This window comes from Trichosurus vulpecula, chromosome 3 (genome assembly GCF_011100635.1).
Source record: "Trichosurus vulpecula isolate mTriVul1 chromosome 3, mTriVul1.pri, whole genome shotgun sequence".
Classification (NCBI taxonomy): Eukaryota; Metazoa; Chordata; class Mammalia; order Diprotodontia; family Phalangeridae; genus Trichosurus; species Trichosurus vulpecula.
The window spans coordinates 351,018,425-351,262,217 of record NC_050575.1 but is presented as its reverse complement, the minus strand read 5'-3'; the positions used below and the strand labels follow the sequence as shown (position 1 = coordinate 351,262,217).

Here is a 243,793-nt window from a genome sequence, read left to right as displayed (position 1 = left end):
TTAAAATACATTTCTTTCGTTGTTTTCTGTTTTTACATCACCTACAATTCTCAATGTGTTACTCTCTTTGTCCCTTCCAGAGAGCCATCCCTGTTAACCAAGACTAAAAAAAATGAGAGAAAATCTGTTTAGTAAAACAATAACCAGAAATCTGACATTATATGCAGGGTTCCATACTTGCAGTCCCACACCTCGTCTATGAAGGGTGGGCAAGTGCCTTTTCGTATTTCCTCCTTGAGACTAAATTTGATATTATTTCCTTTTTAAAAAAAATTGTTATAATTTCACAGTGTTCAGTATTTATTGTTTTGTTTCCCTTTGTATTATTGTAGTCATTGTATACATTGTTTTCCCACTCCTAATTTTACTTTGCATCAGTTCAAATACATTTTTCATGCTTCTCTGTAGTTATCATATTCATCATTTCTTATAGTATAGTAAAATTTTATCACACTCATGCACCATAACTTATTTAGCTGTTCTCCAACTTGATGGACATATACTTTTTCTCCCCCAGTTCTTTGCTACCAGAAAAGAGCTACTATAAATATTTTGTTGTATATAGAGACTTTCTGTCTTTGATTTCCTGGGGCAAATACCTACCAGCAGAATTTGAGGTCACATTTTAGTCACTTTCTTTAGAAAATTCCAAATTGCTTCCCAGAATGGCTGGACCAATTCACAACTTCACCAATAGTGCATTAGTGTGTCCATCTTTCCACAATCTCTTTGACATTGACTATTCCCTTTTTTTTGTCATCTTTGCCAGTGTTTTGCCTGTGAGTTGAAATCTCAGAGTTGTCTCAGTTTTCATTTCTTAGTAACTATTTCTACTGAAGACCCAGAAAAGAAAGTTCTTGCAATCGAAGTACTTTTCTCTGTCAAACAGTTCAAAATCAGAAACAGATGAGATTTTATCAGCAGATACAACATTAAGGAAGATGCATTACTCTCTATTTTTCCACTATATTCTAGGGACCAAGGGATCTTTACATCTGACTTATAGGTAAAACATCTTTTATGTGTTTCTTTCCCCATTATAATGTCAGTCAGCTAATAAGCATGTATTAAGCACCTACTATGTGCCAGGCCTACTGTGCTAAGAACTGGGATACAAGGAAAGGAAAGACATTACCTGTGAGCTTGAGAGCAGAGACTATTTCTACTTTTCTATTTACATCCCTAGTGCTTAACACAGTGTTTTTTTTTTAAATTTTATTTTATTTTATTTTATTTTAAATTTATTTAACATATTTAGTTTTCAGCACTGATTTTCACAAGAGTTTGAATTACAAATTTTCTCCCCATTTCTACCCTCCCCCCCCCACTCCAAGATGACATATATTCTGGTTGCCCTGTTCCCCATTCATCCCTCCCTTCTGTCACCCCACTCCCCTCCCATCCCCTTTTCCCTTCCTTTCTTGTAGGGCAAGATAAATTTCTACGCCCCATTGCCTGTGTATCTTATTTTCTAGTTGCATGCAAAACCTTTTTTTGTTTTGGTTTTTGACCATCTGTTTTTAAAACTTTGAGTTCCAAATTCTCTCCCCTCTTCCCTTCCCACCCACCCTCCCTAAGAAGTCAAGCAATTCAACATAGGCCACATGTGTATCATTATGTATAACCCTTCCACAATACTCATGTGGTGAAAGACTAACTATATTTTGCTCCTTCCCAACCTATCCCCCTTTATTGAATTTTCTCCCTTGACCCTGTCCCCTTTCCAAAGTGTTTGTTTTTGATTACCTCCACCCCCTTCTGCCCTCCCCTCCATCATCCCCCCCTTTTTTATCTTCTTCCCTCTTCTTTCCTGTGGGGTAAGATACCCAATTGAGTATGTATGGTATTCCCTCCTCAGGCCAAATTTGATGAGAGCAAGATTCACTCATTCCCCTCTCACCTGCCCTCTCCCCTCCTCCCACAGAACTGCTTCTTCTTGCCACCTTTATGCGAGATAATCCACCCCATTCTATCTCTCCCTATCTCCCTCTCTCAATATATTCCTCTTTCATTCCTTAATTTTATTTTATTTCTTTTAGATATCTTTCCTTCATCTTCAACTCACCCTGTGTCCGCTCTCTCTCTCTCTCTCTCTCTTTATATATATATATATACACACACATACACATACATATATACATACATGCACATTCACTTATATATATATATATATACATACACACACATATATATGCATATTCCTTTCAGCTACTATGATATTGAGGTCTCATGAATCATACACATCATCTTTCTATGTAGGAATGTAAACAAAACAGTTCAACTTTAGTAAGTCCCTTATGATTTCTCTTTCTTGTTTACCTTTTCATGCTTCTCTTGATTCTTGTGTTTGAAAGTCAAATTTTCTATTCAGCTCTGGTCTGTTCACTGAGAAAGCTTGAAAGTCCTCTATTTTATTGAAAATCCATATTTTGCCTTGGAGCATGATACTCAGTTTTACTGGGTAGGTGATTCTAGGTTTTAATCCTAGCTCCATTGACCTCTGGAATATCGTATTCCAAGCCATTCGATCTCTTAATGTAGAAGCTGCCAGAGGTAAGGTTTTTTAAAAAAGGTTCTAAAGGTTTTTTACCTTTTCCTAAATGGTTTTAGTTTTTAGAATCACATCGTACTGTGATCTATCCCAATCTTTCTTTCAAATTACCCAATTACTAATAACAAGCTTAAACATACATTTTACATTTCCTCATATAAAAACTAAACAGTTTGTTCTTATTGAGTCCCTTTTGATGTGTGCCTTGGAGCTTTATGTCAAATTTTCTATTTTCTATTTCTATTAAGTTTTTTTGCAACAGAATTCTGAAAGTCTGGCAATTCATTGAATATCCATTTTTTTTTCCATTCAAGATTATACTTAAATTTGCTGGGTATGATGTTTTCAGCCAGAACCCCAGTTCTTTTGCTGTTCAATATATAGTGTTCCAAGACATGTGGTCCTTTAGTATTGCTGCTCTAGGTCTTCTGTGATTTTAATTGTGGCATACCATGTTTGAATTGTTTTTTTCTTGTTGCTCATAATATTTTCTCCTTGAGCTGGGGGTTTCAGAATTTAACTACGATATTCCTATAGGTTTTCCTCATAGGATCACTTTCAGGTGGTGATCAGTAGATTTTTTTCTATTTCTATTTCCCCCCCTTGTTCTAACACTTCATGATCAGGACAATTTTCTTCAATTATTACTTGTATTATTATATCAAGATTCTTTTTTTGATTGTAGCTTTTGGGTAGTTCAATTATTCCTATGTTTCTCTTCTTGATCTGTTCTCCATATAAGTTGTTTTTCTTATGAGATATTTCACATTCTCTTCTATCTTTTTATTCTTTATATTTTGTTGGGTCTCATAATTTTGCTGGCTTCTCCTTGCCCAATTTTAATTTTCAAAGAGTTATTTTCTTCCTTAAGATTTTGGATCTCCTTTACCAGTTGGTTGACTTTCTTTTCATAATCTTCTTGTTTTTCTTAGGTTGTTCTTAAAATTTTTTTTTCTCAATCTCTACATTTGATTTTTTAAAAAGTCTTTTTAAAGTTCTTCTGTGAATTCTTTTTGGCCAGGTGACCATTTGATGTTACTCTTTGGGGTAGGACAGATGGTTTTTGCTTCAGTATTCTCCTCTGAAAATGAACCCCTGTCTTGTCTATTCTCATAATAACTTTCCAAAGTTGGGTTTTTTCTCCTTTGCCTGCTTTTACTTTTTAATTTGTAGCAGATTATTATTGCAATCACCTCTCATCCTGGGGTATGGGGGATGATGCCTCTGGCCTCAGATCCTCCTTCAGTTTTCCCTTCTGGCCTGGAACTGAAACCAAGAACTCCTCCCTCCTCTAAGTGCACACAGCCTTTGGCATCCCTGCTCCACTGCTTCTGCAGTCACTGGCCATGTGCTGGTTCCTTCTTGCCCAGGGCCAAGTCTCAGCAGCACAGCTGGGTCTGGCATCCCTTATCAGCAGAGGTTCCCTCAATCTTCCCTTGGCTCAGAGGCCTGACTCCCAGCACTGTCTGAGAGATGAAAATTCCTGTGGTTGGGGCTGTGGCTAGCTCCCAACCCAGCTAGCTCCAGGACTTGCCACTTGCTGTTTCAGTGGAATTAGCCCAGAGGTGTTTAGACTCCACAGAGACCAAACCTCGGTCCTGAGATTTTTCTTCAGATCTTCTCCAGTTGTCCCAGGAGGACCACTGTTCTGCCCCAACTCTTATTTATTTTTACCACTCTGTGTTCACCATTTTGTCTTGTTTGTGGTAAAAATCTGGAGAACTTGGAATTTTCCCACCCACTCTGCCATGTTCCCAGAATCCTCTCCAGTTTGTAATTCTTTTGAAAACTGTTTATATCTATTTTTGTCATTCAAAACATACTTCCACATTGTTTCCATGTTGCAAACAACAACAAAAAGGTAATAAAAATAAAGAATTCAATCTGTACTCAGAGTCTATCAGTTCTCTCTCTGGAGGTGGATAGCATTTTTCATAATAGGTCCTTTGGAATTATGTTAGATTATTGATCAGAGTAGCTAAGTCTTTCACAGTTGGTTATCTTTATAATATTGTTGTTACTGTGTCCAATGTTCTCCCAGTTCTGCTCACTTCACTTTGCATCAGTTCATATAAGTTTTCCATGTTTTCTGAAAACACCCTCCTTATCATTTCTTACAGCATATTCCATCATAACCATATACCATAACTTGTTCAGCCATTCCTCAACTGATGGGCATGCCCTCAGTTTCCAATTCTTTATCACCCCCAAAAGAGCTGCTATAAATATGTTGGTACATATGGATCCTTTTCCTTTTTCTTTGACCTCTTTCAGATACAGACATAATACAGACCTGTATTAATAATGGGTCAAAGGGTATGCATAGTTTTATAGCCCTTTGAGCATAGCTCCAAAGTCTTCCCCAGTGTTCATATCTTTTCACTATTTATCTATCAGTGAACGACTCTTAATCTTATAGTAGAATTTGAAATAAATGGAATATCGTTGTACCACCAGAAATGATGAATATGAGAAATTCAGAAAAATGTGTAGACTTGAATGAACTAATTTTCAAAGGAGGTATGAAAGTAAGCACAAACAAACCAAAACAAAACCCAGGGGATATATGAAGAATTGCAGGAATAATGTAAATGAATTTACATTAAATGAACTAAGAGACAGTTGAATGCTAATTAATTGTCATGACCACTGTCATTCTGGAAAGAACTAATGATGAAATATGATGGAGTTATGAAATATCATATAGAGTATGAGATGTGGATAATTTATTAAGTGACTTTGCTTACTTTTTTTTTCCTTTTTCATGTAGGGGAGTTATCAAGGACTCAGTCACCTGAGATGCTTTTCTTTTTTTTCAGAAGGTTTAGATTATTTCCCTAGCATTAGTTAGGATGGCTCAGGAGAATATACGAAAGAAGATTTTGCTAAGTACTCATTTTGTACCAAGCACTGGGGACATAAATAGAAAAAATGGAGAGAGTTCTTGCACTAATTAAGGGAAACAACACATAAAAGAAAGGCAAGCTGGTCCTAAAGTCCTAAGGTTATAACAGTGGGTCTTTAGGTTGCTAGAGAGTCAGGACCCTTCTTATTGGACCTTCCCTGTCCAAATAACTCAATACCATGTTCTACAGTCCCTTGCTGTGTTTTTCCATCTCTAATGTACCATGTACATGATAATAATAGCCAACATGTATATAGCATTTGCTTATGTGCCAGGCATTGTACTGAGCACTTTTTACAAACATTATCTCATTTGATCCTCACAACAACCCTGTGAGGTAAGTGCAATTATGCTGGCCATTTTATAATTAAGGAAGCAGTAAGTATCAGATCCATATTTGAACTCAGGTCTTGATGACTCTAGGGCCCAAGGTTTTATCTGCTACACCACCTAGATACCCCTAGGGTATGGGTGTTGGTGGTAGAAATTCTCTGCATGCACACAAACTCCTCCCCCCTACCCTTCCAGACCTAAAGAAGAGGCAATTGCCAGAGTATCTCCTGTTCTCATCTACCCACCTGTGGAGATTCCCGGAGGCTGAATTCTTGTGCCCAGACATGGTAAGGTAGTGGCATAACTTCTCAGTCCAAGACATAGCAGTTGTAAAGAAGGAAGCCATAAAGCTGAGTGGTGGAAAGTCCTGACCCTCAGCTTCTTAGATAGAGGCAAGGGAATTTCTTGGACAATGTTGCATTTCTGGAGAGTTTGGGGATCCAGCTTCTAGAGAGAGAACGAGGAGCCTCTGAACAGCATCAGCCTCTTGGGGAAAGGTCATGGATATAGCCTTGGAGCTGGGGGAGTAAAAGACATGGACTTTGTTCCTGCTAGTACCAAGGGTTATTTAGATACCGAAGGTCCACTAAGAAGAGGGCTGCTTCTCTAGCCCAAGTTCATTTTAGTTCTGGAGGACAAATAACCCTTTATAGTAATTCCACGAGCTTGCAGGCTTATGTGGATTCCTGGGCTGAAGAAGGGCCTCCCTCAAACATCATGGGGTGAGGGTTAACCTTCTTTAACAACATTGTTTTCCTTCTGAGTGGAGTCCAAACCTTTTGCTATGAGTCTGGGGGAATAATGAGGGTTTGGGGGGAAGGGAATCCTCAGTAGAGTTTGAGAATAATGGTATAGAGCACTTATGCTCTGCTCTGAGTCGTTTATGTTTTGTTTTTGCATTTTCTATGAAAAAAATAGCATTGTCTCTCCACTCCCCCTCACTAAGCAAATTTAAAAAAAATCTTTGAGATATCTCATATCCTTTAACAAGAGGCCAGAGCACATATCCTTACCATCAAAGCCAAAAAAAAAAAAACCAAAAAAACCCTGCCCAGTTCCTTGGGAAGCACTCTGTCCCTGTAGACCTAGGGGTGTCCATGCTCACAACTGTTGGTTTCAGATACTGCCTGGGGTTTGCCATCTCCCCTTCACTAAAGCAGAATTCTGCTTTTATTGAGCAAACAATAAAAACTGCCTTGTAATGCTCTTTATGATGTTACTTGGAATGCTCCTATGAGGAAAGGAGACCCTTTAATTTACATCTGTGGAAACTTAAATATATGGGTCTATTCAATTTCTCTGAGGAAACTTTTGGTGATGGAAGATGGAGTTGGGAGGAGGGCATGTTGAGAAATGGCACAAGAGTTGTCGCTAAAATTAAAGCCATGTTAGTGTAATACTGAGGATTCTGGGCCACAGATTATAGTTACATAAGGGGTGGAGGTGGAAGAGGGATGGGCTAAGGGGTAATAACTGTGATATAAAAACAAAGGGTAACAATAAAACTATAAGAAGTGCATCCACCAGAGTCCTGAGAGCCTCTAATCTCCCCTTGTCTTTCCATTTCTTCTATCAAACTCTCTGCAAATAATGTCTACTCATCCAGAGGGGCATAGGGCCTGGCATTAAAGAGGAGGGAGAGACAGACCATCCACCTGACTGACTCAGGAGGCTTTTCCCCTGCCTTTATCTATTCTTTGGATGTTGTTTCTCATAGTTTTGCCTGGAAAATCTTCAGTCTTCGAATTACTGAAGAAAAATGGAATTTACCTCAACTCTTGATTCCTGTTTAAATATTTAGGTTAATCAGCCAAGGCCTGAGTGCCTTTCCCATTTCCCTGGTGCCTTGGAGCCAGGTTGACACTAAAGACATAAATAATGCATTCTAATCCAGGAGTTGCCACATCCTTCATGTACAGACTTCTTGTTAAAATGCTCAAGGCTGGGGCTGACAAATGTGGTCTTGGTTCCCCAGAAATTATCTCTGTGAATCAGAAGTCTTAGGCTAGAGAGGCACCCCAAGGGTAATCCTGTCCCTTCCCCTGCACTAGTAGGACAGATCTTGCATAAGTGTAGATCCAAAGGGCTTGTTTGGGTGATAACAGGTGTCTTAACGTTTAGAGCTAGAAGGAATTTCAGTGCTTTAGTCCAATTCCCAAATCTTACAGATGAAGAAACATAGGCCAAGAGTGATTCGACCAATGTTACACAAGCTGTGTAACAGCTGGCATTCATACAGCACTTTGAGGTTTGCAAACTAACTTACATATGTTAGCAAAGGCAGAGGCAGAACAGTGGAGAGAGTGCTAGGCCTGGACTCAGGAAGTCCTGAGTTAAAATCCAACCTTAGATATTTACTAACTGTTGGTCATTTGACCTCTGCCTCAGTTCAAGTTTGTCACCTGTAAAATGGGGATTGAAATAACACCTATACAACTCTGGTGGTTGTGAGGATTAAATGATTGTAAAAAGTGCTTGGTGCAGTGCCTGGCACGTAGTAGGTGCTGTGTAAATGCTTATTCCTTTCCTTCCCCTTGTCCCATTGAATCCTCACAATATCGCTGTGGGTAAGTAGTATAAATTTTGTTATTTTCATTTCATAGACCTAGCCACTAAAGCCCAGTGAGGTTAAGTGATTCAGAGTCATACAATTAATGTCAGAGGGTATATTCAAACCTAGTTCCCTCCTGACTCCAAATATAACATTCTTTTTTTTTTTGGAAGGGGTAAGGCAGGGCAATTGGGGTTAAGTGACTTGCCCAAGGTCACACAGCTAGCAAATATAACATTCTTTTAAAAAATTCATCAAATATTCATAGATTTTTGGAAATAGTATTTTATTTTTTCCAATTACATATAAAGATAGTTTTCAACATTCATTTTTTTAAATAAGATTTTGAGTTTCAAATTTTTTTTCTCCCTCCCTCCCATCTCCCCCCCCCCCCACTTCAAGACAGCAAGCAATTTGATACAGGTTATACATGTGCAATCATATTAAACATGTTTCCACATTAGTCATGTTGTGAAAGCAAATGCAACATTCTTTCCAATGCACTGTGCGGTAAATATTAGAGCCAGGAGAATGGTGGGGAAGAAAGGAAGACATGAAAAGTTTACGATGTCTCCCTGTGCTGTGGGAGCCCCAGGTCTGATAGGAAACAAATTCCCCATCCTTAAAGCTCCCAATCTGACAGGCTTTAGAAGCTAACTGGCCCTGCATAGATCTTTCTGTTGGATTCTGCCTGAGTGAAGGGGAGAAATGGTATACCCCAAGTGGTATCTGAACCCAATATAACTAACCTGTGTGATCAGTTAAACCCTCAGAACCTGCTAGATTGGAGCACTTCCTTTCCCCCTCTCCCCACTTAATATTATTTTTTTCCAATTACATGTAAAAATAGTTTTCAACATTCACTTTTATAAGATTTTGAGTTCCAAATTTTTTCTCCCTCCTTCCCCTCTCCCCTCCTTAAGACTGCAAGCAATATGATATAGCCTATATATGTACAATCATATTAAACATATTTCTACATTAGTCACATTGTGAAAGAAGAATTAGAACAAAATGAAAAAACTACAAGAAAGAAAAAAAATAAAAAGAGAAAATAGTATGCTTCAATCTGCATTCAGACTCCATAGTTCTTTCTTTGGATGTGGATAGCATTTTCCGTTATGAATCTTTTGTAATTGTCTTAGCTAATTGTATTGCTGAGAATAGCTAAGTCTATCAACATTGATCATTGCACAATATTGCTATTACTATGTACAATGTTCAGGGGCAGCTAGGTGGCGCAGTGAGTAGAGTACCGACCTTGGAGTCAGGAGGACCTGAGTTCAAATCCAGCCTCAGACACTTGACACATGTACTAGCTGTGTGACCTTGGGCAAGTCACTTAGCCCCAATTGCCCTGCCAAAACAAACAAACAAACAAACAAAACTATGTACAATGTTCTCCTGGTTCTGCTCACTTCACTCAGCATCAGTTCATGTAAATCTTCCTAGGTTTTTCTGAAATCCTCCTGCTCATTGTTTCTTAAGGAATAATAGTATTCCACTACATTCATATACCACAACTTGTTCAGCCATTACCCAATTGATGGACATCCCCTCAATTTCCAACTCTTGGCCACCATGAAAACAGCTGCTAAAAATATTTTTGTACATGTGGGTTCTTTTACCTTTTTTATGATCTCTTTGGGGTATAGATCTAGTATTGCTGGATTAAATGGTATTCACAGTTTTACAGCCTTTCAGGCCTAGTTTCAAATTGCTCTCCAGAATGGTTGGATCAATTCACAACTCCACCAACCATGCATTAGTATTCCAATTTTCCCACATTTTCTTCAACATTTATCATTTCTGCAGTGCTTCTCAAGGAACTGGGCAGGGTTCTTTTTTTGTCTCTGAAGGGAGGGATGCATGTTCTGGCCTCTTGCTAAAGGACATGGGATATGTAGATATATATTATGGGATTAAAAAATATATTGCTTAATGGGGAATACTGAGAGGGACAGATGAATTTTTTAAAACTTGTTACTTGGGAAATAAATTTTGAAAAAATTTAAATTTAAAAAAAAAAAGGTCATGGCAGATGAACTTGTATCCCTTCCCACAGTATCAAAGTATACATGCCCAGGTCCATAGGAGATAATAGCAGTCTTGCAGAAAATTAGTTCCTTCTGACTTGCCCCAATTCATACACACACACACACACACACATATACATACACATATATGTATGTATATATGTATATCTTACACATGTGGGGGCAGGATGTGGGGATATCTTCAGGAGAAGCCGACTCACTTTCTGGAAAGCCTCTCTAGAAAGCCTAGTTATTGATCTGGCTCCCTTAGTCTAGTTAGACAGGGAACATGTTTTTACTGTAAGACTGAGAACATTCAAACTTCTCCCCCAGGTCTCTCCAAACACCTATAAAAATGGCTCTGAACAAATTCTAGAACTGCAGAACCCACCAAATAGCAGAGGGAAGCAGGTCTCCAGCCCAGGACAGCCTGGATGGTCTCTGGGTAAGGTCTATCTCACGGAGCTGGGAGCGGAGCAGAGCAGAGCCCAGCGTGAGCCGCGCCTGGACCAGACTGGGAGCCAGGTGGAACAGGCCCTAGCGCCCTGAATCAGTGAGCTTGGGCAGTTACCAGACTTGTAACCCACAAATGACAAAGACAACAGATCAGGTTAGTGGGAAAAAACTGCAGGGACAGAGTGAAAGAAGTTCCCAGTTCAGCCACTGCCCCAGGGGTGGCGGAGTCAGCTCTGAGGCTGCTTCCAGAGCTACATCTGCAGTTGCTTCTGGCCCTAGGCCCACCTGGTGGGAGGAATTAAGTGGCAGATCAGAGAGGGAGTGCAGAGCCTGCTTGGATCTGAGTCATGGTCCAGGTTGGTGGTTGTTGGGGGAGGAGGAGCGCTGGTGTGGCAGAGCTTGCTGTGCACAAATAGCTCTGAAAACAACAGTGCATCCCCTCAAGCTTGGGACAAAGTACTCTATACTCTGCAAGCAGACAAAGCCTGATGAAAAACTCAAGGGTCAAGTAGTTGGCTGGGAACATGGCCAGGCACTGAAAACGATCTCAGATTCAGACTCAGACTTTGGAATCTTTCTTTGGTGACAAAGAAGACCAAAACATACAGCCAGAAGAAGTCAACAAAGTCAAAGAGCCTACATCAAAAGCCTCCAAGAAAAACATGAATTGGTCTCAGGTCATGGAAAAGCTCAAAAATGATTTGGAAAAGCAAGTAAGAGAAGTAGAGGAAAAACTGGGAAGAGAAATGAGAGTGATGAGAGAAAATGATGAAAAACAAGTCAATTACTTGCTAAAGGAGACCCCCCAAAAATACTGAAGAAAATAACACCTTAAAAAATAGACTAACTCAAATGGCAACAGAGCTCCAAAAAGCCAATGAGGAGAAGAACGCCTTGAAAGGCAGAGTTAGCCAAACGGAAAAGGAGGTCCAAAAGACCACTGAAGAAAATACTACCTTAAAAATTAGATTGGAGCAAGTGGAAGCTAGTGACTTTATGAGAAATCAAGATATTATAAAAAAGAACCAAAGGAATGAAAAAATGGAAGACAATGTGAAATATTTCATTGGAAAAACCACTGACCTGGAAAATAGATCCAGGAGAGATAATTTAAAAATTATTGGACTACTTGAAAGTCATGATCAAAAAAAGAGCCTAAATATCATCTTTCAAGAAATTATCAAAGAGAACTGCCCTGATATTCTAGAGCCAGAGGGTAAAATAGAAATTGAAAGAATCCACTGATCACCTCCTGAAAAGATCCCCAAAACAAAACTTCTAGGAATATTGTCACCAAATTCCAGAGCTCCCAGATCAAGGAGAAAATACTGCAAGCAGCCAGAAAGAAACCATTTGAGTATTGTGGAAACACAATCAGAATAATACAAGACCTAGCAGCTTATACATTAAGGGATTGAAGGGCTTGGAATATGATATCCCAGAGGTCAATGGAGCTAGGATTAAAACCAAGAATCACCTACCCAGCAAAACTGAGTATCATGCTCCAAGGCAAAATATGGATTTTCAATAAAGTAGAGGACTTTCAAGCTTTCTCAGTGAAAAGACCAGAGTTGAATAGAAAATTTGACTTTCAAACACAAGAATCAAGAGAAGCATGAAAAGGTAAACAAGAAAGAGAAATCATAAGGGACTTACTAAAGTTGAACTGTTTTGTTTACATTCCTACATGGAAAGATGATGTGCATAATTCATGAGACCTCAGTATTAGGGTAGCTGAAGGGAATATACATATACATATATATACATATAGATGTGTGTGTATGTATATGTGTATATATATACATATATACATACATATACATATACATACATACATACATATATATATATAGACAAATGGCACAGGACGAGTTGAATATAAAGGGATGGTATCTAAAAAAATAAAATCAAATTAAGGGACGAGAAAGGAATATATTGAGAGAAGGAGGAAGGGAGAGATAGAATGGGGTAAATTATCTTGCATCAAAGTAGCAAGAAAAAGCAGTTCTGTTGGAAGGGAAGAGGGGGCAGGTGAGGGGGAATGAGTGAATCTTGCTCTCATCAGATTTGACCTGAGGAGGGAATAACATACACACTCAATTGGGTATCTTACCCCACAGGAAAGAAGGAGGAAGGAGATAAAAAAGGGGGGACAATAGAAGGGAGGGCAGATGGGGGGAGGAGGTAATCCAAAGCAAACACTTTCAAAAAGGGACAGGGTCAAGGGAGAAAATTGAATAAAGGGGGACAGGATAGGAGGGAGCAAAATATAGTCAGTCTTTCACAACATGAGTATTATGGAAGGGTTTTGCATAATGGTACACAAGTGGCCTATATTGAATTGCTTGCCTTCTTAGGGAGGGTGGGTGGGGAGGGAAGGGGGGAGAGAATTTGGAACTCAAAGTTTTAAAAGCAGATGTTCAAAAAAAAAGTTGTTTTTACATGCAACTGGGAAATAAGATATAGAGGCAATGGGGCATAGAAATCTATCTTGCCCTACAAGAAAGCAAGGGAAAAGAGGATGGGAGGGAGTGCGGTGACAGAAGGGAAGGCTGACTGGGGAATGGGGCAATCAGAATATATGCCATCTTGGAATGGGGGGGAGGGTAGAAATGGGGAGAAAATTTGTAATTCAAAATCTTGTGGAAATCAATGCTGAAAACTAAAAATATTAAAGAAAAAAAAGAAAAAAAAAGACTGAGAACATTGAAGGGGAGAGTTTGATCTGGCCCGATACTTACTTTACCATAGGCCCAGAAAGTTAACCACCCCCAAGAAGAATTCTCAGAATCATACATCCTCAATTCTGATTTGTGCAATTAAACTTGAAAAGTTGGGTTAATTTTTTGCTCTGATATGGTAGAGACTCAGATTTATAAGATAGGCTTCATGGAGCAGACTGGGTAATACATACATTTTTTTTCCCCTCTGAAACTCACAGACCAGACATTGGAGTCAACAGAGATTAAAAAGAGACATACATAATTATTTATTTGTCGAGGAGTTCAAAGTTTCATTTCCAGCTCGCCAGCATTTTCAGCCCTTTTTGAAGTCAGAAAAGCAAATAAACTTCCCTCAGATTCTTATCCTAAAGGCAACTGCAGCTCTGACAGTGGAACTGCATATGTCTCATGGGCTAGGGCTGTTCAAGGGGTAAAGATGTCACCTCAAGAGGTTCAGGAATCAGAGATTTCTCTGAAGAAGAAAATCTATACGGGTGGAGTTGGAATGGGACCCTGATTGGTAGGAACTAAGGAAGGCAAGAGTGGGTATCATCCATGGAGGAAACAGAGGGGATGGGGAGTGGGGTTGATGCTGGGCAAAGGATTCCCCAAATTAAGAGCATGGAAAGGGTCCATTTGTTGTCTCTCCTACAATTATACATAGATATAGATATATAGATAGATATAGATATATAGATAGATTGACATAGATATATATATAGAGATAGATAGGTATGTTTTCTCTTGTCAAGGCAGTGGAGGAGGAGAAGGTACTCCAGTATTCTGGCTGCATTAGCCCTGGGACCAGGCAAATCTCAACCCTGTTGCAAGTGGAATGGGGCCACTAAAAGAAGGGAGGCTACCCTTTTCTTTTTGTCTTTCTCTGTCTGTGTTTCTCTCTCTCTTTTCCTTTCTCTGTGATTCTCTTGTTTCTGTCTCCTTTAGAACATAGTGTTAGATCTCATCATATAAGGTGGGAGGGTGAGGCTGAAATTAGTCAGAGTTGCTTTCTCTGGCACAGTCCTCTCTCACCCGGCTGACAGCTTACACCCACCCCCAGGCTCCAGGCAGGAAGGAAGCTTCTGGGCTGAATACCCTACAAATGCCCCAGTGGACAACTGGGCTTTAAAGGTGGGTGAAATCATCAAACCTTCAGCAGCCTGTCTGTGCATACACTGCCCTCACCCATGGTTGATAACTCACCGACCAGAGCAATTTTCTCCCCCATCTCCCTTGCACTCTTCCCCACACCCCACTCCAAACTTGTTTTGGCAAAGCAGTCCTGGGCTCTGATCTCATTAACATGACCTGTTGAACCTGTTCCTACCCATGCAGGAGGACTCAAAGCCTCACTGAGGCTTGGTCTCCAGGAAAAGACTGGCCATTGTCTCCCAGGATGACAGTGACCCTGAAGCTCAGACCAACATATAATATGCCCAGCCCTTATAAGGTGACTTTTTATTTACCCTAACCAAGGCAGCTACCTTCTACCCTAGGACTGTGCCTTGGAGAAAGTCACATTAATTCATTCAAGCATTTATTAAGCAACTATAGTACTTTCTGTTTAGTAAAGCACTTGTAAAGACCAAAACTAAATAATTCTTGCCCTGAAGGAGCTAACATCTCCAGTGGGGGTATGCGTGGGAATAACATGTATTGCGCACAGATTGTTCAGTCATTTCATTCATGCCTAACTCGTTGTGATGCCATTTGTGGTTTTCTTGGCCAAGTTACTGGAGTAGTTTGTCATTTCCTTCTCTAACTCATTCTATAGATGAAAAAACTGAGGCAAAAAAAAAAAAGGTTAAATGACTTTCCCAGGGTTCCACAGCTAGTAAATGTCTGAGGCTGGATTTGAACTTGGGTCTTCCTGATTCCAGGCTTGGCACTCTATCCACTGCTCCACCTAGTTACCCCACTGTGCACAAATAAGTAAATACTATATAAAATAAATGTAAAGAAATCTGGAGAGTGAGGGAAGCAGGATAGACCTCATTTGAATCTGGTACTTGAGTGGATTCCCCAAAGGAAGCTAGGGATTTTTAAGAAACATCAGAGGTGAGGAGAAAATGTATTCCAGGTGGGGGCTGGGGGAACAATTTGGGAAAGCACCAAGCCAAGAGATAGAAGTTTTATATGAGGAAGAGTAAGTGGACCAGTTTGGTTGGATAAAAAGTATGTGTGGGAGTTGCTGTTGTTGTTCAGTCGTGTCCAACTCTACATTTTCTTGGCAAAGATACTAGAGTGTTTTGCCATTACCTTCTTCGGTATGTCCCCATTTTATGGATGAGAAACTGAGGAAAAGGCAGGGTGCTCTATTCACTTCACTGCCTAGCTTCCCACTATGTGTTGGGGAGTAAAATGCAAAAAGCCTGGAAAGACAGGATCCAGATAATGACAAGTTCATTTAACTCTTTCTATGACACTGGAAGATGTTAGGGTTCTTAAAGGATTCTTCTTCCCATATTAGAATGTAAGCACTTCCTCATTGTATTGGCCCTTCCAAATGATCAAAAAAATTTACTTTTCTAGTTTGCTCAATTCCTGTGTTTGAATTTCAAGACTTCTACTGCATGCTCTTTTTTTCCCCCACTGGAAATACTTGGAAGATGTCTCTATGTTCTATTGAAAATCCATTTATTTCTCTTGTAAGATTATATTTAGTTTTTATTATACTAGTATCATTACACTAAGTTTTTCTTTGCTGTAAGCCTTTATCCTTTGCCATTTTGAATGTCACGTTCCAAGATCTGCTTTACTGTAAAATAGGAATGACCAACTCTTGTTTAATCTTGACTGTGGTTCCTCTGACCTGGAATTTTTCTTTCTGATTGCTTACAGTATTTTTTTTTCTTGGACCTGGAAGCTCTGGATTTTGACTAAAATGTTCCTGGACATTTCCTTCTTTCCTTCCTTCATTCCTTTTTTTTTTTCTTTCAGGCGGTGACTGGTGGATTTTTTTTTTTCTATTTTTGCTTTGTCTTCTGGTTCTAATGGATCTGACAATTTTCATTTATGATTTCTCCAAATATGACACACAGGCTTTTTCTAGCCATGGTTTCCTAGTAGTTCAGTGATTCTTAGATTATTTATCCTTGTTCTGTTTTCTAGGTCAGTTGTCTTTTATAGTATTAACCTGACATTTTCTTCCATTAGTTCAAATCTTTTCATCTTGTTTTAATATTTCTTATTGTCTTATCAAGTCATTGCTTTCTGTTTGGCCCACTCTAATTTTTAGGGTGTTCATTTCTTGGTTGAGGTTTACCACCTTCTTTTCTAAACTACTGATTTTCCTTCTCATTCTTTCTTCTCTAGTTCCTACTTCATTTAACATTATATCTGTATCTCTTGCTTCATTTTTTTGAGTCATTGTGGCCAGGTTATTTTTCTCTCTGAGGTTCTACTTCAACTTGTTATTAAGTTACTCTCTTTTGCGCTTGCCTCTTGGACTTCTCTCAATCCATAATTCTTTATTGTGTTTGGCATTTTCTTCTCTTAATCAATATCTATAGCCACAGTTTCTGTATTGGGTCAGACTCTATTCCCTCCTATAGTCTTGGATAAGGTGGTTAACCCCTGCTTGATCCTAGATGCAGTGGCTAAGATCTGCCTTTACCTTTCTGGGTTTTAGCTCACTCTGCTGGTGGCTCATCTTTTAGGTTTTGGCCTTGGCTCTTTCTCTGTCACCTTCCCCTTGCACAGTCCTAAACCAGGAATTGACTCTGACCTTTGCTATAGGTCTGACAGGTCCCAATCATATATTGATTGTGCTAGTAGCATGCCTCTTGCAAGATCCCAGGTGCTTTGCTAGATCAGCACAGGTTGCCTGGATATTGCCCCAGCCTCCTGCTATGGCTCTAGTATGGCTGCCTGGGCAGTGGTTTGGTTTTGCCTACTGTAGGGAGTCCAGGCTACTTGTATGCTGTATCTTTTATATAATCCAGCTTGCTCTCCATGGGTTTCTAGTGGTCTTCTGGACCTGGACTGGATGGAGGAGTTTATAGCTGTTTCTCTTTGGTTTTCCTTATCATTGCTCCTTCTGGTGAATTTTTAGAGGTTTAATGAGCTGTTTGGGGGTGGGGGAGGGAATCTAAGTTCCTCTAGGTCTTAAAATGTTACTATTTTAGCCAGAAGTCCTATGAAGCATTTTAAATGCCAAACAGAGGAGTTTATATTTTTTAAGCAGGGAGGTAACATGGTCAGGCTTTAGAAATATAAAATCCTCAGCTCCATGGAGGATAGATTGGAGAAGGAAGATACTGCAGGTAGATAGACTAATTAGGAGCATACTACAAGAGATGAGAAGGACATAAATGAGGGTGGTGGTAGTGGCCATGTAAGTTGAGAGGAAGGGACAGATGTAAGAAATTTTACGGAGATAGAATCAACAGAGACTAGGCAACTAATCTTCAACCTCTTCTATCTTTCATTTTCTTCCCTATTACCTGCAAACTTTCCTATTTAAAAACAAACTTTCTATAGACCCTCAAGCTGTCATCTTATATCACTCTTCCCTTTCACAGCCAAACTACAAGTGAAAGATACCCTCCCTGCCTCTTCCTCTCTTACCCACTTTTCAACTCTGCAACCTGGCTTCTAACTTCATTGCTGGAATGGAGCTGCTCTTTCCAAAGTGACCAGTGGTTTCTTAATTGCCAAATCTTATGGTCTTTTTTTCAGACTTCCTTTGTCCTCACCTATGTGCTACATTTGACTGCTGGCCACCCTTTCCTCTTGGATATTCTTTCCTTTTGTGACAGCATTTTCACCTGGTTCTCTTCCTATTTATCCAACTACTTCTTAGTTTTCTGTGCAGGTTCACCATTCCTATCATGCCCCCCCCTCCCCCAACCTGTTCATGTTCCCTGAGGCTCTATCCTAGAGCCCTGTAGTCTCTGAACTCTCTCGGTGACCTCATCAGTTTCCGTGGGGTTAATGATCATCTCTATGCCAACATCTCCCCCATCTATATATCCAATCCCAGTCTCTCCCCTAAGCTTTGATCTCACATCACCAATTTTTTATTGGACATTTCAAACTGGATGTTCTGGAAACAATTCAAATGTAACGTGCAAAATAGAACTTATTACTATTCCCTGCAAACTCACCTCTCTAACAAACTGCCCTTTATCTGTAGAAGGTGCCACCATTCTTATACTCTCCCAGATTCCTAAACTTGGTGTCAACTCCTCACTTTTTCACCCCACATATTTCATCAAGTGCCACATTTCTACTGCTATAGTATCTTTGACACGTAATCCCTTTTCTCAACTCACACAGTAACTACCTTAGCTCAGAACTTTATCACCTCTCTCCTAGATAATTGCAACAGACTCCTAATTTGCTTCCCTGCTTTAAGTGTCTCCCAATCCTATTCTATCCTCTACACTGCTACAAAAATAATTTTCTCTAATGGCAGATCCTACCATGTTCCTCCCCTACTCAATCAACTCCTGTGGCTCCCTATTGTCTCTAGAGTAAAATATAAAAGCTTCTGTTTAACTTTTAAAGCTCTTTATAACCTTGCCTGAACTTATCTTTTTAGCTGCATGGTAAATTGCTCCTCCTTCTGCACTCTGAAATCCAGCTAAATGGAGCTTGTCTCTGTCCCTCCACACTGTAGCTTCTATCACCATGCCTTTAGAGCAACAGTTCCCATGGCTGGAATGCACTCCCTCATCACCTCTGCTTATAGAATCTCTCTCTTCCTTCAAGATGTAGTTCCAGTACTATCTTCTAAATAAGGCTTTCCTGATCTCCTGAATTGCTAGAGTACTTCCCGGGAAACCACCTCATATTTGACTGCTTGGTATGCCTTTGTATTTATTCTCTTCATATTCTGAATATACTTATACACGTAGACAGCTAGGTGGTGAAGTAGATAGAGTGATAGAACTGGAGTCAGGAACACTTGAGTTCAAAATTGACCCCAGACACTTATTAGCTGTATGACCCTAGGCAAGTCAATTAACCTTAGTCTGCCTTAATTTCTTCATTTGTAAAATGGGAGAAATAATAGTTCCTACATCTCAGGGTTGTTGTGAGTCTCAAATGAGATAATATTTGTAAAGTGTTTTGCAACCTTAGAGCACTATATAAATTCTACTAATTATTATTATCAATCTATACATTATCTTTCTTGTTAGAATATAAGTTCCATGAAAGTAGAAACCATTCCTTTCATTGTATTTTGCCCAAATAAATACTCGTGAATTGATTAAGTTTGTGAGTGAGGAAGAATGTTAAGGATGACCTTGAGATTGCAAACATGGGTGACTGGAAGGATGATGGTACTCCAAAAGAAATAGGGAAATTAGGAAGAATCGGGGATTTTGGGGGAAAGATAATGAGTTCTATTTGTGACATCTGAGTTTGAAATGTCTAGGGAACATTTAGTTGCCAATGTTCAATAATCAGTGGGACTCCAGTTCAGTGGAGAGTCTAGGACTGAATTCATAGACCTGGTAATCATCTGCAGAAGGATGATTGTTGAAACCATGGGAGCTGATGAGATCACCAAGATTTCTAGTACATAGAGAGCACAGAGGATTAAGTCCTTGGGTACACCCACATACAGGGGGTGTGGACATGGATCACATATGATCTGGCAAAGGAAACTAAGAAAGATTGGGTAGGTAGGTAGATGAACCAGAAGAGTGACATGAAAACCCAAGGAGGAGATAGTGTCTAGGAGGGAGTGGTCAACCGTGTTAAATGCCAAATGAGGCTGAGATGCAAGAAAGGATGAGAACACAGAAAAGACAATCGGATTTGGCATTTAAGAGATCTCCGGTAACCTTAGAGAGAGCAGTTGTAGCTCAATGACGAGGCCAGAAGCCATATTGGAAGTGTTTTGACTTTGCTATCTCCCATTGCCCCTCCTCTCCCAACCACACTCCATCCCCAGACACACAGTACTTAAAGAATATCTGCTCAGTTCTGTCTCCCTGCTAGGTTTTCTATCCAAGGCAGTATTCCGAGATCCAGATCTTTACTTTATCCAATCAATAACAATACTTTCAGGATACTTGGATGGATGTAAAATTTCATATATTCCCTTCCTTGGTGTAGATCATAGCTGTTGCTTTTTCTATTTAAAGGGGCCATCCCTTGACTCACTTCTTAAAGAGGCCTATTCACTGAATGGGCATTACCTCACTCAAAGGGAGAATCTGAAAAGGCCTTAGCCTAAAATGGCTGAGGTCTTTCCTTGCATCCTGGGCCATCTCCAGTTGTCCTGATGAATATCAGGCCACTGGACCCAGATGGCTCTGGAGAAGAAAGTGAGGCTGGTAACCTTACACAGCCTTCCCTCACTCAAATTAAAGTTAATTGCAAGTCATGTCATCATTTTCCTGATGTCGTGGTCCTCTTTGAAAATGAAGGACAAACACACAAGCTGTTATAGAGGATGAGAAGGTGGAGAAATTCTATGAAAAAATGTGATAAGCCCTTGCAAATTAAATCAACTTATGCTTTAATTCTTGGTGCTTGTAATGCATATGTGAGTTTAAGGGATGCAGGCAAAAAAAATATATATATATATATATATATATATACACATATATATATATATACACACATATATATATTGGAAAATATGATTTAAATACATGAAACAAAACAAAAAAGAAACAAGAGGTCAAAGACTTATAGATGACACTGAAGCTTCACATCTACATATCATGAACATTTTCTTCAGCAATAGAGTTGGGAAGTGTGAAACTTCACAAGCACTGAATAACACAGCTAAATCTGAAATTGACTCAATCATAACAGATAGGAAACAACTGGATATATGCATGGGAGTAATTTTCCAGTCAGCTGTGTACAGTTATATGATGGACTCATTAGAACCAGGATCAAAATCAATACCAAATTAAAAGAATAAGAATAAGAAGGCATGACATGCAATTAAGACAGCTCAGGGTTTTAAAATAGTGAACTGCTGCCATGAACAAATGGCTGAAATAGTTGCAAATGCTATCTTTATGGTCTAGTCATGGATTCAGAGCAGAGACAAATGACTTTGAACTAATTGAAGCAGAAAGTAAAGTGAGAAGAAGACTTGAATATACTTAGCTTATTAAGGGACTAACAGTGGACAGTTTTTTTTTTAGTTATTCACAAATACCCAAAGAAGTAAAACATGCTAAAATTGCAATTCATACATAAGTATTTTAACCACCTAAGCCAAAAAGTGTGATGGGAATTCTACGGGACATTCTAGGAACACTATAGAAATATGGTCAGTAGAAATGAGATTTATTAAGTTATCAAATGAAATTAAGCTTATTGGTGTGAACATAGTCTTCAACAAACAAAAGAATGGGAAGTAATTAAAAGGGCAGACATTAACATAGACAATCACTACTTCCTAAAGAGAGGAGAGTACTAGATGTTCTACTACTATTACCTAAAGAGATAAGAATTCTCACCAGTTTTAATTCTTCTTCCAGAATTGAGAAAGGCAATAGAGCTTGAGTTTAAAGAATTCAATGCGGTTCAACAACCATCAGGTTAACTAGTGTAAATCACTTCTTACAATGAAGAAGCCAAAAAACCCCAGATAATTCCTCATTATGCAGAACAATGATCTTCTCGCCAAGCAGAGATATATGGTGGCCAAAGGCAATGCCAGTTTAGAATTTTGAGGGGGAAAATTTCAAAGGGGAGGGTAGCAGAAGATTATAAGTATTATCACCTCACCTCATAAAATAATGAAAGGTGCTAGAGTGCAAAAAAAAAATCACAGAAAACTTGCCCAGAGACCCAGTAAAGCCAGATAATCCCCTGAGTATTAAAGGATGAAACTGGGAGGATAAATCTAAGATGAAAAATGGAAAAGCTCTATAAGATTTTTTTTTTACAACAACTTACTTTCTCCCTCGAAGACAGGGAAGTCCACCATATTTGGATTCTAACATTATTGTCTCTAATGCGGCATATGAAGAAGTAAAAATAGTACTAAGGAAAAGTAAGCTCGGAAGATCAGCTGGACTACATTAGGTACATACATAAGGGTGATTCTCTTTCTTTTCCAAGAAGCCAACTGCTGAAGAAGTCTTCTTTCTCTAGGATACTAGTGTCTGAATAGTTATAATCAGAAACAAATTTGGAATTGTCTAGGAGTTAACTTGCAATGCTTCCCCGAAAATTTACCTTTCCTGGCTAGTAGTATAGATGCAGGATTATACTGCTTAAGGAATTCACAACCATCCCTCCCAGGTTAGGGTTCAGGAACAGTGTCTTAAACTCCATTTCAGGCCTGTGCAAGCACATATCTATCATTGCCATGTGCTTCTGCTGTAGGTTGTTACTACTGGTGGAGGAAAAGAAGCTGAAAAGGAGAGATCCCTACTTGTTGAAATTTGGCAGAAGGCATGGGGGAAAAGGCCCAAGTCTGTCTCTCTGAGTTTCAGGCACTGGGAACCTCTCAAGGGTTATCCCACTTTACATCATCATCTAATTTACAACGTAGAGTTGCCAGACCTTGATTCAGGTGATACAAAGTGGTGGTGATGCTGGGCTATGTTCTAATTACAGTTGTATGGATCCTGTGCTATAAAGCAGTCTTCCTGGGCTCATCTTTGAAACAGACAGCTAAAGATTCCCTGTGACAGAGAATATTTTGATAAAAGTCTAGTACAATTGTGATAGCTTTAAGGTGAATGATGACATCTTTAGTGATGTTAATTTTCTTCTTATGGAAGAGGAAAAGACATTGAATTAAATGCTCACAAAGCCCCTGTTTATGCAGTTCTTGCAAAGGTGGATTTCTTTTTCTTATTTGCCTGAGCTCTCTAGTTTGGCTACATGTAAAGTCTTGATTTCATCAGAAAACTTCTATGTTTATTGTATCAAAGTAAATAAATGACTTGTCAGAAAACTAGAAGAGTAATAGCCTTTCTCTTCTGGAGATTAAAAAAACAACAACTACAAGAAGTACAGCATGGAATTAGTTTCTCAGCCAGGAACTCCAAAGAAGGAACAACAGCATGGGGGCATCTTCATGTTTATTAAACAACAATGTTTGGGAACAGTTTGGAACCTTCGATTTAACTTGGGAACAGTTTAGTTTCACTAAATAAGGTTGTTTGGGTTCATCTGGGGATGTCTAGCTAGCTTCAGACTTTATTTGGTTTCTTGTTTTTGTCCGGATATGAAGAATATCAAAACCAAGTGGTTTGTTTAGAGGACCAAATTGGGAAAAGTAACGACCCAGTGGAAAGCTTAGCTGCAAATAGCTTGTTACTGTCCATCACCAGCAACCTGGTTGTCATAAGATTCTTGCTAATGGGGCTGGCAGGGAAGGCTGGTTGAGTTTCTCTAACACAGACAATGGAAAAAGAGCCCTTCTATCTTGTCCTCTGGCCCCCGCCCCTTTTCGTTCGGGATTTCTACTCCACCGCAGCCATATTTGCCTTCATAGGTCCCTCGGTTTGCAGCCCCTAATGGCAGCGAGTTTCCAAGGGACAAGAGAACAGGAACTGGACCCACAGACTGATGCTGTTATTTAGGGACCAAGACTTAGTTCCCACCACCAGCCTCTTCCCTTGTATTCTACGGTTCCTAGTTCAAGGGGAAGTACAGCACAAGGTCCCTCCAACCTGCAAGACTAGCCTTGCAGTTAAGAAGGAAGCCCAACATATTGGCAAAGAGAAAAGCATCATCCCTTATTCTTCCCTCCTAGGGTTCTTTCCCCCTGGATTTCTACACTTCTGAAGCTACGACTACCTTCACGGGTACCTCTGCAGCCCTGGAGAAAGCTGGTTTCCCAGGGACAACGCTGGAACTACACATCGAGGCAGTCACTAAGGAGCTAAGATATTTGCTTAGCCCCGACCTCCAGGCTCCCTCCCACAGTCTTTACAGGGCTCCCACTTCGAGGGGAAATAGGAGTACCAGACTCCCTCACCTTGCATGACTAGCCAAGTAAACTCATACCCACACATGCAGTTGAGGAAACACCACAGCATACTCCCACGTTTGGCTTATTTGCACCCAAACTGCAGCACACATAATACACATACGAACTCCCAAGGGTAGCTACTGAGCTTGAACCTAAAGGGGGTGATTGGGAAAGAGTAGCAACTGTGCATACAGGTGTGTGGGGGGTGGGAGAGAAGAGAGGGAGGAGGTCCTCTAGGCTGGAATCATCCTAAATTCCTTAATGGGGCTAAGACCCTGAAATCGCCAAGCTGTAGACCCCTAGTTCTCTCTCCAGGGTCCCCCCAGGATTCTCCCCAGCGATCTCCCGCCAGTCACCCACGCCCGCCCCTTCGAGGGCAGGGCCCTATTAACCCGTCGCTGGCCCGGGGGGCGGGCCGCTCTCCCCTCCCTCTCCCTCCCCTCCCCCTTCTCTACCTCCTCTCTCACCCTCTCCTTTCCCCTTCCCCCTCCCCTCGGTGAGGCGGTGGCGGCGGCGGCGGCAGCGGCAGCAGCAACAGCAGCAGCAGCCGCGGAGGCGGAGGCTGCTGGGGCTGAAGCGGCGGCAGCGGCGGGCGGGGCTCAGCTCCGGCTCCGGCTCGAGCTCGGGCTCGGCGGGCGGGCGGACATGGCGGCCAACATGTACCGGGTCGGAGGTAGGATGGAACCCTGGCCTGGGGGAGGAGGGGGCGGGAGGGCTGGAACCCTAACCGCTGGAGAGAACGGGGGAGGAGAGGTGGGGGACAGATCCCCTCCCAGCCCCGCGTGCCCCCTCCCCCTGGGTCTGCAAGGGCCGCCCCCCCATACCCTCTCCCCACGGGGGACAGGGCCGCCCCCGCGTGTCCCCCACCCCCGCCTTGCTGGTGGCCTCCCCCTCTCCCCGGTGCCTCTCACTCCCTGGCACCCCCCCCCTCCCCGCGTGTCCCCTCGTCCACGGGCCTGCCAGGGCCTCCCCCTCCCCCACCCCCGGGGCCTGCGTGGGCCCCTCCCCCCCTACAGGGTCATGAGCAGATAGCCCTCCCATTCCCCCGGGGTAGGAGCCCCTGCTGGTGAGGGCGGTCGAGCATCCTCCCACCCTCCCCCCACCCCCGCAATATGGGTGCAGGGCAGCGGGGCCCAGTGAGTGTGGAGCCAGGCCATCCGTCCCCTGGCGGGGGAGCGTGGGGGCGGCCCGCCCCAAGAGCAGGAGGGCAGGCAGGCGGAGGGAGAGCCAGGCAGGCCTGTCTGCAGGGGCAGAGCCCTGGTTATCCGCCCTCCCGGCTCAGGGGCCCTGCTCTGCCCAGCCCAGCCCGGGCCCCAGCTCCCCCAAGAGGCAGCCGCTGATGGGGAGCAGCAGCGTCTTGGGTTAGCGCCTGCCTCTTGGAAGAGGAGAGCGATAACGTGGAACACAAACTTTCTCCCTCCTCGATTCCATCCTGTCCCCTTCCTGACAAAATAATAATTCAGATGAGTGCAGTGCTTGCGTCTGAGAGGCTGCTCTCGCTTCTCTTCTCATTAGCTCAGCTCATGGCTAGTGGTGGGAGCGATTGCGCTGGTACTGGCTAAATGAGGCCACTTTGCAGGAAAAAGCCAGGGAAACAGGCATCAAGAGAGACGATAACAATGGAAATCCAGCCTCTCAAATAAAACACACAGTGGGAAGTTTCCAGTGAGCCTATTAGATTGAGACAACAAGCCATACTTCACATTTTTCTCTTTTTCGTGTGGAAAGCTTGCTCTGATATCCACATACGATGCTAAATGGGCCCAAAAGGAGTGAGATAATAAAACGAATTTGATATCTGTTCCAGGGGGCCCTGCCCATGTTAAAGGCCTTCCTGATATAGCCGTGTAAAACATGTAAATATTTTCAGTTTTTCAGGTTACTATGACTCAAGTCCACAAGCATTTGCTGTACTAAGCCCTCTCCATTATCTGTTGAACTGTTTTTGAAAAGTTAGTTGGTCATTGAAATGTCAGACTTGGAAACCTTTAAGTTACTAAGTAGTTCTTATATGAGGAAAATGTTGACATTTGTATTGTAGTTAAAAGCAAATTAGCTATGAGGGGAGAATGGTCGTACCGTGAAGGCAGTAGCCTTCATCATATTCCCTTCATAGGATCATAGATTTAGCTCGGATATGAGAGAGCATATTGAGTGCCATTTATTCAGTGGGAGTTGAATAATTACAGCTAATGATGTTTAATCAGCCTGCGGTAATGCAAAGAGCATTGTTTTAAAGTCTGAGGAACTGGGTTCTAAACTTAGTTCTGTTGACTTAGTGAATAGAGTTCAGGACTGGGAATCAGGGATTAGAATTGCACCTGAACACTTTAGCTCTGTAATTCTGGGCAAGCCATTTAACCTCTCTGATACTCAGTTTCCTCAGCAGTAAAATGGATTAAAAATTAGCAACTGTCTCACAGAGAATTAAATGAGCTGGCATGGTTTAGTTTTCTTAAAACTTGGAGCTCTTTGTATATGTGAGTTACTTTTTAAAAATTATTCCTAGCGTAACTGGATAACTCAAACACTCTGTGCCTCAGTTTCTTCACCTGTAAGTTGAGAGTGTTATGCTTCATGATTTCCGAGGTCACTTCTAAGTCTAGTTACATAGGCTCCCAACGCAGGTGTCATCACTGATTCCTCACCGTCTCTCTCGCCCCCTCATATCCCGTCGTTGCCAAATCTCATTTGTTCTTCCTTTGACACATCTCTTGCATATTTGCCCCTTGTTCTCCTCTGACATTGACAGCGCACTGGTGCAGGCCCTCTTTGCTTGGAGCATGGACTATTTCAATAACCTGCTAGTAGGTCTTCCTGCCTTACGTCTCTCCATATTCCAGTACATCCTCCACACAGCTGTCAGTGATCTTCCTAAAGTGCAAGTCTGAGCAAATTATTCCCCATATTCACTCGCATCCAATGGCTCCCTATTGTCTCCAGGAGCAAATATAAAATCATTTTTGCTTTTTAAAGCCCTTCATATTCCGGCCCCTGGATATCTTTCCAGGCTTATTCCACCTTGATAATTTCCCCTCCCCATCCCCCTCATGTATTTTTTCCTTCAGGGACAGTGGCTTCCTTGCTGTTCCTCAAGTTTCTCCTCTCCTTCCCCCTGAGATTCTCTCCAATTTATTCAGTATGTATTTTGTAGTATTTGCACATTTCATTTCCCATTAGATGATGAATTCCTTGAGAACAGGGACTGTCTATTGCTTTTCTCCAGTATTTATCATACTGCCTAGTATGATAGGCATTCCATAAATGTTTGTTGACTTGACTCTAAATCTATGATCCTAGTTAACCATGTTAATTGAAATAAAGCTATAAATGAAATTCATTCCTTATGGATAACAAACATGTGATACAGGTACTGTACATTTTATTTAAACTTGTTTTTACATAGTGAATGAGCTGAGTTGAGAGGTGTGGAATGTGAATTGTATAATTTTCATGACTTGAGTTAGTTCAGTGACAAAACGATACTATTCTTTGCATGGTAATTTTGAAGATATTAAAATATTTTTTACCTTTCCTTTCAGATTATGTCTACTTTGAGAATTCCTCAAGTAACCCATATCTAATCAGAAGGATAGAAGAACTTAATAAGGTACATACTAACTTTTTCCTTTGGTCCGTTACACTGGAATTTTTACGGTGTTGGGTGGAAGGCATGAGAGAGCGCTTTGTATTCAAATTCTAGATCCCAAACTTTTTGAATGATGACGGATTGAAATATGTTATGGTTTGGAGTCCTGAATTGTTTCTTGCCTATTATTCCCTTTGAAATAACCATTGCTGTTAACTGTACCATACTTGATATTTGTGAAGTGCCATAAAGTTTGCAGAGTGCTTTTTTACATTATCTCATTTCATCTTCACAACTCTCATGTAGATACTACAAATATTATTCTCCCCTTTTGGTAGGTGACAAAACTGAGGGTCAGAAGTTGTGAATTGGGTAAAGTTATAGACGTCATGCCTGTGAAATTTGTAGATGGCACTAAGCTGGAAGATATACGCTGGATGACAGAGTTAGCATTTTAAAAGATCTTGAAAGGTTAGAGCATTGGGTTGAATCAAATAAGATAACATATATTGAGGATAAATGTCAGTTCTTATACTTGGGTGCAAAACATTAGTTTCACAAGTACAAGATGGGGTAGGCATGGAAAGGTGTTTAGATCATAAGACTGAAAAAGACTAATGTGCTGTGGGGCCACATCAAGGGAGGCAAAAAAGTCTAGGAATAAGGTGGTTATCATTGATCCTGTATTAGTTAGACTTCATCTAACATCTAGACTCCATCCGTGTTCAGATCTGGGAACCACAGTTTAAGAAGGACATTAATGAGCTGGTAAATATCCTGAAGAAGGTAGCCAGGATAATGAAAAGCCTAGTTTGTGTCCCATGAGGAGCTGTTGAAGGAACTGGAGGTGTTTAGCATGAAGAAGAGAAAACTTCTTAGAGCTTGGTAGCTGGGTTCAAGGATGTGAAGGCTACCATGTTGAAGAAAGATTAGGTTTGTTAGAAGGCAAAATCGGGAGCAATAGGTGGAAACTGAAGAGACTAATTTACATTTGATGTTAGGAACAAGTTCCCAACTGTAGGAGTTGTTCAGTTGTGGAATGGGCTTCCTTCAGAGGTTTTGAGTTGTTCCTCATTGGAGGTCCTCAGGCAGAGGTTGAATCCAGATGGCCACCAAAGTCCTTCCCAACTCTCCAGTTCTATAATTCTCATTCTGTGACTTGTTACACAGCTAGTGACTGTTGGAAGCAAAATTTGAAACTAGGTCTTAATGACTATAAATCCAGCAGTCTGTCCACCATCTCATGCTGCCTCCCAGTGAATATTGGATGCTTATAAACTTCTTGGAGCCCATTTGGAAATCACTCATACAGAAATAGATAATGAACATGTATGGAAACCATCAAAATGTCTGAGGTCACTTCTTATATTGAGTTGTAGCTTTTAATTCTTCTTTTTTGATACTTTTTCTATACTTTTATTGTGTCAAATTATCAAGCATTTATTAGTGCTTGTGCTAAGTGCTGGGGATACAGTAAGAGGCAAAAATGGTCCCTGTCCTGAAGAACTCACAATCTTATGGGGGAAGACAACATGTAAACTATGTACAGATAAGATTTAGATAGGATAACTTGGGAGGTAATCTTAGAAGGAAGGTATTATTAGAATTGGGAGGTGAGTAGGAAAGAAAAGGCTTATTGCAGAAGGTGTAGAAAGCCAGGGAAGCCAAGAGTTGGGAATGAAGAGGGAGAATGTTCCAGAATAGGGAACAGCCAATGGAAATGCAAGGAGTCTGAAGATGCTGTTCAAGGATAGCAAGGAAAAAGAATGCGTTAAAAAAAAGAATAGCAAGGAAAGCCCGTATCACTGAATGGTAGAGTACATGAAGCACAGAGTAAAGTGAAATAAGATTGGAAAAGTAGAAAAGGGACCACTGTGAAGCACTTTAAAAGGCAAACATAGGATTTTATATTTCATCCTGGAGTTGGTGGCCACTGGAGTTTCCTGAATGAAGAGGAGTGTGTATGTGTATGTGTGTATATATGTGTTTGTATGTATGTATGTGTATATGTGCATGTGAGAGAGAGAAATGGTCATACTTACGTTTTATAGGCAGATCACTCTGATAGCTGAGAGAACGATAGACTGGAATAGAGAGAGACTTGAGGCAGGGAGACCAATCAGCAGGTTATTACAGTAGTCCAAGTATGACATAATGAGGGCCTGCCCTAGGGTGGTGACAATGTCAGAGAAAAAAAGTGGGTATAAAATATGAGAGAGGTTGGAAAGGTATATCAATAAAACTTGGCAACAGTTTGGGTGTGGGGGCAGGGGTTGAGAGAGTGAGGAGTTGAAGATGATACCAAGTTGTGAGCCTGTAATTGGGAAGATAGTGATACTCTCCAAAGGAATAGGAAAGTTAGGAAGAAGGGAGGGCTTGGAGGGAAAGAGAATGAGTTCAGTTTTGGCCATGTTTTGTTTAAGATGTTTATGAGACTTCAGGTTTAACCTCCCTTATCATTAGGTTCCTCATCTGTAAACATAAGGACAACACTACCTTTAGTATCCACCTTACAGAATGACTGTGACGATCTATGTTTACTTCTATGCCTATGACTAAATCCATGCATATCCACACATTTTTATGTATGTATATATATATATGTGTATACACATACATACATATGTGGAGCACTTTACAAATCTAAAGCTGTATATAAAGTCAATTATTAATGCTATTACTGTTTCTTTAACATTACCTGCTTAGGAGAATAATAAGCTTGTGAAAGAAGTTATAATCTTGATTAATTTGAATCTAGTACTTGTGTATAGTTGTCATATAACTTCGGACTATATAAAACGAAACTTTTTTATGCTGAATTCAGTCCCTGATGTCTATATCTTGATAAGGTTAATAATTGTTTGAAGATAATTAGGGTGTATCTCTACTATAGGTACTATAAACCTCCACCAGAACATTACTCTTTTGCTTTATTGTGGAGTAGAGGTGACCTTGGGTCTTCAAAGTATATGCCCAAGGTGTCTGAGCCCTGGAAAGTTCTATTAAACTGGACAAACTTTTTAGCATGGACCCACTTGATGAACATCATGTCTGTTGCCCATAGATAAAATGAGCTAAATTCACAAAAACTCATGAAGTTGACTGCAGAGTGAAGAGTCTTCTGGCCATGGCAGCCTAGGAGACCATTAACAAATCTATTCTTTTAAAAAAAAAATGTCCTTCATTTTGGAATATTACCTTGGCCTACCCTAGCTAGGCAGCCATTCCTTCTAATAAAGATTTGAAAAAGAGAAGAAAAAAGATCAAAGTCAACCTGTACATCAGTGGAATCTGACAATTTGGCATAGCCAGTGCAGAGCTCCCCACTTCCTCTGAAAAGAAGGGAAGGAAGTATGTTTTCTCAACCCCTTTAAGGCTAAGCCTGGAAGATTTCAGTTGAGGAGGGATTGTGGTCTGCTTTGGTTGTATCTTTGCTAACGAAATTATAGATATTTGAAGAAAGTAAGCTAAAGAAATCATGGACTGCATATGTGAACCATAGATTTCTAACTACCCTTTTATTTTTCCACAGTAGATTGAGAGATGTAAGTGTAGCAGTGTAAGAATACATAGTTAAAAACTTTTTGATTGCTAGCATCTCTGAAAAGGAGAAAATAACTAATGGAGCTGTGTGCTGTTTAGTGAATGTTGCTGGATGAGTGCTGGGCTAAATGGATGTTGCTCATGCCTAAAACCAAACTTTTTGACCTGGGATCTGTGAACTTAAAAAAAAATTTTTTGATAACTGTTTCATTGTAATTGGTTTCCATTGTAATCCTTTGTATTTTGTTACATTTTGAGTTGTCCATAGGCTTCATCATACCACCAAAAAAGGTTAAGAACCATTTATCTGGAAACTGATTGAATTATAGACCAACCCTTGTGATGTAAACCTAGATTCAAGTAAACTAATGAAAATCTGGTCTCAGCCTTCAAAGTCCCTGGGTTGCTGAGCATGGTCCCATCTATAGCCAAGTAGACCTGGATATTTAGCCTTATTGTAATTATTACTTTTCTGGAACAGTTTACAGGTTGCTTTGGAGGTTACCCTGAGGAGGTTTTGTTCTGTTTAGGTTTACCATTTCTGGGAGTCTAGGTAAATTCATAATCAGCTTGCAGATGGAAGAGCCTCCTGTCTTCTACTGGTGGTGTTAACCAACTTCCTATTCTGCTGACTCAGGGAGTTTGTTTTCAGGCAGTTCTTTAAAGCTAGGCAAATCATGAATCAGAAAGCTATGAGTTAACAACAACAAATATGTATTAAGTAATGAAGAGAAGCTTTGGAAAATGAAACATAGTTGGAGGGATCAGACTTTTCTCTCCTGATGGATTGGGAAGAAGATAAAACATGGGACAGAAAAATTTTACCAAATTTTTATTTCAAGGCCTCTTCTTCTTTAATGGGTTGAGAAGATAAAAATTGAAACATAAAAACTTTACCAGACTTTTATTTTTCTGAAATGTTTAACTCACGTTGAGTCTGAGAAGAGTGCAGAGGTCTATAATGGAGAAAATATTGGGGGACCAAAGCAACCTTTGCTGTGTTATATATCCACAAGTGTCTACCAGCAACTCTGAGGCTTGCCTTATTAATCAGTCAAAAGAAAATGAAAGAAGAAATTAGGTGGAGCTGAAAGCATGTCTTCCATTTTATGAATAAGCACATTTTAATTAACCAGCAAGCATTTTAAGCCCTTACAACATGCCAGGCACACTGACTAAATTAACTCTGTAGTGTTTACTAGTAGAGACTTCACCACTGAAGATGAATTCAGTGTAAAAAAAAAAAGTGTTGAAACATCATGTTTTCCACTTAAGATCATAAAATTTAAAACAGGAAGTGACAGTAAAAGTCATTTAGACTAGCACCTCATTTTGTAGATGAGGATGAGGAAACTGACTCCCAGAGGGGAGAACTGACATTGGGTAGTTAGTAGGCAAAGTGATTTAAACCCAGGTCCTCAGATTCCAAATTTAGGTCCTTCCATTTCACTGTGATATCTGCCCCTTGAATTTTCCATAGGATTTCCATTGACAAAAAATAATTAGCTTGTAGTTGAGGCTTTTGATGGGTGATTTGCATTTGCTTAGCTTTTTCATTTTTAAGACTGCTGAATTGGTGATTCTAAAGTCTGTTTTTGATCCTAGTATTTTGAGGTATGGTATTATTTTGACTAGGATTTAAATGATAACAGTTTTGTGGAACAATAATTGTACAACATTTTTCATTCTAAAATATTGCTATTGATTTATATAAATTTGACAATTTTACCGCCGCCTTTATCATCTCCTTAGGTCTTTTAATTCATATTTAGTTGTGTCTCCAAGTTTTCAGAGAAATTCAGAATATTTGTGTGAAAATACAAGTCATAACATTCTATTGCAGGTAGAAGGGTTTTTTTTTTTAAATGAAGTTTCATAGTGACTGATAGACTTTCTTGAAAGCTTTGAGAATTAATAGAGAGTTGAAAGTAGGATAGAGAGAGCCAGCTGCAGTAAATTATAACATAACTGAATATTGATTATGTTTTATGCTGTAGTCAAGGAGTAAAAAGAGTTGATATGTTTGTAACTCATGAAAGTAAACTAAATACCACTAAGAATATCGACTATCATAGATTTGTAGAATCTTTTGGTTCATTTGGTCATCATAAAGTCATTCTGTTATTTTGTGCCAATAGAGCATTGATGTCAAACTAAAATGGAGGGAAAATGGGGAAAGGCTGTTGGCCTGCAGGTTAGCATATGCTTTCTTTGAATAGGATGGAAAATAATTATTAAATATAGAAAAATTAATTAAAATCTTTTTGGATTAATTTCTTGTACCTAATCAGGCTCATACAACAGATTTTAGCATTTAAGTTACTCAAATCGTATCAGCTTATCTGTGCCAACATGTTATTTTAAAATGTACATTCCATTTATGCTGGAAACAGCAAATACTGATTATTACTTTTAAATATGAATTTTCTTAGATCTGTTTCATCATATAGAAGTATTGAATGTATTATATAAGAAGACTCATAAATTGGTAGTACACCATGAGTACTTTTATTTTGGAAGCTGTTTGAATCTAATATTCAGCAGAGATGACTTGTTTTTTTTTCCTTTTTCTTAGACAGCAAATGGCAACGTGGAAGCAAAAGTAGTATGCTTTTATAGACGGCGAGACATTTCCAACAGTCTTATAATGCTTGCAGACAAGCATGCTAGTAAGTCAATTTTCTTTTATTTTGGCATTTTAATGTTTTATTTTCTAGGTTATGCACCATGTGGAGAGTGTTATGCACTTTATTCTATTTTTCCATAGTTGCTTGTTTTTGCACCTGTCTTTCTCATCTATTTAGATCTAATACATTTTCCTGGTGGTTGATTATAGTAGACTTTTTTCTTGTAGGTTGCATCATTTAATTAATTAGTCATGATGTAGAAATAGGAGCCTTTGCCTAAAGTGCCTTAGCAAAGAATCAGCACAGTGTGACTGTCTCCTTTTGTAAGTTTAACGTATTGGATTAAAATTATGAGAGACATGTTTTATAATTAAATATTTTTATATGGAAAAGTTTTCTTTTGGGGGGAGGGGCACCTAATTTTTTTTTTTTACCTTAAGCCCTTTTATTTGGACTACTTTGTCAAGACGTGTAATAGCTATATAAGTGAAATATTGTAACTTTAAATGGAGAACTTTTAACTATAGAGCATTGAGTTTATATACACACACATATACATACGTGTATGTGTATGTGAGGAACTTTAGAGATCAGCCTTCTAGTCTAACTCCTTTAGTTTATTGTGAGAAAATAGGCCCAGAGTAGTGAAGCGACTTACTTAGGGTTACACAAGTTTTAAGTGACAGAATTGAGGTTCAGACCCAAGACTTCTTACTAATAATCTGATATTCTTTTTGCTCTTATCAGGAATTGGTTTCTTCATTATATCTGTGTTATTCTTTTCATTTTTTTTGTCAGCATCATTGAAATACATATTTCTGCTTCTAGTTCTTTTAAAAAATATAAACTCTACATAGACTCAAGATACTAGTGTTGAAAGTCCCATCCATAATTTTTTTAATGGTACAAAATATATGAAAGGCTTTGTTTAGGAGATACTATGATCACCTTCATAACGATGATCTCAGTCTTTGGAACTCTGAAGTCTTGTAAATTTGGTAATATTGGGCCTATTGGGTATAAGGGTTTGGTATCCCACAGACTGATTTCTCAAGAATTTCACCATGACCACTAGGGTAATAAATAAAAACTCACATTTATATAGAATTGAAAAGTTTAGAAAGCACTTTTTCTGCAACAGCTGTGTGAGTGAGGTAGGTGGTAATAAAGATTATCATCTATATTTTCAGAAGAAGAAACTAAGACTTGTGGATTGTGGAATCAGTAGATTTGATAAACATGACATTCATGTTTTTAATTCATGCTATTAATAATAATTTTCAACAGAACAGGACCAAAGACAGATTACTGGAGCATTCCACTAGAAACTTCCCTTCCAGTTGACACATACTCATTATAAACAATGAATCCAGAAGACTGAAGATAAAACACACTACCCATTTTTTAACAGGGATGTGATGGACTTAAAATGCAGAATGAGTATCCACACACAACCAACATGGAAATTACTTTCTCAATTATATATATTTACTGTGAAGACTTATTTTATTGTGAAGACTAGCAATGAGAATAATAATTGCTTATAAAAATTAATGACTATATATACATGCATGTGTGTAAATATGTATATATGTATATACATACATATTTGTGTGTGTATGTAGATAGAAAGGAAGAAAGATAGATAGATGGGTAGATGCATGAGATAGATAGATAGATAGATTTACTAATCACTATCTTTTAGCTCTGGTCATCCAACCACTAGTTCCAAATCCATCTAAGTCTACTAGCTTTCTATCTACAAATATATTTACAGAAATATCCATGATCATGTAACAGTCAAAATATGTTAGAAATTAAAGGAACCTACAGACTACCTCCTAATTTGATGATTAAGGAATGCATAAATTCAAAAAGACATGACTTGCCCAAGCCCAAGTGAGCGGTCAGAAAGAAGCAGATTTAAACCCAAGTCTTCTGACTCTAAGCCTGGTGCTCTTCTGAGTATACCATGTTATACCTTCCTTTTACTAACTATGGTCAAAATTATAATGGATACTATAAAACTAAGAAAACTGACAGAAACAAAGGCAACATAGTACAGTAGACATCAGTATGTGAGCTGGAGTCAGGAGACCTGGGTTTTGATTCTGGCTCCAATATTTATAACTAGCTATGTGACCACAGATCAAATCTACTGATTCCACAAAGCTGGGGTGAAGAGCTAGTATGTTTAATCATAGAATGTATCTTAATAGATTGGAAAGTTAGGCCAAAACTAATATGATTAAATTTCAAAAGCATAGAATTTCAGATTTGGAAAGGCTCTTGTGGCTAACTAATCCTACCCATATGAGATAAATCCCTACTACAGTTTCCCTGCTGTAGTCTTTGCTTTGGAGATCTTCATTGAGAAGAAACCCACTAACTTCTGAGGCAACTCACTCCAGTTTAGATAGCTCTATCAAAATTTTTTTCTTTATATTAAGCCTAAATTTGCTTCTTTGCAATTTCTACCCATTGATTCTAGTGCTTCCTTTGAGGCCAGATAGAATCAGTCTTTCCCCCTTCCAAGTGAAAGCCCTTTAAATATTATAAGGCAGCTATTTTGGTTGTCTTCTTCCTTCTATGTCTTCTATTCTTTAGGTTAAATATTTCCATTTCTAGTCCATTCTCATATGGCGGGACCCTCAGAGTCCTTCACGATGACTTCCCTCTTTTGCATGTGTCCTCCAGTTTGTAATCACCTTCCTTAAATGTGACTTCCTGAATGGAATACGATATTCTTCTTGCAGTCTGACCATGGCAGAGAGGACCAATATTATCACCTTTTTCTTAGAAACTCTGCCTGTCTTTTGTAGGAGAAGTAGGGACAAGTATCTTCTTCAGTCTCTTCTTTGGATCTTAGCTTAGTTAAAATAATTTCACAACATCTAGTTTTGATTATTTTGTTGTTGTTTCTGTTTACATTGTTGAAGTCATTGTGTATGTTGTTTTCCTGTTAATATTTACTTTATTTTTCATTTATTCATATAAGTCTTCTCATGCTTCTTTGTGTTCATGTTCATCACATATATTAATTCATTGCATTCTTATATCACAGTTTGTAGAGTTACTCCCTGACTCCTGGACATCTGCTTTGTTTCCCATTCTTTGCTACAATGAATATTTTAGTGTATTGTGGGGCGTCCTCTTTTGTCATTGACTTCCTTGGTGTTTGTATGTATCAGTGGAATCTCTTGGTCAGAGAGTATGGGCATTAAGTAATTGTTTTTAAGTAAGTCCAAATTCCTTTCCAAAATGGTTATAACAATACACACCTCTACCAACAATGGCTGTGACTATCTTAATGCTGCTTACTATTTAAGCTGTCATCAGATACTTCTTGGCAAACATGTGACATTCCTCTAAAATTTTTCCCCAGATGAACTATTTTCCAATAGTACTTCTTTCATTTTATGCTTCTAGACAAGGTCTTTGATTTCCTCATATGTAAAATAAGGATACCACAGCTCATCCTAACTACTGCTTGGGTTATAGAAAGGATCAAATGAGATAATACATGTGAAAGTGCATTGAAAACTAGTTTTGTAAAATGCAACAGAAATATAAAGTGTTTTGAATGTACCATAGCTTTAACAGAGGAGTGCTAGCTCAGTAGGCCAATTTAGTGCTTTTTATAGTGAATAGTAACACTGACAGTTACTTCAGGGATCTCTGATATTAGTTAAATTTTTTGTTGCATTTAAAAATATTTTGAGATGTCCATAGGCTTCGTCAGACTTCACCAAAGTTGTCTCATTTTTTGCCTTCATTTCCACGCAACCCATTCTTTTCAACCTCTTGCTGTTCAATATCCATTGTTAGTGCTCGGTTGAAATTGATCTTTCAGTGGTTACCAATGATCTTTTTTCTTAAAAAAAAGTTTTAATGTTGACTTTTGTTTTTTAAACTATTGTCATTTCCCAGTATACCACATACCTCTAATAGAACCACATACCACCCCTTAAGGATGATACGTTGTGCTAGGGAAGACCCTGGCCTGGGACCCCCTGCCTGTGTAAACAAATATTTTGGGGAATGCTTTGAATGATGTTTTGCTTAAGGATATTGCTATGAATGTTATGGTTTAGTTTATTGAACAACGATATATGCTGTATGGGTGTTCTGAGAAATGCTATAAGATATACTGAATGATATGTTTTATTTAAGACTATATGGCCACCTTACTAAAAAGTTATTATGTGGTGGGATCGCAAAGTATAGTGCCTCTATTTGTTCTAGGATCCACGGCCATTTAGATTGTAAGGCCAAGGATCCAGGAGGGGTGGAGTGGAAGGGCAAGCAAAGTGGGACTTTTTACTGTTTTTTTCTTTTAGAGTACTTCTCAGCACTAAGGCAGTCAAGTGCTTTTGATTGAGTCTTGCCTTTGTTTGTAGGAAGGCCCATACTCTTTTGCTAATTTGGTGACAAAAGGTGTGAAGCCCTAGGGCCTTGAAAAAGGGTATATATACTCTGAGGCTAGCCATTAAGCTAGAACTCTCAGAACTATGAGAAGAGAGGTTTTGCTTTGGGGGCACACTCAGTGGAAGAGTGTTGGTGATTTGGCCAGACAAGACAATGGATATCTGTTGGAGCCCACCCCCACTTTGAAAACCCAGATGTTGATGCTTTTCTCTCTGGTAACTGTATGTATTGCTATGGTCAGATAGATAGAAGCCTGTCTATTGATTTGTGTTATTTTATTCTGTTTATAATTTCTGCTTGTAATTTCTGTTATTTGCTCTGAAGTTCAGGGTGCTGGCTTTTCCCTCTGAACTAAGTGAATGATACATGTATGTTTGATTAAAGTGAGATCGTAAACCCCTTTATTTTTTTTTTCTTAGAAAGGCAGATCAAAGAACCTGTGCCAGTAGCCTTCTTGTGTGCTGGTGTTATTGGCCTTACACAGCCGCAGTAGCTGCAAGTAGCATTGTTGTTACACTATATTTACCTAACCTTATTGTGTTTCTCTTGTTTTAGATGTTTCTATTTCTGATACTCTATCATCTGGTTCCTTTTTTTTTAAGTGAATCTGTCAAGTATTTATTAAATATATACCATATAATACGTATTGTGCTAGGCCTATGGATACATATACAAAGAATGAACCAATTCCTATTTTTAAGAAGTTTATATTCTAATAAGTGGAAGAAATGATAGAGCATCATACAGAAGTTTCACAATTGTAAATAAAGTATCCTAAAGAGACCAAAAGAGCCTAAGAAATTACTTAGAACCCAAAACATTTAAGTTATTTGCTGAGCAAAGGGAAATGGAAGCTAATGGCAACACTGGATTAGAATTTAAATTTGTAGAAATGGAAACTATTATGAAACTTAATTATGAAACTTATTGTGAAACTATTATGAAACTATTAAAGAGCATTTATTTTTTAAAATTGAATTTTATTTTATTTTCAAAGATCCACCTTCCCTTCCTCTTGCTCTTCCCTTCACATTGAGAAAGCAAGAACAAAACTCCAGTTACATACATGTCTAATTGAACAAAATGAATTCCCATACTGACCATGTGCCCCCAGCCAAAAAAAAAGAAGGAAAGAAAAGCCTCAGTCACAACTCTGAATCCATAATTCACTTGATCAGGAGATGAGTAGCATGTTTCATCATAAGACCTCTGGAATTGTGATTGGTCATTGTGTTGAGAGGAGACATTTCAAAGTCTTTCAAAGTTATCTGCTTTAACAATATATTGTATACATTGTTTCAATTGTGTTTACTTCACTTTGCATTAGTTCACATAAGTCTTCCCAGGTTTTGGGAAACCATCCCCTTCATCATTTATAGCAAAGTAGTGTTCCTTCACCTTCATATACCACAACTTCCCAGTAGTCCGCTGGTGGTGCCAGGGATAAAATGATGAGCCTGGAAACCTGAAGACCTGAGTTCAAATGTGGCCTCAGACACTGTCTGTGTGACCCTGGACAAGTCACTTAACCTCTGTTTGTCTCAGTTTCTTCAGTTGTAAGATGGGGATAATAATACAGGGTTGTCGTAATATTAATGAAGGTAATAATGGTTAGAATTTATATAGAGCAGGGCTACTTAAACTTTTTCCACTCACTACTCCTTCAGTGCTTCTTAAACTGAATTATAGAGCATATTATGCCCCAGACACTGTACTAAACACTTCATAAATCTTCTCTCATTTTTTCCCCTTCATTTTACAGGTAAGGAAATCGAGGCAAACAGGTTAATTGAGTTGCCCAAGATTACACAGCTCATAAGTTTTTGAGGCTGGATTTGAACTCAGGTCTTCCTGACACCAGTCAAATGACATAATATTTGTAAAAAACACTTAGCACAATACTTGGCATGTAGTAGGCTCTATACAAATAATTATTCTATTCCCTTCCCCCAGTTGATGGGTATCCCCTTTTTCTAATTCTTTGCCACCCCAAAAAGAGTTGCTACTAATATTTTTGTACAGATTCTTATTTTCTTTCCTTGATCTCGTTCTTTAGGGTATAGATATAGCCTATTGCTGAGTCAAAAGGTATGCCAAATTTAATAGATTTTTGCTTCCCAGAAGGGCTGGACCAACTCACAGCTCCACCAACAGTGCATTAGTAGATTTGTTTTGCCATAGCCCCTTCCAGCATTTATTTTCCTTTTTTTTTTTTCCCCCGGTTTTGACAATCTGATGGGTGCAAGGTGGAAATTCAGAGTTGTTTTAATTTATGTTTTTCTAATACTGACCTAGAGCTTTTTTTCATATGGTAATTGATAACATGATTCACATTCTTATAAGTTTGAATCATCTTCTTGTATGTTTTAGAAATGAGAGATCTTTATCAGACACTTGTCGCAAAGATTTTTCTCCCATTTGCGTTCTTCTAATTTTAGTCATATTGCTTTTGTTTCTGTAAAAGTGTTAATTTTGTGTTATCAAAATTGTCCAACTTTATCTTCTGTGATCCTCTCTATCTCTTGATTCATTATGAACTCTTCCTCTATTTGTAAATCTGACAAGTTATTTCTTGCATTAATTTATGATGTCACTCTTTATGTCTAAATCATGTACCCATTTGGAGCTTATCTTGGATGGAATATGGTATGAATATTGGTTAGTATCTCGCTTCTGCCAGACTGCTTTCCAGTTTTCCAAACTGTTTTTGTTGAATGGTGAGTTCTTGCCCAATAGGTGGGATCTTTGGGTATATCAAATAGTAGGCTGCTTTGTTTCCTTCTGTATTTAGTATACTTAATCTCTCTATTCAACCTAGTACCAAATTATGTTGATGATTACTCTTCTATAATATAGTTTGAGATATGGAACTGGTAGTCTACCTTCCTTCCCACTTTTTTCTACTAATTTTCTTGATACTTTTGACTTTTATTTTCTCCAAATGAATTTTGTTATTTTTTCTATGCTATAGATTAATCTTTTGGTATTTTGATTGGTATGACACTGAAATAGTAAATTAATTTAGATAGGAATATAATTTTTAATTGTATTGGCTTAGCCTACCCAATTAATATTTAATTGAGTAATTGAATAGTTAACATTTCTCTGATCATTTACATCTTTATTTGTGTAAAGAGAGTGTCTTGTAGTTGTGTTCATGTAGTTTCTTCTTTGCTGGTGCTGAGACAGGGTTCTCTTGCTTTTGGCCGTACTTGGATCTAGGTTGCAGTCCTGGGAGATGATCCTGGGTGGGGGACAAGCACTGGTGTGGTAGAACTTGTGGTAGCAGAGTAGAAGGAATCCTCCTCACAGTTCCAAGGCAGAAAAGAGTTCTTGTGGTCACTCACAGACCAGAGCACAGACCAGGAGAGGAGTAAACACCTCTCCTTCGATCCCACCTTGGAAGAACTGAAAATTTACAGGTCCCTAGAAGTATCTCTGAAAACAGCTGCACAAAACTCCTGAAGCTTGGGAGAGGACATCCTACACACTGGAAATAGAGTCCTACTTTAACAAAAAAGTTAAAAAGTCAAGTAATGGGCTGGTAAAATGAGCAAACAGTAGAAAAAAAATCAGACTATAGAATTTTTTTTTTTTTGGTGACAAAGAAGATCAAAACTATATACAACCAGAAGACAACAAGGTCAAAGCTGCTACATCCAAAGCCTCCAAGAAAACTATGAATTGGTCTCAGGCCATGGAAGAGCTGAAAAAGGAAGTAGAAGAAAAATTGGCATGAGAAATGATAATGATACAAGAAAATCATGAAAAATGAGTTAAGAGCTTGCTAAAGGGGATCCCCTTCCAAAAATACTGAAGAAAATAGCACCTTAAAAATAGACTAACCTAAATGGGGAAAAAAGGTCCAAAAAGCCAATGAGGAAAAGAATGCTTTAAAAAAACAGAATTGGCCAAATGGAAAAGGAGGTCCAAAAGGTCACTAAAGAAAAGAATTCCTTAAAAATTAGAATGCAGCAAATAGAAGGTAATGACTCTATGAGAAATCAAGAAATTATAAAACAGAACCAAAAGAATGAAACACTACAAGACAATGTGAAATATCTCATTGGAAAAATTGCTGACCTGGAAAATAGATCCAGGAGAGATAATTTAAAAATTATTGGACTACCCAAAAGCCATGATCAAAAAAAGGGCATAGACATCATCTTTCAAGAAAGCTGCCCTGATATTCTAGAATCAGAAGGTAAAATAGAAATTGAGAGAATCTACCAATCACCTCCTGAAAGAGATCCCAAAAGGAAAACTTCTAGGAATATTGTAGCCAAATTCCAGAGTTCCTAGGTCAGGGAGAAAATATTGCAAGCAGCCAGAAAGAAACAGTTCAAGTATTGTGGAACCACAATCAGGATAACACAAAATTTAGCAGTTTCTACGTTATGGGATCAGAGGACTTGGAATGTTATATTCTGGAGGTCAAAGGAGTTAGGATTAAAAGCAAGAATCAGCTACCCAGCAAAATTCAGTATAATCTTTCAGGGGGAAAAAAATGACCATTCAGTGAAATACAGGACTTTGAAGCATTCTTGATGAAAAGACCAGAGCTGAACAGAAAATTTGACTTTTTACATCCCTACATAGAAAAATATTTGGAACTCATAAATTAGGGGGTGTATACACACACACACACACACACACACGCACATATAGACAGAGGGCACAGGGGGAGGTGAATATGAAGGGATGATAGCTAAAAAATAAGGTGTGAGAGAGGAATGTACTGGGAAAAAGAGAACGAGAGAGGTAGAATAGGGTAAAATTATCTCACATAAAAGAGGCAAGAAAAAACTTTTACAGTGGAGGGGAAGAGAGGGGAGGTATGAGGGAATGAATGAACCTTACTGTCATAGAATTTGGCTTAAGAAAGGAGTAACATACACACTCAATTGGGTATGGAAATCTAACTTAACCTACAGAAAAGTAGAGGGGAAGGGGATAAGCAAGGGGGGGAATGATAGAAGGGAGGGCAGAGTGGGGGAGGGGATAATCAGAATCAGACACTTCTCAGGAGGGACAGGATCAAGGGAAAGAATAGCCTAAATGGGAGGTGGTATAGGTTGAAGGGAAATACATTTAGTCTTTCACAACTTGACTCTTATGGAAGTGTTTTGCATGACTATACATGTATGACCTATATTGAATTGCTTGCCTTCTCAATGAGGAGGGGAGAGAATTTGGAACTCAAAGTTTTAAAAACGTATGTTAAAATTGTTTTTACATGCAACTGGGAAATAAGATATACAGGCAATAGCTTGCCCTACAGGGAAATAGAAGGGAAGGGGATAAGAGAAGGTGGTGGGGAGTGATAGAAAGGAGGGCAGATTGGGGAAAGTGGTTATCAGAGTGCCTACCATCTTAGGGTGGGAGAAAGAAAGAGAAGGGGAGAAAATTTGGAACTCAAAATTTTGTGGAACTGAATGTTGAAAACTAAAAATAAATAATAAAAAAAGAAAAAAATATTTGATAGGATTTGCAAGTAAATTAATCTTGTCCTGGAATTTTTTTCTTTGGGAATCACTTATATCTTATTCAATTTTTTTTTCTTAGGTTGAGTTATATAAGTCTTCTATTTCTTGTTTTATTAATCTAGGCATTTTACATTTTAAAAAAATATTTGTCCATTCATTTTCATTTAAATGGCCAGTTTTGGGGAATATAATTAGGTGAAGTATAGAATGTTCTATTATAATAATTTATTTTACTTTTCCTTGGCTGTGAATTTACCTTTTTCATTTTTGATTCTGGCATTTTTTTTTAAATCAAGTTAGCTAATGGTTTATCTGAAAAACCATCTCCTAGTTTTATTTTTTAAATCATTTTTTTTGATTTGAATTTTGATAATCTGATTTGATTTTCAGGATTTCTATTTCAGTGTTTATTGGGTTTTTAAAAAGTAGTGATCTTCTAGGTTTTTAAGTTGCATGTCCAATTTGTTCATCTATTTTTTCTCTTATTGATGAAAGTGTTTGTAGAGATAGAAATTTTCTCTTGCGTATTCTTTGGATGATTTTCTCTAAAAAGCTTGCTTTATCTGCATCCTCCAAATTTTGGTATGTTCTCTCATTGTCATTATCTTTGATGAAATGGTTGTTATTTGACACACACATTCTTCAGGATTAAGTGGCTTTTTATTTAATACAGTTTTTATTGCATTGTGATCCATAAAAGATACATTTACTATTTTTCATTTTCTGCATTTGTTGGTGAGGTTCTTAGTGCCATAATACATGGTCAGTTTTTGAGAATGTACTGTATATAGCTGATAAATATATCCCATATATTTATGTATATGTGTTATATATACTAATTTTATTCCCATTCAGTAATCTCCACAGACTTATATTTAACTTTTCTGTAGTTCTGTTCAGGTCTTTCATTTCTTTTTTGTTTGCTTTTTGGGTTAATTTGGTTTAGGTATCAGGAGTAATTTAACTCATTTAACTTTTCATTTAAGTATTTAGATGCTAGGTCATTTGGTAATATATGTTTGGTATTTATATCAGTTCATTTTCTTTGTTACCTTTAAGCAAAATGTGGTTTTCTTGTTTATCTCAGTTAAATCTATTTTGGCTGTTCCTTTGTCTGAGATCATGATTGCAATCTCATCCTTTTTCTAAGTCTGCAAAAACATTTTTGTGTCAGCCCCTTATTTGTTGATTTGTTCTTTCTCTCTTTTGTTGTTGAAAGTATTTAAATATATAAAGTATGATAAATAATATAAAAAGTACACTTTGCTTCTTTCTGTGTCGTGTCTTTTTTTTTTTAAATAACATATTGTTGGGTTTTGCTTTCTAATCCATTCTATTATCCTTTCCTGTTTCATAGGTAAGTTCATTTCATTCACAGTTACAATTGTTAACTTTGTATTTCTCCCCATCTTGGTGCTCTTGTCCTTTTCCTACTCTTTCTTTCACATGCTCTCTCCCTTTTTTTTTTAGTGCTAAACAATAAATTTTTATTTGTTCACAATTATACACAAGTGACTAACTTGACATTTTTAGAACATTCTAATAAGGACAGCAAAACATTTTGATTCCAGTTCTTATTCACTAAGACTGTACTATTTTCCCTTGTACTTCATGTTTATGGCATTTACTGTCATACCTTCTCTTTGTTTTACTTTTTTTTTCCACATTTATTCATTTATTTAGTATTTTTAGTTTTCAGCACTGATTTTCACAAGAGTTTGAATTACACATTTTCTCCCCATTTCTACCCTCTCCCCACTCCAAGATGGCATATATTCTGGTTCCCCCATTCCCCAATCAGCCCTCCCTTCTGTCACCCCACTCCCCACCCCCATCCCCTTTTCCCTTACTTTCTTGTAGGGCAGGATAGATTTCTGTGCCCCATTGCCTGTATATCTTATTTCCTAGTTGCATGCAAAAACTTTTTTTTTGAACATCTGTTTTTAAAATTGAGTTCCAAAATCTCTCACCTCTTCCCTCCCCACCCACCCTCCCTAAGAAGGCAGGCAATTCCATGTAGGCCACATGTGTATCATTATGTAACACCCTTCCACAATACTCATGTTGTGAAAGACTAACTATATTTTGCTCCCTCCTATCCTATCCCCCTTTATTCAGTTTTCTCCCTTGACCCTGTCCCTTTTCAAAAGTGCTTGTTTTTGATTACCTCCTCCCCCCCACCTGTCCTCCCTTCTATCATCCCCCCTTTTTTTATCTCCTTCCTCCTTCTTTCCTGTGGGGTAAGATACCCAATTGAGTGTGTATATTATTCCCTCCTCAGGTCAATTCTGATGAGAAAGTTTGTTTTATTTAAGACTAAATCACCTTTTTAACCTTTGCTCTTTCTTATCATCCTCATTCCCTTCTCTCCTTTTGTTTCCTCTCCTGTTTCCCTGTAGGGTGAAATGCAGTTTTATACACAACTGAATATATTTTCCCCTCCTTTGACCAGTTCAGATGAGAGATTCAAGTGTTGCAGGTCCACCCCCCACCTTTTCCTACCTGTTTGTATAGACTTTTGCTTGTGCACACCAATTGAGTGAGATAATTTTCTTCCTCCTTCCTCTCCTTTTCACTCTACATTTTTTTATTTCTTTTCCCCTCCTTTCCCATTCCTTTTTTTTTTTTTAAGGTTTTCAAGATAAAACTGAAACAGTTCTAGGCTTTCTGACTAAATTCCTTTTATGATCCCTGAGGATGATAGAATTCAGTGGAGACACATCTGTGCTTCTTACAATATAAATAGTTTATTATTATTTAATCCCTTGTGGTTATTTGATTATGTTTTACCTTTTTATGTTTTCTTGACTTCTGGGTTGTATTTCAAAGTTTCTACTCACCTCTGGTCTTTTCATCATTGGAAGTCCTCTATTTCATCGAATGTCCATTTCTCCCTCCCTCACATCCCCTGTAAAATTATACTCAGTTTTTCTGGTTAAATTAATTTTGGTTGTAAGCCTTTAACCTTTGTCTTCTGGATTATCATCTTCCAAACTTTCTACTTTATGGTGGTGGCTACTAAATCTTGTATGATCCTGACTGGCTCCTTGAATTCCGTCTTTCTGCCTGCTTGTAGTATATTTTTAAACTTGGAAATACTGAATTTGGGCTATATTGTTCCTTGGAATTAATTTCGAGTTTTCTTTCAGAGGTTAACTTGTGGATTTTTTTTTATTTCTCCATTGCCTTTAGGTTCTAGAGATCTGGACAGCTTCCTATTATGATTTTTTGAAACATGGTTTCTAGACTCTTTATTCATTCAAGTATTCCAGTGATTCTTAAGTTTTCTCTTGATTCATGTTTGATGTCAGTTGTTTTGGCTCTGAGATACGTTATATTTTCTCCTACTTTTTTTCAGTCTTTTGTCTTTTTCTTCATATTTCTTCCTGATTTAGGGCATCATTATCATTTTATTGGCCAGTTATAATATTTAAGGAATCTTAAACCTTGGGCAAGGTTTGATATGTTTTGTTCCAAACTGTTACTTTTCTTTCCAAATCTTTTCCAATTTTTTTCCTCTAATACTTTCATTTATTTTTTAAATATAATTTTTAAGCTTTTATAAAAAAATCCTTTTTCAGATTCTAGGAATTTTTTTGTGACCAAGTAGTATTTTTTTTAGTCTTTATATATGTATTAGAGTAATTTTCTCCTTTTGCGTTTCTGCCTAAATCATCTCTGTCACCATAATGGCTATGTTACTTCTTCCAGTATACTTTCTGACTTTGGTTTTAATGTTACGGGCAGGCTTTGCTCACTTCTAGGGTAATATCTCAGCTGAGGTTTTATCCTCTTGTATCCTTTTGCTTCTTTCTTGTATTGACTATTGTGTTATTCCAAGATCTCATGTAGAATTCAGGACAAAAACCTGCAAGCTTTCTGTGCTTTCTAAATGGTCTGATCCAGGGCAAAATCTGATCACTGACATCCTTATCTGTGCTCTGCAAGTTCTGGCTCTAAAAATGATCTTTACCAGGGCAAAATCTGATCAGTGCCATATTTGTCTAAGCTTTACAATTTCCTGACCTGGATTTAAATCTGATAATACTCCTGTTTTCCCACCCTTTTTGGAAATTCCACGAGGTGATTGCTGGACTCAGCTACTAACAACAGCCAGCTTTAAAACTCTGTAGATTCAGAGTGACAGAACTGCAGCATCCTCTTTGGAATGGGATTCCTGCTGGGGTTGTTCCACTGCGGTCCTCAGACAGTATTGGAGGCTAGAGGTGTTACCACCTTGCTCCTGGATTCAGAGCCACCGAGACTATTTACATCTGAACTTATTCCTTACTCATTAGACAGTCTATGGCTGCTGACTTCTACTTACCTGGAAATGCTACTTCTACATCTAGGTCCTCTCCTTTGTGAACCCTGCATTTGTCACCTCGAGGTGGGTAGTGAGCTACAGAGCTTCTAGTTGGTGTCTGTTCCCACACTGTACAGAAGCTTAGGACCTTCCACACTAGGTGTAGGACCTCTTCTGGTCTTGGTTCACAGCTTCTCCCTGGCCTGGAATGTTCCATGCAAATTACTCCTGGCCTGACCACATCTCCAGAGTCCCCAGACTTTGTCTGTCTTCCTATGCTTATCTGGCCTGGAAAAATGACTTAGTTTTATTATTTTCCCTTGAATTTCCTGATCAGAATTCAGTCTGGTGCTTTTCCTAGATTTTCACAGGGGATGTGTATTGGGAGGAAGTTCACTTGGTTTTCTTCCTGCCTCTCTACCACCCTTGTTCTACCTCGTCTGGTTTCTTTTCAATGAATGTTGCATGGTTTTTGAATCCATCTTTTTCTGTTGATTAATACACACTTGTAGGAGATGTTTCTTTAGGAGTACAAGCTGTTCTTTACTGTTCACATTTCTTTAATTATTTGTAAATAAGGAATAATCTTGTAATTTGAACTAAAGGACTTTATCTTGGTTGCCTACCATAGTTATTGTTAGCCATTGAGTTTCTGAAGTTTGACCACTCCTTTTGTCCTTTTCTTTAAAAAAAAAAGTTAATATACTGATCTTTAAAAAAAAAATCACCGTCCCTTTCTAAAGATTCCAATCTGTTTAATAGAATATTCCTTTTTAACAAATACAGTCAAAATAAATTAATACATTATCCATGTCTGAAAATTCCATTCATTTGTTTATCATCTGTTTGATAGGGGTTAGGCATGCTTTACCATCAAGTCTTCTTTAATGTTGATATTATTTCATTAGTCAGAGTTCTGATTTTTTTTTGAATAAAAGAAATACTTCATTTCTCACTTCTTAAATGAGATAATTGATTATTGCATCAAAGTAACAAAAAAAAATGTTTATATGGGACAAATTTGTCCTACAATCTGTATAATGCTTTTTGTTCCTTAGATACCATAGATGATTATTTATTTAATATATATTGGGCCCTAGTTTCCTCATCTGTAAAATGAGGGAATTGAGCTCTATGATCCTACATTACCCAAATTTTTGTTTAGTCTTTTCACGGGACCTGCACTACTTTTCTCCAAGTCATGTATGTGCTGACGCTGACTATGAGTACCATAAAAACTTATTTAAATGGAAGCATTATGATAAGTAATAAAATGATTCCTTGTTCACTTTTTTGATTCCTTGTTCTCTTTTACATGTTTTACTTTTCTGGCTGTGAAACAGTCTAAACAGTCAGAATTGTTATAAATTTCCAAATCAGCAGATTTTTTTTCTTTTTCTTTTTTTTTTTTGCAGGGGGGAAGGCAGGGCAATTGGGGTTAAGTGACTTGCACAAGGTCACACAGCCAGTAAGTGTCAAGTGTCTGAGGCTGGATTTGAATTCAGGTCTTCCTGACCCCAGGGCCAGTGCTCTACTCACTGGGCCACCTAGCTGCCTCTAAAATCAGCAGATTTTTAAAGTGATCAGTTCTAACAGCCAAAATGCCAAATGTTTCTGAAGTCATTGAAAACTCCAAACATAGCTTACCTCTCTGGTCCTTGAAGATTAAGTCAGTAAATGCTGCCCTTGAAATTAAAGCTCATACGAAATAATCCCAAACAGGGGTTCTTAATCTGGAATCTATGAACTTTTTTTTCCTGATTAATAAGTATATTTCATTATAATTGATTTCCTTTCTATCTATTTTTTGTACTTAAAAACACCTCTTCTTAGAAGGGATCTATGGGTTTCATCAGACTGACAAAAGGGATCCATGACATGAAAGTTAAGACCCTCAGTCTGAAATATATGTGATTCTTCACCTGAGGAAGGACTCCCATCCTGAGAAAGGGTTTGTGAATGAGCTTTTGATTTGACTGTGGAGGGTTTGTCCCAGTCTCATAAAAGGAGTTAATGTTTCTCCCGAAAATCTCATTAAGGGACTAGGGTGGATCCTGAGAGACTATCTGAGAGAAGTTGTTCTGAAATATAATAAAGAAAAAGCTATAATTAGCTCAGTTATGATAGCCAAGGTAGTTATGTCATAACAGGAAGGTGGTAGGCTTTATGATTTTTTAGAACACTTAAGAATTTTTCAGTGTGTCTCTAGCACTATCCAGGAGAGAGAATACTTTGTTAGGTAAAATATCTATAGTGGAGAAGAGGCCCACAAGCTATTATAATTTGACTGTAGTATTATCTCCTGAGACCAGGAAACTTAGTGTAATCAGTTTTTTTTTCCCTCTTCCCCTAGATGGCAGGTTGCCCAAGCTATTAACTTTCTTGACCAAATTGTCAATTTATGGAAAATCATAGGATTATCAAGTCTAGGAGAGCTCAGTCTTGTCTAATCCCCATATTTTAGAGATTAGGAAACAGAGGTTAAAGAGATTTACTCACCTCTGAGTGTATTTTAAAAACTTGAGTTCCCAAGACTATAAATTGAGTTCCAAACTCTGATAAAGTCTAGTTTCAAGTGAATGCCTATTTTTTTTTGATAGAAAATATTTTTAATGTTTAATAATTTTAAAATCATTTTTGGAGTAACAGGTGCAACTTGACTATGCTCCTTCCTACTACTCTTGGCTTCCTACTTCCTACTACATCTTGGCTGTGTCTCCATAAGGTGTACTCTTAAAGAAAGTGGTATGGTGTTTAATATTTGTAGACTTACTTTACAATTTCCTTCTTTTGAGGGAGGGGTTAGTTGTAGTTTTATTTGAAAGAAGGTATAAAAGGGTAACATGGACAATTTTGAAGTAGATTTTATATGAGCCCGAATTTTTTAAAAAGGAATTTTTATTGATTTTTTTTCTTTTTATAGCAACTTCATTTCCAAATATGTCCCTCACCCCTCTCCTACCTGGAGAGCCATTCTTTGTTATATAGAGTAATAAAGAGGGTATGCCTGAGTTCCACATTGATAGTCTTCCACCCATGCAAAGGAAGGACTAAGTACATTTTCTTATTTCTTCTTCAGGGAGAAAGCTTAGTTATTTTAATTACACAATATTTAGGAGTTATTTTGATCTTTTATTTCTGTTTCTATTGTCATTGTCAAGCATTGGCTTTCTGGTTCTGATTACTTTGCATCTGTTCATTTGTCTGTATTTTTCATATTCATTGTTTCTTATAGCATAGTAATGTCTTATTACATTCATGTATAACAGTGTATTTAGCTCTTCCCCAACTACCTCAATGGGCATCTGTGCCCTCTCCCCACCTTCCCCTGTTCTTTGCTAACTACAAAAAGTACTGTTATAAATATTTGGTGTATTTAGGGTCTTTCTTTTTTATCATTGCCATCTTGGTGAGATCTCTTAAGTCATTCAGTATGGACGTTTTGTGACTTCAGCATAATTCCAAATTGTTTTACAGAATGGTAGGACCAATTCACAGCTCCAACAATAATGTATTTCTGTTCCTGTCCTCCCCCTACTCCCCCCCCCCCCAAAAAACCCCCCAAAACAAAAAAACAAACCATATTGCTAATGGCTTTATTTCTAACAGGAGAGCAGTGGAACGGGAAAGAGGCTACTACAGGAACAAAATTTTCCTGGGTTTGGGAGAGGGGGAGGGAAAGAAATTTCCTTCTCTTTTCTTAGTGGTGAGAGATAGGAGAGGGAAGGATGATGAGGATTGGAAGACAAGGACAGCAAAGAAATTTTCTTTCATCTTCCTAAGTGTAGTTAAAGATAAATCATGAAGATCTGGCAAAGAAGGGTACACTTTCTTTCCTCACTCTCTTCAAGATGGGGAATGGGTAGCAGCAAGGATAATAAGGAAGAGGAAGAATGGAGAGCGCAGAGGAAACAGTGAAGGGAGAAAATGGTAGTGTAAGCCAGTATGGGGCGGGACTCTAGGAGGAAAGAGGGACGAGAGTTCTTTACACCTCAGTCTTGGAGTTATGCTTAGGCCTTTGCAGGCTGGTTGTTTGCTCTCCCCACCCCTAAAGTTCCTAGAATGATGCTGGGGGTATGGGATGGGCAGAAGAGAGGGCTTGATAAGCAAATAAATTGTTTTCACCTTTTTTAAAAAAACAACAAGGTTTTGGCTCAGTATTTAAAAAAAAAAATTTAACCCGTGATTTTTGCCTACATTAGGGATTTTATTTTTATTTTTTTAGATAGGTTGATTAAAATAAGTGAGCATAGTTGATGTTGTATCAGATCCCCAAAACAAGACTTTTAATGTGCACTATCCGAAAGTAGAATATGTATCTGAAGTTAGTGGATTCTCCCCAATGCCGTCCAAGTGGGAATTGAACTAGATTGCCTTTAAAATTCATTAACATAGCCTTGCATGGAGGAAGGGATAGATTGATCAGCTGAGAATCTTCTGTATATTGATTGCAAAAATGTTGGTCCATTTAATACAGCCTCGTCAGTAGGCTGAGCTGGAATTTTCAGAAAAGAAAATTCTGAAGCCATTGAATGTCATTTCATATAGCATCTGCTGTTTTAAATAAAGGGAAGGGGGACTGCTGATTTTTGCCTAAAGGAATCCAACTCTTGATTGAGGAAGGTAGATCTTTTACAGAAGCAAAGCCTTAGACTAGCCAGAGAAGGATGTTCTACCTTTTAGTGATATATGTAGCACAATGTTGATTTTACTGGCTTGTAGCTAAAGTCCCATTATGATAAATGCAGTGGGTCCATCAAATTTACTTCAACAAATATTGAGCACCTGCTAAAGGTTATGACCGATAAAATAAACGGAAAGAAAACCAAGCCCGTGCCATCTAGTAACTTGTGGTTTTATTGGAAGAAACAAAAATGGCATACCAAAGGAAAAAAAAGAAAGAAAAGGAAAAAAAAGCTTGAGTACTTTAAGAAATCTGTGTTTTCATTTCTTTGAGAGCTTCTCCTAGGCAAATACAAACTTTCCACATCCTAGTAGATGATCCTCATGTGTTACAGTGACAAAAAGTGTCATCACCTGAACTTATTTAATTTAGGCCAGGCTATTTTTAGGACATCTGAGTAGAGGCCCTTTAGTCAAAGCCTCCTTAGCTTGGTAGAGTAACAGAGCTGGCTTCATTGGCATAGACTTGTCAAACTAATTAATTAATTAATGTCTTGAATGTCTACTTTTTGCAAAGCTGTTTGTTTGGTGCTTTCCTTAGGTGCTAAGGAAGATGAAGCAATTGCTGATTTAAAAAATCTTACAGTGCAATAGGAATACATAGTACGTGTCCTAGGAAAACAATTGTAGTTTGTATTATAATAATGTATCTCATGTCCTTTTCTAAACTAAACTCCCCTCAGTGCATAGCACAGTGCTTCTTACATAGTAGACCCCTAATAAATGGTTGTTTAATTGAACTGTAATATAAAATTAAGCATAAATTTGGGAGGTAGCTAAAATAATAACAAAATAATTTAGGTCTACAAGGAGCCTATTTGTAGCAAATCAATTTGTAAAACTTTCTCTGGGTTAACAGCCTTTCCCCCCATTTGGCAGTATTATAGGTTTTGGATTTTTGATAGCTTTGCTGTGTTTTTTTTTTTTTTTTAATTTTTTTTGTGGGGCGGTGGGAGGTGTTTGGGAAACTTGAGCTAAGATGGAATTGAAGATTGTTACTCTGTAGCTGAATAATAGTTCTGAGTTACTCTCTCTGCCTGTAAACTATTCAAACCATACTTAAGGCACTCTTTGTTATGTGGAAGGAAAGGCCCAAGGCATGTATGGCATTGGCATTTTTCTTCCCACAGATGAATGGGGCGCTTGATTACAAATTGTATGCATGGGATTTTTCCTATACTCTTTCTCTTTATTTTTTTGTAATATAATTTTACCTCTATTTACTTTCTGTAGGACCAGCCTCAATATTTCCTCAATAGGCTAGAGAGTGGAGAGGGAATGCTTTTATTTTTCTTCACACTTAAAAGTTTTTTCCAAGTAATATTACCACATGCTCATTGTGTAAATATCTTTATACTTAGTCTTCTAGGCTTTTTATAGGAAGGGAAATAATAATCACAGTGGCTCCTGCCTATTGGGAACTTTTTTTCTTCTGATTTACATTTGTCTATTCTCATCACAAACTTTGTTAGAGACAAAGGCTGTTCAGAGAGGAACAGTTGAGACTTCCTGAATTGCTCGTGTTTTGGTAGACTTAGCAGGGTCCTGACATTCTGAAATGTAGAAACTTGCCATAGTTCATGTGAGTAAGTATAATTTGCTTCCTAACTGTTAAAACAATCAGAGAGTAATTAATAAGGACCTCTTATGTGATTTAAAATCTTTATTTTTGTGAATGACATTTTATTATAAGTTTGTCTCACTAACTAGATTATTATCAACTCCAGAGGTTTGTTACTAGACATGAATGTTTATTTAGTGGTACAGAATTTCTTATTGATCTGTTCCTCTGAATGTTAATGACTGTCATTGCCTATTAAGTAGACCAAGTGGATTATAATGATATTTATTTTAAAAATTGGTTGTTATGGAGGGCAGCTAGGTGGTCCAATATTAGAGCACTGGACCTGCAGTCAGGAGGACCTGAGTTCAAATGTGGCCTCAGATACTTGATACGCTTACTAGCTGTGTGACCTTGGGCAAGTCACTTAACCCCAATTGCCTTGCCTTCCCCCCTCAAAAAAAATTGGTTGTTATATTGATTATTAGTTACTATATGAGCATCATAATTAAACTATTGGAAATCTTAAAATGTGAAGTTTTAAAAAAACATTAAAGGCAATACTGGTTAGACTTTGTGCTCTGAAAATGTACATTAAAAAAATTCATGTATTTTTAGTGTTCAACATTCATTTCCATAAGATTTTGAGTTCTTTTCTCCTCCTCCTTCCATTCTGCCTTTCCTAAGACGGCTTGCAATCTGATATAGGTTTTACATTATACATTCATATTAAACATATTTTCACATTAGTCATGTTGCAAAGAAGAATTAGGACCAATGGGAGAAACCACGAGAAAGAAGAAACAACAACAAAAAGAGAGCAAATAGTATACTTCAGTCTGCATTCAGACTCCATGGTTCTTTTTCTGGATGTAGATAGCATTTTCCATCATTAGTCTTTTGGAGTTGTCTTGGATTCTTGCATTGCTGAGAAAAACTAAGTCTATCTAAGTCATCACACAATGTTCCTGTTACTGTGTACAATGTTCTCCTGGTTCTGCTTGCTTCACTCAGCATCAGTGCATGTAAGTCTTTCCAGGTTTTTCTGAAGTCTGCCTGCTCATCATTTCTTATGGAACAATAGCGTTCCTTTACATTCATATACCACAACTTGCTCAGCCATTCCCCAATTGATGGGCATCCCCTCAACTTCCAATTCTTGGCCACCACAAAAAGAGCCGCTATAAATATTTTTGTACATGTGGGTCCTTTTCCCATTTTTATGATCTCTTTGGGATGCAGACCTAGAAGTGGTATAGTTCACAGTTTTCTTCAGAATGGTTGGATCAGTTCACAACTCCACCAACAATGTGTTGAGGTTTGGAGGTGCTGGTGTTGAGGTTTAGGGGTTCTTAGGACCCTGAAATACTGACACTGAGGTCCTGCCCAAATGAATTTAACCCAAGCCTTCTTTCAGCCAAAGTAAAACAAAGTTTATTAAAGATTGGCCATATTGGGTAGACTCTTAAGAAATCTTATCATTGCCTAGACTCTTAAGGAATTTGAGCCTTTGTGGGGCCAGAACAATGACTCTTAAGGAATTTGAGCCTTTGTGGGGCCAGGACAATCTGACCCAGACTGAGTCAGAACTATATTAAATCTGAGCACCTCCATGGAGGCAAGATAGATCTTACATAGAGAAAAAATGTGGGTGGGATCTAGGGGTGGCCAAGTGGTCTTGGGTGATGGGAGGAAGGGTCCAAGGAGGGTCTTGGGGAGGAGTCTAAGGAGGATCTTGATGGACTGGGGTAAATAGAGGTCAGACTCTAGGAACTAAGAGAATGGGATTAAGGGTGGGAAGTAGCTGAAGGCTACCTGGAGATAATAGACAATGGAGGGCTAGGCTAGGTTAAGAGAAACAGATTTGAACATTGTGATAATGGAAGGCTTATGGCCTTAGGCAAATGGATCTGGATCCAGTGGGAAGATACAAGGAGAGTGGGGGGGGGGGTTCCCAGAGCCTATACCTGTAGTAGCAATTTAGATTTGAAGATCTTTCCCACTCATTAACAGGCCATGTGACCTGCTTATGTCACAGGAAGCCTAAGCCACATATGGTGGGAGGAGCTTCCTGACAGGAAAAGAAAGTTATATTACAGGAAATGCAGAGAGAGAGAGAGAGAGAGAGAGAGAGAGAGAGAGAGAGAGAGAGAGAGAGAGAGCGCGCGAGCGCAAGCAGTTATGGCTGATAAAAGCCGCCCTCATGATAGTTAGAACTGAACAGGCTGATTTACCTGTACTGAGTCTGTGGGAAGGCCCCAGCAGGGGGTCGGAGAGGTTTTGGGATGGCGAGGCTCGAGTCTGTGATATGGCATTTTAAGTTCCTTGCTATTAAGATTAAGTGGGCTAACTGGCTGTGGGAGCTGAACATTTGGTTATGGGATATGATTCTCTGGTGTCTGAATAAATGTTGTACTTCTTTTACCTTCTACATGGAGAGTCATACTTTGGGATGTAGAGCTACATAGACATATTCACGATTATTGTTGATGTTGTGTTTACTGCCTTACTGATACAATACCCCATCACTGGGACCCTGAAATAGTGCTACTCGAGTCTTGCCAGAATGAATTTGACTCAAGCTTTCTTTCAGCCAAAGAAAAACAAAGGTTTTAAAGACCCGCCATATTGGCTTAAGGAATCTGAGCATTTGTCATACTTGTATTGACAAGCAGCCAGAATGAATCTGAGCACCTTCATGGAGGCAAGATATGGATCTTGTATGCAGAAAGACTGTGGGAGGAATCTAGGGGTAGTCAGATTTTCTGGGGTGACTGGAGGAGGGGTCCAGGGAGTGTCTTCAGGAGTCTAGGCAGGATCTTAATGGGACTGGGTTGACTAGAGGATGCCAGAAACCAAGATAATGGGATTTTGATAGGATCAAGGGTGGGAAGCAGCCAGAGGCAGTCAGGGAGGTAACAGACAGTGGAGGGCTAGGCTAGGTTAAGGGTAACAGAGGTTCGGACAAAGGGATAATGAAAGGCTTATAGCCAGATCCAGTGGGAAGATTCTAGGAGGGTTCCAGAGCCTGTACCCCATCAAATGCATTAGTGTTCCAGTTTTCCCACATCTTCTCCAACATTTATCATTTTCCTGTTTTGTCCTGTTAGCTAATCTGATAGGTATGTTGGGAAATGCACATTTTAACAAAATTCATATTTGCTACAACTCAAGTACTCCCTATGACTGCTATAGTTACCTTTTAAAAATAAAAAAAGAATGCTGTCATCTTTATGTAGTGACCATATTCCAAGCCCAAAGCCGTTTACTTGCTTAGCTACTACAGAAATAGAATCTTAGAAATTGAAGGGACTTTAAAGATCATCAAGTTCCTCTTCCACAATTTGACATACGAGGAAACTGAGCCCAAGAGAAAGTAAGTAAACCTACTAAAAGGTCCCTGGCTAGTTCTTAGCAGAGCCAGAGCTAGAATCCAGTTCTTAAAGGAAGCAGAGGGTACTATAGTAATACATTTAAAAAGCTGGGGAATCAAGGTACAGAGATATTAATTGGCTTTACTGGAATTATATGCAACAAGTCAGTTTCTGAGTCAGGACTAGAATCTGACAATCTTTGGTATTCTTAACAGGACTATCCTATCTTAAATCACTCTGTGAAGGATATCTTTGGTGTTAGTTGTAATAGATCACCATTATTTCCTAAAAGTAACAAGAAGAATGGAATTTTGCTGAGGATTTTGATTTTAGATAATAACCATTCATGGCCTTGAAGTTTGCTATTAGCTTTCTAAACACTCTTATTGAAAGAAACTTTGTTGTTTTAACAGTAGGCACTTTTTCCAAATACAGAAACAAAGTAACTTACAAATTAAATTCCCAAAGAAGTTAGTTTATTAATTTTTTTTAAATAGGAGGTATACATCCTTTAACTGATTATTGACCAGAGTCTTGTTACAACCTATTGATGTTGACTTAATTTTCATTGCTGCATTCATTTGTATATGTTCTCTTTGGGGGGGGGGGGTAGGGGAAAGCCTGTTTTCTTCACTCTGAGTTATATCTTCCCAAGTTTTTCTAATTCTTTGTAGTCATCATTCTTTACTGCTTAGTAATATTCCATTACATTCACATACCATTATTTACTGAACCAATTTTCAGTTGTTGGTCTCATTTTTTAGCTTTTAATTAGCACATACAATGCTATTACGAACACTTTTGTACATTTAGTCTCTTTTTGGTCAGCTATTCTTGGGATATATTGCTAGTCATGGATATCTCTGAGTCAAAGAGTATAATTCAGTATCTTTTCTTGTATTGAACCAATTCAATAGCTTCACTAGTAGAGGATTAGTAGGCTCTTCTTACTGCTACATATGGTCCCTCCAGCAATGCTTTTCTATCTTTAGCATCTCTGCCAGCTTAATATATATGAGGTGATGCCTCAGGGTTGTTTAATTTTAACTTTTCTGATTAATGGTAGCTTTGAATATTTTTTCAGTTATTGATACTTTATATCCCCTTTATTTTAAAATATTATGGATTTGACAAAAATCAACAAATGTGAGCATCTCCATATATGAAGAATGGAAAATTTTTCTTATGAACTAGAAAATCATCAACAAACACAAACATATCCATACACACAAAGGCCAGAAAAATGGAGATTTTACATTAATACACCGCATACAATTTGTTCCTTTTAATATGCATTAGATCTAATATGTTATTACCAATGACCTTGTTTGTCTGTGATACCTCTCCTTTGAACTCTGCTGTTTTTTAAAAGTCTTGACACACTTACCTTTCCTCTATTTCTTTTTAGAATCACTCTCCTCCACAAATTTCTACCCTTCCCCTAATAAAAAACCTTCCCTTGTAACAGAAATGTAATGAAATAAAACAAATTTATATTGTAATGGTTATGTCTCAAAATGTATGTCCCTTCCTTTTGCTGCAGTTTATCGCCTGACTACAAAGGAACATGAGACATGTTTCATCCACAAACTCTGGAGTTTGTGATTGGTCATGCCATTGATTAGAATTACTAAGTTTTTAAAAGCTGTTTTCATTTATAAGGTTATGGTCATTGTGTAAATAATCATTCTGGTTCTGTATACTTCACTCTGCATCAGTTCATACAAGTCTTCTCAGGTTCATCTGCATCTAACCTTTTCATTGTTTCTTATGCTTCAGTAATATTCTTTTACACTCATATACCATCATTTTTTCAGTCATTCTCCAGTTGATGGGAACTCACTTTGTTCCCAAAGCTTTGCTTTGATTAAAAAAAAAAGTGCTTCTATAAATACTTTTGTACATGTTTTTTTTTTCTATCTTTTTTTTTTTTTAAACTCTTTGGGTATATATTCCTAGTTAGTAGTATCTTTGGATCAAATGGAATGCACAATTTAATTGCTTCTTGGTATAATTCCAAATTGCTGTCGTTAGTGGCTGCTTTAATTCACAGTTTCACAAGGAGTGCATCAGTGTACCTGCTCCCCAAACAATGTATTTTGTCATCTTTGCCAATCCATTGTATATAAGGTAGCACTTCAGTGTTCTTTTAATTTGCATTATTCTTATTAGTGATTGGAACATTTTTTTCCCATGTAGTTGTGGGTAGCTTATATTTCTTCTTTTCAGAACTACTCATTCATATCCTTTTACCATTTAGCTGTTGGAGAATGACTAGGTTCCCCATATTTCTTGAAAAGTAAGAACTTTATCAGAAAAACTTGGTACAAAGATTTCTTCCCTGCCATGGTTAATTATTTTCCTTCTAATTTTAACTGCATTAGTTTTGTTTGCATAAAAATTTTAAATTTTTTGTAATTGAAATTGCCCATTTTATTTCCTGCAATCTTTTCTATCTCTTGTTTATTCATGATGTTTCTATATTCAGAGTTAGGAAAAGTATAGCCTTCCTTGCTCCTCTTATCATAAGTCCCTTTATACTTAGGCCATATGCTTATTTGAAATTTATTGTGGTATGTGGTATGAAGTGTTGGTTTAAGCCTAATTTCAGCCAGAATACTTTAAAGTTTCCCCAATATTTTTAAAATTTAAATTTCTATTTAAAAAACCTTTCTCTACCCTTGCTCTTACTCCCACATTGATGAAAAAAGGAAAAACAAAACCCTTTGTTAGAACTATGGAAACAAATTTCAACTTTGGCCATGTGTGAGGAGAGACAGTTTCTGGGTAATTAATAATCAATTTATTAATTAGTCTAGCCAGCAATTAATAAATTGATGGTTAGTCATTTCTTGGTTATCAAAGATGCCAAGGGAAACTTTAAAATGCCTTAAATCCCTGCTGAAAGGGATGCTCCCGGACAAGTGAAAATCAACCCTGATTGGTAGACAGTTAATGAGGAGGTAGTTAAAAGCTCTTTGGCTTGATCTTGAGACTCAGCAGCTTCAAGGCTTCTGAGCAGGGCAAGAAGCCATTTCCATCTGGACCTCTCTGGCTAGTTTTCTCCTTCACAAGCTGGGTTGTCCTACTCTCTAACAGAGGATTCTTTTCCCCCAGGCAAAAGCTCACCCAGACTGGATTCTGTTTATGCTCTAAAGAGAAATTAGGTCTCCCAGTTGGGTGGGGTCTTGTCCACCCAGTTAACAAGCTTGTGCTTTGGGGGTTGGTAGCAAATATTGTATGCTCAGCCATGCCCTCCAGAAACTGACTGACCTTTTCAGGAGTTGGGTTTTAACCAAAATGAAAGGAAATATGTAGATCACAAATAAATAATTAGTTTTGAATATAATAGTATAATGCATATATATACATACATACACATATACATACGTATCACCTCCTGACAGAAAGGACTCAAGTACAAAATGAGATATATACACACATATGTTTATATTTATATGCCTCATTTTGAACTTGAGTCCTCCACCTCTCTGTCAGGAGGTAGGTAACATATATCATCATGAGTGAGGCCTATAGAATTATTACAGAGTTGTTTGTTTTTAACAATACTGTCATATATATTGTTCTCCTGGTTTCTACTCACTTCATTGTGGATCAGTTCACACAAGTTTTCTCGGTTTTCTCTGAACTATCCCATCTATCTTATAGCACAATAGTATTATTATCACATTTACATACCATTATTTATTTATCCTTCCCCAACTGCTGGGCACCCCACAGTTTTTAATTTTTTGCTACTGCAAAAAGAATTCCCATAAATATTTGTGTACACCCTTAGAATTTGTTTTCTTTAGGGCTAATCTCTCCCTTAACTCTACCTCTTATGCCTTTTTTTTTTTTAAAATCTCATTTCTTTCCTGTTTCCTGGTACAGTGAAATGTATTTCTGTAGCTGTGTGTTTTCCTTCTTTCTTTGACCAGTTCAGATAAGAAAAAAGTTCAAGTGTTACCTACTTTAAAAACCTTCCTTCTTGTTTGTTTAGCCTTCTTTTGTTCTCCTTAATTATGTGAGATAAATTTCTGCATCTTTACACCCCTGCCCCCCCCCCCCCATGTATTCCTCTTCCTTTCCCTTTTTCTTTTAAAATCAAGGTATTACAGTGCCACCCCTAGGCCTTTTGTATAACTAGACTTTCTTTATATGACCCCATGATAGGGTTCAGAGGGGATTCCTGTAAACAGTTTATCATTGTTTAGTACCTTATAATTGTTCATTCTTGTTTACATTTTTATGTTTCTGTTGATTCCTGTATTTGTACTTCTAAGTTTCTTAGTAGTTCTGTTTTTTTCATCAGGAATGCTTTCAAGTCATCTTATTTCATTAAAGTTCTTTTGTCCATTGCCTCCCCCCTCCCCAGGATTATACTCATTTTTTTCTGGGTAAGTTATTTTTGGTTATAAGCTTACATAAACTTTGATTTCTAGAATATCATTTTCTAAACTCTTCACTTCTTTATAGTGGTGGCTGCAAAATTTTGTGTGATACTGACCGTGGCCCCTAGAGTTCTTTCTGTCAGCTTGCAATATTTTTTTTTCTTTTGGCCTAGAAAGTCTGGATTTTGGCTATGTTTCTGGGATTTTTCATTTTGGGATTTTTTTCATCGAGTGACTGGTAGATTCTTTGTTTTTACATTTTGCCCTCTTGTTTTGAGAGATCTGAGCTGTTTTCTTTTAGATTTCTTGAAATATGTTGTGGAGGTTCCTTTTTGGTCTTGCTTTCAGGTATTCTAATGATTCTTAATTTTTTTTTCTCCTTGATCTGTTTTCCAGGATAGTTGTTTTTGCTTTGAGATATCTTATATTTTCTACTAATTTTTTAAAGGCCTTTTTCCTTTGTTTTAGTATTTCTTCTTCTTTCATGGAGTCATTACCTTCTTTGTGGCCCATTCTCATTTTCAGAGGTTTGTTACTTGGTGAAGATTTTGTATCATCTCTTCCAAGTTATTGATTCCCTTTTAATTTTTTCTTTTATAGCTCTCATTTCCTTTCCAGCTTTTTTCCTCTAGCACTTTAATTTGTTAAAAAAAATTTTTTAACCTAAAGACGTAACACTATCAGGTTTTACTACAAAGGCCTGTTCCATCAAGATTAAACTCTTTTAAAGGCTCTTTATAAATCTGGTCATACCCAACTTATTTCTTAAATTTTCAGAAATTTTCCTTTCTAATTTAGGCATGTCCCTTTCTTTTCCATATCCTCACCTCACTGTCTTCTTACTAACAAGATTATTTCAAAGAAATTATTACTTAAGCTTTAAGAGTATATAATAACATATTACATTATTATATAATTATCTAATTATATATAATATTCTTTATAAACTTTAAGATATATTACTTATATGATCCTATTTATTTATGTACTCCTATTTCAAGGTCCCATTACAAGTTCCATCTTCATTGTGAAGCCTTCTTTGACATTGTTAGCCTTTAGAGATAACCTGTATACTTTGATGCACTACATGAAACATTATTGTTTGGCTTATTCTCTGATTTTCTGTACTATTCTCTTGCTCTCTCTGTGTATATGTGTGTGTGTGTGTGTGTGTGTTTTCTTTGTTTCATGTCTGAATGTCTTATTTTCTTGTAGAGAAAGGACTGGTTTTCCATCTTTAAAAAAAAACAACAAAATTTCTAAGTGTGTAGCATCATGGTAATTGTACAGAATGGTATGCCAAATTGTTGTTCTTCATTTATGATTTTGGTTGTATTTCATTTACCTATCCACAGAATTTCCCGCTTATAAAGCTAGGTCAGTTGCATGCCTCAGGTATCAGCCATAAAATAAGCTTATTCATCTATTTGAAATTATGCCCAGACTATGTGATAAAACTGTGTATACGCCCTTTGACCCAGAAATACCACTCCTATATCTGTATCCCAAAGAGATCAAAGGAAAAGGAAAAGATCTTATATGTACCAAAATATTTATAGGTGCTCTTTTTTGTGGTGGCAAAGAATTGGAAATTGAAGGGATACCTATCATTTGGAGAATGGCTTAAACAAGTTGTGTATGATTTTGATAGGATACTATTGTCCCATAAGAAATGATGAGCAGGATGGTTTCAGAAAAAAAAAAACAACCTGGAAATACTTTTATGAACTGATACAAAATGAGGGGAGCAGAACCAGGAGATCGTTGTATACAGTAACAGCAATTTTGTACAGTAATCAACTGTGAATGAATTAGCTTTTAGCAGCAATGCAATGATCCAAGAAAGTTCTGAAGGATTTATGATGAAAAATGCTATCCACCAGATAAAGAATTGATAGAGCCTGTACATTGAGTGAAGCATACTTTTTTTTTTAAACTTTCTTTATTTTTCTTTTTTTTTTTGTTGGTGTTCTTTTTTGCAGCAAGACTAATATGGAAATATGTTTTGCTTGACTCCACATGTATAATAATCTATGCCAAAGTGCTTGCTTTCTCAGTGAGGGGGGGAGGAGAAGGAGGGATGAGGGAGGAAATTTAGAACTCAAAACTTTCAAAAAAGAATGTTAAAATTGTTTTTACATGTTTTTGAGAAAAAATAAAATAAAACATTTTTTAAAAAGAAGCTTACTCAGGCCAGATGAAACATGTATGAATGGGTTTTTATGCTCCCACTGCCCCCTTATTTTTATTCAATGCCCCCCAATTACACCTGAGGTTGCCTGAGGCCCCCCCCCATTGGTCCAGCACCCCCGGGGGTGGTTTTGCCCACTTTGGGAACCTATTGCAGAGCTTAATTTCCTTTCACATTAATTAGCAAGAGGAAGGAAGTTAAGTAATATGAGAATTAACTTGGGTATGAAACTAGATGCTGTATATGAAACTAAGTTTTATAGATGAAGAGTCAACATTTCATGACATTGGTTAATGTTTAGGTTAAATATGTTGCTTATTTGATCCTCAGAACCAGATATATATACACAATGTTTACATTCACCCGGACAGATATACACATGAAGAAAAGGAAAGAAAGGAGAGTGAACGGATTCAGTAGTGGGACCACTTTAGGTAGGCCTGAAGGGTGGGGAGACACATAGCAGAAAACCCTCCTTTGCTGTGAATTCCTTTGTTCCGCTTTGTTAAAGGCTGAAGATTTAAGGGTAAGGTTTTTATCCTTTGTTCAGTGTTAATTGATTGTTTCTATTGACATTGGATTGGAAATTAGATTGAATTGAACTCATGTTCAAATCTTGGCTCTGAGGCACATTAATTATGTGACTTTTAGATGGTCTCAGTTTCTCCATCTGTAAAATGAGAGAGTGAGATTGATTTATCTCTGCAGTTTTTTCCCAGCTCTCAATCATAAGAATGAGTGGGAAAGCATTCATTAAGCACCTGCTATGTGCCAAGCATTATGCTAACCCGTGGTTAATACAGATATAAGTAAGGAGTCAGTCTCTGTACTCAAGGGGTACTTAGAATCTAATAGAGGAAAACAACAAATATAGAGGATTGGTGACTAGGATTGTTGTTGTTTGTCCTGCACTCTTGAAGAGGACCTTGGAATCAGGAAGGTGATGCCATCACTTGCAAATGAATTGGATTTAAGTGAGGGAGGGCTGTGCAAAGTCTCCAGTCTCCTCTGAAGCCATCTGGGTCCAATGGCAAGATATAAATCAGGATGACTGGAGATGGCCCTGGATACAGGGGGTGACCTTGGCCTTTTTAAGCTAAGGCCTTTCTCAGGTCTCAGTTTGACTGTGGCATCACCCATTCAGTGATTAAGGCTAGGTAAGAAATGAGACAATGAAAGGCCTCTTTTACCTAGTTTAAAAAAAAAGTCAATATGGGAGGGGAAGACCCTCAGGGTTTCTGCTAGAAACAGAAACATTGCTATTTACATTAATCTGAGCCAGTCTGGGCCCAAATAATGACCACTAAGTGGAACTCCATGCTGGGACTTATATGTTAGCCAATCGATGAGAACAACGGTGAATTGGTTTTGAGACTTGGTCCTTAAGAAAGAAATCTAGCCTGTAAACCCCAAAATATCTTTCGAGGTTTCAGTGATCAAAATTTACATTTCTTTGGGCAGAGCACCCAGGGGTAAGGGTATGATACCCTCTATGGACAGAGGGAGAGGAAGGGGGAAAGGAGGGGGAAGGAAAGGAAAAGGGGAAGAGGAGGGGGAGAGGGAGGAGGAAGAGGAGGAGGAGAAATGCATTGACCAAGTGGAACTGGCCAGTTGGGTCTGTAGTAGGGCAGCCTGTACTACTCACAGGTTGTTGTTTGTCCTTCATTCTTGAAGAGGATCACGGCATCAGATAGGTGATGCCATGACTTAAGAGTGAATTGAATTTGAGTAAGGGAGGGCTGTACAAATTCACCAGCCTCATTATCTCCTGGAACCATCTGAGTCCACTGGCAAGATATAAATCAGGATGACTGGAGGGAGTAAGGATAAGAGAGAGGAAAGGGCTGTCAAGCTTCCTTGGCTCAGAATGGAATGGAAATGACTGGAATGTGGCTTTGAGGGACTGGGTCAGGGGCAAGAAGTAAAAGTCTGTCATCGTATTCTAGAGCCCTAGAGGTTGGAAACTGATTTCATGGTGGAGCAAACTATAAATTTTATTGTAATAATTTAAAAAAATACATTGGTAATTATTGGCACAGCATAATTTGGCAATTTTTGGAATTAATTTATTGATTACCTTACCTGTGGGTCACGCTTGGAAAAAACTTTGGTGTGATCTAGGGTAGGATTAGCAAAATTTTAAAAGAAATATTCCAAAATGTTCACTTTTTTTTTCCTTTTGGCATAGTAGGCTGGGTAAAAGTCAGAGAGAGGGAGATTAAAGTGCTGGGAATTTTGGACAGAGGAGCCGTACTGGCTTCAGGAGCTCTAGCCTGCAACTTTATTGTTGCAAGAATTTATGCTTAGTTTTCATTGGTGATGGTCCCAGTGGGGTTTGACTGCAGTGATTGACCTCCATGCCAAAGAAAATTGTTTATTATATTTCTCTTTAGATTTGTATTATATTTTTTGTGTTTATAGATAGACACTTCTTACTTCTCACCCTAATCTTCGCAGAAAATATTTCAAGATGTTTTAGGTAACAAGATGAAAATTTAAGAGTTCCCAGAAGAATTTAGATATATCCACAAGCTTTTGGAGATGGTATTGGAAGCAGAATTGTAGGCTGTTACTGTAACCAGTTATGGCATTTTTTAGGTTTCCTTTGTCTTATTCCCTACTACCTCACCTCCCCTGTTCTATTTTGACATTTAGGTCTTTGTGTTATAATTATGATTGGATTTTCTTTTTCTTGATAAAGTACACAGTAAATTTAGATGTGATTTTGAATTATAAAAATTTAAAGAAGTTTAATATTTGTTCAGTTTTTAGGGATCTTAAATGCTCATATTTTTGAGACGTCTACACTTTATATCCTTGAATCATTTGATTTTTACAAAGTACACACTGATTTTATAATTTTTATATAGTAATTATCTAAACTGTAAAGCTTTTTTTTAACGTTTCTTTTCCCATTTTCTACTTTTGAATAAGATTAGTCTCATGCATCTTCCCTATGTTAGTTCTTTTGAAAAGGTAATAGTTATCGGAATTATAGAACCAAGCAATGTAAGTGCATCTAAAATGGGAGCTGGCCACAGTTCTGAATTGTAAACTAATTTAAATTTAAAGTGGAATTTTAACAAGATGTTAAAATAGGCAGAGAAGAGCCAATCTGCATAACTGAAATCTTGTGTTAGAACATAAAGAACTATTATGTTTTTAAAGCTTTATTAATAAATTGGAAGGGGTGTTATACCAGAAAACTTACAAGACTTAAACTTAATTTTTTGTCATAAACTTGTCAACAAAACCCAGTAACATATAAAGCAACAGACCAAATCTTAACCCAGACCCATAGCTTCCAACAAAGCAAAATACACACTCAGAAACAACAAAGAAAATGCTTTTATTCTTTGTCCCTTCTCAAGTCTGCCTTAGGCTTAGCAGCCTTTGACTATTTTCCTTCCTTTTTTATTTTCTGCTTTTATGTAGTTTTAACCAGTGTTTTTTGGTTTTTTGTTTTTGTCTATAACACCTTATATGTGTTTTTCTATATTTCCTTGTTATTGTTTTTTTAAGCACTACAGTATTCCATCATGTTGATACACCATAATATATTCTGCTACTCTCCAGTTGTTGAACACAGGTTGTTTATAGTTAACAGAAGGATAAAATAGTTATGATATACACATGTCATATTTTTGAAATATAGTAATAATTGACATATAATAATTTGTGGTTGAAAGGTGCTCTTTGTATTTTATCTCATATGAGCCTCACAACAACTCTATGGCTAAAAAGGGCCAAAAGGTATTGTGATTTTTTAAAAGGAATGAACTAAAGCAGAAGTATTGCCTTGGATAACTTTTGGCTTTAGCTTGGCCAATATTCAGCTTACTAAGTGCTATTCCTACTATGTGCAAGTTTGGTTTCTTTAAAATTTAGGTTTTGCTCGCATAGAATTTAAACAGAAGGATAAAATAGCTATAACATACAAATGTCATATTGTTTTTGAAACATAGTAATAATCGACATGTATATAATACTTTTTGTGGTTGAAAGGTGCTTTTTGTGTTTTATCTCATATGAGCCTCACAACAACTCTTTGAAGAAAGAAATACAGATATCCTTATTCTCCTTTTACAGATGAGGAAGTTGAGGCCCAGACATATTAATGACTTGGTTATGATTAGATAACCTGCAAAAGTCAGAGTAGAGATTTGCATCCAAGTCTTTCTGAATCTAATTCTATATACTCTTCCATACGACCTCTCTAAAACAAAGTGCTTTATAAAGTCTGAGAAATTTGTTACCATCTGTGGTTTTGGAGGAGGATTTATCAAGCATCAGACAAGTGGCTTGTGAGTTGGGTAGGAATTTCATAGGATTAAGGACTCGAAGGAAACCTGGAGGATATCTAGTCTAATACCCTCATTAAAAAAAATGAGATGATCATTTGGAACCTTTTTTGATACAAATACTTCCCATTAAAAAGCAAATTTCCCATAAAGCATATTATAAGAAAATATAAGTTAAACTGTCTAATAGTGGATTGCAACTGAAAGTTGATAATCATTTTACACTTTTGTAGTTTTCTAGCTGTTAACATCAAGGAAGGATGTGTTTGCTTTCCCTTGGATAATATGGTACCAGTATTGTCCATTTTATTTGACTTGAGTTTTATTGTTTTTTGTTATCATAGTTGTAGTCTTTGTTCTTTTTGCTGTTGTTTCTTTACTCTGTATCACTTCATAGAAGTCTTTCCAGGTTTCTCTGAGTTCTTCAGAAATACATTTTACTAAATAGTGAAACAGGAAGAAAAGGAGAGAAGAGAGGAAAATTGTAAGAGGGAAGATCAATTAAGGGAGAAATAAGTCCTAAGCAAAACAAATATTTATAGCAGCTCTTTTTGCAATGGCAAAGAAATGGAAAGTGAGGGAATGCATGTTGGGGATTAGATGAACTGGTTATGATATACAAATGTGAAGGAATCCTATTGTGCTCTAAGAAATGATGAAGAGAATATTTTAGAGAAACTTGAGAATACTTGTATGAACTCATCTAGAGTGGAGTGAGCAGAACCAGGAGAGCATTTTATACAGTGACCACAATTTAATAAAGACAGATGGCTTTGAAACTCTGATCAATATAATGATCAGTCATGCTTGATCCTAGAGGACTCATCACGAAATATACTGCCTTCCTCCTGACAAAGGGTGTGTGACTCAATGCAGAATGAAAAAAATATTTTTTAGATGATGTGAAGTGTGAGAATTTGTTTTTTGCTTTGTTTGTAACTGGGATTTTGTTTTTGCTTATTTCTTAGTAAGAGGAAGAAGGCATTGACTTCCACCTTTCAAGGGGTTTGGATGTAGGTAATGAACTAGGCATTCCTTGGAGGCAAAGAATGATTAGAAAAGTAAGAGAAGAGCTGAGATAGTGTGGTTTCTCTGAAGCTGAGGGAAGAGAGAGTGTCCATTGATTAGCAGTAGTTTCAAATGCTGCAGAAAGGTCAATGTGGATGAGAAATGATGAAAAAAGTTGGGGTGGTTCAAACTGAGATTGCAAGAGGAAGAAAGGAAGGAAGAAAAGGAAGGAAACCAGATTTTATAAGTGCCTGTTATGTGCTAGGCACTGTGCTAAGCAGTGATAAAAGAGAGACAACTTCTTCAAGGAAAAGAGATGTGATGATGACTGGATGGAGTAGAAGGGTCAAGAGAAGACTTTTAGGATTGGAGAGAGCTATTTGTATTTGTAGACTGATTAGAAAGATCCCAGGAAGACCTGAATTCAAATCTAGTCTCAAGACACTTACTAGCTATGTGACCCTGGGCAAGTCACTAAACCCTGTTTGCCTCAGTTTCCTCATCTATAAAATGAGCTGGAAAAGGAAATGTCAAAATCACTCCACTGTCTTTGCTAAGAAAACTCCAGTGGGAGCACAAAGAATCAAATATCACTGAAAAATGACTGAACAGCAGATTAAAGATGACTGAGAGGCATTTGTGGAAGAAGAGCACAGTTAGAATGATTTCCAAGGATTTATGATGATGAAACATGCTACCCATCTTATAGACAAGTAATAGACTTATTGAAGATTGAGTATTTTATTTTTGGACACTGCCAATGCAGAAGTTTGTTTTGCTGGTCTGTACATGTTTGTAACTGGCATTTTGTTGCTTTCTCAATGAGGGGTGGGGAAGTAAGATGGAGAGAAGGTGTATCTTCATTTGAAATAATAATTTTATTTGAAATAATAAATAATATTTAATTTTTTAAAAAGAAGATAGGTAGAAGGCTTAGCCTTAATAAGTGGGAGGAGAGAATGAGAAGAGATTAAATAGGTGTTGTTTTGAGGAGTGGAGTTGGAGCATTTGGGGAGTTTAGTTTGGATGGTCTTGATGTTCTATAAAATAGAGGAAAGCTCATTTGCTTTAAGTATTGGGAATGGTAAGTGGTTGGGTTTGAAGAGATAATAAAAGCCACAATTGAAAGTGCTTTAACATTTAATAGAGTGCCATACCTATATTATTTCATTTGATCTTCGCATTAACCCTTTGAGGTAGATAGGGGGAAAGAGAAGGAGTCAGTATCTGTCATTTTCTTAGTATAAGGAACTTCCAGAAGAGGAAACTCCCTCTATCAGCACCTTCTCTACAATTTATAGTCTTATAAAGTTGCTGAAAGTATTAAGGGTCATAAAATCAGTATGTTTGAGTCAGGATTTGAACCCTGGTCTTCCTTGGCATGACACTCCATTCAATGTACCCTGCTATTTCTCCCATACTTCTCGTCCCACATCACTCTGATGCCTACCTTTATCTTCTACTTCAACTCTGTTTCACATGAAGAAGCGGCCCTTCTCCATGCCAAGACAAACCTTTTTACATGAGTGAGTGGTCTCATTTTATTATGTCAGACTCCACTTTACAGTTTTGCTTGGTTTGAACTTCACGGACAACTTTGAAGATAAGCTGATCACTTGAAATCTTACCATCATGCTGTTAACTCAGCCTTGGATAATCCACACTGTTCTAACTTCCCTTAGACTCCTTTGCCCTATGATTGGAGGGCTGGAGGTTGGAGCACTAAACTCCTTCCAAAGCTTTCCTTTATAGAGAACAGAGTTTGAACTTTCCAGCTCACTCTTTACTTTTCTATCTGCAGCTGTGCTTGGTTTGAACTACATGGAACAAGATCCCTCTGCACCAGGAACCCCATGGTATCCCCCCACTTTCCAGCTTCCTTTTGGGGGTTGCCTTCCTTCATAAAGCTCCTTGAGGTCAGGGACTGTCCTTCTTTGTATCTCCAGAGTTTAACACAGTTCCTGGCACATAGTAGGTGTTTAAAAATTGCTTATTGAATTATGTCTTCTGCAACAGATTGTACTATCTGTTATCCTTACTCTCATTAATCTTCAACTTCTCCTGTCTACTGTTTGAGTCTTTCTGCCAACAAACATCCCCATGTCTTCCCTATCCTTAAAGGGTGGTAAATAAAAGTAGAGTTATCTTTGCTAATATGGATGTGAGACAGAACCAGAGAGATTTAAAAAATTGCATATTTCTCTTATTAGCAATGTTAAACATTTGCATTTTTCATTTTGAGAATTGCTTTTTAATATAATTTGATCATCAGTCTATCATCAGATGGTCCTTATTTTTATATATGTAAATCGTTGTCATATATCTATTTGTCTGTATATATCTTTGATGCTAGACTTTTATTAGAGGAATTCATGTTAGATTTTCTCCCAGTTAATTTTTCATTCTAATTTTAACAGCATTGATTTTGTTTGTGCAAAAATTTTACAATTTCATGTAATCAGAAATTTCCATTTTATTTCCTGTGATTCTCATCTCTATTTACTGTTGTTGGGTAAAGAATGTATTCCCTGTCTATTGTTGTGAATCATATTTCCTTCTATGTTCCCTAATTTGTTTATGGTATGAGCTTTTAAAATTTAGGTATTATATTCACTTGGAGCTTATCATTATGAGTGGTTCTAGATGCTGGTCTTAACCTCATTTCTACCAGTATTCTTTCATCTTTCCTAGCAGTTTTTATTGAATACTGAGTTCTTCTTTATGCTACTTAAAGGTTACATATATATGATTTTGGGGAGTTTTGACAAGATAACATTTTAATCCTTACTCATTTCTGTTTAAGGTTCCAACACAAATTTAAATTATAACTTTAATAGAATTTACCTACCCTTTTGTTTGTTGTGTAGATACTGACCTTCATAGTCAAATATGTTATTTGTGGTGATTGCATCCTGAGTATGTGGATAGAGTCACAGCCTAGCTACACTGAACAAAGACAACTATCTTTTTATTTGCTACTTATAACAATCAATGTTGCTGTTATGTTGCTGTCCGTACAAAACTGAAGTTAAATTGTCTTATTGTACCTGCAATCTATCAAATTCTATTGAGTGGTAAAGGGCATAATTGTTCTCATGCTTTTTGTTGGTAATAATAGTGCCTATGCGTGAAGAACTTCTTCCTGGAGTGAAGGGAGGCCCTTTTATAAAATGCTGCATTTCTCTCATTAAAAAGAGAATTCCTGTTGAAATTCCTTGTTTCTTCTTTTAGTCAGGTGGCTCTCTTTTCTTTGAGAGTTTCTAAATCAATTTCGTAGCCTCATTTTCAGATTATAATTATAAAGTTTGAGATGGAATGCAATCTCACATTATTAAGGCATTTATTATCCCTACACAATTTAAGAGTTATTTTAATTAGTTAATGTAGCTTGATCAAACTTGCTGCTTCTTTCTGAATTGTTTTCTGAAATAGGAGTGTATTACCATGGGAAGCAATCTCAGAATGTGTATTCAATATATTTAATTTCTATGTAAGCCAATTTATGTCATGAATCAGAAAATTAATAGTTCTTTTTGTCTTTCCCCATATCCATATAAAATTTATCCACTCTTCAAGGATTAACCTTCCATTCCACCTTCTCTGTGAAATCTTCAATACAGCTTAAATTCATGCAGAACTCATATACAAAATCACAGAGTATTTCAGAATGGAAGAGGATTCAACAGGCATCACATATAGAAATTGAGTGCCTTCCCAAACATACCTCCCAAGATGGTTTTCTAGCTTTTGTGTCAGGACTTCTGGTGAGAAGGAAGCCCACTGCTTCCTGAGGCAGCCCATTTACTTTTCTGATACTGCTGATTTTTAGGAAAATTTTGCTTATATCAAGCCTAAACTTACCCCTTCACACCTCCACGTATTGTACCCAATTCTATCCTTTCTGTACTGTGTCAATGAACAGAACAAATCTGTTTCCTTTTCCACTTTGTACAACCCTTTAATTATTTGTAGGCATACATCATTTCCACCTGAGTCCTCTCTTTTTTAGGCTAAAGAATCCTCAGTTTCTTCAGTGCTCACCTAGCATGGACTGTCAGTCCTGTTATGTTCAACTTCAAGCTTGTCTTTCCTAAGACATCATGCCAAGAAATGAACAAATGTTACAGATATCATCTGGCCAGGGCAAGTACAGTGGAACTTATGTTTTGAAGCTAAGGACTCTATTAATGCCAAGATCATGTTATATTTCTTGGCAAACACCACAGTATTGACTTGTTGAACTTAATGTGCACTAAAACGCCTGTCTTTGTTGCAGAGAAATTATGTCTAACCCTGTCTTATACTGGTAAAATTAATTTTTTTTGACAGCTTACTTTTGTAAGACTTTATCTTTATCCCTATTAAATTTGATCTCAGTAGAATCTGCCCCATGTTCTAGGTTGCCAAGATCTTTTTGTATCCTGACTCCTTTATCCATTGTACTAGCTAACTCTCGGGTTGGTAGGATTTGGAATTTGAAATTATGTTATTAAAACAATAAAAATGTCCATACCCTTTGATCCAGAGATCCAGCTGCTAGGCACTTATCCCTAAGAGATCAAAAACAGAGAAGAGTCCAATACATACCAAATTGTTTGTAGTAGCTCTTATAGTACCAAAGAACTGGAAAAAAAAGGTGACCATTGATTGGGGAAGGGTGAAACAAAGTGTGTACATAAATGTAATGGATGCTGTAAGAAACAATGATATGAAGAATTCAGAGAATTGTGGGAAGAATTATAAACTGATGAAAAGGGAAGTAAAGAGAACAAGGAAGTGAAGGACTGTGACTATGTAAGTGGACAGAACAACAAAAAACTGAATGCTGCATAGCTATGATTACCAAACACAAAAATTATAACCTAAGTCTTTGTGATTTAAGTTTAGCACTCTTGCTACCATACTAGAATGTCTTCAAGTCTTATGACACCTTTCTCATTCTCCAGCACCTTTCATCTATCACTGAAAGTTGCTCAACAAACATATCACTATTCCTTTCAGTAATGGGGGATGTTGTTCATCTAGGCTAGGTGACTTGAACTCATCAAGGGTAGGTAAATAGAGTCTTACTATTTCCTTACTTATCATGGCAATACCTCACTCTTTGCCATGTTTTCTGGCTGGTTTTTTTTTTCAATTTAAATATCCTTCTTCTTGATAGAGAAAACAAAAGGATAATAAGACTTGAGCATCTCTGCCTTCAGTTAGTTATATCATTGCCCCATCTACCTATTTCATCTTTCTCTTTTCCCTTTTATAGCTTAAAAATATCCCCACAAACCTTTTTCCTCAGCTTTCCTCCTAAGCCTTACCTCATTCTCCGTTTTAGATCTTCAGGCAGTAGTCATACAGTATCATAAACAGTGTTGTATTTGTACTCTGTTTTCTGCCTTTGCTTTTATCTTCTCTGCTTGTCTTTTATAAACCTTAAGTTGGTTGTGAGTTCCCTATGCATCCACATCCATCTAATCACATTGTTCCTTTTTTTCTCTGCTTTTGGAGTTCTCTTTGTTTCCTCAGAATTTCAGTCTTGAAAATTTCCCACCTTGTCTGAGCTGACATCTTTTGTAGAATTTTATTCCATGGAATCTTATCCATGGATCTGAACTCAATTTAGTATTCTGTTCTACATTTTATGTGTATATCTCTGTGATCTTTAAGGAGATTGTATTTTTGAATATCAAAGACTACATGTTTTTTGTACCTTTCATAGAGGAAGATACAGAAGAGGTACTCAAAATTGTTCAATTGAATTATTTTTTTGTTGTCACTTCTGTTCTTCGTACGTTTTAATTTTTCTTAAAACATGCATATCCACTTGTATTTTTCTATTCATACATATAATTTTTCTGTTCATACATATCTTACTAAATCGACATCCATGACTTTGTAAAGGCTAAAAGAAAGAAAAAATCCTGTGTTACTCATTTAGAAAGGACTGTCTCTAATCTTAGGACATTTGGAATCATGGAATTTTCGAATTGGGAGGGGCTTTAAGGATCATTAGTCCAAATGCTGTCATTCTATGGCTGAAGAAACCAATGTCTAAGGTGGTGAATAGCTTGCCTCAAGTCACACAGCTAGCTTGTGGAATGTCTGGTACTAGAAACCAGATTTACTGTTCTAATTGTGAAATCTTACTCTACTAGGAGAACAGAATTAATGCAGAATTTGTAGACTGCTGGGCTTTTTTTCAATCAGAAAGATACTTTCTTTTTCATTTTTATAATGTTAATTTTCAATAATGAAAAACATGTAATTTGTATAATAGTGTAGAAAATCTTAGATTTTTTTTTTCTTAGCAGTCAATCAAGCATAATTGCCCAGGATACTCTTCTGGCCACTCATGACTAAAGAGACACTGTAGCTTGAAAAGTTTTTCCACTAGATTTTGCCATATTTTGTGTATGGCATTTGATATATCTATTGCTGAAAGCTTTACTGATTAATTCACTGTGGAAAATAATTTCCTTAAAAACCATTGTGACTCAAACTATCATCTCTATAGTTTGAATAGATCTTGAAAAGTTATTTTGTGTATTACTTGTCTAGATATCTGATACTGCCTAGTATTTTTTTTTGTTTTATTGATATCTTTTTTTATGTCACAACCATTTTCTAATGTACATTTTCTGTTCCCTAGCCTTTTCTTGTGACAAAGATGAAAAAGAGTTAAGAACTTGAGATGACAGTGATCATGGCTAATAGCAGTAGTGTCAAACTTTAAAAAAATGAATCCTTGTGTCCTACATATTCACTTAGAAAACCACAAATTAATATTATCTAAATTTTATTGTATTTTTATTTATTTTGTTAAACATCTCGCAGTTACATCTCAATCTGTTTCAGTAGCACTTGGTTTTAGGCCTTGAGTTTGATACTTCTGGCTTATATCATAGTCAGTATTCTAAGTGCGTTATCCTTCTTAGCTCTCTAGTGAAGGGAGGGAAGTACATTTTCTCATTTTTCTCCTAGCACAAGATTGATTATTATATTTGCATAATTTGAGGTTTTATTTTATTATTTTCATTTCTGCAACTATAATAATTGTACAAATTATTTTCCTGCTTTTACTTAATCTTTCTGCGTCACTTCATATAGTCTCTCCCATGCTTCTCTGAATCTTTCTTATTAGTGATATCTTTTTAAGGCCTTCTTCTCTTCATTGGCTTTTTGGACCTCTTTTACCATTTGGCCTAGTCTGAGGTGTTTTCTTTGGTCTTTTTTGTGTTACTTTTACCAAACTGTTGACTTGTTTTTCATGATTTTCTTGCATCACTCTCATTTCTCTTCCCAATTTTTTCCTCTATCTCTCTTATTGATTTTCAAAATCCTTTTTGAGCTCTTCCATGGCCTGAGACCAATTCATATTTTTGTTGGAGGCTTTGGATGTAGAGACTTTGACTTTGTTGTCTCCTTTTGAGTTTATGTTTTGATTTTCTTTGTCACCATAGTAACTTTCCGTAGTCAGAGGTTTTTTTCCATTGTTTGGTCATTTTCCGACTTTTAACTCTTTTTTAAAATAGAGCTCTGCTTCCAGGGTGGAGGTCGCATTGTCCCAAGCTTCAGGGTTTTTGTGCAGCTGTTTTCAGAGATACTTTTAGGGACCTGTATGTTTTCAGTTCTTCCGAGGTGATGTGATCTAAAGAGAGGTGTTTATGACCCCCTTGTCCTGTGCTCTGGTCTGTGAGTGACAAGTATTCTTTTCTGCCATGGAACTGTGAGGAGGGTCTCCCTTCCACTGCTGCCACAAGCTCTGCTATGCTAGTGCTCCTTCTCACCCTAGGACTGCCACCGGATCTGAGTATGGGCAAAGCAACAGAGTCCTGCCTCAATGCTAGCAAGAAAACCCCTGTAATCTCTTTCTAACCAGTTGTTTGGCCCCCTTATTGCCTGTGGGCTTAGAGCTCTGGAAGCAGCTACTGCTGCTGATTCAGTCACTACTAAGGCTTGCACCTGATTTGCTCTGGCCAGGGCTGTGCTCCTTTTCTCACCCAGGTGCAGGAGACCTTTCTTGCTGAACTTCTAGATTGTCTTTGGTGTCTTTGGGCTGAGAGATCTGCCACTGCTGCCAATGAGTCAGTTGCCCCGAGGCCTGCTCTGGGTTTGCTGGGGCCAGTTCTGCTCTGGTGTGGGCTGTGCTGGATTGTGCTCCTCTCTCACCCTGGTGCAACAGACCTTTCCTCCCAACCTTCCAAGTTGTCTTGGGCAGGAAATTTTTTTTACTCCATCTTTTTGTGGATTCTGCTGCTCTAGGATTTGTTTAGAATAATTTTTAAAAGGTACCTGAAGGCGTTTGAGGGAGAACTCTGGCAAGTCCCTGCCTTTACTCTGTCATTTTGGCTCCACCTCCTTATTAGTAATTTCTTAAGGTTCAGTAATATTCCATCTATTCCTGTATTGCACTTTGTTAGCCATTCTCTAAAAGATGGAAACACATTTTGTTTACTTTTCTCTGCTTCCTCAAAAAGTGGATTCTATTTTAGTATATGTTGAACCTTTCTTTCTTTGATATCAATCAATCAACAAACATTAAGTCCCTCCACTGTGCCTGGATAAGGAGATGCAGGATGGTGTAGTGAATAGGGCAGTAGAGAATATTATTTTTTGAGGGGGAGACAGCAGGGCAATTGGGGTTAAGTGACTTGCCCAAGGTCACACAGCTAGTAAGTGTGTCAAGTGTCTGAGGCCTGATTTGAGCTAAGGTCCTCTTGACTCCAGGGCTGGTGCTCTACTCACTGTACCACCTAGCTGCCCCTAGAGAAGATTTTGAGTTCAAATCTTATCTCAGACAGTTATCCCTAGGTTTCAGTTTCTTCATCTGTAACATGAGAAGGGTATTGGACTCATTGGCCTGCAAGGTCTCTTATAATTAAAGATTTATGATGTTATGCTCCATAAAGCACAGTGACACAAAGACCAAAGTTAAATAGGTCCTTTCTTTGGAGAGCTTACATTGATTGTCAGAGAGAAAACATGAACATATATCATTATGTCAAAGATACATACAAAATAAATACAAAGTAAATTTGAGGGGAAAACACCAGCACTTAAGGATACTGGTAGAACAATGTGGTGCTTGAGCTGAATTTTGTAGGGCACTAGGTTTTCTTTGAGCTGGAGGTAATAAAGACGTAGTACGTAGTACGTGCACTGTGGTACAGTCATTGTAGAGGCATGGAGATGAGATGGAGTGTTATGTATTAAAAGCACTTAGACCAATTCGAGGAGAGGGTTGAATTTGTGAAGAGAAGTTATCGGTCTGTCTAATGTAGATTGGGATCAGGTTGTGAAGGTCTTTAAACACCAAACAAAGGAGTCTATAATTTAATCTCAGAGGTAATAAGGAGCCAGATATAGTCAGACCTGTTCTTTAGTCAATTCAGTTTGGCATGACTGGAGAATGGATTGGTGAGGGGAGAGATTTTAAGTAAGGAGACAAATTTAGGAGTCTGTTGCAGTAGACCAGGAAGATAGATGATGAGGGCCTACACACTAGGTTCTTTGTGGTTTGAGTAGAGAGAAGGGGGCAAATGTTATGGAGGACAAGATTCTACAACTGATTGTCTATATGGTGGGGAAAAGGAGTGAGAAGTCAAGGGTGACACCAGGATTGGGAACCTGGGAATTTGTTTGATTGGTAGGATTGTATACTCTTAATAGAAATAGAGAAGTTTGGCAGGGGCATGAATTTTGGGTGCAAGACAATGAGTTCTGTTTCTGACAAGTTGAGTTTGAGATGCCCTTAAGACATCTAGTTCAGAATCTAATGGGCAGTAGATGACATGGAACTGGGGCTCAGGGGAAAGAAAGACTAGGATTGGTTTCAGAATTAACTGGTTTAAATTAATTGGTTCAGAATTAATTCTGAACCCCCTAGAGCAGGGGTTCTGAAACTTTTTTGTTCCATAAATGCCTTTGTCAGTGTGCTGAAATCCATAGACCTCTCCTCAGGATATTTTTAAATAATTGAAGGGAATTTCAGTTAGAAGTTATTGAAAATAAAGATAAGATTCTCTCCTCTTATCCAAGTTCATGGATCCCCCTGATATCTACCCTTATTCAAATTACTGGAGGTCTGTGGACCCCAAGTTAAGAATTCCTGATCTAGAGGCATGGTATTACATTGGCCTTGAGGAAAGAAGATTTGGAACAGCCATTGTGAGGAGTGTGAGAGAGAGTTAACCAGTAAAGAATAAATTGATTGTTCTGCTGCAGTGAGTTGCGCAGCTGAGAATTAGATAATGTAAATTTATAGTGAACTTGTTCTTCAGTGTTGTATGACTTCTACCATCATTATTTATTCTCTGTTATGTAATGTTCATCATCATTTTTCAACTGGAGAATGAGGATGGTGGTAACTGCAGATTGGTATTTGGCAAGGTCTAATTCAATCTAATAAACATTTATTAAGCACCTACTATGTGCCAAGTACTGTGTTAAGTGCTGGGAATACAATTGGTAAAAAGATAGCCTCTGCCCTCGAGGAACTTAACCATTTAATGGAGGAGACTACACACAAAAGGAGACAGGAAAGGGGAGAGGGGAACCAGGAAGTACCTAGTAGGAGGGTATCTTATTCTGTGGAATTGATACCAGGCAGAGCAGTAGATACAGAGTGAAGTGAACCAAAAGTCCATTTTCTGCCCTCTACAAAGGAAGGTTTGAGGAAGAGTTAAGTACTCTACCCTCCTGGCCTCCAATTAGAGAGGGAGAGAAGGCTGAAGGAGGTGTTGTGGATCAAGGTTTGAGTTAGAAACATGGCATGAAATTAGAGGTGATTAGTTTAACCTGGGAGGGACGTCTTGTTCCATGGAATTGAAACCAGGCAGGGCAGGAGGTACAGAAAGGAGTCTAAGTGTTGGTAGGCAAAGGAGCAAAGGGCTTGGGGATAAAGGTAGAGTTAATTGGTTAACTATAGGGACAACACTGAAGAGAAGAAAGGATGAAGAACAGGGATCAGTGAAATGACTGGAGGTCATGATGAGAACAAATTAGTTTAGAAAGAGTGAAGCAGAGAGGGAGGTGGAAGGATAGGGAGCTGATCAGAAAGGTGAATTTCAGCATTCTGGATTATAGTGGTAGAGTAGTTATGAGTGACAGTGAGGGTAAAAGGTTGTGTCAACCTCACCATGTAACTGAGGTGGTAGAGTTGGTTAATTCTGAAACCAAGAAGAGAAGGGAGATCAAGGCATGCTTTAGGGTTTGGTAAATATTTAATCACTTAAATTTTAGGACTCTCAATGAACATATATTTGGTACTAGTTTCTTTGTCTAATCTTATAATAGCAGAGGATGATACAGAGTCCCAAAATACTCTGTATGTAAAATATACCCTTTGTTCTAGGTTCATCCTAGTGTCTGAAGTCCTTTTCCTAGAAGTAGTCAAGTCATTGGGCAGCTGGGTGGTACAGTGTATACAGCATTGGGCTTGGAATCAGGAAGACTCATCTTCCTCAGTTCAAACCTAGCCTCAGACACTTACTAGCTGTGTGACTCTGGGCAAGTCACTTAACACTGTTTGCCTCAGTTCCTCATCTCTGAAATGAGCTGGAGAAGGAAATGGCAAACCATTCCAGTGTGTTTGCCAAGAAAACTCCAAATGAGGTCATGAAGAGTTGGATATGACTGAAATGACTAAACAACAAAGTCAAGTCATTAAGAGGCTCAGCACTTGTTATTTGGGTTCTGGCATGGGTGGTACTTCGATTATGGAAGATGGAAATAATTTTGCCTCTACATTTAGCAGTAGGAGTCTGGAGGGAGACTTCCAAATGGAGTCATTGGGTGTTCGTTGGTATGGAAGGTTGTAGTCTTACTGTGGTGAGAAGAGGCAGAGTAGATGAAATCCTGTTACTGAGAGGGGCTAAAGTTATATAGTCTCTGTGCTGGGAAGAGACAGGAACCCCAACTTCCTGGAGGGTCCAGGGATGAATAGGTCTTAGGACAAGAGGTTCTGACTTTCTTGAGTAGTTCTTGAGAATATAGGGCTGCAGAATTTTTGCAGTGAAGTTAGCAGAGTTTAGCCCTGGAAGCAAAATATTCCAAAGCAACTAATTTCTCATATGTGTGTGTGTGGGTGGGTGGGTGGGTGGGTGGGGAAGGTGTTCAAACTCAATCTCTGAGTGAGGGCCAGGGCTGGGACCCCAACTGTGACCAGTTGGTTCCAGTGCCAGCACTTGCTCTAGCTTACGATTTCTAGACTTGGCCCTAGCCCAGACAAATGTGATTATATATAGGTAGAAAGAACCAAAGAAATGAAGAAATTATAAAAACTATAAAATTAAATGTTGGATGCTTTTTTCATTTTATTTTTCTTATCTTTTTTTTGCAACATGACTAATGTAGAAATATGTTTTGAAATAAAATACTTCATGTATGTTGTTGATATATTGCTTCCCTTCTCAGTGGACTGGGAAGGGCCTAGAGAGAGGGAGAGAATCTGGAACTCAAAATTTTAAAAAAAGAAATGTTTAAAGTATAATTATTATTTTTATTTATTTATTTATTTTATTATTTTTTTTTAAATGCAATTTATTTCTTTAACATATTTGGTTTTCAGCATTGATTTTCACAACAGTTTGAATTACAAATTTTCTCCCCATTTCTGCCCTCCCCCCCCACTCCAAGATGGCGTATATTCTGGTTGCCCTGTTCCCCAGTCAGCCCTCCCCTCTATCACCCCCCTCCCCTCTCATCCCCTTTTCCCTTCATTTCTTGTAGGGCAAGATAAATTTCTACGCCCCATTGCCTGTGTATCTTATTTTTTAGTTGCATACAAAAGTTTTTTTGTTTTGAACATCTGATTTTAAAACTTTGAGTTCCAAATTCCCTTCCCTCTTCCCTTCCCACCCACCCTCCCTAAGAAGTTGAGCAATTCAACCTAGGCCACACATGTATTATTATGTATAACCCTTCCACAATACTCATGTTGTGAAAGGCTAACTACATTTTGCTCCTTCCCAACCCATCCTGCTTTATTGAATTTTCTCCCTTGACCCTGTCCCCTTTCCAAAGTGTTTGTTTTGATTACCTCCACCCCCATCTGTCCTCCACTCCATCATCCCCCCACCTTTTATTTTTTTTTTATCTTCCTCCCTCTTCTTTCCTGTGGGGTAAGATACCCAACTGAGTATGTATGGTATTCCCCCTCAGGCCAAATCTGATGAGAGCAAGGTTCACTCATTCCCCCCTCACCTGCCCTCTCCCCTCCTCCCATAGAACTGCTTCCTCTTGCCACCTTTATGCGAGATAATCCACCCCATTCTATCTCTCCCTATCTCCCTCTCTCAGTATGTTACTCTCTCATCCCTTAATTTCATTTTATTTCTTTTAGATATCTTCCCTTCATCCTCAACTCACCCTGTGTCTGCTCTCTCTCTTTTACATATATATATATATACACATACATACACATACATACATATACACATAGATACATACATACATACACATTCACTTATATATATACTTAAACATATATATATGCATATATACATATGCATATTCCCTTCAGCTACCCTAATACTGAGGTCTCATGAATCATACTCATCATCTTTCCATGTAGGAATGTAAACAAAACAGTTCAACTTTAGTAAGTCCCTTGCAATTTCTGTTTCTTGATTACCTTTTCATGCTTCTCTTGATTCTTGTGTTTGAAAGTCAAATTTTCTATTCAGTTCTGGTCTTTTCACTGAGAAAGCTTGAAAGTCCTCTATTTTATTGAAACTCCATATTTTGCCTTGGAACATGATACTCAGTTTTGCTGGGTAGGTGATTCTAGGTTTTAATCCTAGCTCCATTGACCTCCGGAATATCGCATTCCAAGCCCTTCGATCTCTTAATGTAGAAGCTGCCAGATCTTGGGTTATTCTGATTGGGTTTCCACAATACTCAAATTGTTTCTTTCTGGCTGCTTGCAGTATTTTCTCTTTGATCTGGGAGCTCTGGAATTTGGCAACAATATTCCTAGGAGATTTCTTTTTGGGATCTATTTGCAGAGGCGATCGATGGATTCTTTCAATTTCTATTTTGCCCTGTGGCTCTAGAATATCAGGGCAGTTCTCCTTGATAATTTCCTGTAAGATGGTATCTAGGCTCTTTTTTTGATCATGGCTTTCAGGTAGTCCAATAATTTTTAAATTATCTCTCCTGGATCTATTTTCCAGGTCAGTGGTTTTTCCAAGGAGATATTTCACATTGTCTTCCATTTTTTCATTCCTCTGGTTCTGTTTTATAATATCCTGATTTCTCATAAATTCACTAGCTTCCACTTGCTCCAATCTAATTTTTAAAGTAGTATTTTCTTCAGTGGTCTTTTGGACCTCCTTTTCCATTTGGCTAATTCTGCCCTTCAAGGAATTCTTCTCCTCATTGGCTTTTTGGAGCTCTTTTGCCATTTGAGTTAGTCTATTTTTTAAGGTGTTGTTTTCTTCAGTGTATTTTTCAGTATTTTTTTGGGTCTCCTTTAGCAAGTCATTGACTTGTTTTTCATGGTTTTCTCGCATCCTTCTTATTTCTCTTCCCAATTTTTCCTCTACTTCTCTAACTTGCTTTTCCAAATCCTTTTTGAGTTCTTCTATGGTCTGGGGCCAGTTCATGTTTTTCTTGGAGGCTTTGGTTGTAGGCTCTATGACTTTGTTGTCTTCTTTAGGCTGTATGTTTTGGTCTTCTTTGTCACCAAAGAAAGAATCCAAAGTCTGAGACTGAATCTGGGCGCGTTTTCGCGTCCTGGCCATATTCCCAACTAACTAACTTGACCCTTGAGTTTTTCAGTGGGGTATGACTGCTTGTAGATTACAGAGTTCTATGTTCTACGTTTGGGGGGGAGGTGCCAGCTCTGTCAGAGCCGCACTCCTCCTTCCCCAAGGATCCCCAGTCCAGACTGGGCTCAGATCTTCGGCAGGCTGTGCACCCCTGCTGCGATCCGCCACTTAATTCCTCCCACCAGGTGGGCCTGGAGCAGGAAGTAACAACAGCTGTAGCTGCCCCACCTCCGCTGCCCCCGGGGCTGGAAGCCGAACCGCGAACTCCTTCCACTCCCGCAGCTTTTCCCACTAACCTTCTCCGCAGTCTTTGGTGTTTGTGGGTCGAGGGGTCTGGTAACTGCCGCAGCTCACATATTCAGGGCGCTAGGGCCCCCTCCGCCCGGCTTCCGGTCAGGATCGTCCACGCCGCTCAGGCTGGGCTCTGCTCCACTCCGTTCCCAGCTCCCAGCTCCCAGCTCCGTGTGGAATAGAGCTCACCCAGAGACCATCTGGGCTGTCCTGGGCTGGAGCCCTGCTTCCCTCTGCTGTTCTGTGGGTTCTGCTGTTCTAGAATTGGTTCAGAGCCATTTTTATAGGTTTTTGGAGGGACTTGGGTACGGAGCTCACTCTAGTCCGTGCTTACCCAAGTATAATTATTTTTTAAAAAAATGCTAGGATGTTTAAAAATATTCAAGTTGATAATGTATAGAGAAGTTTAATGTTTGTCATAGTTTTGTCTAATGGCATCTTTTCTTATGTTTTTGTAGAAGAAATTGAAGAAGAATCTGAAACTTCAATAGATGCTGATTTGACAGACAAACAGAAACATCAGTTGAAACATAGAGAACTTTTTTTGTCACGTCAGTATGAGTCTCTTCCTGCAACACATATCAGGTAAGAACTTGGTGGAAATTGTTTTGAGATAATAATAATGTCACAAAATGCTTCTTGTGGTGTCTAAGAAAGGCATAGAATCCTAGAACCCTTAAGTAAAGGGGGTCTTTGAAAAGTCCTTTGATCCAAACCTCCCCTATTTTCATGTAGTTGAATGCCTAAACTGTTCATAGCAGATGGTTATTCTCTTCAAGAGTGTCTCAAGAATATCCTTCATCCTTTAAATCCTTATTTTACACTTAATAAACACCAAATAAAGTGGGCATTTGCATATACGTAGTAGAACAGAAAAAGAAGATTATACAAAAACCTGCAGATCTTTATGTACAGCTTAATTTTCATTTAAATATAAAATAAATTCAAATTGTACCTTTCAAAACATCATTGCTAATTTGTAATTTTCATTTTTCATTCTCTTCTATATAGTTATTTAAAATTTTTTAAAAATTAAATCATTTTTTCTACTAACAAAAATCCACCTTCTGTCCCTCCCACTTTCTCCTCCTCCTATTAAAAAAAAGAAAGAAAAATAAAAAAAAATGGAATATGCATAGTCAAGCCACATTCCTTTATTGCCCATGTTGTTGTTGTTCAGTCTTTTTTAGTCACGTCTTGTCTCATCATGACCCCATTTGGGGTTTTCTTGGCAAAGATACTGGAATGATTTGCCATTTCTTTCTCCAGCTCATTTTATAGATGAGGAAACTGCAAAAAGGATTAAGGGATTGTAACAATAGTGCTACTTGCTGCTTCTGTGCTGTGTAAGACCAACAATACTGGTACACAGGAGGGCTATTAGCACAGGTTCTTTGATCTGCCTTTCTATAGAAAAAAAAAACTTTAAGGGGTTTACAATCACACTTTAATTAAACATACACATATCATTCACATACTTCAGGGGAAAAAGTCAGCACCCTGAACTTCAGAGAAAATACAAACAGAAATTACAAACAAAGCAAATAACAGTCAACAGACAGGCTTCTAGCTGTCTGACCAAAGTTTTACATACATAGTTAGCAGAGAGAGAAGCATCAACATCTGGGTTTTCAAAGCCAGGGGGCTCCTTAACGACTAGTCTCCTCACCAACACTCTTCCAATGTGTGTGCCCCCAAAGCAAAACCCCTTCTCTCAATGTTCTGAGAGTTCTAGCTTAATGGTTACCCTCAGAGTATATATACCCTTTTTCATGGCCTGAGGGCTTCACACCTCTCCTGACCATCAGCAAAAGGGTGTGGGCCTTCCTACAAACAAAGGCAAGACTCACTCAAAGGCACTTGATTGCCTTAGTACTGAGGAGCACTCCAAAAGAAAAAATAGTAAAACAGTAAAAAAATCTCACTTTGCTTGCTCTTAACAGGGATTTGCCCAGGGTCACACAGCTAGTAAGTGTCTGAGGCCAGATTTGAACTCAGGTCTTCCTGACTCAGGTCAGGCCCTCTATCTACTGCACCACTTATCTGCCCCAGAACGTGGGTTCCTGCCATTGTTCAGTTGTGTCTGACTCTTTGTGACTCCATTTGGGTGTTTCTTGGCAAAGAAACTGTTATTTAGACATCCAAATAGTTTACGTAGTATGTAGTTATTTTAAATAGAATTCATTTATTTTTCATGTTGAATTTTTTTGTGTAATGGTTTGCCATTTCCTTCTCCTGTTCATTTTTCAGATGAGGAAACTGGAGCACGCAGGGCTAAGTGACTTATCCAGGATCTCACAGCTAATAATTGTCTGAGGCCATATTTGAATTCAGGTCTTCCTAATTCCAGGCCAGGCACTTTATCCACTGGGCCACCTAGCTGACCCATTTCTCATGTTCCCTACCTCCCCCTGGAAATATATCTCAGTGTTTACCCTGAGTCTGTAACCTCTTTGTTAAGAGATGAGTAGCATGTTTTCATCTTTGGGAGCTCATTAATGTCTTCTTCAACTTTTTTTCCCCCTGAGATTACATTAAGGCCTCTTGTTCTTGTGATTTTACCCTGGGCATTTTATATTTTGAAAATATTTGTCCAGTTCTTTTGGAATGTCAGTCTTATTTGCATATGATTTGGCAAAATAATTTCTAACTTCGTTTTTTGTAATTTCACTTTTTCGATTTATGATAGTGGTAATTTGTTTTTTCACTCTTTTAAAAATAAAATTAGCAGATGTTTTTTTTTTTTTAAACCAGCACCTAATTTTAGTTATCAGTTTGATTTTTACAAACTTTTAGCTTTTTAATCTCTTTGGATTTCAGGATTTCTAATTTGGTGTTTAGGGTATTTTAATTTGTTTTTTTAGTTGTATGCCCAATTTGTTGATTTGTTCTTGTACTGTTTTTTTTTTAAATGAAAGTATTTAAAGATATCCGTTTTCTCCTAAGAACTCATTTGGCTGAATCCCTCAAATTTTGGATGTTGTCTCATTATTGTAGAGGCAGCTAGGTGGTACAGTTGATAAGAATGCTGAAACTGGAATCAGGTAGATCTGAGCTAAAATCAGATGCTTATTATTTTGTGACCCTGAGCAAATCGATGAACCACTGTTTGCCTCAGTTTTCTCAACCATAAAATAGGAGTAATAGTGCCTACCTCACAGGATTGATGTGAGGATCCAATGAGATAATGTTTGTAAACCACTTAGTGCAGTGTAGGTGTTACATAAATGCTTCTTCCTTTTCTCCTTCTCTTCTTCCTTTCCTTTCTTCCTCCTTCCCTTCCTGCCCTTATCCCTTCCTCCCTCCTTCCCTCTTCCTCTCCTTTACTTTTCCTTCCCTTTCCCTCCCTCTATCTTTGATTCTGTAAAGGGTATTTTGTAGTTGAATTTATATCATTTCTATGTGTGTTCTGTTATTTAGACTCCCAAATATTTTACATAGTATGTCATTTTGAATTGAATTCATTTTTTATATTGAATTTTTTGTGTAATATACAGATAATGGTAATTTAGATTATTTGTGTTCTGAATTTTGGTGACGTTACTGTTTTAATTACTTTTTAGTTGATTCTCTAGGGTTCTTTCAGTAAACCATCATATCATCTGTAAAAAGTGATTATTTTGTTTTCTCTTTGACCATCCTTATTCCCTCCATTTCTTTTTCTTTTCATATTTCTATAGCTAGCTTTTCTGGTGCTATGTTAAATAATGCTGGGGTAATAGACATCCTTATTTTAATTACCCACCCTGATCTTATTATAAAAGATTCCTAATTTGTCTCCATTATGTATAATACTGGCTGTTATAGATATATCATAACATTAAACAAAAGTTCATTTTTCCTATGCTTTTTATTGCTTTTTATGTATGTAGACCTTGGATTTTGTCAAAAGACTTTCTGAAACTATTGATAAAATGATCTGACTTTTTTTTGTTATCAATGTGGTCAGTATTATTTATAGATTTCCTTATATTGAACCACTTCTGCTTTCCTGGATCAAATACTTCTTAGTCATAGTCTATAATACTTTTGATATACCATTTGTGCTAATATTTTATTGAAAATTTTTTGTTGTTCATTAGGGACTATTCATTTGATCTGTAACTACAGAGCTCAGCTCTCTGTTTTGTCTCTTCCTAGTATGTATGTCATATATATTCTTTTCCTGTTTTACAAACATTTTACGTGATACTGGAATTGGAGAAATAAGCATTAACACTATAGTAGCAATCCTTTATGGGCACTATAGCATGATGGATAGGTCTCTGATCTTGGAGTCAGGCCTGGGTTCAAATCATGTCTCTGATACTTAATACATGTGTGACCCTGTAAAATTCACCTAATAGCTCTGTCCCTATTTTTTCATCTAAGATGAAGAAGTTGGATTAGATAACCTATAAGGTGTCTTCCAGTCCTAGCTATGTGACCTATAATGTCTGATCCCATGAAGACAATTTTTATTTCATTGTAGTTAATGAGTATGTTTAATATTTCTTGGTTTCTGCATTTGTGAGTTTTTTTCAATGTCCTAATATTTTCTTAATTTTTGTATAGGTCATTCAGTGGTGGTAAATATATACTGTCTTTCTGTTTCCATTCACTAATAGCTGTATTTATGCATCATATTTAACTTCTAAAATTCTGTTCAGTTCTTTCACTTCTTTCTTGTTTATGTATTTTGTTAGTTTTTTCTAGGTTTGCAAGGGGAATTTTGATGCACCCGGCTATTATAGTGTTAATGTCTATTTCTCCCTATAATTCATTCAACTTTTTTTTTTTTTTAACAATTTAGATACCATGCCCTCGGATACATAATATTAAGTATTATTATCATCTGATTCCTTTAAGCATAATATAGTTTTCCTACTTATCTCTTTCAGTCAAGTCCATTTTTGGTCTTGCATTGAGACAAATGATTGCTACCTTTGCTGTTTTTGAGCAGGTAAAGCATAATAGATGTTATTCTACTTTATTATTTTAGCTGTGAATCTTTATGTTTCAGTGGTTTTTCTTCTAAACAGCATTGTTGGATTCTGTTTTTTAATCCACCTAGCTGTCCTATTTTGTTTGAGTTCATTTCATTCATATTTACAGTAATTCTTAATTGTGAATTTTTCTCCATTCTAGTCCCTTATGTTTTTCTTCTTCCTTAGCTTACCCCTTTCTATTTCTCTGTCAAGCTGAATATATTTCTAAACTAAACTAACTCTCTCTTCTCTCTTCTGTCCTTCGTCCTTGTTTGTATGGTCTTTCATTTTCTTTTGTATGGTCATTCATTTTCTTCTTTAAAAATGACCAAAGCATAACATAAGCACTCCAAAGACCTTTGTTGTCACTCTCTCTGTGACTTTTGATCACAAAGGGATTCTGGAGGGGTGGGTACCTGTTTCTTTTTATCTTCTCAAAACTCCTGTGACTCTTTTTCCCTGCTCTTTTGGCTAAGTACCTTACCTCATATTTTCCTGAAAAAATTGACTCAATGCATTGAGAGCTCCCTCTTCTCCCCTCTTCTTCATCTCACATCATTTAGATGTCTTCTGCCACTGTTTCCTCTTTTGTCCCTAAAGAGAGTTGACCCCTCTCTTTGGCAAGACCAACCCTTGAGGTGAGGGGAAAGTATTTATTAAATGCCTACTTATGTACCATGCACTGAGCTAGGTGCTTTATAAATTTCTCATTTAATTATCACAACAACTCTGTGAGGTAGGTGTTGTTATGAGTTCTGTTTAACAATTGAGTAAACTGAGGCAGACAGTGCCTAAGTGGTTTGCCCAGGATAACACAGCTAAGTAAATATCTGAGGTTGGATTTGATTTCTGGTCTTGCTGACTCTAGCCCCAGTATTCTACCCACTGTATCACCTAGCTGCATACCTGTGATAGCATTCCATTGTGTCTTCTCCAGCAAATTACCCCCTCTATCATCACTGCTCTCTCACTAATCTTCAATTTCTCCCTATTTATTGGCTGCTTCTCTACTATATACAAACATGCCCATCTCCTTTATTCTCAAAAAAATTCTCCCTTGATCTGGCCATCTCCACTAGCTGTCACACTATCTATCTTCTCCCTTTTGTGGCTGAACTGCTTGAGAAGGTCTCCTATGATTTATGCCTCTACTGCCTTTCCTCTCACTCTTTTCTTAGTACTCAGAAGTCTGGGTTCTGAATTCAGCATTTAAATGAAACTATTGGTCTTTTAATTCCTAAATCTAATCCTTTTTTCTCAATCCTCATCTTTCTTAATCTCTCAGTTGCCTTTGAAGCTGTTGATTACCTTTCCTTGTCTCTTCTCTTTAGATCTTCCTTGTACTTTCTACCTGACTTCTCAGTCTCCTTTACCTTATCTATAGGCAGGTAGGTGACACAGTGGATAGAACACTGAGCCTGGAGTCAGGAAGACCGCCTGAGGCTAGTTACTAGACAAGTGACCCTTGGCAAGTCACTTAACCTTTCTCTGCCTCAGTTTCTTCAGCTGTAAAATAAGGATCATAATAGCACTTAATTCCCAGAGTTTTTGAGAATCAGATGAGATAATATTTATAAGCACTTAGCACAGTACCTGGCACATAGTAAATGCTTAATATATGATTATTGTCTTTCTTCCTCCTTCTTTCATTCAGGTCTTCCCTGGTAACTATAGGTTTCTCACAGGACTTTGGACTGTGCCTCTTTCTCTCTCAATTCAACTACTATCTCTAAACAAAAAGTCTCAGATCTGTTTATCTAGTCCCAACCTTTCTCCTGATTTTCAGTTTGTTTTCTGCATGTGCCTGTTAACAACACAAATTGCATGTCCCTTGGACATCTTAAACTCTGCATAGAACCAAACTCATTATCTTTTCCCCCCAAATCTTCTCCTCTTCTTAACTTTCCTATTGTCAAGGGCACTGCCATGCTCCCAGTTTCTTAGGCTTGCAACCTAGGTATCATCCTAGATTCCTCACACTCTCTCACCCCCTTTATTTCTATTGCCAAGTCCTTTCCATTTTATCTTTATAGCTTTTTTCTTTTATGCCCCCTTCATTCCCTTAATACCTGAACTATTGCAGGAGCCTCTAATTGCTCTCTCTGACTTTAATCTCTTCCCACTCAAATCTGTTCTCCCCTGATCTCCCAGAAGTACAGATCTGATCATGTCATCATATAGTATAGTGTTTCCCTGTTACCTCGGTTTGTATTCTCAAATATAGATGCTCTGTTTGGCTTTAAAGCCCCTCCTAACTGTCCTAAGCTTCTTTCTATCCTCTTATACTTTGCATATTCTATTTCAGTCTTCCTATATTTTACATATTCTACCATCCAATAACACTTGCCTCCTTCCTGCTACTTATATAAGGCATTTTATCTGCAAGGTTCATGCCTTTTCACTGTTTGCCTCCCATGCTTGGAATTCTCTTCCTCTTTGTTTCTGCTTCCTGGCTTTCCCATCTTCTTTCCAGTCTCAGCTAAAATCTCACCTTCTGCAAGAATATCTTTCTGAAATCCTTTCATGCTAGTACTTCCCTTCTTCTAGTCTTAAAGATTATCTTCAGTTCATACTGTATGTCTTGTTTGTACATAGTTGTTTACTTGTTCTCTGTGCTTCTTGAGAATAAGAACTGGTTTTGCTTTTTTTTATATTCATTGTAGCCTGGCAGAGAGTAGACACTTAATAAAAAAAAAAAACCAACAAAACTTGTTGACTTGACTTCTCTTTTCCCTTCTTTAGAATATAAACATGTCATCCTTGCATAACCTTTCTCAATTTCTTAAAGGTATTTACTTTTTTAGATTTACCTTGACTACTTGTGTCATCACTTCAGAATTTCTTCTCTAATCTTTTTATCAGGAATACTTAGAAATCTGTTTCATTGCAGGACCATTTTCCCTCTGTAGAATTATACTCATTAATTTTTTTTGAGGGTGGGAGGCAGGGCAATTGGGGTTAAGTGACTTGCCCAAGGTCACACAGCTAGTACGTGTGTCAGGTGTCTGAGGCTGGATTTGAACTTGGGTCCTCTTGACTCCAGGGCTGGTGCTGTACTCACTGTACCACCTTGCTGTCCCTAGTGATACTCATTTTTATTGTATAAGATACTCTTTCTTGTAAGCCTACGTAGCCTTAGCTTTTTGGAATGTTGTGTTCCGTACTCCCCTGCCTTTTAGAATAGTAGCTGCCAAGTATTGTGTTAATCTGACTTTGGCTCTTTGAGGCTTTCTTTCTGCTTTTTTCCAGTATTTTTTCTTTGTTATGGAATCTCTGGATTTTGGTGATGATGTTCCTTTCTGGGAATTTTCATTTTGCAGTTTCTCTTTTTAAAAAATAACTTATTTTTAGTTTTCAGCATTCACTTCCATAAGATTTTGAGATTCTGAGTTTTCTCTCTCTCCTCCTTACCCCTCCCCAAGATGGCATACAGTCTGATATAGGCTATACATATATATTCATGTTAGACGTATTTTCACCTTAGTCATGTTGCAAAGAAGAATTAGGACCAATGGGAGAAACCACAAGAAAGAAGAAACAACAACAATAAAAAAGTAAGCAAATAGTATGCCTCAGTCTGCATTCAGACTCCATAATTTTCTCTGGATATGGATAGTAACTTCCATCATGAGTCTTTTGGAGTTGTCTTAGATCCTTGCATTGCTGAGAACAGTTAAGTCTGTTAAAATTAAAGTCATTTCACAATGCTGCTGTTACTGTGTACAGTGGTCTCCTGGTTCTCCTCACTTCACTCAGCATCAGTTCATGTAAGTCTTTCCAGGTTATTATGAAGTCTGCCTGCTCATCCTTTCTTATGGAGCAATAGTATTCCATCACATTCATATACCATAACTTTGTTCAGCCATTCCCCAATTGATGGGCATCCCTTCAACTTCCAATTCTTGGCTATCACAAACAGAGCTGCTATAAATATTTTTGTACATGTAGGTCCTTTCCCCATTTTTATGATCTCTTTGGGTTACAGACCTAGAAGTGATATTGTTGGGTCAAAGAGTATGCTCATGTTTATAGCCCTTAAGAGGCATAGTTCCATGCAGCGTCTTTAAAATTTTTTTTATTTTTAGTTTACAGCACTCAATTCTACAAGTTTTAGAGTTCCAAATTTTCTTCTCCCCTCCCCCCCGATGGCATGTAATCTGATAAGCTCTACATATACCTTCATATTAAACCTATTTACATAATAGTCAAGTTATAAAGAAGAATTAGGACCAATGGAATGAACCATGAGAAAGAAGGACAAAACCAAAAAAGGATAAAAAAAAAGAGAGAACAAATAGTTTGCCTCAATCTGCATTCAGACTCCATAATTCTTTTTCTGGATGTGGATAGCTTTTTCCATCATGAGTCTTTTTGAGCTGTCTTTGAACCTTGTATTGCTGAGAAGAGCCAAGTCTATCAAAGTTAGTCATCACAGATACAGTGTGTCTGTAATCATGTATAATGTTCTTCTAGTTCTGCTCTCCTCACTCAGCATCAATCATATAAGTCTTTCCAGATTATTACGAAGTCTGTCTGCTCCTCATTTCTTATAGCACAACAGTATTCCGTTACATTCGTATACCACGACTTGTTTAGCCATTCCCCAATTGATGGGCATCCCCTTGATTTCTGATTTTTTTTCTACCACAAAAAGAGCTGCTATAATATTTTTGTACATACTGGTCCATTTCCCACTTGTGTGATCTCTTTGGGATACAGCTCTAGAAGTGGTATTGCTGGGTCAAAGGGTATGCATATTTTTATAGCCCTTTGGGCATAGTTCCATGAAGTTTCTTTCTTTAAAATAAAAGTCAAAATTTTATTTAAAGTTCCAAAATCCATCCTTCTCTTCAGTACCTCCTCTACCCACCAAGAAGGGAAGAAATATGATACCCATTTTTCCACATTAGCCATGTTGGTTAAAAAAAAAAGTAAGACAAAGTGAAAAGAGATGCTTCAGTCTGCATTCAGAATTCATTAGTTATCTCTGGAGATGGATAGCATTTTTCACTATGAGTCCTTTGGAATTGTCATGGAGCGTTGTATTGATCAGAGTAGCTAAGTATCTCACAGTTCATTATCATTGCTATTATTATGGACAGTTTTCTCCTGGTTTAGCTCACTTCACTTTTGCAGTTTCTTTCATGAGATAAGCGATAGATTTCTTCTTTAATATTGTCCCCTTGTTTTAATAGGTCTAGTTAGTTTTCATTCATTATTCTTCAAAATGGTATCCAGGTCCTTTTTTTTTCCTTAACTCCTGGCTTTAAGGTAATTTAGTGATTCTTAGTTTTTTTTTTCCTCCTTGATCTGTCATTTAGGTCAGGTTTTTTTTTTTTTGATGGAATATCTTTTGTTTTCTTCTATTTTTGTTTTTATTTGTGTTTTTAAAACTATTATCTCTTGTTTTTTATTTTACTGATATTTCTCCCATTATCCCTTTCCCTCCAGCCATTCTACCTAACAAGTAACATTTTTTAAAAAATAAAAACAATAGAAGAGAGGAAAAAAGAAAAAAACCAATCAGTACCTGAGAATTTGGCATCAGGGACTGTTGGGGGGAGAGCAGCAATGGGGTGGGAGTTTTCTCCCTCCACCCCTAGCTCCAACTTGCATCTCAGAACCATCAAAAGCAACAAGAACTGATTACCTCTGGTTACCCATAGTCATTAGAGAAATGTGGCAATTAGCCAACTTAGGGGACAAGGGCAGTTGAAAATTAAAATATTCCCTCCAGGCCATAGTATCTTTTATTGAGTAGAGTCTCTCAAAATGCTTCTATGGAGCAGGAAAGAGATAAGATAGAAGAAGTAAAAACGTGATTAGGGTGAAAAGTTTAAAAGTATGTGGAAGACTTGATAAGTTGAGTTGGGAGTGGGTGAACATTTTGTTGTTGTTTTTCAGTTTATTTCCATGCTTGCTTTTCTGGTTACTTTAGTGTTTTGAAACACTAAAATGCTTTGAAGCTTTTCTACAAAACAGTAAAAACTAAAATAATTTTTTTTCAAGTTACTTAATCTTCTTTCAAAGTAGCTGAAAATATTGTGTATAAAAACTGTGAAGATTATATAATTACTTAATTAGTTTAGTGACTTAAGTTACTACCTTAATAATTTTGCTGTAATTAAAAAAAACCACCTTGTTTTTAATGTAGCATTTAGTCTCAATACTGGGTGGATTAGGTTGAATGAAGTTGTTTATTTTCTAAAAAATTTTTTCGAAAAACGTTTGATATTATAGGTCATGTTCCATACCTATAAATCTTCTACTTCTGGAAAAGGATGGGACAGCTGTATCTTCTCATATCTCTTTGGTTCTGTGTATGTTGTAATTTTGTAACATTCATTTTCAATTGTTTTGTTCTTGGTTATTTTTTCATTTGTGTGGTTGTGGTCATTGTGCATATTGTTTTCTTGATTCTGTTTACTTCACTCTGCATCAGTTCACATGAGTATTTCCATGTTCTTCCTCTGTATTTATAATATTTGTCTTTTCTTACAGCTCAGTAATATTCCATTACATTCATTTGCCACAATTTGTTTTAGCCAGTCCACAATTGATGGCCATCTACTGTGTTTCCAGTTCTTTACTACTAATTAGAAAAAGTGCCACTATCAAAATTTAGTTGTATGTGAGGTCTTCTTGTCATTGCCCTCCTTGGGGCATATGCCTAGCAATGGTATCTCTTCTTCAGATATGAGCAATTTAGTAACTCTTCTTGCGTAATTCTAATGCTTTCCAAAATTGTTGTTCTGCTTTACATTTCCACTGTCAATGCACTGGTGTTCTTTTCTTCCTACAAATACTCCAGCATTGACCATTCTCATATTTTGTCATCTTTACCAATTTTTTGGATGTGAGCTGGAACTTCAGGGTTATTTGGATTTGCATTACTCTAATTTTTAGTGATTTTCAGCATTATTTCATATGGTTATTTACAATTTAGAATTTCTTTTAAGACTTGTTTACTTCTTTCCTTCAACCACTTGCCCATTGGGAATTGGCTTGTATATGTGACATACAGATAGGCATATATGTGTATATAGCTTTTGTTCTTTTACATACACACACACCCAATTAATATATATATGTTGTCTTATATATCTTAGTTACCAAATTCTTCTCTGAGAAAGATCATTTTTCCATTTAACTGCATTCCTTCTTATCCTGTATTCATTAATTTTGTTAATGCAGAAGCCTTTCAATTTATTGTAATCAAAAATTATTTTGTCTTTTGAAGTTGCTAATTTTATTTTAATTTCTTGTCTCATTCAGTCATTAGTGTCTGATTGGTCGATTCTGCAGGTAGTCCATTACTTGGATAAGGTTTTAATCTCTTGTACTAAGAAGTTAGTACTCCTTAAAAGTATTTATTCTTGGGCAAGAGTTCTTAACCTTAAAGTTAACCTGTGGATAGATTTCAGGGAGTCTATGAACTTAGATGACATGTACAGTCAGTTTTGCTATAATGCATGTTCAAAAATTAAAATATCAAGTTTGCTTTTGGGTTATTTCTTCCATGAGAAATATAGAGCATGTTGAAAACGATGCCATTTCATAATAACTCATAAGCTGAAACCCTTCCAAAGCCATTTCTACAAGCAAACTTTAGGTCTTTGTCAAGGTTAAATGGCATATTTGTGGTGTATCTTTTGGTGCTGTAGGAGCTGTGGGTGCAGAAGGGCTGGTCTGTCCCATCCCTGTCCCATTCTGCCATGGCCTCCCAGCAAAGTTTTGGCTTTGCCTGACTTGCTCTTGCACCCTGAGGGGCAGGCCAGACAGAAGCCCAAGCCACATCTCAGATCATTATTTTGTGTTTATGTATTTCTTTGAAATGTAATATGTCTATTTTACTATTTTATTAGACTACTTTTTTGTACATGGAGAATGAATCTGCCTGTATCTTCGTTTTTGACTCCTTTTTTTTTTTAATGTATAACTGATGAAGTGTTTGATTTTCACAATAAGCTTTGTGATTTTTGCTCGATTTTGTTGTCAGTCAACCATGGACTGTAGCATGCAATGCTGTCCATAGGGTTTTCTTGGAAAAGATATTAGAGTGATTTCCCATTTCCTTCTCCAGCTCATTTTATGGATGAGGAAACTGAGGCAAACAGGGTTAAATGGCTTGCCCAGGGTCAGTGTCTCTAAGTGTCTGAGGCCAGATTTGAACTTGGATCTTTCTTTCTTTCTTTCTTTTGGAGAAGGGAAGGCAGGGCAATTGGGGTTAAGTGATTTGCCCAAGGTCACACAACTAGTAAGTGTGTCAAGTATCTGAGGCTGAATTTGAACTTGGGTCCTGCTGACTCCAGGGCCGGTGCTCTACTCACTGTGCCACCTAACTGCCTGATTTTGATTACTGTGGTGGTGTTTGGGATAGATCCTGTTATAGCAGAACTGGCTCTATTTGAATATACTTTGAATTTTTGTTCTGGCCAAATACCTTAATTTTCACAAACCTTTGGTTTCCTATGTATTTTATGTATTTATAAACCTCATTCTAAGGCGTCCATAGGTTTCACCAGATTACCAAAGGTTTCCACAACACAGAAAGGTTAACAACTTTACTCTAGAACTCTGATCTCATTTCCAGTTCTTTCTTTTAGAGCTTTCCTTTAATTTGTAACATTTTAAAAAAACTCTTACTTTGTTTTCCCCAGGAATTCTAGGGGATCATGTAGCCTAGCTGTGTTTTTATTTCAGACTTTTTTATAGATATTATGGAGTTACTTCCTTAGGTTTGTGTCTTGGCTGTCTCTGGCCGCTATAATATTGCTTTATCTAAGGTATCTTTTTTGTTTACTCATTCTTCCATCCTTACTTCCTGAATTGGTACTTTGCCTTAGGACTAGGCTTTGTGTACTTTTAGAGGGAATGTTGCAGCCTTGTTTAGTCCTCATCTTTATTATATCTAGAATCCTGTCACTCCTTTCTCTTCATGTTGAGTACTGTATTCTTCAACATTTTAATGGATACCTCAGACCACAGGAAGCAGTAAGAATTGCGGACTTTAAGCTTATCTAAGTGGTCTGATGTAGAGCATAATTTGATCACTTCCATCCCTGTTTGCTTTGTAGATTTCTGGTTAGAATTTGGGGTCACAGTGACCTAATTCAAGGCTCACCTCTGATTGGACTGCTAGGAAACAGCTGATTACCCCAAGTAGCATTAGCTACTTGGAAAGTTCAAGAGTGATAGAATTGCAGGTCATCTTTTTGGCTTGAGTTCCTTTTCCTCTGTACTTAGCTGTAGGCCCCAGCATTGGCCTCTGGGCTGAACTCACAAATCTTGATCTAGGGTCAGTGATACAGCTGTGAGCTCAGCCCTGTTCTTGGTCCCTGCTCTGTTACATGGACACAGGCCCCAGTTCAATTTGGGCTCAGGAAGGTTTTGCTGGACCTTCTATCTGTAGCTCTTCTCCAGTACTGGTAGGCTTTTGGCTGTCTTGTAAGGATAACTTTGGGTGAAAAAGTGATCCACTGTGGTTTCCCTTTAGATTTCCCCATCACCCCTTGTTTTTGGTGCACCTTCTCAATCTTTAGAGTCATTGTGTGAGAAAGCTTGGCTGTAATGCTTCCTCTTTGGTTATGTTTGCCAATCACATTCCTTCTGGACCTTAAATTCTATGCCATTTCTGATGATACTTGAGAATGCTACTTTGCTTTTAGAGGCAAGTTAGTTTTGAATGAGGAAGTTTGAACTCTATTAAAACAGAAATATAGTCATTTTACTCCCTTTTGCTTCCCTGGTGGAGGAGGTAATTATGCTTTCCTTGCAGAAAGCTACAAGGTAAACTTCTGGCCATGATAATAGATGATTCAAATGTGGTTAAAGCTAGTGAATCCCATATGTTCTTGACATATGAAGCTAAATATTATCTGCCTCTTTCTTAAGCCTATTTCTTCTTCAGTCCTTTATGGACATTTCTAGTAGAAGCAATATCCTAACTCCTTTAATTTTTCTTTTCAAGAGATACCATTTTAAAAATGTTTGATGATGTAATTCCCAATACATAATTAGGGGTGTGTCAGTTGCCTTTGGTAAGAGTATGGAGAAGCCACATAATCAAGTCCTTTGCTGATGGTAAAGTGAAATCAGCTAGAGAAACTCCAGAAAAATTCTCTTGAACACAATAAGGGATGTTTTTTTTTTTAAGAGATAATAGGGAATCTAATTCCCAATTGGTGACAAAAGAGTAGGAAAATAAAAACTTTTGCCACTAATTTGAAGTCTTGCCCAATTAATAATTTGTATTTAATTGGAAATAATTAGGAAATGTTATTTATATGTCCATTCAAGTTTGCTTACGTTTGACCAGTACCCTGGCAAATATTTAACATAAAAACTAGATCATTGATTTCATTAATATAGGGAACTCTTAGGTGGGAAATTCCTTTTACTAGTACAGGTTTGCACCTCTTCTGCTTTTACTGTGTTAGAGAGTTGCCATTGTCTAACGTGTCACTCAGTATGTGTTGGAGGAGGGACTAGAACGCAGGTCTGACAGACTTTGAGGCTAACTCTCTTGACTGCTCCATACTTCCTCTCTAGTAAATGTTTATTGGCTCAGAAAATGTGAAGTTATTTATAATTAAACCTGTAGGCACCTCAGTAAGTATTTCTAGTGATATTAATTTCCTTTAAGAGACTTTCTGGAGCCAGGCATAGGGTTTTATTTTTCTGCAACCAAAGATGTTGAGACAGGGAATGTAAACCTTCTTTGAAACACTCAGTTGCTTTTTCCTATCATATTTATTCCTTGTGGTAAGAAATGGCACTGGTGGGTGGGTGAGGGAGATATATTGAAAAATAAAAGTGAAAATATAATATTACATTGCAGTGTATCTCATGTTGAATACAGAAGGACCTCCATTGGCCCAGCAGCCAAGCACACATACGTCAAATGTCTGAACTCGTTTCATAGTCTCTACTATAAACAAGGCACTGCATTAGTTAGGCATTCTATTGAGCAATTAAAGACATCAGGAGTTCTTATCCTGGAGTCTATGGAGTGCATAGATTGTAAGGGAATCTATGAAATTGGATGGGAAAGCAAACTACGTCATTATTTTCAATAACCTCTAAATGAAACTTAACATTATGAATGCAGGCAATCAACCATTATTCTGGGAAAGTGTCTATAGGCCTCATCAGATTGTTAGAGGGATCTTTGATATTTAAAAAAAAAACCCTCTTAAGAATTCTGGCTTAAATAAAGATGTGTTATCCTTCCAATACAAAAATTATACTGAGGGCCTTTAGGTGATTTTCCAATGTTGAAATTGATCACTTTTTCAATAAATATCAGTTAAGTTTTTATTGTGTACAATAAACCCTTCATATTTTCTTACCTGAGCTTCTTATTATTAGTAATGGCTTACGTTTTGAAATAGCTGGATAGAATTAGGAGTGCTGTCTTTGGTCATGGAATAGAATAGAACAATTTTCCTGTCAGGTACAACATTCTTATATGTTGACTTGATATAAATAATTTGCTTTCTTGTCTATTATTGTAACAATATAAGAGACCTTTTGTGATATGGTATCACCTTTTTTTTTCAGCAAGACTATTGTATTTGTTGAACTATGAGCTATTCCCTAAGATACCATCAAATGACCTGTTGGTATAACAAAAATAAAAAAAAATCTAGCTTTTTCAGAGAGGAAATGAAAATTTTCCAGTGAATAGATTTGGACGTAAGTGTCCTTGAGGATTAATAGTATATTTGCATGAAACCCTTTCTAATTTCTCTGGGGGAAACACTTTTCTTGCTTTTTATTCCCCCTGCTGCTAGTCTGGTAGGTTAGATTAGAGCTTAGAATAAATGAACTGCTAATGCCTTATAGTTTGTGACATGGTGGTGGTATGGGCCAGCTGGCTTGCTTATCAGTAATTGTGCAAATGCAGGAAGAATAAGCATTCATAGAGCACCTGTGATGTGCCAGTTACTGCACTAAGTGATTTTTACAAATATTGTTTCACTTGATCCTCAAAACAATCCTTGGAGGTACTGTTATTATCCCCATTTTATAACTGAGGAAACCAAGGCAAATAGAGGTTAAGTAACTTTCTCAGAGGCACACAGTAATTATCTGAGGCCTGATTTCAATTTAGGTCTTCCTGACTTCAGACTCTGTGCACTATGCTCCCAGCTGCCCCAAGGCCCCCAGTCATATGAGAAGTAACCATTAGTTGTAGGATGTGTGTTCTGGGGAGGAGAGGGTGTGTGGGAGTGCCATCTGCATGCACTTGAGAATTCTGCTGTAACTGGATTTTATACTTTTTTTGCTGCTGAAACTCCTTGAACTTTATAGGAACAGGATAGTTCTTCAAGTCATAAGAATACAGAAACTGAAGAAAAGTCGTCAAATGAAAATGTTGATTGTATATCAGGAAAATGTCTTGATCCCAAAAGGAAAAAAATGTTGAAGGGATTATCGAATTTCCAACCCTGGAGAAAAAAATAGGTAACAATACTATGAATAATTAGGCATTCATGCCCTTCTGTTCTATTATAGTAACCTCCTAATTGCTCTCCTTGATGCCAAAATAATGTCTTCCTTGTTCAGTCTGTCCTGACAGCCTGCTAAAAAAATTGCTTAGGTATTCCTGATTCTTAAAAAAACCTTTTGATTCTTCCTTACCTACAAGGTAATGTTTTTTATCTCTTCTTCCTTTCACAATTAAAATCCCAGAAAAGGCTGCCTATAGTCTTTGCCTCCACTCTATTTAATACCTTTTTTGTTGTTGTTAACTGTTTGCAACTTGCTTTGTGCCTTGAGTAGCTAGAAACTGCTTTCTCCAAGGTCACCTATAATTTCTTTTTTGCAAGATACAGCATCCTTTTCTAAGGCTTCATCCTGCTTGAGCTCCCTGAAGTGTTTGGCACTGTGAATTGTACCCTCCTTCAATTAATCCCCTAATCATCAAACATTCATTAACTACCTAGTAGGTACAAGTTGCAGGTTAGGGTGCTAGGGACACTAGAACAAAGTGATTTTGGGTTAATTACTGCCATCAAAAAGCTTACATTCTATTAGAAGGAGATATTAAATCCATAGATAAGATATACACAAAACAAATACACAGAAGTGGGGCAGTAACCAGTGGGGAGATCAAGAAAATCTTCTGGAAGGAGCTTTAAAGGTATTTTTGGAGGTAGAGTGAGGAGTAAGAACATTCTGAAGGTTCCAACCTGCTTCCATTGTGTTCTCTGGCACATCTGTTCTGGATGTAACAAACTTGTTGCATTTTAAATATTTCCTTCCCCACCCCTCCCCCCCTTTCTGTCTTCTGGCTTTCACTGAGTTCTGATTCCCTTGCTGCCCTTTCCAACACTGTCTACAACACTTTTACTCATCTCTATACCCCAAATTTACTGGTTGAGATAGTGAGCTGAAATGCTCCTTGCTTCCCATTGCGATTGCCAGGTTCCCTTTCTACCACCATTACTCACTAACTGCTCCTCTGTTGAGCTTCACTACCATTACTCACTAATTGCTTCTCTGTTGAGATTCACTCAGGCCTTCTCTACCACCAGTCAAAATTCTGGTAGCTGTTATCTTCTGACATCATGCTTTCCTTCCTCAATGAGTTCAGTCTCTGCCTCACAATATTTCTCTACATTCAAATTCCTCCCCTCATACTAGGGTGCTTGAACGTACATATTGATATTCTTCCAAACACCCGAACCACCTAATTCCTCAATTTATTCATTTCCCTTGACCTATTCCTCCACTCCACTTCAGCTACATACACAGCTTTCATGTTCTTGAACTCAAAGATTCCCTTAACTGATCACAGTCTGTTGTCATTCCATCTCTCTGCTTTACAGCCTCAAATTCTGTTCTTCGTCTTCACTGTGACTTCTAATCCCTCACCTCCCCAATTTTTTCCTAAGCCAGTACCCCCGTACAAGTTACATTCTCCTCCTTTCCCTATCTCAACCCCTTGGTGAACCAGTTCAACACCACACTGTCCTCTTCTTTCAAGTAATAATAATAATGATGGTGATGACGATGATGATGACCACGACAGTAGCTAGCATTTACACATTGCCTATGTAATTGCAAGCAAAGTGGGACTTTTTGCTGTTTTTTCTTTTGAAGTGCTTCTCAGCACTAAGGCAATCAAGTGCCTTTGGTTGAATCTTGCCTTTGTTTGAATCTTGCCTTTGTTTGAATCAAGAGGCTTTGATTGAATCAAGAATCTTTGATGACCTGCTTAAGTCACAAGAAAGCCTAGGTCATATGAGTTTGAGTTACATGGTTGTGACACCTCTGACCCTGAAGAAGTATATATATACACTCTGAGGCTAGCATTTTGTTTTGGGGCTCACTCATTGGAAGTGTTCATGTATTTGGCCAGGCGAGACTCTGGGTAGCCGTTAAGTACCCTGCCTCCCCCCCCCCCCCCTTCTGTCTCTCTGGTGACTATGTATGTATTGCTATGGACAGACAGAAGCCCTGTCTGCTGATTTGTGTTATTTGCTCTGTTTATATAATTTCAGCTTGTAATTTCTTGTTTGTGTTTTCTCTGAAGTTCAGGGTGCTGACTTTTCCCCCTGGACTAAGTGAATGATATATGTATGTTTAATTAAAGTGAGATTGTAAAGCCCTTAAAGTTGCTTTCCTTAGAAAAGCGGATCAAAGAACATGTGCTTGTAGCCCTCCTGTGTGCTGGTGTTACTGGCCTTATACCTCCACAGCAGCTGCAAGCAGCATTATTGTTACAACCTACTATGTGCCAGATACTGCACTAAGTACTTTACAAATATCATATCTTGCCCCCTTATCCTGTCATTGATATTGCCCTGCCAAGCCTCAAACTTGGATTACCCCCATCATCCACTGCTTTCACTCCTACTCATTTAGCTGGGGAAAATTACAGAATTGTGCTGATTGGATCCATTATAAACTGATGTTATAAGACCTCATTTGGATTCTCTGTAGCAAGGTAATCCTTTTAATACCTCCCTAATTGACTTACTATCCCACTCACCATGGTGGCATTTCTAAACCTTTTCATTCCTCTTCAAACTTTCCATAGCTTTTTCCTTTCCTCCCTCTCCCTCAGCTGAGTACCTTGCCTCATAATTCACTGAAAAATTAAGGTCATTCACTGAGAATTTCCCTTTCCCTCCTTATCATTCACATTATTCAGATGCCTTCCACCTTTATTTCCCCATTCATCCCTGTCTTCTATGAAAAGAGATGGCCCTGTTTCTTGCCAAGACATAGCCTGGGGTGGATGAGGGAGAGACACAAGCATTTGTTAAGTGCCTACCCTATCATATGCCATGCACTATTCTGAATGCTTCAATTATTATTATCTTATTTTATACTCACAAGAATCCTGTGAGGTAGATGTTGTTATTATCCCCATTTTATTTTTAATAATTAAGGAAACAGAAGTAAACAGGAGCTAAGTGGCTTTCCAGGGCCAAACAACAAATAAGTGTCTCAGGCTGGATTTGAACTTAGGTCTTTCTGATTCCAGGCCTAGCACTATCCACTGTGCCACAGCTGCCTTGGATTTCACATCAAGCACTTCATTACTCACAGGCATACTACAAGCATGTGGTTCTGTAGTTCTACAGTTCCAAGAGAAATATGTTAATGGGAGCTGTTTCTCTTTGGAACAGCAACCCTGAGGGTCTTCCCCTCCCAGCTTGATTTTTTTTTTCTTTTTTTATAATTAAAGGGGCCATCCCTTGACTCACTTCTTAAAGAGGCCTAATTCACTGAATGGGCGTTAACCTCACTCTAAGTGGGTACCTGAAAAGGTCTTAGCCTCAAAAAGCTAGGGTCTCACATTGCATCCTGGGTCATCTCTAGTCATTCTGATAAATATCTAGTCACTGGATCCAGATGGCTCTGGAGGAGAAAGCGAGGCTTGCACAGCCCTCCCTCACTCAAATTAAAGTCAATTGCAAGTCATGTCATCATTTTCCTGATGTCATGGTCCTCTTCGAAAAGGAAGAACAAACACAACAACAACAGGTAGTGTCAGGGGCCTATTGTGGGATACACATTACTATTTAAAGCCCAGATGTCCGAATCTCTGCCTTCGTGCCTGATTGTTACCGAGCAGATTCGCAAGGACTGAATGAGAGAGAGACTGAAGGGGCAGTCAAAGAGAAGGTGGCCTGGATGGTGACCTGTTTCCCTCTCCTTCCTGATAACCCCATCCACTTTTTAATCACAAGGGCATTGTGGTAAGGAAATTTTGATAACTTTATATACGTAGATTAAATGTAGTGTCTCACTGCCCCCCTCACCCCCTCTTTCTTTCTCACCCCCAGGGGGTGGGGAGTATAATGTAGTATGATTATGTTCTCCTGGAAATGGCGAACATTTTAGTGAGCTCCCTGTAGTTCATTGTATAGTGATAGGTTCTCATGTCTACTGCCTTCAGTCTCAATGTGCCTTTCTCTTCCAGTCCCAACTCCTTTTTATTTTTATATATAAGCCTCTGAATGAAAAACATAATTCAACAGATGTAAATGAAATATATCCTGGAGTGTTCAGGTATTAGTTGCCAGGTGTTTAACCTGATAAATCCATTTACATAGATTTGATGACTTTTTTTGGTGGGTTACCTGCTTTAGATACAGTTTATGTGGGAAGGAGTGGCCTATATTTCTACTCTAGGCTGCATTCCTGACTCTTTGGACTTTGTCTGCCATGCTATAGAAGACTTTTCACCCAGGAAGTTTACGTCACCCATGGACTTCTCAGTTTAAAAGTACATTCTACCCCAGGGGTGTCCTCTTCTTCTGACTGGTTGGTTCTTCCCAGAACCTCCATTTTAATGAGGATTCAGGATAGGCTTTTCTTAATTACTCTCTACAAGTTTCACTGTATGACTCTAGTGGTCATTCCTTCCCCTGCCCTTCCCTTCTAGCTTTCTTTTACATGTTGTCTTCCTCCATTAGAAAATATGCTCCCTGAGAGGGGATTCTTTCCTATTATCTTTGTGTTCCCAGAACTCAGCCTAGTGCCTGGTACATAGTTAGGACTTAATAAGTGTTAATTTACTACTCTTAAAAGTTAAACGTGGATGTGTGCACGGGAAAATACTCTGTGCTTTAAGACTCTGCCACACTTTGTATTGTGATACAGTATTTCTCATTGCTTCACTGTATATATTTTTGCACTGAAATCACTTTATATTGTAACATTGAATCTGTGCTCTTTAACTGATGCTGTGTTAGAGTACAGTGGAGATAATGGGAGATAAGGTTGTTGTCACATTTAGGAAGAAAGGAAGGATAGTAAAATCAGTGGGTACAATCTTTGGAAGCTTCTCTGGAAGATCATGGAGTTGGAGATGCATCTCCTTTTTTGTTCTTTGAGCAATAATAATGGAAAGCTAATACCGCACAAGGGAATTCCAATGGGGAATTTGCTAAGGGATATTTTTTTGGTCAGAGTTGCCCTTGAGCAATGATTCTATTTCATTACACACCTTATATTTAGTGGCTGTAATATGTGTGGCTAATTTCAAAGGTTGAAAAGGTGACCAATCAGGCTCTCCTACCCCTTCCCTAACTTTTAGCAGCAAATACTCTTTAAATGAATAGTTATGTGGTAAACATGATTGTCTCAGTACTAAAATAGAAAGGCAAAACTATATATGTACATGCACACATCTATATGCATCTATGTAGTATGTGTGTGTGTATACACACACCCACACACACACACACACCAATGTTGTTCTATTGATGTGATATGTTGTAGGAGATAAATTATAGTTGTTCGGATCTTGGATGAATAAGGAATGTGGGTTACAATAGCTGTTAGTGCCCTTTTGGCGACTGCTTTCAGATGAAAATCATATTTCTCCTGACTTGTAGAGTTTCTAGTCTTTGCCATCCTTCTTCATGCTGATATAAGCATCAATATCCATGGGATGGTAGGCGGTCAAGGCTTTAGCAGTGATACAGTTTGAAACTGGATTGTGCTTTATCACATAGTAAATGCCCCTTTCTCTCATCACTCCATGTCAGTAAGACTTTTCTTCTTTAAGTTCTAATTGATGTATTTGAACTATTTTTTGAAGGCACACACACTAATCATGGACATTTTTTTCTCATTCTCATGAATGTTTTTTGAGGAAATTCTTATTTTACACAGTCAAGACTCTCAGTAGCTTCAGATTCAGGTTTCAATTTCTGTGTTGGGCTGGTTCCCATAATTAACCAGACAGTTGGAGTTGGTAGTTATCTTGAGATGGACAGGTTTCTTTTTTTCCAACTTGAATAAGAATGAAAATTCTGAGAACCACCTGAAAGTAGCTATTCTTATCTTGGAATTGGAAGGAGGGAGAAGCAAAGATTATTTTTTGTAGGTGTTGCACAAAAAAAGGTGGGGGACGACATACTGTATGTTTTGACAGATATATGAGGATATAAGCAAAAAGGCTTGTAATAAACCATAATTAATACAGATGTTTCTTCTGCTTTGAAAACAGTCTCCCAAAACTTTGGGTTACCCTTACATTTTCAGTATGCAATAAATAGCAATATAATAACAATAACAGCAGTAGTAATAATACTGGCTTGATCCATATTTTTAGCCTTTTATTAATAGAAATTTATACATCTATAGCACTTAAACCTGTGCAGTGAATTCCAGCAGTCAAAATAAGGCTATAGCCATTTGGTACAGGGGGAAAGGACAATATTGGGCTTTCTACTTTCCTAATCTTGTGTTTACTTTGTGTTTAAGCTCTCTGGATATGTAGGCAGAAAGCTAATTAATTATAAACTAGTAAATTTTCTATTAGTTCTTTACCCACATTAGAAAATGCGAGAATGATAGACATGTAGATATTTAATAAACATTTGTTGGATACATACATATATTAACAGTACATGTCCTCTGCCTTTGGAGCAACCTGGATTACTTGCCATCTGGACCATCATTTTTCTTGCTAAAGACCACTAGACCTTTCCATTTGCCTTGTAGCTGAACTCTTATATATTTTGTTTTCCTTTATGAGAATGTGACTTCCTTGAGAATATAGACTGGTTTCACTTTTGTTCCCATCATTTAGCACAATACTCCTTTTCTCCCCCACTCCCTCCCTCCTACCTGCCTCTCTCGCCTCTGTTCTTTCCTTTCTACCTTCTTTTTTTCCTCCCTGTTTTCCATCCTACTGATTTTTATAATACTGGTAATTCTGTGACCTATAGCAATTTAAGACTTCGTTGACTTCGGGGCCTTTCCTAATTGTGCATACCCCAAATGATTGATTTTTGGGCTTGTGGTTGTGTTCTGTTTCTTTATTTCACAAATTGCCAGACATGTCCTTTTTATTTTTTAAAGCTCACTTCTGTTTACTTCATGCCATCAGACATACTTCATTTTTAAATGTATTTCTTCATTGTATCATACCTTTAGAACATTTCTTTGGCTCAGCATGCTGGTGATTGACCCTCATCTTGTTGACCTCTCTTTTTCATATATACTTTGCTTAAGAGAATTATATTTTAGATAGAGAGCAAGGAAGGAAGGAAAAGGAAGAAGGAAAGAAAGGAAGGAAATTCATTTAACTACTGCTATGTTCCAGACACTGATGCTAAATACTGGGAATAGTACATGGCAAAAAGAAAGAGTCTTTGCCCTCAAGGAACTTATATTCCAGCAGGAGAAGACAATGCATGGAAGGGGACTGGATGGAGTCTTCCATGGTGGAAAGGCTGTACCTCCTGGTGATGTTCCTACTTCCTAATAGAACTGATGGACTCAAAATGTAAAATGAGACTTACAGTTTGGACATGAGCAGTGAAGGAATTTGTTTTTTCTTGACTGCATATTTGTTACAAAAGTTTCTTCCTTCCCTTTCTTCCTTCCTTTTTCAATGGGGAATGGGGAAAGAAGTGGGATGGGAAGAACATAAATGCTTCTTAATTGAAAAAAATGCCTTTAAAAAAAAGACTATGATACAGGCTTTTTTGTAATGTGGTACAGGACCCTTAAAATGGGACTCATGTTTAGAGAGTTAAGAATATTTAAGTAAAACAAACATGGTGACTGTTTGACACAGTATATGTTTCATTCTGCATCTATAGTCTTGCTCCTGCCTTACAGTCTTCCTAAGAGGAAGTTGGTATGATTCACTACCAGTCCTTCAGTGGTCAGAATTCTAATGCCTTTTAGTGTCATTTTCTGTTAACATAATTATGATTATTGTGTTAATTGCTTTCCCCATTCTGCTCACTTGTTACTGAATCAGTTCATGTAAATTTCCCCAAATTTATCTTAATTCTTATATTAATTCATATGTGGTGTCAATTACAGCACAATAATACTCTATTATATTAATTTGACATTTTGTTGAGCCATTCCTGAATTGATGGACACCCTGTTGGTTTTCAGGAGTTTTTTTTGCTATTAATAAAAGTCATTATTACTTTTCTTAAACATGTGTCCTTTCCCTCTGATCTTGATCTCTTTAGGGTATTTGCCATGTAGTAGCTTCCAGGAACATCCAATAGTTGTGGTGAAATGCTAGTACATTTTTAAAATTTTTTTTTTTTTTTGCAAGGGGGGAAGGCAGGGCAATTGGGATTAAGTGACTTGCCCAAGGTCACACAGCTAATAAGTGTGTCAGGTGCCTGAGCCTGGATTTGAACTCAGGTCCTCCTGACTTCAGAGTGGGTGCTCTACTCATTGCGCCACCTAGCTGCCCCATTGCTAGTACATTTTAAGAATTTTTCTTGTAGTTCCTAATTATTTCTAGAGTAGTTAGACCAATTCATAGCTTCACCAAGAGGTACTTCTGTCTTTCCATAACCCTAAAACACATTTACCATTTCCATCTGTTTCAGTGTAGGAGTTGTGAGGTGAAGCCTCAAAAGTTCTTTTAATTTTCATTTGTCCAAAAATTTAAAATATTTTTCGGAAATGCCATGCAAATGATGTTAGCTGAACTTTTTACAGGCTCTTATTTTGTTCATTTGTTTTGTTTTTTTCAGTTGTCTTAAGTGTTAATTTTTTGAAGTCCCTCCCTAGTATAGGCAAAATACTGTGTCATTATATATTTTCTAGTTCTATTAAATATGTTATGAATGTGATGTTTGTTAAATGCACTGGCTCATAATTAAATTTTTTAAAACTATAAGAATGATAAAGAACAAAAAATTTTTCCTATGTATTTTTTTGGGGGGTGGGTGGGTAGCAGTTATATTTTCTGGTCTGCCAGCCCCTGAGGTCTCAATAAAGCCATTTGAATGAATCTCATAGTCAGTCTTAATTACTACTGCTGCATATAAATTAGCTTTTTTCCCCCTTCATATGTATCAAATCATTACCAGGTGTTTGGTTTTCTATTTAAATATTTGTTTATTTTACCTGAAACCCCAAGATTCTCATTAAAGTTAAGTTCCCTCCTTATGAGCTAGCCTGATCATCAACCATTTAAAATATACCCAGTCACTAGGCTATTTTAAAACACACACATAAGATACACACAGACGCACAGAAACACACACCTACGTCCCACCGCCACCACCAGATTGTGAGTTCCTTGAGGGCAGAGACTTTTTTATTTTTCTTTGTTTTTTCATTACTGAGCATGATGCCTGGAATGTAGTAAGGGCTCAGTAAATACTTGTTGACTTCATACATGGATACACGATCACACAAATGTAAGTACCCCACCCCCGCCTAGTTGACAGCAGCAATAAAAAAAAATTTTTTTTTTCACATCTCAATCATCTACACATAACTTAGGATACAGAGAAACTTTTATTTCTAATTATCTGAGTTTCATTAAAATATATTTTTCAAGAGATTTGTACTGATTTAGAGGAAAAAAATTAAATCTTTTAGATGAGACAGTTCTTGCATTTGTTAGTGACATCAAATTAGACTTGATTACTGTCATCTGATCATAAAAGTTTGAGTTGAGCATGTCCTTGGACATATTTACATACATTTATTCCATTTTCTAATTCTAAGTTTCATTACAAACTCTAGGCAAAAGTATTTTGATTTTTAAAATTTAATTTAATATGAAATTTCTGATGCAAATTGCAACCCGTCCATAACTACTTATCCTGTGCTACTCACTCTTCCCTGCCCAGAGTGGGGGGAAACAAACCCATGACAGAGGACTGTTACCTATAAGCCACTATTTCCCAGCCCATGAGGTGTTAAGTATGCTAAGAGTGATCCATGTGATTACTGGGAGTTGGAGAGGCCAAGGAGTTTTACCTGTATGTGGTTGCTACAAGTGTGATGTGTAGCCCTGTTAACCTACTTACCATGGAGGCCAGCTGTGGCAGGTAGTAGAGTGGTAGAATGTTACATGATAATGGGTCATTTGGGTGGTATGATTATGTTGGAGGTAATCCCCAGAATTCTAGTCCTTTGATTGATTATCCCATGAGAATCATGCTAATAAAAACAAGGACCATTGGTAGCGTGTGGCTGCCACTTTGGTGGCCACTGATCTAGTTTATCCACTTGATTGTGATGGGGGGAGAGAGAGGAGCCATGCATGCCATTTAACCAGATATGTATATACAAAGTAATTTAAGGAGAGTGCTGACAAACAACTAGGGAGTTCAGAGAATACTTCAGCCTTGAAGTAACAAGGATTTTGAGACACAGAAGTAAGGAAAGAGTGCATCCTAGCAGTAGGAAAGACTGTAAAGGCAGAAAGGTGGAGATGAAATGCTGAGTTTAGGAAATGGCATGTAGCTCACTTTGCCTAAGAAGACAGTTGTCAGGGATAACCTAGGGTTATAATTTGGCAAGGCATGACTGGTAATTAAACAGGATTAGAATATGCAAGTGTAGGATCATGATTTTGAAGGGAGGAAAGTGAAGCCAGGATCAACTGTCAGGTGAGAAAGAGATGGAATGAATGGAACTAAATGGCTAGGACAAGAATAGATTTAGAAGTAAGGGTAGGAGACTGCGGGTGCAAGAATTTTATAGTTCTAGATATCGGAGATAAAACAATTCTGTGTGGTTTATAAAGATCAAGGGTATAGTGTAGCTGAGGTATGGTGAAGGATGCATGTAGTTCATGGGAATTCAAATGATTGATGAATTGGGAGGGCAGAATGTTTGAAGGGACCTCAACATTTATACTAAAAATCTCAACTATGGGGGTGGTATGAAAGGAAGACTGTGAGCCAAGTGCTACTGCTTATAGTCCTTGAGAAAGGAAGAATGACCTGGGAGCAGATTTGATAGGGTGATATTAATCAATACAATGGAACTCAAAAGAGTTACTGAATGATGGCAACAGAAGGAGGATTTGAAAGTGGCACTGAGGACAGAGCTTTTGCTTACCCCTTTTTTGTTCAGTTCATTCAGTATGATGGAGTTGGGAGATGAGGGTCAAGACAGAAAGTGCATTGATTACCAGAGAGTGAGTGGGGAAAGCCTAGTTTCCATGAATGTGAGAAAATAGGAATGTGAGAAGAAAAGACAGAAGTTAATTGTAGAGGTTTTAATGGGTACAGTGGAAGAGGAAGGCTGAGCAGACAGGATAGTGACTTGGGGAAAGTCTGGTAGGGCTGAGGTAGGTGGGATGAAAGCTTGTTTCATTTTAACAGGGAAAGATGATTTTTGTCTAGGCATCTAGCAACTCCAAATCGCAGGAGATTGGAGAGGAAGAGGTGGGAATTAGCTAGCCAAAGGACAATATCATCTGATATTAAATCTGGTCTCTGTCTTGAGGCTGTGGTCCTAGATGAGGTACTGGAGATGAGGACTTGGTTTCTGAGGTTCTGGTCCAGACCTGGGTTAATCCAGGAATGTTAACTCCTCTGGTCCCAACATCTCTGTAATAATGAAAGTTGCAGTTGTTGCAGTGAACCAGGAAAGAGTGTGGAAAGAGGTTTCCCGAACTATTCTCTGAGCAGTGCGGGGGCTAGGGCATCTACTTCTAGTACATGATGATACTGTCCTGGCTCCTCTGATGCCTCAACATCTAGAATGATGAATATGATGACAGCTACTGTTACAGTTATTTATCTTTTTTTGATGGTGTTCAGATAGAAATAGTTCTGGGACAAGCCATTATTCTGATATTCCTTTCTATCTACTATTCTTTGAACTTTTGCATAGGTGGATAAAATAACCATCTTTTGTAGTTGAATAAAAGTAGTAGGATATATAAGCTTATCCTCTCACAGGAGACAGAACAGTAGAAATATGAACCTCTTCTTGTTCTTAAGTGATTTAACTCTTCTCAGCCAAATTTCTATACCTAAAAGTTTTTGTTCCTTGTAGCTTGAAGTTTATACATATTTGTTATGGCAATATCTGTTAAAAGTTTTCATAGATCAATTACTTTTGGGTGCTTGTGAACATCTGATTTGTGATAATGCACTAGTTTCAGTAGTGTTTCTTGCTTGAGCTCTCCAGGTTATCTTAAGGTCTGTATTTGTAGTATGGGGATTTGTAATCAGTCCATCCATGAAAGATAGTGATGTATAATTGTTGTCCACCCCAACAAATGGTGAATCAAAGAGAAAGTTTTCTTTGAAAGTTGAGTAGAATGAAATCAGTAAAATCAATCTTTCATTTTGCAAAGTACTCTCCTGGTCAACCTTGAGGAATTTGACCTTTCAGTCATACAGGCTATCATTTATTAATTTCAATAATAGTTTCCATTTTGAAACTTTGTGATTTGTAATTATTCCTGAATTGTGAACAGCCAAGGAGCAAGGCTGGTCGGTGGCCTGCACAGGCACTACATCATTTAAACAATCTTGCCTCTGGTTTTTTTTTTTTTTTTAATTTTCCTCTAACATGATTGAGTTCTCCTTCCCAATGCCACCATCGTCAGACTTCTTGTCTTCAGTGGGCTTTTCTTTCATTGTGAAATAGGTCCTCTGTATCATCAGACATTTCTTGGTCCTCAAGTTCAGAAGAAATATCTTCTTGTAGACCAGCAGGACTGGTCTAGTATCTCAGCACCTGGATGTTGAAGGAGATTGCACAGTTTGCAAAAGTGAGAGAGATCACTCTCTTCAGGTGCTGTAACAGTAGAGTATTCTCTTTATGTCCACAAGTCTCTCCAGAATGTCAGCCAAGTTAGGGTTATCATAGTCAGCAGACCAAAGTGGGGGTACTGCAATGTGCAGTTCCATGATATTGGAGTTGATGCAGCCCAAGCACTGCCCCCTCCACTCTGACTCATGGGATCAGATTGTTCATATTTGTGCTGGCACACAGCCTCAGAGTTGTTTGAATGTGACCTCTAGTTGCAAGTATAATGCCTTCAGTTCCTTATCTTACCTTGGGATATGTTAATAATTTTAGAATTACTGAATACAAATAACATTTTGATATCATTGGAGAAAAATTCTGTGAGAATGAAGCTTATTCTTGTAAGAGCCATAGGGCTTGCTTGTGTGTGTGTGTGTGTGTGTGTGTGTGTGTGTGTGTGTGTATATACACACGCACACATTAAGTGATTAAAAAGTTGTTTTGGCTTGAATGTTTAAATGTGAAAGTTGCATTTAAGGCTAAGGAGAACAATCTTCCTGAAAAGTTAACATCTTAAATGAAATATTATTGACATTGTTTTGGTGAATTTTAAGTAGAGAGCAGCTTTCCCTGTGGATGTCAAATATGCAGTATTCTCAATCTACTTGGGTCTGGTTTTACATATTTGAAGCACACAAATCAGCCATGAGTACAGAAATGAATCAAAGGTGTTGTAGGAACAAAAACTAAGTGTTTTGGTTCTTTTGGATATCTTGTTCAGTAATTACCAAATTTGTAACAAGTTGTTCTTTATACCCTCTGCACTTTTTTGGCATATCTTCTTTGCTCCTCAGCCAACAAACTGTTTTCTTGTGGTTATAGGTGTTTTTTTAAATGCTAACAATTTATGAATGCTCTGTATAATATATAAATTGTAAATGGCATATGTATACCTGGAAGGGTTGCTGGAGTTTTTGTCTTTTGGTAATAAACATGTGATCCTTTCTGTTACAGAAGGTGGGGTCAGGATTGAGTCTGAGAGAAAGATGATGTAATTCATTTGCCACTGATAATCATTTGAGCCTCAAATTAGGGCTCTTGTCCAGTCCCCCCCTTTTATTTTTATAAAGAAGCCATTTTTAGCCCACCTCCCTTTATGTGAGTAACTGTTCTGTCATTCATTATATCATACAGGGTGTTCCTAAAGTCTGGACACATAGGAAATATGGAGTTATTGCATTGAGTTCACATGAAACTTGCAAAATGCATCAACCTTTGCATCATGAATGATGGAAATCATAGTGAAGATGTTATTTGTTAATATTCCAAATAAATAAAATGTTGATAATTTCATTCATTTCATTTCTTGGAAATATGCATTTTTGCCTATGTGTCTAGACTTTAGGAACACCCTGTAGTAAACAAGCTTTTAAAATCCAACTCGTGTTTTTTACTGTGCTGAACTTCTTGCTACCATATAGAATAGAACATTTCTACATCCTCTTCGTTTGAAGATTCTCTCTGGCCTCTGATTTCTTTACTTCTTTAGGTCTGTGTAGTAACATTTTTGATTGCTGTTGAATTGTTTTGTTCTTTGCACTGTTTTGATTCCTTTTATCAGTTTACTGTTTTTACTCCTGCTTTCTCATTATCTCATTGAGGAAGTCTAGAATTTCTGATTTGCTTTGTTTTCTGGGTTCTTTTGAGCCTATTTCTTTTTTGTTGTATTCAGGTGGGCAATATGGCATTCAGGTTTTCTCCTACCTGTTAAAACTACATACTGATGTAATCTTTGGATGACTTTCCCCAGGTCTTTGATAGCTGTTAAACATCATATCACTTCTCCATAGTGGTATTTGATTTCTGTCCTTTGGGGTATTGGAGCTTGATAGCTCCACCTTTCCTGCTATGGTTTGTAATATGACAAAAACTACTTCATTTACTATTGTGTCTTGGAATATTTAAGCTTTTTGCCAAATACTGAGGGAGAATGCTTTCATTCATGATGGTTGTAGCAGATACCAATACTTTCAAATTATTTTGTTTTGGTATAATTGATCTGCTAGTTAGATTAATGCCTCTAAACTCAAAAAGGCCTTTTTTTGGAATTCCGTTTTTAAGTATGAACAACTTTTCAAAATTATTTGAGGGATCAGTGTAGTTTTTGTTACCTTGTTTCTTTATTAGGCATACTTTCTGAAGCTTATATTAAGCAAAGATTTACAATGTCCTTGGAGTTCTCAGTGTTTTTCTTTTCAGACTGGCAGTTCCTTCTATGTAATTTATTTGTCCCATCTTGGTTTAGGGAATTTATATACACACACATAGACAGGTTTGGGTTTGTTTGTTTGTGGTTTTTTTTGTTTTGTTTGTTTGTTTTTTGGTTTCTCTGTTTTGCCTTTCACCGTTTGGTAATACATTATTATGTTACCTGGAGACATTGGTAGTAGCATTGACAAAAAGCAATGTGAAGCCTTTAGCTATACGTACTGAGATCTATTTCTAATTTTGCTCTGATATAGTATTGTTACATTATGAAATTTGCCCTCTCTTCATTTGGCACTGTCCTTTGCACTGAAACATTTCTAGTAGGCAGGTTAGTGATGTTTGTGTTGTGTTCTGATGTATCTTGTGTTCCTATGGGACCAGAACACAATGGAATACCACTTTCTCTACCATCTTCCAAGTTGAGCTGATCATCTTGACGATTTTGATGAAGGCCTGCAACTCTGTGCCACTCTGACTACATCTAAGATTCACAGGAACAGTTTCATCATACTGTCTAGGTTGCCAACCCTCTCTGCAATATTCACAGAGCCCAACTGGCCATAGTTTCAGAGTTCCTTCAGGCCTTCAGAGGTATTATTACAGTCTCAGGGCACACTAACTCCTGATTGGAATTGCCCTATTTTGTCCTTGCCACCAGTCTCATGACATGAATGATCATTTGGGCTGTAGGTTGGATTTTATTATTGGTAATGATTACTCTCCTCTTATTCAATGTAGTTCAGCAAGAAATAGTTCTAGGACATGTTGCTGTTCTACTCTTTATCTTGAATTTTTGGCAAATTATTGCATAGGTGGATAAAATTGTTTATTTTGATAATTGAAAAAAGTTTTGAGATGAAAGCTAATCTTATCACTATCATTTTCTAACTCATCATGCTTACCTCTACCTTATGTATTCTACTTTGATAGAGCACAGTCCCTGAAAGCAATTAAGTAAAACAAGATAAAAAACATACTATAACCAGTGGTGCATGCCACCCTATGTTCTAGTAGGCTTCTGTTTATATAAATAAATGGAATGTAAATATAAATATAATATATAAAAATAAATTCCATTATATAAATAAATATAAATGTACTTAAAGTTCATAGTAGAAATTTTCTAATGCTTTTATTCTGAGCTTTGTTGCCATTTAAAGTTGTCTTCATTTACATAGTTATAATAAATATGTTGGATATTTTGTTCTTTGGTTCTGCTTTGTTCACTCTGTGTCTCTTCATACCAGTTTTCCTGTTTGGAGGGCGGGGATTTTCATATTCATCTTTCCTCATATTATACCACAATTTGTTTAGTAATTCCTCAGTTGTTGGATATAGGGTTGTACTCTTTTTGCTATGAATATGTTTGTATAGGTAGGTCTTTTCTTGTTGTTAGTAACCTTTGGCTTAAAAACTTAACAGTTGCTGCTTCAGAGGATATAAGCAACTCTGTAGCTTTTCTTTGTAGCTTTTGAAATGTTGCCTTTCTATTAACTTCCTTTAAATATTTATGGTCAGGAAGTTGCTATTAATGTATACAAATCAAGTCTTCCTGAGCGCAGGCACTTTAATTATCATTTAACAGTATACAAAATTCACACAGTATTGCTCAAGATTTGCAGGTTGTGAGATTTGTGTTGGTGGTTTTTAAATGAAACTAGTGAAATTGCTTACGTGTTATGATTTAAAAAATAATTTTTAGTTATTAGGTGGAGATACTCAGTGGATAGTACTTAAATGCTAATTCTCTGTTGGTAGTTATATAATTACAGTTTCGAATGAAGCTTTTGAGTCAGTTTACTACTAATTGATCTTCTAAGACTTTAAAGTTTTTTAAATTGTGGTTAATTTTTTTTAAAGAAAATGCTAGCTCTGATAGTCTTTTTTTTTTTTTGAACACCTTTTGTCTCTGTGCCTTTTGTTTTTATATCATCACCATTTTTTGGAAAACGTCCTCCTCTCCCACCATCCTAGATTGAACTTTCTCCTTTAAGACTAAGAGAAGAATTAAGCAAAGCCATCCAGTACAGCTGACATGTGCCAATATACAGTCTGTCCTTAGTGATCTTGTGTTTCTGTGCCATGAGAAGAACATTAACTATTGGTAACTTAAATGTCCAAGCACCAGCCAAACTATTGTGATTCACTATGAAGTGGCCTCATTTGGATGAAAATTTTGTGTAACCTGGAGGCCAGGAACAATTAGCCACGCTTTATTCCCATTCACAACTGTTGCGTTTTGGAAAACAATTTTAGATGATAAAATCACAAGATTTCAGATAAAATCACAACATATTAGAATATTCTGAGTCCTAATCAATATTGGACAGAGATTTTATAAACTACAGAGATGTAGTGAAAATTGATTCAGATCTGGCCAAAACTATAGTAGATTTACACAATCTCAGTATTTATATTCTTCCGTTGGACTTAAATGTGCATACAAATTTGTGAAAATGATTTTATTTCCTTCATATTTATAACATTATTGTCCTTTTTCTTCACTAATTGCTTGTATCAGTTTTGTGTACTTTTCTTCTCATGGGATCCTCATTAAAAGGAGATTAATATTTCTTAGGCTATTTTATTCATTGTTAAAAATAATTAATCTAACATCTATGTTTTAAGTGGCAGTAAAATAGAAATTTCTTGGAACCAAGTCTGCCTTCACCTTGACTATAAATAATATTTTAAAGAAACCTTCTTTTAACACTATCATTTTGGCTTGTTTGTCTGAGAAGCATGGGATTTTTCTTGTAGATATTTTTGATGCCAGTATTTTGATTTTAAAATTTCAGTGGCTTGATTTGCCAGCATTCTTTGTATCTTTAAAGTAAATTAGAGAGTTTGTTAGGGATGTGACATTGATTAGTATAAGCAATTCTAAATAAGTAGTATCTAACGTGAAATAAATTAGATTCCCAATATGCTTATATTTCCTTTAAAATCTGTTTATTTTTATTGTGATAATTAAGAGCTAACAACATGGGCAAAGTGAAGAGATACTGTATCAAAATTAACTATTTTGTCTTTTGTGTTTAGCAAACTTGAAGTTTTATTTGTACTAGCAATTGACTTTGATACATACATTTATAAAGTTATTATATGTTCTTTTCTCTAGTGTGTTAAAAAGCTTTTAAGAAAAGTCACAAAACTAAGGCCTTGAGTTTGATTGTTTGTCTCCTTCATATTCACCTATGTGCTATTGTTCCTCTTATTAGACTTAATCTGTGTTATGAAATATCAGGAAGGTCAACTGAAAGGTATTATGCACTGATTAGGTGAATCACCCTGTGTGTGTGTGTGTGTGTGTGTACACGTATGCTACCTTCTCTTAGATTTGCTAATTCTTTTCATTTGCTCAATAGCTCAGTATTTGCCTGCATTAGAAGGTGCAGAGAAGAGACAAAACAGGAGGAGATGTCACCTTTTACTCTTCTCCCTGTCATTCTTTGTCTTAAACAAATTGTATTAGCTGTTCTTGGGAAATGCTTCTTTTTGGAAAAAAAAAATCTTGTTTTTCCCAATTACATGTGAAAATTTTTTTCATTTTTTAACATTTTTCAATTTTTAACATTCATTTTTAAAAGTTTTGAGTTCCAAATTCCCCCCTTTCTGAGATGGTAAGCAGTTTGATAGGTTATATGTGTACAATCATGCAAAACATATTTCTTAGAAAATATTTCTGAAATAATCTTCTCTTACCCATTCCTAGCTACTATAGTCCAGTAGGGCTATGCTTTAACTGGCTAGAGCCATTTGTTAAATTTCCATTGTGAACACTTAGGCCTCTGAAATCAGCAGACTCTACAAATCAGAGCTTGATTTATTGTTTGCTTGATTGTCTAGGTTTAGGAAAGTGAAGAAGAGAATGTTAATAAAACAGATTAATCTGAAGTGTATCATGAGCACGTTAGGAGACCCAACTGCACCTATGTCATTTTACTGCTGGATTATTGCAGTAGATCACTAGTGGGCCAACATGACTCCAGTTCTCCCTTCTTCACACATTGAATCATCCTGTTCTCTGAATGATTATTGTACTTAAAATTAGTGTCACACAATTTTGGACTCAGAACTCTCTGTGAATTGTTTCATGTGTGTTAATCTTGCCTTCCTGGCTGGGTTGTAACCTTCATAAGACCAGGGATCATATTTTATGTTTCTCTATCCCAGTGGTCCTAGTATAAGACTGGCCATTAATACCTACTTGCTGACTGATGACACTGTGAGGTTGTTAGGAATAGGAATCTGGTAGAAGAGAATTTGAATCTGTAGATCTCTTGAAGGAGCCCTTTTTGAAAAACTGTGATTTCATAGTCTTATTTTGGCCTTTGCTTTTTTTACCTGTGGCTTCTGGTACATAGTCAATGTATTTTGTTTATTGTACACTATGGTGCTTTTTAAGCAGTTCACACTATTTATTAATTCAAGGCAGAATTCTGAGGTGCGTACTTTGTGTCATGGGAAGCCAAATCATGTCATTTGGAGTTTTGCTTCATGGTGTCTCTACTTGATAGCATTTCCCTAGTGCTTGGGCATGCTTCTTTATGCATGAAGTAAAATTTGATAACTCCTCCCCAATTTTGCCTCCTCCAAATTACTTTTTATGTGTACTTTATCTGTTTTCCCCTATTGGGAACATAAGCTTTGTGAGGACTCTTTCATTTTTTGTTTTTGCACCTTAAGAATCTAATACGGTGTTTGTCACGTAGTGGTGATTGAACAAATGTTTGTTGAATAAGTGGATTCCTTCTCACCATACTGCTAGTTTTCATAGAAGCTAAGTGTTATCGTGTGGCCATTGATCTCCTTTCTTAATGATTCCACCCACTAATGTTATGTCCGAGTGAATACTGATTCAGTCGTGGTAGATGAATTGTACAGTGTACTTTGGTAGTGAGCTAGACCTGCCATTTTATATTTAATGTGGCTCATAGACGATCCAGGTATTTCTGTAACATGGTTAAGCCTCTTTTAAAAAATGAATGAAGAGTAAATTAAAGGAAATTTTCCTGTTTGCATTAGGGAAAAGATTGCTGGACACATGTTTCTGTTATTGCTTTCATGTGTAGAATGTAAAAGACAGTAATATGCATATATACACTTACATATGGTATCTATGAAAGATACTAATATGCATATACACTCTCACAGTGTCTGCATATTATATTCACACCATAAAAAACATATAAGAGCATTTGGCATCTGTCTCCAAGCATGGGAATTGCATTGATAATGTGTTGCACATGGTATATACCATGTTAAAATGTAGTCTGGCTGTTTGGAGACTATTGTGAAAACCAGTAGAATAGTATTGCATATACTTAAAATGTCAAGAGTTGTAGTATATCATCTGTGAGTGTTTTTGTGATTATAGCATTAGATTTTTCTGGAAAGGCCTCATTTATATTTATTGAACAAAGATTTTGCTATGATACAAATGATACAACGCAACTTTAAAAAAAACACATTGTAAAAATTGTCCTAAAAGCACTTGTAGTGATAGTATTATACAGCTAGTATGATAACTACAAAATGTTTCTTAATCTTTTATTAAACAAGTTATGCCAAAGCCTATGAAATTGCTCCTAAAGAAGAAGGGTTTTTCTTTTTTTTTTTTTAGACTTTTCTTTAAGTGTTAAAACCATATAGTTACCCTTTGTTTATTTAACCTTTCATAGGTTCTTTCCTCAAACTTACTTTGTATTTCCCACCAAATTTATTTAATCCAGCTATTTGTTACTATTGTTATGTTATTCAGAAAGAATATTGGTGAAACTTTATGTTTTATCTACTCAGTTATGAGAATGTGGTAGATCCTGTTAAATCTTAAAAAAAAATGTAGTGGTCATAAGTATAATAGTATCCATTCAACTCCAACAGGTTATAGTTTTTGTTTTTTACATACTATAAAGTGGCTTTAGTGGGACCTCAAATTATGCCCTCTATAAGATTATTAAGTAATCCCCAAATTCCTTCATGAAAAGGTGGCAAAACAGAGTAATTCAAGGCTTATTTTAGAAAGTCAATTTTATTTTACTTGATCAGACTCTGTATATAATCACAGTATTCCTAATCCAGTTCAAGCCATCAGATGGAACAACAACAACAGGACAACTTTCTTGGTTTTCACTATGTATTATAAAGTTCAATCTTGTTTTTCAGTACTGGAAAGAACACTGAGATAATACCAGTTTTTGTCTGGGTATAACATGAATGAATGAAATAAGTTTTAAAAAGTGATACCTTTTCTCGGAGATAAACCTTCATGATTCTTCTCCAAGTAAAATTAGAGATTCAGACAGAAATGAATAGACCCTCAGAGAAATCTACATTAGGGTTGGATGATCTCTTCAGAAAAAAGGAAAGCTTTGTGTGAACAAAAAAGGTGTTTTTTAAAATGACATATATTAATTCACTTAAGATTTTGATTTTTCACTTCTGAATCAATATAATTTGAATTTTGAAATATTTTATTTGTTATATTTGTTCTTATATGTACATAGCAGTGGGTAGGGCCTATTGGCTTCTATACATTCTACATTTGGTAGTTGTCTGATCTAGCCTTATAGGTGGTCTGTACTCCAGGAGGTGCATATGTGACCTTTGCAGCCCCGAGATGGCAAATTCCTGGAACTCCCTTCTTGGTGTAAGAATAACTCCTGATGCATAAATAGATTGTGTTCTCCCCCTGCCCCCATCAGTGTAGAATCGAGGTTAGAGAAGAGACCTGGGCATTTATTTATTGAATACCAGTGTTTATAAAGGAATAAACGATGTTGAACTACATTATTGCAGTTACATTCAATTGTTTTCCTTTTCCCACCCTTTATTTTTTGCTCAGAAATAAGATAAATACTACAAGTTATTAGGCTTATTTGAATATTTAGAATATACTAATCTTAGTCACAGGGTCTTTGGTATAAATCTTTTGACTCATAGCAGTATCAGCTTCAAAATTTTGCACTTGCTTTAGGATGATTCAGTCCCTCCACTGGATCACTACCTTGTTGTAGCAGAGGGGCTCGTGTACCTCGGTGAAACTGAGCTATGCCGTGTAGGGTTATCCAAGATGGACAGATCATAGCAGAGAGCTGTGACAAAAGGTGACCTCCTGGAGAAGGAAATAATAGACCTACCCCAGTATCTTTGCCAAGAAAACCCCATGAACCATATTAAAATGTTAAGAAAAATTTGACATCAGAAGATGAACCCCTCAGGTCATAGAAGGACCCGGCATGCTATGGTCCACAGGGTCACAAAGAGTCAGACACGACTGAACAACAAAGGGATTATTAAATGGTCAGACGAGCTGGAACAAAAAGTTCAGAAGCTTTCTCTAGCTCAGGCAAGCCTTTGTGGCCAGAAGCTCCCTAGTCACTGAACATAAGTAGACCTAGGTTTAAATCTAATCTTTAACACTTACTGTTAGCTCTACAAGTCACTTAATGCCTTTCAGCTTTCATGTCTTCATCTGTGAGAGATGATGGTATCTATTTCATAAAGATCAAATGAGTCAAGGATAAAATTTTTTATCTGTATATGTACATTTATGATTTGATGTTTATAAAGCACTTTGTAAACTGTTAAAATGCTATATGAGTATCAGCTGTCATTTTTATTATTATTTATTATTCTAATGAGTATTTACTCAAAGTCATTTCCATTAAAGGTGTTGTTGTTAGGTGTCCCTGTCTTATTTCCCAGCTCTTCTCCAGTTAAAGATGGAGTCTTACATGACCACGTCAGACATCTGTGTGTTCTTTCATGCCTTATTATAGACCAAAGACCTGCTAAAGCCTTCCTACTCATGCCCTACCATTCCCATTAACACATATAGAATAAGTAAGAGGGCTGTGTCCTCCGTTTCTAAATCTATGACAATCCTGTACTAAAACAAATGATCAAATCCTTTGACACCAAAAAACACTATGGAAAGAATGTTTTCATCCTTTACACCCGCAGGGGTGATATTCTGTAGGTTCTGTGCTCAAGCCAGACAAATGTAGTGTAGGCCAGGGGTGAGGAACCTGTGGCCTCCAGGCCACATGTGGCCCCCTAGGTCCTCAGGTGCGGCCCTTTGACTGAATCCAAACTTCACAGAATAAGTCCCCTTAATAAAAGGATTTGTTCTGTAAGATTTGGACTCAGTCAAAGGGCTGCACTTGAGGACCTAGAGGGCCACATAAGGCCCCAAGGCCACAGGTTCCTCACCCCTGGTCTAGGCTCTGATGCCAGTCAGTACACATTTATGGCTGGATAGACAAAGACCATAAACAACAATAGGTGGGTCCCATTGGCTTCTGAATGCCCTACAGATAGGCATTTACAGATAGGTCTCATGTGGCCTTCTAGGCTGACTTTATTCCAGAGGTGGCTAAGTGATCGATTTAGCCCTATAAGAGGGTATCGTTCTGGTCCTGCCTGCTTGAATGTCAGTGCTTTGTTTATCTACTGTCTGACATAGAAGTCTACTGTACTTAAAAGAATTTCTGTTTATTGCACTAATAACTTTAAAAAGAAAGCTGAAACTGTTTTGCTCTATAGTCGAAAACATGATGCATTGGTCTTGTGGCCTCTTGTATTAAATTTTTTTTAAAAGTTAAATCTTTTCTTTCTCTGAAACTTATTTTATCTCTGATCACTTTCTTGCTCTGCACATTTTATCTTAGTCCAAAATCAGTAAAATCTCACCTGATCAATGAACTTTTTAATTGCCTTTAATTCATAAATTCTGTGCCTTTCACTAGACCCTCAATAAACATTTGTTGATTTACATAGTCTGTTTTACAAAACGTAAGATTGTATAGTATAAGCTTAGTTCTTCACTCCTGTTATAAGCAGGTATTGTTATATAGAGTAAGCATATTCCTCATTATAATTTTTGTTGTTTTGTCTTCATCTACATTAAATATTGCCAATAGTACCTAGCCAGATAGTCTACTTAAATATTCCTTTTTTCTCTTTGTACAGGGGAAAATGTAGTGTTGCGCTTCTGAATGAGACAGAATCAGTTTTGTCATATCTTGATAAAGAGGTAATGAATGTAACTTTAATTTGCTCCTCTTCCCTTTAGAGTATATCTTTGTAAAAATTAAAATGTTTATCAACTTCTGTTATCAAAATGACACTATAACCTTGATTCAGCATTCACATTGTATCAACTAGAATCAGTCCTCTTTTTTTCAGCCCTTGTTGGAAATAATGATTCTAGAGGAGTAACCATTTGTTGGTAAATTGAACACATTAGATTATGAATAACTGGTCTCTTATAGTACAGCTGAAGAAAATATATTTAGTAAATTAGTATCTGTATACATAATGATAACCATGGAAACTGCCTTTTATAACCATTATAGCTTAATGAAATGGCAGATCTCTTTAGTCACTTGATTTAAAAATTACTTTTACTTTGCTTTTTTATTTGCCTCACAGGTTTCATGATATTTGAAATGCTGATGTTTAATATGATGATGAAATTGCTCTGAGAATAACATTTGCTCATCAAAGTAGAGATAACAGAGAAAGTGTTCAATTTCAGTATAGGTTTTCTACCTGTAAGCTTGGAGATTATATTATAATAGTATAGAGATGTATATATTTGTTAAATTTTCATGTTAAAGAGTGAAGAGGAGAGAGATTGCATGGCATAGAGCATAATGAGCTGGCCTTGAGTCTCTGCCTTAGAAGACCTGAATTCATGTCTTATCTCTGCTGCATAACCAACAGGGTGACCCTGGGACAAGTCAGTTAACTTCTCAGTGTCCAAGACCATTTTTAATATTCTTAAGTTGCTTAGAAGGAACTGTTTTGCATTGGTAGTGAAAGTTATTCACTAAGAGCCAAATTCATTTCCTGGATCCCAGTGCTAGGAGCCTGCTTTTTTGAACTGTTTATCTGACACAAAAATTTAAACTCATTTGTTTTACTATGTTAAAAAAAAATACAGCATAGCATAATGGAGAGAGGACTGATCTTAGAGTGAGGAAGACCTGGGTTCAATCTCACCTTGCTCACATATTGGTTGTGTGACCCTGGACAAATCACTTAACTTCTCAGTGCCCTTGGCAAGTCTGAGGTTGACGTTAAAGGAATGTGCTCATTTGTACATTACTAGAAGAAGTTCCTCTGTAGAAACCTCCTACTTTTTAAAAATCACAGATTTTACTTCATAATATAACAGAATCTCAAGTTTTATGGAATGCCAGTTCAAAATGCTATCTCTAGTTTCAAATACACTTGATTACTGAGCTGTTAGCTTCCATGGTCAGTGCCTTTTTGTTGTTGCAATGATCTTTAAACATACAATCTATATGTTGGCTCCCTATTTAATAACTACATCCACCCTGGATATGATAGGTCCCCATGAAACTCTGCAGAAATTGTGTGTGTTTGTGTCGGCCTGCCCCACAATTTTCCTATCCCACATCATTTCATAGGTTCATGGTAGTCAGTTCAGTCATTCATGTAAATTGAAAGGATACAAGCCATTGGGTTCAAGTGGGAAACAGACACAACATCACCAATATTGAAGGCCTGAAACACCAAAGATTTAGATGGCATAGACAGCATGGATGAATAACTAAGAGAGGACAAAGAGGAAAATAGGGATGTCCACCCTGGGCACGCTTTGCTTCAGCCCAGAAAGTATATACCTAGGAAATAGAAAAGACAACTCTGCTCAATCACTGGGCAATTTCCTCTGCTTTGATTTTGTTTTTTGTCTTCAAGGGTCAAAATTCTTCTCATTTTTGAGGTTTTCTCTGGCTTCTGAAACATTTTAAAAATGAACTCCCAAATACTCAGAATAGCTTTAACGTAACATTATTTGAAGAAAAGTATTTTCCTCCCATGATTCACAAAATAATAGAATTTTAAAGCTAAAAAGAATTGGAAAGCACATTATTTATATGAATCTAGGTTTTCATATCTTTTATATTCTCAATTTGCTATTGTGAGATTCAGTTTCAGTATACTAATGACACTTTTGGTTTTGATTACATCAACGCCTCAAATACATACCTAATAGAACTTATCACTACTGGTTTGTATTTTGCTTGAATTATGTGACTTTTCATTTTTTCACCTGTCCTTAGCAATACTATGATGATGATAAACATAGTCTATTGCTAAGGATTTATCCTTTCATTCACTATGTTGAGTGTTACTCTCAAGATTTTACATTTTTGTTGTCACATATAAGAACATTTGAAGAATTATGTTTATTTACATATGTATATATACAGCTGGCTGTTTCCCCATGCCTGGAACAGTCTCACTCTGTCATTCCATCTGCTGACTTCCGTGGCTTCCTTTAAGTAACAGCAAAAGCCCCACCTTCCACAGGAAGCCTTCCCTAACTCTTCTTAATTCCAGTTCTTTCCCTCTTTTAATTATTTCCTATTCTGTGTATGGTTTGTTTTGCATATGTTTATTTCCATCTTGTCTGTCACATTAGATTGTAAGCTCCTTGAGGGCAAGGACTATCTTTTGCCTTTTTTGTATCCCTAGTGCTTAGCACATAAAGTGCTCTTAAGAAATGTTTATTGTTTGCTTGCTTGATTGACATATATGCAATTTTTTTTCAGGATACCTTTTTCTATTCTTTGGTTTATGATCCTTCATTGAAAACACTTTTAGCAGACAAAGGGGAAATCAGAGTAGGACCTAGATATCAAGCAGATATACCAGACATGCTCACAGAAGGTATGTTTTAAATTATTTTCTATATAATTTTCAAAAACCCTTTATTTGCCATTGCACATTAAAGGAGTCTTGTAATATCACTGGAGAGTGAAGATCCAAGTATTTGAGTAATGTATAAAAATTAGGAGCATTTGTACTTTTTAGTAATCTTGCAGAATGCCAAAATTTTATTATAAAGTAAGTGGATTATATTATTTTGACACCGTTGTTTAAGAGTTGAAATATGTTGTGAATTTTTTCCCGTTTGAAAAGTATTATTTAAAAAATATGATTTAGACCTTAAATATTATCTTGTCATGATATTGTCTTGAAGCGTACTAGCTCCTTCAGTTTTTGAGACTTGTTTGTGCAGAACTCCAGATAGGAATTTGGTAGTATTGTATTAATGTTCTTTAGTTATAATTATACTTATTCCATTATTAATACTGCCTGAGACTCCATATTTGGGACATGTGATAACTTCAAAATAATTTGATTATACCATTTTCCAAGATTTTTTTTACTTACTGAATCCATTTGTTTTCTGCCATACATTGATTTTTCACCCTCTCCCTCCACTGAGGGAATTTAGACAAGATATAGAAAGTTTACTACACAATTGAAAATCCAAAATATCTGGGTGGGAAATTAGGCTATGAGGCTAAATAATTTATCATTCTAAAAGGAGGATATAAACACATGCGTGCGCGTGCACACACACACACATACACACACACACCCAGTGTATTCTGAACTTCACAGGTGATGAGAGGCTCAAAAATTCACCAGTATAGGTTATTTTGACTGTGTGTGAAACCAGCATATAAAGGAATCTGAGAAAAAAATCTTTTTTGGCTAACAAACTCTTAGAATTCCTGGCTTCCTTCAAATCTCAGCTCAAAAACTGCCTCTTATGTGTGATCTTGCATAATTTCCCTCCAAGGTACTAGTGCTGTCTCCTCCTCAAAATTATCTTTTGTGTGTGTGTGTCTGTGTGTGTGTGTGTGTATGCATACATATATATGTACACACATATACATATTTATGTACATGCACACATAATACCTTATGTTAAAATATATGTATGTTAGATATACACACACACATAAACATATACATATTTGAATGCAATGCAATATATTTGTATATGCATGTGTATGTGTACATGTATAAAGGTGCACATGTATAAACACTTGGCAGACACTGCATACGTGTATATATGAATATATATGCACACACGTGTGTGTGTATAGATATAAATACAGAGTAATGACCTGTCAGGTCCTTATCAGCTCATATAATGTACTCACATAATCAGTTATTTAAAAAGAAGTTATTAAGCCAGGCACTGGATTAGTCCCTAGTTATACAAAGAGAAACATAAAACCTTACCTGATCTTGAGGATTTTATATGAGGAAAGATGTATAAGTAAGCATAGAGATTCTGTATACCTCTATCTGTATCTAGATATAGGTATTTATAGGTTTCAAGATATTTTGATATTAGTATCTAGATATAGATATAGGTATGGGGGTGTATATATACATATATACATGCACACACATACACAAATGTATATATAGAGAGATGTATCTCTATCTAGGTAGATGTAGATATATGGATATAGATACACATACATTTGTAGATATATCGATCTAGAATAGATACAGAAGTAAATATATATTCTCTGTACTTACCTGTACATGTTGCCTCATATAAGATCCTTGAGAGCAAGTAGGGCTAAAATGGTGTGATGTCTGTGTGAATAGAGGAAAGGAGATCTATACAGGAGTTGTTGTGGTTACTGGGTGCTTGGGTACTGAGAAAATGGTGGTGTCTTCAACAATAACAGAAAAGTTAGGAAATAGGGAGTTTTGGGGGAAAAGTACTGAGTTTTAATTTGAACCCACTCAGTTTGAAATGCTTATTGGAATCCAGTTTGAGATGCCCAAAAAGTGTTCAGTGATACTGGACTAGCAATTATTGGAGAGACTAGGACTGTGTGTGTGTGTGTGTGTGTGTGTGTGTGTTTGTGTGTGTGTGTGTGTAATTGAACCAAAGGGAAGTAATGGGATCACCAAATGAGAAAGGATGAAGAAAATACGAGGACCTAGGTCAGAGCTTTGAGGGATGCCCAAAGTTGGTGAGCATGGCCTGGATGAAAGAGAACAAACATTTATTGAATGCATACCAGGAACTGTGCTAAGCATTTTAACAAATATTATTTAATTTGATCCTCACAATGGTTGTGGGAGGTAGGTACTATTATTATCCTCATTTTATATTTGAAGAAACTGAGAAAGAGAGAAGGTTAGTGATTTGTCTAGGTTTACAAGCTATTAAATGTCTGAGACAATATTTGAACTTAGGTTCATCTGTTTAGGTGTATCTGTTGCACCATCTAGCTTCTTCTGGGTAGGAGAACAGTAGCAAGCATTGTCACAAAAATGTACAAAGTAGAGAGAATATCTGGTAGGAGAGAATGAGCAACAATTTCCAGTACTATAGATAGAATACAAACTCTTCCCATTATTTATTTAATTATTCTAAACATTTCATCTTTAAGAGTTCCAAATTTCCCTCTCCCTTCAGCCTTTCCCCCACTCTTTGAGAAGACAAGCAATATGATATTAATTATACGTGGGAAATCATGCAAAATGCATATTAGCCATGTTACCCCCAAAACGGCAAGAAAAACAAAGAATTAAAAAAATATTATGCTTCAGTTCGCACTCAGAGTTCATCAGTTCTTTCTCTGGAGAAGGAGAGCATTTTTTATCATGAAACCTTCAGAGTTGTATTGGATCATTATTGTTTTCATCAGAATAGCTAAGTCTTTCGCAGTTGATCATTGTTACAATATTGCTCTTACTGTGTACAACTCGACAATTTCCAATGCTACTGATATGTCAAGAAGGATGAAGATTAAAAGCAGGTCATTATATTTGACAATTAAAAGATCATTGGTAATAGCAGTGTCTAGGATATAACTGGAGTGATGAGAAATTTGAGGCAGGGAGATCCAATTAGTTGGCAGTTAACAATAATTTAGTGAGAAGTAATGAAGTCCCGAAATAAGATGGTAGCTTTGTGAGTAGAGGTAAGGGCTTGAAGGAAAGAGATGTTGTAAAGGTAGAAATAGCAAAATTTAGCAACTGATTCGAATGTGTATGTATGGAGGGAGAATAAGGAGGTCATAACATTGCCAATATTATGAACTCTGAAGACTGGAAGGATGTTGGATCCTTCCTTATACAGAAATAAGAAATTTTGGAAGAGTTAGGAATTTTTTTGGGAAAGGCAATGAATTCAGTTTTTGGACATGTTGAGTTTGAGATGAGTCCAGCCACCCAGTTCAAAATGTTGAGTAGACAACCAGTGATGAATATTTGAAGCTCAGAAGATAGACTGGAGTCATCTCAGAGTCATCAGTATAGAAATGATAATTAAAACCAAGGTAATGAAGTAAGAAAGAGAGAAAATGTTGAGAGAGAAAAGTAGAAGGACTAGGATAGAGGTCTAGGGAACACTAGTAATTGTGAGGTATAATATGGATGATGAACCAGAAAAGGAGACTGAGGAATGGTCAGATAGGAAGGAGGGCCAGCAGAGATCAGTGTCATGAAAGTCCAGTTTAGAAAGAGTTTCCAGGAGGAGAGAGTGATCAGTAATATCAAATGCCAGAAAACATAAGGCAAACAGCAAGGGGTGGGATGCATTGGGGTAGGGGATTGGAAGGGAAGAGAAGGTTTGGAATAACTTCTGTGAGGAACGAGATAGGGAATCAATTAGGTAGAAATAAAAGGACCATCTTGCTGTAGTTAGGGCCAAATTGAATTTGGATAACATCAATTTGTAATGTGCCCAGTTAGCCTGATTATGAGACTTCCTTCAGCACCTAGTGAGTAAGAACTGATCAGGAACCAGTCGGAGTGAGGAGATAGATGGTAGGAGTAATCCAAGCTTGAGAATTAGCAAGAGGTGAGAGATGATAAATGAGATGGAGTAAGGGATTCAAGAATGGAAGACTGTAGAGTTGAAATGGTTAATTATTTGGTTGAGAGTAGAGAGACTGAAAAATGAAGACTAAGTAAGAGTAATGGAGTTCTGGGTGGGGAGTGGGAGGTAGGGAGAGGGTCTGGGTTAGTCCAAAGAGTCTATTTAGGAAGGGTGAGCCATTGAGAGAGGTGGAATGCTAGGAGATTATGATCAGATAGGAGAAAGTCAAGAGTTTCTAATTAGGGAAGTAGAACCCTTATGAGTTATTGTGAGATCTAGTTTGAAACTATCCTTATTAGTGGCTGAGGTGGATTGAATTAATAGGTCATGGGATTTAAGGAAACTGATGTATAGGGAGGTATCACGGACCATCTGTGTGGATATTAAAATCCTCTAGTATAAGAGCAGGAATTGGTGAGGAGAGGAAGATGGTCAGCTTGTTGAGACAGTGACCTGTGGTTTGGTATACCATAGCCATCATAATTTGGATTGGATGGAAACTTTTGATTGAGCGGGGAAGTAGCTGATGAATGGTAGAGGAAAAGGAACAGTCTGGAAGTGAATGTGAGGAGCAGGGAATAGTCTGACACCCCTTCAGGACCAACATGTTGGGGAGCAAAGGCATAAGAGAAGACACATCCAGTGCTGGAAATGATAACAGGGGAAATGTGATTTTGTGTGGAGGGAGCTAGGTCTTAATGAAGGCTACTTGATGGAATGAGTCTAAGAGAGGTCCATCATGAAGTGGGATTTGTTTATTATTGAAAGGGAATTTCAGAAGGCACTGTTGAAGGTGTGGATAGGGTTGGAGTGGGAAAAGGGCCAGATAGGGTTGAGAGGATGGAGATGAGAGATGGAAGAGGGCTGCGATAGTTTTCATTTAAGTGGCTGGTGATTGATTACTGGAGGGATAGGGAAAGAAATGTGAGTAGCCATAGGGTTGATAGTGGATGGCAAATGAATAATGAAGCTCATAGGCTCTGAAGGGTGTTGCAGCGGGCCCTGAGCCAAGCCTGTGCCTGGGTTTGGTCTGGCCTGCCAGCTGCTCTTTCTCCTAGTCCTACTATGTGGCTAGTGTGGGGGCAGGCAGGGAAATTTGGGGTGAGTGATGGTTTGCCTCCTTCCAATTATAAAATTCTAAATATTCTTTAAGGAAATGTAGTAAACAAGAAAAGTATAATCTTGTAATAGATTTCATAGTGCGGTGGGGGTGAGGGATAATATGCACATAATTATTTTGAAGAAACCATGAATGAATGAATTTTGAAGGATGGATAGAATTTTGGGAGGTCTCAAGACAGGACATTACAGCTGGTGAACAACTGGAGCCAAAGCTTAAGGGAAAAATTTAGTGAATAAATTAAAGATTTTTAAAACTTTCCCTTTAGTCTTCTTGGTTTTTTCTCTCACTCTTTAACCAAAGGCTGTGTACCAGTGTTCCTTCAACCTACTTTAAGTTGACACTGAACTTAGGTGCATGCCAACCCATTGAATTAAAGTGTGCCCCACCCCCTGGTTTTAAGAAGTTAATAATCTATAATACCATCTGTAAGATAAATGATGAATTCCTGTGATAAATTACTGATAACTTAGTATAAAATCTGTGTACATATATATGTATATATGTAATCATGTTACTTATATTTTAAAGGATAATACTTCAAACCTGACTCATGCAAATATTTCATGATTTAAAGGTATGGCTAGATATATTTTCATCTGAAATTCATAATATTTTCATTGTCTCCTGTGAAGTTATTTAAAGTTCCCATTAGAGAGAATATAGTTGATCTTCACTTTGATGTTTCTCTCTCAAGTCAAGGGACTTAACAGTCAACAAGCAGTTTATTAAATACTTACTTATTATTTGCCAGGCCCTGTGCTAAGCTCTGAGGAATACAAAGAAAAAGGAAAAGCAAAAAAGAGTCCCTGCTCTTAAGAAACTTAAATTCTAATAGAGGAGACTTTTATATTGGTACCTATATGATAAATACTAAGTATAGTATAAAACTAAGTAAGTGCCTTAGAGGAGAAGGCACTAAAGACTTTGGATGGCTCAAAAGACCTCATGCTGGATTGGGGGTGGTATTCAACTGAGTCTTAAAGAGAGGACAGGGTTTTTATGAGACAGAAGTTAGGAGGGAAAGCATTCCAACCCTGGTGGGCACTTTGTGCAAAGGCGTAAAGGTGGGAGGTGTATCCAGGTTTGTGAGGAACATTGGGCAATTTAGATGGATTGCACAGTCTGTGGAGAGAGTAATAGGAAAGGGACAGGTTGTGAACAGCTTTACAAGCTAGAGAGTTTATATTTGATCCTCAAGATGATAGGGAGCTGTCGAAGTCTGTTGAGTAGGAAGATGATATGGTCAGACCTGTCCTTTAGAAAGATCACTGGCATCCATGTGAAGGAAGGATTGGACTAGAGAGAGGATTGAGGCAGGGGCTCCAACTGGAAGAATGTTGCAATCCAGAGGAAAGCTCTTAGGATCCGAATATGGTGGTTATAAGTGGAGGAAAGGGAACTCAAGTGAGAAATGTTTCTAAGAAAGAAATAAGATTTGTCAACTTCTTGAAATAGTGGGGGTTGAGCAAGAAGTTGAGGATGACATTGAGACTGTGAGCCTGGGTAACTAGAAGGGTGGTGATGATCTTTAACTTGTAGGGAAGTTGGGGAGAAGGTTTGAGGACAAGACCATGAAGTGGAGTAGTGTTTTAGACATGTTGAGTTTGAGATCTCCAGTCTGAAATTTCTAACATAGACAACTGGTAATGTGGGGTTAGAGCTCAGGAAAAAGACTAAAAGTTGGATGAATAGATCTGGGAATCATCAGCCTAAAGATAATTGAATCCATGGGAACTGATGAGATCACCCAGTAAGATAGTATACAGGGAACAGAGAAGAGGGCTTAAGAGATTTGGGGGACATCTATGCTTAGTTGGACAATTTGGATGGTTTGAATTAGTCACTGTGTAGTGTGGGAGGGGAGTGCATCAATTGGAGAGGATCAGAATGATTGCTTTGCTGTAGTGATGGCCTCGTTGAGGTTGGATTACATAAATTTGTAGCAGACCAGTCATCGCAGTTTCATGATTTCCTTCAGTTCATTTTTACTTTAGCACATAAATGGGAGGGCAAACATCAGATGATGGGAATAATCCAGGGTTTGAGTTTGATAAGGAGTGGTCAGTGATAAATCAGTGTGACAAGGGATTCCAGATTAAGTGATAGTATAGAATTGAATTAATATCCCAAGGAGTTGTGTTTACTTATCTGTGAATATGTTGTGTCACCTGGTAGAATGGCAACTCTCTGAACACAAGGACTCTCACTTCTGTATTTTTATCTCCAGTGTCTGGTATTCTGCCCAGTAGGTGCTTAATAAATACTGTATTTATTATTCTTCCTCAGGTCTCCTTTTGACCACTTCCTGTGTCCTGTTACTGTCATGAATCTAGTGGTGTGAGCACACTCACTACTTTTCCTTTGGATTCAGATAAAAATAGGGCAAGGAACATTTATTTTAAGAGATTAAAGTAGCTTCAAGTGGAAAGAGCATATGTTATATATATTTGCTTATATATAATGTGTAATTACATTTACATGCAATATATGATTAATAAATGTATTCACAAATTAAAACTCTTCAACAATGTATCAAGAAGAACTAAATTAATATGATAGAAAAACTGAAAATTATCATGTAAAATTTAGTACTCTGGTAATACTATTCTAGAAAATTTTTTAGAGAGCATGTCTTTTTTTTAATATTCAAGGATAATGTCTTGCAAATAATCAGAGTTCTGCATACCCTTTACCTTTGTACAGGAGAAGCAGATGGCAGAGAACAATCAAAGCTGGAGGTTAAAGTTTGGGACCCAAACAGCCCTCTTACCGATCGACAGATTGACCAATTTTTAGTTGTAGCACGGTAAGCTCAAAGAATAAATTCTTTTTGAAAAACTACTCAAGTGCTCCATGTTTTTTAGTTAGCAGAAGTTAGTTTTAAAATTTACTTTCTTCTGCTGTCTCTGTCTGTCTTGACTCTCTCTCACTTTCTCTTCTCCCTCAGTAGAAGGAAGAGGAAAGGGTATGTCAGATGGTAGAAAAGTGGTATCTGACAACAGAGAGAAGTCAGTACTGTTTTATTCTTAGTTTGCTTCTGTTTTCTTTGCTAAAGAAAATGACATTTCTCCAGAAATAACAAAACAAAAAATACTGACAGGGAGTTAATACTGGAAAAAAATAAAAGAACATCTGGCTACTCTTTTTGAAGTCAAGTCACTTGGGTAAGGTGAGTTACATTCTGGGTATTGAGTAGCTGGCGGATGTGCTGGCTGGGCCCCTGTGAGTGATATTTGGAAGATGTTGGAAAGGAAGAGGTGCCGTAAGATTGGATAAAGGCAAATGTGGTATTGATGTTTAAAAAGGGGAAGTGAACAGTTCTTGCCAATTCTAGGGCAGTAATCTGGGCTTCACTTACTGAGATAATTCTAGAATGAATCATTAAAAGAAGTGGTTGACGAACATCTAGTAAGGCAAGTAATGATTGCAAGGGATCAATGTTGCTTTATCAAGAGCAAATGATACTCGACTAACTTTATTTCCTTTTTTGAAAAGGGCTACTAAACTAGTAAACAAGAAAAATGCTATAAATATAGTTTACCGAGATTTTTAGCAAAGCATTTATAATCACATGTACAATCATATCTATAATCATATATAATCGTTATTGTGGAGAAGATTGAGATACGTAGACCAGATTATAATATGATTAGGTAGGTTCAGAAATTTTACAAATGGCCAGATCAGAGTGTCATTGTGATAGTACGGTGTCTGTGTGGGAAGAGATCCCAGTGGATTGTCCCAGGTATACATGTTTGCCTGTATTATTTTATATTTTTATCCATGACTTGGATAAAGACATAGATAGTAGATAGTATGTACACACACACACACACACACACACACACACACACGGAACTCAGAGGGATAGCTAACACCCTAGATGACAGTATCAAGGATCAAGATCTGTACAATCAAGAATATTGGACTGAATCTAATAAGGTGAAATTCAGTTGTTGTTCATTTATTTCTGACTCTTCATGACCCTTTGTGGAGTTTTCTTAGCAAAGATAACAAAGTGGTTTGCCATTTCCTTTTCCAGCTCATTTTACAGATGAGGGCCTGAGACAAATAGGGTTAAGTGACTTACTCAGGGTCACACAGCTAGTAAGTATCTGAGGCTGGATTTGAACTCAGATTTTCCTGACTCCAGGCCTGGAGCTGTATCTACTGTGCCACCTAGCTCCCCCTGAAATTCAGTAGTGACGTGTAAAGCCTTACTTTTGGATTCTAAAAATGGAAAAAAATGGAGGAGGTGTGATTACACAGTTGTTTATCTGAAAAAAAAAATAGGTGAGTTTTGGTGGTATATGAAACATGTATGAGATAGCACTGTGATGTGGCAGTTAAAATCTTGGACAGTACTAAAAGAGACATAGCTTCCAGGAATAACGATGATGATGTCGTCGTCAATGTCAGACAAGTGGTATGTGATCTGAGATTTGGACTCAGATTCCCTTACTTCAGAGCTAGTGCTCTTTATACTATGGCAGGAAGCTGTTCCATCTTTTAAGGGTTATCTTTATCTTGAGTTGAGGATCTTGACTTCCCTATGTGAATAAAAAAAAGATAGAGTAGGTGGTATAATAGACAAGTAATGCTTCTCAATTAAGTTATTTTATTTGTGAAGAACACAATGCTAAGGAAATTGGGCATAAATAGGAAATGTCCGTCTGCCCTTCAGTCATGCTAAGAAAACAAGCAAGGGTTTAGGAAGAGTACATGGGAGCTGCTTGAGAGGACTAGGAGTTGAGGCAGCTAGGTGGTGGTAGATAGTGGATAGATTACTGGACCTAACGTCAGGGAGCCCTGACCTTCTAATCTGGCCATGGATGTTTACTATGGAACCCAGGGCAAGTCACTTAACCTCTGTTTGCCTTAGTTTTCCCATCCACAAAATGGGGATAATAATGACACCTGCCTTACAGGGTTGCTGTGCGGATCAAATGAGATATTTGAGAAGTACTTTGCAAATCTTAGAGTATTATATAAATGCTAAAATGATGAGTTCTGAGCCATGAAGGCTTTATATAGAGTGGTATTTGACCTGAGTCTTCAAGGAAGAGAAACTTATATCAGACTGATGTAAGGAAGTAGATTATTCCAGGCCCAGAACATCATCAGTACAAAGGTGGGGAGACAGGGATGGAATACAGTGCCTGAAGAAAAGCAAGACCAATTTGGCCAAACCACAAAGTACATGAAGAGCAGTAATATATTATGAGTTTGGAAAAATAGGTGGGACCAGGATGTAAAGGGCTTTGAAAACCAAATCGGAATTTATACTTAATTTTTGGAGCAGGAGGAAAGGACTTGAGTTCATAGAGTAGGGGTGTGACATAGCCAGACTTTTGCTTGAGGAAAATTCTTTTTGCAGCTGTGTGGAGGATGTATAGGAACAGGGAGAGAACTGATGAAGGAAGATCAAATAGGCCATTGCAGTAGTCTTGGCAAAAGGTGATAGGGCCAGAATTAGGGTGTGCAGGCTGTGAATAGTGAGAAGATGAAGGACATGAGATGTAGCTATGAAGGTAGAAATAGCGTGTGTCAGCTGTTGGGGAAAAACATTTCTTTTCAAAAAAGGCTCAGTTTGTGAAGCGTCTTTAACAAATTCTTTTTTATTCTATTCCTTCAGCTGTATTCTTAGTGCATTTGGATTGAATTATACAACAACTTTACCTCTTCCCTGGAAATGGGTTTTGTGCTCAAGCCTATAGATTTAATTTTAAGGTTACTGATGCAGACGTGAGGTCAAGCGTATATGGCTTGTTAATGTGCTGTATCTCAGAATTAAAGACTGATGTTAAACTACAGGAGAAAAAAAGGACATAAAATAAACTCAGATTTTCTGTATGTTACCAACAGAATATATTAGGAAAGGAAAAAAATTCTTTTCAAAAGACAAAATGTATAAAACCTCTAGAAAGCTATTTGTCAAGGTATAGACAGGAATTACATCAATACACCTGCAAAATACTTTTTACGGAAATAAAGGTTTAAATAAATAATTAGATATGAATTGCTAATGGTTGGTTTATGCCACTATAATAAATATAACAATGCTGCTTGTTAATTTACTCATTCATTTCCAATACTAATCAAATTATTAAAGTTTCCTTTATAGAGCTAGACAGAATATTAACTAAATTTATCTGGAGGGACACTTGAGGAATATTATGGAAAAAAAAAAGAGAAAAGCCCTCGCAGTACCAGATCTTAGGTTATACTGCAAAGCTATATTCATCAAACTGATTTGGTGAAACAGGAAAGTTTATTAGTGGAACGGATTTGGTAAAGAAGACCCAGAAGCAGAACATAGTGTTTGATTAAACTCAAGGATTTTGTTTACTGGAGTAAGGACTCACTATTTTAGAAAAACTGTTAAAGGTCTTATCATAAACCAAGTAGAGAAATAGGAAGGAGATACCTCTCAGAGCTATGGATAAAGGAAGATTTCTTGACTCAATTCAAATAGATTACATCACAGGAAAAATGCACAATTTTGATTACATAAAATTGAAGAGTTTTACACAAGTAGTTGATAAAATCAGAATTAGAAGGGAAACATGTAATTGACAAAACAACCAATTTCTCTGATAAAGGTTTAATATCCAAAGTGTATAGGTAGTTAATACAAATATGTCAGAGTAAGACCAATTCCTTAGTAGATAAATGATCGGTGGATATAAACAAACACTTTTCTAAAGAAGAAAGGTAGTCTATCAACAACCATATGGAAAAATGATTAAAATTGCTATAAATTAGAAACATGAAAATTAAAAGAACTCTGAGATCCTACATCACACTTATCAGATTGTTGAAAATGACAGTCAGTGGGGCTGTTGGAGGACGGAATACTAATACATTGTTGGTAGAGCATTGAAGTGACCCAGCCATTTTAGAAAGCAGTTTGGAGCTCTCCTAAAGTCATTAGGGCAAGTTAGGTGGCGCAGTGGATAGAGTGCCAGGCCTGGAGTTAGGAAGACTCATCTTCCAGAGTTCAAATCTGGCCATAGAAACTTAATAGCTATGTGACATGGGCAAGTCACTTAACCCTGTTTGCCTCAGTTTCCTCATCTGTAAAATGAGCTGGAGAAGGAAATGGCAAACCATTCCAATGTCTTTGCCCAAGAAAATCCCAAATGGAGTCACAGAGAGTTGGACATGATGAATGACATCAAGAAGTCACTAGGTTATGCATTCACTTTGCCTCAGGGATACCACTGTGAGGCATACACCTCTAAAGAAATCAGAGACAAACAGAAAGGACTTCTATGTATATAAAAGTATTTATAGCTGTATTTTTTTTTGTTCCAAAAAATAGAAAGGGGCTACCTATTCTATTAGAAATTACTGAATAAATTATAGTACATGTGTTTAATGGAGTATTATTGCATCAATACAAAAGTAAAAAATGAATGGATTCAGAGAAACTTGGGAAAAATTATTTATGCAAACTGATATAGAATGCAATGAGCAAATCCAGAAGTATTTTATACAATAATTGCAATATTATCATGTAAAACAACTTCGATTATTATGTAATTACTATAATCACAGCTCCATAAGAGTAATAATGATACATTCTTCAGGTGATGATGGCCTATAGATCCAAACTGAGACATATGTTTTTAGACACAGTGTAACATGAATTTGTTTTTGCTTGAAAATACCTATTTGTTACAAGAACAGGTTTTTGTTGTTCTTGTTTGCCAAAAGTAGAAGAAAAGAAAAAGATGTCAGTGAAATATTTTTAAAATATATTGAAGAGAATGGAAGTAATTTCACAAGGTGAAACAGATAAGCAAGAGTAGTGTTGGTACTACTGTGTTAAATTTAATATGTACTTTATTTAAAAAAAGCTGTATATATTACAGATTCATGTTTTCATTTACAGTTTGCTTTTTCTGTTCTCTGTATATGGAAATATTTTTTTTATGTTTGTCAAGTTAAACTAAAATATTGTTTTATAAAGACCATCTAGACAAGTGATCAAATGTTATGGAAGGGCAACAACAGGTAGAACAGTTTATCTGGAACAGAGAAGTGAGGGCCAGTAATGTGAAAATTAAGCTAGAGAAGTAACTGGAGCCAGATAATGAAAAGCATTATGTGCCAAATAGTGGGTTTCGTATTTTATCCTAGAAGGCTATTAATGTGTCTAGAGGTGGGCAGTAAGTAACATATTTATACCTATGCCCTAGGAATATCAATATGGTAGCTTCATGGATGATGGATTGTAAATGGGAATGCTGGAAGCAGAGATTCCAATTTGAAGGGGTTTTTTTTTTGTTTGTTTGTTTGCAATCCTGCCAATTAGAAGTACAATTTGCAGTATTCCAAGCGAACAGGGATGGAAGTCTAAATTCAGGTGGTGACTCTATGACTGAAGTGAAGGGACAAAGGCAGAAGACATTCTGGAGTTAGGATTGACAAGAACAGGCTATTGGATAGAGAGTGAGTTGAGGGAGTAGAAAGAACTGAATATGATTCTGAGGTGGCAAACTTGAAAGGATGGGGTTGCCCTTGGTAAAAATAGGAAAGTTTGGAAGAAGGTTGAGTTTCAGAGGGAAAGATAATGAGAAAACCTCATCATGACATATCACTAAGATTATACACTATGACTATTGAATTTATTCTAGAAATACAGCGTTGGTTCAATATTAAGACAATTATCTATATAATAAACTATACTTAAAAAGCAATAAAAAGAATGTGATTATACCAATAAATGCAGAAAAGGCTTTTGAAAAGGCACTGCACTCGTGCCTGTTTAAAAAAATTAAATGCACTAGGAAACATAGGAAATAAGTGAACTTTTCCTGAATGTGATTAGTATCTAATTTGATATCTATATAAGGGATAGTCAAAACAGAGAAAAAAATATAGACTAATTTCCTTAGTGAGAATTGATGTGGAAATTTTACATTAAATATTAGAAAGGTGAATAATAATGAGTCTTGTTTTCACATCTTGAGTTGGAGATACCTATGGAGACTTTCACTTTCCCCATCTTAGATGTCCTTGTCTAGTTCTGATCAGGGGTTGGAAATCTCATCCTAGTTGGATGCTAACTTTCCTTTATCTACATCCGTGCAGGAATTAACCCCAGAGTTCTATTCAACTCTTACCCTTGGACCCATTACCTCCTTTGCCATCAGTTGTTGGTCAGCACTTGGTGGTTCACCTTGCTTGGGTGAGCAAGAGTCACAGTCTCTGGTCCTTCTAGAAGGATGTTGGACCAGCCAGACTTGTTTCTATACCTTCTAGGCATTGTCATCTGATTTATTGTTGTATCCTCAGAACTCCTGAGTTTTGTCACTGCATCCTAAGGACAATTGAGCCTGTTCATCCGTCCTGTTGAAGAACCCTGCTGTATCTGCTGTCTCCCCTAATTTTAATGTGAACTCCTTGAGAGGACATTTTCCTTTGCTTTTCTGGTTGTATCCACAGCCCTTAGCATAATTCTTGGTGTATGGAAAGTGCTTAGTAAATGATTTTTTATTCGATTCCATTTCATTCAGATGGAGATGTCCACCCTTGTAGGGCTAGGGCTAAGGAGAATGATTTGGACCAAATGTATAGACCTGGGATTCATCTTCATAGAGTTTAGTTTAATCCATTTGACCTAATGAGGTCACTGGTATTTAATGCAGAGTGAGAAAAGAAGAGGGGCCCAGACAAAACCTTGAAGTATATAACAAATGTAGGCAGCAGGAGTCTGTTATTTTTGTATTTATAATTTCATGTACTGGGCCAGCATTCTTTCCACGTAAACAAACTTCTAAACTTAGTACAAAAGTAAATAGAAACATCGGGTTCAATATGTGGAGTTTTGGTCTAATCTAAAATCACCCCCTTTCTCCTGGCTCTATAACCTGCCCTTCTCTTTCTTTCCAGTCTTTTTACAACTTCCACCCTGCTATGTACCTTGTAGTCCAGTGACACTGGCCTGGCTGCTGTTCCTTGAACACAGTATCTCTTCTCCTGACTCTAGACATTTTCACTGGCTGTCTCCTATGTTTGGAATGCTTTCTCTCCTCATCTCCACCTCTTGGCTTCCCTAGCTTTCTTCAGTTTCCACCTAAAATTCCAACCTCTACAGGAAGCCTTTCCTTGATCTCCTTTAATTCTAGTGCCCTCTCTCTGCCAGTTATTTCAGATTTATCCTTTATGTAGTTGTTTACATGTCATTTCTCTGATTTTATTGGATGTTCCTTGAGAAAAGGAACTGTCTTTTCCCTTTATTTGTGTCTGCAGTGCTCAGCACAATGCCTGGCACATAGTAGGTGTTTAATAAATGTATATTGACTGATTAACTTTCCCAATGTCTACAGATATGCATAGAGTTTAGTTTTCTTCATGGAGTTGTTGTTTTTTCCCTTAACTAAAAGAGGAGAGTTATGATACAAATACTGAGTATAGCCACAAAGAAAACAGTCAGTCCAGAATATCCAGGGAGTGTATGGCACATAACTAAGTGGAATGTTTTGAAGGTAGATAGACCTTGCATTAAAAAATAAATGCACTATGTTGGAGAATTCAAATGGTAGGAGTATTCCTATATTAGATAGTAGATCAAAGAGTTCTCGAACAGGTGGGCAAGGTGGTATAGTCTTAGGGAGCTCATCTCTAAACGTGTTTGCCATATATAGAATTCTGCATCTCTACTCCTGTTGTTTCTGGTCAGCACAGTCAGACTACTTGGACCTGTGCTGCCTCCTTTTCCTCTTGAATTTATTTCAACCTATGTATTCAGGTCTAACGCCTGACACTCATGGCAGACAGCACTGAACGAACTTTGGAGCACTTGATAGAGTTTCATGAGCTACCCTCTTTTCTGCTCTTCCTGTCTTCTCCCTTCCTCCTTATTACTCCATCCTCCCCTCACCCAGACTCATTTTTATTGTCTTAATCGTGATGGTTAGTACCTGAGATGGGCTTATCAGTAGAGAAAAGAGAATTTTTGCCTTGTTAAATTTGTAAAATGAAAATTTTTAAAGTGTCCATGTTTTGTCATGTCCTTCCAGTTTAATGTTTCTTAATCATCTGCTGAAGATTCTTAAAGCATTAAAAAGGTCAGAAAAGAAATAAACCCCCAAATTTTGATATATTTCTTTCTTTTTTGGTTTGCCTAGTGCTGTTGGAACATTTGCTCGAGCCCTGGATTGCAGTAGTTCAGTCAGACAGCCCAGTTTACATATGAGTGCTGCAGCTGCTTCCCGAGACATCACTCTGGTAAGGGTTTTTTTTTTTTTTTTTGAAGGGGTAGGGTGGGAGACTGTTCCAGTTGTTTTTTTCTTTAGTTCATTCTTTCCTCATTTTATAAAAGTGCCTGCCAAATGAAAGGCCATTGATGTTGACATATTATATTGAAAAAGTTAACCCAGTTGTACAGAGTGTGTGGGTGTTAATTGAATGTATATTGTGGTTTCTTCGGATCAGTCAACCAGCTAGTTTGTTTTCTGATGTGTTTTCTTGCCAGTTTTTTTAACTGTTGCAAAAATAAAGCGTTTGTTATTCAAATGCAAAGATATATTAGCATAGCTTATTTAAAATCAATGAAATATTATTATAGCTTGAATTAGTTAATTTAGTCATACTTGTTAATAAGAAGATGATAAATCAATATACTTTGCATTTAATGGTCATACTAATATTGAAAGATTACTTTTCCAGCTATTTTTTTTAAATTGTAGAGAACTGTAGCAATTTTGAACAATCCCAGTATTTGCGTAGACCAAATGAGGAAGTATTCCCAATTAAGTGAATGTTCTTGAATTATAGAAGTATGACCTTACTTTCCTAATATATGAAAATAATCACGTTGCTAATGTGTCTGCATCTATATTCCTAATTGTAATGATACCATACAAAGGTAACTATGAATGATGTCATTTTGTACCGCTAGTGAAATGAACCTGCAAACTAAGTGCATTTTGACCCCAGTTATTGGGATGCATAGAAGAAAATACATGTATATTAGATAAAATACTGTATAGCATAAAGAAAACCTTTTAAAAATGCTCTCCCTGTTTTGTTGACAAATAGCTATAATAATAATAGCTGCATCATTATACTGTTTAATACCAATAATTATGTCGGGTATTTTGCACAGTAATTCATTGTGGTCTTACCTGATGCAAGGCAACCAATATTGTCTTCTGGGTCAGATTATTATTCTGTAAGTATAATATACTCACTTCTTAACACTTTTTAGAGAAATCCTTACATGTGCAACTGCTTTTAAGGTTCTGTGGCTCTCTAAGACTCTTAGCACTCAACAGCTTTTATATTTTTTTCTGTCTTCAAGACAGCTTTGCTTCTTAGCACATATTAGGACCATTTATTTACCAAGAATTTCCATGAAATCAGCTCAGATTAGCCCAAGACTCTGTCAAGGTTCTTGACCCTCTTCTCTGCTGTCTTTCATACTGTTTTACTTGATGACCTCATCTATTTCCAGGTGACCAGCCCTGGTCTCTTCCAACCTTCTGTCTCCTATTCACTAACTGCTTGCAACTCAAGAGTTGTCCTGTATTCCTCACTCTCTCTCACCCTGCCCCCCTTACACAAACTGTTGCCAGGGCCTATCAATGTCACTTTTGCAACATCTTTTTCCTTGCTCTGGCACTGCCACTAGTTTGGTTCAGCGCTCATCACCTCATACCTTGATTATTGTAATAAGCTATTTGTTTTCCATTCAGCCACTAAAGTAATGTTCCTCTCATGTCACTCCTTCCCACCCCCCATTTAGCAAACTACAGTGGTTTCCTGTTGCCTCTAGAAGCAAATACAAAATGCTCCACTTGGCATTCAAAGCCCTTTATAACCTAGCCCCTTCCTACCTTTCCAGTCTTTTTACACCTCACTCCTCAACTTGTACTCTTCAATCCAAGTGGCATTGGCCTCCTGACTGTTCCACGAATGAGATACTCCATCTTTTAGCTCCAAGCATCCTCTCTAGCCGTCCCCATTCCTTGAATACTCTCTCTCCCCTACTCAAACTACTGACCTCACCAGCTCCCTCTAAGTCTCAAATAAAATCCCGCCGCACAGGAAAACTTCCCAAATCTCTCTTAATTCTAGTGCCTTCCCCTCTGTTAATTATTTCCTATTTTATCCTGTGTATTTGTATGTTTTTGTTTGTATGTATTTGTTTGCATGTTGTCCCTCTTATTAGATTTTAAGCTCCTTGAGGGCAGAGACTGTATTTTGTCTCTTTTTGTATCTCCAGCACTTAACAGAGTGCTGATGCATAGTATGTGAGAAAAAAATGTAAATTGTGACAATCCAAGTAAGGAATTATTTTGCTGTGGGTCTGCTGGTAGAAGGATGACAATTGCTTGATTTATTTTTGTATATATCTTTATACCTAAACACATATATAAAATAGCTGAACTATATGATGTATTTTCATTCATTCACACTGGCATTAAACAAAATGCTATATTTCATTTCTTTCATATTTGTCAATTTGAAATGATTTTTACTGGGTATAACTTACTTTGATATGAGAACTGAAACTATAAGGTAGATTGCACAATGCTGAATTTTCTAGAAATTAAACCTCTAAAGTGACTTGATTTTCCACTATTATATATTTTTAATCTAAGAATTTATTAACAAATTTGGACAAGTATATAAAAATAAGTTGAGGTCATTATGAATCATTTATATTATTTTATTACGGTTAGATTAAGTGTATTGATATTTTAGTAATAAGATCTTAATATTTTTGGGAAAGTATCTGAACTTTGATGAATGTTTACATATTTGTAGTTTAAAAGATTCCAGTTAAAAGTGTAATTTCAGAGCTCTCATGTTACAGATATACAGATAGTTTTCACTTTATGTAAATTCACATTATACAAATTTGACTTTACATAAAGAATTCTGAAATCTACATAAAAAAAACACCTATGTTAACTTTACTGTACAGTATTGTGCTCTCTTTCTCTACTCCTGCCCCTTGTCTCAGTGCTCCACAAACTCCCCCCATGCCCGCCCAAAAAACCAAAAACAAACCCTTCCAAGTGAAAGCAGAAGAACTGACACATGGAGTGACCATAGCCAGTGCTACCACAGCTGGGCAGAGCTTGGCTTGAGACCTCCAGTGCTGAGAGAGGAGACCTTTGTCCTACTCCCTCCACCTGCCCACCTATCTGGCCCTCCTATGTCTGTCTTTCATCTGTCCATGCTTGGTAAGGTGTGTCTGTTCCCAGCCCTGACATGTTGCCTTATCCTCTCCTGTCTATGTCTGTGGCCCCCATGTGTCATCTCTGTGGTGCCACCCTCCTCTCCCCCTGCAGTGTTCTTCCTCTCCGTTCTGGCCTCGGCTTCCTTTCGTTCCTCCTCCTGCTCTCACTTGTCTGTCCCTGGCCTCCATGTGTCCTTAAATTGAATGCTGGCCCCCTTCTTCCACAGGCACTCGGCCTCCTTCCTGCCTCCCTCCCTTCCACATGTCTGCAGGCAAAGTCACGTTATGTAAGGAATGGTCTAGTTACATAAAGTGAGAACTTTATATATCAAAACAGAAATAAGATGTCTAGACCTTCAGATTTGACATAAATATCGATCTATATTGTATAAGTTGAAAGTAGTTGTGATAGATGGCATAGAATGTCAGTCAGCCTTTCTTTAGTCCTTCTCTTGGCTTAAATAAGAAACAAAACAAAGTTCTTTATGAGGTACTCCTCATATGAAGAAATTTAATCCCTTTCACGGAAGCACTGATATTTCAAGTGAATGTGTCTTTTGGTAAGTCACCAATTTATGAACAGGTTGTGTTTTAAAAATTCATTAGTTTGTAACTTAAAATTCATTTCCCCGTAGAAACATTTTTTTTCAGTCTAGTTAGGCTCCCTGTCAAGCCACCAAGTCTATCATCTTCTACCACTTTGCTACCAATAATAAGCACTTAGCATAGTGCCTGGCACATGGTAGCACTATATAAGTGCTCATTCACTTCCCTTTTCCCCTAATAACTTTATATTTAGGGAACAATTACTTCTGCTTCTTCTGGGGTGGGAGCGGGGGCAAGAAGGGGAGAAATTAATTCTTCATTTACCAGAGTTCTAAAGAGCCAGTTCTTTTTCTCCCTCCCCCTCCCCCAATTAGAGGAGACTCTATGGTGTATATAATGTATGAGAGGAATGGCAGATTTTAGAGCTAGCAGATCTGTAATTCTGAGGAGGCCTAAGGCAGTAGTTCATTGGCATGAGGGAAAGAAGGGTCAGTAGGCTTCTGGATGGAGGTCGGCTCTGCCTCTTGAGGCATCTCTGGTGAGGGCTACATTAGAAGAGGTTGAGGGAGTAGAGGAGTGAGCAGCAGTGACCATTCTTGTCATGGGCCACCTTTATGCCTTTGTGCCTAACAAAGATTTCAGTGGGGCTTTAGTTAAACTTGTTCATACGTCTTTTTCCATGGAGTCTATTACACTACTCAGCACTGCTGTCTTCTCACAGAGTTCTGCCTGTTGGAACAGTGCTTCCATACTTTCTTCTCTTATTGTCAGTAGGGTTTCCTGCTTTCTAATGTTTTTCCCCCTTGTTTCTAATTTGTAATGGCCACATATTCTTTTTTTTATTCTCTGCGGAATGATTCCTCCTGTTAATGTCATGCTGTTTTTCCCCCTTATGTTAAACAGGATTGAAGAAAAGCCACTCATTTTATTTGTCAGCAAAATGCTAATATTTTGTTTTCTGCCTTAAGCCTGTTTTTTTTTTCCTTCCATATTTCTACTAAACACTTTCTAGATCATTTTGAGAAGAAATCAGTCATACTGTATGGTTTAGTGTTCTTGGATGCATATGCATAGTGGGCATCATTTCTCTTGGTCTCTGTGGAGCTCTGGACCACTCACACTGATTTCTGCTTTACCGAAACCTGCCAAGTATCATGAAAAACCCTGATAGGCACACAATCTCTTGTGGTTTCATTAACTAATATAATTATATATCCCTGGGTGGGATATATAAAACCCTGTGCTGATAAATGAAAGTGGATTCTGTATCTAGCTGAATTTGTATCTTCCCATTGCCATTTGATTTGATCAGTGTCATATAACACTATTAGTAGTGTTATATAAACAGAGCATATAAATCAGAGTCTCAGAATTAGGAGGGCAATGCTTGGAATTAACTAAATCCCTTGAAAAATGAGTCCGACCGTTTCCAGGACACTTATACCCTCAAATCTTTTTCTTGATGTAATCCAACTTTGTATTCTGTACCTTATGAAATAGGACCTACAGAATCATGTGCTACCCCTTGCATGCATGTTAGTTTGCAAGACTCATACTACTACTACTAATAAGCTTGCATTTAAATAGCATGTTAGTTTGCAGGACTCATACTACTACTGATAAGCTAGCATTTAGATACTATTATGTGCCAGTCACTGTATTAAATACTTGACAAATACTGTCTCACTTGATCCTCATGACAAACCTGGGGAGTAGGTACTGTCATTATCCCCATTTTACTGTTGAGGAAACCGAGGCAGAGAGAGGTGATCACAGAAGATCATAGGCTCACAGAGATTGCACGCATCCAAGGCTAGATTTGAGCTCAGTCCTTTGTGCCTGTACTAGTGAGGCTCAACACTCCATCCACTGCACCAGGTAACTGCCACTGAGATAGCTGCAGGCTGTTTCTCTATCCCTTTGGTAATTCTTTGTTATCTACAAGCCTGCAACCACAGTATGCTGTGAGTCCCACCCAGTAAGATGTTGGATAGTGGTCTAAAATCATTTACTTCTTTGTCCTCAGATCCACAGCTTTGCTTTCTACCCTTTGTGAGCTTTGTGATCATTACAGCTTTGAATTATAATGGTTATTGTCCCCTGAGTTTACTTAATGCCTTATGAGAATGTTAGAGAGCATCACAAATTTCATTATTGTGAATTCTGTTGCTAGAAATTGTTAAATCATACATGAAATGCACCAAACTGTCAGTGGTATAACATGCAGTCTTATTTTGCATAACAGATCCCGATAACAGAAGCTGTTTTAAAACAGTCTCTCTAGGCAAAGCATGGGTGTGCTGAGGAGAGGAATAAGCAGTGCTGCTCTATTGGGATGAGTGTCTAATGGGCAAGCCAAGCAAGGCTTTCAGACCAGGCTGAAGGAAAGGCTACATATCTTGGATTGGCATAGCCTGTCCATTTAATAAGGGGCCCAGGTCCAGTGATGGTATCCATTGTTGAGGAAGGAATTAAGAAAGGGGCTGGGGTTGGTGGTGGAGCTGAGATGGAGGGAGGGTGATGTGGACTATTACGAGAAAAACAATGTCTAGGGGATGTCACCTCATTAAATGGAGGGAGTATTCCAACCTGGTGTGAAATGCAGAAGGAACTTCACAACCTGTCATTCCTATGCCTGCTATATCATTTTATCTTCTGGTAATGACATTTTTGGCAAATGTCATAAAGACTCGTTATCTTTAATTGCTATATTTATTGATGTTAGTAAAATCAAAGTTGACAAGGGAATTTTGTGAATTATTTTTGGAAAAATAGCTAAGGGCAACCAACAATTCACCTTATAGATACATAAAAGAGAAACTATTGTAGTCTTCCTTATCTAATATAAACTGAGCCTCATTTAATTTTTTCTGATTGCTGAATTTTATTAATTAATTTAAAATGAATAATCATAACTAAGTTAGTATCATTATTATAACAATCATCAAATATCCTTATATCTAGAAATATTTAGTTATTTATTCCTTATATTTCTGCACTGGGGGAACTATAAGGAACAAATAACTAAATAGGCATGTTTCTTGTTCTTCACAAGCTTGCCTGTTAGAATTGTTTTGATGGTAGAATATGTAAGTAAAATGTATGGAAATGGAATTAAAATGTTAGTTTTTATGAAATTCAGAGCAGTTTAGCTATGGATATGCCTTGACTCCTTTAAACCATGCCCTAGCAATAAATGCTGCCTTATTAAAAGCTTTTGTTTCATTGTTTCTATAACTTTTCTCTTATACTTGAAGTGGAGTTGAGCCCATGATCATCCAGCTTTTAAAGCATCATTTATGAACTATTTAAAAGTACTGGTCTTTAACAAATAAATTTTGAACAGCTTTTGCTTCAATGAAATATTTTAGTTTTGAATCTTTTTGAGAATAATTTTCATACAGCACTTTGAGGTTAAGGGGAATTTTATGATAGCCTTGTTTGGAATTAAGAGATTTTTGAAATTAGTTTTTGTAACATTTCTAAAATTTGAGAATTTTTCATTAATATTTTGTAGAATCACTAGCACATCACAAAATTATCCTTCCAGTCTAGTAATAATAGTTTAAATGTGAAAATTCATATAACTTTCAAAAGCATCAGCTTATTACATTTTGACCATTTTAATCTAGGATTTATAATTTCATGTGTTTCTAGGTGGATAGAGTACTAGGCCTAGAGTAAGGAAGACTCACCTTCATGAGTTCGAATCTGGCCTGAGACACTTAATAGCTCTGCGACCCTCATAACTGGATATTGTGTCAGGTAACTATCTTCCTATCTCCCAAATTAAATCCACCCTAGAAATAGAAGCTAGAATTGTAAATCTTTCTTAAAAACTCTGTCACATTGCTTACCTGCTAAAAATTTAAAGTGATTCCCTTGGTTTCCACTTCCGCAAGTGAGGCAAGTCAGTGAACCCTGTTTGCCTCAGTTTTCCTATCTGTAAAATGAATTGGAAAAGGAAAAGGCAAACTAATCCAATATCTTTGCCAGGAAGACCCCAAACAGAATCACACAGAGTTGAACATGACTGAAAAATGACTGAAAAAAAGAAAAAAACTGCCTCCATTAATCATAGCTTATAGCTCCTTTATGTTTTAGAAAATGCTTTTCTCGGGGCAGCTAGGTGGTGCAGTCAGTAGAGCACCGGCCTTGGAGTCAGGAGGACTTGAGTTCAAATTCGGCCTCAGACACTTGACACAAGTACTAGCTGTGTGACCTTGGGCAAGTCACTTAACCCCAATTGCCCTGCCAAAAAGCAAAAAAAAAAAAAATGCTTTTCTCGAGTTACTGTATCAGAAAAATTCAGAACCTTGCAACTGTTGATGGGCCTGACGCAGTCTTGTTAAGCGGGTTGGCTCTGATCATAGACATTTGCTCATGCCCTGAGACCATACTCCTCAGTCTTCCTAGCTTGTTGTAGGCCCCAGAAGAGCTTCCAGCCCATAAGCTGAACATTTCACCTTCATAGCATTATAATGCAGTAGAGTGGTATTTCACTGGAGAGTTTATGTTAACTTTATGAAAAATATCCATATATTAACCTGCAGCTTGTTTGGAATTACAGTCTATAGAATATTATTGCAATTTTGAAATAGGAAATGTGACCTGACCTTATTAAAAAATCATTAATACTTTTCCTTTTACTTATTGCCTTTTGCATGATCTCAACATAAAATTTAAATTAAAAAGATAAAATAGCTTTATAAAAACTATGAGACTAATCTTCCAAATGAATTTTTGCATGTTTCTATCCTGGACTTTTAAAAGGATGCCTTAATTTTCTTCAAATTTTCCTCCAGCAGTTTAGATTGGGTATAGTGGAAACCAAGGAAATCACTTTAAATTTTTAGCAGGGGAGCAGTATGATGAAGACAGTTTTAAAGAAAGATTTACTATTCTAGCTTCTATTTCTAGGCTGGATTTAATTTGGGAGATATGAAGGTAATTACCTGATGCAATATCCAGATATGAGATGAAGGTCTGTGGATTGTTTGAATTTTGGTTGGGGCCTATATTTAGAAAAGGCTTTCAGTACCGTAATGCTCTTTGATTGTCTTAATGCCCTTGAGAATAAGGGAGGGTTATCTCCATGGTACTGGGTATGGTGACTGTTTATCTGTTTTTACTGGTTTCTGCCTCTTTCTTTGGGCTCTGCCTCCTTTTTTCCCCTGTATTTGCTGTCTTCTACTTTTTAAGTGATCATCAATTTTATAATCCAGTGCAAGGGAGCTTTCCAAGCTATGGGGCATACCCTTCTCTGGGATTTGGGGGTGGAGGTTGCAAAACAATGGCAAAAACAATGTTTTTGAGTACAGTTGTCAAATAAATACATACAATTTTTTTTCAGTGTAAACAAAGTTCAGATTAAATTTTATAAGTGAGATAAACATGGCAAATTTGCTGTGGTGGTGTGTGCAGCCCAGCAGTTATTACAGTATCAGTCAATCAGTAGGCTTTCCTTAAGCACTTAGTACATGCCTCGCACTGACCTAAGCACTAGGATTTTTTTTTAAAGGCAAATATAGATACTACCCTCAAGGAACTTACTGTTTTTACACAAAGTATGTTCAAGTGAGGTCAAATTTGAGTTAGTGTATGTCAAATCTCAATATAAGAATCCATCTGTGTAGATTCATGGCACAAGGGAGCTGTGTCATCAAATTGCATGCTGTCTTTGAGCATTAAGTATATAAATGCAAAATTGAATGATCCTTTTATGGAAGGTAAAAGTAACATAATGTCTATAATATCAATATAATAAGCTGGTTTTACACACCTCCAAACACAGAAAACCTTGTAACTTTTTTAAAAATCAAAATAACTTGTATTTCTAGATAATCTTTTGAAAATTTTTCGCTAATAATACCTGTTATTTACGTAGCATTTTAAGGCTTGTAAAGTGCTTCACATGTTATCCATTTGTTCCTTACAATAATTCTGCGAGGTGCCATTTTTATACCCATTTTACAGATGAGAAGACTGTGGCAAACCGAGATTAAGTGATTTGCCCAGGGGCATACGATGAATGAGGGGGATTTGATCTTAATATATACTGTTTCCAGATTCAGCTTCCCATCTACTTTATCACCTTGCTGCCACTACTAAGTCTAAAATTTTTATTGTCCACATTCCTTATAAAGTGAAATAATATTTCCGATTTGAAGAGGAAAATCCACTGGACCAGTTAAAACTTGCATAAGTAAAGAAAATACAGTTTAAATATTGGAAATACAGAAACACAAACTGAAAATTCCCAGTGTTAAAAGTACAATTTGTTATATTTGCATTGGGATTCATATTGACAGAGAGAAAAGTCCACTGCAGGTGCTTTGCATGAGTTTTCGCTGCAAAAAACAGAGAACCTTAAAAAATTGAAATATCTTTATGTTTGTTTTAACTTTTTGAGGTTATCTTGCCTGAGTTGCAGGTGTAGCAGCTACTGATAGCCCTTATCTCACTGCTGATTGGAAGTACAGAAGTTTTAACTTAGTCCATTCTTTCCCTAAGGATGGCCAGATTGACCCTCCTTAGGCACCCTGGTGGTCTTCCAGGTCCAGAGGCTTACTAAATTAATCAGCTTTAGAGCTCCTGGAGCACAGAACTCTCAAAATCAAGGTATCCTCTATCCTCAGTATCCCTTAGTAGTAAGAATGACAGGTGTGTGCCACTCTACTAGCCCAAATTTTTTTTTATTCTGAATTTAATGGAAATAAAAAAGAACATTTTCATATGCAAAATAAAATAGAAATGAAATAGAGGATTACATGTGAGAATATTAAAATTGATTATGTGGAGCTTGCTTTTCAAAACTATAAAAGCAATTCTATATTTAACTTTTAAAGCTGTACTGCTAGTCTGTATTTGCTTCTGAACTTCAAATCTCTTTTGTATATTTTTCAGAATTCTTCAATGACCAATTTTTTTTTCTTTTTCTTTTCTCTTTTGGTAACTCTTGGTGGGTCCTTTCTCCCTTCAGTACCTAACCCTCCAAATTAAAAAAAAAAAAACATTACAAACGTAATCGAGCAAAACAAATTGTACCCATTTGCCACAATTTGTAAATCACTTTGCAAACCTTAAAGTGCTATACAAATGCTAGATTTTATTATTTTCCTTATCGTTATTTTATGTCCTAAAATGTATGTTCTGTACCTTTACGCTGTCACTGCTCTGCCACAAGGTGAGCAGTCCTCTGGAGTTTTTGATGATTGCATTGGTCCAAAATCTTATATGGCAGCTGGCTGATACAGTGGGTAGACCCCACCTGAATTCAAATTCACTTCTGACACCAACTAGCTTGTGTGACCTTGAGCCAGTCACTTAACAGCTCTGTTTGGTTCCTCAGTTATAAAATTGGGATCGTAGCCCCAGGGTTGTTGTGAAGACCACATTCGGATCATGTTTGTAAAACACTTAGCACAGTGCCTTATTTGTAAAGTCCTCAGCTTAACAGATGCTTATTCCCCTCCCCTGAAGTCTTTACGATGCTGTTGTATAAAGTGTTCTTCCAGCGCTGCTCACTTTATTCAGCATCGGTTCTTTTTTTCTGAAAACTTCATTTTTATTATTTCTTATACCACTGTAGTGTCCCATCACACTGATGTGTCAGATTATGCCCAGTTAATGGGCATCCCCCCATTTACCACTTTGTTGTTGCTGTTCATTTGTTCTGCAGTTGTGACCCCATTTAGGGTTTTCTTGGCCAAGATACTGGAGTAGTTTGCCGTGTCCTTCTCCAGCTCATTTTACAGATGAGGAAACTGAGGCAAACAGGATTAAAGTGACTAACCCTGGGTCACGCAGCTATTAAGTGAATGAGGCCAGTTTGAACTCAGGAAAGTGTCTTGGTGATTCCAGGCCGTGCACTATGGCGCCACCTAGTGGCCCCATTTTACGTTGCTGTTCACATCACAGCTTTACTCGCTGCTAAAAATATTTTTGTACATATGGGTCTTTTTCCTGCTCCTCTGCTCTCTTTGAGGTATCCTAGTAGTGGTATTACTAAGTGAATGGGGATGTAGAGTTTAATGACATTTTGGCTGTGGTTCCAAATTGTATTCCACAACTCCACCAACAATTCTCCCCTCTTTCTATCTTCCCACAGTCCCTTTGAGCGATTGGCATTTTCCTTTTTTGTCATCTCTGCCAATATTATAAGTATAAAGCAGAGGCCTCATTTGCATATCTGTATTAGTGATTTTGAGCATCTTTTCTTATGGTTGTTGATTGCTTGGGTTTTTTTCCTTTGTGAATTGCTTATTCATATTCTTATTGTTCAATCCTGTTTGACTCTTCGTGACCCCATTTTTTTTTTTTTTTGGCAAAGATACTGGAGTGATGAGGAAACTGAGGCAAATAGAGTTAAGTGACTTGCCCAGGGTCCCACAGCTAGTTAAGTGTCTGAGGCTGGATTTAAACTCATGAAGATGAGTCTTCCTGATTCCAAGCCCTGTGCTGTATCCACTGCACCACCTTGCTGTCCCTTTCTTGTCTATATACTTTGACCATTTACCAATTGAGGAATAATACTTTTTTTTAATCTTAAAAAGAATTTGGTAGGATCCCTTGCCTTTTTTTATGTAGTATTAGAAGGAGCTATTCTTTGAATGTTAAATAGCATTCACCTGTAAATCATTATGGTCCTGAGGTTCCCCCAAATTCCCCCTTGGGAATTTTTTTATGGCTTATTTATTCTTACTCTGAGACTGGCTTATTTAAATTCATTGTTCTGCCTAGAGAACAATTTATACTGCAACAGTATTGTAAAGACAAGCAGCTTTGAAAGATTTAGGATCTCTGAGCAACATAATAACTAAACACAATTTCAGAGGACTCATGATGAAACATGCTATCTAGCTCTAGTTGGAGAGGTGATAGACTCAGTGTAGATTGAGCCTTTTTTTGTTTTTTGTTTTAATATAACCAATGTGGGAATTTGTTTTACTTGAATATACATGTTTATAGAGACTTTTGTTTTTCTTGCTTTCTCAATATATATTGTGTGTGTGGAGATATGAAAAGGAGGGAATTTGGAACTGAAAAGTGATTTTACAAATAAATTTTGTTAACTTGGGCATTTCATATTTTTGTACATATTTCTTTATTTGACTTCATCAGTTTTGTTGGAATATAGTTGGCCCATATGTTTCTAGTCAGCTTTATTTCTTAATTTGTTCTAATTTCTCCCTTTTCATTTTTTATATTGATCATTTGGTTATCCTTTTTTCTTTTTTAGTTGAAATATTAATTTGCTTATGAATTTTATTTTTTCCCTCTAAAACAGCTTCTGCTTTTATGTATCAATTTAATAATTTTTAAAATTTTGTTAATATCTCCAGGATTTTTTAATTTCTTGATTCACCTGGTTTTGTTGCTGTTGTTGCATGCCCAGTTTGGTTTTCTGTTCTTTCGTTGACTGAAATGTTAATAGATAAAAATTTTCTACTCAGGATTGCTTTGAACAAGTTTTATTGGCAGCTAGTTAGTACAGTGGATGGAACACAGGCCCTGGAGTCAGGAGGAGCTGAGTTCAAATGTAGCCTCTGACACTTACTAGCTGTGTATGACTCTGGGCAAGTCACTTAATCCAATTGCCTCCTTGACCCTCCCCTCCACAAAGAGAGAAAGAAAACAGTTTTGTTTGTGTTTGTTTTGTCACTTTCTTTAATGCTATTTTCTGGTTTTTTAATGATCTGTTCTTTGACACAAATTCTCTAGGATTAAGTTATGTAGTCTGTAACTTTTTTCAGAGTTATTCAGAGACCTTCTTTGAATATTTTTGCTGCATTTTGGTCCGTACAAGGTGTATTTGGTATTTGTTTTTCTCTACTTGTTTGTGGCATCTTTGTAATGTAGCACACACTTAATTTTTGTTAAAAGGTGCTGTACGTATCTGAAATATATATATGATCTTTTCTCATTCAGCAATCATCAGAGATCTATCTAATTTTTCAAAAATTTTATTCCTGTCCTTCTTTCTTGTTTTATCTTTTGGTTAGACTTAGCTAGTTTGGAAAAGAGTACATTTTGAGATCCCTCACTATTTATAGTTTTTATACTTAACTTTTAAAATCCAGTTTTATTTTTATTGCCTTATCCACAATCATGACCGCTACAACTGCTTTTTAAAAAAGGTTACTGTTTCAACAACCTGTCTAGCAGCTGCTGTGGGGGTGTAAAACCAACAACAACCAGCTCACAGAACGCTGCAAATCTAGGTTCTTTTGATCTGCTTTACTAAGGAAAGCAACGTTAAGGGGTTAACAATCTCACTTTAATCCAGCATACAGATATCATTCACTTAGTTCAGGGGAAAAAGCGAGCACCCTGAACTTCAGAGCAAATACAAACAAATTACAAACAGACCAAATACAATTCATAGTTACTAAAAAGCATCAACATCTGAGGTCAGCTGGAGGGCTCTTTACTATAGCTACCTAGAGTCTCCACATCAGCACACCTCCAAGAGTGAAAGCCCTAAGCAAATAACTTCATCTTCCCTTTTTGTGCACTCTAGTCAGCATCAAAGATCATCTGAGTGACCAGGACTTAAGCTCTTACTATTGACTCTGGAGTTTGCACCTCCCCCTAGGACCTTGAGGGCTTCATGGCCCACATCGATTTATCACCTAATAGCTAGGGGTTTTGGGCCTACTTGGGAGTGAAGATATAATGAGACCTACCTTCATGGGGCCCCACCTGGAGCCCCACCTGGAGCCCCACCTTAGTTCACACTCACATAGGCTTAGCACCTAGTAGATAGGGGTTTGGGCCTGGGGCTTAGCACCTAATAAGACTCAATCAAAGACATTGACTTAATCAAAAGAAACAAAGGCCAAACTCTTCAAGGGCACTTGGTTGAATAAATGCTAAGGGCCCATCTTGATCCCCAGTACAGTTACCTGAAACATAATAGATTTTGTTTCAGTAATTATTTTAAATCTGTACAAACCTATGTGTTTCTACTGTTTGTTGTAAATAGTATATTGTTATATTATATTTTTCTAATCCATTTTGCTACCCCTCCTCCATTTTCTGAGTGTATTCATGCCATCACTGGTCAAAGGAATGATTGCTAATTGTGTATTTAGACTTTGAGCTGCTTGAGAGCAGGGAGTGTCTTCTTTTTCTTCCCATTGTCAAGGCACAGAGCCTGACACGAAGTTGATGCTTGATAAATGTTTATTGACTTGACTTGTTAAACATTTCCTTTTATTCTATTTTTTATACTTTTCTATCTCTTCCTTCCCACTTCTACCTCTTCTCTATCAGAGGGAAGGTGTTTAGATAAGAGTATGTTCAACCCTAGTTATCTGTATTTGAAGCCTTGAGTTTTTCAGTGGGGTATGACTGCTTCTAGAGTAAAGAGTACTATGTTCCAAGCTTGAGGGGATGCGCCGTTGTTTTCAGAGCTATTACAGCCAGCTCTGCCACACCAGCACTCCTCCTTCCCCAAGAACCCCCAACCTGGACAGGACTCAGATCTTCAGCAGGCTCTGCACTCCTCTGATCCGCCACTTAATTTCTCCCGCCAGGTGGGCCTGGGGCCTGAAGCAACTGCAGCTGTAGTTCTGTGGCTGCCCCACCTCCGCTGCCCCCAGGGCAGTGGCTGAACCCCGAACTCTTCCTTTCACTCTGTCCCCAACAGCTTTTCCCACTAACCTTCTCTGTTGGCTTTGGTGTTTGTGGGTTGAGAAGACTGGTAACTGCCGCAGCTCACTGATTCAGGGCGCTAGGGCCTGTTCCACCTGGCTCCTGTTCTGGTTGGTCCTGCTGCCGCCCGGGCTGGGCTCTGTTCTGCTCCGCTCCCAGCTCCGTGCGCGATAGACCTCACCCAGCAACCATCCGGGCTGTCCTGGGCTGGAGCCCTGCTTCCCTCTGCTATTTTGTGGGTTCTGCAGTTCTAGAATTGGTTCAGAGCCATTTTTTATAGGTTTTTGGAGGAACTTGGCGGGGAGCTCACGCTAGTCCCTGCTTTCCTGCCGCCATCTTGGCTCTGCCCCTCCCCCTGGGCTTTTTTTCATCCTGTTACTCTGAGCTCTTGAGAAAAATTTTAAAATTATATCTTGAAAGCGTACATTAAGAATTCATTGTTGAGACAAGCTTTTTTGGTAGAGAAAGTTACATGCTTTTAATAAGTCAAAGCAAACTTTTTGAAAACCATGTCTATAACATCAGAAGGATTGCTTTCATTTTATAATGTTGCTTACAGAATTGCTATGCATAAAAATCCTTCATAGGAAAAATGTTGTTTTTTTTAAACTACCTATAACTATTTGATATACACTCTGAACAAATACAACTCAGTACAAATCAAACAGTTCTGTAAACATTAGCTTGAAAAGTTTGTCTTCATGGCAAGTTGTATACCATATATGTTTTATATACAACGAGTTTCTATCACGAAATACGAAGGTGATATTGGGTTGTACAGCTGATTGAGTGCTGGACCTATAATTAATATGTCCTGAGTTCAAATTCAACCTTAGACACTCACTTGCTTTGTTATGTGAGCACTTAACCTCTGTCAGCCTCAATTTTTTCATCTACAGCATGGAAATAATAACAATAGCACCTGCCTCCCAACCTTGTTATGAGGATAAAATGAGAGAATATTTGTAAGGGCTTTGCAAACCTTTAAAGCATTGTATAAATACTAATTTTTTCAAGTAGTTACAAGAACAATTGACTTTATAAAAAATAGTCCATTAAATCAGAGTTATTTGCAAAATTGTGTAATGGGAAGGGTATAAGAGCTCACTGTGGAACATTGTAACTTTAGGGGGACAGAGGACCCTTGAAATAACAAAACTTGCCCCTTTATGTAATGATAAAGACAAAATTAATCTCATAACAAATTTCAAATCAGTACTGTGAACAAATCAGTCCTTGGATTCATCTTCTGATCCAAAACTATGAAATGATTACGTTTATGACAAGTTAGAGCTATGAAGAAAAATTTGACATAATGTTTTGGATATATTTTCCAATTTAAATACCTGCTCTACAATGAAATGGATGAAAAGACCTTATTAAACACAACTCTCATTTTAAAGACCTATACATTTAAAAATAAGAATGAATATAGAACCCATTCATCATGAATAGATATAACATATTTCTTCATATTCCATCTGACCAAAATTGTTAAAAGACATTTTGTGATAGTACTTTGAATTAGGCATTTGAATTTGAAATTCTTAATACATTTTGACTACAGGGGAATAAGTAGCTTTCTTTGTCTAGCAAAGTGATATAGATTTTATTCTAATTATAACATCTTATTTCCATGAAAGGGAGTTTTCTGACAAAATATTGACCTTGACTGGTGGTTGAAAAAAAGATTGAGTAATAGTAATCAATGATGCATATATTATTATTGTTACTTTAATAAGGTATTTTAAACATATTAATTATTTTGTCAAAAAATATCTATCCAATATTTTATTGTATGTCTTAGGCTTAGTTTTTTTTTGAAATTCAGCTAAATTATTTCTATCAATTCTTTTATGAAAATGTTGGGACTATGGCAGGTTTGTTTGTTTTTTAAAGAAGGGGAGGACAGCTCAGTAGGAAATTTAGAAACCCCTGCAGTGCAAGAAAAACATGGAAGATATTTTTAGATAGTATAAATATTCCTGGAGATCTGTGTTAATACCTTTAGAGGAAAGGTTCTTTTTTTCTTTTTAAAAATAAAATCTAAAATATTTTGGTTTTTACAGCACAAAAAAATTCTCCCATTGTCCTTCCCATTTTCCATCCCAGAAATCTATAACTATATGACAAATATTATTTCTTAAAACAAAAAAGAGACAAATCAATAGAACTTATCAATGCATCAAAAATAAGTCTAAAAATGTAAGTATCATTCCATACCTGCAAAGGAGTGAGATTAGTGTATCTTCTGATATTTCTTCATTGGAACTATCTTTATTCAATATAATTTTGCAGCTCTCACTTTTGATTGTTTTTTCCATTTGCATGGTTATAGTCAAGTTCTATATTGTTTTTTAACCCTAGTTACTTTACATAATTTAATGTAAATCTTTTCATGTTTCTCTTCACATTTGTTGGGCATTTTTTAATAGCACATTATAACATATACTGTATATAAATATATGTCTATGTTATAGCAGTATTCTATTACATTTATGTACCTAATTTTATTTAGTCATTCCCCAATCCATGGGCATCTACTTTGTTTCTAATTTTTTGCCACCAGAAAAAAAGTGCTGCTATAAATATCTTAGCATACTTGGGAATTTTCTTATCAGTGACCTCGTGGGGTATATGGAATATCTGGCTTAACAGTTATTAACATTTTAGTAATTTGATTTGCACAATTCCAAATGACTTTCCAAATTGGTTGTGCTTATTTGCTCTATCAAAATGCACTTTTGTGCCTATCTTCCTACAGCCCCTCCAACATTGACTGTTCCCATCTTTTGTCATCCTTTTGTAGAGATCAGTTTTTAAACTTAAGGTCTGTGGAGCCAAGAGGTCACAAGAGTCAATGGATAGATTTTAGGGAATCTGTGAACCCGGATGGCAAAGGAACAACAAAAACACCCCCAAACCATTTGTATTTCAGTATAATTTATTTTCTTTGTAATTATATGTATTTTATTTTATTCCTTTCAAAGTAAATTTTTTGAGTTCTTGAGTGTCACCGGACTGCTAAAGGGATCTGTAACACACACACAAAAGATGATAGTTTGTTTTTTGAGACTGTTTCTCCCTATTTCACTCAGGCTAAAAGTACAGTGGCTACTCATAGTTTCAAATCAGCAAATTTTCCTAGAAGCTTTAATATGTTCCATTTCTGACCTGAGCCAGTTCACACCTCTTTAGGCAACTTGGTGACCCATCCACTGTCCTAGGTTCACCATATTGGTACCAGATTAGTACAGACACCTAATCAGATCAGCATACTACAGCTTAACTTTTGAGGTTAGGACATAAGCCAGCCTCAGCATCCCCAGTAACAGGGATTATAAATGTACAAAAAAGTGAAAAATCCTCGCTTTAGAGTCATAAAAAAAAACATGAAAGAAAATGATTGGGAATCTAGTGTGTTCTTACTTACATAAGTAATACCATAAGCAGATATATTTGATGATTTGATTGAGAGGGTTATTTTATAGATTGTGAATGTATGCCAAACAACATTCAGAAAAGCTTTTGGCTTTATCACAGTATGAGCTTTGAGCACGATGGTCTAAATTGACCCTCTATGTTGAATAAAAATAGAATAGCATCATGTTTCAGTAATTTCGTTCATGTATACTGATTCTCTTTTCAATAGAAATGATGTTCCAAGCCCACATTTTCTGGCATCAAGTAACATTTTAAAAAATATATTATTAGTGATGGAATTTTAACTGAGAAAACAGATGGCAGAAGAAAACTATGTATTTTTGCAGAACAGAAAGTGAGAAATGCATGGCCAAGTCTTCCCCGTCAGTCTTTCTCCTAAAATGTTTCCATTTGTCAGTTCCATCTGTTGTAGAATCCATGAAATGTGACAATACTTTCACAGTTGTTTAGCAGAGGTGGCATATTGTATTGATTTTGTTGTGGTTGCTGAGTTTTAAATTTCAGTCAGATTAACAATTTGTGTCTATGTCTCTTTAAAAAAAACACTATGACAAAATGGGTAGTAAAGGAAGCTCTTGAGTTTTTAATATTTTGCTTATAAATGGTAATGTCATGAGCTGCTAAGGATTTCTCTCTCTCCTATTAGATTTTGTCATCTGATTTATTTAAGGAAGTTTAAAGTCAGATTCAACGAAAATAAAATGCCTAATAATGTGTATTGGGTCTAAACAAATACTGGACCCTCATTGACCTTACAATACCACGGCTAGGTCAAAGATAGAACAAAGAATCTTATATATACTAAAATAATTCATAGTCACACTTTTGATAGTAACTATAAACTGAAAACAAAGCAGATGCCTGTTGATTGCAGACTGAAAGACTGTAAAAACGATGACATATGAATATGATGAAATGCTTTTGCACCAAAAAAAAACCAGTGAATATGACAAAGAAACAATGAACATGACAAAATCAGAAATAATGGGAAAAGGTGTGATATAGATCAAAGTAAGCCAGATATATAGTATAATATACATAACCACAATAATGCAATTGAAACAATTAAAAAGCAACTGGCTTTGATTAACTTTAATAACCATTCTTGATTCCCAAAACCAGTTTGTGAAATATATCTCCCCTTTTCTAGTATAAGCGCTATCGATTGTTTAATATATTTTTATTTGTAATAACCCTGTCAGTCGTTTTTCAATTGCTTTCTTGTGCTGCAGACGAGGGGGTCTGTTCAGCTCAGGGTTTCCAGGGGACATACTTCGAAACAACTCTGCTGTAAAACCACACAGATAAAAACTTTTTTAAAAGAGTTGTTGGTATACAAAGTATCACCCTAGGATTTTCAGACATTGCATTTAAAGAAACAATTTTTTTTATCAATGATGTCATTTCCAGTTATAATCATCATTATAATTCATTTTGTTGATTACAGCCTTTTTAGATGAAAAGTCTAGGATCTAATTTGGAAAGAGCATTTACCTACCATCATCTAGAAGAATGTGAAATATTCATTCATGGACTGGGAAGTGTTATAACAGCTGAGAATAGCTCAACTGAATCAATTACTTCCAATTCTTTTAATACTTCATACATCTTGAGCAATTTCTGCGTCATAGTAAATTCAGCTTTGTCCTCTTGATACTTAAAGAGCTCTGTGATTTCATCAATGAAGATCTTCCTTCTCAAGATACAGATTGCAGCCTATCCTTGCCTGCTCATCCTATGTTATTCTTGCATATCAGCTGGTGTCAGCACTCAGTGTGCTGGGTCGTTCCTTGCTCCAGACATCCCAATGATATCTGTAAACTACAGTGTCCATCAGTTATCTGCTGCTTCATTTCTGCTCATAGAATTTTTTGATGACATCTTTAATTCCATATTTTCTTTGTAATTCCTCGTTTGTGCTGTTTTGTGCTGACACCCACTGTGCAAATATTTCCCTTCTTCATTCTGTATGTGTGTCTCTCATTGTTATGTTTCTCAGTGTATATAATCTCTCTCTCTCTCTCTTTCTCTCTCACACACACACACACAGACACAGACACAGACACACAGACACACACACAGAGTAAATGGAATCCAGAATTGTAAACAGCAGGGAAACAAGCTGTGAGACATTGTATTGTTTCTTTAATTACTTCAAACCTTTTGCTAAATGCAAAAACCTATTTATTAATACCAGTATTTTACTTGTATTCTTATTTCTACTCTTTGTCTTTGCCAAGAGAGTCTTTGAACCATCCTTCCATTTAGCAACAACTTTCTTCTTTCTTTTCTTTTTCTTTTTTCATTTATAGCAAGAATGTCAAGATTTATATACTTCAGCTGTCCTGAGAATATGGCCATTCCCATTACCTGTTGGAAAAGGACCTCATATTTAGAGTACAGAATCAAATTAAAGTTTACAGATGACCTAAAAATTGTGTGATTTGTACCACCCTCTATTCTTCTTTCTACCTCCCTGAAATTGCCATTACAGAAGCAGAAGTGGATGGCACAGGACTGAGGACCATTCTGTATTTTTCTTTGCTTTTGTGTGTTACTGTACTCAAATAATTTATCATCTCATAGCCATGAGCTGACTATTAATGAGCCTTTCTGTAGTTAGCTAGGCTAGAGGCCTCTAATCTTTTTAGTGGCTATGATATTCTCTAATCTGTTTGATCACACGTCCCGTTAGCAAAAAAAATTTGATCATAGAAGCTCCAGTATATGCATGTTTCTTTATAAATTATTTAAACCTGTGCTATCCATTATAAAACAGAAAAATAGTTTAAAAAGGAGATGAATGAACATGAGTTTGAGAGATAATGGAGGATAAAAGGTCCTGCTATACTGTGGGTCCATGGGGGTCATGAAGAGTAGGATAAAACTGAACGAATGAAGAGCCACAACAATGAGGAGATAAAATATAATTATTTTGTGTTTTTTTTTTAAATTAATGCTACCAAAAATGTTTTTGTGCTTACAACAAATACTTCTACTCATAGGCAGTATTTTACTATGTGCTGACTACTGGAATAGTCTCTCTAGAGTCTAGAGCCTACTCTCTCTAATGGTTTGGTATGCTGGTGAGTGGAATTTTTCCAGTGGTAGCTACTGCTGTGGGTGTCTAGGTTGTGAGCAGGTCAAAATTACTTTGAGGATTAATGTGCAGCTCAGAAGTAAGGAGGAGGGTATCCTCTTCAAAGTATTGGAAGGGGTGCAGTGAGAGAGACTATTAGAGGATAATTTGAGTGAAGGGTAGTTATGATTGGTTGTGTTGGGATATAAGCCCCATAATTGATTATTGGAGGGAAGAAAGGATGTGTCCTATCTTCCCACTCTCCTTTTACCTTACTTTCTTTGTAGGGCAAGATAGATTTCTGTACCCCATTGCCTATATGTCTTATTTCCCAGTTGCATGCAAAAACAACTTTTTTTTTAGCATTTGTTTTTAGTTCTTTGAGTTCCAAATTCTCCCTTCTTTCCTCCCCACCCTCCCTCCCCTAAGAAGGCAAGTAATTCAACATAGGCCCCCCCCATATATCATTATGCAAAACATTGGGAGGGGGAGGGGGGTGACCGAAGGGAGGGCAGACTGGGGAAAGGGGCAGTCAGAATATATGCCATCTTGGGGTGGGGGAAGGGTAGAAATGCGGAGAAAATTTGTAACTCAGAATCTTGTAGAAATCAATATTGAAAACTAAAAGAAGTTAAATAATAAAACAAAAAAAATAAGAAACTTAAGAAAAAAAGAGATACCTTGAGAGTGTCCCTGTATTGCTTATTCTGACCACCATGTGAACATTTGCCCTGTGTGAGTTCTCCATTAAAATGGTCTGTTTGGCAAGTGTATGTTTTGCATTCAGACAACATGGCCAGCCCATTGGAGTTGCACTCTCTGAAGCAGAATTTGCATGTGTGGCAGTTTAGTTTGAGTAAGGACCTCAGTCTGGTACTTTATCATACTAGGTGATCCTCAGAATCTTCCTAAGACAATTCAAATGGAAGTGATTCATTTTCCTGGCGTGGTGTTGGTATACTGTCCAGGTTTCACAGGCATATAACAGTGAGCCCAGCACAATGGCTCTGTAGAACTTCAGTTTGGTAATCAGTCTAATACCTCTTCTCTTCTATACTTTCCTTCAGAGCCTCCCAGACACTGAGCTAGCTCTGGCAATGTGTGCGTCAGCCTCATTATCAATGTGTACATCCCTGGAAAGTATGCTACCAACATAGGTGAACTTATCTACAGCATTCAAAACTTCTTCATTTTCTGTAACTGATGGTTCCATGTATGGATGGTGTGGTGGTGGCTGATAGAGCACCTGTGTTTTCTTGGTGTTAATTGTTAGGCCAAAATTAGCACAAGCAGCAGAGAAGTGATCCATACTTCTTTGCATCTCAGCTTCAGAGGCTGCACTGAGTGCACAGTCATCTGCAAACAGAAAATCATGCACCAACACTCTCTCCACTTTGGTCTTGACTTGTAGCCTTTTGATGCCGTGTTCATCCTCATTGAAAGCATTTGACAACATGGCTGAAAGCATCATGCTAAAAAGCATGGGAGCAAGCACATAGCCTTGTTTTACTCCATTGGTGAGTGGGAAAGCACAAGAGCATTGTCCATTATCCAGAACTCATTATCCAGATGGCAAGCAAGCCATCATGAAATTGACATGCAATGCTGATGAACTTCTCCAGGAAACCAAATTTTGACATAATTTTTCATAAGTTCTTACAACTAACAGTATCAAAGGCCTTGGTCAGATCTACACATGTGTGCAGACCTCTGTTCTGCTCCTGGCATTTCTCTTTGAGTTGTTGGGCACCACACACTATATCAACTGTTCTTTGGCCCTTTCTGAAGCCACACTGGCTCTCAGATAGTTGACTGTCTTTCAAGTGAAGGATCAGCCTATTGAGGAGGACTCTGGCAAGAATCTTGCCAGCAGTGACTAAGAGAGAGATTCCCCTGTGATTGTCACAGGACAATCTATTTTCTTTACCTTTACAGAGATGGATAACGGAGGCATCCTTGAAGTCTTGGGGGATAACCTCCTCTTTCCATATAACCTGTAAAACTTCAGTCAGCTTTTGTATGAGCAGTGGACCCTCTACCTTATAAATCTCAGCTGGAATAGAATCAGCACCAGGGGCTTTGTCACACAAAAGGAGCCTAATAGCATTCAAAACCTCTTCTTCATTTGGAACTTCAGCTAGGGAGGGGTTGACCTCAACCTGAAGTAAACGGTCAGTGGTCTCAGCATTGATTGATGATGGTCTGTTGAGAATGCTATGGAAGTGTTCAGCCCATCTCTCCAGGATCATATCCTTATCACTAATTCTGTATATAGCTTGATTTGTCTATATTTGTTGACATGTTATCTTTCCCAGTATATTGTAAGGTCCTTGAGGACAGGGACTGTCCATTGCCTCTTTTTTGTATCCCCACTGCTTAACACAGTGTCTGGCACATGGTAAGTACATAATAAATGTTAATAGATTGATCCCAAGGCAAACAGTTCCAGTTACTAGGAAGCTTTTCCTGATGTCATGCTTACATTTTTCTTTCTACAGTTTCTACCCTTGCCAGGGTTTTGCCTTCTGGAGGCAAACAAAATAGATCTAATCTCTTCTCCATGTGATAGGTCTTCAAATACTTGAAGATAGCTATCATATCCCTGCTGAATCTTCTCTTTTTCAACATAAACACCTCTAATACCTTAATTGATTCTTTTATATGTCTCAAGGCCCTTCACCATTCTGATTGCCCTCTAGATTACAATGTCCTTCTTAAATTCTGGCTCCCAGGATTTAAAAGTTATCACCAACTACCCCAATTCCATTCATCAATTCTGATATATTATGTTTTGGAGACTATATCCTGCTTGCCCTGCTTTGGAAGTTGTTTAACTTCCCCAGGTCTATACGCTACACCTCTTCCAAGACAGCCAAAGTTCATCTTGGTTTCGTTGGCTGCCATGTCATACTCTTGATTCACATTGAGCTCACAATCTACAAAAGACCTCAGATCTTATTCAGAATAACTGCTATAATCTATTCTTTTTTTAAAAAAAAATAAGATATACCCTTCCATAACTACAATCCATTCACAAAACACATTCAACCACATTCTGCATGTAACACCTAAGAGACTGAGTTTATTACTTGCATTAAGATACCTAGCCAACAGAGTACAGATTGAAGTGGTTTTGTTTTGGTTTTTTTTGGGGGGGAGGGGTATGGCTAATGTGGGACTTTGTAATGGGTTTTGTTTTATTTTTTCCCTTGCAAATGTATTGAGGGTAGAGAGATGAGATGAAGAGAATTCGGAACTGAAAATTTAATTTAAAAAAATTTTTAATAAAGAAAATGTTTAAAAGCTATCTAGTCAGCATTATTATTTATAGAACCCTTTGAGCTCAGTATTGCCCATTTGTTTTTAATGTTGCCTTGTATGGTACTGATCTTCCCCACCGAAGTTCTTCATGTGTTGTACTAACTACTTTTTGTGATATCTGGTTTGGTAGATGCACAATTTTTTTCTTTCACCTCAGTTTTCAATTATAATCATTGAGCTTCCCCAACATTTTGAAGGAAATAAAGACAGGTGGAAATTTACAATTATATAAAGAAAAGTTGGCATGTAAGATTTTCATAAATTGCAATCTAACCTTATATATAGTTTTTAAAAAATACTCATTTTGATCAAACTATATTCCAAGATATTTTATTATGGCTTTAATAACATAATTCCATTGGTAAAAATAGATGAATAGATTATGGGACATTTCATGGGGTAAACACTTGTCAATTTACTCTAATAATTATAGAAAGAATGGAGGAGGAAATGAATTAGTTGTTCTTTGTTTTTCTTGGGAGGGGCAGTTACTTTTTCTAAGAAACCTTATTTTTATTTTAACTTTTTTTTTCAGTTAACACATTTCATTATGCACATAATTGATATAAGCAAACCATTTGTCATATTCTGAATACATTGACCTCTCAATCAGAATGATAGGTGATAACATGCACCTGATAATTCTAAAACCTACATTTTTGTGAGGCTTGGCCTAAGATTTAGCTAATCTTCGAGTTTACAAGGAACAAGGGAAGGTTTATGATCACTATTACAGTTGATTCTGGGCAGAAAAATAATAATATTCATATTTGAAAAATTAAACTATAATTACTTAAAGGATATGAGCTACTTTTTATTTTCACAAAGGTGAGTAGATGCCAATAACCAAGGAAAAAACACTAACCAATGTCTCTCATAAGGAAAAATAATTAGCAAACTCTTGAGGACATTTTATATTATTTTGTTACGGAAAGTGAATGGGTTGGTCTTAATACAAACTTCATTAATGCAGTTAGTTCCCATGAGTAAATGAAACTCTGTTTACCTTTGAATTTCTCACATTTTATGTAACCATCAAGGATCTAAGGCTGAGTAAAAATATTCATGTGCCTATAATCAGGGTGAAATTTAAGAGAAGAAAACAAAGTATAAAGTCTTAAATCATAATTTCTTTTTTTCTAGTGCTTGATTTTTACATGTATATTTCTCTGTACTAGCTTACATATGGAAAAATCAGCCATTCTGTTGATTCATTCGCTCACACATAGACATATCTTTCTGCTTGGGTTCTCCAAATTGTCCCCCAGCCCTGAATGTTAAGGAACTTTCAAAAATAAAAAGAAATGACACTTTTCTTTCAAATTTCATTATGACCTTTATAATTATTATTACTATCATTAATTATTTTTATTATTATTCCGGTCATTTCTCCATAATATTTCTCTCTTGCCCCAGGCACACACTCCCTTGTAACACAGAAAACCATTTAGCCAAACTAGAAGATGTGTGTACTGTATTCTAGGAATGTATTGAAGTCCCCATTTTTCTAAGTGGAACTGAGAAATACATGTCATCCTCAGTTCTTTGAGACAGAGATTGCTAAATTAGTTAGTGCCCAGCTGTCTTTTAGTATCATTGTTATTCACAGTTTTTTGGGGGGTTGTATTTAATAATTTTCTGGTTCTGCTTCACACAGCATCCATTTATACATTTCTTCCCCACATAGCTCTGAATTCCTCATATTCCTCACTTTTTAGGGCATTACATCAATTCAGCCACTTCTTAATTAATGAGCCTCCACTTGTTTACTCGTTTTTTGCTACCACAAAAACTGCTCTTGTAAATATTTTGTTGCATATGGAATCTTTCCTTCTGTCTTTGACTTCTTTGGTACATATGACCAGCAGAAGAATCCCTGGGCTCAAAGCATATAAAGAGTGTAGTTGCTTTTTTTCCCCACATAATTCCAAGTTTTCCAGAAAGTTTACGCTAATGATATGTTAGTGAAACTTTCTTCCCAGAACCTGTACAGTACACAGCTCAGCTTAAGAAACCAAAAGAGAAAACTGCAAATCAACAAAGCCTTTTAAAAGGTATTTGTAAGAGAGCTTTTTGATTTTGACTTTGACAGAGTATTTTTTTAAAAAGTTAATTGAGCTGTCTCCTATGTTGGCAAGGATTTATTTATTTTGCTGAGCCAGATTTCGTAATCTTTATTATTTTGAATGCTCAGTTATTCATGGACACATGTGAATGAGATATTTCTTCCAATGGAAAGGTACAGATTATAATACAGGTCTACCTATCTTATGTGCCTCTTACACATGTTGGTTTTGAATGATTCCCCCAACATTTATGTGTGGCCAGAGCATTTTTTTTAAATGACCAGGAATCATGGAATCCTATAACCTCTGAAGAATTATGTATGATCCCCAGAGCGCAGTGAAAAGGCTTAAGGTTCAAAAACAAACACTTTCAAAAGGGGACAGGGTCAAGGGAGAAAATTCAATAAAGGGGGATAGGTTAGGAAGGAGCAAAATATAGTGAGTCTTTCAGAACATGAGTATTGTGGAAGGGTTATACATAATGATACGCATGTGGCCTATGTTGAATTGCTTGCCTTCTTAGGGAGGGTGGGCGGGAAGGGAAGAGGGGAGAGAATTTGGAACTCAGAGTTTTAAAAACAGATGTTCAAAAACAACTAAAAAAAAGGTTTGCATGCAACTATAAAATAAGATACACAGGCAATGGGGCATAGAAATTTATCTTGCCCTACAAGAAAGGAAGGGAAAAGGGGATGGGAGGGGAGTGGGGTGACAGAAGGGAGGGCTGACTAGGGAACAGGGCAACCAGAATATAGGCCATCTTGGAGTGGGGGGGGAGGGTAGAAATGGGGAGAAAATTTGTAATTCAAACTCTTGTGAAAATCAATGCTGAAAACTAAATATATTAAATAAAAAAATTTAAAAAAAAAAAGAAAAGGCTTAAGGTTGCCATGAGTAGGCTGCAATAATTTTAGAAAGAAGGAATTAAGAAGAACCAAAGTAATGGAATAAAAGAAATATATGAGAGAAACAGGAAGATGGGCCCATCATGTGGGAAGAACACATGATAACATATAGCCTACGTGCTTCACTGGTATTCTTGGGTAGTAGGAGAATGCAAAACCTTCCCCCTACCCTCCAGCATTTTGAGAGGAAATGGATGGAGTGCACATGGATGGATTACATGCTATTTCATAGGAGGGCATTGTCCTTATTGAGGTAAAAGATTCATTTGATTATGAATAGGGTTGATTATCCTGTATTCTGATAGGCTATCCTACATTCATTTGTTTGTATAACATAACTAATTCAGCTTATTATAAGCATTTAATAGTTTATATTACTGAAAATAAATATTTGGTCATCTTCATTTCCAATAAGTCACCTTCACTTTCATGGTTTTAAAAATGTTGTACTGCAGTTCCAAAGAACTAATGATGAAAAATGCTATCCACCTCCAGAGAAGGAATCTGGATGTAGATCAAAGCATACTAGTTTTTACTTTTTTTGTGTTTTTTTTGGGGGGGGTTGTCCTGTGTTTTCTCTTACCACATAACTAATAAGGAAATATGTTTTGCATGATGGCAAATGTATAATCTATAACAAATTGTTTGCCTTCCCAGTGAGGGGGGAGGGAAAAGAGAGAGAGAGAATGTGGAACTCAAATTTAAAAAAAAATGTTAAAATGTGGTTTTATGTATAATTAAAAAATAAATGTTTTAAAAATTAAAAATGCTGTCCTGGATACTTTATTGTTAATTAACTTTTTCATTGTGAATATACCTTAGTAAGCTTGGATATTTGTTAATAATTAATTCTGATCTTCTGACCTCTCTTGTCTCTATTTTTTATTCCCTTTAGTTCCATGCTATGGACACATTATACAGACACAGCTATGATTTGAGCAGTGCAATTAGTGTTCTGGTACCACTTGGAGGACCTGTTTTATGTAGAGATGAAATGGAAGAATGGTCTGCTTCTGAAGCCAGCCTCTTTGAAGAGGCTTTGGAAAAATATGGAAAAGACTTCAATGACATACGTCAGGACTTTGTAAGTAGAAAATTGCAGGGCCTTTTTTGTGATTGAAATGAGTCATGGTGTGAGCACCGCATCTGACGTGAATATTTTAAAGCATTTATCTACAAAGCTTATGTTTTAACTGTTATCTTTCAGCTATGCTGTGCTATGAACATTAGTCTGTCAGGATGAGAATAACAGTTTGATTATGTCTCTCAGCTAAAGCAGTTGTGCCCATTTATAGAGAATGACTGCTTTATTAATAAATAGGACTAGGAGTCTGGAGGTCCTTGAGTTCAGTTACTAGTTTCAATATAGATTCCCTCTGTGCCTTTGGACAAAGTCTTAAACTTAGTACTTCCTGATTATCCAGCTATAAAATTTAGGATATGACTTGACTTTCATCATATTTTCTGTATTGTAATATCATTCAGTTAGGTAAATTTTATCTCTTATGATTAGTACATCACAGTATCCATTCTGATAGTTTAACTAATAGTGTGGTTCTTCTGATACATAGTCTCATTTAGAATCATACTATTAGAGGATCTTGTAGCTAGGATGGATCTCAGGAAGATGTCATTTAGTTCATCTCTTCATTTCACCTATGAAGAAACAGAATCAGGGGTGGAGAGCCTGTGGCTTTGGGACCGCATGTGGCCTTCTAGGTCCTTGAGTTCAAGTTTTACAGAACAAATTCTTTTATTAAGTGGGTTTGTTCTGTGAAGTTTGGATTCAGTCAAAGGGCCACACTTGAGGTCCACATGTGGCCTCAAGACCATAGGTTCCCCACCCCTAGAATTCATGTAGATACTTGTGTAACACTTTCTGCTGTTCTTTAGGTATAGGAAGTACTGCCTTATAAAATTTTGGTATTTTGTGCTGTTAAATTTTAAATTTTTACTTAGAAACCAGAGGTTCTTATTTGAGGCTCAGAAGAAGCGTCCGAGAGTAGTCTATCAGTTTTACTTCAGTTGTTTAAAACAGAATATATTTTCATTTACATGCTATTGTATATTCACTGATTTTTCTGGAGGGACAGTTGACCGCATTGTTTCTTGACCATATATGCCATCTCTGTAATTGTAATAAAAAATAATTCCCGTGTTCAGATACTACTTATACTCCCAAGGGGAACTTCCATAAAAAGTAGAGCTACTATACATTTTTAGCAAGAGAGTAGTTGTGATAATTTTTTTCTTATGAAGTTAATATAAAAATGTCATTAATACCAGAAAAAAGAAAAGCAAAACCTTCATATTGAAGTTTAATTGGAATTCATTAAATAACATGGGTATACTTCTAATTTTAACCTGCCAGTTAGTTTCTCACTGGTCAGTCTTTCAACTGTATACTCTGTGAGTTTAGCACGTCTCTCATGTTTGATGATCATCTCTTCCATCATTCCTGGACAGTCTTTCCCTCTCACATCTCTCTATCTTCCTATCTTTTGAAACATAGTTAATCCTTTCACTAGATTAAAAGTCCTGACAATAATGAGACAACATACCAAAATTTATGAGAGGGGGCCAAAACAGTACTTAGGGGAAATTTTATAACTCTAAATGCTTATGTCAATAAAATAGAGAAAGAGCACATCAATGAATTGGGCATCCAACTAAAAAAGCTAGGGAAAAAAAACCAAATTAAAAATCCCCAGTTAAACACCAAATTAGAAATCCTGAAAATCAAAGGAGAGATTAATAAAATTGAAAGTAAGAAAACTATTGAATTAATAAATAAAACTAAAAGCCAGTTTCATGAAAAAACCAATAAAGTACATAAATTTTTGGTTAACTTGATTAGATTAAAAATCCTTCTCTTCTATAAGCAAATACTAGATTCACATTTAGTCCTAGCTAGTGTATCTGCCCACATGTTGTTTATGTATGTATACATAGGAAATAGATTCATAGATGGTTGAGCATCTTGACTTTGTAGCCATTTATCAAAATTTTTAGCCACTTGAGAAGCTTGGAACTCTATCCTGGTGGCTGGTGGGAAGCAGGCTGTGCTGTGTCTCTTGTATCCTTAACCTTGCTGCTTTTCCTTTTTTTTTCCCCCCAGTTCCCCCATTGTGCACTTGAGAGGTTAATTTAGCACTTTTAGGGGAGATTCGCAGACACTTTTAGGAGTGCTTTCCTCCTTTTGGGGGGATATGGACATGCTGCATTGTACCACTCATTTTTTCCTATAGTGTGTATACCTACAAATGTGTGCAGTTGTCAACAGGAAAGTGAAAATGAAGTTACTATTAAAATGCTTGAAATCATAAAAGTTAAATATGCAAATATTGAGGATTAACTGTATATTAATTGCCTACAGAATAAAGTCTAATTTCCTGAACCAATAAAAATTCTCCATGATCTTCCTTCAGCCTTCTTTTTCAGCTTTATGATGCTACTTTCTAAATACCATTTGATGTACTGTACATACCATATAGATAAGTAAGATTACTCTTAGCTTTATATGAAAGAAACTTAGCTAGAGATGTGAAAGAAACAAACTATCATAAATGGTATTTGCAGTGGTTCAGCAAATAGCTACTTGTCCAGTGTGAAGTAAGGCTGGAAAACTAGGTTGGAGCCAGTTTTTGAAAGTTTATAAATGGCAGACTGGTGAGTTCATATTTTATTCTAGAAGCAGTGAAGAGTCACTCAAGATTTTTGAACAGGGGAGCCATGTGGTTAGATCTCTGCCTTAGGAGGATTATTTTGATCACCGTGTACAGGGTGAATTGGAGAAAGAGGAGAACAAAATAGGGGAGCAATTATGAGGATATCGCCATAGTCCAGAGGCAAGGTCTGGACTAGGATGGTGACTAGGGGATAGAGTGAAGAATTTGATACATTTTGGAAACTGATTGGATTTGGTTGATAAGGTACAAGATTATCAGATCATAGATTCAGAGCTGGGAAGGCACTTTAAAGATCTTCTAGTTCAAACCCCTAATTTTACACATGAAGATACGTATGAATGAAAAGAAGGTCTTACTGATGTTAAGTGTTGTTGTTCAGACGTTTTCAGTTGTATCTGACTCTTCCTGGTCCCATTTAGGATTTTCTTGGCAAAGATACTAGAGTGGTTTGCCATTTCCTTCTCCATTTTACAGATGAGGAAACTGAAGCAAACCGGGTTAAGGGACTTGCCCAGGATCACACAGCTTCTGTCTGAGGCCAGATTTGAACTCACAAAGATAAGTCATCCTGACTTAAGGACTGGCATTCTACTGACTGTGCCACCTAGTGACCCTGAATCTAAGTAGTAGAGCTATAATATGAAAATGACTTCAAAGTTACAAACCTTGTTGGCTCTAGCGAAGGCAAGGAGGCTGCAAAAGAAATAGACAAATTAAGCATAAAGGAAGATTTTATCTTGGACTTAATGTTTTTGTGATGCAGACGTGATGCCCATAGTGGAGGAGATGCCCATAAATACAGTCATTGATGATGCAAGATTGGAGATCAGGAGAGAGATTAGGTCTGGATCTATAGCTTTAAGAATCATCTGCAAAGGGGCAGGTAGGTGGCACAGTGGATAGAGCACTGGCCCCGGAGTCAAGAGGACCTGAGTTCAAATCTGGCCTCATAGACGCTTACTAGCTGTGGGAACCTGGGCAAGTCAGCCTCAATTGCCTCACAAAAAGAAAAAGTATCTGCATAGAAGTGGTCCTTAAACCCACAGTTACTGATAAAGATCACCAGGGAAGACAGTATCAAGATGAAAAAGGCTTAGGACAGAACTCTAGGGAAAACCCATCTTAAAGCGCCACAGGATTTTGATACTGCAGAAGAAATTTCAGCAGTGTTCAGGTTGTTAGGAGGAGAGGGAAATTGTGGGAAGAGAGAATCCAAGATGAAGGAGGTTAGCAGTGCATAGAAGCATATAGAAGTTGAGGTAGGAAAGGTTAGGAGAGGAGAGGGGTGGCTTTAACAAAGAGAAAGACTGCTGCTTTCTCAGAGAATGGAATAAAACCTGTAGCATATATGAAGGGGAGGGGGAAATAGTTGAGGGGATGATCTCGGAGCTGTCTGCTTTCCATATTCATTTGTTTTAGTCAGTTCAACAGTGAGATAAGGGTAGTGGGTTGAGGGCCCATATTGGAGTCAAGAAGTCTTTAAATTCTCTAAGATAATTTACAGGATATCTGGTGGAGGGAATTTCCACACTGAGGACTCTCCAGAATGATGCAATCACAAAACTGGATCTCTTTTTGCCTATTCTCTACCCTCTTCCACCAGCTCTGTGACAGTTATCATGATAACGCAATATTACAACGTTGCTTGTCTAAATTTTTGTAATTAAGAAAACTACTCTTCAAAACCATCATTAGCTTTCTCTTGAAGGGAAGCAGTCTGCTCAGTTTCTGCAAAGTATTGGAAAAAAGGTATCTAGAGCTTCTTTTATACAAGTTACTCAAATGAAGGCTCTTTCCATTTATTTAATTGGAAACATATTTTCAGAATTTAACCTTGTTTCATTTTTTTCAATTCCTCTCAAATATTTGTATTTAAAAGGCCGTGGAAATTTTTCCGTTATATCCTGTCAGTTGTAATTTATTAAATGGCAAACTTCCTATTATCTACTATACAATTTCTATAAATTTAGCATTTTCCTTTTTCAGGAGGCTCTCTTCATCTCCCTAAGCACAATTCTCCAATTTTAGTATATGTGCTGCTAGAGGAGGTAGTAAGCGCATTTTTTCCTTGATAATAAACCCATATAATGAAGTAATCTCAGCTTCAGTTCTGAGGGTAGGGTACTCAACTTTTTTTTAAAGGTGAGCTTAGTGACATTTTTCTCAACATTTTAAATAAAGATAACAGTAATTTTTTAATATTTAATTTATTTAATATATTTAGTTTTCAGCATTGATTTTCACAAGAGTTTGAATTACAAATTTTCTCCCCATTCCTACCTTCCCACCCACTCCAAGATGGCATATACTCTGGTTGCCCTTTTCCCCAGTCAGCCCTCCCATCTGTCACCCCACTCCCCTCCCATCCCCCTTTCCCTTCTTCTCTTGTAGGGCAAGATAAATTTCTATGCCCCATTGCCTGTGTATCTTATTTCCTAGTTGCATGCAAAAACTTTTTTATGGTTGTTGTTTTTGAACGTCTGTTTTTAAAACTTTAGTTCCAAATTCTCTCCCCTCTTCCCTCCCCGCCCACCCTCCCTAAGAAGTCAAGCAATTCAACATAGGCCACATGTGTATCATTATATAAAACCCTTCCACAATACTCATGTTGTGAAAGTTAACTATGTTTTGCTCCTTCCTAACCTATCCCCCTTTATTGAATTTTCTGCCTTGACCCTGTCCCTTTTCAAAAGTGTTTGTTTTTGATTACCTCCTCCCCCCATCTGCCCTCCCTTCTATCGTCCCCCCTTTTTTATCTTCTTCCTCCTTCTTTCCTGTGGGGTAAGATACCCAATTGAGTGTGTATGGTATTTCCTCCTCAGGTCAAATCTGATGAGAGGAAGATTTGCTCATTCGTCCTCACCTGCCCCCTCTTCCCTTCCTAGAGAACCACTTTTTCTTGCCACTTTTATGCAAGATAATTTACCCCATTCGATCTCTCCCTTTCTCCCTCTCTCAATATATTCCTCTCTTATCCCTTAATTTGATTTTATTTTTTTAGATATCATCCTTTCATATTCAACTCACCCTGTGCCATCTGCATATGCATATATATATACCTACATATATACATACATAGACACACACATGTATACATATATATATATATGCATATGCATATTCCTTTCAGCTACTATGATATTGAGGTCTCATGAATCATATACATCATCTTTCCATGTAGGAATGTAAACAAAACAGTTCAACTTTAGTAAGTCCCTTATGATTTCTCTTTCTTGTTTACCTTTTTATGCTTCTCTTGATTTTTGTGTTTGAAAGTCAAATTTTCTATTCAGCTCTGGTCTTTCACTGAGAAAGCTTGAAAGTCCTCTATTTTACTGAAAGTCCATATTTTGCCTTGGAGCATGATACTCAGTTTTGCTGGGTAGGTGATTCTTGGTTTTAATCATAGCTCCACTGACCTCCGGAATATCATATTCCAAGCCCTTCCATCTCTTAATGTAGAAGCTGCTAGATCTTAGGTTATTCTGATTGTGCTTCCTCAATACTCAAATTGTTTCTTTCTGGCTGCTTGTAGTATTTTCTCCTTGACCTGGGAGCTCTGGAATTTGGCAACAATGTTCCTAGGTATTTTCTTTTTGGGATCTATTTGAGGAGGCGATCTGTGGATTCTTTCAATTTCTATTTTACCCTCTGGCTATAGAATATCAGGGCAGTTCTCCTTGATAATTTCTTGAAAGATGATATCTAGGCTCTTTTTTTGATCATGGCTTTCAGGTAGTCCAATAATTTTTAAATTATCTCTTCTGGATCTGTTTTCCAGGTCAGTGGTTTTTCCAATGAGATATTTCACATTGTCTTCCACTTTTTCATTCCTTTGGTTCTGTTTTATAATATCTTGATTTCTCATCAAGTCACTAGCTTCCACTTGCTCCAATCTCACTTTTAAGGTAGCATTTTCTTCAGTGGTGTTTTGGACCTCCTTTTCCATTTGGGTAATTCTGCCTTTCAAGGCATTCTTCTCCTCATTGGCTTTTTGGAGCTCTTTTGCCATGTGAGTTAGTCTATTTTTTAAGGTGTTGTTTTCTTCAGTATATTTTTCAGTATTTTTTTGGGTCTCCTTTAGCAAGTCATTGACTTGTTTTTCATGGTTTTCTCTCATCCTTCTCATTTCTCTTCCCATTTTTTCCTCTACTTCTCTAACTTGCTTTTCCAAATCCTTTTTGAGCTCTTCCATGGCCTGAGACCAGTTCATGTTTTTCTTGGAGGCTTTTGTTGTAGGCTCTTTGACTTTGTTGACTTCTTCAGGCTGTATGTTTTGGTCTTCTTTGTCACCAACAAAAGATTCCAAAGTCTGAGACTGAATCTGAGTGCATTTTCACTGCCTGGCCATATTCCCAGCCAACTTCCTTGACCCTTGAGTTTTTCAGTGGAATATGACTGCTTGTAGAGCAAAGAGTACTTCCAAGTTTGAGGGGATGCGCTGTTGATTTCAGAGCTATTTCTATACAGCCAGCTCTGCCACACCAACACTCCTCCTTCCTCAAGAACCACCAACCCGGACCTGACAAAAATCTTAAGCAGGCTCTGCACTCCTGCTCTGATCTGCTACTTAATTCCTCCCACCAAGTGGGCCTGGGGCCAGAAGCAACTGCAGCTGTAGTTCTGTAGCTGCACCTCTCCTGCTGCCCCTGGGGCGGTGGCCGAACTCTGTCCTCTGCAGTTTTTCCCACTAACTTTCTCTGTTGTCTTTGGTGTTTGTGGGTTGAGAAGTCTGGTAACTGCCACAGCTCACTGATTCATGGCACTAGGGCCTGTTCCCGCCCAGCTCCCTGTCTGGTTGGTCCTGCCTCCGCCCATGCTGAGCTCTGTTCTCCTCCACTCTGTGCACGATAGAACTCATCCGGTGACCTTCTAGGCTGTCCTGGGCTAGATCCCTGCTTCCCTCTGCTATTTTGTGGGTTCTGCAGTTCTAGAATTTGTTCAGAGCCGTTTTTCATAGGTTTTTGGAGGGACGTGGTGGGGAGCTCACGCAAGTCCCTGCTTTCCAGCTGCCATCTTGGCTCTGCCCCGATAACAGTAATTTTTAAAGGGTTTATGATCTGTTTTATAAAATTGTCTTTAAAAAAGTAAAAGTGTAAACTGCAAATTTAGTGTGTAAACTTTAAAGGTACACAAATATGTAGATCCTACACCGTCAGCTAGTTTTACTTTAAAATCAGCTCTGGGAAATTATTTGTTGGTGTTTGAGATTGTTTTCATCTTGCTTACTAAGGGGGTATGATATAATCCCCTACCATATCAAAATCAGACTCTTAGCCAGTGAGCAAACAACATTTCTCTTTGATTTGTGTACTGATCACCAGAGTAAGACTTTTTAAATTTTTTGATAACTTTTAACATAAAAGAGTTTTATTTGCATATATGATGTATTAGCTTGGATGACCAGAAAAATATGAGTTGAACCTTACTGTGAGAGTGATTTTCTAAGGAAATGAAAGATTATCAGATGGAATAACTAGGTTGTACTTTACAGTTTGTAACAGCTTCCCTTTTAATTGCTTTTTTTTTTGGTTTTCTTACATTAAAATCTGAATGACTCATTAAGATGACGTTAAATTTGAATAACAAAGCATAGTAATTAACCATGGTAATTAAAGATTGGTATTGCTTATGGTATTGATCCTTTGACAAGACTTTTTACATGTTACCAATTTATAGGCAGAGCAGCTAAGAGTAAATAACTTTAAGCAGTAATAATTCAACATAAAATGAACACAATTAAAATCAGTATTCCAAATTGAGACATTAAATAACATAAGCAAAAACCATTATCAACTGCCTCAATCCAATGCAGTGGTTTGGGAACTTAGAGGGGTTTTACAGAAAAATTAAACCAGTCATTTAATACTGAATGCAAGGGGTCTTTATTTGGAGTGTTTTCACTCCCACAGGGAAAGTATGTTTGACTTAACTTTAGAAGTAAAGGGGTAATAAAGCCAACAAGAAGAGGCTACTGGGGCAGCACTCGCCTGCCACACTAAGGCAGCATGCAGGAGATAGAACTTGGGCACATGCCATCAAGTTCGTGATAGCCTTGCAAGAAGTTGTCTCTTGTACTTGACATATCATTATAAGAAACTCTTGCCGATCCTTCCAAGTTTTATGGGTAGGACTCAGGTATGTCATCATTCAGTATAGCGATCAGCATAGCAAATCGAGGACATTGAAATGAGCTAGAGGTTTTATGGTCATTGGTTAGGTTTTTGATTTGGAAACTGGAAGTTTCTAGCATTCTGAAATATATAGATGATCCTAGAAAAGGGAGTAAGTAGTAGGCATGAAGAAGGGAATTCGTCTAGAACAGATAGCTTGTCACAGAAAAGCACAACCCCAGAAAACTGGAGATGTTTTATGGGTTAACATAAGACAAAACTTTGTGGTATTTGTTTTGATGAACATTTTTCTTTTTTAAAATTTGTTTCAAAGGATGACTTTGTGAATAGGGAAGTAGTTAGGAATATATTTAGAAGAGGTGACATAAAAACAAAGATATTAACAAAAATTTAAAATAAAATCATAATAGCTAAAGAAATCCTAATATTTAACATCAGTAAAACTAGTTAAACTTGCCATGTGTCTTCTTGTTAATTTCATTACTTTAACTGGTGTGTTTTTTGCTTTTCTGAGGTGATGGTAGTGAGAGCAAGGAAGGACTAGGCAAGACCTTTTACTCTGCCATCTTACCATTTTATTTGAACACAGTTTTGTTAACTTCTCACTGTTTTTTAAAAACAGAGTCATGTATTGTTCTTTTGACTCTGCTTACTTTATTCTTCATCGGTTTATACAAATCTTCCCATGTTTTTCTGAATTCTTAATATTCTTTTACTATTCATTTCAGTCACAGTCATGCCACGATATATTCAGCTATTGTCTAATTATCCTCGTGTTGTTTTTGTTATAAGTTTTTAGGTCTTGTTTCCAATAACTTGAGTGAATAATAACTTAAAAAAACTTTTCTTAAGCACTTATGTTGTACCAGACAATACACTAAGTACTAGGGGTGTAAGTACAAAGAAGCAAAACAGTCCCTTCCCTCAAGAAGCTTGCATTCTAATGGTGGAAGCTAGTACATAAAGGAGAGTTAGAAAGGGGATGGAGAGAGAGTGTACACACACACACACATAGAGAATTTGGAATGTCCTGGTAAGGTAACGTGAAAGCTTATCTATTAGACACTTGCGTCCCAGGGTCAAAATCCAGATTCCTGTGGAAAAGGATGGTGATGATAGCCAGGGTGTACCAGGTGTTTTGGAAAAAGTTTAGAATCCCCAGGGTTATAATCATAGAAAATTATTTTCCAGTGAATTAGCCAACCTATTTTCCCACAATCTCACCAAAAATGAGTTTTCCCATCTTTTACCATTTTTGCTAATAAGGGTGCAAAAGTGTCATTTCAGGGTTGTTTTAATTTATGTTTCTCTGAAGTTGTTCCAGTGTATTTAAAGTCTTAAGTTTGGAAACCTGTTCGTCTTACCTCATGACTGCTAAAATAATTTAGGTTGCTTTCCCTATATATTCATCCAGTATCTAGTACCTGTAAACTGGGGCACACTAATTCACTTTTCTGTTGGTACATTCTGTTACTATATGTTCCAGGCCAAGGAACCTCTCTACAAAATACATGTGCACACCAAATATAATTAAACAAACCTAAGATTATAACTGGCAATCCTCCCAGTTCACTTGAAGAAATTACAGGATCTAACAGGGACATCTAAGAGACAGTGAGGTGTTATGGGGAAGTAAGAAGGTAGCTGTTTCATACACTTTGGTATTCTTTTAGGAGTGAAATTCTTCAGTCATTTCCTGATAGAAATATAAAAGGGTAGCCATTGGCCAAAAGCTTACCCAATAAGAGATACCACACCCAATTAAAAAAAAAAAACCAGTCCCCTGAAGTCCAGTAGAAATGTCAAGAGAATTATCTCTGGCAGGCAGAAGTTGAGTTATGGGCGAGAGCAGGCCCAGGGAGCGCAGCTAAGAGACCTACTCAACAAGATCCCTGGCGAGCGGTATGAGTACAGAACAGAAAGACACTTGGGACCCTGTAGTCCCAGAAGTATGAGTTGCCTTAGCTGCCTGTGTCCCTCTGTTCCTGCAAACTCTGGTACTTGCCCATACTTTCCACTGACACACTCTATATTTGGAGGGAGTACACCCTAGGTTTATGGAAAGAATGCTTTGTTACTGTTGTTTATACTATGCCATTTCAGTGAATGCCATTGCTTTGAGCTAATTGGGTCAAGTAGCTAACTGTTAAAGGTGAGCACAGGAGCCCCTGGGGAGGGCTCTTGAGCTATAGTGTGTGCAGGCTCATGGAATACCTCAAACCTGGGGTAACTCAAAGGGGACACTTACAGTACTGACATCCACTATTGTGTTTGGCCCATTTTGTTGGCTTTCAATGCTGCCTTTCTTTACATTGTAGTCGTTGTTGTGAAAGTTGTCCTTATGGTCCTAATTTATTTACTCTGAATCATTTCATGCAACTCTGACACATTCCTTTAAATTCTTCATATTTTTCATTCCTGTCACCTTATAAAAATTGTTACAACTGTTGGTGTTACAAACCTAATATAAGAGAAATAGTCTAACAAGCTTCAAAGACTTTACTGGGGGAAATGTTGAATTTAATCTTGTAAAACCTTAAAGCTCTATTCCCTATGAAAAGCAGTTTATCGTTGTGAAATCACTACGGTTTTATGTTAATATTTCAGAAGTGGAAAATATAGAACACTTTTATTGATTGAAAAAGGGGCCCATCAAATTTCTTTTTCTTTTTCTTTTTTTTTTTTTTTTTTTGGGCAGGGCAATTGGGGTTAAGTGACTTGCCCAAGGTCACACAGCTAGTACATGTGTCAAGTGTCTGAGGCCGGATTTGAACTCAGGTCCTCCTGACTCCAGGGCCGGTGCTCTACTGACTGCGCCACCTAGCTGCCCCAACCCATCAAATTTCTGAAGGGGACAAATGAATTTGTAGATACAAAGGGATAGTACTTTGGGGATTTTAATTAGCAAAAAAGCAAGGGAAAATAGATGTAAATTAGCTTTCTTTGTGCAAGAAATTGTATATTTTACTGTGAAGTCTTTTGCCAATAATAAGTAAATTAGGAACTAGGTCTTAGAGATATTGACAAATAATGTTTAAAATATTTTAGGTTTTTTGTAAAGTCTATACTTTGAAGCCTGTTAGCATGACTAAATTAATTGTACTCTCCTTTCAGAATTGGTTCATTTGTTTTCCTATTCCATAGCTAAGAGAAAATGTCTATCTTATGGCAGTCATTAGTCTCTCAGATAATCAAATTTCTTCACTGAACTATGGATACATTTTGTAGATATGTCCCTGTTCTATAGTGCATAGTTATTAAACTGAAGGATATGAGGTATGTTAAGATTGAATATTTATAGAAAATACTAGTTTAAGCACACATTTTTCTTCCAAATTAGAGCAATTGTGATAGCAATGAGGCAGATTCCTATTCCCAAACTACACTTTGATTGTAAGTCAGTATCCTTTATTCATTCAACAAGCATTTATTTATTAAGAAAGATGCATTGCTTCATGTGGAAGCAATAGTGTATGTCACTTACCAGCTTTTTATGGACTGTCTGGAAGACACAGAGTATTGAATATCGTGAGAGATAAAAATGAACTGAATGTAGCCTGATATCCATTGGGTCTAATGGCTTGATTCTTGCTCAGTTTAAGTTGTATTTGCAGATAGGATCATAGGATTTGGAATTGGAAGAAAAGTTAGAGATCACATAGTACACAATTCCTCTAATTTTATAAATGAAGAAATGGAGGCCCAGAGAGGTTGTTACTTGCTCAGAGTTATCAGATAGTAACTAGCAGGGCCACATCTAGATTCTCAGACTCCAAATCCAGTGTTCTTTCCTCTATTTCATAGCAAGAGGATTATGATTTGATTTTCTTTAGTCTTAATTATTGTAAAATGTATCTTCCCTATATAAAGCTACTACTTTTAGTAATTTAAAGAAGGGTTTTTATGAGGGCGTATAGTAGCTTCAGTTTTTCAGTTTTATTAAATTTTAAAATGTTTATTTTTCAGCTCCCATGGAAGTCATTGACTAGCATCATTGAATATTATTACATGTGGAAAACTACTGATAGATATGTACAACAGGTAATTCTATCATTTTTACATTGATGAGGATGCTACAAAACAAAATTTAATTTGATTTAGTGATTTGTTATCCTGTGGTATTTTTATAACTGTTCATAAGTTTCAGAAGTAATTTTAATTAAACTATGTGTGTGTTATTGAAGAAAGTGTCACTGAGAAGGGACACTACAGGAAAATATGATTGTTGTGTCTATCACTGGAATTTCATCTTGGGTAAAAGTTAGTCCTCAAAGCTCCTAACCTTTCCTTTTAGGACAAAAACAACACCAAAAAAAACCTTGAGAAACACCTGACAAATCTTGGTTTACTCTAATCTGAATAATTATATGTGATATCAGGTCATAACAACATATGTCCTATTGGTTATCCTTTATATTTTCTTTGCCAAACCCCATTTGTTGTGAAATGATCATGACCCCACAGGCCCATGTTTTAAGTTTTTAATACATATTTTACTTTTACAAGATGATCCTATGATATAATTTCATTTCACTTTCTTCTCTGCTCTTGATTTATTTTAAATGTGTTAGTAATTAGTCCTTGATTTGAGTTACACTGTCATTTTTGCATTCAGGATTTCCCCTCTAGTATATCCCTCTTGAGTGATACTCAAGTTTTGAACTTTTCAACTTATGCCTTGAGTTTGGGGAGGTTACATCTTTCCTCCTCACCTTTCTTTACTCCATCCTCCCTTTTCCCAAGTAAATGTTGGTCTCATACAATGCCTGTTTTTTGTCTTTCTTCTCCTCGAACTGGGGGAGCTTAGTGTCCCTCATGTCTCTATAAGGAAAGAATTCTTTTTTAGCTTTCAGAAAATCAACTAAGAAATAAAATAACCATACATTTAAAAAAAGTAGAAATCACGGTTATAAAAAGATTTTCTGTCTTTATTTTTTATTGTTTTTAATGGTGCTTTTATTATTCATGTGAAAATGGGATATAGTATCCTTTATATCTTCACCTAAGTAATCTATTGCATTTTCTTAGTAACATTCTGTTTATTATTCTCTAAGTTGAGTTTGCATCTTAAAATTTATTGTGTGCATTTATTGTAGGTGCAAAAAATTACTTTTTGTATATGAAGTCAAGGTTTCTTTGGTTATTGGTGCTTGATTTAAGTACCTCATAATTTTAAGAAAAAAAGGAAATAGCAATTCTTATGCATTATATGTAAAATGTTTTCTCTATCTTTTTATTTAGAAACGCCTGAAAGCTGCTGAAGCTGAAAGCAAATTGAAACAGGTCTATATTCCAACTTAGTAAGTCATGAAACTTTTCTTATGAGTTTAAGAGCTGATATCAGTGAAGATTGTGCTTTTTCATGCTGTTCCGCCTCAATTAGATCACCTAACCTCTTTCTGCTGTAGTTTCTTCCCCAGTGAAGGGGCCCTGTTTTATATGGGCTCATAGGACAGAAAGTCAACCGGTGAGAGAAACCAAAGTAGACAAACATGAGAGGCAGTGGGAGGTATGTAGTGAATTTTGCCTCATTCGTAATGACAGGGCAAATATCAGAAAACACAACTAGGAAAGCATATGTGTTTGAATTGAGTGGATTTTATTAAGTTGCAGCTTCTGAAGTTTGTAAATTGTGTGTGCTTTTTTGTTGGTGGTGTAGGCTGTGCAGATTTTGCCCTAATCTTTTCATTTGCCAAGCCTACTTGGAATGAATATGCTACCTATAATTTTTCTCATCAACACAATGAAAATCTTCAAGATTCTAAGATTATGAAGAGACCTTTAAGAACATCTAGTCCAACCTGTACCTGACAAAGAATCCCTTCTACATCATTTTCTAGCCTTTGTTTGAAGAATTCCAGTGAGGGGGAACCCTGGCAAGCTGTTCCATTTTTGGTAAATTTCTGATTTTTAGGAAAGTTTCCCTTCTATCCACCCTAAACCTCCTTCCCTGAATTTTCCACTCATTGTCCTAAGTTCAGCTCTTTGAAGCCAAGAAGATGAAATCTTATTCTCCTTCTCTGTGACAACCCTTCTGATACTCAGAGTGCTATCCTGTTCCCCCTAAGACTTCTCCAGGCTAAATGTGCACAGAACCTTTCCATGTCATGTTTTTGAATCTCTTCACTATCCTTATCACTCTCTTTTGGAAGTATTTCAACTTGTCTTTGTGCTTCCTAAAAGGTAGTTCCCAGAACTGAATTCCAGTTGGGATGGCAGAGTATAATGGAATGATAATTTCCCTCATTCTGGACATTGTGCCTCACCTAATGCAGTCTGAGTTTCTTAATGTAGCCTCAGATACCATTAACTTTTTTTTGGCAGTTGTATAACCTTCTATATTCATCAGATTGCATTCCATTTAAATCCATATCTGGCCACATCTCCTCTGTCCTTTATTTGTGAAGCTATTTTTTGAACCCAAATGTAAGAATTTATATTTGTCTCCATTAATTTCATCTCATTTGATTCAACTCATCCGTCAGCCTGTCAATTTTTAAAACATTGTCATTTCCCAGTACTGCTCCCACCTAATAAAAAAAAACCCACCACCCTTCTTTAGTTAAGCAAAACAAAACTCCAACACATTGATCGTGTCTGGTAGCATATGCCTCATTCCACACTTCTAGTCTACTATCTCTCTAGAGAGGGGAAATATGCTTCTTTAGTCCTGGAGATGATTCATCATTGCATCAATTTTAATTCTGATTTTTTTCATTTTTTTCCTTTATGCAATTTAAGTCATTGCATATAAAATTTATCTTGGTTCTGCTTGTTTAAAGTCATCATCAATGGGTGTAAATTTCCCTATTCTCCAAATTCTTAATATTGTTTCCTGCAGTGTAAAAATATTTGACTGTTTTCATATGCCACAATTTGCTCAGCTATTCCCCAGTCAGTGCATACTCACCTTTATCTAGTTTCTTGCTGCTATATAAAAATAATTGCTATATGTCTTTTGGTAGGTTTGGGATTGATCTTTTTGGGGTAAATGTCCAATAGTGTATCACAAAGTATGAATAGCATAGTCTCTTTTCTATCATGATTACTAATTATTGTCTACAGTGCTTGGATTAATTCACATTTTGGCACCTCTAGGGTATTACTCTGCTTGTCTTCCCACAGTCCTACCAGTATTGGTTATTTCTGGTTGTCAGTTTGTTGGACATGAGATAAAAATCTCACAATTCTAATTTGTAGTATGGTTATTTTTGAATTGTCAAACAGTTTTCTCTCTGGGCTTCCACTCCCTCATGACTGAAAGTACTCCTCCCTGCCCTTGAACTATGACCCAGAAGGGGGTTTAGGCAGTGAAGCTGCCAAACATTGTCTGGTCCTGTGTCCAGTGCTAGCATAAGTATCCCATATAGTCTCTTTCTGACCATTTGCCAGGTCCTCTTACCATCTCCAGCTTGGAAGTTCCTGAAGCTGCTACTGTTTCTGTTTTCACCACGTAATCCCACCTCTGGTTTTTCATCCTTGTGCTTTCCAGGCCAGCTTCCACTCTTATGTCACAGATCTCTCTGATCTCCTGTGTTGTCTTAGGCTGGAAGGCCATCTCACTCTGATCCTTTGTTGGCTCTGCCAGTCTAGAATTCAATTTGAGGCATTATGTTAAAATTTTTGGAAGGAAATGTTAGGAGGGCTTAGCTGACCACTCTCTTGACTCCCAGTATCTTGGCTTCACCCCCCAGAAGTCTTGATTGATTGCTTCTAAAGCCAACTTCCTCTTCAAAATATTAGACCAGTGGATCCTACCTATTCTTTTTCTAGATAGTTTAAAATCCTGTTTCCTGATCTAAGCATGTCAGACTACCACAAACAATTATGATGCATTGGTCATTTACTCTTAAGGTTTCTATTTCTACTTTACCAACCATTCCTTTCTTATTAGTTAGACTCACATTAAGAATAGGAGTTCCTCTTATAAGAATTCATCAATTTCTTCAAGATTCAACAGAGGTACTATTAAATCTTTCTTTATCTCCCCAGTTGCTCTGCCTTAAACTATATTGCATTTAGTTAGACAGACACACACACACACACACACACACACACACAGAGTTGATTTGTGATTTTCTCTACCTTTTAAAGAACTAAGTTGGCATTAAGTCAGGTCACAAATGTATCTACTGCTCAACTTTTGGCAATGATTAACTTCCAGCAGAAGGCTAGGTAGTTGAAGTACTCCACAACTATAATGTGATTCCATACCAGCTTTGTGACCTGTTTCCCAAATTCTTCTTTCTACCCAGGTGGTTTGCAGTAGAAGTCAAGCAAGTAGATAACAAGCATTTATTAAATGCCTGCTATATGCCAGATGCCATGCTAGGTGCTGTATAAACTCACAACCACATCACTTCTCTTTCTCCCTCCATCATTTCTTAATCATATGTTCTCTACCATTTTCCCTCCTCAGCCAGTTGGATTTCTTATTAATATACAGTTCTATTAACTCTTCCCAGCTCTTTATTATGTTTCCAGTTGGTTATATATCCCACCTCATCACTTTGATGCGTGGGAAGTCGAATTTACTTCTTCATGTAACATTTTCCGGTTCACCCCATTTATTACTTTGTTATCTAGACAGCTGAGTCACAGTTTTATTGCTGGCTATCATTTGAATAATGTTGTGGTACTTAGTACTGTCTCCCTCTGGTAACTAGTTTGTCAGACCCATGTGGTTAGCTTTCTCCCTCCCCTGCTTTCTAATTTTAAAGCCTTCTATTAATCCTCATTAATTCACGAGGCAGTTTTGTTTTTACTAACCCTTATTTTTTTCTTTTTTTAAACTAATTTATTTTTAGTTTGCAACATTCATCTCTAAGTTTTAAATTTTCTCTGCCTCCCTCCCCTCCCCCAGAGAGTGTGCAATCCAATATAGACTCTACATATACATTTTTTTTGGAGGGGGGAAAGGCAGGGCAATTGAGGTTAAGTGACTTGCCCAAGGTCACAAAGCTAGTAACTATGTCAAGTGTCTGAGGCTAGATTTGAACTCAAGTCCCCCTGACTCCAGGGCTGGTGCTTTACTCACTGCGCCACCTACCTGTCCCCATATACATTCTTATTAAACATATTTTCACATTAGTCATGTTGTATAGAAGAATTAGAATGTATGGGAAGAACCATGAGAAAGAAAAAAAACAAACAAAATAGAAAAAGAGAGCAAATAGTGTGCTTCAATCCGCATCTAGACTCCCTATGTCTTTGTCTGGATGTGGATGGCATTTTCCATCATGAGTCTTTTGGAGTTGTTTTAGGTTCTTGAATTGCTGAAAAGAGTTAAGTCTATCAAAGTCAGTCATCACACAATGTGGCTGTTACTGTGTACAATGTTCTCCTGGTTCTGCTCACTTCACTCAGCATCAGTTCATATAAATCTTTGCAGGTTTTTCTGCTTATAGCTTATAGCGCAATAGTATTCCATTACGTTCGCATACCACAACTTGTTCAGCCATTCCCCAGTTGATGGGCATCCCCTCAATTTCCAGTTCTTGGCCACCACAATTTACTAACTCTTATTATGTGGCCATAGCCAAGAGTGTGACATAAATATAGAAATCCAAATTATGTTGTTAGATGGTATATACGTAATCAGCTGTTCTTTTCCAAAGTCATCCTTTGTCTTCTGAGTCCCCTACCTTCAGTTAGCAAGGGTAATGAAAACAATATCTCCAGGGTCTTCACTTTTCTGTCCAGGATGCTGTCTGTAGTCCTTTCTAGGTTTCTTTTGGTAATATCATTGGTCCCAATATAAATCATTAAAAGTGGGCATTGATAATCAGGTTTGCTAATTCTCGAGAATCTTGCTGTCTTGTTCCAGATACATGCCCTGAGAATATAAGACACCATCTGTCATGTTCGTCAGACCAGTAACTAGCCTCTTCAGTACTCTTCCTTTTTAAAATCACCCTCACTACTAGGGACAGTTACTGGAATCCCTCATACCTGGTGCCATACTTGGAATCATATCCTTTCTTGGAGCTCAAGAAGCTGCTTCAAGTGAGATAATAATAAATGCTTTGCAATGTTAAAGTACTATATAAATGTCATTGTTATTGCAGTGACAATGCAGTTCTCTGCCCTACAAAATGAGCTTCTAGTACCTATCAATAAAGTATCATGCATTTTGTATTCTTTTCCCTCTCTTTATCACTTTTGCCCATTCTTCTACCTCCTGATACAAGACAGAATTCCCCTTTGACCTGTTACATCTTTTTTTTTCTTTGATTCCTTCTTGAAACTCCACTTCCTTTCTTTTAAGGAACCTCTGAGTAACCTGGAGAAGAGAAATATGTCTGCTTTCTTCCTCTAGGAAACAGACCATTTTGTCCTTTGTACATTCATAAGTGTTACATGGTAGAGGAAGAAACACAGACATAGCATGCACTCTGCATATGACTACAAAATCATCCTCATCCTCCATACTTGCCTGAAGGAATATCCACAGCCTACTGTCTTCATTTTTATTGCTTCTTTGGCTAACTGATGTTGCAAACTACCTATTTCTGAGACTTAGGAGAAGAATATAATAAAATCCATCCATTCTGTTTCAACTTATCATTGAACTCCTAATACTTCCCTCCATGTTTCTGCCCCTTGGGCTCTGTCCTTCCTTGGGGAACGAGGCTTAATTTATTTAACATATAGAAGACAGAAATGCTTGGCATATAATAGGTATTTAATAAATGCTTGTTGATTGTTAGTTAATTTTGTCACAAGAAGAAAATCTAATTAATGAATTCTTTCTAATTCATTTCACTTTGTTGTCACTCTCCAGATACTTCCCTTTACACTAGTTAGTTTTTCTTTTATAGTGTCATCTGATGAAAATAGAAGTTTTTTTTTTTTTCTTACTTTGCAGTTAGGATTACCATCTGAAAGTATTCTGTATATTAAAATATTCTGGGACTTTGTTGGTTTGCTCATTCAATTAATATATCCATTATGCATTTGAGTTTTATTTAGGGAAAAACAAAAGAAATGTATGACATAATCTCACATAGAGATTGTTGTTTTGTGAGCTGAGTGCTACATTTGTTTTCATTTTGTAGTGTACTGAGTCCTTTGGTAATTGAATTTAGATATATTATTTAATACATGCTTTTACGAACAGGTGGCCTCATAAAGAATGAATTATGATCTTTCACAGTAACCTTTTCTTCAAAGCTAATAACACTAGCTTTATTCTTCTGTGTACAGGTTTACAGGCCAAATATTACCATTCAAATATGCAATGTGATGTTTGTCCCACAAATCAATTTTTACATATATATATATATATATATATATATATATATATATATATATATATACATATATACACACACACACATATATATTGCAGTATATCCTGTGATTAAAATGCTTCTGTGATTCATGAATCTTAGAATTTGTCACATTTCTTATTAAGCAGACCTTATGTAACCTTATGATTATCTAGGATGTTATGTTTCTGCATAAATTTTTGAGTCTTTATCTCTTGTTTTGCAATGATCTTGAAGTTACAACTTCAGGGGAAGATTTTCGAGAATCCATGACAGATTATTGTTCACTATCTTGCATTTTCTTTGAAGTTATTTAAACAATGTAGGTACTTTTATACATTTGTATAAATAGGTTTCTATGCTGATCAGATTAATATGTGATTATAAAGTTATACTTAGATGTAGAAACTCTAACATGAAAGCTATTTCTTTTCAGTATTAATTCACCTTTTCAAAGCTACGTGATATCTCTCGTAAAATAAGCTCTATTTGCTTTTATGATTTGTGAAAAAAAGGTTAATTCATAGCTACTGTAACAATTATTCTTTATATCTCTAAACTTCAAATTGAATAATAATAGATCCTTGACAAGAAACTTGAACAACTCTTCATTCTTCAACATTGTTTTTAGTCTCAAATCATTGTTTACCTATATTAAAGTCCATATTAAGTTACAAAACAAACTATGTGCTTTTCCACAATTCTTTACTGAAATATATCAACAGTATGCTTAATTTGTATTAACTTTTACTCAACCCATAACATTTTTCAATTTTCTAAGAAAATATCTGATAGCACATCAGTCAATATAACCTCAAGGGGTAACCATTTCCTACCACATATAATACATTTTTTTATCAGAAATGTAATTACTACATGTCAACCAAGTCACCAATTTTCACTTTGTATATTTTCAGCTGAAAAATACAAAACTAGGAAAAGCCCAAATAAAAATCTCTTTGAATTCATTTTCGTATTTAATTTACCTTTAAAACTTATTTTTTTCCCCTTCAGAATAGCTCTTGACCCCAATTAGTGGCAGGCACATGGTAGCTCTAATTTATAAAGGAAGAAACTCAAAGGACATAGAAGCAAAATGATTTATTTAGGGGTCATACAGAGAATCAGTAATAGAACCAAGAGCAGTTCTTTCAACTAGTCCAAACTTGTTCTTTATGTTTACTTTACATGTGAGATTTTGACCTTCTCACTGAGAAGTTAAATTTATGCATTGGGCATTCAGGGGTAATAGTGGGAAGGCAAAGAGGGCTTCCACAAAAGCAAGGAGGAAGGCACTTAGGGTTTTTGCTAGTTCTTTAAAATTCCTAGGAAATTTCATTGTTTTTGGAAGGCCAACTTCTGTTTCAGAGGGTTCATCAGGAATAGAAAAGGTTGGGAAGCTTTTATCATATCAGGTGTCAAAATCTTCCAGTTGAGTTTTTTCTCATCCTTTGAGGCTTTTGGTAGTAGTTCTTTCCAATTCAGCTCTTTGTCTACATCAGATTCATTTTTGGTTTACATATCATTGTCTGTTTTTCTTGATAATTTTTTTTTTTTACTTTTTGGTGTTTTTACATGTAATAAAGTAGTAAATCAACTACCAATATTTCTTGCTTTATAAAGTGGATGTTTATAAGCTTTATAAGTGGATGTTCCTCAGACCTCTACCTAAAATGATTTTCATCTAATGTGAATTTGCCTGTTGTTGGTATAGGAAAAGGAGAGAGGGAAGCAGGAAGGGGGCCATGTGTCTGTGAAGGGAGGGGGCCAGCAAATGTTTCAAGACTGTGTTGGGGCCAGGGACAGAGAAATAAGAGCAGAAGAAGGAACATACAGGGGCTAGAACCGAGAGGAAAATCATGCTGAGGCAGACATATTGGGGTTGGATGTGGATATAGACAGGAGAGAACTGGTGACATATGGGGGCCAGGGACAGACACTTGGTACCCCAAGTGTGGACAGACAGAAGATAGATAAGTGGGAGCTGGCTACCTAGGAGGGTGGATGGAGCAGGGCAAAAGTCTCCTCTCATGATAGCATCAGAGGTCTCAAGCCAACCCCCTAATCTGGCTCCAGCCAGTGGCAGTGGTGGTCTTTCCACACATCCATTCTTCTGTTTTCACTTGGAGGAGGGTATTTTTAAAGTTTTTTTTTCCTTTTGGTGGGGATGGGATGGGAAGCTAGGGGGCAGGAGGAAAGAAAGCACAATACTGTACAGTAAAGTTAACATAGGTTTTTTTTAGAATGTGGCTTTCTTTCAGAATTCTTTAGGTAAAGCCAAATTTGCATAATGTGTATTTACATAAAGTGGGAACTCTCTGTATGGAAAACTAAAACTGTTGGAATAAAAGCATTACAGAAATAATTTAAGTCATCACTTTAAATTTTATTTAAAGCAACAAACCAAATCCCAACCAAATATCTGGCAGCAATGGCAAACCCAACACTGTGAATGGAGCTGTGGGAACCCCATATCAACCCCAGAGTGCACTGATAGGACGGGCCTGTGAGAGCTGCTACAGTGAGTACTGAAGGGACTTGTTGGTTGAGTTTAGGATTAGTAGGAAACTACACGGTCCTCTCTACTTTATTAGAAACATTGAGTGGGAGTGTCATAAGGTATGAATGAGACCATGCTGCTTTGGAGGCACTTAACGTCAGCTCACAAAAGACTGAAGTCTTTTAGGCTCTTAAATAAATGCAGTTACATAAATAGCGTGTTTCTGCTTGCACTTTGATGTTAAAAAATTTGGTCGACTTAATAGCAGTTAGACGTTGAGATTCCTGTGATGTATTTTCATTAGCAGACAAAAATGCCTGGCATATAGTAGGTATTTAGTAAGTGCTTATTGATTGTTAGTTAATTATTGTCACAAGAAAAATAGATAATGTATGAGCTATAATTTATTTGGGGTGATCTTATCAAAGACTTTCCAGGAGATGGCAGAAATAAATGGTATTTTTCCTGGGTGTGTGAAGTTGTATTGGTGTGATTTGTTTCCTGATGATAGGTTTTTGGAAACTTTTTTTATTTGATCTGCATTCAGTCACAGCTAAATATCTAGAGAGATAAATAATAGAACAATATTGCTTTGCTCTCACTGTTCTAAAATTGCTGCCTGTTATACTCTTTGGTCCTCAAGACTCTGATTGAAAGGTATTTGAAATTCACTCACTTGTAGTTAGGTTCAAGCTCAACTCGATCCAAGGAGAAGTTTTATGAACCATAAATGGTTAAATTAGTAAAGTGAATACATCGATGTACCTGAGAAAAATAATTTCCATTTCCAGCATTGTTAGATAGCAGGCAGAAATAAGCCACAAAAAGGTGACTTCCCCCAGTTTTAGCTTTTCACAAAATGCCTTCATAATTTTGAGTTGTAATTTCCGAAGACATAAATCACATCCATATTTAAATTAAGGATGATAATGACTGTGATTATTGTCTTATCTGTGCAATTCTTCCTTCTATTCATGTAGATAATAGATAACATAATTGACTATCTTAAAGAATTAATTTCATCATCTAATTATCATGATTGCCTAATGTTTTCTATAATTAAATTTTCTATAATTTATCTTTTTTAAAAGGCACACCAGTATAGAAGATAATTTATTTAATATCCTCTAAAGTATACGAGGTACTGAATATATTATAAAAATAGTTTTGTATCCTTTTATTAAAGTGTGTGTATGTGTATATAGAATTTATTCTTTTCAGTGGATTATAAAATGAGAAGAAAAAAAGAGAAATATGATCACAAACAAAAAATGTCTCTGAAATTCTGCCATAGGGTATTTTTATTGATGTTGGCTAGAAATTTAGCTACATTATTTTCTTGTTCTTAGCCACACAGTCTCACCAATGGTATTCTTGGGGGCCACCTAACATGCAATGTAGATTATGTGCAACCTGTTGGCTGTATTGGAAAAAATATGGTGGCCTGAAAATGCCAACACAGACAGAAGAAGAGAAGCTATCACCCAACCCAACTACAGAGGTATGTATACAGAGGCCATATCATTTTTTTAGTGTTTGATGCTGAGCATATGTTTCTCAATGTCTCAGTCTCTCTTGGTAAACAAAGAATTGAGTTTAAAAATTATTCAATAAATATCTATTAAATATATTCAGCATTAAGTATATTCAGTAAATATCTATTATTGAGTGTGAAACAGATTATGTTAGTGTCAAGAGTAGTTAATAAAGTGAGATAAGACATAGTAGGGAAATCAGGCATACACAGAGATTACTGTAAAACATAATTAATGTCTTAGAGAAATACAAAATAGAATTCTATGTGATATGCCACAGGAAAAAAAAGGTTGATGAAGAGGTTTCATGGAGATAGTGGTATTTGAGTTAAGTTTGAAAGGATAGGTAGGAATTCAGCAAACCGGGAGAACAGCAATAGCTGACATGCCAGGAGCTGGGACAGCACAGGGCATTTTTAGGGAGGGTATGTCCTCTTTGGCTGAAGTGTAGGGAGGAGCATTGTGGATTAAGAGTTGGATAGGTAGGCTAGCACAAGTTTATAGGAGACAAGGAACAAAGTTTTAATTTTACTTTCTGGGCAATAGGTAGATTTTGGAGCAGATGAGGGACATGATCATATCTGCATTTAAAGAAAATTGCAGTGGAAAAAGAAATAGATTTGGGAGTGGGAAGTGGAGGCCAGATCAGTTTAGAGGCTCTTGTAGTAGGCCATACAGTGCTCGTGAGGATGCGTACTAGGGATGTATACAGGGGAAATAGGGAAGAATGGATGGATACAAGTATTGCAGAGTTAGAGTCAGTAAGGCTTGTTAACTGCTGAAATTTGCAAGTATAGCAGAGGGAAGAGGAAAAAATAATACCATTCTTTTGAAAATACAAAATTGGATGACAGATAGGGCCACTGAAAGAAATAATGAAGTCTCAAAAAGGAACATGCCTACCTTAAGGGCTAGGATGAGGATAAGGACGCAGAGAAATGATGAGAGAGATTAGTGTGTTTTATCTAAGGCTGAGGACAAAGCAAGTATATCTGCTCATCAAGGATAAATTGTGAGGTAAAGGAAGAAGAGTACTTATAAAAGGCCATGGGATTTGGAGTTTATGCAGAAGTTTAGGAGTTCATGCAGAAAGAAGTTTCCATACAGTAATGAGGGTGTAGAGCAGTGTGCAATGTCTTGATCATCATGAGTGGTGAAGTATAAGCATCCAGTTTGGCATGACATTTTAACATCTTTGCATCATTAATTGCATTAATCACTTATTGATTACCAAATTAAACGTTATTGAAAATATCGGGGCCAATCTTTGCACAAATCTTCCTTCCTCCCAGCAAAGGCACTGAAATTCTGTAGTAGTTACCAGCCTGTAGAACAATGAGTGAAGTGTAAGCCCCTCTTCTTTATCTGTCGTATTTGCCCAATGAAGATTTGTTTTGTCACAATGAAATATTTCTATTATGTATAGAATGATAATTATTTCTCACTAAACCCATTGAGGATCTCCCCACGGCACAGAGGGAACCTTGGGTTCTCTTGTGCTGTGCCAGCCGAGCACAAGTTCTGGCAAGTCCCAAAAAACTTGAAAGACTTCACATACTGGCCTTTCAAGATTGTGTGTCAGTCAGTTATCTGGAGATAAGCCTTGCTCACTTCCCTGAGGATCATCACCAGATGGTTGACTGCTAGGTGGCTTTTTTTTTCTCAGTTATAACAATTCATAAAGACTATATAATTAAGGAATAGCAGAATTACAGCCTTCTTGATGAGGAGCATATCCATACTCATAAAATTATGGATCCTTGAAGTATAGCAAGATGTAGATGAAACATAGTCCAAGTGGTTTTCTTCAGGAAGTGATTTATTTGGAAAACACATTCTAATGAAGAAGTTATTAGCTGCTGTTGAAAAATTAGACATACCAAAGAGGTAAGATGAATGCACAGTTACATCTTTTTTTATCTGTCTTATTTTACTCTTGCCAGATCTTCCTTTTCAGACTGTTCTGGCTCTTTGGAAAAAAGTACAAAATGACAGGACCTTAATCTTGTGGCATGAGTAATTGAAATGTCAGTGTGGCTAAATTATCTTAGATTGAAAATGTCAAACTATGTTAGACCCTATCTCTACTAGTAGAGAATATTTTCTTCTGTTTCTGCCTCAGGGAATTCCTCAATACTAAAATTGATAACATGAGATTAGTCCTCTCAGTGAGTCCCCAATTTATTTTTCTTTTTCCACTTCAGTTTTTGGCATCTTGGGAATTATAAACTCTTAAGATCCATGTGGTTTTCTTGCCCCACACCTGGTTTTAGGAACAGGCTGTTGAGGCATTTTCATAGCGTAATGAACACATCAAGGTGCATTTATGCTTATACATGATGAAAACAATGTTGAGTTTTATTACTTTAGTCGATTTTGGTTTCTGGTTTTTGCAGGATCCCCGTGTTAGAGGTCACATGTCACGTCAGGCTACACAGGGAATGCCAGTCCGTAACACTGGAAGTCCAAAGTCATCTGTGAAGACCCGCCAAGCTTTCTTCCTTCATACTACATGTTTGACCAAACTTGCTCGCCAGGTCTGCAAAAATACCCTCCGGCTGCGGCAGGCAGCAAGACGACCCTTTGTCCCTATTAATTGTGCTGCCATTAGGGCAGAATGTAAGATGCTTTTAAATTCTTAACTATATGTGCTGTGCTTCTGATCATTTTTCTGTTTTTTTGTTTTTGTTTTTGTTTTCTTTTTGGTTTTTTGTTTGTTTGCAATAAACATCATTTCTTGTCTACAGCCTTTATTTGGTTTAATTTTTTAAATTTTTTTTTGTCTATTCTAGTTTTAATTTACCAACTTAATGAAATGCCCTAGAACCTCTCTACAATACTGTTTTTCATAGAGTTCAGTATAAACTTAGTCTGTTTTGTATCCTTTCCAAGAGGTCCTATTAAGTGGCACTTTTACCCTATAAACTGAGTGCCACAGGATTGGCCCGGAGCCTCTGTGAGGCTTTATTATATGCTGAGGTGCTTCAGTACAATAGGAAATCATATTTGAATGAGTTAACGTTAACAGTTTCATTAAGTCTTATTGTTTAACATCTAGCATTTTTTTTGTGTCTGTGCCACCTCTCATTTTCCCATTAGCATTTACAACTATTACCCAACATTATCTAGAAGTTTCATGAGTCTCACTGTATGTCTGTGAGACTATAAATTGTAAATACATTTTGCAGAACCTTGAATTACTTTGGATGAGGATTCTGAGAAGAATCTCTTAAATTAAACTTCGGGTGTGGTATTAGACTTTTATTTTCCTGTGTTTGACATTTTTTTCATTGCATATACATATGTCATTGAATCATATATTTCCATGTATTCTTTATATGATTGTGTGACTATCATTTTCTACACATAGCACTTAACATTGGGGTTATGAATTTACATTGTCATTGAGTAGATTATCCTGTAACTACCCTGGCAACCAGACATACGCTTGCCCTGCTTTGGTAGGGCAGCCTGAATTCATGCTAGACTTGAAAAAAGAAAGAATATTTGAAATGCATTTTCTTTTCTGGATACAAAGTTCTCACAAAATCATGCAGTTTTGAGACTTATAGGGTAAAAGTTCTCTGAGAGAGTAAAAGGTGTCCCTTAAAGGGAGCACAGTAAACACAGATTGTGTACAAAGGTCCTAGGATTTTGGGAAGAAGGGGCAAAATTAAAAACAGCACTTAACAGCATTGATAACCTGACCTTTATTGTTCCTTATTGACACTTCCCCTGGCTTATAGGTTTAAATGTGAACCTAAGAGCTTTCTTCTTTAAGAAATGGGGAAAAACAAGTCTTTGGGTTCTACTCTTCTATTCATCTGCTTTGAAAGACATAACTTTATATGTGATTTAAACTTTGGAAAAATAAGACGTGAAGCTGTTGAGAGGAAATAAATGAAATTCTTCTTTTTTTTTTTAATTATCAGGGACCCAGTTTCATCTTTGTTTCTATAAATGGGGGAGAAAGAACACAAATTAAAATTAGCCATTGAGGAACCTTGCATTTCCTGTGATTCTCCTGCAAATTTATCTGTTAATTTGTACACTAGCTTTATTTTTGTTATTGCTTTAGTGAATTGTCATCTCTTTTTTTTCCCCTCAATTAAACTGCCATATTGCCAAAGGAGTCAAGGTTTAATTTACCTGGATTTGATTTCAGAAATTAATTAGGTTATGATTTAAAATAAAACCTCAGCCATTAGTTTTGTTGAGATTAAAGAAACACATTACCTTACACTTTCTAATCATTTTATTTATCAACTGCAGGGAGAATGCTACATTTAGAATGTGATTCTTACAAAAAGTTCACTCATGCTCTGAGGCTTTAGATTTTAATTTTTCAGCAGACAAGTTTTTGATGAACTACCTTTTCCTAGCACATAATTGATTATATTTTACATCTTTATAGCCTTTCTGGGTGAGCCCTATTACAACATTAACAACAGTTCCTTTGGTTGTTTAATTCCTTTGCGGGGGTATTCAGATAAAATGCTGACAAATAAGGCATATTTATGATTTGATCAGGTAGGAGTTAGTAATTATGAAAGAAATGATAACTGAAGCATTCTGATTAATGCAGCCAATTTAAATTTGAATATACTCTGAGAAGAACACAGCTCTATTTTTATGTTGGGAAATTATTTGTTTGTTGTTAAGTAGTAACCACCATCTTGACATGTCATCCTGACTTTTGTTTTCCATATAAAAATTGAAGTTATATGTACTTTACTGTAATTTGACCTCCCTTCACCTCCCCAGCCTGGCCATTACCTTGGTATCACCAGTGTTGCTTAATAGTGAAGTAAGAACAGTGGTACACTGGCATGGGGGAGGTGACCTGTGGCATATGTATTCATTCTTATAGTAGTAAAATAATTTTAAGTTAAAAATAAGTTGCAATACTAAAACTGAAGAATTTTGTTGCATGAATTTCAGAATATTTGCAGATATGACATGACACATTTATCATCAAGTTTTAGATTCTTTATAAAAAAAAAGATCAAGGGTGGGCATATATTAGGGCACATATTACTGCCATATTTTTCTTCTTGTATGGTTTTATAAATAACACTTTTTAAACATTAAATAACAAGACAGGATCACCGGTGGACAGATCACCATGACCCTTAAGGTTATTAGATCATCCCCACTGCTGAGGTGAAGCACCAGGTTATCCTTGATGAAATCCACCAATGACATAACAAATTGAGTTATCAATCAAATTCTGTCTTGTTTCCTCACCGTTGAGTCATGAAAGCATGTTGCAGGCGGGGTTGTGAGGTTAAATCAAATGACTGACGGCTTTTCAGAGGCATGGCTAACTGCTGCAACACTCTCCCGCCCCCCACGGAAGTTTGGGGGTGGTGATTTAATTTGCTTATTTAGCCATTGTGGGCTAGCCCAATCATCTGTTTGAATTTCAGTTTCCTCAGCTGTGTAAAATTAGGATAATAATTATTTTGAAGGTTATTTTCAGGATCAGATAATAGTGTTTGTGAAGTGCTATATAAGTGTTAGTATTATTATTACTGTTGTTACTTAATTATAGTAGTTCAGGATAATAGGCTTTCACATGAAAAAGAGGTCTGTGAGTCTGTGCCCCACTGAAATTGAATGCTAGTGCTGCTCCTTGTTAAGAGATACATTAATGAGGCACTCCAATATAGTTTAATTCTGTCAAGGAGCTAATCGAACCTCAGAAGGCAAAATAAATCCTAATGTTCTTTTTTTATGTGCCATATTTTTTCTTAACCATTGTGTAAATATCTTGAGTACAGTTCCACGAAATGTTAAACCCAGATGAAATTTTGCTTACATAATAATAGAATTAGTAATTCACATTTTTGTAGCATGTTATGGTTTATGAAGTACTTTCCTCCACAAGAAACCTATGAAGTATAATGCAAATTTTATTACCCTCACTTTACAGGTGAGGAAGCTGAGGTTCCGTTAGGTAAAAATGACTCGCGCATCATCATGTAGCTAGTTTACGAAGTTTGGAGTTGAAATTTGACAATTGCCACAAAAACCATTGGATTTGTCAAGATTTGTGAATGTTTTTCCTTCACATGCTCTTGGGTTTTTTCATGTAAACTCAAACCCACTGTGTTCTATTTCAAACAATCTACTTTGTAAGGATTCAAAAAACTGCTACACTTAAGCATATAGACTAATAGGTGAGTGGTGTTGATTTTAACAGTGATTCATCAAATTTGGCATTAAAAAAGCTGCAGGTGCAAGCGAGGTCCATACAACGTAAATAAGCTGGATTTTCTGCTAAGTGAATTGAGAATAAAAGAGGCAAATTTCCCCGTGTTAGGAACAAACATGGCACCACCCATGGAGTTTTTAATAGGTATTTCTCAGATGTAATAATAGACAACTGTCTTGTTTGACCTTTGAATTATTCATTTGGCTTAATCAACTGAGGCAAATACACACACATACACAAACATATACGTACATATGTGTGTGTGTGTGTGTGTGTAGAGGCCTAAGCATTATTAGTGACTTCAGAATTAAAGTGAAATTTTTGATAACAGATGTTACTCAATTTCTAATCGAGTCTTTTTGGGGAGGAAAACGATATCATAGGAAGAGGAGGCTCAAAGGACTTGAGTTTCGATCCTTGTTCTATCACCTGAGAACTATGTGAGGGACATGTGCCTTAGATGATGTCTTATCCTTTTAAGCTTTAACATTCTGTGATACTTAACAGGATAACAGTCTCATGGATAGGTACAGTGTATTCTTTGCTTGCCTTTGCTTTAAAATTAGATACTAAGTAAATCTGTGTTGGTGTTAAATGGCAGTGAATTTGAAATCATCATAGACAATAGTTATATCTATGAAGCAAGAGGAATTTTTTTAACTTCCAGAATGGGGCTTCATTAAGAGATTTTCCCATTTTAATTGCCTTCCTCCTGCATTTAAATTTGAATCTGTAGTAATTTCCCTTTCTCAGACTATTCAGAAAGTCCATACCAAAGTTACTAGTTTTCATAGCTTACATCACCTAATAAGAAATATTTGTTTTCCCTTAATTTCTACAACATATATAAACCAGTTCATGGAACATTTTTGAGGCCCTTCTATTGCTATAAAATTCTTGACTAGCTATAAAATTCTTTTTCTCTTAAGCAGTAGCCCTAGGACTTAGCGCTTTGAATCTCAGTTTCTTCCCCCTGTAAAAGAATAAAAGCTTATATTTATATAGCACTTGACAAATGATAGTGTACTTCCTTCTCCTATAGGAAGTGAAAGTATTGTTATCTCTGTTTTATAGAAGAGGAAGGTCAGAAAGGTGAGCGGCTTGGCCAAAAATCAGCTTACTAGTTAGTGTAAGAGCAGAGACTTGAACTCACATGTCAGAGTGCAATGAAGATCACCTCAAAAGGCTTTAATGTCACAAAGGAAATCTGTAATATTAAATATTACTTACGAGAATCATCAACAGAGTTGCTAATTAGATAAGAAATTATGGCCAAATTATCACAAGCTAAAATGAAATACCTTTGGGTGATTTGGTCATACCCACACAGTGAGTTTCTTGGTTTACTTTCCTATCGTTCCCCCCAGAGCTTGCCCTACATGAGCATCAACGCTCCTTCACTCTTTAGCTTTGAGCAGCGAGGCTAACTTTAAAAAGTAATAATAAAAACAGGAAAAAAAACCTGACGTACTTCTGCCGAAGAGGGATTTGACAAATGGAAGTTTTATATATAGGCTTAAGCATATATCACATATCCCTAGACCCATACTAGAACAGAATGATACTGTCTAGGGAAAGATTACTTTTGTGTAATAGTCTAAGTCTGACATTCAGAATTTGGCACCTGGTATTTTTCTTCAGGATAGGAAGCAAAATAAATTTAACTGATGATATGAACACAGTGACAGTCTTTATCTAAAAATAATTGGAATGCTATGGTACTTATTTTCATAAATGATTTTCCTCTATGGCACATTTCAAGTGTAACTAAGTTTTAAGGGTCTAGTAAGGTTAAGAAGGAAACATTTTAATATTAACTTTTCAGTAATTTGACAGCACAAGGATGTTTGTTCTTTAAGAACCTCCTTTTAGGATTGGTGGAGCACTAAGCAGTTACCTAAAAATGTGCCCAAAATGCTTTCATTGTATTTCTTCCCAAATTTTCTTTAATAAGCATCTATTTTATAAAAATTTCCCAAGTAGAAATAAAGAATTAGATACACGGAAAACAAAGAGATTGGATTATAAAGCATTCTCAATGGTTACATTAATAATTAAGAGATTACTTCTATTATGCATGCAAACAGTTCATGAGCCATGCCATGGTCTCTGCTACTGTACGTGCCAGAATGATAGTGTTAGACTTGCAGATAGAAAGACCCAGATTCAAATCCTGCCTCAAATATGAGCCATGTGACCCTGGCAAGTCATTTATTTTCTCTCAGTCTCAAGTTTTCTCGTCTGTAAAATAGGGATATCTGTAGCACTTAACTCACAGGGTTGTGAGGGTCAAATGAAATAATGTTGGTTAAACACTTTGAAAGCATTTTTTAAATGTTATATAAATCAGTTATATCTGAAGCTATTTAATATATACCTTGTTTATTCTCATTCTCAAAAATGTGAGTTTGAATAGTGTGCAGGGAGAATAAAGGATGAGAAACTTCCCTAAAATGTTAAATTTCAATCTGAAATAATTAAACTGGAATATTGGAACATATCTTGTAATGCAAAAGACATATCCTGCTCCCATTTCTCAGCTCCCAAGACTGCTGTGTACTGAAAGATTCCCTCATTTAGGGAGTTCCCAGGGAGACAAAGGGAAACTTCCTGTAGTAGAAGTAGGAAGCCAATGGAGACATTTTTCAGATAATAGAGGGAGTAGCATAAATACTGAATTGAATTGGTTAAAGCTGCTCTGTTAGGAAAAAAAAAATCAAGGCCAGTCCCATTTGAGAAAATTTGAAACAAATCCAAAAGTAAGTAAAACCATAACCTTTTCTCAATGTACATTTTATTAGGACTCCTGACTGTTCTAGCCCCACAACTTTTCTGGTATGAAAGTCTTCCATATACCACTACTAGTATTTTATATCCATATGAGAGCTAATTAAAGCACATGTATTGGCTTGGGCTTAGTGCCTTGTTTTTCTCTGCCTGAAACATCTTCTAGTGGGTTATAAGCAGACTTGTGAGGACTTTTATGAGTTAATATCCATACCAACAGTATCTTTCTAATATCTGATAGATGAAACCCTCTGTCTACAAACAGGCACTTAACCACTCAAGTCTCAGAAGTAATGACATTGTAGGATTCTACAGCAGGGTAAAAAATGAGCCGTGAGACCAAATGTCCCAGTGAGGGCATCATCTCCTGAATTCAAATTTGCCAAAATAGTTTTAAGACTTTCTCATTCTGAACCTGCTGCAGCTGGCTGGAGCAGGAAGGGACCTTTCTCTTGTCTTAATCCTGTCAATTGCCCTGTTCATCTGCCACGCAACACTACATTCATCTCACGGTAAGACTGGCTCAATGTTACTTTTCAGAGATCTCTCTCAGTTACAGTGACTCATCTCAGCTTCCTAATGACTACATAAAGGTTGTTACTGTTCATATTAAAAGGAAAGGCTTTCACAAATGGAACTTTTTTTCAAATAAACATGTTAATCTGGCATGTGTGTGAAGGCAAATCTGTAAGATTCTCTTTTCTGGGACTTCTGGGTGGGAAGTTCACATCGAATTCAGGAACTGAAAAGAAAGTGTAACTAGAAAATTTCCATTTTTCATCAACAAGGGTGGGGTGGGAGACACATCATCACCTTATTCTACTTAATATTTTAATTTCCAAAGTGTGCATTTTGGAGAAAATAGGAAGCTTACTCTTGTGTTTGTGTTTATTTCTTTCCTCAGATGCAGACAGACACTCAGAGGTATCAGGGAGTCCTCTGAAGAGCAAAAGCACTAGAAAACCTTTGGCATGTATCATTGGTTATTTAGGTGGGTACACATATTAGGCCTATTTAATAATTCTATGTGCCAAATCCCTTCAAAGCTCATATATACTTTTCATGTGACTTAAATTAGAACCATTCAGACCTTCAGTTGGTTATGAAATTCCATCTAAAGATTACATTTGAAAAAGTGATCTTTTATATTGGGTTTTTTCCCTTGCTTTTGCTCTGAAAACCCTCAAGCATAAGGGTCATTAGAACCCTTTGTTCCATTTGCATGTCAAAACTTCAATGCTTTCATAATTAAGAATGGTATTGCCATAAAAAGATTGTTAGGCAGTAACCTCATGATTTCTTTGCAAAATTCCGAGATGAATAATTTATATAATGATGGTTATTAATATACCTCGATGCAAAAATGGGATTGTGTGAGTGCTTGAATTGTTTGTTAGCTTTTCATTTCCTCATAAAAATGAAATGCATTCCTAGGATAGCATTCAGTCTTCTTGTTCTGTTAGAGAAATTTATAGATATTAAGTAATCATACTACATACTTTAAAGACATCCAGTCTTTCTTAAAATCAAGACACAGCCCTTTATTGTGAATGTTGTCATCAGAGAAAATTATGATCCCACAGCTCAGAACAGCTCTCTTTATACTTGCTGTCCATCCAGGGAAAAATAGACTTCTTAAGATGTTCCCTTTCCAGTGTCATATGAACATTATGGTGTTAGATTAGTTAGTTGTTGCAAAGTGCATTGAGATTTCAGTATGGATTTGGGGGTCAGAAGATCTGGGTTAGAATCCTAGTTCTGACACTGTATAACCATGGGAAGCAAGTCACAACCTCTCAGAGTCTCAGTTTCTGCATTTGTACAAAGGAGGTGATACTTGCACTGCTACCTGGCTTGGCTATTGTGAGCAGGGGACCCTTAAAAGGGACATATAAATGTGAGTTGCTATTATAATACATTGCAGGGTCTGATTCTAGAATCTTCTGACAGGAGTTCCTACCCTCATCCTTTATTCAGTCTTTTGAAGGAACAGAATATTCTATTGTACCTTATGCGTCTGTTTCATAGTCATTTGGGGACTCCTTTCAGCCAAGTCACTATACAGACATGGGCCACATTTGAGTAATGGCACAAGATTTCTGTGGGATAGAGAGCCAAGAAGTAGTCATCCCAGTAAAACCATTCCAAAGGGCACAGCAAAGCAAAGTGATTGCCTCAAACCCTCCATTTTTAGGGGACACTTCATTGCTTTTGAAACTAGGCTGCTGAAAATGTGTTGTGACTTGGCCAGCAGTGGAAAGAGAAGGGACTAACCAGTTGGTACCAAATGAAAGCTGAGGTACTCATATGCATGCAGTTAGCACCTAGTTCTGAGAGGCACCACCCTCCCTGACCCCTCCAAAATTCTTCATCCTTTGTCTCCAAGACAAAGGGCCTATGGATGTCTGATTGGCACCAACATACCTATTCCTCCTTCCACATAATAAATTTTATTAATAGTAACAGTAATTATAATAACATTTATGATTCCTTAAAGTTTGCAAAATGTTTTACATGGTTTATCTCATTTGATTCTCACAACTCTGTGAAGTAGGTGATATTTATAATTACCATTTCATTGATGAGGAAACTGAGGCTGAAAGGTTAATTGATTTGCCCATGGTCTCATAGCTAGTTAAGTGTCTGAGGCAAGATTCAAACTCGGGTCTTTCTGACTTTAAGTCCAACATACTAGCTACTACACACTTTGCATTGATCTTTGGTGACTTCCCTTCATTGGTTCCTTCTTTTTCTCTGAAATTTTTATACCTACTGATTTATTCCAGGTGTTCATGGTTCCAGATTCTTCCTGTATAAGGATGTTAACAGACTGAGAGTCAGGTGTGGTGAAAAGAGCAGAAGATTTAGCTTTGCCAGCTAGTTCCTAGGCATTTGACCTTACTGAGATCACTTAACTCACTGGCCTCAGCTTCCTCATAGAAAATGAGTGGGTCTACAAAGTCCCTTCCAGCACTAAGCTTCTGTGGGTAAGGGTTCCTTTGGAGAAATTTATCCTGGGTCTTGCACTTCTCCTCACTCACTCTCACCTCAGACTCTCAGATATGCCTAGTTATAATCCAATTACAGATGGAGATGAAAAATGGTGACTAGGACACCTGGGGAGATAGTTCCTGGTTTGATTTCAAACATACAGAGTAAAATATTGTTAGTCCTACCTTTAAGGGGGGGTTTCTCGGTCCTACATATCTCCTAGGAGTCTGCTGATTTCTAATGCTATGTCCTTGCCATGCTTCCAGTGAAGAGTCAGGTGCCATATTCCTTTAATAAGATAAATGGTTCTGAGTGACCTCAAGTGGCTGCTTTTACATATAATCGTCCCACAAAAGGCTCAGATCTAGCACTCAGGAGGAGAGCCAACCCTTTTTAGATAAATAGAACCATGGTAACCAACACTTGAGGCTGATTCATTATGCACTGACTTGAAAAATTTGCTGGTTCATAAGGAATTGACTTTAAGATCATTAGAAAATGAGACATGTACCTAGTCATCAGCTAGAATGCATAGTGATATTTTAATAACTTGTTCCTTGTTGAGAAAAACCTTATTTCTTCTCAACAGAGATCCATCCTGCAAAGAAACCAAATGTACTAAGGTCTACGCCAAGCCTGCAAAGCCCATCCACTAAGCGAATGCTTGCCACCCCAAACCATGCATCTCTGAGCATCCTGGGAAAGAGAAACTACAGCCATCACAATGGCCTGGATGGTATGTAAGCCTAGCACTACAGGAAGACATGATAATAGGCTGAGGCTTTTTCTCCCTTGCTGGGGTCACCGTCTTGAGAAATGAATCATAGATATGCTACCCCCACCCCTGGTACCTAATCCAAGCATACCATAAATGCAAGGAGATAGAGAATTTGCCCTTGCCACAGCATATTAAATTTAGTCCAGTGACATTGCTCCAATTCATCTTAAAGGTGTGACGTTTTTTTCACTCACTGTCCTGATGTGGAGTTTGCAGGAGTGATTTGAAATTCAGACATGTTTACAGTCTATATTTAGGAGGTTGCTCTTCTTGGCTGGGAATGTCTTCTCCCTGACTCTTAAAAGCAAGGAAAAGGTTGATATCAACTTTAGTGTCATAGTACTTGTTTTGGGTTTGATTGTAATGGCTTTCTTCATTTGGAACTGAATTATATTATATGCTTGAATCGCAAACATATCTAGAATAAATCAGCCAGAAAACTGAATTATACATTTCAGAAGTCCTTGAGTTTACAACTGTCATGGTTGTTTAAGTGTTCACATGTTTTTATGAACAAAGCTCTTCCTAGACTTTTCATGCTTTGTTGAACTCTAAACTCAGTGACAATAGGTCATATAGGAAATCTCATAGGGTGAAGATTTCCTCAGAAATTCTTTTCTTCCACTTGTCTGTCAAGTTTTGATGGTTGTAATAATGACTGTGGCAGTGAAAATTTGGAAGAGTTAATCAGGAAAACTGCTCATAAATCTGGCCACCAGTACTGTGTTGTAAATATACTTTTGGAGAATACAGACCATTTTTCAGCCCTTACAGACTCATCCTTTGAGCCTTTGCAGAAATGTTTACCTGCTCACAAAAATATTAGCCAACTATTCCCACACTAATCAAAATCTCAACTATAACATGCCTACAGTTAGTATAACTGAAGCCTAAGGAAGGGTCAGAGTCAAGGACCTGATTTTTTGTCTGATGCTTACTTGTCTCAGGCTTATTTAGGTATTTGGGGCATTTGCTATAGAAAATCACATCTTTCTATCTACATACTTTTTTTTTTGTCTTTGAGCAGCGTGATCCTAGCCACAGAGGCACTAACCACAGTACTAGAATATTTGCATATTGTCTTTGCTACAAAAAGCACAGAAGTTGTGAGTAGAACAATATCCTTCAGCCTAGACAGTAAGAAAACCATCTCTAGCTATGGCAAGAACATCTTGTTAGTACCATTCCTAGCATCTCCACCCACCCCTCAGGTATTACAGTCATCCTGGGTCTTGCTGTCTGTCATCTGGTGTGGCTCTTCATGCTTTCTTTCTCAGTGCTTTTTCTTTCTTAAGGGAGAGTACTATGGGTACTGTGCTAGTAAAGTAGTGATTAGGGCTGCTACCCCCTTAGAGAAGACCAGCCTAATCTGGCATCAGTGTTCAGCAGTAGCCGCTTCCTCTCTTTATCTGAATGATTAAGGTCAGTTCTCTGGTCCCCTCTTACTACTTACAAAAGGATGCAGACAGAAAAAACAGGGTTCTGATACAAAATTTCTGCATTCTCAGAGAATTGAGACACTGCTCCCTGGACCTAGGCCCAAATGGGCAGGTTTCTCCGAAAGCCACAGTGACTCAGACAAAGAAACAAGAAGGAATGTACTGACAAGACTGAACATGGAGGTCCCTGGTTCATGGAGTCCTACCGCCCTTCCTTTGGGGGATCACACTGCATTGCTTGATGTAACTTGCTCTCCATAAACAGAAGTCTCCAGGTCAGATCAGCAGCACCACACTTTAGCCACTGTCCATGTTTATGAAAAGCTGCCTATGAGCTAAATGCAGAAGAGAGAAGAACTGATAAGAACTGTTTCAGGTTCTGTAACTCCCACCACTTCTCTTACCTGCCCCAATACTGTTTATTCATGCTTTCTCTGTCCTGGAATATTTTGGCAGTTTCTTTCCTCTATAGCATATTTTTCCATAGGAAGGATGATTTTCCCCAGAAGCTTGCTAGAAGCTGGTCCCCTAGGCATATCTATTGGAGACAGGGATGAAGAGTGTTTGGAGAGTTATTAATAATGCATTATTGATACTTCAAGGGTATCCTGGGCCTGGAGTCAGGAAGACTCATCTTCCTGAGTGCAAATCTGGCCTCAGACATTTACTAGGTGTGTTACCCTGGGCAAGTCACTGAACCCTGTCTGCCTCTGTTTCCTCATGTGCTGGAGAAGGAAATGGCAAAGCACTCTAGAATCTTTGCAAAGAAATCCCCAAATGACTGAAAACAACTGAACAATGTTGATATTTCAGGTATACTGCCAATAATAACTGCTATAAGCTTACTGTGTGCCAGGCACTGTACGAATAAGCACTTTCCTCTTATTATCCCTCTTAATCATCACAACAATGCTGGGAGGGAGGTACTGTTATGATCCCTATTTTACAGATGAGGAAACTGAGGCAAATGTCAAGGAAGCGATTTGCCTATGGGTCACACAACTAATAAGTGTTTAAGGCTGGATTTGAACTTAGGTCTTTTGGACTCCAGGCCTAGTATTCAATCCACTTTACCACCCAACTGCCTATTTGTCCTTTCAGAACTTCCCCAAATGTTATTCTACAGTAGCTCAAGCCCATTTTTAACTGCTTTTATTTCTTTTACTTCCTCCTCAATATTGGTGCGAATGTAATACTTTGCCTTCTAACCTCCCCTGAAAAGGATTCTGTTGGGCCATCATAGTAGGGGAAGAAGCATGAAAGTTTCTGTGGAGGGGGGCGGAGACAAGATGGCGGCTGGAAAGCAGGGACTAGCGTGAGCTCCCTGCCAGGTCCCTCCAAAAACCTATAAAAAATGGCTCTGAACCAATTCCAGAACTGCAGAACCCAGAAAATAGCGGAGGGAAGCAGGTCTCTAGCCCAGGACAACCTGGATGGTCTCTGGGTAAGGTCTATCCTGCACGGAGCTGGAAGCAGAGCGGAGCAGAACCCATCGTGGGTGGCGCGGACCAACCAGACCAGGAACCAGGCAGAGCCTGCCCTAGCACCCTGAATCAGTGAGCTGCAGCAGTTACCAGACTTCTCAACCCACAAACACCAAAGACAACAGAGAAGGTTAGTGGGAAAAACTGCTGCAGACAGAGTGAAAGAAGGAGTTCAGGGTTGGGCCACCACCCTGGGGGCAGTGGAGGTGGGGCAGCTACAGAACTACAGCTGCAGTTGCTTCCGGCCCCAGGCCCACCTGGTAGGAGGAATTAAGTGGCGGATCAGATCAGGAGTGAAGAGCCTGCTGAAGATTTAAGTCCAGTCCGGGTTGGGGGTTCTTGGGGAAGGAGGAGTGCTGGTGTGGCAGAGCTGGCGCATCCCCCCAAGCTTGGAACATAGTACTCTTTAGTCTACAAGCAGTCATACCCTGCTGAAAAACTCAAGGGTCAAGTAAGTTGGCTGGGAACATGTCCAGGCAGCGAAAACGCACCCAGATTCAGTCTCAGACTTTGGAATCAATCTTTGGTGACAAAGAAGACCAAAACATACAACCAGAAGAAGTGAACAAAGTCAAAGAGCCTACAACAAAAGCCTCCAAGAAAAACATGAACTGGTCTCAGGCCATGGAAGAGTTCAAAAAGGATTTGGAAAAGCAAGTTAGAGAAGTAGAGGAAAAATTGGGAAGAGAAATGAGAAGGATGAGAGAAAACCATGAAAAACAAGTCAATGACTTGCTAAAGGAGACCCAAAAAAATACTGAAAAATATACTGAAGAAAACAACACCTTAAAAAATAGACTAACTCACATGGCAAAAGAGCTCCAAAAAGCCAATGAGGAGAAGAATGCCTTGAAAGGCAGAATTACCCAAATGGAAAAGGAGGTTCAAAAGACCACTGAAGAAAATACTACCTTAAAAATGAGATTGGAGCAAGTGGAAGCTAGTGACTTGATGAGAAATCAAGATATTATAAAACAGAACCAAAGGAATGAAAAAGTGGAAGACAATGTGAAATATCTCCTTGGAAAAACCACTGACCTGGAAAATAGATCCAGGAGAGATAATTTAAAAATTATTGGACTACCTGAAAGCCATGATCAAAAAAAGAGCCTAGATATCATCTTTCAAGAAATTATCAAGGAGAACTGCCCTGATATTCTAGAGCCACAGGGCAAAATAGAAATTGAAAGAATCCACCGATCGCCAACTCAAATAGATCCCAAAAAGAAATCTCCTAGGAATGTTGTCACCAAATTCCAGAGCTCCCAGATCAAGGAGAAAATACTGCAAGCAGCCAGAAGGAAACAATTTGAGTATTGTGGAAACACAATCAGAATAACCCAGGATCTGGCAGCTTCTACATTAAGAAATCGAAGGGCTTGGAATATTCTAGAGGTCAGTGGAGCTATGATTAAAACCAAGAATCACCTACCCAGCAAAACTGAGTATCATGCTCCAAGGCAAAATATGGACTTTCAATAAAATGGAGGACTTTCAAGGTTTCTCAGTGAAAAGACCAGAACTGAATAGAAAATTTGACTTTCAAACACAAGAATCAAGAGAAGCATGAAAAGGTAATCAAGAAAAAGAAATTGTAAGGGACTTACTAAAGTTGAACTGTTTTGTTTACATTCCTACATGGAAAGATGATGTGTATGATTCATGAGACTTCAGTATTACAGTAGCTGAAGGGAATATGCATATATATGTTTATGTATATATATGTATATGTGAGTGTGTATGTATGTGTATGTATATACATAGAGAGTAGGCACAGGGTGAGTTGAAGATGAAGGGAAGATATCTATAAGAAATAAAATTAAGGGATGAGAGAGGAATATATTGAGAGAGGGAGATAGGGAGAGATAGAATAGGGTAAATTATCTCGCATAAAAGTGGCAAAAAAAAGCAGTTTTTTAGGAAGAGAAGAGAAGGCAGGTGAGGGGGAATGAGTGAATCTTGCTCTCATCAGATTTGACCTGAGGAGGGAATACGATACATACTCAATTGGGTATCTTACCCCACAGAAAAGAAGGAGGAAGAAGATTTAAAAAAAGGGGGAGATGATAGAAGGGAGGGCAGATGGGGTGGAGGTAATCAAAAACAAACACTTTCAAAAAGGGACAGGGTCAGAGGAGAAAATTCAGTAAAGGGGGATAGGTTAGGAAGGAGCAAAATATAGTTAGTCTTTCTCAACATGAGTATTGTGGAAGGGTTATACACGATGATAAGCATGTGGCCTATGTTGAATTGCTTCTTAGGGAGGGTGGGTGGAAAGGGAAGAGGGGAGACAATTTGGAACTCAGAGTTTTAAAAACAGATGTTCAAAAGCAAAAGAAAAAGAAAAAAGTTTTTGCATGCAACTGGAAAATAAGATACACAGGCAATGTGGCATAGAAATTTATCTTGCCCTACAAGAAAGGAAGAGAAAAGGGGATGGGAGGGGAGTGGGGTGACAGAAGGGAGGGCTGACTGGGGAACAGGGCAGCCAGAATATAGGCCATCTTGGAGTGGGGGGGAGGGTAGAAATGGGGAGAAAATTTGTAATTCAAACTCTTGTGAAAATCAATGCTGAAAACTAAATATATTAAATAAAAAATTTTTTAAAAATAAAGTAAGAAAAAAAAAGTTTCTGTGGTATAAAAAGATGGCATCTATAAAACTTTTAAAAATAAAAGCTACAATAAGCTATCCCTTGACCTGGTGATCAGAGGATCATGGTTATAGAGTTATAAAGGACCTTTCAGATCAAACAGTCCAACCTCCTTCATAGTAGATGAGGAAGTCAGAAACCAGAGAGTTTAAATGACTTACCCAAAGTCCAAAAGGCATTAAGTGGAAAAATTGGGGTTCAAAGCCCAGATCACTCGTCTCTATAGCCAATGCTCTTTCCATGGTGGAAAAATGGATGTGGTGACTGTTTTGGAACTAGACAGAAAGTAGAAACTTCACTCCTTTGGAGAAGGAAAAGAAGTTAGTTTTTGTTTCCTGAAGAAGGTGATATTCATAAATGTAGAGTTGAAAGGGACCTCAGAAATGATCTAATCTAACCCCCTTATTTGACAGTTGAGGAAACTGAGATCCAGGGAGATTGAGACTTGGCCAGGACCACACTGGTAGTGTCAGATGCAGAATTTGAATCCACGTTTCTAACTTGAGAGACAGCGCTTTTATCACTCTGCCACATTTTTCAGTAGTACAGTTTTATCCCTAGATCCTATGTGAAGTTTTCTTCCGTGCAGTAATATAGAAAAAGTAGCTCTTCATGGCTTAACCATGGCCATATAGCCAGTATGTGTCAGAGATGGGATTTGAACTCAGATCTATATGACTCCAAAGCTGGCCCTAATCCTAACTCTAACTTCACTGAAAATCATGCAACAGCAACCAATTGCCAATAATCCAAAGGGCACTAGAAAGATACGTGACAGGTATACATCTGTATTAGTAAATACTTATTGGTAAGTCAGTATTACTGACTTTTTCTTGCCAGAAAGAGGGAACAAGGCATTAAGGGAGAAACAAAAGGAAATTCAGAAAATGAATGACAGGGGATCTGTTTTGAATAAAAGGAGATAGGTCAGTCACTCATCAAGAATGTGGGATAACATATGGACAACCATTAAGGAAGGCCACCCAGGGCTATCCTTCATGAAAAGGACGTGGACAGAGATACAGGATGAAAATGACAAATGCTAAACTGTGCCCATGGAGAAATTGCCCACATCAGTGAGAGAAGGGGTTCATTTAAGTTCTAAAGTATAGAATGTATATGTTTACAGATGTATGTCACTATGAGGTATGTACATTAAAACGTACATGTGTGTGTACTGGGGCTTTATGTGCAGGAAATTCGTGAGTTTATGATGTGTGAAATCAACTGACATGTGTAAGTCCATGTGCCAGGCACTTAATACCTATTTCATCTGTGACATCCAGGTCATTTATAGTACATCCAAGGTATTATTTAGCTCAGTTCTCTCCCTACTGCACCCCCTTCTCCTTACTCTTCTCAAGCTCTTTATGTCCACTCTAGACCCTACCCACTCTTTCTGTATTATAGTCATGGTGAAAAGGATCTGGGTCAATATAACAGTGAGGTAATAGAAGAAAGAAAAGACACTTAAGAAATGACACAGATCAGTTAACTCATGTTTGTAGGCACACAGATATACAATTAATGTTAATACTTGTGCTGCTTTTCTAACTCTATTTCTTACGTTACAACATAACTATCGAGAAAATTATAGTAGAGACAGTGTATCTATTGGTATGTGTGTTTGTACATTTTCATTATTAATTAGAAAGGCAAAGGTAATGGTAATGTCCATTAAAGGAAATTGCCTTTGATGAAATGTGAGGAAATTAATTTTCTCTTGGATTTTTTTCCCTTTTCCCCTTTGTTCTCTTTTGTACTCCAAAGAAGGAAGGCCAGGGGAGCCAGGATGACTTAATTATAGATTTTTACCTAGTTTTAGGACTTCCCCCATTCTACTGCTCTTTTCTTCCCAACTTTCTTATTATCTCAGCTATTTATATCTTGGGCTAAATTCAAGGAAGGAGAGTTTCTTGGGACACCTGACCAGATTGAGGGGAAATTAATTATCTGTTGAAGGCATGGCAGAAACCAGTGGCATCCAGAAAGGGAGGAAACCTTAAAGGGGTAAAGAGTTTGGGATTTCAACTGTCCCATCATTTGGAATTGTGTTGATGACAAGATGGAAAATTTTCCAGGAAATTGTATTTTTTCAACAAATATTTATTAATCATTAAGTTTTTGCAATATATTTGACTTTTCAGACAAAGGAAGCATCTTTCTATGGGATCAGTATAGTTTTCCAATTTTTTTTCCTACTTTATGTATCAGGTTTTCTAGCCCCTGTTCCTTCCCTTTATGCAGCAAGATATAGTATTACTACCTACTCTCCTGTGAAGAGGGCATCGGATTTGAATGTCTCTGTAGATAAAATATTGTGATCCATGGTATCCGCAAAGATCATGCATGTGTCTCGCTTCTGAAATCATTTATTCAACATTTCTAACTTATGGCATCCCAGCTCCAGGAAACTGGTGGCAGCGAGTGATGCCGTGCCAGTGAGCAGACTCTGGGGATACATATGCTGTCCCTGTGAATCCCAGCAGGAATGGATCAGTAAGAGCAGCTGATGGCACTGTTCTTTCTGTACGGGCCTGGGCCGCCTTCTGTCACAATTTTTATGCCATTTCAACAGACACAAAGGGTTTCCTGACTTTAAAAATCTGCATTACCGTTTATAGAAAACTAGCAAACTTTATTCAAATGAGCAAAGAAAGCGGCTCTGGACTGGCCTCTGGCAACCATTTATTGAGGCATAACATAGTTAAATCAACCAAAGCATCTCAGTGTTTCTTATTATTTGAAAATGGGCCATTATATTTCCAGGGCTTATTGAATGTGAAGCCGTGTATCAGAGTAGAGAGTGTGCTTAGATTGTCTCCAGGCTATTTAGCCATTATTTGAGGGCAGTTATGTTCTCTAAAGCTGTTGAAGTGTGAGTAGGAATGGCTCATGGAGGGAAGGTGTATTGGATAATCAGCAATGCCTTCCAGAAGTATTCTGGGATAATACCTTATTGGCCATCCAAGGACACAACATTAGGTTTCTCATGCTTGAGGAGGTCAACCCAGACCTAAAATCATTTATCCCCACTTGGAGGTTACCCTATCCTGTACTCTCTCCATTAGGTACGTGAACAGTTTGAAAATTTACCTATCTGAGTATGCTGCAAGAAGTCCATGGGCAAGTAACCCAGGCCCCAGAGAGGGCATATTAACATTCATAACTAAATACCAACCTTGTCTTTATCCCTGAATGCCTAGTCATATTTGGTCATATGTCACAGAACATGCAGAATCTGGAAAAGTCTGTTTCCTCATCCTTAAGCCTTTTGTGTCTCTCAGTATAGCACTGTGTATGCAGCATTGTAAAAACAGATGATTCTTGGACATTCTAAAACAGAAGATCAGAAGGAGAGGAAAGAAAGCTTTTGTTCTCAAAGGAGAAGCCTTCACTGTAGGAGGTTTGACCTGTTCCTACGAAGAACAGACCTGGGTTGTGCTGAAAGAGGCATCTCAAAAGCCAAGGAGATTTTGTGGCATTGCTTTCCATTCAATGGGGAACCAATCCCTCCCCAGCTACTGTTCCCAAGAAATTATTGTGGATCTTTAAAATTGGTTTGATTTCTGTCTTGCTAACCTAATGTCTACCTTTTTAACACTGACAATAAACAGTCAGTAATCCCTTGGAAAGTGTGCATGTATGCATGCTCATGCACACACACAAAAGAAAACATAGAAGCATTACTATTTGATAATTCTCAGAAAAAAAGTGCCAACCCACAAAATTAATTGATTTAATCTCCTGGCTGAGCCAACATCCAAATGAGTGAGCTGATGCCTCCTAAATAAAGACCCCTAGGGTGATAGTGATGTAAGGTTTTGTCAAAGTATGAAGAAATGAACTGATGTGGAGACTTTCTGACTCATTTTAAGCCCCTGAGGCTTTGCAAGATTCTCTTATTCTGTACAATTTTGTTTTCTTTTTGTTTTCTCCTTCTGGATGACTGAGCACTCATAAAACATCCAAATTGTATAGTATGTTCTGAAAAGCTCTTTCAGAAGTTTGCTTCACTCTAAATTTAGAGACCTTATACTCCTCTCTTTAGAGTATTGGCAGTACAGTCTCCAAATTTGCAGAAGGCACTAAATTCTGAGTAGTCAAGCTTATTGAAATAGACTACAGGATAGTTTTACATGTCTATATGAATGAGCAAATGGGTTTTAATGCAGGCAGATGTGAGAGTAGTACATTTGGGGGTACATCTTTTAAACTATATGCATAAAATGAAGGGCTCTGAGCCCAGCGCATGAAAGGAAACTAGAGTCATCATAGATTATTCCGTCTAGAGATAAACCCAATGTGCCATCATAGCCTGAAAAGCTAGCTAAACATTGCATACTATGAAGTATTGGAAATAAAATAAAAATTATTGTACCCTTATATAAAACTATGATGAATATTTACTGTGGCTTTAGTGTGTAGTTCTGATTGCTGAACCTTAAGATAGATGTAATGGAACCAAAGATGGCTCAGAGAAGGATCTCCAATCCAACAAGTATTTATTAAGCACCTAGGATGATGCGGAGTGCTGTGCTAGGTATTTACATGAAAAAAAGCAAAAACCAGTCCTATTAAAGAGTTTACATTATATTGGGATCTAGGCCAGTATTTGGGCGGGGGGGAGCGGGGGAGGGAGTGTGAGGCTGCCATATGAGAAAATGGTAAGAGTAGGATTCTTTAGCTTGAAAAGAAAGGGATGCCATCAAAACCCATAAAATCATGAATGGTTACGTGAAAACAGAACTGTTCACCAAATCCTGAAGTACTAGAATAAGAGAACACCCTTTGGAACCTTAAAGTAGTGTATTTGGATAATTGACAGGAAGTACTATTTCACACAACAGGTAATAAAAGAAGGAAACTCATTTTTCCAAGAGGCATACTGGTAAATTTTTAAAGCATTGGACAAGTTTCTTAATGAAAAGGTCATGAATAGCTCCTAAAGGAAAATGGACCATAGCTTATCTTTAAGGTTGGTTTTAAGGAGCACAATTGTGCTCTTCCATGGCACATCCCTTGAACCTGCCTTTTTCAGTAGAGTACTGGGTTGGATCAGCCCTAGGTCTTACTCACTTAGTCCCTAGGGTTCCAAAGGCATTGCTATACCTTAGATTGTAATAGCACTTTAAGTGGTTGCCTGGCTCTTTTTCTTACTGATTTCTCTTAAGGTGTATGTTCTAACAAAGATGCTTCTGACTTGGGGACAGTCTTTTACCAACACAATAGACACAGAAATAGAATTGATACCGTCTTTAGAGTGCATTACCTTAACAAAAAGAGGAAATAGATATGGAGTTCAAGAAACATCAGAAACCTGGCACAAAGGCATAATATATTAGTGATGAGGGGCTTCAATTATTTGAACATCTGTTAGAATTCAACAGTTTTCCTCCAAAACAAAGTAGTTAATAATTTCTTCACTTGCCTCAATGATCATTTAATCCCTTTTTGTTTATTCTTTACACTCTTAAAAAAAGTTTTATTAATATGTTTTGTTTTTACATTACAAAATATTTCCAGATTTCCCCCACTATGAAAGGTATCATGGGATGAAATAAAACAGTTAAGCAAAACCAATAATTCATGAACCTCATCTGAAAATGTATGAAGCACCCCACGTCTATAACACCCTCAAAAGCTCTCTTTTAAAAAAAAATTGGTTTTTAATTTTCAGTTCCACATTCTATTCCTCCACCCCTCTCCCATCTGTTGAGAAAGCAAGAAATACATTATCTATTACACATATGCAGTCACACAAACATATTTCCATGTTAGCCACATTCTGGAAAAAAGACAAACAGAAAAAAATTTCAATCTGCATTCTGAGTCCATCAATCTTCCATCTGGAGGTAGACAGCATTTTATATCATGAATCCTTTCAAGTTGTAGTGGATCATTGTATTGATCAGAGTTACTAAGTCTTTCACAGCCAATTTTCCTTAACAATATTGCTGTTTCTATATAGATTGTTCTGGTTCTGCTTACTTCACTTTTGCATTAGTTCATATAGGTCTTCTGAAATCTTGTCCTTGGATTTTTTTAAAATCAGCTTTGCAGTATGAGTTGGAAAGAGGTCACGTCAGCAAGCATTTATTAAGAATTTACTATGTGCCAGGCATTGTGCACTAGAATTCAAAGGAAGGCAAAGCCAGTCCCTGCGTTCAAGGAGCTCACAATCTAGTGCAAACAACTATTTCCAAATAAAATATATACAATGAGATATGTTTACATTCACAACAATTCATCTGAAAAGGATCTGTGGGTTTTGGTATATACTCCAAGACCAGTCATGCTATGGCAGCCAGAAAAGCTAATGCTACCTTCAGCTACATGAAAAGAGACCACCTCTCCAGGACTAGGGAGGTGATGCTCTTATACTTTACCTAGGTCAAACCATCACTGAATGATCATTTCTGGGTACCACATTTCAGGAAAGATAAACTGGAGAATATCCAAAGAATGGTCAAAAAGGTTAAGTTCATGCCATCCAAGTAGCAGTTGAAGGAATTGGGAATGTTTGACCTGGAGAAAAGAAGACTTAACAAGGCATGATAGCTACTTTAAAGTATTAGAGGAGGAGTCACCTAGAAAAGACACTATCTTTGTTCTGCATGGCCTCAGAGGACAGAGCTATGAATATGTGGAAATTGCTGCAAGAGAAGTCTAGGGGAAAATGTAACCATTTAGAGCTTTCCAAAAGTGGAATGGACTCCCTTAGAAGGCAGTGGATTCCCCCTCCCTAGAAGGCTTCTAGCAAAGGCCACCTCATGACTTGTCACATATGGCCTAGAAGCATTCATATTCAAGGACTAGACTAGAAGAACCTCCAGGGTCTCTTCCGACCATGCATCTGTTCAGTACTTTGAGAAAGGAGGTTTTTGGGTTGCCACTTAAATATTTGATATCTCTCCCTGGGATTGGTATGCTATGTGGCTAAGGTGGTCCACGTAAGAAAGGAAACTTCATTGGAGAGTTGAAAAGCATCAAGACAGATCTGTCCACTCTTAGCAAACTAGCATCTAGTGGGAACACATTCATCCTAGCCAACCCTTTGGTAGAATCTGCCAAACCACCTCCCTCAAAACCCTGATATGTTTTGAAATCTAGTGAGTAATGCAAGATGCTATTGACATAGTCTGCAAGCAACTTCTGTTTTTCATTTACTCATTTCTACCAAGATTTCCTAGATTTCTTTAAGCCTTGCAAAGAGAGATGAAAGCTCACCCCTCCTTTGGGGGTTTTCATTGTGATTTGGGGACAATTTCCATTTCCTCAGCCTTTACTGAGTGGCTACTTCAGTGTTTGAGTTGGGGCTGGATGGGTGAGCTCCTTACCTTCAGAGAAAAATGTTCACAACCCATATAGAATACCCACTTTGTAATGGCTAAATTCTCTATGGTAAATTCTTGGTAAATCTCACAGCCATACGCTACATGCCTTCCCTATTCTTGGGTACCAGCTCTGGGGAGAAATATGGTGGCCATTTACAAGCCCCAGGAACACTGCCTAATGACTTGGTTACTAGGTGGCAGTCTAACCCAGTAGTGATCCACCCTTGTGATTTCTGCCCACCCTATTTTGTAAAGCCATTAAGAAGTCATGACTGGTTATTTGCATCTTTAAAAAGAAAAAAATGCCTTGAGTCACATGTATCCTCACATTTCTCTTTCTGCCCCAATTAAATTTCCAAAGGTATGCCCAGAAGAGGTGCCAACAGTAGTCTAAGTGCTCCTCAATGAACATTTCCACTTCAGTTTAGGATGAGACCAAGTTTAAAGTGGAGCAAAAACTCTCCCTTACTGACCATTAACTCCACACATACCACATTGACTGTTTGTCTGCTGACCCCTGTTCTCTCTCTCCTTTTTTCTTTTTTCCAGAACTCACATGCTGTGTTTCAGACTGAGATGTCCTCATCCCATCCTCCAAACCAAGACTCACTTCACTGTCCTACTGATGTTCACAGCTTTGGCTTAGGAAGAGGCAGTTGTGCTCCTGGCACATTCCAGCTTGAAACCCCCATGACCTGACCCCACACTGAGTCAATGGCCCGCAGTGGGGAAACTTGAGTTCAGATCCCCATTTTGTGAATTGATAGAATCTCCCGTAGCCTCTCAAGGTACAAGCTGCCCAAGAGCTTTTCAGAGAGGGGGAGACGAAAGTTTACCCTACTCTACCCTATTTTGTCTGCAGCCTCCTCTTGAGCACATAAATGGTCAGCTGTATCTCCTAGAATGAAGCCAGTCCTGAGCCCTGATGCCTTGAAAAGACAGTAATGTTTCATGGATCAGTCTGACTGTGGTTTGTGAGGATGTTGTAATTGTGTATAGGAGGGGATATAACATCTTTCTGAAAGAATCCTTAAGAAATGTGCTCATGTATGTGCACCCTGCCGCGATATCTTTTCCAGGCATTAAGTCACATAGCTTTGATACCACCTTCACATAACTTCCTCTTTGATGCTAAGCTTCTATTAGTTGTGTGGTTTATTTTAAAAGGGAAACTTTCTCTCCCCCTGGGCAGCAAGAGTCTTCAGAATTACCTGTCTCAAGCAGCAGAAATTGCCTTCTTTGATTCTGTGAAAGCCTCCTTTCTTGTCGCCTGTCTTTTTAATTGTTGGGTATAGCCTGAGGCCTTAACGTTCACATGTAGCCCTTAGATTACCTTTGCCCCCACCCCTGCACCCCCCCCCCATGCTTAAACTTTGCCTCAAATTTGTCATAAATGATATGACACTAATCATTTTCTTCCCTTTCTAAGAGAACTTTCATTCTATTCACTGATGATAATCCAGGTGTTCTGGGCTCCTGTTCACCAGGTGATCCCTGCAGGTCATCTGAGTGACAAACCAGCAAAGGATGAACTGGGGCTGAATCTGCCCTCAGATGGCTGAGACAAGCTGAGACACATCCGTCCGGTAAAGGACAACTTTGGCTTTTAGGAAGATGGAAATGGGGAGGGAGGAAGAGGGAGAGGGAGAAAAAGAGAGAGAGTAGGAGACGGACACAGACCTTGGAGGCCCCCAAGAAATCTACGTGAAAACAGGATTACTTCTCGTCGTTTTCTGGCTTAAATTCCTACCCTCAGCACCAGAACTTGGTGTCTTTACAGCTGGTTATTGTGCAGTCCTCAGCTGAGGCTGAATTGAAAAATAAAATAAAACAAAATATGAGAGGAAATAGTTCTCTCTAGAAGGGTGAATGTAAATGACATCCCAGAATCTGAATTTCCACATGTATGACTTGTAAGTCTCGTTTCTCTAACTCTTAGGAATGGAGGGAAACACTCAGGAGCTGCAGGCACAAGCCACCTTATTTTCCTTTATTATAGGGTCCATCGTCCATATAGTATTTAAAGTTTCATGAAATATGAGACAATATTGAGTTGAGTGAGTCTTGGGGTCCTTGTCTCTCTGGTCAGCCATATCCTTAAATAGATGGATTTGAGTGAACATAAGAGAATGTAATGCATGATGGGATGATACTCTGGGTCAAAACTTCCAGAAACATTAATTACTCCCTTTTTTTTTTTTAAATGAGGGAGGCAACCCAGGCCCTATTCCCAGGAGTATTTCCAGATGTGTCCTCTGAAGTAATATATGAGATAGTGACTGGGTACCAGCTGAGGAGCCAGCTAAATGGAGACCAGGGTGAGAAAAGGAGATTGGGGGCTCAGAAAATCTGGAAGGATTTCTTTAAGGGTGATCCTTGGGCTGAAGAAAAAAGAAAATCACATTTGTCTGCCTGAGTGGGCTACATGGTAGAGACTTTCAATCTGTTCCTGTTTCCTGAATTTTTTTTAACCTTAGAGACTAAATGACCCATTGTTCTCTCCCCTCCCCCTTGAAAGCCCTTATTAAATGCTTTTGGCCATTGTTCACTTCATCTTAGGATATTAAAAGATGGATGGTTCACCAAGTATAACAAATTGGGCATACGGACTGGGCTGTAAAGGGGAATAGTGCCCTAAGCATTTGATGCTGAGAACTTTTGCCATTGAACTTTGAGGGAGTACTGGCTACCTGTAAACTTTGTTCAGAAGGGATACTTTCTCTATTTGATGGTTCTCAGGCCAGCAACCCCTGAGCCTCCCAGAAGTAGGTTGTGAAATACAAATGTTCATGAGGGAATTAGAGGGGGAAGAGTTTAATAACTAAACATTCAACTTTCTAGTCCAGCTTTATCAGACATATAGGACTCATTGCTATTCTCGAGGGTTTCTCAGGCTCTCCCATCCTGTGACTATAAAATCCCATTGTAGCATGATGTTTCCCTATGTACCGCCATCTTGTCCATATGTCCCAATGAGTTACACACACAGAGCAAATTAAGTGCAGAAAAGCTCTGTTCTTATGACTGAAGTCAAATGACCTTTTAAAGCCTGCAGTGTCCATCTGTGCTGGCATCACTTCCTCTGTTGTCTCCAGTTCCCCTCTATGGCATGAGTAGTCAAAAGGAGAAAACTAAAATAAACCATTGGTCATGTTTTCAATATTTTTGTTAAAATTCTAACTTAACAGAAGCCCAACATCTATTAGCCTTGGTCCACTTGAAGATATAGGCCTGGTTTTAATTCTTATGGCCACACTGAAGAGATTCAGCATGTTTTTCTTTCTTGTAAGGTAGTGAGATGCCCCATTATGCTATGTTCAGGTAGAGGATAGGGGATAATCTGTTAGGAGATGCTAAAAAAGGGATTCAGGTGCTGGATGGTAGGTTGATCTTGGAAGGCCTGTAACGTCCCAACTCCTAGGTTCTATGAGGCTATGAGAAGCATTACTTTTGTAGTTGTATAGGACTAGCCTCTGTTAGGACTGGATAGGTAGGGAGAAGTCACCTTACTTTGTGGTTAAATATCGAACTGTGAGCATTTGATGCGATTGGAGGGTGTGTAGGTTGCTTTGTTTAGTTAAAAGGGGCTCTTCACTCAACTCCACCGTCCTGCCTCCCAGCCAAGTAGCTTTGTCATTGTTTGTCTCATAGACCCCCAACTCATTCACTCCCCTTGGCCCTGATGCTTCTGGTGCTGCTGTGAGTACTAACTCAAACTAGGCATCATAGATAAGGAAACAGACTCAGAGAGGGTAAGTCACTTGTTCACAGTCACACTGCCAGTAAATGACAGAGCTGGATTCAAACAGGTCTTCTGACTTCAAAGCTGGTATTCTTTGTATGATAGTGCCTTGGCTGCCTCTAGTCAGTTTTGTGAGCATCCCCAAGGAAAAAGAAAGAGAAAAGTCTTGCTTTGCAGTAGTTAAGCCTCAGGAGTCATACTGTGCATTTACTTTATACAGATAAGTCAAAACCACTCCCAGGATCAAAAACCTGATCAGAATTTGTTTTGCCCACTCATGGAAGTTTCTGATTGAACTTTAACGATGATGAGGGATTGAGTCTGAATGAATAGTGTTCCTCATTGTTCCCTAGGCCTCTGAATCCCCAAATTGCAATTAGGGAGAATCTCTTTAGATTCTAAATCATTTTTCTTTTGGCCCCAAACTGCTCCCAGGAGATGCCATGATAGGGAAGGAAACAAGCATAATGTTTGTACTCATCCAGATAGTGCTATTACTGGGATTTCCTATTTGGAAATGTGAAACTTCAAGTTGAGCTCAGAGCTAGGCTGGGGTTGTGATCCTCCCTTTATTTATCTTGGACTTTTTAATTGAAGATAGGGAGTGGAGAAGAGGAAACATATAAGAGAAATGAGGAATACCCTCCAATCCCTCCTCCCCAACAAGGATTGATACCTCTAGGAAACAAGAAATAGGAAGTGAGATTAGGATGGGATGAGAGGTAGGGAGACAGGGGGAGGCAGGAACTAAGCGAGAGGCATATTGAAAACTCATCATTTCCTAGTTTAGAGGAGACTTTCTGTGGGTTGCTGCCGTTGTCTAGTTTGGAAGAGTTTTCAGAAAAGGAAAATGGTGAGAGTGAGGTCACAGGTGGGTTAGCTCAGAGATAAAGCCCTGAAGGCTTTTGGATTTTTGAGTAAGAAGCTTTGACTGTGTTTTGGAAAGAACCTTCCAGCTCTAAAATTTATTTCAAAGGGAAGGGAGTGTGTAGATGAAGAAAATAAACAGTGGTTGTGTTGCTATAAAATGGGGTTCTTAACCTGGGGTCCACAAACTTATTTAATATATGATTAATGCATTTAAAAGCATTATTTTGAGAAGAGGTTCCCAGGCCTTACCAGACTGCCAAAGGGGCTCATGACACACACAAATAGGTAAAGAATACCTGCTTGAGAAAGAACAGGGTCTGGAGTAACTATCAAAGTGGATAAAATCACAAAGGAGATGGAAGAATAGACTCTTTCCCCAACTGGACACTAGAAGGAGGAGTTTGTAGGAGTTGGACCCAGGTCATCTTAAATCAACCTGTCTTACCTGGGGTTGGACCATGAGGGGATTTGTTCCCCCAAAGGTGAACCCAGCCTAGTCATACACCTAAGCTCCTGAAAGGTTCAGATAAATTCATAATGAATCCCCAGTGAGTTAGTGAGGGGAAAAAGAGCGGTTTGGAGACTTCTTTGATCCCTAAGGATACTGTCCAGAAGGCTATCACAACCTCCTTCAACTTCCTCTTAGAACCCTAACAGAGATAGGATTCTAGGCTAGACCTCATGGAATTTAGTGGTGGCTGCCATTTAAAGCATTTCTCCACTAAAGATAAGATATCCTTTTCTTTGGGAGTGGATTTAGATGGATGTAAAGAGAAAGTAATGATCTACAAACCAGTTATGTGTAGCCTTTTGGTGGGGGTAGGGATGAGGGAAGGGTCAGTCTTAAAGCATACATGGTAGGTCTCAACCTAGGGTTTTGACCTACACATGGATACCCCACTCAACACCCAGACACACATTCCAAGGTAAGGGTTTTTGTACCATCAACCACATCCCCTCCACCCCATGTACACATGTTCACTCCCCGAGTGCTTCTCATATATTTTTGTCCCTAATTTCAGGGATGCAGTGTTGCAGCCCAGCTCACAGGGACAAACACAGACATGAGATTAGATGTTCCTTCTGTGAGTTTCGTTTATTAAGGCAGAACAGGACAACTAGTAACAGCTATGACTGCACTTAGCTTTGAAGAAACCAAGCATGATCCATCTCCAAGGCCCTTCCGAGTCCTAGGGCCCACTTCATCTTCCAAGCCCTCCTACCACTGGTTTGAGATCGGGGCCTGGAGAAGTCTTACCATATCCTCTAAGAAACCCATCCCTTCCCAGCCATGACCAACCAGTCCTCTCCCTTTGAACTTCTTAAAGACTCACAGTTGACTGGAGCAGAGGAAGTTTGCAGGGCACGTTCTGCTCCCATCTGCCAAAATGGGTATGATGGAGTCTAATGACCAGAGTAATCAAATCCCTTTACCGAAGGTTCTCAGATATTTCCCCAATGATAGATAAGACCAGGGGGAGTAGGGCAAAGGGCTGCTTGGCTCCTCACCTAGAGACCAATATCTGGACCTAAGCCCGCAAACTTCCTGCATCCACTCTCCTCCAATCCATCTGCCTGGTTGGATAGGAAGAGCTGCCATCATCACCTTCTTGCTCATGATTTATTCCAGCTGACTGGTCCCCCCTACAGAGCAGTATTTTGCTCTGGTGGAGAAAGTTGGGGCTGGAGAAACAGTAGAGTACAGGATCAAGGGTGCTGTTGAGGTAGGTGAAGGCCAGGGCTCCATGGAACAGCTCTGTACACATGTTGAGTGCATGGCAATCCTTGAGTTGCATGGCTAGGACGGAGGCTATTGCAAAGACAATGCTGGGCAAGAAGCAGAAGAAATAGACAGCAACAACTACTCCCAGGACAAGCATCGCCCGTCGTGCCCCTGCTTGCTTGCCCAGGTTCCGTCGTCTGATGGTGAAGATGATGCTGAAGATACAGAACAGGATGATTCCCAATGGCAGAAAGAATTCCATCCCATAGAGTATATGGTGCCAGCGCTGGGCAATAGAGCCTTCGGTGTTTGTTGTAAAGCTGAGGCAAGAGGCATGGGAATAGACAGGCTGGGGATTGTTGAGGAGTAGGGGCACATTCATGAGCAGGATGAGCACCCACAGCCCCACAGATACCTGGGCTGCTGACCCTGCAGATGCCTGGCTCAGTGCGTGGTGGGGCCATGCCACCTTCAGATAGCGATTGAATGCAATAGCAGTGAGGAAGACAATACTGGCTGTACGATTGGTGGAGAGCATGAAGAGGTTAGCCTTGCAGGCACCAAGCCCAAAGTTCCAAATCTGGCCGTGGACGTAATAATCAACTCGAAAGGGTAAGTTGATAATCAGGAGGAAATCAGCAATGACTAGGCACAGGAGAAAAATGGTGTTAGACTTCCAAGGTCGTATGTGGAAGCAGAAGATGAAGAATGCGAAGCCATTCCCCACTAGCCCCACAATACACTCCAAAGCCAGCACTGGGGCCAGGAAGGCTGACAAGGAAGGGGATGAGCTCAGGTTGCAATGTAGTTCATGCATTGTACTCCTTCAAAGTCTTGGAGAGTGGGGAAGATGACGGCTTGGGCCCACACAAGGTCCCAGTGTTCTCAAAGAATGGAAGGTCACTTCAGAGTCTCATGTTCCTCATCTTGTTACCTTCAGTGACCAGCACAGGACTGGACACTATTAAAATAATAGAGCTGACCAGAGACCTCCTAGCCAACCCCAGGAAATAAGATGACGGTAGTCAATTGTGTAATATCCGTGGGTTTTCATCTTGTGCTCTCACTGCTGATAAAGATCAGAGATCATCTATAGACAAAGAGGAACTACTTTCCCCCCTACCACCTCTGTGTTCTAGTTGACCTGAGGGCATCCTGAACCTGGGATTGGGGTTGTGTCCTACCCCTTACACCTGGAAAAGGACAGAGAGCTGCCTTCACAAGAGGATTGTGTATTTAGGGAGGGGTGTTGAAAGTTGGACAGATGGCTTGAGTCTCTGCCCCTATATTCCTTTAGTCCTCATGGCTAGAGTCATTTAATCCCCAAGCTGTCCTGGGCTCTGGGATCAGGGATCTAACTTAGACATGTATTGAGACTCTGGGATTGGTCCAGCCTCTAGGTTGGGGAAAGATCGTTTATGGCGCAGCTCCCCTGAGTCTGATTTCCCCAGCTGAAAATGGTCATTCCCACCACAAGTTTGCTTTATTTAAACACTTCCTCTTGGTATTATCATTTATTTGTGTATATGTCTTATCCCTCTTAGATTGTAAGTTCTGAGGACAGAAACTGACATATTTCATCTTTGTATGCCCAACACCTAGTACAATTCATGGTCGGTATTTAATAAATATTTGTGGAACTGAATTGATTCATAGATGAGGGCTTCGCACCAACCAGATCAGATCTAATGTTTGCTGAGCTTGTACTTCAGTTCTAGTAACTAGACCCTTACATTGTCCGTTGTAATTAAGCCGATCCGCCTTGTTAACCGTGTTTTTGTCTTGTTTGTGAGCCTAAAGTCACTGCTTTGGTGCCTAATCCCTTTATTCCCCAGAGGATTCCTTTCCCTGTGACCCCCACTTCCTGCTGGCTGCCACCAGACTACCCCAGTGTCCAGCTCCGTTTGGCTGCCAGGACCCACCCGCTGCCCTTCCTGGTTGCATCTCTGCTTATTCAGCCTGACATGGCACTAGCCTAATGTAATGTCCTTTGACTTTCCCAATCAACTACCTGCCTATCCCAGTGCATCCTTCTAGTTCCTGAAAATCATGGAGAAGTGGATAGACACAGGGCAGCAAAGAAACCAGATCTGTACTGAGACAGGTTAGACGGTTTGCCTTCATCAAGGCTCTTGACTGACTCAGTGACCTCTGGGAGACTCCGTTGCAGAGCAGAGTGCCTGATACTTAATAAATGCTCTTAATAAATGCTGGTTAAATTGAATTGAAATGTTGAATTGACTCAGGTTCACACAAGACCGTCACATTGATGGGGGTTGTTATCTAGTGGTTCTGCGAATTTGTGTTTTTAGTGAATTATAGCCCACACCACCTGAGCTAGAAGTCTCTTCAACCAGTAGTGGGTAATGTTCTGTCATCTCCCAGGGCACAAGGAATTTCTCTTCCAAAAACTGTAGCCCTCTGAATAATAGATAATAATACATATTCTCTAGAGGTGGCCTTCCCAACCACATTTACTGCAATCCAGAACAGTCAGCCATAGATAAGACTTTTGCATACAAACTGTGCAAGGGAATCCAAAGGTAGAAATGATATATTAGCAATTAACTTTATTACAATGACTGTTTAAAGCAAAAGTTGGTGAGCTTTCAGAAGGGGCACAACAAATTGCTGACTGGTATTCTCCCCATCCTCCCACCCAAGTGGAAAGGAAGAATAGGAGTGAGGGAAGACAGCAGCTGCTATCTATGCTCTTAGGTGGGAAGCTCACCCAGTTTGCTTAGCTGAACCTTCTTGCAGAGACATTGTTAGGGACATTCCCAGAACAATGCTTTCCTGAGCCTTTGGTTTCTGGTGGTCCTGGAGCTTTGGGGAAGGTGGAGGAGTACCAAATTCTGTCCCCACCATTTAATACACGGACACCTCTCCACACAATGTTGGCTGTCCTGCAAGCTATGGCATGGTTGTCATATGTTGTCAACTTTTGTCTAGGCCAATTCTTTGTAACTCCTAGGTACCCTCCTTCACATGTCATTCCTCCCTCCAGCGCCTACCATAAATACTACCCCAGGTTCAAGTCATATTGTGAGTCATCATCCACTTAAAACCATAGCCTAGGATTTCTCACTGGTGTGTTTCTTTTATCAGCCAAGCAAAGCAAAAGTCATTCAACTGAACAGGACATCAAGACAAATTAAGATTTCCATGTGCCCAGAGGCACACCATTATACCCCAGGTTAACACTCCAGCAGTGGGGGTGGGCTTACATATACAGATGTGGAAGAGCATAGACATAAGGAACATATGGAAGAACCAACTCCTGTCTCCATTGCTGCTTGGCCTGCATAGATCCTTTATTGACATCACAGAGTCAGCTGCTTTTTCCCCTAAGGCTGTCCCCTTCCCTGCTATGCATAACTTCCTGGTTGTCTCCGCTGCCCTGCTGATCTCTGCATCCATCTCTTGTCTCTGGCTACTATCTGGCATGTTGCTCCATGGGAGAGAGGGCTTGCCAACTCTATCTTGATTGCTCCAGGAGGCATCTTAAGCTCTTTTGTGATACATACTGAGACCAACTAACTACAGAGGCTGCTAGTTTTTAGTGTGTCTTTAATTCATACCCTGAAAGGCAATTTGCTATGGCACATCAACTCCTATAATGCCACTGGTTGCCACTCAAATCAATTTGGTAAGAAACCCAAAGGACAAAGTGAATATTTTCCCCCATTTGCTAAAAGGGGTGAGGAAAGTAGTGGGAAGAATAATTTTTTTAAAACTTTGTTAATTAAAAAATAAAAGTTAATATAGACTCTTTAAATAGAAAAGGAAAAATAAAAAAAACAAATAAAAATATGGTCATTGGTTTCAGAGAGAAGCTTGGGTCATTAAAAGCATCACATAATTTATAATGTTTTTTCCTGTTCAATTCTGTTGGGCTTATTGCATCAAGTGTCTATCTAAATATGTGTACAGTACATATTAAAAAAAACCCAATCAAGATAGAAAAATCTCAAAGAATTTCAAAGAAAAAATATATAACTTCATAGTGAGGCAAATCAAATATCCACATTACCCATGAATGATCATCACTTTAACAATATTCTTCTGATGGTGCTATATGACTTTATGTAATGGAATCTCCAAAAAAATTAAAGTTATGAGCCATCCAAAAGGCAGTGGAGAGATTCATGGTAGACAAGAACAGGCCACAATGCATTACCAGTGAATAAATGCACAAGAGAAACGTCGCAAAGGTTATTATTAGAAAGATGTGTGGAAAAGGTGAGTTGGCTAGATAGCAAGAGTGAAGGACAAACAATGGACAGCCCTTGTCCACTGGTGTCTCTGCAATGACAAGAGCTCCAATGAAAGGCCCCTATCTCTTCCCTGACGTTGCATGAGTTTATTTAATAATCCTAGCTAGCATTTATGTAGTGCTTTAGGGTTTCATCCTTAATTGGGGACTTTGAGCTGAAAGTAAGAGAAAATCTTTTGGTTTGGTTAGTCATATTTTTTTATTAACTTCCCAAAAAGCAGAACTAAACTAGATCCAAGGATTTTTTTTTTCATTTCCCTAGGATAAAAATGAGAGCATCATTTTTTTCTGTCTGGGCACTGACACCTTACTTGTTCTCACTCATTCCTTTTTCTTTTCTTTCCTTTCCTCTCCTCTCCCCCTCATCCCTGAAGTTGAAGGTAGTGAATAGGGCATTGGGACCATAAGGACCACTTGGTGGGCGGAGAAATAGGTGTGTCTGGTACCTAACAAACTTGTACCAAACCAAACCTTACCATGCAGTGCTACCAAGAGTGGAGTGAAATAGGAGTAGAACGATTCTGTTGCCATCAAGAATGCCTAACAAGGGCATTCTTTAATGTAAAACAAAGGAACTGAGTCAGAAGTCAGCAGTTACATTGGTTCCACTCACTACTGCTGCCCACAACTTCCCCTGCTCCTCTGTTGCAGATGGTTAAAAAAATATGTGTACTGATGGACTAGCTTAATTAGTTATCATCCAAATAAATATAGTTTGGACAATAAAAAATTTTCATCCACTTAGTTTTTCCTATGTGGATAGTTAGAAAGCTTAGCAAGGGTTCCAACTAAGAGTAGTCATCACAAGGATATTTAAGGATAAAACAAGGAGGAAGACAAGGCTGATCAACAAGGAAAACAAAAGATGAACAATGGATTTTTATAACAAAATTTTTTTCATCCTCAAGGTAAGTGAAGCTATCACATTCAGACTCTGGTATCTGCTTATGAAAAGATAGGAATATCCATTCAGGAAATGGCCCCAAAGAAAACAAAGATGAAAAGAGCAACTGGACTAGATTAAATATTCATGGAAGTTTGTGCTAGAGGCAACATAATGTTGAAATCATTAGGGGATTATTTTTCAAGGTGTAATACCAAGAAGATAATACCAAAGGCTTGGAAAAAAATTTTGAGCACATCATTACCAGAAAAAGAGCCGACCAAGAGAGTAATCATTTACCTGTATGCCTACTTTCCCATCTCTACTAAATCTTTAACACAATATTCTACAGAGTGATCCTTGAAGAAGCAATAAAAAGGAATTAGGCAAGCTTTCACAAATTATATTCTATAGAAGACACCTCTTTTTTCTTAATGTTTTATTGACCTCTATTGCATTTTATTAGAAAGACGTATATGTGGAAAAGGTGAGTTGGTTAGATAGCAAGAGTGAAGGATAAACAATGGACAGCCCTTGTCCACTGGTGTCTCTGCAATGACAAGAGCTCCAATGAAAGGCCCCTAGCTCTTCCCTGACTTTGCATGAGTTTAATTAATAATCCTAGCTAGCATTTATGTAGCGCTTTGGGGTTTGCAAAGCTTTTTATACATTATCTCATTTGATCCTCACAAGAACTCCATGAAGGAGATGCCGTTATCATCCCCATTGTACAGATTGGCTTAGCGAAGTTGTCCAGTCATTAGCTAGCAAATGACTGAGGCAAGATTTGAACTCAGGTTCTTCCTGACTGAAGGTCCAACACGATCTACTGCACCACCAAGCTGCCTCGCACGGGAAGGTGGGGGGAGTGGCGGTCCACCCAAAGTACTGGGGATCTCTCATGTTCTCTTGTGAGCGGGAGAATACCACTATAGCCAAAGGACAAGCCATTGATTAACTTCCACCTGCCATACGGCCAGACCGTCTTCGACTATGTCCTCGATGCCATTTTCCCTTTGTGGCTCCTTGTTTGTAATGTGGGCTGCTAACAGCCTGCCATGAGCCTCTGGGTGATTCTCCACTCAGATTCTTGGGACACTGGAGGCTTTGGTGACTCACAACCATAGGACAAGCCCACAGCTGATGAACTGAAGATGCGAATCTTTATTTCCTCTGAATCAGCGAAGCCTTGCGTCCAGTTCTAAGAACTGTACCAGAACTACACCCTAAGTTTTGGCAAGCATCTAGTGGACAGGAATTAGGCAAGGCTCATCTTTGGCATTTCACAAACCCTACTTGCAGAGGAAACAACTTTCATAACTCCCACATTTTTGCAATTCACAAAATACATTAAGATGCATGCTTCAGAATAGGTGGCTTTTGAGGAGGCCAACTCTGGGATACTATGATTTTATAATATATGTTAGGCACTAGGGGAGTCATAGAATCAGAGATTTAGGGGTGGAAGGGTCCTTAAAGGTGGAGTCTCATCTCTTTATTTTTCAGATTAGAAAACTGAGGCCCAGAGAAATTGTTATTTGCCCAGAATCACACAGCTAGTAAGTGTCTGAGACAGGATTTGAACCCAGATCTTCCTGACTTCATGTTGAGCACTCTCCGGGTTGTTTACTAGGAAGCTTACTATCAAGTTGAGGGGATAAGATGTATACAAACATAAGGCAAAACATGATAAGAGCCACACAGGGGTACAGGCAGGAGCCAGCCCAGGGAGGAATGGCAAGGTAGATTTGGTCCAGATAATGGATTTTTTATGTGAAATGTTTTATTCAGTGAAGATGGCACCAAGGTCATACATTACTATAGGGGGTTACTTCAGTGGCTTCTTGTTGTTCGGATTCTGGGTCACTGCCAAAGCCACACAATCCTGAGCTCGCTCCCAGATGTACCTTCAGAGATACAAAAGGATGCACGATCACATGCAGATAATAGACTCCTCAAGGAAGGACCCAGAAGAGGATGGCTGAGTGGGAGAGATCACTGAGCATCATAATGGGGAGGCAGATAATAGATCCCAGGGGAGAGAGAAAGAGGTGTTCCCAGGGAGGAAGTGTCTCTGGCAAGGGCCATCCTAGAGAGGGTTACTCACATGGTCCCTTCAGGCACAAGGAGGCTGTCATTTTGCAGCAGGCTTAGGTTCTGTCCTCCAATGGTCACCACTGAGGACCCTTCCTAAGGCAGAAGAAGCAAGAGGAAGTAAGAGCTACAGATGAGTGGATGCCTGCCACCTCCTGTAGCTGAGCAGGTCACCAGAACCAAGCTTCTTGCTGGGATTGGACTGCAGTTAGTGCTTCCCATGGTGTCTTGGGGACATTTATATGCCACTTTGTATGTACCTTTTCCAGAAGGGGTAATCACTGAGAGCCAGACCCAGGTCTGCCTTTGTGTTTGTCCCAGAATGGGAGCCCCTAAGTGTGTAACTCAGGTCTGTGGCCAAATGTCTGTCCCAGATTATAATTTCCCAAGAGTGGAGATAGCAAATAGAGATGGTCCTTTTTTGGACATTCCTGGGTTTTTTTGAGGGGCCCCTGAGTCTCTGAAGGATTAGCCCAAATATTCATGTGGTTAGTTCTCTAACCTACTCAGCCATGGTCCTGTCAGCCTCACCCTATGAACCTTACCAGCTGCCAAAGCCACATATCCACATTCAGTTTAGGACCTTTGCTGCTGCCAGATCCGTAGACTGTCACCTGTTAGGGGAGAGAGGAAAACGTATCCCTGCGGGGCTCTGATTCATCAGCACAAGACAGGTTCTTCCTCTTCTCAGTCACATTGCAGTCTCCAGTCCGAATACTTTGGAGCTAGACAGATCAGGGTCGGCAGCTTCTAGAAGAAGCTGAGCTCTTTGCCAAATTAGCTAGTTAGTATGACTATCAGGCAACCCATCCCCCTCCTGATGTGGGGATAAATTTCAGACTTGTGCCTTTCAGGGAACTGTTTTCACACTCCTCAACAAACCCCCCCACACAAGGATGCTCAGCTCTACTCACATGCATACACCATACAGATGTGTATATTCACATATGCCCCCATACGGTCATAGGTCCCCAGGTCCCCATTCATGCTAGCTCCTACTCTATAACTGCCCCTCCTTTCTTGTTAGTAGGCCTGCCCCAGAGAAGGTCATGGGCTCCTTACCTGTGTCTCATATGTGTCTCCAAACAGGCTGAGGGTGCTCCCTGCCTGTAGCTCCGCATGATGGTCAGCCAGCCATCGCTGAAGGGCCAGTGGCTCCATGACAGCCCTTGTGTTCAGGGGGAAGGGTGGCTCTTTGAGCAGCTGGTCTACAACCCAGATTAAAGAATCAGTGCCCCCTCAACACCATCCACAGCACCCTCTGACCCCTCAGCAGTACCTGATGAGCATTACCTGGGACTAAGGGGCTGCTCATTTTCTGAAATGAGTCACACAGAGAGAGCAGAGCAGGGTGAGGAAAAGGTAGAAGAAAGGTCCCATTCCTGTATGCTCTGTGTTCAACAACCATAGTTAATGGCATTAAGTGTGACTTCTCTCAGAGGCACATGGAAACTGAAAAGCTTTCCATGCCCAAAGGAATTAATTCCTAACAGGGGAATTTCAGGCATTTTGGAGGGATGAAGGAGAGAACTCTCTGGGGTTCCTAGCACCTTGGGTAGGCTTTTGAAGAAGATAAAAAAGAGAACCTTCAGGCAGAGGGATGATGCCCCATTTGAGGCCCAGCACCCAGAGCATAGATCCCACCTCCATTCCATTTCTCCCCATGGAGAAAGATCACTCAAAACTTCCTTACCCGGGTGGGGTTTTCCTGTCTTGTACTGCTCAGAGTTGAAAAGCCTGAAGGTAAAATCATGACACACAGGTAGGTGAGACCCACACAGGAGTATCTGTGTTCACACCCACCCCACCTTGTAACCTGTGCTCTTTGGTTCTCTCTCAGCATATACATGTCACACACAACCGTGTCTGTATGCGAGCAGCTGAGAGCACAGCCTCATGGGTATCTTTCCCACATCATGCAGGCATCCAGTCATTCCCCTGTGCTTATTCTCCACCCTCATTCCTGCCATCACTCTTTGAGACTCTCTGATTCTCTCCTCCTTTAGGCCTCACTTCTGGTGAGGGTGTTTCTGACTGTGAATCATGGGGTATAATGAAAGATGGTTTTGGAGAAGGAAGCAGATTTTTCTTTCTAACTTCCAAAACCTGGTCCCTCCCAGAAGTAAGGCTGGTTCTAAATTTCTGGGCACAGTGCCAGGGCCTGAGACTGTCATCCTTGACCTAAGCATAACGTGCTGGGGATGAGGCAGGGGAGGGGGGCAGGGCAAATGGTATTAAAAGGCAGCTGGTGAAGTGGAAAGAAGACTGGATTTGGAATCAGAAGACCTGGATTCGAATCCCACCTCTCCCCCTGGAAACCTGCAAAGGCTTAAGCGAGTCATATTTAACCTCTCTGGGCCTTGGCTCCTCCTAAATGAACACAAAGGACAAGATGTCCTTCTAGCTATAAACCAATTGTGTTTGTCCTTCATTTTTGAAGAGGACCACAACATCAGGGAGATGATGACATGACTTGCAGGTGAGTTGGATCTGAGTGAGGGGGAGCTGTGCAAGGTCACCAGCCTCACTTTCTCCTCCAGAGCCATCTGGGTTCAGTGGCCTGATATTCACCAGGATGATTGGAGATGGCCCAGGATTCAATGGGAGACTCTGGCCCTTTGAGACTAAGGCCTTTCCATGTACTCAGAGTGAGGTAACGCCCATTCAGTGTTGCTACCCTGGAACCCCAAGACCATTAGGGAGACAGAGGCCAAAGTCCTCTCCTCTCCATCCTCATCTCTCCTTCACTTACTCCTGGATGATTGGTGCTAGTTGTGTGCCAAGGTCCTCACAGTGGAACCACTTCTCAACGAGGACATTTGTTGTGTCTCCAACATAGTATCTGCAGAGAGGGATAGCAGGTGTCAGTGAGCTCACCTATGTGTGTGTATGTGTGGTGGGGGAGTGGACAGGCGTCCTGTACTCCCTCCTGCTCACTGACTCAACATGGGTTGTCTCTGAGGTTCTAACTAGGGATATGCCTCTTGACTGCCCCTCATTGGCCTTATCTGCCCCTCCCACCTCTAACTCCCTCCTCCCCTTTATCTCCCAACCTCCTGCAAATGATCATCCTAGAGATGGGAACGGGGGTGCAAAAGAGGAGTTGTCCCATCACCCCCTCTCTCTTGGGTTCCCTTGTCCCCCAGGCCATAGTCTTCCCAAAATGCCCTTTGTGCTTCTTTGTGACTGCTGTCACAGTTTCACCAGTGATCCTGATGATGCTCTCAGGGGCCTCTGCATGCTGTCATTTTTCTTCCCTGAAGGGGCTCCATTCTTCCCTCTCTCCCTCTGCAAGCTACCCCTTGCTCCCTGCTTCCTTGCCTGAGAAGAGGGTCAGGTCCCACACCTGATGAAGATCTTTTAGAAAGACTCTCCTAGGGCCTAGGTTCCCTAAGCAGAGTTCATGGTCCTAATCTATACCTTTCTTAACTCCCCAGGGGGAAACAGGACATTAGGCCTAAACGAGAAAAGGGAAAGTGGTGCAAGGCAAGTCCCAGTCTTGTTTCTCCACCCTCTCTCTCTTCTGTAGCCCATTGTCTTTAGAATCTCATGTCACTAGAGTCCTGAAGAAGTCCATGGATGGATTTCTGTGAACTTGGATGGGGGAAAACACATCCTTATTTTCATTAGCCTTCATTTTTGTTTGTGAGCCTATGCATTCTATTTTCTGCACTTTAAAACAAGATTCTGAGAAGAAGTCCAGAAGCTTTATCAACATGTTACCAAAAAATTTGTTTCCCAGGAAAGGTGAAGAAGCCCTGCTTTAGGAATATGGCTAGGCTAACTCCATTCTGTGGCCCAAGGCCATTGATCCCATTATAGCACGCTGTTCTGTGATTTGATTCTCCTCTTGTTCAGAGCACCAAAACACCATATTGGGATTGTATGTGACCATTGTGGGGGTCACCACTGTTACTGCACAGCGCAGAGTGTTATCAGACTGTCAGGGGTTTAGGGGGGTCACTGAGCTCACTCCACACTCTTCCTACCCATAGATCCTACCAATGAGATAATATCTGTAGAGTGCTTTTCAAACCTTAAAGTGCTGCATAAATGCTAGCTATTTATTATTAATCTATTATTGTCATTGTTATCATATCTAGTGCAGTGGTGCCTGATTCCTCAGCTTAACCCTCGTGTTGTTAAGTAAAGGGTTTCTGATTCCACAGCCTCCCCTGACATTCCCTGATGTGTCTATCAACCAGAAAACTTTCCCGTTGGGTCAAATTTGAGCCATTTTCTCACTGTAGGGTGACCCCTTCTTACCCAATGACTAAGCAGTGCTACGATGACTTAGAGCCTTGGACAGCAGTATCCCCATGTTTTCCCTGGGGTGGAGGCCTGTGCCTTGAAACCCAGAGGAGGCGGAAGTTTGTTACCTGAGCCCATCTACCTCTGTCTTCAGTCGTTTTCGCTCTATCACCAGCCCCACAGTGTTTGCAAACCTCTGCGGGGAATGGGGGATGCCAGCTGGTAGGAGGAATATCTGGAGGTTGGACAGGAAAGAGTTTTTGATCGTCACTAGGAGCAGTGACATCAATTGGAGCTTCAGCTACCCTACCTGTTCAGCTGGGGATGGGGAAAGGAAGTTGGCAGGAGGGTAGCTATTCAGTGTGGATTAATCTTTCTTTGGCCAGTCACATTTCACCTTGGGGAATAAGGAAAAATCTAAGGCCATGCACAAGGGGACTATGGACCAAGTGATTCACGTGCCTGTGCGTGGGCTGAAGGGGAGCCAACAGCCAGAACTGACAACAGAGAATCTAGGGGACAGGTGAGGTGTGGACATATGGGGCCCTCTAGTGGATCACAAGATGGTGATCAGCCCTGTAAGTGTGCTCCTAGTCACAGAATCACAGAATTTGAGAACTGGAAGGTTCTTCAATGGCCATCTCATCCAACCCATATTCCCTACCCAGCCATCCCAGGGGCCTCAAGGGGCAGAGCTACCCAGCCCTAGGACCCCTTCTTTCACTCACCTCCCCCTGGCGGATGAGCACATCTCGGTGTTGGCCTTGCTCCAAGATCTTAAGAACCATGTGACCTTCAATCTGGAAAAAGAGCTAAGGCAGGAAGGAGTGACTGGAACCCTCACCACTGAGAATGCCTTAAGTGCTTAGGATAACTTGATGTATCAGAACCTTGCAGAATAACTAAACATTCCTCTAGGGTTCTGGTGGGATTTATAAATGGCTTAGGAGCCTCCCTGACCTCAAGCACACTCAGAGACCACAATGGACATGCCACAAACCACTGCATGCATGTAACAGATATCCTATGGATAAACCACAGATATATAATGAACACGTCAAGCAGATGCTACGGATGTGTCAAGGCTGTACCCTCACCTAAGAAGGAGGCAGTGTAGTTATAATGGAAGAACCAGTGGACTCACAGTCAGAAGATCTGTATTTGAGTCCCAAGTCTACCACCTGTGACCTTGGGCAAGTTGCTTGACCTCTGTGAGCCTCAGTTCCCTCATCTGTAAAATGGGAATAGTCATACTTTCACTGTACGGGGAGTGTCAGGTATTCCTTGAGGTATTCCTCTTCATAGGAAGGAGACCACATAAGGAACATTCAGTGACTAAGTGGAAAAAGCCCCAACTAGCCTGGGTGGTAGTAGGCAGAAGCCTGGAAGGCTGTGAGACTGACCACTGGGGAGCTGTAGGTTGTAAGTCTTCTTCTATCATTATAGGGAAGGGAGAGCAGCTGTTCTCCAAGCATTTTATTCTAGTCATGGTTTTCTTAAATAGCTAATTAATAGTGTTTGTTGAAATCAGCCCCGAGGCTAGGAAAAGGAGGAGGAGGAAGAGGAAAAAGAGGAAATTTTTTCTTCCTGTCACATAATCCACAGGCTCCAGCAACACTTGACAGACAGACAGACAGCAGGGGTCTATGAATTCTTGCTGCAGGACCAACTGAGAGAAATCAGGCCAGAGTTTGAAGGATAGCAAGCTTCTGGCACAAGAATTAGATGTAAAAAAAAATAAGCAGATTTCCCCAATGATGGGGTAAGTGCTCTAGAAGAGCCTGGTGGAATTACATTGACCTGTGGGCCCTTTCTCCAGGATTGGACTGAGAACAACAGGAGAGGAAGAAATAGAACCTGAGACACAGCATATTTAACCCTTGGATCTTTGTGAGAGC

At 37.8% G+C, this 243,793-nt stretch overlaps 3 protein-coding genes across 3 annotated transcripts in view; 1 reads left to right on the top strand and 2 right to left on the bottom strand.

The window, feature by feature from the left end:
- Positions 1 to 24,667: 24,667 nt before the first annotated feature.
- MTA3 (metastasis associated 1 family member 3) lies at positions 24,668 to 227,830 on the top strand. The gene is made up of 17 exons (XM_036748813.1): positions 24,668 to 25,140; positions 28,010 to 28,077; positions 34,175 to 34,268; positions 85,473 to 85,599; positions 126,189 to 126,252; positions 128,804 to 128,921; positions 136,727 to 136,829; positions 145,162 to 145,261; positions 174,138 to 174,326; positions 187,032 to 187,106; positions 188,307 to 188,365; positions 196,732 to 196,856; positions 198,185 to 198,336; positions 200,767 to 200,989; positions 208,279 to 208,365; positions 210,955 to 211,101; positions 224,606 to 227,830. The coding sequence occupies exons 1-17, from the start codon at positions 25,113 to 25,115 to the stop codon at positions 224,629 to 224,631; spliced, it is 1,785 nt and encodes a 594-aa protein (XP_036604708.1). The 5' UTR covers positions 24,668 to 25,112; the 3' UTR covers positions 224,632 to 227,830.
- A 2,348-nt stretch (positions 227,831 to 230,178) lies between these two features.
- On the bottom strand, positions 230,179 to 232,448 carry OXER1 (oxoeicosanoid receptor 1). Its single transcript, XM_036748814.1, has one exon. It carries the CDS (start codon positions 231,206 to 231,208, stop codon positions 230,198 to 230,200), a length of 1,011 nt encoding a protein of 336 aa, XP_036604709.1. The 5' UTR covers positions 231,209 to 232,448; the 3' UTR covers positions 230,179 to 230,197.
- A 4,863-nt stretch (positions 232,449 to 237,311) lies between these two features.
- Positions 237,312 to 243,793, bottom strand: part of HAAO (3-hydroxyanthranilate 3,4-dioxygenase) — a 16,977-nt gene continuing 10,495 nt past the window's right edge. Inside the window, exons 3-10 of the mRNA XM_036748913.1 lie at positions 242,624 to 242,707; positions 242,024 to 242,130; positions 240,397 to 240,486; positions 239,338 to 239,381; positions 238,707 to 238,852; positions 238,190 to 238,258; positions 237,658 to 237,740; positions 237,312 to 237,457 (exon numbers count right to left, since the gene is read on the bottom strand). Of these exons, the coding sequence (XP_036604808.1) occupies positions 237,379 to 237,457; positions 237,658 to 237,740; positions 238,190 to 238,258; positions 238,707 to 238,852; positions 239,338 to 239,381; positions 240,397 to 240,486; positions 242,024 to 242,130; positions 242,624 to 242,707 (702 nt within the window). The 3' untranslated portion in view covers positions 237,312 to 237,378. The remainder of the gene's footprint in view (positions 237,458 to 237,657; positions 237,741 to 238,189; positions 238,259 to 238,706; positions 238,853 to 239,337; positions 239,382 to 240,396; positions 240,487 to 242,023; positions 242,131 to 242,623; positions 242,708 to 243,793) is intronic.

What these genes read in the sequence shown, in the direction of transcription:
- MTA3 (XM_036748813.1), top strand. Translation starts at nt 25,113, where the DNA reads ATGGCGGCCAACATGTACCGGGTCGGAG. An exon ending in TGTCATATCTTGATAAAGAG is followed by an intron (nt 126,253 to 128,803) that starts GTAATGAATGTA and finishes ATTTTTTTTCAG; the next exon opens with GATACCTTTTTCTATTCTTT. An exon ending in CACCCAACCCAACTACAGAG is followed by an intron (nt 198,337 to 200,766) that starts GTATGTATACAG and finishes TGGTTTTTGCAG; the next exon opens with GATCCCCGTGTTAGAGGTCA.
- OXER1 (XM_036748814.1), bottom strand. Translation starts at nt 231,208, where the DNA reads ATGCATGAACTACATTGCAACCTGAGCTCATCCCCTTCCTTGTCAGCC.